At 49.3% G+C, this 248,063-nt stretch overlaps 7 protein-coding genes and 1 long non-coding RNA gene across 28 annotated transcripts; 2 read left to right on the forward strand and 6 right to left on the reverse strand.

The window, feature by feature from the left end:
* Positions 1–28,352: 28,352 nt before the first annotated feature.
* On the reverse strand, positions 28,353–43,902 carry SLC6A14 (solute carrier family 6 member 14). Its single transcript, XM_026684254.2, is given in 15 exon segments — positions 28,353–29,304; positions 29,306–29,319; positions 29,441–29,608; positions 30,699–30,808; positions 31,383–31,482; positions 32,025–32,143; positions 33,806–33,931; positions 34,898–35,126; positions 35,909–36,049; positions 36,771–36,903; positions 38,169–38,304; positions 39,282–39,446; positions 41,271–41,402; positions 42,940–43,102; positions 43,773–43,902. Coding segments are annotated over 15 exon segments (1,899 nt in total). The 5' UTR covers positions 43,818–43,902; the 3' UTR covers positions 28,353–29,186.
* Positions 43,903–66,195: 22,293 nt separating this feature from the next.
* On the reverse strand, positions 66,196–68,169 carry AGTR2 (angiotensin II receptor type 2). Its single transcript, XM_026684327.2, has 2 exons — positions 67,975–68,169; positions 66,196–67,580 (listed from the first exon to the last, which is right to left on the reverse strand). The coding sequence occupies exon 2, from the start codon at positions 67,509–67,511 to the stop codon at positions 66,381–66,383; it is 1,131 nt and encodes a 376-aa protein (XP_026540112.2). The 5' UTR covers positions 67,512–67,580; positions 67,975–68,169; the 3' UTR covers positions 66,196–66,380.
* Positions 68,170–72,082: 3,913 nt separating this feature from the next.
* PLS3 (plastin 3) lies at positions 72,083–105,674 on the reverse strand. 8 transcript variants are annotated; one of them, XM_087972264.1, is made up of 17 exons: positions 105,560–105,673; positions 85,129–85,216; positions 82,973–83,136; positions 81,984–82,113; positions 80,824–80,956; positions 80,599–80,680; positions 79,746–79,911; positions 78,423–78,565; positions 78,153–78,179; positions 77,851–77,946; positions 76,987–77,182; positions 76,627–76,705; positions 76,393–76,507; positions 75,914–76,047; positions 75,647–75,770; positions 74,983–75,107; positions 72,083–73,696 (listed from the first exon to the last, which is right to left on the reverse strand). In XM_087972264.1, exons 2-17 carry the CDS (start codon positions 85,193–85,195, stop codon positions 73,564–73,566), a joined length of 1,914 nt encoding a protein of 637 aa, XP_087828390.1. In that variant the 5' UTR covers positions 85,196–85,216; positions 105,560–105,673; the 3' UTR covers positions 72,083–73,563. The 8 variants fall into 8 exon arrangements, with proteins under 8 accessions (XP_087828390.1, XP_087828392.1, XP_087828391.1 ...); XM_087972266.1 differs by lacking the exon at positions 105,560–105,673 and adding an exon at positions 97,733–97,949; XM_087972265.1 differs by lacking the exon at positions 105,560–105,673 and adding an exon at positions 90,284–90,420.
* An 18,581-nt stretch (positions 105,675–124,255) lies between these two features.
* Positions 124,256–129,772, reverse strand: LOC113423055 (UAP56-interacting factor-like). Of its 6 annotated transcripts, none has more exons than XM_087972270.1 (10): positions 129,625–129,772; positions 128,455–128,583; positions 127,567–127,708; positions 127,327–127,446; positions 126,873–126,942; positions 126,403–126,449; positions 126,247–126,321; positions 125,482–125,593; positions 124,833–124,946; positions 124,256–124,708 (listed from the first exon to the last, which is right to left on the reverse strand). In XM_087972270.1, exons 1-9 carry the CDS (start codon positions 129,704–129,706, stop codon positions 124,851–124,853), a joined length of 873 nt encoding a protein of 290 aa, XP_087828396.1. In that variant the 5' UTR covers positions 129,707–129,772; the 3' UTR covers positions 124,256–124,708; positions 124,833–124,850. The 6 variants fall into 6 exon arrangements, with proteins under 6 accessions (XP_087828396.1, XP_087828397.1, XP_026540067.2 ...); XM_087972271.1 differs by having other exon boundaries at positions 126,403–126,446; positions 129,625–129,757; XM_026684282.2 differs by having other exon boundaries at positions 124,256–124,946.
* A 420-nt stretch (positions 129,773–130,192) lies between these two features.
* On the reverse strand, positions 130,193–135,538 carry LOC148129778 (zinc finger protein RFP-like). Its single transcript, XM_087972269.1, has 7 exons — positions 134,557–135,538; positions 133,772–133,867; positions 133,458–133,679; positions 132,784–132,806; positions 131,969–132,084; positions 131,293–131,325; positions 130,193–130,943 (listed from the first exon to the last, which is right to left on the reverse strand). Exons 1-7 carry the CDS (start codon positions 134,971–134,973, stop codon positions 130,450–130,452), a joined length of 1,401 nt encoding a protein of 466 aa, XP_087828395.1. The 5' UTR covers positions 134,974–135,538; the 3' UTR covers positions 130,193–130,449.
* A 2,295-nt stretch (positions 135,539–137,833) lies between these two features.
* Positions 137,834–162,335, forward strand: LRCH2 (leucine rich repeats and calponin homology domain containing 2). Of its 6 annotated transcripts, XM_087972274.1 has the most exons (22): positions 137,834–138,290; positions 145,032–145,176; positions 146,052–146,178; positions 146,780–146,885; positions 147,092–147,228; positions 147,678–147,811; positions 148,810–148,897; positions 149,554–149,665; positions 150,219–150,316; positions 150,455–150,522; positions 150,803–150,907; positions 151,426–151,503; positions 153,033–153,101; positions 153,859–153,907; positions 155,057–155,173; positions 156,683–156,727; positions 157,629–157,679; positions 158,209–158,266; positions 159,307–159,416; positions 159,962–160,099; positions 160,467–160,544; positions 161,042–162,335. In XM_087972274.1, exons 1-22 carry the CDS (start codon positions 137,843–137,845, stop codon positions 161,159–161,161), a joined length of 2,481 nt encoding a protein of 826 aa, XP_087828400.1. In that variant the 5' UTR covers positions 137,834–137,842; the 3' UTR covers positions 161,162–162,335. The 6 variants fall into 6 exon arrangements, with proteins under 6 accessions (XP_087828400.1, XP_087828401.1, XP_087828402.1 ...); XM_087972275.1 differs by lacking the exon at positions 157,629–157,679 and having other exon boundaries at positions 138,160–138,290; XM_087972276.1 differs by lacking the exon at positions 151,426–151,503 and having other exon boundaries at positions 138,160–138,290.
* Positions 162,336–162,528: 193 nt separating this feature from the next.
* On the forward strand, positions 162,529–165,560 carry LOC148129779 (uncharacterized). The gene is made up of 2 exons (XR_015750736.1): positions 162,529–162,595; positions 162,662–165,560. It is a non-coding gene; the product is annotated as an uncharacterized LOC148129779 (long non-coding RNA).
* Positions 165,561–168,390: 2,830 nt separating this feature from the next.
* On the reverse strand, positions 168,391–243,029 carry HTR2C (5-hydroxytryptamine receptor 2C). 4 transcript variants are annotated; one of them, XM_087972290.1, is made up of 4 exons: positions 242,648–243,029; positions 177,288–177,930; positions 170,925–171,074; positions 168,391–169,290 (listed from the first exon to the last, which is right to left on the reverse strand). In XM_087972290.1, the coding sequence occupies exons 2-4, from the start codon at positions 177,667–177,669 to the stop codon at positions 168,470–168,472; spliced, it is 1,353 nt and encodes a 450-aa protein (XP_087828416.1). In that variant the 5' UTR covers positions 177,670–177,930; positions 242,648–243,029; the 3' UTR covers positions 168,391–168,469. The 4 variants fall into 4 exon arrangements, with proteins under 4 accessions (XP_087828416.1, XP_087828413.1, XP_087828414.1 ...); XM_087972287.1 differs by having other exon boundaries at positions 170,925–171,125; XM_087972288.1 differs by lacking the exon at positions 242,648–243,029 and adding an exon at positions 239,310–239,620 and having other exon boundaries at positions 170,925–171,125.
* Positions 243,030–248,063: the final 5,034 nt, after the last annotated feature.

Raw genomic sequence — 248,063 nt, forward strand, 5'->3', positions numbered from 1 at the left:
TGGTTTGGTGGGCGTGGCAGGGGAAGGATACTGTAAAATCTCCAATCAGAGGTGGGATTTGCCGGTTCTCCAAACTACTCAAAATTTCCACTACCAGTTCTCCAGAACTGGTCAGAACCTGCTGAATCCCACCTCTGCTTTGGGGTGAACCCAAAGGGATTCTGGGTGGCTTACCCTATGATTAAATGATAAATGTTGGCGTTCTTTATAAGATTAAAATGAAGAATCCGATAAAACACCCAAACCCAGGTGCACAGCCCCGGTTGGTCCACCCTTCCTTTCCATCCCAAACCAAAGCCCCTCCTCTGAGAAACAGTTGGAGGGGGGCTTCCCTCTCTAGCGTCCCTTCCATGAGGGGTGAAGGTGGGGCTGTGGGGCTCCTTGGTGGCTCGGCAGGATGGAAACCGGGAAGAAAGACAGCGGAAGGTTGCCTGGGGTTGAGATATTGGTCCATTCCTGGTCCCCTACATTGGGTCAAGAAGAGACTGGCCTGCCATTTGTCAGAAATGGTGTAGGGTCTTAGGTGGGGGGGTTGGACTAGATCAGGGGTCTCCAACCTTGGCAACTTTAAGCCTGGTGGACTTCAACTCCCAGAATTGAAAGCTGGCTGGGGAATTCTGGGAGTTGAAGTCCACCAGGGTTAAAGTTGCCAAGGTTGGAGACCCCTGGACTAGATGACCTACAAGGTCCAACTCTGATTATCTGTGAGACCTTAGCAGAAGCAGACACCGCCACCACCGTGGATCTGCCTCTCCTTCTCCTCTCCTGGGTCTCCCCACCCCAAGAGAGGCTTTTAAGGGCTTTCCTGACATTTGAGAGGGTGAGAACTCGGCTTGGTTAATTACAATGGTTTGAATTGCCAACCGTTTAGTTTCTATGGTTACAGGCTAAGAAACCATTAAAAAAAAACAACCCCACACTGGTTATCCAAACCCAGCGCCCAGTTGCATGCTCTAGAATCCATGAATGCTAATAACTCATTTACTTATCACACTAATAATTAATTGGGCTCCAAGATCCGCCTGGCAAAGAAGGAGGGCACGGTGGGGTCACTGCTGTCCCTCCCTCTCTGCTAACAGCCCTAATGGGGCGATGATCCGTCCCGGATATCAATTAGCGCAGCCCCAATTACCCATTTAGTTAGCCGCTCTTGTCGGTGGTCGCCTGCTGGCTCTGTGTGTTCCTCTTCCATTAAAACCGCAGGCCTCCCACCGCCATGCCGTCCTGGGGCCCAGAGGCTTTGCTGGGAAGAAGGGCATCAAGGCGTCAGCACTGATCCGGGGGGAGCTTCTCTAAATTAGGAGAGCCGTTGTTTTATAGCTGGCTCTCCTGTGCGGTTTAATAAGAAGGAATATGCAGTCGGTACCGACTTTTAATTCATCCCTCCTTCCAACTGAGAGAAGTTATCTGAAGGAAATTTCCCAGCGAGCTGGCCAAATGCTACGTGGCTGAAGGAAATGCCCATCCAGCTCAGGTGTCGAAGGTCAAGACTCGGGAGCAGAGAGAACCCTAAGGCTGGAAGGGAGCACGGAGGTCTTCTAGCCCAACCCGCTGCCTGAGGCAGGAATCCTTGGACCCTCCCCGATAAATGGCTGCCCAATCTTTGGTTGCAAACCTACAACGATGGGACAGCCACAGCTGCAGGGGGCAAGTTGTTCCATGGATCATTTCTCCTCCTCATCAGGAAATTCCTCTTGAGTTGGATCTCTCTTGAATGAACTTCCTCCCGTTGCTTCTTGTCCTGCCCTCAGCTGCCATCGAGAATAAGTCAACCCCTCTGGTTGGTTGCAGCTCATCAAGTCCTGGAAGAGAGTTATCCCATCTCCCCTAACCCTGGTTCCCTTCACCATTCATCACCCGGTTTAGCTCCCACATCCCCCAACCACCTTGGTTGCTCTTCCCTTTGACACACATTGAAAAAGGGAGCAAGGCCACCCTGATGGTGAAGTCACACCCACAGCTCGGCCTTTGGGGTCCTCCCTCCCCCCTTCTTTGGACCGATGAGTCGATCCTCCCTCCACAATGGAGGAGCTTTGTAAGTAAGGCTGGCTTCGTGTCCCCAGCACAGCCACCACTGTTCTCTGCCAGTAATTAAGGACGCTAATTCTCACGGTGCTAATTTCTGCCAGATGCTTATGAAAAATGCATTTCCTTCTCCCCAGGAGTTGACAGCCAGCAAGAACTTATCTGGGTGACAAGGCATGAAAAGGAAGGGAAGCAGCAGGGCTGGTTACCATGGTGTTTGTCCCCGCAGTCTTAAGCTGGCGAGAATCAGGCTCCCTTAAGGAAAGGGAAAACAAAGGATGCAAGGGAGTCTGCCAACAACATGGCTGCCCTCGCGCCAGAAGGGCCGTCTTCTGCCAATGTCCTCCAGGTCTCGCCTGGGCTTGCAGGAAAGGTTCGCCCCTCAACGCCACCCCTTAACTATCTGCAGGGTGAGCAAGAGCGATCGGTCCAGGTCAGGCCCAGAGGTGGGATTCAGCCGGTTCTGACTGGTTCTAGAGAACCGGTAGCGTAATTTTGAGTGGTTTGGAGATCTGGCCAATCCCACCTCTGACTGGCCCCGCCAACCTCATCTCTTCTCTGCCTCCCATTGAGTCCCAGCTGATCAACTGGGTCTTCTTTAGTTGCCCTGCACAGGAGAAGGGAGCTGGAAAGCAGGCTGTGGGTTGGGGAGAGGATGGAGATTTTGCAGTATCCTTCCCCTGCCACGCCCACCAAACCACACCCACCAAGCCACGCCATGGTCACCAAGCCATGGCCACAGAACCGGTAGTAAAAAAAATTTGAATCCCACCCCTGGTTGGGCCACTTTGCATCCCAACCCAAAGCCACTTTAAAAGGACAAGGGGCTATTTTTGGTCCGTTGTAGATACTCGATTGTCATGGCAACCTTTTCCTTTCTCAAACTCTTCAACTTCGGATTTTGATGGGAGGCCAAAAGTGCAAAATGCCGGAATGAAAGGAAGGGAAAGGAGAAAGGGGGTCGATGGTGTGGATCGATTGACGGTGTATCTAATGTTTCTATCCTGTCCTGAAGGGAGAACTTGGCCATGAAGAAAAATCCCCCAAATGTGAGGGGAATTATTTTTAAAGAAACAAACCAACGTTTTCTGATTAAAACCATTCACGAGGCTTCGGATTTAGGCTGCAAAGGTCTGGATGAAGAGACCAAGCATTTTCTCTGAAGGTTGCTGGAGAGGAGAGCCTGTTCCATGGGTCAGTTTGGGCCTGACTCGGTGGCTTTGGGTCAGTGCCCCACTTAATAGAATAAGTGGCACGTTTGCCTTAATGCTTTGCAAATAGGTTGAAATCTGAGCCTTAACAAATGCTCCTGCCTTGGTTATCGTTTTTTGTTTTAAAAGCATGTGGATGTTTGTATTTTTACACTTCGGTGGACAGTTTATAGATGATCTGATATGCTGTGAAAAATCTTGGGCTTTAGAAAATGAAGACAGACCAGAATCAAGTGGAGAAAGGAAACAAGAGATATCTTCCAATATAGGAAGTTCTCGGTTTACGAACTGCAGTTGGGAGAATTTCCATTTCCAAAGTAAAGCGCCTGCTTAGTGAGTCTCACCCACTTTTATGAACAATTTTGCAGGGTTATAAAGCAAATTGTTGCCATTGTTTAGGGAATCGGGCCGTCCTTAAGCAAATCTGGCTCCCCCCCAAAAAAATTGAGTTTTCTTGTTGGAAGCTAATGAGGAAAGTCGCGAATAGCAAGATGTTATAAATAAATACCAGTTGCCAAGCGCCCCAATCCTGATCATGTGACTTGGAGATGCTGCAATGGTTATAAGTGAAAGGACTCATCCTAAGTCCTTTTTTTCCCAGTGCCATAACTTTGAACATTCACTAAATGGATGGTTGTCAGTCAAGAAGTACCCGTAAAGACAATCAAAGGCTTTGGGAATTAAAACCGACAAGAGGAAGGACTGGAAATGTAGTTTGAGGGACTTCCACCAATTTATAAAAGTCTTTATTCTGGTTTTACGGGCGTTGATTGGCTCCAGGGGCCGTTCCCAGGTCTTTTTCGTCTCTCCTGGATGGATCAGCCATGTATTTCAGAGAAGTACATCGATTGTACTCTGTTGACCTCACCCCATTCCTAAGAGGACTGTAAGGAGTGTGCATAAGCGCACAATCGTGCCTACCGTCCCTGTCCTATTGTCCCCAATTATTAGTTCCTATTTCTTATATTTAAACTTATATTTATTCTTATTTTATATTGTAAGCGTTTGACAAAATAAAACATAAATAAATAAATTTTTAAAACGCTGGAGGACCATTCCCTTCCTTTCCTCCTGCTTTCGAAATGCATCCAAAGAGAAGAGTTTCGAGTGAAGTGCAATGCTAACGCATGGCAGGAGTGGTGAATAAAACCTGGCTCTTCGGTGGCTCTTTGGTGGATGCGGTCCCTCTTCTTCTCCCCTGCCTCGCTTTGATGCGGAGGACCGTAAGAGGTTGTGTTGGGGAGCATCTCTTGAGGCTGTGTGGCTGCCCTCCCCTCCTCCCCATCCCGATGGCTGGCAGCCGCCCAGAGATCTCGCAGGGGGTCGCTTGTGCCAATTAGTCCCCATTGGAAGGCGCTTCAGGGGTGAGGAGGCCGAGCCAAGAGGGGACTGAACTGGAAATGAAGCCCAACAGGGCCAGGGAGAGAGAGGCCTCTCTAATCAGGTCGTGTTGAATGCCAATAAAACCCAATTTTCTTTCGCTTGGTGCATTGAAGTCTTACAAATAGCTCGGAGGAGCAAGCGGCGCTTTCAAGCAGGGAGGGCCGAGCCCTGAAAGGGGAGGTGGGAGCCACGAGAAGTGGGGGGGGGGGGTCTTCAGCCCAGACTCCCCAAGTTGCTTTTTCTACCCCAAAGGTGCTTTTTCCAAAAGGCAACTGGACTTTCTTGGTTTTTGTTGTTTTCCTTTGAAAATTCTTCGCTTCTCAGCCAAGAAGCTTCTTCCGTTCTGAGGAGTTCTTAAATGAGAAGTGAAATGTTAAAAAAAGTCCAGCTGCCTTTTGGAAAAAGCATCTTTTGGGACAATCGTGACCTGGAAGAGAGAATCTCTGTTGATGTTGCTTTTCTACCCCTTCCCCAAGTCTCTCTCCTTGCCTGGACAGGACAACCCCTCTCTCCATGCAGCCCTCACAAACCCTCTTTCTCTCTCCACCGTGGGGGTCTTCTCCTTGGAATTTCTTCATTGGGCTCTCGCTTCCAAATGGAAGCCACATCTAAGTCTTTGGCTGTGCAGGATTGAAGGCTCATTTGATCAGAACGTGCCCTCCCCGTTAGAAACCCAGCAAGTCAAGAGGAAAAGCTGTAATTGTTTCCATTCTGCAATAAAATAAAATAAAGTCACGGCTGAGCAGATTTGGGTTAGGCTGGAGGGCTTCTCATCTTTTCATCATTACCTGAGACTTTCAAGAAGAGATGGGACTCCCATCTGTCAGGAATGGTGTAGGGTCTCTTGCTTGGGCAGGGTGGGGTTGGACTAGATGACCTACAAGATCCCTTCCAACTCAGGTGATCTGTTATCCTCTGTGGGGAGGGCCAGGGGCACAGCATCATCAGGATGCAAGGGTGCTCAGTTACAGATCTTCACCCCTAGCTGGGCATGGGGTATTGCGGTGGTGCTGGTTGAGTCTGATGGGGGGAGCCCCCCAAATTCCTTGGTTGGAGCCCACGAGGGACCAAAAGATGGAGGAACAAATACGTCCAATCCATTAGCTCCAAATCCAGCTGGAAAGAATGCATTTTCTTAGGCTCTGGAATTACTTTAGAGATGGGAATGGAAATGAACTCATTACGAGGGGTGAAAAAACTAATAAACTCCCACAGCTGGAGACTCATTCACAAAGGGCCAAAGGGGTGCACTGCTTTCTCCCCCCACACCCCCCACACCCCATTCTAGTATGGAGCAGAGCCCAAAGTTCAGTAGACATTTGGGGTGCCCAAAGGGGGGAGCCTGGAGAAAGGGGCATCGTGTGGAGTCCATCAATGCATCATGCAGCCTCCTGCCCAGCGGGAGTTGCAAACCTTTTCAGAAACCTGGCCCTGAGCAGCAATTAATTATACTTTGATCCTCCGGCTTATAAATAAAGCAGTCGGGAAAGGAAGTGGATAGGTGTCATAATTACTGTCACCCAGACATGTTGAGGAAGGACCAGGACTTCTGAAGGCCAGGTGGTGGCGGTGGTAGTGATCGGATTAGCTACGCACATAGGCGAAGCCAGAATAACAGAGTTGGAAGGGACCTTGGAGGTCTTCTAGTCCAACCCCCTGCGAGTCCTTCCACGGATCCATTGTCCTCCCTGTCAGGAAATGTCTCCTTATTTCTAGGTTGCTTCTGTCCTTGATTAGTTTCCATCTGTTGCTTCTTGTCCTGCCTTCTGGTGCTTCCTTCAGCCAGATCAGTCTGAGTTGTCCTGGAGATCCTCTTCCTTGGCTTTCAACAACCATATTAGTTCTCCGTTCTTTTTCCCTGTCTCAACTGGGCTAATTTTGTTGTCCCTGGGAGCCTGGGAGGCTACAGAAATGTTATGAAGTCACTTGAGCTGCCTGGCCATTAGGTCCTCCGTCCATCTCAGAATTCCCATGGGGCCAGAAGCCAATATATATATAGAAGAACCCGAAGAAGAACCCGATTGTTGATTTGGGTAGGAATGAGGCTGGCAATTAGTGCGCAGCAGCTGCTGGAATTCTTTCATTTGGGTTTCTTAGCTTTTCTCCACTTCACCACTTCCCCAAATGGCTGGAAAGGGAGAAGAACAGATGCCTTTGGCAAGAAAGGTACCTTAATGGCAGAACATCTGCACGCACGCAGGAGGCCACAATTTGGCTAGCACCATTCCCTCCCCTCCCCTCCTGAACTACGAGGGACCCTCTGATCAAGGGTAGGAAGCACTGACTGCTGTGTTGCATTTGGGGGAGGGGGTTTCCTGAGACCACTTTCTACCTTCCCAGCGGGGGCTCTGAAATGTCTCCCCATCTTCTCAGGTATTCCTTCCACACCTTCAACAAGAGCAGGGCAGTCTTCCTTTTCTCTACCCTGGTTGCCAACAGGGAGTAGCATCGATGCAAGGAAAGCCCTCCGGAAAATCACACCCCCTGGTCTTACCTACGTGAGGTGTGATGACCTCGGCCTTTTTTCGGCATTGGGCGATGTCACCGTTATTGTTGTATTCGTATTGTTGTTGTTGTTGTTTCCCCCTCCTTCTCAGTTCAGAGCGACCCAGAAAGAGTGACGCTCACAGAGGAACGGAGCAGAGTCCAACAGTGGGGAAGTTCCGTCTTGTTGTAGGCACGGAGGCACCCAGGAGCTGTGAGCCAGGCAACTCTGTGCAAGGAAATGTGCTTTAATAATTAATTCCACTGAAAGCATCGAGATTAAAAATTGAAAGCCAACTAAACCGGGGAAATTAGAAGCACAATCCTGCTTCTCTTTGCAGTCCACGAAATGATTACTTAGGGTACAAACTGGTTTCCACCAAGAGCACAGAACTAGGGAGATGGGTACATAAACTCATTTGTGCTATTCATTAATTTCCTTTTTTCCATATAATTTTATTAAGATTTTAATCAAGAAAGATAAAGACTAGCAAAAAATAATACTCAAGACTCAATACTTAAATAATCAAGAATAGAAAAAGAAAAAAGGTAAAGCCAAAAGCAAATTAAAAAAGAAAATATAAAATAGCTTCCAATTTTCTTGAAAGTGGTTATAAATTTACCTCTTACTCCAGACTTACAGCGTAACTTTCATTTTTTTATCATCTTTTTTTTCTAATCACCAAAAACATATAAGTTCATTTTTTATGTTTTCCAGTCAGTAATAAACTCAGATGATGCCTTTTCTCTGATCAAAGATGTCAATTTGGTCGTCTCACCAAATTCCATCCTCTTCACTGGGCCTTCCTCCATGTTGGTGGGCAGGGAATACTGCCAAAATTCTGCTTTTGCTTCTTACTTCTAGAATTACACAGTTGCAGATTTCTTGACCATCTCTAGAAGCCAAGTGGAATTTTCCACCACCCTTGTTGAGCAACATTCAAGGGTGGACAATTGGCCTGACCAGTCCCCTCTTTCCACCAGGAAGACCTAAGCTGCTGTCCTAGGAGAAGAACAACATTCCTTCCCTTTCTTCTCACCTCACCCCATCCCTGAATATCAACCCCAGGTGAAACCCCCAGTCTTAGTAATTCAGCATAATTCTTCGTTCTGCTATTTCAAACCAACCAAATGCCTTTCCACGATGCTCTGGATGTTTGGATTAAGACCTTTGGGTTTGTGGGGCCTGTACGCAGGGGAGAAGTTGATACCTGAGGGGGGCAGTCCGGGGGGGGGGGGGGGGGGGGGGGGGGGGGGGGCCCCTTCGGGTTTCAAAAAAAGGGGTGTGGGGGGGGGGGGGCTGTCCCATCTTCAGTTCCTCCCAATGCCCAGACTGAAGCTCTCGTGATGTCTACAAACAGACTGTTACCAAGACGTTTGTTCCTTGAACTTGGTATGCACCATTATCCAATGTTTCTATTTTCTTTCTATCCTGATTCTGGAGAGTTTATGGATCTCCAGATTTAGCCCAGTGTGGGTTTTTTTTACCCTGACAGCTCCCCAGAGGGCAAACCACAACAAGAAACACACAAGTTTACAACTACTTTTATTTAGGGTTTCTATCCGAGGTGATTATGCCTTCTTTCTTGTTTTGGACTCATTTAGCATCTTGTTGCTTGGTTAATGGCCTTCAGCCTCTTCACTTTCTACCCCTTCCAATATCAGAGGGAGTCCCATCACATCTGCCGAATAGCTGGTCCCCGATCACCAACTTAGCCATTCTGCTAAGCATAGCTAACGGCGGACGTTTCCTGCCCTGCGCTTCTTCTCCCTTTAAGACTTCCGAGTCTTCTTTTCCCTTAGTCCCACTGAATTCAGTCTTGCTTGAACAGTCAGGTTAATTCAGGGCTTCCGTCTGCCCATGGTCGCACTTCTAAGCCTGCGCATTATACGCCTGCAGTCCAAGGTGGTCTTGGCAATGTGGAAAGGGTGAAATCACTGGTTGCATTAGGGCAGGAGAGCATCGGGGTAACGCTGGACAACCTGGAGGAGCAGATCAGTTACCTGCATGTGGCTGCTTTCGCATCAGCAACCAGGTGAAGGAAACTTCTCTGGCTGCCTGTCCATGTATCTGCTTAAGCAGTGGCTGGGCCGTTTTTTCATTATAGACCAGAGGTGGCCTTCAGCCGGTTCTGACCAGTTCTGGAGAACCAGTAGCGGAAATTTTCAGTAGTTCGGAGAACCGGCCAATCCCGCCTCTGACTGGAGATTTTACAGTCCCCTTCCCCTGCCACGCCCACAGAACTGGGAGTAAAAAAATTTGAATCCCATCACTGCTACAGACGAACCTTTAGGAGAAATGGAAAGGCTCAGCTCGCCATGGCAGCAGCCCCAGAGCGGGGGGTGGTCTTGGCTCCGTCATTCCATTCGAGGCAACGCAAAGAGGCTTTTCCAAAAGGCAGCTTGTTAGGTATAACATTGATACCAAATATGGTTTGGGTGAATAAATATATAAAACTTAGATATCATGGTTTAAGTGCTTATCACTTTAAGCACAATGCAGCAGGCAATTAGCCGATTAAGGGTGCGGTTAGAAGTTACTATATAAAGAAGCATTAGAAGCTGGAAAGCTGTCTCTGTCTGTAACTGTGTGTTACTGGCTGTAACTGTGTGCTACTGTAACTGTGTGCTGCTGCGACTAACTGTGATTACTGACTGTGAGTGCCTGTGACTGAACTGTTATTGTTTGCTACTGTTTGCTGATTTACTGCGTAACTCTACTGAATATCCAGCGTTTGTTTCTCTGGAGAGTGAAACCGGAGGAGGAGAAGATATCTTTATCGGCTGATAAAGATATTGCAAGGACTCTTAACTTCGACTATACTAGTGAGTCTTACTGGATGGAAATACTGTGAATGACTTAATGGACTGAATGACAATCCCCAAACTCTAACATTGGTTATGGGCCCAGCAGCATAGTCTAACTAACCAGGATATAGCAGAGAGAGTTGGTGTGAGTTGCACATTACTGTAAAAACAAACTGTTTTAATTAGTTTAAAATAGTCAAAATATCTGAAGAGTAATGGCACAAGTAAATTTGTCACAACTGTCCATGATATCCAGGCTGGATGGAACAAACTATGTTTCATGGTCAATGAAATGTAGTTTACTTCTACGTAAAGAAGGTTTGTGGGACATTATAGCAAACCCACCAGATGTGAGTAGATGGGATCCTGCTGATGATGATGATAACGAAAAGTTACAAGACTTTAAACTGAAGAATGAGCAGGCTTTATGCATCATAGGACTGACTCTCTGTGATCAGCAGCTTGTCCATATTCGTGGAGAAGAAAATGCTGCAAACTGCTGGGAGAACCTCAGGAAGATTTATGTTCGGGACAGTGTAGGAGCACATATAAATCTTACACGGAAGCTTTTTGAACGCATCTTCAGAGGAATGGAGATATGTTAGTTCATTTAAACTGTATGAAGAGCATTTTTCAAGATTTGCAAGAAAAAGAGCTTATATTTAATGAACTGCAACAAGTCTACATAATATTATCTTCATTAGATCAAAGCTATGATGACTATGTGACTTCGTTAGAGGTATTGCCAAAAGAAAGTCTCTCATTAACCGAGATTACAGGCAGGCTACTAGAAGAAGCCAGAAGAAGGCGTGAGCGTGACGAGCTGAGAGAAGATAAGAAAGAAGAGAAATTATCTTCAAAGCTTGAAAGAAACCAGCAAAGCAAAGTAAAGCACCTGGAAGAAGAGAATTTATCTTCGACAGCATACACAATTAAAAATGTTTTAATTGTGGAGGCAGAGACATTTGGCAAGATTCTGCAAAAAGAGAAAAAGCCAGAATGTAAAAAAGCCAAAGAAAGCATTTGAACTAGCCACGTTTAGCAACTCTGATGTGAAGAATAATTTATGGGTGGTTGACAGTGGCGCATCCCACTGCATCACAAGAGATAAGACAAAATTTATAAAAATGTCTACAAGTTCTCAACATATATCTCTTGCCAATGGCTGGAACCTGAAAGCGAAAGGTCAAGGTTTTGCACGTTGTCCGTACATAAACCAGGATATAAAAATGTTGTATGTACCGCAACTAAAGTTTAATTTGCTTTCAGTAAGGGTATTAGATAAATTAGGTTATGTAATTACTTTTAAGGATAATAATTGCATAATTGAAAAGATAACAAAAGGGTAACTGCAGCTTTAAATGGAACATTATATGTCTTAGATAATAGTAAGAAAGAGGAGGCTCAAACTGTATTTAATAATATAAAGCCTCATGATGAATGTATCCATTTATTGCATAGGCGTTTGGGGCATGTAAATTTTAAATGCTAAAACGTACAGTTGAGTTATCTGAAGGAATAAGGTTAAAACCTTGTGATAAATATTTGCGTTGTAATGTTTGCTGTGAAGATAAGAGCAAAGTATTGCCTGCAAATAGGCTAAATGGTTTCAAAACAAAAGAACCTTTAGAAGTAGTATTTGCAGACATCATAGGTCCAAAGAAACCCAGTATGGGGGTGCTAGATATATACTGAGCATTATGGATCATTATTCTAGATATGGGTTTTGCTATTTAATGAAAAGCAAAACTGAAACATATCAACATTTTTTCAATTGGCTTAGGTTTGCTGAAAGAAAGTCTAAGCGACAACTGATAACCCTGGTGACAGATAATGGTACGGAATTTATTAATAACAAATTCCAGAACAGACTTAAGATAGCTGGAATAGAGCATAAGAAGTCTGCTCCATACAGGCCAGAACATAACGCTTTTATTGAAAGAAGAGGCCAAACACTACAGGCAATGGTTAGAACAATGTTAAATGATTCTGGGTTACCTGATTCTTTTGTGGGGAGGCTACAATGTGTGCTAATAACATATTGAACAACGTTGTTAATACAACAACAGGTGAAATTCCATTCACCAGGTGGCATGGCAGGAAACCTGATCTAAGTTACCTGCACATTTGGTGCACCAGCATGGGTGCATATTCCTGCACAACTCAGAAAAAAAGGGCAACATAGAGCTAAAAGATTTTCTTCGTTGGTTACCAGGCAAACCATAGGGCATATAGATTTTGGGAGAAAGGCACATCTAAAGTGTTATGTAGTGCTAGTGCCCAATTTCTAGAACATGAAGGATGGGAGAAATTAGAACAGGATGCCAATAAAGATGTAATTATTGAATCCTATAGAAATCCCATTAGTTATCCCTATAACTTTAAAAATAAAGAGACAAATACAGGATGAAATAGTGCCCATGAAGGAAGAAACAGATTCAATAGCTGAACAGGATGAGGAAGATGAACAGGTAGTAGTTCAACAAAGTCCTCCTGTAAGCCCTGTAATTCCCAGAAGAACTACACGTATATCTAGACCGCCTGATAGGTACCAGGCTAACACAGTGTGCCAGATTAATGAAGTTCCTAATTCTGTTGAAGAAATTAAAAAGTATCCTAATAAGGAAAAAGAAAGATGGTATGCAGCAATGAATAAGGAACTGAATTCATTAAGAGATATGAAAGTGTATGAGAATGCCAAATTACCTGTAGGAAAGAAATCCATTGGCTGCAAATGGATATTTAAGGTAAAAATAGATAAAGATGGTAATTTAATCCATAAGGCAAGGTTAGTAGCCCAAGGTTTTAGGCAGAATGCTAATGACTACGATGAGGTGTTTGCACCTAGTCTTAAGGCAACAACCTTGAGGGCAGCTTTAGTGTGGGCAGCTAGTAAAGACTATATAGTTAACCATCTAGATGTGGAAACTACTTACTTGCACGCCCCATTAAAACATATTATTTATATGAAAAAACCTGTTGGTATTAAAAGTGAAAATAAGGATAATAATGATTGTTGGTTGTTAAAGAAAAGTCTCTATGGTCTTAAACAATCAGGCTATGAATGGAACCAGTATATTGTAAAGGAACTAGACAATATAGGATTTAAAACTGGTTTAGCCGATCCATGTCTGTTTAAGAGGGAGACAAATGGGAAAGTATCATTATTATTACTATTCACAGATGATATTGCATTGATTACTGAAACTAATGATGAAGCAAATAAAATAATAGCATCATTAGGAAAGAGAATAAAGATCAAGCAATTAGGGAGATAAAGAAGTATCTCGGTTTGAATATAAAGAAAACACGGAAAGGTTTTAAGATATCTCAGGAAGATAAGATAAGCAAATTACTAAAAGATTACAAGATGGAGCTTTGTAAGCCGGCTAAGACTCCAATGAGTCAGGAGTTTAGCAACACTGATGAACAAAGCCCTGAGTTTGATAAGGTGATTTATCAATCTTTAATTGGTAGTTTGAGTTATATTAGTAAATGGTCTAGACCAGATATATCGTACTGCGTGAATCAGTTGGCTAGATTCAATTCTGCACCATGTGAAAGACACTGGAATGCAGCTAAGAGGATATTAAGATATCTTAAAAAGACAATGAATTATTCATTGTATTTAGAACCAAAGGGTGATTTAATTCTGAGTGCTTATGCAGATGCTAGCTTTGCATCAGAAAGAGACACTAGAAAGTCGACTTCAGGAACAGCCATAATGCTGGGTAATACATTAATAGGCTGGAAGTCAATAAGACAACAGCATATAAGTTTGTCTACTATGGAGGCAGAATTCTCCTGTTTATCATTGTTATGTACAGAATTAATAATGTATAAACAAATGTTAATTGATATAGGTATAACTGTAGATTATCCTATAATTATACATGAAGATAATCAGGCAGCAATTCAAATGGCCACAAATATTGGAGTAAAAACAAGGAGCAAGCATACAGATCTAAGATACCTAAACGTGAGACAATCTGTAAGAAGTAAAATGATTCAGCTAGAGTACTGTATGTCGGAGGACAATTTAGCTGATAATTTTACTAAAGCCCAAGGTGCCAGTAAGCACCAGGAGAGTTGTGAAAAATATGGGATTAGATTGTAAAGGTATTATATATTTATTTCACCCAAAAGGGAGTATGTTAGGTATAACATTGATACCAAATATGGTTTGGGTGAATAAATATATAAAACTTAGATATCATGGTTTAAGTGCTTATCACTTTAAGCACAATGCAGCAGGCAATTAGCCGATTAAGGGTGCGGTTAGAAGTTACTATATAAAGAAGCATTAGAAGCTGGAAAGCTGTCTCTGTCTGTAACTGTGTGTTACTGGCTGTAACTGTGTGCTACTGTAACTGTGTGCTGCTGCGACTAACTGTGATTACTGACTGTGAGTGCCTGTGACTGAACTGTTATTGTTTGCTACTGTTTGCTGATTTACTGCGTAACTCTACTGAATATCCAGCGTTTGTTTCTCTGGAGAGTGAAACCGGAGGAGGAGAAGATATCTTTATCGGCTGATAAAGATATTGCAGAGACTCTTAACTTCGACTATACTAGTGAGTCTTACTGGATGGAAATACTGTGAATGACTTAATGGACTGAATGACAATGCTTAAACTCTAACTGGATTAAAAACTATTTAAACTACAAACAGTGTTTGTATTCAGTGTGTGTATACTCTGGGGCCCTTCCGCTCTCGTTTGGCTTCCTGGCTTGACTACTGCTGCAATACTCTTCTAGGGGTTAAATCCTCAAACCCTAACACAGCTGGAGCCCCTTGGTTTTTCCTTGAAGGAGTTTCGCTTCTCATCCAAGGAGCTTCTCTGGTTCTGACAGAATGGGGGAGAATGGAAGGATGTCTATTCCTTGCGGTCCTTCCATTCTCCACCATATTCTGTCAGAACTGAAGACTTGAGAATTTTCTTTCTTTCTTTGATTTTTTTTTATCCTCTCTTTATTATTCTTTATAAATAACTCAAAGTGGAGAACATTATGCCTAATACTCCTCCCTCTTATTTCCCCCCAAACAAGAGTGGGGTGTGGTGGGGGGAGAGAGAGAGAAAGAGAGAGACTGGTCCAAAGTCACCCAGCTGTCTTCCATGCCTAAGGGGGGACTAGAATTCACAGGCTCCTGGTTCCTAGGTTAGCACCTTGCCCACTACCCCAAACTGGCTGAATGAGTGTGTGTGTGTGTGTGTGTATAGTAGGTCCCACTTGGGATGCTAAAGGCTGGGCCCCCCTTAAGAACGGTTTCAGAGAGATCACGGTGAAGGTGTAGCAGCAAAAGCTACCCAGAATCTTTGGCCCCTTCAAGGTGGACACACTTATTATGGCTAAACTTTCCAGAACTCCAGGAAGGAGGCCTCCAAGGAAGGACGGGCAGTGAAAGTGCATATTATGGGGTGTGGACAGTCTGCTCTCTTGGACTGATGTATCTCCGTTTACCTTGCTTTGTTTTCAAGGTGACAGTAAATGCCAGGATGTTGAGACCAGAGAAGAAAATCTCTGCAGAGCCATCTCGTTCTCTCTTGTCTATCTTCCCAGCACGGGCTCCTCTCGACCTATCATCCCGAAGCTCCCATCAATCTATCCAGCTCATGTTTTATTCATGCTGGCTGGGGATGATGGGACATTGCTCCCTTTTCAACATCAGAGCCAAGTCGGTTTTATCCTCAACTCTTGTCAAGGGGGATAGAGGGGAAATGTTGCCTAGCAAACCTCAGGCTCTGTCCCAAAGGCCAAAAACAGCCCAAAGGTTCTGGAGATCTTTCTGGTCCACAGCTCCTACCAGGAAGAAGGAGAAAAGCAGGGAGCTGATGACCTGGTCATCCTCTGCAGGAAGAAAGTTCTAATTTTGATTGCAAGGGGGAACCGCAGCCAGGCAGCCAGGCAGCCAAAATTACACCCCTCTTTGTCACCTCCAATTTCTCCAAATGGCCAATTTTTTCCCCTAACCCCAAGAGAATTTTGCTAGAAGCAGCGGAAGCTGGGATGTTTTGTTCCTTGAAATCTGCTGTTTTTTTCCTGACTATTTTTCCAGAATGCAAACCTTGGGGAAAACTAGGATGTATATTTGATGGGGAAAGAGCACAGAGAGAAAAATGTTATTGGTGGTGGCAAGTCTCCAGCCTCCCTGCTCCAAATTCAACAGGAGAAGCGGTTCTGAAATGGCCTGGATCTGTTGTGCTGGAAACCAGAGTACAGTTCTTGGCCATTGCATCCCATTATGAATCTATCACTCTCCCTTTTAATGCTTTCTGACATTACACCAGATCTGGTAATTGAAGCTAAGGGCTGTTAATTCACTGTTTTATCAAGAGGAGATTATTATTATTATTTTGGGGGGGTTACGGAAAAAATCCCTAGATATTGTAAGAGGACTCCTATTTTGGAAAAAAAATGCCTTAATTGAGCAGGCAGGCTGACCTACTTGGCTGTAACTTTTCTCCCTGCCTTACAAGGTTTACTAATAGATATTAGATCCTAGAGGCAGAGAGTTATTAATCATAACAGTTTAATATTTTTCCTTTTTTTCTTCCTCAAGACAAGCTGGCTCAAATCACACAAAATTATTAATATTATTATATTTTTAAATGGTCTCCCTTCTCTGTTTTCTTCATCAAGAATGACAAATCAGTAATAGCAAATGGCAGCTATTCGTGTTAGTAAATAGTAGTTAGAAAAAAAAAACACCCAAACTTTAAAAAAATCTTCATGAGAAGGCAACTTCAGGGTATATATGTATGTATGTATGTATGTATGTATATATATATATATATTTATATATATGGCATTCAGCTTTGTTCAGGTATTTTCCCACATCATTATAGTTGTGCTTTTAAAGTTGCTGAAAAGTTGCTACAACTTTAAAAGCACAACTATAATGACGTGGGAAAATACCCGAACAAAGCTGAATACCACACACAGACACAGACACAGACACAGACACACAGACACACACACACACACACACACACACATATATATATAAATTTCATGACCCTTGTAACTCTGAACAGGCAGTAAACAAGACAGTGGTTAAAGGAGGACCACCTACATATTGTTTGAGAATTTTGGATATTTTGCACAAAAAACCCCCGGTCTGCGTTGGGAGTGCAGAAAAGCATTCTGATCTTTTAAATTTCCACCTGACTCCTAATATATACTTCTGGTCTCTTTAATTACAACTTAGAATTCTGTTTAAAAAAATCTCACTGTCACCATAAGTTATGATGCTACTTGGATGTAGTACTTTCAAGACTTTTTTCCTGGGCAATATAAATTTGTGTTAGGACCCCAACTCCACCAACATCTTAATCAGTGAACCAAGAGTTGTCTGGTCCAGGTCTTTGAGGCTGCCCTTTGGCTGGGATGACCACTGCTGTTGTCGATAAGACATCGATAAGCCTCCGGTTATGTCTTGAGGTCTTCAAGAATGTTTGATGATCCTCCTCAACTGATCTCCTTCTCACAGGGACCAGAGCAAGGAGCTTGTCCAACCTCAAAGACCAAACCATTTGTGGACTGTTTATGCATTGCTCAGTAGCCCCTTGCAATTCTACGTCCACTGTGCCTATTTTGGGAAGCAGGTGTGTTTGCTTCACTGGGCCACGTTTTGTGAGGATGGAACAACTTGGAAGGAGGGAGCTTATTTAGAAGTGTTTTATTGCTGGTTGTTTTCTGACCAGCAAGTATATCAAGGACTTTGTTCTTAAACCACTCAAAGTTCCGCCTATTCATCTGATGCTTTTATAAGCGACCTTGCCATTCAAGTTTGGAAGACAATGAGAAGACATGAAAACACAGGAAATATCTGAATGAAGAGAACAGCAAGAACTTTTCAGGGGGCATTGTGAATGTTTTATGCCAGGTGTATTTTCTGAGAAGAACCAAGAATACAAAGAATCCATGGCCTGGTTTGCGCAGGGAGGATTGGGCTGTGAAAGCTGCTTGCTCACAATGGCTCTACTAACAATATTATTTCTCTTTCATTTTTTTAAAAAAATGTTTTGTTCCTGGATATTCTTTGAATATATGCCAGTGTAAAAAAACAACAACAACTTGTATACAAATGTGAGTTCTGAAAGAAAGGCAAGGTATGAGTCAAAAGAAAAAGAAGAAAAGAAAAGAAAGAAAAAAGAGAAGAGAGAAGGGAGGGGGAAGGGGAAAAAATGCCAAGGCACAAACATTTGCACACAAAAATGGAGGATGCATAAATATCCCAGGCTTTCTATGCAAACGAAGCAAGCTGGATCACCATTCTAGACAAGAGAACAAAGCATCCTTGGTGGTACTTCTCTCGTAGGGCATCCATGGGCAGCTTCAAAAGGCAATTTGGAGGCACCTGGACATGCAATTTGTTTGGAATGTGTGTCAGGAGATGCTGGAGATCTGTATAAAGCCTAGGAAGGGTGGCCCATCCAAAGGGGGGCTTGGACCCTCCACCCCAATTAGCCTCCCTTTCATTCCATTCTCCACAGCTGCCTGGGGAAAAGTCAGATGCCGGAGTGAGGAAGTATTTAAGAGTGGCGGAAGGCTGCTAATTTGAAACGATCACAGGGCTGTTAAAATAATCAAGCTAAAGTCTTAATGCAAGCTAATTCCCACTGCCAGGAGCACCATTTACATGGAGAACCACATTAAATTTTTAGAGGGAACTTCAGCTGTAATGATTAATTGGGGAAGAGGCGGGGAGATCTACTATCCTCAACCTTTTCTGCTCATCTTCTGGTCCATTTTGGTCTGTATTTTCTTCAGCTGCCGTTGAGACCACAACTCCCAGAATCCTAGGCAAGTTGGTTGGGAATTCTGGGAGTTGAAGTCTACCCACCTTAAGGTGAATGAGCTTGAGAAATATTACTCTGGGACAGGGGTGTCCAACCTCGGCTCCTTTAAGACCTGTAGAACTTCAACTTTCCCACCTCCCACTTTCTCCATCCCAAGAATGTCCCACAGTGACACTTTGAGATACTTTGCTTTTAACTGGATGGATGGATGGATGGATGGATGGATGGAAGACCCCCATGGTTGGCTAGGTCTGCAATGCCATGTAACAGAACATAATGTTGTGTTCTGCTGGCGGCCTGGGGAGGACTCAGACAAGGGATCTGCGTCCAACACAGAGATGGGGCCAAGGACATCTGGGAGTTACGTGCTGATTCCGGAGCCTCCAGAATCTGACATCAGCGAGGCAGAGGAACAGGGGGAGCTTGTTCCCAGTGTGCGCATGCACAAAGCTGCCAGAAGGCAGGAACAGTTAAGACAAAAGGAGTGACTTGGGAGTAAGACTTGGAGGTGATTGGCCCTCCCATAGGACATAAAGGAGGAGCAAAGGGACAGGAGCCTTTGCAGGAAGCAACTTTGTTCATACTGGTCAGTTTAAAATCTGAAGCTCCGTCTTGACTTTGTGCTCCATTTGGCCTCATACAGCTAATTGGCAATTTAGTCATTAGCAGCATTTCAAAGGAGATAAAGGTGGGTGCTTATCAGCCTTATCCCGAAGGACTGAGGCAGATTCTGTTGGACTCTTCAGAAACAGTTTGGGACTCATTACGGGCTGTGAATGCATATAATTCACAGCCCTTGAAATAAAAAGAGGGTTTTTGGGACTAAGTGTATGATTGTTACTGTCTCAGGAAGCCTTGGTCAGGACAATAACAGAGTTGAAAGGGACCTTGGAGGTCTTCTAGTCCAACCAGCTGCCCATGGCAGGAGACCCTATACCATTCCACACAAGTCTCTTCTTAAAAGCCTCCAGTGATGGAGCATTCACAACTTCTTGAGGCAAGTTGTTCCACTGATTGATTGTCCTCACTGTCAGCAAACTTCTCCTTCATTCCAGGTTGCTTCTCTCCTTGACGAGTTTCCATAACTGCTACTTCTTGTTCTGCCTTCAGGTGCCTTGGAGAATAGATTGACCCCTTCTTCTCTTTATTAGCCCATGATGTGAACTTTTTATTCTTCCAAGGGGGCAGAGAAGCTCAAGCTAGAGACGGCTACTTAAAGCCAGTTTCCCCTCCTCCTCCTCCTCCTCTCCAGTCCTCTCTTCCTCCATCTTCATTTTTTAACAGCTGCTTCTTGATGCTCAATTGTGGCTCTGCACTTCGCTGCGTCCCATTAAAGTTTTTTTCCTCGTTCTGAAAAGCCACCGTTTCTCCAAGCCTGGTGCGAATTCTCAGAGGCCTCCTTAAAGCAACTCGTCTGCGACTGGAGCTGTCAGCATTGAAATTGGTGGCACCACTTACTGCCCACTTTCTGCCCATGCGGCAGCAGGATCGCTGGAGTGGGGTGGGGGTGGGGGGGTGGGGAGGGATTTGCAGGGGCTCCTTCAGCTAAATTGGATCTGCAAAGGCAATGGTGGCCTCCCTTCTTAAGTGGTGGGTCTCTGCAAAACCTGCCTCGCTCCCTGGGCCTCTTCTAATGCAGGGGTCTCCAACCTTGGCCACTTTAAGCCTGGCGGACTTCAACAATGCTGGCTGGGGAACTCTGGGAGTTGAAGTCCGCCAGGCTTAAAGTGGCCAAGGTTGGAGAGCCCTGTTTTAATGTAGTGGCAGTACCTGGAGACAGCAGGAGAGAACAGGAAAGACCTGGAAAAGATCACAGCATACAAAGGCCCGCAAATAGAAATAGAATGGCTATGGCAAAAGAAAGTAAAGGCAGCAGCAACAGTGAATAGGTGCCTTGGGTGCAATCTCAAAACATTCTGGGGCATCCCTTGAATATTGTTGGCCTTGACAAAATCACCATCGGTCAATTGCGAAAGGCAGCTTCACCTGGAACAGCTGGATACCCTGTGGTGGCATCTGTAACACCATCAGACTAAAACCCCTTCCAGCCTCAGAGAGGTCCTTGGGAAGAAGTCCATGGGTGGACGGGAACTGTGGAAGCGTTTCAGACGCTTCTCAGGTGGGGGAGCCGCCTCCGTAACTTCCACGGTTCCCGCCGCTGCTGCCGCTGTTGTTGGAGACGGCGCTGGCAAGAGAGGGACAGCTGCAGCTCGGCCTGGGCGCTTGGAATGCAGGAGCGGGCTGCGCACCGGGACTTTTGCAAACTTGCAGGGCCCGAGGCTGGAGCACCAAGGGTAGCAGCAGCAGAAACGCTCACTCGGCTCTTCTCACGCCCACCCAGCCGCTCGGGATTAAACCAAAACGCAGCGCGCGGCGCTCCCAGGTACCTCAAAAAGTTTTTTTCCTGTTGTTACGGGGACGGGGGGGAAAGCGGCAGCGACTCAGGCGCTGTTGCTGGTGCGCGGGGGGGGGGAAATTAATTCACCCCCAAAAAGACCTCCTAGCCGTTTTTTCGGGGCTCAAAAAAAAAAAAAGGCCCGGCCTTATTTTGTGAGAAGCACGGCAGTAACCCTTACACAAGTACACCCCCCACCCCAGTTTAATGGGGTGTGTGTGTGTGTGTTTGCCTCCCTGCCTCTTGTCTGAGTTCAGCAACCATAGCAGAAGAGATTCTGTACGTTTTAAAAATCTTTACCGCTTATGAAGTGTTATTTATTTATTTTAATGAACAAGCAGTTAAGCTTTGAACGACAGCTGCAATTTTGTCTCTCACTTAGTTTCATCACAACATCATTATGTTGTTGCCAGGAATTCCAGTTTGTGTGTCTGAGAGAGAGGGAGGCTGTGTGTTTAATCTCCCTCCCACCAAAACATGCATGCAAATAAACACCAATTCATTTATGGAGCAACGTTAAATTAAATAGCCTGGCTAATGACTGAACGCCGGTTATCTCCCCCCTGCATAATATTCACTTAGACACACCACTTTGTGAGCCAAAGGCGGAAAAAAACAAATGTCACACCCACTTTATTCCCATCATGTAACCTCATTGTCTTTCCACAACGCTTGGCCTCAGTTGAGGAAGCTGAGAGGAATTCCCTCTATATCGGCTCAGCAACATCCTCTGTTTTCACACATACACACCTCTTTGTAGAGGCGTCTGTCTGGCAAGGGGCACCTGGTGGTAAAAAAAAAAATGTGGTGGGGCCTCCTCGGCCCCTACACGCCTGTGGTGTCTTCTCAGCTGTGAAGCTTCTCCATCTCTTGGAGACCTCTGAGCTTCATCTTCTCCAGATGAAATTTCCTCCTTTCTTTCATGACCTTCAACGTCCCTTGAGATGTTGTCCCACCAGCCTGAGTCCTCCACGTGTCATTCAGAGCAGCTTTTGGGGTGCTCCAGTCCCCCCGCACGATGGTCAGGGTCAGATGGAGCCAAACTTTCTTTGACCGCCTCTACTGAGCTGCTGCAGAGAAGAGGCTGGACTCAGCGGATCAGATCAGGCAATCGCTCTGCTCCTCTGCTGTTGGCATTTCCAGGATATCGTGGCCCCACCCCAACAAGTAAAAGTATGTTGTAAGTCTCCCAGAGTATTGGACAGCAAATAAATTTCACAATAAATAAAATAAAAACAAGTAAAATCCTGGAGCACCTGATGCAACTGAATTTACTGCTCCAAATTCTAGAGGTGCTGCTTCTACATTACAGAAGTCCTACTTTCCTGTCCTCTTATATCAGAACTATGCAGGGGAGGGAAAGAAAAACATTCAGATTTGCAATTTATACCCAAGAGATCTTCTTCTGGGAACCCTCTTGGAATTGGTGGGTTTCCACGGAGAGAAGGGCCTTCAGAGCATGGGACTTCAAGGCTGCCGGTGGTTCTCCACCCCTTATAAGCTGCTGGAGGCTCAGCCTTGGAAGCTCTTTTGAGGGAGATGGCCCCCACCTTCTTTGGAAGACAATTGGGGGGAGGGGGCTGCATCTCAGCCCAGGGACGGATAGCTGGGGCCACTGCAACTCTGGCTTTGCTACTCGGTTAGGCTGGGATTTCTGGATTCCTGCATCAAAGGAGATATTTCTTCCCTAAGATGTAAAGAGCTTTACTTTAAGACCGGTAAGGAAATAAACACATGGATAAAAAGCTTCTGGATGCTTTGTATCTTAGCGCTGCTGGGAGAGTAAGTCCACTGTGGGCTTCTTCTAGGGGGGGGGGCTCCTTTCAACTTTTGCTGTTTACCAAAGTCTTTGTCTAATTTCCCATCTTCTTGTATTAAAACTATGTTGGGGAGGGAAAAAGAAAAAAACCAAAACATTCTGAGTTGTAATTTGCCCCCCTGGAGACCTCCTTCTTCTGAGAAATCTCTTGCAATTCGGCGATAAGGCAATCGTATTTGGAAATCCTTGTTTTCACTGAAGTTATTTTTTTTAGCAGACATCAGAAAAACGTACCTCCGAGCAAATATTTTAGTGTTTATCTATCAGTCCTGTGGGTACGATCGCTTCTATGTTTAACCACAAATATTTAATCAGCTTGGAAAGCCGCAAAGAGAATTCCAAGAGGTGTAAAGTAATGCATTAACAAGTCACACAAGTCTCCTCCCTCGACAAACCCAAGGGAATCCAAGGAGTGATGCTTCCTGCCTTGGAGAGCATCTGAATTAGAATCCAGACCGGAGGGGGCGCTGGGAAAGAACTGGGAAGATTCCGCCCCCCCCCCCAAAAAAAAATTATGTAGGTATTATCACCAGTCTGCCTGCACCGAGTCCTTGGGGGGGAAAGCCGTCCTTAAAAACAGCAGCTGCAGGCTGCAAATTGGACGTGAAACAACGGTCTTTTCCTGCATGTGGAGGAGACCCCCCAAGAGACCCTCTCCTTTAAGGGACCGAAGGCACGAGGGAAGCCGAGGTGGCCATAACTGGAGGAGGCCCAAGGATTTCGGGACAATCCTTGGAATTCTTTGTCCCAAAGGTGCTTTTTCTTTTTCCCAGGAGGCAAGTTGACTTTCTTGTTTTTTTCTTTTGAAGACGTTTTGCTTCTCATCCCAGAAGCTTCTTCAGCTCCGATGGGATAGTGGGGAATGGAAGAAATCCTATCAGAGCTGAAGAAGCTTCTGGGATGAGAAGTGAAATGTCTTCAAAAAACAAAAAAAGCCCAAGAAAGTCCAGTTGCCTCCTGGAGGAAAAAAAAAAAAGCACCTTTGGGACAACCAGGACCTGCAGGACGGAGAATCTCTCCCGGCGTGGAATTCTTTGGCCTTTCCAAGAAGGAGGACTCCCTAGCGAGAGACCCAAAGGACGGGATTTTCAAAGGGGCAGGAGGAGTGGGGGGGGGGAACACTGAAACACCCCTCAGCTGAGGAGGGGAGGGCCGCCATAGGAAGCAGGTTCCCTCCGGGGCAGCATCAGAATATTGTTAGAGGGATTTTCAGCTCTGCCAAGCAGCAGGACGGGGGCCGTGGTTTAAAGCCCTTCGTTTTTAGGAATATGATTCCCACCCGCCAAAGTCAAAATACTTTTTCCAACCAGTGTAAGATTCCCTTGGTCAGGGGAATGCCCCGCCCCCCAAAAAAAGACCCAATCTAGGCAATCTTTGTAGGAGCAAAACTGGAGAAAATGGAAAGGGTTGAGCTGAACGTTAATCAATGAAAACGGAAATGGCCGGAATGGTAGGAGGGCCTAGTGGTTGGAGGCTGTCCACCTTCAGTCTTCTTGAAATATCCTTTGGGGGGATCCAGGTGGGCTCTGAAGTAGACTGACTGTTTCCCTCTTGGCAAGTTTGATAAAATGCAATGCAGTTAGCCCTCAACTTATGACACTTCAGTTAATGACTGTTTGAAGTGCTGAAAAAAAGGGACTTATGACTGGTCCTCAGGCTTATGACAGGCACAGCGTCCCAGGGGTCACGGGAACAAGATTCAGGTACTTGGCCACTGGCATGTATATATGCCCCCACCCTCTCAATCTGAATTTTTAGGAGCTTATTCTCATTTTTAGAAGCCCCGGGGGATGCATGCATGGGAAACTTTACACATTTCCTAATTCTGCCTGGCAATTCAAAAAAAAATTATGCCAAAAAAAAAAACCTCCCAACTATCTGGGGAAATCATGCAGAAAACCTAATAAGGTTTTATAATGTTAGAGAAACTTTTAGTGACGAGACAGGCATGCAAACCTCCCCACATTTGGAAAGGTGCACGTTTTTCTGTGAGTTTTATTTTATTTTATTTCACTTATTTTTTTTTTGCACATGCATGCAAAAGGGAGACTTGAGAGACCCCCCTCCCTTTTTTTTTCCTTTTTACAAAGGTGATCTATAAAAGACTAGTTGCGTTCGCCCTACGACTGTAAGTAGGTTAAATCTTAAGAAATGAGCTCATAAAATCCATTTGCCGCTTTGAATGGCTAGAAATTGATATAATCTTTCACAATCCTTTAATTGGCCGAGAGGGACTTTCTAGCTAAGCATCCCACAAAGAGCTGAGAACAGCCTGGCTCAACAAAGGAGTTACTCGCCCCCCCACAACCTTGCCCTCTTTGGAAGAAGCTAATGACAATTGCCTTGGCTTGCTAGCTGAACGAAATTCCGTTCCTAATTAATGCAAACTGCTTGCTAGTTTGGAATTGAACTAAATGAACACTTGGAAGGGAAAGATTAGCTTTGGAGACACCTGCTAGTCCGCATTTTCATCCGAGTTCATGCTGGCCTGAGCCAAAAGCATTGGGGCACCTGGTCAGCTCTGCTCCCTCTCTCAAATTCCTCCCCCCGCCAGAGATGCAAAACTCCCAAGGAATCCCTAGGGTGGGCTACAATTGCCCCCCTCCCAAGCGTTCATTTCACAGGATTTTGTGTTCAACGTCGGGAGAGTCCAGAGACTTTTAAAAAGTCTGAAGTATCTTGAGGTAAGAAGCCAAATGGGTAAGAAAGAACACACCAGCAGAGAAAATTGCGAGGCTGTGGTGTGTCCAAAGCTCCCTTCCTCAGACGGTGTCCATGCCCTGTGCTGTAGGAAGGCAACAGAGCGACAGGAAGAGGAAGAACTCAGAACCAGAAGGCACCTCTGAAGGTTCAGGGGCAGCCCTGGTGGATTTTGGGGGTGGCTCACTCCCAACAGCCATCCAACAGAGGGCAGCACCACGCTAGCTTTTGACTTGGAGAAGTCCCCGTGTCTTCTGGAGGCCAGAAAGGGCTCTTGTGTGGGTCCCAGATTTTCCCCTCCAATTCTCTGGTTTTATTCTGTCCCCTGAAGGACACAGCAGGATGTGTTTGGGGCCTCTAGGGTGAGTGGATGAGACCTTCTAACCACACAAGGTCTGGATTCCCATTCATGATGTCTTGTGTCGTTTCTGTTGCTCACAAAGGCCACTTCGCCCTTAGTAGGGGTGTTCCTCAGGAGGTGATGGAGGGGCAAGAACAAGGGCTTGGCAAGGATACCCCTCCTCCGAACCAACTCCTCACGAGGTAAGTGCAGGGAGGCTGCATCCCCTCTCTTCTCCCTCCAGCATCTAAAACCAAGAATGCTCCGTCCAGTGGAATGCAAAACTGCTTTAGGGGGGGAAATGCAGGAAGTTTCACTGGCCTGGCATAACCTCAGAAGAAGCTCGGGTGATGCTACAGGTCGAGGGTGCCCTCTAGGGACCAAAGGAGCTCCCCCAAAACAAATAGCTCCTCTCTGTCTTTGGAACAAGTCCCAGCCTCTCCCTGTCCTGGAATTCTGGCACGTTCTCAGCCACCCAAGCGGCCAAAGCCTGCTCTGAACCTGTTAGGTGAGGTCAAGAGCTTGGCTGGAGATGTTTAGGGATGGGATGACATTAAGTGAGGCGGCTTCGTTTACACACCGAGGGAGGAGGAATCCACGCTGGTGTTCTCACCGAGGCTTCCTGAGACAGTCACAATCATACACGTCATTTCCAAAAACCTTTTATTTTATTTCAAGGGCAGTGAATTATATGCATTCACAGCCCGTAATGAGTCCCAAACTGTTTGTGAAGAGTCCAACAGAAGTCTGCCACAGTCTTTTGGGGATAAGGCTGATAAGCACCCACCTTTATTTCCCTTGAAATACTGCCAATGACTAAATTGCCCATTAGCTGTATAAGGCCAAACAGAGCACAAAGTCAACACGGAGCTTCAGAGTTTAAACTGACCAGATCGAACGACGTTGCTTCCTGCAAAGGCTCCTGTCCCTTTGCTCCTCCTTTATGTCTTATGGGAGGGGCCAATCACCTCCAAGCCTTACTCCCGAGTCGCCCCTTTTGTCTTAACTGTTCTTGCCTTCTGGCAGCTCTACGCATGAGCGCACTGGGAACAGGCTCCCCTTGTTCCTCTGCCTCGCTGCTGTCAGATTCTAGAGGCTCCGGAATCAGCACATAACTCCCAGATGTCCTTGGCCCCATCTCTGTGTTGGACGCAGGACCCTCGTCCGAGTCCTCCCCAGACTCCCGGACTGGCCCGTGTTCCTCCCCACTGTCCGACTCTGCTGCCAGCTCTGCAGGCTGCCGACGACCACAACAGCCGGGCTTTTACTGAGCTAAATGCTTCCTGAAAGCTGTGTCCTTATTCCAAGGGAGGGGAATATTAGTGAAATGGCATATTGGGGGGGGGCTGCAGACCCTGCCGGCGCAGCTGGCTGCCTAGCTTTCACTGAAATGCCCACCGCCTCCCGGTGTTAAATGCGGACATTAGCATTTTAATCACCTCCTTGAAAATTAAAAGCAGGTGTGATGACAATGTTTGTGAAGGCTCCCCTCTAAAGCTATTTGCTCTTCCTCCCACTCTGAAATCCAAGTGCTGAGGCTGCCCCCTCCCCTAAAGGAAATTCCGCCTTGCAAGACGGAAAAGGGTCCCACGAAATAGGCTCAAATGAATACATACCAAACTTTGCATTTTATTGATTTAAGGCAGCAATGCCTCAGTGGCAACCAAGGAGAAGGAAAAAAAATTCCTTGGGGTATAAAAAGCCCTCCCTCCCCCAGGGACAAAAAGCACCACCTGGGCCTTTAGTCACCCTCCCTCCCTTCCACCCCAACTTTGGGACTCGGCTGGAGAAATCTAGGAATCTTTCCCAGCTGATCGGAGATCTCCCGGGATCTGCCTTGGAGAAGGTGGGGAGGGTTGCCTCTCAGGGGTCTCCAAGGGGTGTTTTTGGACCCGGCTTTGTGCACGATGTGAGCATGGGGTCCTGGTGGAGGACCCGGAAAGGCCCCTTGGGTGGAAGGCACAAGAGGAAGGACGGCCCCTCCCCCTCCGAATTAATGAGGAAGACTCGGGGTCTTTCCACCCGCCTCCCCCTCCCCACTGCAGCTCCTTTGGCCCCCCAGTAACTGGCCCACCAGACCAGCCCGCAACCCAGCGCCTGGAGAGGGGGGTGTTGAGCTGCCGCCTGGGATGATGAAACGGACCAAATCTTTAAGACCAGTAAAGGCTCTTGGGGAGAAGCACGGAGGCGTTTCACCTTGTTTTGCTCGTTCTCACGAAAAAGAGGCGCTTCATCCCTTGGCCCGGATGAAGGCATCGGGCCTTCTGGGAGAGCAAAGGATGGGGAAGGAAAGAAGAGATTCCCGCTTGAGAAGACAAAAGTGTGTGTGTGTGGGGGGGGAACAGCTGAAATGGACAATGAAAAGGAAACTTGGAAACCCAAATCTGAACAGATTTCTTTTATTAGCTGGCCAGCCAGCTCTCTGCCCCAAGAATAAGCAGGTCCACTTCTAAGGGATTCTCTCTCTCTCTTTCTCTCTCCCCTTTATTTTAAAGTCATTTTTTTTAGTCCTTAGGGCTGTGGAGATACAACCTGAAGATGAACAAGAAAAAGTCTGCCCCAAATCCGGATGGTTCATGAGGATGAGCAGCTCTTTAGGGTGGAGAGAGAGGTTTTCAGAAAATTCCCTCCAAGATAGCAAAAAATAATAATAAATTACATCCCAAACAAAATCCCAGGAATAAATTATGCAAATAAAATGCCAGGTGCAACATCTGTCTCTCTCTCTCTCTCTCTCTCACACACACACACGTGTGCGTGTGCATCCGGAGTGTTGTGCGACGGTCCTTGTCTCATGGACACACAGAAGGAAGCCCCCTGAATCAGGACAAGCTCCCTATCCAGCGTAGTGTGCAAAGGATCCCAGGCTGGGACGCTTGGGTGGCTCTGGAGATTCTCACGGGATCGCCAGAGTGGGTTCTTCGTCAGCCCTGCAAGGGAGGGCACTCCGCCTTGCCAGAGGAGGGTTGGGGATTTGGGGGGGGTGAGGGGCCTGGCAGGGCAGTGGTCCCAGCCCCCCACCTGTAGAGGGTGGTCCTGAGATAGAAGGCTGCCCATGACCTGGCCGGCCTTAGCAGCAGAGCCCCCCACCCCCCCCGTGTGGCTCTTTGGCAGATGGTGCAGCCTTTGGCGTCCATTGAACGGCTTCCCTTCGGCTGCCTGGGTTTCGCTGGGCGTAACTGGGACCCTCAGCCTGCAGCAGAGCCCCTCCCTCTCTTTACTCCAGCTTGCGGATGTAGCCGTCCACGGTGGGGATCTCGACGTCCTGTTTCTTGACCGGGTCCACCATGTCCTTGTATCTCTCTCCCCGGTGACGCTCCAGGGACGGCCCCCAGGCAGTAGACCAGCCTCTGGAAGGAGGAAGAGGAGGAGGAGGTGGGATTCCTGGGCTTGGTTTGTCTCCTGGGGGCTTTGAGGTCCTTCTGCCACCAGCCTCGCCTTCTTGACTCCCTCCCCCCTGGCAACACTCACCTGCCACAGGTTGCCTTTGGCCTTGGCCATCTTGTAAAAGGCCACCACCGGGATCCAAATGAGGCAGAAAATGATCATGCACCAGCCGACGGCCGTTCCCCACTCCGGGTACTGTATCTTGCCGTACTTGGGGGGCATGAAAGTGATCAGGGACCAAATGAGGATGGCCTGTGGTAGGGAAAAGAAAAGAGAGATGAGAGGTTGCAGCTCTCAAAGTGCACTCCAATCACCATCATCCTCAGCCAGCATCTCTTCCATAAGACACTCGGCTTCTGGTGGCCAAAAAAGCCTAAAGGAACCACAGTCAACTTCTGGCCTCTGGGATGTAGGAAGGAGCAGATGATGATCCAGTTTATCAGAGCCTTAACACAAATCCTGCCGAAATTCAGAATTCAGATCTTAACGCCTGCCTTCCTTCCTTCCTTCTCTCCCTCCCTCCCTCCATCGTCCCTCCCTTCATTCTGCCTCCCTCCCTCCTTCCTTTCTTCCATCCATCATCTTTCCTTTCCTTTTCTTTCTTTTCTTTTTTCTTTCCTATCCTCTCCTTCCCTCCCTCCCTCCCTCCCTCCCTCCCTGTGGTCAAGCTGCTAGCTTATCTTTTGCCAAACTTGGCCAGCAATTATCTGCATATTTGTTGAACCTCACAAAGTCCAGAATTCTGGCTTTCAAAGAGCAAACACCCCCAGCAAAGAGACCGTCTACCCGTGGCAGGCAGAATTTGGCCCATTGACTTTTTGTTCTCGACTAAAATCTGCTGAGAGTCAAAGACAAAACATTCCATGGACTTGGGTTGGTGTGTGTGTGTGTGTGAGAGAGAGAGAGAGAGAGAGAGAGTGAGAGAGAGAGAGAGAGAGAGAGAGAGAGAGAGAGAGAGAGAGATAGCCAGGGTCCAAGGTAGCTGTGAATTCTGCCTTGGAGGAGAGCCACACAGTGCTGGATCCTTTTAGGGGAAGGAACTACCCAGAAGGATTGATAACAATAGGCAGCGATGGTTCCCTCCTGCCCTCTGTTCCTTCCATCTTGCAAACCTTGGTTTTTTCCAAGCTTGCTGGTCGTGGCTGGTTTTGTTTTGCTTAGAGAATGATTGGCATTCATAGAATGATGTGCTTAGGAGGAACAGGAGCTGCTGTTTTTGCAAGGCATGTAGTTTTATGCAAATAATAGGCCTCCCAACCGAGGGGAGGCCTCTCCATGGGGCGTCTCTGGGCTTTCCTGGGCTTCCTTCCCTCCAAGCCCTTGAAATCTCGGGGCTACTTACCAACAGGAGACAAGGGGTGATGAAGAACCAGCAGGCCCTCCACCACAGCCAGAAGAGGAAACTTTTCTTTCCAATCATCATCTCGATGTCTTCGATGAATCGGTTTCCCCCTGGACAAAACAGCCACATGGGGGGAGGGGGGGAGTTAGTCCTGAGTCTTTGCAACTTCCTGGAGTTTTATCCTGTTGCCCCAAAAGAGTCGTGTCTCTTTAACAGTGGGGTCTGGGCTCAAAAATGCCCTACTTGGGACTGGCAACACTCATTGGTTTCAGATCATCTTTCCCACATTGGACGACTCCAACTGTACTGAGGGTCAACTACCAAATCTGCAGGACACCCCCCCTCCCCCCAATGGAAAAGCTTGGAACTGAGTTTCGGGAAGGAAAGGGACCTTCCTTTTCACTTGCTGCCTGGTGTAAACGTTGGATGTTCCCCCCTTAATGTTCTTTTTCAATATAGCAAAGTACCAAAGCTCTACCAAATCTCTCCTCCTGCAAGGATGGCTGAGCCCGGATTGAAGCGTCTCGAAAGCTTTGCATTTGCGGTCAACCCGCAACTTAGTCCTGCTCATCAAGGAGAGTTTGGATGGGGTTGAAAGGCTGCTAAGAAGAGTCCAATTGGCTCTTGTGTTTGGGAGTCTTGGGAGAACTGGGGCGGTGAGAGGAGATCCCAGCAAATATTTACCATAAATCCAGCAAATTCCCAGCAGTTCCAGGATAGCTGCAAAGAGGATCCCCCAGCCTGCACAGAAATGGTCCACCAGGTTGACCCAGTAGATTCCTGCCTGTGGGAGAGAGGAGAAAGAAGTGATACCATGTCCTTGTCCCCAGTAAGAGACTCTCCCATTTTTCCCCATGGGGACTTCCGGCAGCCCAGCATAGGAAAGTGTGGGGAACGGCCCTTGTGCTGTCCAGACAGTATATAGTTAATTGGGAATTGGGAGCTGTCCCCTTAAGGGAATGCCTCATGAGAAAGGTAGCTAATGCATCATGGGAAATGTAGTTCATGTCATGTGGTCACATCTGTAATCCTGATTGGTCACTGAATTGACTGGTTGGGTTGGGGGAGTTTCCTTTACTCTTGCTTGGACCCCAGCATCGTGCTGGTGTCCTTCCCTTTGCTCCATCATTATGGGATGAAGATATCTTTTCACACTATGAAGACAACTATGCAAAGTTTGGACATTAGATGAATGTCAATGTAACTATGAGTTATAACTTTGAGGATGCCTGGTGTGATCCAATAAAGAGACTTTGTATGGAAGCCTTTGTAGCGTTTTAACGGCTTATTTTGCCTAAGACAAGACAGCCGTCCTTAAAGTCTTACCTGGGTCACACAGACGAGCCCGAGCAGAAACAGCAGCAGGCACAACCCCATCGTCACCACGATTCTCATTTTCTTCATCACTGCAGGGTAGATATCTTGGATGGTGGTAGTGATGGTTTCTGCAGAAGGAAGCGGGAGAGGAGAAAGGAGAGTCATCCTCGCGTTGCTATTCTGAGGCCAGCTCCATCCAGCTTTCCCTCCCTGAACCGTGTCTGGAGGATTGTTACTTGAGAATGCCTTTTAGTTGTTGTTTTTCAGCTTGCTTTTTCATTTCTCCCCTTCCCTAATGTATCATTCCGACTGAATTCAATCAATTCCATCAGAATAGGGCTGAAAGGAGCCTTGGAGGTCTTCTAGCCGAACCCCTGCTGAAGCAGGAAACTACAAAATTTGAGACAAGTGGCTGCCCAGTCTCTTCCAAAGACGAAGTACGCATAACTTTTGTTCCACTGGTTCTCACTGTTAGGAAGTTTCTCCTTAATTCTAGGTTGCTTCTCTCCTTCATTATTTTCCACCCCTTGTTTCTTGCTTTTCTGGTGCTTTGGAAAATACGTTGACTCTCCCTCCCTTCTTTGTGGCAGCCCCTCAAATAGTGGAAGACTGCTATCGCGTCTCCCCTGGCTCTTCTTTTCTCTGGACTAGCCAAATCCTGCAACGGTTCTTCATATGTTTTAGTCTCCAGGCCTTTAATCATCCTAGTTGCTCTTCTTTGCACTTTTTCCAAAGTTTCAACATCTTTTTTCTAATGTGGTGACCAAATCTGGATGCAGGATTCCAGGTGCGGCCTTACTAAGGTTTTATAAAGTGGTACTAATACTTCACGAATATATAATGCAATATATAATGATACATATAATAACAGCAGCCAGAATTGCCTTTGCGCAGAACTGGGAGCAAGGTGACACTCCCTTGGACGTAAGGGTAACAAGAAAGACCTTGGAGTGTGCAGAGGTGGATAGGGGAACTATGGAGTTAAAAGACAGAAAAGAAACGGAATACTATAAGATCTGGAATGTACGGTACCAGTGGTTAGAGAACAGGCATAAAGTTGTTCCGTGAAGAATATGTAGGAGATATAGTACCGTGAGGAAGTGTTGCATATATATTTGTAAATATTGTTATGTTAAAAGTAGGAAAAAAACTATATAATAGAACAGAACAGAATAGTAACAATTATGTCAATATGAACGAATACCAGAACCTGAAGGCTGTAATGAATGTAAATGTGGTGTTTTAATTTGAAATATGACTAATAAAAAATTACTTTTGGGGAAAAAAATACTTCACGAATTTTGCAGAAGGAGATGGCCTTTTTTGTACTGGTGGTACTGGCTCCAAACAGCTTCTTTCTTTTCGCATAAATGTTATGAAATGCGTAAATGCGACAGCTCAACCTATTAAGTGTTGCAAGACCCACTGAAGCAGGCTGGCAGGATATGTGATGCTCCGTCAGCAGGGCAAACAATACTTTTGACCAAGGCGAAGCAGGACCACGTGGCTGGTCTTAACTCAGGGGTCAGCCATCTTAAACACTCAAGGAGCCACAAAGGTCCTAACTGGAAGCCCCGTGTTCAATTCTGGAGCTGGCCAGACTCTATGGTGGTTCCCCCATCATAGAGTCTCCTCCTAGCACGGCTTCCCTTTTCCTCTACCTGTCCTAACCAAAAGCCCTATCAATTGTGGAGCCAACCGGCAACAGGGAGCCACAACAGAGGGAGGAAAGAGCCACCTGTGGCTCCAGAGCTGCGGGTTGCCGACTCCTGTCTTAAACTGATACTCACCTATGGTGGCAAACTGGGAATCGAGGCCCAGAAGGAGAAGCATGAAGAAGAACAAGAAGGACCAGAGAGGAGCCACCGGGAGCTGGGACAGGGCTTCAGGGTAAGCCACGAAGGCCAAGTCAAATCCTGCCAGGAAGCAAAATCAAGGACACCATCAGGAAACGGTCCCTCTCGGCGAAGAAGAGGTCTGTGTGAACAGCCAGCAGCCAACCGGGGCCAATTACGGCAGCTTTCCTGCCAGGGTGGAGGTGTCCATCAGGGATGTTTGGGTTTAGTTCTCACCCTCCAGCCAGTTTGGTGAGCTTAGGAGAGCCCAACCCAGGCAAGAGACAGATGGGTGGAGGTCACATTTAGTGAAATGATCTAAAAGTTACATCAAACTTGAAGGGTAAAAAGAGTCATCTTGGATCACATCTGCCTGAATCCAGTTCTGGTTTCACCACCAGGACCAGAAACACAGAGTCTGAGGGCAAACCCAAATACAGAGAAATACAGAACCAAATACAGAATAACAGAGTTGGAAGGGACCTTGGAGGTCTTCTAGTCCAACCCCCTGCTTAGGCAGGAAGCCCTACAAACGTCTTCTTAAAAACTTCCAGTGTTGGAGCATCCACAACTTCTGGAAGCAACTTGTTCCACTGATTAATTGTTCTAACTGTCAGGAAATTCCTTCTTAGTTCTATGCTGCTTCTCTCCTTGGTTAGTTTCCATCCATCTGAGCACACAATAGTTTGTAGTCAGTTCTGACGTCAGGTGTTAAGAAAATATTTCAAAGGCAACCCCACGATGGCTATGGAGCCCAGTGCAAATATTCCATCTGACTGACTAGACAAGTGGATTCAGATTTCTGAATGCAATTTCAGCTGCAGCCGGAAGGGTCAACACTAACCAGAAGCTTCCAGATTTTCAGTGTCAAAGGGAGTCCAGACGTTCGTTGGAAAAGTTTGGACTCCAGTTGGAGATTTTGAAAATGTCTTTCTATCGTCTGCGCACAGAATCCAAAACAAATCACCTTTTTTAAAAATGCACCTGAAAATGTGAGTGAGGCCAGAAGCTCACCACAGATCCAGTGGCCTAAGGGGCCGAGCTCACCTGAGTCCACGACCTCGGAGACCTTCTTATTGGCCTTGAAAGCCATGTGGCCCAAGATGGAGAAGATGGCAAACCCGGCAAAGACGCTGGTGAGGCAGTTGGTCACGCAGACGAAAATGGCGTCTGCGTAGCAATTGTTATGGAATTTGTTGTAGGAGGAGAGGGCGACCAGGCCCCCCCAGGCGACTGAGAGGGAGAAGAAAATCTGCGTGGCTGCGTCTTTCCACACCTTGAAGAAAGAAAGAGGAAGACATGTGGGAGGTCGCTCTTGCAATCCCACCGACTTCACCATGGATGCGTGTGCTGCATAAGCCGTTATAAATATTGCAATTCTTATTAGCCTGTGGTGGCACAGTGGTTAGATTGCAGTATTGCAGGCTAATTCTGCCCACTGCCAGCAGTTCAATCCTGACTGGCTCAAGGTTAACTCAACCTTCCATCCTTCCAAGGTCGGTAAAACGAGGACCCAGATTGTTGGGGGGGCAAGAGGCTGACTCTTAAACCGCTTAGAGAGGGCTGGAAAGCACTGTGAAGTGGTATATAAGTCTAAGTACTAAGTGCTATTAAGAATATGGATATTAGTTTATTCTGACGGAGCTCTTTTCCTATTTGGTCATAAAACACTTAACCTACACCATAAAGGTGTTAATTCTTACAATAAGGTACTCAACTGGTACCTCTGTGATGGCAGGCAGATATATCTATGGGGGTTTCTCGGCCAAAGCATGAAAGTTGTCTTCCATTATTTTCGTATTTGTTTTGTTTTTCAATTTCCCAACCCAGCTTTCCTTTTGTCTCCCATCCAAGTATTACTCCAGCCCAAACCCGCTTAGCTTGTCTGAGATTAAGTAAGTTCTGCCTCCTGGCAAGCCAACCAGCCAGCTCTGTTTTTGTGCAATTAGAACCTAGGATGAAGGTTGAAGAATTTTGTTTGTCTGTCTTTGGTGGGACTATACACACACACACACAAGTTCCAGTCCAGCTGCCCCCCATGGGCTGGGTGGTACCAACCTCTGCCTCGCTAAGTTTCGTGAAATTGGACTGGGTCCCGATGTAGTACTCAATGCCCTCGCGGGAACCTTCCAAGGTGGCACCTCGCACCAGCAGTATAACCAGGACAACATAAGGGAAGATAGCTGTGAAGTAGACAACCTGCGAGGAGAAACAACAGAGACTCAGAAAGAGGCCAGACCGAAGCTTTGGGAAGACCAATGGAATAGGGAATACTTTTTTAATTTTGTTTTTTTGTTTTTAAGCAGCAACAAAGGAGTTCCCAAATTCAGATACAGGTCATAGTGGGGGATCTGATCTTCACTGGATACTGAGGTGGCTCTGTCCTTCCCAATCGTGCCCTCCTGGGGGGCTGTTTACAGAGCTGAAGGTCTTGCAAATTGAAGCTTCCTCTCAGGAGTCACCCTGCCGGCTGTTTGTTCTCAGGTGCCCACAGAATTACCTCCCAAATTCTTGGCAGGGAGGACCCGAAAGTCACATCAAATTGCCCTGAACTTAACAACTTGCAGGCTCTTTCCTTAGTGGGCCTGCCCAACTGTGCCTCCAAGGTGACCAGAATGGGTAGGAAGTTGGCATCTCTCCTGGCACTTTGGCAAATCCTTCATGCCCTTGGAATGCCATGGAACTGGTTCTTTGCTCTGAAACCAAACCCTCAGTTGCCCTACCGTAGCCATTAGCTCTCGTGGGTGCTCTCAGCTACCTTGGCACATGCTCTCTAAGGATCCCCTTCACCCCAACGTCGAGATTGAGGAAAGGAACCTGAAATACCCCCATATTCCAATGATGTTGCTGGCGAAATGAGAGTCCTACAGCACCACCAGTAGTTGGCCTTCCGAGGGCCATGAGACTCGCCCGCAGTTACCTTCCCGGAAGACTTGATCCCTTTGAACAAGCTAACTGCCACGATCAGCCAGGAAAGGAGAAGGCAAAGCGCCAGATACCACACGATCTCCCCGGTCTCGCTTAAGTTCTCCGACCGCTGGAGGACTTTGTTGCTGTCGGAGGAAAAAGAGAGAAGGATGAGCAAGGGGAAGCAGCCTCAACCAGGATGGGTGAAACTTGGCTTGCTCTGTGGTTGGGGTGTGGTTGAGTCGGGGAGAAATGCTGGAGGAGGGATGGCATTCCAGATACTGCCCAACCACAATCGCCAGCATTCCTCAGCTCTGGCCACGTTGACTGGCATTCCTGGGAGCTGTGGTTTCCCATGCTGGCCTGAGACGCTTGCTCTTCAACCCAAGTCCTAGTTTCAGTCCAGGTTGCAATCCTGCTCAGCTTGTCTCAGTCTTCCCCACGTAGCCCGCTGGGCTTTGTAGAATTAATTGCAGGCTCCCTTCTCCTGCCTTTAAGTGGCTGTGGGGCAGAGTGTGTTTCTGGAGGCCGAGAAACCTCTTTCCAAGTTGCACATCTACCCATGCAGTTTTCCAAGGTCTCATGCTGTCTCTCTGCTTTTATGGCTCTGTATCATTCAGTTGTCATCAGAAAAAATAATAATTATATGACGGCCCACAGCAATCATGATGCAACTAACACCTCTGTGGATAGCACTGTGTTCCTTTGCTCATGTGTGCAAGGCTCACTTTGGGGGAGGTGAAGTAGATGCAGAGCCCTTGACTAGAATGGCCCCGGAGAAGGCAAAATGCCCCCTGAGCTGAATGCAATGGTACTCACTCACTCAGAAAAACCCCCCTCTCCACCATCCCCACTATTTGGGGGCAGGCAATTTGGCGACAGGCCTCTTCCCCTCCAGCTCCTACATGAATCTTACTACAACTACCGTGTTCTCACGAAGGACCAAGCCTGCCTGATGATTCAGTTCCATCTACTGTTGAAGGTCCAGGCTGGACAACTTCCAGGCAGGCGGATTAGATTCCCACCGTTCTCCCATGACGCTGCCAATGGCTGGAAAAGATCTCCAAACTTGACAGCTTGGACCATGGCTGGCATGGAAACTCTGGGCGCTGAAGTCCACAAGCCTTACAGTCGCCACTTAGCCTTGCTCTGTCTAGACCAAAAGGCAGAGGGGCTCCCAAGGTTTCCTTGCGGAAATATCACATTGAAACGGCCACCCAGCTAACCCAAGGCGAAGGCGACTCTGTGGGCCGCCCACAGCAACCTGAAACAAGGTTTAAGGGTGCGTGTTTCACAGCCTCCCCTGGAGATGTGGGGGTGTCCAGCCAGCAAAGCTGGGCACGCAAAGTCGATGTGACTTGTGTGGCAGGTTGTTGGCGGAAGGCGCCCAGCTCAGCCGATCCACACTTACTTCCAATACTGCTCGCTGGGAACCTGCGTCTCTGCAAACACCTGGGTGTTGTTGATGCAGGTGAGGTTCATGCTCTCCACTTCGGTGTAATTCATCTGGACTGTTGTGCCGCCCATCGTGACATTGCACAGCAACACTGAAAGGGGAGGAAGAAGAGAGTCACAAGGTGCAGGGAAAGGGCTTCGCAACGGGGGAAACAGTTGTGCCATAATGTAATTTATTTGCTAGCAAAGTTCCAGGTTTATAAGTTCATAGCGCGAGCCTTTTGCTTCAGGGTTTATTTTTTCTCCTTTTTGCTCTCCATTTTTACTGTTGTGAACTGTTGAAAGATGTGATAACACACACACCGCAATTTCAGCAAAGCAAAGAACTCTGAAGACCCCCTTTGGCCTGACTGACTGGACCAATTGTTCCCGTGTCTGTTTTTTCTGCAACGCAGCTGGGCCTGGATCCTTGGGCGATAAAGCAGGCTTTGCGGGATGATACACCCCAGTACATTACGGTTCCCTTTGGACGGCATTTTACCGCTTGACACAGGCTTGTGACTCAAACTCCAAATGAAAAGCGTGGTGAAGACGGCTTTCGTACAAAGATGGGAAACAACGCAAGACAACAAGAAAAGATGGGGAAAAATACAAGGGACTAAGACGGGTGCAAAATATGCATTTCTCGCTCTTGGAGAAACCCTAGTTGGCGATGATCAAGACTGTGCTCATCTGCATAACCCCTCCTCCTCGTTTGCATGTCCCCACCCCAGATGCTGCCTCAAGCTCAGCTTGGAAATCCGGCCCTGTGTTTTTATTACAAAAGGAAATGAAAGCTTTTCGGATCCAACCTCCGCACTGCACTGGACACACCTGCAGCTAAGGAGGCCATTTTGCACCAGAGGTGGGTATTCTGGAGAACTGGTCGTGGAAATTTTGAGTAGTTTGGAGAACTGGGAAACCCCACCTCTGACTGGAGATTTTGCAGTCTCCTTCCCCTGCCACGCCCACCAAGCCACGCCCACAGAAGTGGTAGTAAAAAAAAATTGAATCCCACCACTGCTTTGCATATAGGAGAATGGCAATGACTGTGTTTGGCGAGGAATTCTTCCCTTTCCCACCGACTTACCGATTGGCGTCTTGCTGCATTTCTGGTCTGCCCACTCTGGGTCGCATGTCGCCCAGGGCAGGACCCGTTGGAAGGAGGCGAACAAGTAATAGAGGCTGTAGCCAATGATGACGTTGTAGTAGATGGTCACAAAGGTGGAGATGATGACCATGGTGATTCCCACGCCTGGTCAGGAAGAGAAAAGAGGCCATCAGGAGACGGGTCTCTGAGCTCCTAGGAGCCAACCTGCTGGAAATGCCAACCTAACTGCCCTTGTGGGAAAGCACTGCAAAAAGGGAGGCTGTTGTGGCCTGCTGGGTGGCTAGCGGAGCTGGCAGCAGAGTCGGACAGTGAGGAGGTTGGGGAGGAGCATGGGTCAGTTCTGGAGGCTGAGAAAGGCTCGGACGAGGGCTCTGCGTCGGAGGCAGAGATGGGGCCGGGGCAGGCTGGCAGTTATCAGCTGCCTTTGGAGTCGGACAGCAGTGAGGCAGAGGAGCAGCTGGAGCCGGTTCCCAGCCTGCGCATGCGCAGAGCTGCCAAAAGAAAAGAACCATTAGGAACTAAGAATCAACGTGGGAGTAAATCCACAGGTGTACGGTGAATGGCCCCTCCTATAGGGATTAAAAGAGGAGGAGCAAAAGGGGAGGGGGCTTTTGCAGGAAACAATTCGTTCGTTGCAGCAGTGTGAAGATCTGCCTGTGCATCTCAGAGACTCTGTGCCGAGTCCTTCCTTGTCAGCACTGCATTTGGAAATAGTTACTTGGCAGCTCTCCAGGCTAGATGAGGTCTGTGCTCCTAATCGCACCCTTGAAAGCCTGTTTGCCAGGCCTTTGGCAGAAGGTGAATGCCAGAAATTCACCTTCGCTTAATAAAAGGGGTTTTGCCGGGACAAAGAGTCGGCTTAGTGCTTTTGGGGGAAGCCGAGGTCAGAACAGTTAGCTCGAAGACCTGCAGACTTTGATAGATCCACAAGGGTGGGGGACCCTTTGTTTGCTTTTCTGTCAGGATAACAGATCACCAGCCAGCCTGTGTTATAGCCAAAGCAAATATTTTGTCCTGAATGTCAATATGAGATGCTTTCAGCATGACTTTTTCACACCGGCTATCAAGCTGATAGTTATCATCAAGGGGGAAAACACAACAGGGTTAAGACTGCAGGTACGTTCAGGAAATGTGAAAAAGCTGCTTCCTTGTTCTGCCTGAGATTTTATTTATTTTTTATATTGGGAAATCTATATTGCTGCCTCCTCGCCCAGGGTGACCCAAGGTGGCTTACATGAATATGAAAACATTGTATGGAAAATTAAAACCCACAGCAAAACCCAGAAAGCAGTGTGGGAGACACTGTGCAATTCTTCAAAGTAAAAACAGGCAAAATAAGGGAACAAGATAAACATCAGTTCACCGGGAACCTGCAGAAAAATCCCTGGTTATAGCAGAACCACCCAGCCCAGGTCCCACGCCTCGGAAAACGTCTGCCTTGGCCACCCCATGCCAAGCTGGCCTGGCTTTGGGGAAGCAAGCTTTGTCTTCAGCTGGACCCAAACCATTCTTCTCTTGGCCTGTCTGAGACATCTTCCAACTTTGGTGAAGGACCCCAATCAGGGAACTGCCAAACAAGCCAAGAGTAAACAGCCCAACCAAAGAACCACTGCAGGACAAGTCACTAGAATAAAAATTGAGAGCAAACTCCACTCCTTACTAGCACTGATGAGGTTCCCTAGTTGGGTCACGAAACATCTGCAGGAAAACCACCGAGCTCAGAGAGCACCCAGGAACCCACCGTCTTCCTCCTCCTTCTCCCCCCCGCCCCGAACTCCTTCCCTTCTAGCACTGATGATGTTCCCTAGTTGGGTCATGAAACCCAACTAGGGAAACCACCAAGGTCAGAAAGCACCAAGGATCCCATAGGGTTGTGAGAGTCCAACTCAAGCATTGCAAAAACGAAACAAAAAAGGATTTTCCCAGGACTCCATCCAGGAATCTCCCGGGATGAAGGACAAAACTGACCTTGGAAAAGAGGCAGAATTCTCCAAACAGACACGGGTCCCAAGCTGGCAAACTGTCCCAGGGAGCACTCCATGAAGAAGAGAGGGAGGCCGGCTAGGGCCAGCATGATGGCGTAGGGGATCAGGAAGGCTCCTGAAAGAGAAGAGCCAGGTGAGCATGGGCAGGTGCCACGACCCAAACCAACACCGCAGGGTACCAGCCTGTGGAAGGAAAATACAGCTCCTAATTGTGATGGGCAGAGATCCCCAAACAGCCAAACATTTGGGGAGACCAACATTTGGGGTTTGGCCAATGGCTTGCAGCTGCCTACAGCGAAGAAGGGCGGCTGGATCCCAGGCAGGATCAGCTGAAGCTTGATTGGGTGCCAATGCCAGGAAGGGTGGTGAGTTTGCTTCCCCTCACAGGGACTGTCCCCAGCTTCCTTCACACACTTGGCACATTGCATAATGCTGCTCTTGAGAGAAAAGGGTTGAGTGTGCCCCGTGAGTCACACTAGCCGTGCCTTGTTCCCAAGCCATTATAGTCCTCTGGGTGTGTACAATTTGGCTTTACAGTTGCTCCTTTTGTTTTCTTCCACCTTTCGAATCAAGGAGGGCGCAGGGAAGCCAACGAACGGTGGGAGAAAAGGGGGGGCAGCCCTAAAACCTCCCGGCCGAACCCAGGGTCCCTCACCCCAAAGTCTTTGGCTGATGGCTCAGCCTCAGTGGGAGAGGAGGACAACTCGGCTCTTGGTGGGAAGGGTCACTTCTGGTGGGTTGAGGTCCCTCTGGAAAAGGGAGTATGGAATCCAAACTCAAGCCCTCTATCGGCACCAAGCCTTCTTCGCTGCACTGAAACTGTCTGGGCACATCTGGACATCCAGAAGTTGCCAATGCAAAGTTTCCAAACAGCTGAGGATGCCAGAATATCTCCTCCATGTTCTGCCTCTTGGTGTACACCCAACATGTACGTTCTCTCCTGACCCAACACTCAGAAAAGGGGGAAGAGGGTGAGGAGGGGTGGAAGAATGACCTCAAGGGCACAGCGTGGAGCCTGGCAAAGCCTCAGCCCTGGAAGCACAAACCAAGGAGCCCCCCCCCCACCCTTCCACTCCCACTCCCACGCCTACTAAGACTCCCGTGGACTGGCTGGAGTTTTCTAGAGCTTCTCCATTGCTACTAACAGGCGGAAGGACCTCTATAAAACAGGGGTGGGTGGGAGATGAGCCTTGCAAAGAAGCCCAAGATCTGAAGAGGCCACAAGAGTTACACAAGGGTTAGGGGCCGTCTCTCTGGTGCACTGGAGATGTAAGGCAGGGGCCTCCAACCCTGACAACTCGAAGACTTGTGCTGGCTGGGGAATTCTGGGAGTTGAAGTCCCCCAGTCTTAAAGTTGCCAAGGTTGGAGGTCCCTGATGGAAGGGACAGGTGGGAGTTAGGTGGGCTGTGTCTGCTCACCTGGGGAAAGAAGAAGTCATGCCAGCCAGGTGAGCAACTCCTGAAAGACATCCTTGGATCAGGGTATCTGATCGGGAGGCTGTGAGTTCGATCCTAGTTAGAGGCTAATCTTTGGAATAGACTCTCCTGCTCAAGCAGGGGGGTTGGACTAGATGACCTCCAAGGACCCTTCCAACTCTGTTATTATTACATGCCTCTGTGTGTTGAGGGTCGGGGTTAGAGCAGCCCCTTACCTCCTCCATTCTGATAGGTCAGGTACGGGAACCGCCACACGTTGCCCAGGCCCACCGCGTAGCCCACCATGGACAGCAGGTAGTCCGTCTTGCTGGACCAGTTGCCCCGCTCTGTGTTCTCATCCTGCGAGTCAGCGATCTTCTCCGTGGACAAAGTGAATTCCTTCCGAAGGAGGAGAAGAGAAAAGTCAGCCAAGAGTTTCCTTCCTGCCCTTCGGCCCCCTCCGGAGCGTCCCGGGGAGTCTTCGCACCCTCACTCTGCGCACGGATCCTGCTGCCAGGGGAGGAGAGCTGGCAGGTGCCCGCGGGGTTGGCGGGGCCCTGGAGGTTTTGATGGCTTTCGGGACCTGAGCTGCTGCCCCCCCCCCAAGCTGGGCCCCTCTTTCGCCCCTGCCTGGACGCGCCCACCGGAGCTGCACCCAACAAGGGACCCCAGATCGATGGCCTCCCGGGCAGGGGTCGCGCGAAGGGGCTTCCCTGCGGGAGGAACCTGTGCGCCCCAACCCGGGGGGGCGGTGGGGACGCAGCGCTTGGCTCCTCCTGAGCTCCGGCTGCTTCCCTCGGATGCTCAGGATCGCCAAGCGCCGCGCCGAGGTCCCGCCTGCAGAGCGCCCGCCTGGCTGCTCTTGCGCCCCGGGGCTCTTCCCTTCGCCGAGGATGCCGCGCGCTCGGCTTGCGCCCGGTCCCCGAGGGACCCCGGCAGGTCTCCTCCTGCTTTGGGCCCCTCTCTGCCGCGAGGGACCCCCGGGCGGGGTGGACAGCTGGGAGCAGACAATCCCCGCGCCTCCTTCCTCTCTCCCCCCTCCTCCTCCTCCTCCTCCTCGCCCGCTCACCTTCTGGCCGCAGCGCAGACAACTGGGCAACCGGAGCCAACCCATCGCGTTCCTTTCTGGGCTGGAGTCGCCCGGTGGGAGCCTTTATAGCGCCCGGCGAGCTCGTCCCGTCCAGCCCCTTGCCCCTCCTCCCCGCCTTCCCCGGGACCGGCCAGGTGGAGCCGAGAGGGCGGGGAGAGGGAGGGGCGGCAGGTGCGGAGCAGAGCGAGCGCGGCGGAGGTTTCTGCTCCGGGGGGGCGGCTGGCTCGAGTCCCTCCCCCACACCACCTCCCGAGCTTGTCCGGGCTCTCGTGGGATCCGTCCCGCTTGCCCGCCTGTCCTCCCACGACGCCCGGATCCCGCCCGCCAGGCAGGTGAGACGGGCGCCAGCATCTTCCCCTGGCAAAGCGCGCCCTCCCTCTTCGGGCCTTGGACTCTCTCTGGGGAGGGGGCTCCTAGCCCCTCCCCCCAGCTGCGGGGGGGGGAGGAGGGGGCGTTATGGCCGGGTGCCAGTTCCCCAAATAAAAATGCCAATCACCCCGCCGCCCCTCCCCCGCCCCTCACACTCAGCTGACCTGCTTCCTCCCTTCCAAGCCTGACACAAGAGCGCCCACTCATGCCGCCGCCGCCTCGTTGCTTCATCGCCCTCCGGACCTCCTGCCGCCTCCTTCCCTTTGCCAGGGGTCCGGCCGGGGAAGGCCCCGCCTGCCTGGGGCAAGAGGTTGCAGCACCGGCGGCGGCTCCCTCGTGACGGCTGCTCAGAGGAAACGTGGCGGGCAGAGGCAGCGGAAGCACCCACAACTGTGGTGTAGCTAGGTGCCAACGGCCCTTCTGCCTCCAGGAGAAGGCAGGAGAATCGGCTTCCGTGCCGGGCACCAAAGATCCCTCTGCAGCCTGGGCAGAAAAGAGACACTCGGGTTTTTTTTCCCCCTTTGCCACCCACTTCTGGGTTGCCCGGTCTCCTTGCCAGGCTGGCAATCCAGGGCAGAGACAAGGGGGCACCATTGTGCAAGGGACAACAAGGTGGTGCTGGAACTCCTTGCCACAAGAGGCAGCTGGATGATCCCCCGAGTTGGCCTTGAAAGCGGTCTTGTTTAGTGGAGAGTTTGTAGTTACATTTCTGAATAGAATCCTTTCAAACAAGCTGTGGATTCCTAAAGTTCTTCTTTTTTTTTAATGTATAAGAACATTAAATGCACACGTTTACTAGGAAGACACCTGTATGCCCAGTTTTGGGAAGGATTCACGCTTTCCCACCTTGGAAAGAAAATAATGAGATGCATTTCAAATGGAGAAGTGTGAATGGTAGAAGAGAGCCGATCAGCTGATTAAAAATCCTTTCTGGATGTGTTTGTGCTCCAACAAACGCGCATATCTGAGTGGGGTGTGCAAAGGGGGAGGACTTGGGAGATCTTCCTCCACCTTCTGTCCCACTGTGGATATCTCAGGGCTTCAGGGAGGCCCCATCCTACAACTTTGCTCCCAAGTTTCAAGCAAGTGGAAATGGGAATGTATAGTCTGTAACCCCAGCCTCTAAGATTTAACGGCCCCTGAAAAATCCCCCCAAATCCAACTGCGTCCGTCCTTCGTTCTTCTCAGTTGGTTTCCACCAAAGAGAAACATGGAGGAAAGTCATAGAAGTCATAGAATTTCATGGAGGTGCCATAGAAGAGTTTGACTTAGTCTCCTAAGTGTCCAGCATGGTCACCACTGCAGTTTGGCCCAAAGAGTGCAGTTCAAGAACTGTTGCTCTCCCACCCAAGACACTAGATATGCAGGGTTGGTGGGAGACCCAGAGGTGTAGCTGCCTGGTGGGACAGATGAGTGAAGGGCAAAGGGCCGGTTCTTTAGCTGGGCTCTTAACTTGGCCGGGGGGCAGAAGGCAAATGTTCTTAAATTGGACCCAACCTCGGCCATCTTGGACCCCCAGATCAAAACCAGCTCCTGGGCTTTGAGTAGCAAAAGTCTATTTTGTATTTAAGCTTTTCATTTGGGTGGCACGGCTTAAAAGGCTCATCCTGGATCAGAGGTGGGTGTTTACCTGGCTGCCCAGGTGGTGCCAAACACTTTTTCCTGCAGAGTGAGGCACCTTCTCTACTTACTGGGATTAAAAGGTGTGCTGTCATGTTGTGCGGCTGCAGCTGTTTGTGACTATGGTGTTCTCCTGGGTTGTGTTTTTAGCACAAGAACCAAAAATGATGGGGGGGAAAGAAAGGAGAAAAACCACCAAGCAAAGGGCTGATTTTTAGGGAAGAACGGGGGGGGGGATTTCAATCCTGTAATTATTTACTTGTTCTGCTTGGTGGGCTGCTCAAGCTGAGGAGCAAACCTCCTTTAAAGCAACCACAGTCTGAAAATCATTTCCCACAGTTAATTTAATTAGTTCATCTAGCAAGCCAATATCCAAAATTTCAAAAGTCACCAAATAATCCCAGAACAGTTTCTTCTTACTTCTTTCTTTATTTCAAAGTTCAGTGCTCCACCTTCACTTTCCAGGGCTCTATCTTATGGTAGCAAGATTTCACCTACTTTGTATCCTTCAAACGTTCACAATTAATTCCTTTTACTACCAGGTGGCCCTCTCTGCTATGTCCAAGTTCCACCCTTTTTCTTCCACTTTTTTTCCCCCTTGACGGCTTTTACGTTTCAAAGTTCTTCATTTTTTTTTGACACATTCAAGTTCAGCTTTAGGCTTGCCTATTTAGTGTCAAAATCATTTTAAGCAAATATCTTCTTCAGGCTTCTCTTTCAAAGTTCAAAGCCACTTTCAGCTGTCAAATTCCCCCCCCCCTTTTTTTTCCCCTTCTCTGCCGCCGCTTTAAAAATCTTTCTTAAAAGTTCTTAATTATTTTAATTCCAGGGTACCTTGTATTTAAATATTGTTACTGCTTAGCTCGGTCACTCAAGCTGTCCTCCTCTTCTACGTTCCTGCACATTCTTGTCTGATCAGTTCTTCCTCTTCAGGGTGGCCATCTTGACCACGGCTACAGCTGTCTTTGGAGAGGAGTAAATGCCAAGCCAAGGAGGGGAGATGCAGCTCCTCTCAACTCAGCTGGTGGTCTCCCCCTTCTTCACCACCTCACGGGGTGGCTTTGGCCTCAAATCAGGTAGATCGGGGCCCTCTGACGGAAAGCACGAACCAAAACCACGGACGATCGCAGATTTTGGTCCATCACCGAGGAAGTCTAACTGGAAGGGGTCGCTTCAGCTCACTTTCTGATGACTTCAGGGGCACAGCCAGGTTGTGGTCTTGGCAGCTGGAAAGACGTGGCCTGCAGTGGCCTTAATCCAGGTTATATTTTAGATTTCCTAGTCCAGGCCTGCAGTTTGGAGATTGTCACGAGCTTCCAGCTCAGTTCTGAACAGGTTCCGCAAACTTTGGTGTTCCTTGATGAGGCCTGGTTGGCCAAGAATGCCCACCTGATCTATTTGTCTGCAAGGCAGGAGTTAGGGGTGGAATGGAAGTTACTTTCTCTCACTTTCTTAAACTGTTTTCAATCCAACAGAGAGATTAGAGGTTTCATAAGATGCGCCTTTATTTAAACACAGTTGTATCAATGAACGGAATTCGTGATTAAAAATAGAAATCTTCCTGCTTTGAAGTAAGACCATGGAATCCGTGAGGTTTATTCCAGGTAAACTGCATGTTGTTTTTTTTATCAGTTAAACATTCTTCTCTTGACTTTATCAGTTTGCTAATGTCTTAGTGATGGGCTTGGCTACCAGGAACTTGCCTGAATTTAGCTTTTCCAGAAACCAACCTTTTATTGCATTTCATGAAGGAAGCAAGGTTTTAGGCTAGAGCACACAACCCTTACTATCTTTGTGTCAAATTAACTTGAAAAGTGAGTAGATGTTGTAGTAATATTTGGCTTAGATTAGCTTGGTGATGGTTGAATGGTTGGGACTTATTGCATAATGATATGTTTGATCTAGATTTTTTTTTTTTATCCTACTATTATTATATTTACAAATAACTCGAGGTGGCAAACGTACCCAATTTCCTCCTTCCTTTTTCTAGTTTTCCTACAGCCACCCAACTGATGTGTCATTCTAGTTTTTAATTCCATCTATACTATCTGTGAAAAGTTCTCAAGATTGGAAGAATTTGAAGCAGCGGAAGAGAAATCACAAATCTTCAATGCTGGGAATGTTTCCACATCTGCAGTCTGGAAGTACTGACTTCCCAGTTGGGGACCATTAAGCCAAACTCCAGAGGGGACTCCGTGAAGCCTCAGAAAAGGTTCTGACTATCCCCCAAACGTTTGCGTGATTCGGTAGTTCAAGTGAAAAATGTTGTCGGAGAGATGTTTTCTCTTCTGGAAAACGGGAAGGAAGGCGAGCAGAGATCCTGCACTCTCCACCAACGACATGATCTTGTGTTCAGAAAATAGGGAGAGAAGATGAGATGTCCAAGAAACTTCTGAGGACATTGGAACTAGCTTTAGTTCTCCTTGCCTGAACTTTTGTCAGCCCAGAATTATCTCACTTTCTCCTGTTTGCCTTGATCTTCCATCGCTAAGACCAGGGGTCCCCAAACTTGGCAACTTGACTTGTGGACTTCAGCTATGCTGGCTGGAGAATTCTGGGAGTTGAAGTCCACAAGTCTTCAAGTTGCCAAGTTTGGAGAGCTCTGCCTTTCAGGGAAGGTTTCCATCCCTTCAGCTTCAAGATGACCAAGAATGAGATTTTCTGGGATGAATTCACCCTGTGAACAACAACGTTCCTGGAGGTTCTTCCTGAAGTTTAGCCAATGTGGCCTCACAAAGGAATCATCGCTGTGGCTTCATATCAGAATGTTGCCCACAGTGAACCAAGGAGGTGAATTTGAAAAGGCGGGTTGGGCCAACTGCCCTGCCTCGCAAACAGGGAAAGAAAGTTCACCTGAGCAATGATGTAAGGAGAGAATCAAATACTCGATGTCAAGAGGATCTTTTCCCCTTCTGAGCCCCGTCAGGAGGCTGGAATAGCGAGAACTTCCAGGATAAGGTGAGGCTGAGAAAACCCAGGTTGCATCCTTATACAGCTAGTCCTTGAACCATTCACGTAGCAACTGTCCAAAGTTACAGTGGCACTGGGGAAAAAAAAAAGAGAGTTTATGATCAGCCTTCCACTTATTCCTTGTCTGCCCTTGACAGATCCTTATAATCAGGGCATCCTTTTCTTCACCTGCTCAGAAAAAACGAGCATGTGGACTGCCAACTCTTCTGCCCAGAACTGGCATCAATGAATGAAGCCAACAACTTCCTATCAAAGGTGGCAGGTGATGGCAGGGAGAGCATCTATTCTAAAAGAAGGGAGATCCTGATGCTGAAATATGGTAATATTTACATTTTAAGCATGAGGCATATTCGTTTTTAAAAAATTCCATCTGGTCTCTTGCACATAAAGCAATTTATCTTCCACGAGACGTGGGGCATCACTTCTGGTTTATCTTGCACTTGACTATGTATTGCAGTTAATCAGGACAATTGGAGGGTTAACAATACTTTTTTCCATTGTTTCTGCATAAAACAATAACCCAAAGGGCCACAACTTTATAAAAAGAAGCATCAAACCACCAGGAAGTGGGCATTCTCCTTGTAAAGTTTGGGCCAACAAGACAGTCCCCCCTCGCTTGGCCCAAAGGTCAAGGAGGCGCCAGGGAGGAGCCTCCTTCTGGAGGGGATGTTTTCCCACCACAACTTCTGCCAAGAAAGTATCTCTCTTGCTGAGCTCCACATGCACCGCCAAGGCAAAGGGGCTTCCTTGGGAGGCTTATTATATCAGAGGAGGATGCATGTTGAGATCACCTTGTTTCATCCTGGGGACCTGGTCTTCCTTTCCTTTCCCAACAAGGTGCCCCATTAGATTTTCACTTGGCTTCCTTGCATGCTGAGACCACCTCTTGGTCCTGGTGGAGTTTCTACAACAGGAGTATCCAACCTTGGCAACTGTGGGCTTCTTCCACCCACAGAACTCCTCCTTCTGGTTTGGGGAAGTTTCAGGCTTTGACTGGCACAGATCCAGGGAAGGTAGAACTGTTTCCCCATTCCAGAGACTTTTAACCATCTCTGTTTCCTCCAGTCTCGATTTCAACCAGCTTTGTTTCTAACAAGGCCCGTCTCACAAGCAGAAACTCGGCAACCATGACAGCTCTTCTGTGTGCCACGCTCACAATTCATCCGTGGAATGAGAACCCACGATATCTCTTCCAGCCACACCGGCTGCAGAGGATGGAAGGCCAAGACCCAGGTCAGAGGGGGGAGCCTACTCTCCGTGTAAGCAGCAGAAAATCCCCCCTTCCCAAAAGACATTGGGCCCAGCGAGCAAGTCCTTGCTCAAAGCAGCAGCTTACGAGTCCCTGAGTTGATTCCTTCCTGCTCTCAAAATCTTTCCAGCTATCCCGAGAGACAGGAACCTCGGCATTCCAGAGCCTTTGAGTGACGGAGGGCTCCATCTTCAGCCAGGCTCCCTGAGACAGGGGGAATCCGTGGAGGGTTGGCCTGCAATCCGTGCATCACCTGGTCTTGAAATTCTTCCAGCTTCCCCCTTGCACACACACACACCATCTTTTGATTGGTGCAGTTCCGGGAATTGTTCCTGTGTTGAGGATACAACCTTTTGTTTTCAATCATCTTCAACTCAACGGCCTGGCATTGTAATCATCTTAGCGTGCAAACCTGCCCGGCCGAAGCCATGCAAGGGTGGTAGAAACCCAGGTAGAAGACAATAGATTCTTTATCCTGCCACATTATCTGCTGATGAAAGATGAGAAGATGAATGGCTATAGTTTCCTGTACAGTGCAGCGGCTTGGCATTCAGGCACTTGGCTCGCTTCCACTGAGCTTCTGCATTTGCTCTTTTTTGTATCCTTACGGATTAACTCCTCTGCAGAAGTTTGCTCGGTTGATGTGTCAACAAAGCATATATAAAAACATTTCATCTGTGGCAGCTTAGCTGCAAAGAAAATCCCAGCGCAGCCCTTGGCGTGAGACCGTAATAGCTGAGGCTCTCTCCAGAGAAGAGTGGCTTTAATGGGCTGCGTACCAGACTGGATCTCCTGATTATCTGATGCCCTGCTAGGTTGTTAGTCAAGTCACTTCTCTTCTCTTTCTTTTAGCTCTTTGGTGCCAGGAGCTCCAGCTTTCTGTCCAGTTGAGTAGAGTCAATAGTTGGAAGACCTCAGGACCCAACCAGCACCACCTGGAGAGAGCAAGGGGCTTCAGAACGGCCTAAGAAGTCTGAATGGGGAAGAGAAGGGGGACTAAAGCCAGGCAGGGTGTAGCATTTGTGGACTTTGGAAGAAGCTTCTTGATGAGAAGCGAAACCTCTTCAAGCAAAACCAAGAATGTCCAGTTGCCTTTTGGGGGGAAAAAAAGTATATTTGGGTCAACCAAGACTTGGATGACTGAGAATCTCTGTAGACATTTAGTGTTTGTGGAATTGCACGAAGGAGAGAATGGCTGGTTGTTGTTCTGCTGCAGTAAAAAAAAAGGAACAGTTCACACACGAAGGAAGGAGAGGAGGTGTAATGGTTAAAAAATTCCCCTGCAAAATTAAAATGAGAACCAAGTTTCCTTCCAGGGCCTCCCCACCAAACTTGGGATCTTCCTTTGGCTTTTTAGTGATAAGGAATGGGTCCTTTGGTGCTCGCTAGAGAAGATGGCATCAGCCCTGGATCAGATGATGGTGAACAAAGCAGGGGCTGCGTTCAAGGGATGTTGTAGGAGGGGGATCTGTAACTTGCTCTGAGGTCATCCAAGGGAGTTTTCCTTCTGAGGCCAACTTCAAGGTTTCTGCGCCCAGAAGGTGACAAAATCCGAATGCATGGGGAAACGCTCCTTTCTGAGCTCAGGAAGGAGACGTGATTCATTTCAGAGGTTTCCAGGTTTTGAGTCAAGAGGCTGAGTTGCACTGTTTGTGTTTATTTTTACACATGACGCAGCTCTTTCCAACTTCCTCCTGCAACATGGATGAAGGTCTTCAGCCATCCATCATCCATGAAAGCAACAGATCGTTCCATCTTCCATGTTCAAAATGGACCTCAGGTTGCAACCAGTTTGGTCTTGCCCAGTTTTGGGTTGCCAAATCATGGATAGAATACGGTGAATGGGTTTTTTTGTTTTTGTTTTTTGTTTTGACGCATTCAGCTTGCTAAAAGATGGATTTAATTATAAATTTTATACAGAAACAACACATTTGGGGATTTTCTCTGAGGATCTTAAAATATTATATATACTTGGGGATGATAGTTATATGACCCTCTGTGACTCCTTGTGAGTTTCTAGAGATATTTTCTTGGATCTCTCTGGAAAACAGAATGTTGCTCGCTTTTTAAACTCTCATTATTTATTAAATTATTGTTTAGTGGAGAAACGTACATCCTGATGCGTAACTTCAGAAAGCTCAAAGGCAGCTGAGGGGAAGATTCTCCTAAAATAAGATGTTTGTATTTGTGTGTGTGTAATTTAAAATGTTAATATTCAGAAAAGAGAAAGGCAGGTGAGAAGTTAATGGACACAGCAAAGAAACCTGGTGGCACATAAGGAGCCTCTTCTCTTAAAATCCACTGTCGTTGGGATGGACTTACAGAGGCACAAACACATTTTGTGTCACATAAATCCCCAGGCCAGGTAGGCTGGCTGAAGTGGAGCAACGGGGTGACCAAAGGAAACTATTCACCCAGTAGGAATGCCTGAAGTCAAATTCTAGTGGGCCCTGCTGGCTGGAGATGATGGGAGTTGTAGTCCAGCAGATTGGAGATACCTGGTTGGTCTAAGCTAAGTTCAATTCAGCCCTTCTTGTCAGGTGCAAGAAATCAGGATTCAAGGTGATTCAAGTGACTGTAAGTTACCAAAATCTGAACCACAAATCAGCGGTAGATAAGAGTCCGTGGAGTTCAAGGCGGGCTGGACTTAGACCTCTTGTGGGCACGATTTGTATCCAGTTCCAAGGGAATTCAAGCACCCTCCAGGCGCCAGCGATGGTTTCCCTGCTCCTGATGGCCCAATCCTTCACCTGGCTGGATCGAGATGTTTTGAAATGCGCAGACGGGATGGCACTGACGGCGAGAGGCGCTGCTTGTGTAACTCCAGAGAGGGAAACCCTGCCCTGCTCAAAGCCAGCCTTCTCTTCATCACCCGGTGAAGTGACTTCATGCTTTGGCAAAGGGTTCGAGGCCAATTGCAAGATGCCTAGTATCACGGGAGGGGTGATGAGAGGTTGCCAGACCCGTCACTGTGAAACACGGGGAAGTTGTCATGTCATGGAGGACTCTGCATTGCAGCACTTTGGTTTCGTAGAAAGGCAACCGGCTCCGGGTTGCTTTGAGAGAGAGACGACTCCCGAGATGACTACAGCATGCCTCATTACGGCAACTCGTGGTGTTTAGTGCCAGGGAAATTGGCATCTCTCGGGGGAAGGCCCAGCTGCTGTCCACAAGGAAGCAGCCCTGATGCAAACATCAAGGCATGGGCCTTGTGGTTGTGCTTTTGTGTCAGCCTTCAAGATTTCCTCCCTTTGCTTTGCATCTTTCGGCTGTCATAAGTAACGGGGGGAGGAGGGGCGGATGGTTATGGGAAGTGAGCTGGAGGTATAAGCTGGGGGGGGGGTACATTCTTGCTTAGGTTTCTATCCTATGCTATGCGCAGCTGCAACCCTTTATCAAACTATGTCAAGGTCAACGGACAGAAGCCTCATCCCCCCCGGAGATGCCCACATGATGATCTACACAACTTTTAATTGGAGGAGCCAATTGAACTATTGGGGGTGGGAACGTGGCCATTACTTTGTATGTGTGATTTACGCGCCCATTTTCTCAGATTCAGAATTCTTTTGTTGCTACCACTGGATTTCCAGCAAAAGATACCTTTTCTCTGATTAAAGGAGTCTAAGTGTTTCTTTCTTGGATTTTGAATGGAGCCCCAGCTGACATTTTGTTTGATTTCAACCGGGAGCGAAAGAGAGGGAGGAGGCGGGAAGGCGTGGCCAGGTCCACACCCTGAGCTTCCTCCCACGGGAGTTTCTGTGTGGAAGAATATCCTGGCTGGGCCCTGAAGGGAACAAATCCTCGGGGCTGTAGAACATGCAAACTTGAATCCTTGGGCAGGCCCGGGGGACCCAGAGAGGACCCGCCCACTTCCTTTCCCCTTCTCTGCGCTGTTGCAAGACCGCGCAGGTGCCTTGGGCTCCATCTCTCTCCCGTTCTTGGCTGCATCCACCCTGGGAGGTTGTTCACCAGGGATCTCGTGGCCTGTCTGGGAGCCCACCCCACTCCAGGCTGCCTTCCAAGGGTCTTTGCTCAGCTGGCTTTGGGGGGCTGCATGAGAAACCACAGAGGAGCCATTGGAGAGGGGAGGGAGGTGGGGCTCGCCCACCCCTGCTGCCTGCTTCCCTGCCACTAGCAAGCCTGCCATCGGAGAGGTGGCCTGCCCTTGTAGGGGGCGGGCATAAGCGCACCAGCGTGCCTACCGTCCCTGTCCTATTGTTTCTTTTTACTTTTCTTATATGTATTCATTTCATGTATTCGTAACTATGTTTATCCTTATACCTATTATCTTGTAAGCGATTGACAAATCAAATGAACAAAGTAAATAAATAAGTAAAATTCCAGGAGGGACAAGAGCAAGCAGGATGAACATGTTTACCCCTCCAGACCAAAGCACTTTCTTCGCTTCTCCTCTGCACCCTGCTAATTGCCCATGGCTCTGCTTTGGAGCACGTGAGCCCATGGGGCAGCAGCACTCCAGGAAGACAACCCAGCGCCTCCCTCCTGGGCTGGATCCTGCCCCTCCCTACAGCTCCTACAGCTGCGTTTCTCCAGGTGTGGTCCAAGGATCCCTGAGGATCCTGAAAGATTCCCTCTCATTTTTCCCCCCCAGAAAAGGCAGAATTTCATTTGAGAAATTCCCTCAAGGAAATGTGGCTTTGAAATCTACCTCTGGTTTTCCCACGTTGACTCAGAAAAAGTATAGAAAGCGGAGTGTGGATTGAGAAAAGATGTCTAAAAACCCATGATATCACCTGTAATTTCACTTCCTTGGACCCACCTGGATGGCTCCCTTTCTTGGCATGCCTTCTCTGCTCCCTGTTGCATCACAGGTGGTTTCTTCAACAGGGAAAGCCCAGGATTGCTTCTTCTGTCGGGGTTGTGAAATCTTCCGTCAGATCACAGATGACTTGATTAAATAATCTGTTGCTCACTCGTAACAGCCCTGGATTAAAAAGGCAAAATACGAAAGCTCTCTGTTCTCTGGCATCTGCGTGACAGTTTTATTGTCCCTAAAATCAGACAAATTGCTGGGAGTGTGTCTCCCTCCTTGGCTCCAAGACACACAAGCATTACGTTCTCTCCCATCTCACGTAAGGTCAGGCTGAGGAAATGCACAATAGACCCAAAGTGGCCAAGAACAGGTGTGCACAAACAATGCTTCCTCACTAGTCTGACCTAACTCCGAGAGGCAGGGAAAGTTGCTTTCAGCGACTGCGGAGGAAATGTACTTGTTTTTCTGGAAAGACCCTGAATCAGAAAGTTTTTTTATTTTTTATTATTTTATTTATTTTCAATATACATATTCATTTACATTTTAACAGTACTGTGTCAAGCGTTACTTATATTTACAATTCTTTTTCATATCAAACCTTATTTCTCTTCTCTAACCATAGATACGTTTCCCACACCTCATAAAACTCAGACTCCTCTTTCCCTTTCCATTTCCTCGTCAGCCTATCCATCTTGGCACAATCAAGTATTTTGTTTATCACCATATTCTCGGAAGGTACTTTATCTACTTTCCAGCTCTGGGCACAGAAAGTTGATGTGGATGACAGGTGGGTAACTTGTCAGCAGGCAGGTGGGGAATGTCACAGAGATGCCCTTTCACCTTTCTGATGGCCTCTGTCCTTCTTCTCCGCAAGCTTTGAGAAATATGTTCCTTTCTGGTGGAATCTGAGCTGAATTAGGGGCCCTGGAGTCAGGTAGCCCTGTTCCCCCATGGCACACCTGAGCAGAAGAACCCACCTGAGGTCCAAAGACTGGGAGATCCAGGAGCAGCAAAGCTTGGTAAGTTGGTGATCAAACTTTGAGCCAAGTCATTATGAACTTGACTGTTTCAATCCCTTTGGTCATTATCAAACGATCGTGCCTTCCAGTGAGTTATTATTTCTGATGCACTTAAATATGTATGACACGCGAGGGAGGAGGCCCAATCACGGGGACTTTTGAAGCACACATACTCAACGATTCCACTCCTTTCCTTCTAGAGCACTTCTCACCTGGGACTCTCAACATTAGAAACTGATAACAGGATTTTTACACTCTCCCTTCCAGATTTTAGCGCTTCGGGATTGTTGTTCTCAGCTGTTGTTATGCAAGGACACTTAAGGCATTAAACTACATTCTTTTAACTACCATTCAGACAGTAAAAACCTACTTTGCAGCAGGCTTTGTTGAAATTATCTGAGTTTCATGGTGGTGATAAATCCAGTTCTTGTGTGATTAAATGGTCTAATTTTAGAACTGGAGTTGGACTGTTGATGGCAAAAGTTTGTAAGGCTTGTATTGTTTTTTTAAATTTTCATATACAGCTTATGCCTAAAAACAGGTGAGTCACCAAAGCTTGGCCCAACCACAGATACTTACCTTCCACATATAATACAGATTTAATAGGAGTAAATAAGAAAGTCGAAAATGACTGGAGACATGAGGTCATTCTCTCCCTTAATAGCCCCCGAGGACAACTGAGAAGCATCTCTCCAGCAAGGAATGACTGAGATTAAAAGATTAAAAGAGTCAAAACATCCAAAACCCTCTTTGCAATTTCGAAGGTCCAGTTGAATCCAAGAGAACGGGGCACCAACAAAACGGAGGTTTTTAAAAAAGAAAAGAAAATGATTCCTTCTTTACTACTTTCTGTCAAGTTTTCCGGAACTTCTTTGTCATCTTTTTAATTCCCAAACCCTGAAATCATCTTCTTTTCCTTCTTTCAACTAAAAGCCCATCTAAGGTTTCCAATATTTCCAAAAGTCTTTATGGTCAACTTCTCCACTTCTGCCAGTTCAGTTAATTTTATAATCCAATTTACTGAAAGCATTTCATTATTTTTCTAGTTTTTTGCATATAATACTTCCAAAGCATAACACTTCCAACACTGATTTTATATTCTTTTGTACATTTTAGACAATTTAGCTGGTATCATATCTCATTGGTACATCGCTTTTGTAAAAGTACTCTTTTAAATGAAAACACAATGTCAATTTAACACCAGTTCCAAACAACTTCTCTCCTACGTTCTTGTTTAAATTGCAACCAAAATTTATAGTCTGTTTCCCCATACAGTCTTTCAACTTGTTCATCCTCTGTTTCATATCTTAGCAACAAGTTATGCATTTCAGCTCTTACATGATCATCATTTGTATATAATTCTATTTCAAATTCATTTTCTTCTCGATCCCAATTGTCCCTTTACCCATAGTAAACCTCTTTTTTTATTCTAAGTCAACCATTGAAAAGGGTGTCCTGTTGCTCATTATTCCCTTCTCTTCATCTTAATTTCTTCCTTATCTTGTATTAATAAACCCTCACATTAATCATTGTTGTTTATCAGCTGTTTCTCTTTTGTAGAAAGCTTCTTGAATGGACGTCAACGGTGATATCCTTGGGAACAGCATGGGCTTGTATTTGTCCTTAATAACATGTTTCTTGGGTTATGATGTTAAAAAACCACATTTACTTTCACTTTATCATACCATGAAAAGATATGCCACCCAACTCTCAAATTACGACCTTCCATCATCATTGGTCTGTCAAGGTGCCCTGCTGGCTCTGCCCCAGAAGTTCTCCATCTTGCTGTTTGGGCAGTGTTGTCTTTGCTTGTCAACACAGTCGACCAGAGGTCCATGTCTATGATGGAGAGTCTTTGTTCCATATGAATGAAAGGTCCATCCTTGAGCTTGGGGGAGATGTTGGTAGAACAATCAAATTGGAGTTGTCCTGGAAGCAGAAGGAAGACGACAGGCTGGAAGTCCCAAGGGCAGCCACAGAAGCCATATGGGCTTTCTCTCTACCTTGAATCCTCCGGGTTAGGTAGTGGTCTACTTCTTCTCTGCTGAGCACGCCTACTTCTCTCTTAGTACACCTACAACATCATGCAGGTAGTTCTTCAACCTCCTCATTGGCACAAGGTTTAGAGGGGAAATCTGCTGAATTAGAAGTACCCAGTAGGAGTAGCTGTTTAAGGGAATAACTTTTCCAGCTCAGCCCGAGAACATGATTGTGGGACAGAAGAACCTCAGTTTGATCTGTTCTCACAAGCACCAATTTGTCCCTGGGTTCACCACTGGTTTGTCTGGTCTGCTCATAGACCTAAGAGGGGAATCATCAAGGTTTTTGTGTTGTATTATTAATCATAACAACATTTCTTTGGGGAAGACCCATTTGGCTTATGGGGTTTCCCTGGGAGAGGTTTCCCATCAGCCTTTGAGCAAATGGAGGAAAAAGGGCCTGCGGGAATACATTTTAGAAGGCAGAAGCTGGAAAGAGTCTTGATGAGCTTCATTGTCCCCCAAAACACACTTGGTTTTAGGACTTAGTGTGGCTTTTAGAGTAGGTACTTAAATGGTCTTAAACCTCCCAGCCCCCACACAATATCTGAATGTGAGCACCTGCTTGGAGGTGAGTTGGTGACTGGATGTTTTTGTCCCTGTAGCTTTTGAAACTAGACTTCCTTTATTTATCTTGGTGTTTGCTCAGCTTATTAAAAGCTTCGGCCACTATGATGGTTGGCAAACAGATAAGCTGAATGGCCAGGCAAGCGCCTGACCACCAAACAAAGGCCATTCCCTCAGTCCCACCTCCGAACCTCTCCCGTCTACAAGCAGCCAGATGTGGTAGGTGGCATGAAAGAGATGCCAGGAGATAAACGGTCAGCCACAACCTCTGGTCTGGGTATCACTGCACCAGCCTACAAAGCAAATAGGCAGACTGAGAGGGGAAAACCAGCCCACAACTCTTCAGGGTGTAAAACAAAACAAACTAAAAAAAGACTCAAGAATTATTAAAAGATAATACAACTCCCAATTAGGCAAACCAAATCCTCCTCTTATTCTAGCATCTTGCAAAAGTTTTAACTTTATTCTCGCTTTCTTACCTTGCCATATATATTTCAACACAATTTTATTTAAATCTTCAAAATAGTCTTTTCCAAGCCTAATTGGAATTGTTTGAAACAAATATAAAATTCTGGGTAATATATTCATCTTGATTGTTGATATTCTCCCTATTAATGACAGTTGTAAATTTTCCCATTTTGCCAAATCTAGCGCTATCTGCTGTTTAAGTTTGATATAATTATTCTCTTTTAGTGTACTACATCTTGCTGTCAAATATATCCCCAAGTACTTGATCTTATTCGTGACCTGAATTTTCAATAGGTCTGCCAGTTCTTCCTTTTGTCTTGATAGCATATTCTTTGTCAAGATCTTTGTCTTATCTTTATTTATTTTCAAACCAGCCACCTTTCCATATGTCTCTATCTTTTCTATCAATTTTGATGCTGTTTCTAGTGGGTCTTCTAAGATAAAAACCAGATCATCTGCAAATGCTTGCAACTTAAATTCTTCCTTTTTAATTTTCATCCCTTTTATATTCTTTTCATCTCTAATATTTGTATTTAGCACTTCCAAAGTTAACACAAACAACAGAGGTGATAAGTTAACACAAACAACAGAGGTCTCAAAATTATAAAATGACAATGTCAACAGCATATAAAGAAAATTTGTATAAAATGTTTTACAGGTGGCATTTCCCCCGACAAGAATAGCAAGAATGTTCAAGAATAAATCCGAAAAATGTTGGAAATGTCATCAGACACCTGGCTCATATTACCATATGTGGTGGACTTGTGCGGATGCTAAAAAATACTGGACTAAAATCCACATGTGGTTGGAAAAAATGACAAAAAAACATACAGATTTGAAACCAGAGATATTTTTATTGGGAATTTTACCTGAAATGTATAGTAAAGACTTGAAATACCTGATTGTAAATGTATTAACAGCGGCTAGGATTGTATTTGCTAAAAACTGGAAAAATGAGAAAACACCATCACAGGAGGAAATTATTAAGAAAATATTGGAATGTGCTGAAATGAGCAGATTGACATTTGAAATTAGAGAACAGGATGATAAACAATTTTATAAAGTTTGGGATCTATTCTATCAATGGTTAGACAATAAAGTATAGTAACGAAATATGTACTTTTAGAAAATACTAAATATATAAAGATGTATTCTTTCCTTATTATATCTACAAAATGATTTTAGGATAGATTTGGGATGATAATATGAATTGTCACAAAACAAATTAAGAAAAATATGATTCTTTCCTAAAGCATGAATGAATAAAAGTATAGTCAAATGATTGATTAATAATGATACCAATGTATTTAATATTGGATTGAAAATATGAGATCATATACAATGTAATTGTAATTGAAGACTACGAAATGGAAGCACAAAACAATTTGTAAACCAACCGGCACACTGTATGTACATATATGGAAGATGGCCTGATATTTTTATGTTTTGTTTGTTTATGTTTGTTTTAAAAACCAATAAAAATTTAAAAAAAATTATTAAAAGATAATCTGGGGAATGACTCAGCTCCTTGGTTGGCTAATGAGCCCTTCCTGGCTCTTACAAGCAAATCTGGGAAGTTTCCCACTTGCTAACAGGCAGAGTGGGAGGTGAAACTCCCACCTGGGAAGGTAGGCGGGTTCAGCTGCGTCACCCAGGACCCAGACTTGCAAAGTCGAACCTTCCTCATGATCTTCTGGTCACCCAGTGTCAACACACAACCCAGGAAGGAAGATTCACACAGCCTCTGGATTGCCAGGAGAAAGGAAGATACACTATAGAACCTTGGAGATAGAAGGAGTTAAATTTCAGCCATAAATCATCTCATTTCTTGGGGAACATGGTGGCCCCAACCCCTGAGACACACCTCACATGGGTGGGGTCTTTGGCTCAGTCTCCTCCAACTACACACAAAGACAAGAACCTTGAGACACCGTACCTCCCACCCCGAATCCCCACAGGCAGTCCAGAAAGTAACCATGATTGATGGTATCGAAAGCCACTGAGAGGCCAAATCAGGATAGTTACTTGAACCCTGCCCTGATCACAGCAACCAGCGGTGTGTAGGAAGAAGAAAGCAGAAACCACCATTCATGCCATGTGTTCTTTGACCCTGGCATTGCTGGGAAGGTTTTGCCCACAGAGCTGAGAGCCAAGAAAGAATGTTGGTTAGATTAAAAATGATGGAGAAGCTGTTGAGGCATTTCTGATGAGCTGATTAATTATTGGATACTGTCTCTATTTCAACATCATCCTAAGAAGTGAAACTCCAGATGCTATTTGTGACCTTTGATTCCTCCCTCTGCCTGGAGAGTCTAGGTATCAACATCTGGAATTGCCCAAATTTAGGAGAAATCCTGGTCTGGAAGACTTTGGACAAACTTTGCTCAATGCTGGATGGAGTCTTTGGTGATTTGGCTTCCATCTATGACCTAAACTGTGATGGTACAGAGCACCAAGGTCCTCGCTCTCCATCTCAAGCTGTGGAACAAAAGAACACAAAGCCAACTCTCAACTCAAAACTGGTCACACATTTTTGTATTGTTCTTTGTACTTCTGGTTCCTCCTTCTGAAAGTTTCTGAGTAGGGCCTCTGCCAGGACCCTGAGCAGTTGCCAGGCAGTGTAGCTGTGATCTGGATCTGACTAGGAATGGGTGGATCACACTAGATCTCACCCACCTGCAGAGATTATTCCATTCAGTTCCCACAAATTAGAGATAAAGGGAAGATTGAAAAAAATGTGGTCTTCAAGCTGCCCTCCATAGACAGTGTGTCTCCCTTAGCTAGATGTGTGTCTACACACAGGGGTTGGTCAACAGAAGGGGTACCTTCAACTCGTCTATTCTTAATCAATAGGACCCAGGAGGAGAAGATATCTTGGCTGGGTTCGCACAAACCCTTTCAAACCTCAATCTTGGTTGGAGACAGCACAACAGTTACAGGAGAAGGGATAAAATCTTGCAACAAGTCAAAACAAAGATATCCCTCTGCCTTTGTGTGTGTTGGACACTGCATGGGGGTTAGGAGAGAGGACACCCCTTAAGCAAGGCTTCCAAACGTTCAAATTTGATCAGGTGTGTGATAAGTTGAGGCGTTCTTGTTTTGCACATTGTGAACCTTCGATACAAAACTTCATTCTTGCAGCTGATTGTTCTTTGAATGCTCAGAAAAACATAGGAGAGAAAGCCTGGAAGATTGAATTCCACATGCCAGAAAGAGATTTGCAAAGAGCAAATCCAGTAAAGCTGTTGTAAAATCCACCCCCCCACAACCATTTTCAAGAATAGACAATAACCAACATTCTTTCAAGCATTGCTATCTTAATCCCCCAGAAGAAGGCAATCAAATTCTAATTTTAACTCCCTATCTCTTGCTTAAAGATTAAAAAATAGTAGAATGGATTTTGTCCGGGCATTGGGAAGCTTATTCAGAGAACCTCTGAAGATACACTTTCATTCCTCTGTCTTAGGATAAGATAAGAAGTTTGTATCTTGCAGAAATTCCAACTATCTACAGACCAAGGAAAGGCTTGGTCAATAAAAACATTTGTACATAGTGTTGAAAGTTTGTAACAGCCTGAACCAAATACTCGGAGATTGTTGAGGTCAAGAGGGGCAATCTTGCCACTGGAGGAATAACAGAATAACAGAATTGGAAGACATCAGCCCACATTAATGAAGGAGATGGTTTCTATTTTTGTCCCTTAAAAGTCCCTATCCAGACTTTTGGCATGGCGGGGGGGTTGCAAGTACTTTAGTTTTCAAGGCATTTGGGCTGGCGTGCCTGTCAGAAATCAGGAGATGCCAGGGATCACAAACCTGGCATGTTCTGCAGACTTGGTGGAGCTGCAGCGCCTCTCCTGGGACCATCGAAGGGACTCTTGGCTGCCTTGCATGTGGGCCCCTTTGGCAGCGACCTCTGCCTTCCCTGGAGGAGCCTGGGGTGGGGAGTTTGGACCGCCTCCCGCTCCCCTGAAGTGGGACAGCCGAGTTCCTGACAAAACAGCTGCGAAGGAGGCACACTGTGAGCGATCACCGCTCCCCAAGAGATGCTTGGAGGAGGAACGCCAAGCCATTCATCATTCAGCTGCTCTGGTCTGTAGGCCCCTTCGACCCCTGTCCCACTAACCTTGATTTGGACAGCTGATTGGCTCACATCCTTGAACTGAGGCGTCTGTCTTGCCAGAAAAAGCACAGCAGGAGAGGCCAGCCCCCTTGGAGAGCTTCCACAAGGACCATAAATAGCTTGCAGAAGATTTTCTATGGCAGGCTCCTACGAAGAAGCATCAGGCAGGGCCAGCTTCAAACTTGACTCCACTGAATTTCTGACAATAGAAGACTTTTCAAGGTGGAACTCTGGTTACATCCTCTGAAAGAACCCCTTTCTTTGCTATTTTCTGTTCTCAAGTGAATTGATGTCCTGGTTAAAATCATGGACTACAAAAGTATAAGTAGATTTTATAATCTACTTATAAAATCTCCTGGTTGCTATGGGAGGGCCCAGTGAAGTGAGTGCCTGGCCTATGAGGAACCTAAAGCTCTGGACTTTCCATAATATTCCTCTAACCCACCCTCACATAATCTGGTTGCCCCAGGTGTCAAATGGAGACAGTTAGAAGAGGCTTATCCCAGTCTTCAAACTGGACGGCAAGTGTTTGTCTCCAGCTGTCCTGGGTACACTCCTTCTGCACAACTCTGCATAATGTACGGAACCCAAGATAAAACAGCAACAGCAACTGAGAATGTGGGGAACGTTGACATGCGGAGCCACTCCTGTGTTCTTTTGCTTCAAAAATAGTAACCATTGGGACTTGAGGTCCTTGTGGAATGCTTGACGCTATGAAGCACCCTGCCTGAGATCTTAGGTGTGTCAGTTTGAGTTGGGAAGATTCCCAGCTTCCGAGGTTAGAAGGCCACTTCATTGTTCTCTACAACTTACTGTTCTGATCGGTGAGAGAGATCAAATTTCAATGCTTTCCATGCTGTAGAATCAGAAAGATGAAGGCCTGGGGAAGCCAAAGATGGGCATGAAAGTGACATTCACACAACTACCTCTGTTTTCAGCCACTGGGGTGAGTGGGAAGCCTCTGGTTCAGGAGGAGATGCAGCTCGAGATGGACTTCCCATCTGGCCACAGCCTCTTCTTCATCACTTTTCCTCTCATCATCAGAGAACAGAGGAAGGCTCCTCTTCCCAGCCCAGTGATTGACAAATGGAGGGGAGGGACAACTTGTAGAATTCTGGAATCTGGGTACCACATTGGACGTTTTATTTGTAATTTGGGGCCCAAAGTCCCAAGATCTCTTTGAAAAACAATGGTTAGAAATGTTGCATAAAATAAGTGGGAGGTCAAGGCAGATGGAGGGACATGCTAGCCTCGTTTTCCACAGGTAAAACTGTACAGGTATCAGTTACAAAAATAGCAGCATCTCAATGCTCTGTAGGAAGGCCTCGGGCGTTTTTCCCCCCTCTGGCTAAAAGAAAGGTGGCTAATAAGATCCCTCACTCTTCAGCCGTCACGGTGGGAGTCAGCAACAGTGGCCTACATGGGATCGTGGCCCAAAGCCATCACTGATTGGGCAATGCTTTGACGGAGAGTTCAGAAAGCTCTACAGACACCCATCTCACTCCAGATGTGTGGGAAGAGAAGATGCTGTGCCGCTCAGTGCCATAAATCAGAGTGAACGGGCAGCCCAAGCAGAGCCAAGGTAGGCCGCGGCTGCTGTACTGGAGGTGGTGAAATTAGGGGGTGTCCGGCACGAAGGAACATATTGTACTGAATGGCACATCCAAGGGATAAACAAGCAATTACGCCCAGTACATCAAATGTCACGAGCAAATGTGGACTGGCAAGAGTGGGTTCCTTCTCTCTGCACCGAAAAGTTTGTCACAAACAACTTTGTGGAAGTTTTTATTTCATGGTAATGGCTGGGACGGGTCCTAAGCATATGAATTTATTTCAGAAAGGTGAAGAAATTTAGAAGAAGAAGAAGAAGAAGAAGAAGAAGAAGAAGAAGAAGAAGAAGAAGAAGAAGAAGAAGAAGAAGAAGAAGAAGAAGAAGAAGAAGAAGAAGAAGAAGAAGAAGAAGAAGAAGAAGAAGAAGAAGAAGAAGAGGAGGAGGAGGAGGAGGAGGAGGAGGAGGAGGAGGAGGAGGAGGAGGAGGAGGAGGAGGAGGAGGAGGAGAGGAAGACGAGGAGGAGGAGGAGGAAGAAGAAGAAGAAGAGGAAGAGGAAGAGGAGAGAGAGGAAGAGGAGGAGGAGGAGGAAGAAGAAGAAGAAGAGGAGGAGGAGGAGGAGCAGGGAGGAAAGAGTTAAGTTCCCTCTCCTTGCCAGACTTCATTGGATTAATTATCCACAATAAAGCAAGCTGTCTGACACTGATGCAACTGGCTTTTCCCCACTCAAATATGCACTTCCTTGTTTTTTCATCTTCAGCCAATGTTTCTCAATGTTGGCAACTTCACGATGGGTGGATTCAACTTCAAGCTGGCTGGGGAATTCTGGGAGTTGAAGTCCACCCATCGTGAAGTTGCCAACATTGAGAAACATTAACTTAAACAAAGGATGCTGCTGCCTTGGTAATAGACCACACTACTCGTTCCTCAGGACCATTAGCTTCTTGGCTCCTTCCTGCCTGAATGTCTTTGACTTTCTGTTCCTTCTCCTTAAATTATTTTGTTTGGGAGCAACAACCTGCAGCTCAGCGCGTGGCTTGGTTTGTCCTGCCAGCCTTTCAGAATTGCTGCGAAATTTCTGCCTTCTGCAAAGCTCACCCCTTGAACACCCCTTGGGACAATCAACCCCTTGAAGATGGGCGAGGTGAACTTAAGGCCCTTGTAGATCCATGAGGGCCACCACATTTGGGGACGATGGCCTGCTGTGGTCTTCCATAACCTGGCAATGCCCAGATGTGTTGGGAACATGGAGCTTCTGGCTGGTATCAATCCAGGCCACTCTAAAGGGTACTGGGAGGTAGAAGGATGCTGGGCACAAGGAAGAAAGGAATAATTTTCTGCAAAGGGGTGAATTGATAGATTTGGTCATTGTGGAGCATCAGAAACTGAGAAAGACAACAAAAAAATGGACTCAATCCTATTTAAAACAAGAACCAAAATTTAAACATGCAAACTAATTAGACAAATTAGACAAATTTGTAGACAAATTAGACTATGGGCAATGTAGACTACCAAGAAATTGGTTTCTCTCCTCTCCCTAGTGAACTTTTAGTAATATTAAGAATAAGAAGGTGTTGAAAGTTAAGTTTCTTTGCAAACTCCTCCTCTTTAGGGCCACGAGAAACAAACTTTAGTCATAAAAGTAAACTTGGTTAGTAAGGTTGTTAAGACATTTATTGACAATTAATTGCCCCCTACAAGACGGCCTTTCCCAAAGCAAATGAAAATCTGGTCTTCAGTGGACAGACTGTCCTAGCCAGAAGATGAGCAAGGGGAGATCAGAGGAAAAACACGAGTCACGGATGGGACGTAACCACCGCTGAATTGTTTCCAGATGGTGATTAGGGAACCCACAGTGGGTGGGTCAGGGGCCGCTCCGTGTCTCCTCCTAGGTCAGCCTCCTTCGGGGAGCCAGCGGTCTTGAGGGAATTGGTTTTGCTGGAGGAAAGGGTTTCCCGGCCACTGCTGAACTGGGAGAGGCTCAGCTTGAATAAATGCTGGAGTTTATCCCGGAACTGCCTGCCCACAAAATAGTACAACAAAGGGTTGATGCAACTGTTTGCAAAGCCCATGGAGAGCCCAAAAGGCAGCACCGCATCGATCACGGAGGTGAGGTGGCACCTGCTGATCACCTCCATCCAGGAGAGGGCATCCAGGAAGGTCAAGACATGGAACGGGAGCCAGCAAATCAAGAAGGCCACCACCACGGCGGCCACCAACTTCAGCACCCGGTCCCTCACCCTCACGCTTTTGGCGAACCCTTGGGCCTTGTTCAGGTGCACCCTGATGCAGATGTAACACCCAAGGATGATGGCCATGGGGAACAGGAAGCCAAGGAGGTTCTTCATTAAGGCTGTTGCAGCTGACCAGGTGGCATAATTCTCGGAGGGATAGGCCATGATGCAAGCGTTCACACCCAGCTCATCGATGTAGTTGACTTCACGCCAGCAGAAGGTGGGCAGAGACGTCAAGGTTGCCAGTGCCCAAACAGTGAATGTGGCAATGAAGGCCCGTTCCAACGTTCCTTGCTGGCACTGGAAGGGGTGCACAATGGCCTGGTAACGGTTCACACTCAAGCACGTTATGAAGAAGATGCTTGCAAACATGGTCAAGCAGAGGACGGAGCCAGAGAACTTGCACATCATGGAGCCAAAGACCCAGCTGTACCCGTTGGCGTAGCTGGCAGCCCAGAAGGGAAGGGTGGTGAGGGCTAGCAGGTCAGCCACCGCTAGGTTGAAGATGTAGACGTTGGCCACCGTCTTTGGGCTCCTCTGCCGACACAGGGCCGTGAGGACCATGCTGTTGCCCACAAGCCCAAGGATGAAGATGACACAGTAGAGCACGGGGATGAGCACAAACTGGTGGCTGGAGAAGCGGAGGAGGCAGGCCTCCCTGGTGGAGACGTTGGTGGGAGCCAGCTCTTGGAGAGACCCTTCGGTGGTGAGGGTGGTGGAGAAATTCCTGAAATGCATCTTGGGGTCAGAGAAGATGGGGACATGGAACTTCGGGGTCTGCACTACCGAGGCTGGAGGCTGCTGGCTCTTAAAGAAAGGAGGAGGAGAGAACAGACGCGTGAATCGCAACTCTTCCCAGGAAAGCTGTCACTCTCCCCAAGTCCCAGGTTTTGAAAAGTCCCGTTTTAGTCCTTTGAAAAGACATTGAGGATGATGGGCCCTTGAGAAAGCACCGATTCTCCCTCCTGGCGGAGCACCGATATTCCCCCTTAGCAAACTAGAGTCGGTCACTGAAGGTATTAGAAGGAAAGTAGAAATGAGTCTAAGAATGGAAATGGAGGGCAGCAAAAGTGTCCTGGATGCTCTCCAGATGTTCCAGCAGAAGAGGAGGCTGCACATAAAGCTGCATACTCCTTTAAAAGAGGGAAGCATTTGAAAGGAAACGTAGAAGTGGAAAAGAGCAGAGTTGTCTGTCACTTACGGGTTGCAGGAACCGTCCTGGGGCTTATCCCCACCCAGAGCACTTCAGATGTCCACAACTGCCTCCTTTTCCTGCATTGGAAGAGTGACCGCTCTCTGCTAGCCACTGCAGGGTCCAGCGGGGCAGCCTGGCCTCTTCCTGGCTCCCCCCAGAGCAATGAGCGAGCCTGCTCCCTGATCCAAAGGAAGCAAAGGGGCAGCCCCCTCCCTCGCCTGCCTTCCAGCGGCGGCTGGGGAAGGGAAATCCACACCTTCTGCCTCTCTCTCTCTCTGCAGCCAATGGGAGTCAGGGGGGCTGGAAATGGGCGGGCTCTCTAGCCACCCATCCCAAGCTGGCTGGCTGGCTGGAGAGATTTTCCTTAACCCCTTTTGCCTCCCCTCATTCCCACCCCTTCAAACTCGGCATTCCTGTTTCTCTGCTTACCTGCTTCGGCAGCTGAAGTTGGGGTGAAGGAGAGGAGAGTCAGCCAAGCTGGGCAGGGATTGGGGGTGGGTGGGTTGGGGGGGGATGTGTTCCCTTGGGCTCCCTTGGAGAGCAGAGGGGCAGCCTCTCCAAGCCCCATCCTCTCGAAAGGCTCGGCAGGGAGGGTGGGTTGGCATTACCCCAAAGCCCAGCTGGGCTCCATCTTTCCTGCATGGAATTTACACTACCCTCCCCCCACCCCCCAGGAGGGGAACCCTGGGAAGGAAGTGGTCTTCAGAGCCACAAAGAGCAGCATCTCAGCTCTTTGATCCAGTGTTTCTCAACTTTGGTGACTCTAACATGTGTGGACTTCAACTCCCAGAATTCCCTAGTCAGCATGGAGAATTTAATTCTGGGATCTGAAGCCCACCAAGGTTGAGAAACGCTGTTCTAGGACAACCTGGTGGGCGGGGGGGCTTTGATGCTAGGCCTTGAGGTTAGCAGCACCTCTTCCACTTTGTTGCTCTCTGATCATCGATGTTAGGAGGGGAAAACTTGGGGGAGAAGTTCACGAGCTCAATGGACGCTCTGAGATTAGGCCAACTTTCTTAGCATCCTTCTGGAGGCCATTCTTGAAACATCAGAGGCTGGTCTTTTGCTTTTCAGGATGGAGAACTCGCCACTTATTCCTCTTTCACTAAAAGGATTTACAGAACAACCAAAATGAGGAGGGAATCCGGCAATAGCTACAGCTACCGGCATCTTGGTCTGCAGGGGTTCGAGGGGCTCTTGTCTTCTCAGGCTTCCTGGAGAGTCTGGAGCCGAACTGGAGCTCCTGCAGCCATTTCTTCCTCTTTTCTCTTCATCTACAGAGAAAAAAACGCTTTTGCAGCTGATGATTTGGGCCTCGATGCACAGAATTTAGGCCATTCTAAATTTACTAATTACCCAACACTCGGAGGGTGGAGCTGGCCCCGTTTCCAGCTGTGAACAAAACATGACACGAATGGAGGGTTGTGTTCCCCTCGGCCAAACGATGTGGTTAGTCATGAGGTATGACAGAAGATAATTCATTGCAAAGAGGTTTGCAAAAAAAAAAAAGCCCAGTGAGATCTCTCAACACAATCCCTCACCCTCTGTTGGCTTCTTGTTTCAGCAGAAACGTCTAAACAAAAACATACTTTCTTGGCTTTGGCAGCCAAGAACGGACTAAAAATGCTGTCCTTTCCTGGAATTTTCCATGCAGCCCCCTTTCAAAATGTTCTCATCATGGGTTGGTCAAGCTATGCTGAAGACCGTGGCACATGCCAAGTCCTGTTTGTGGGATGCGCTGGACCAGAGGAAGCATCAACAATGTTGTGCTCAGGATTTCTAAGAAAGCAGAAGAACATCTGTGGAGACTCTCAGTCCTCCAGATCACAGTGGTCCCAACGGGGCTTTTTCGAGAGGCAACTGGAGTTTCTTTGTTTTTCCTTGAAGACGTTTTGCTTCTCATCCAAGAAGCCTCTTCAGTTCAGTCCAAGAAGCTTCTTGGATGAGAAGTGAAACATCTTCAAGGAAAAACAAAGAAACTCCAGCTGCCTCCTGAAAAGGCCCCTTTGGGGAGAAGCAGAAGGATGCACTCCAAGGAATGGCCTCTGGAAACGGCGCTGAATGGAGGTTGTGAGAACATGTTGGCTTCTGCAGAACGGAGGAAACCAAGAGGTTGGAGATACAGCAAGTTGTGGAAGCGGACCAGAAGTTCACAATAGCGCTTCTGTTTTTCTCAGCTTTGGATCAATGAAATCTGGGCAAAAGTTTTTCCAAGAAATGTTTTATCTGGGAAATCCTAAACTAGGATTTGGTCACGTGATATTTGGACTTCTTCTGCTACGCATGGCATAAACAACTTATGTCCTGGCTGGGAGGTGTTTTTCCTTCTTCATCCCATTGTTTATCTAAACTACTTTGAGGAGGATGCTTTTGATGATGGGAAATGCCCATAATTTTGAATACGGAAAATTACTGCATTTACCTTTGCATTTTGCAATCAAGCTGTATTACTCTAGCCAAGGTTATTAATGGGAGTGATCCTGAAGACGCAGAGCCTGTTCTGCAGCACTTTCAGCCAAGGAGAAAGACAATCCAGGGCTGACTTCATTCCCTGAGACTATTATTACACCTGCAGAGCTTTCAACAATCTCACATCTTTATTTTCCAATTGGCAATTGTGCTTGGGGGAGGGGTTACCCCACAGACATACCACCCCACCCCCAGCCAGACTGGCTGTAGTCCAGACCTCCTGCCGAACCCCAGATTCAGGAATGTGGGCTGAGAACACGGATGAAATTAAGCCGGCTTTTCTTGGCCAGGTGGGTTCATGCCAGCTTTGCAAAAGAGAGACCCCTCGGCCCAGAGGCTGGAGTAGGAGGCAGCCATGGGGAAGAAGGAAGGGAGGAAGCAGCAGAGGACTGAACCAAGGGAGGGAAGTTGAGGGGGGACTTTGAGACAGGCCGGAGGGAGCCCTCTTGGAAAAGGGGACTCAAGCATCAAGGCAATTCCAGAAATTGGGGGGGGGGGGGAGGAACCCAAATTCCAGACCTCGTTCAGTGGTCTTTTTCAGGCTAGCTGATAAATTAAACGTCACTCTTGTGCCAAGAACAGATTGGCAGATATCCAGCAACCCAATAAAGGGGAATATGTGTAGCTCAGGGTGGAAATGAGGGGCCTTTGGGGGCTCCCTGAGCTTGGTGGGTTTCTTGCAGACATTTCCTGAGCCAAAGTAGGCAACATCATCAGTGCTGGCCATGCTGCTTGGGAATTCTGAGAGTTGGAAGCCCACAAGCCTGAAATGTGCCAAGTTTGGAGAGCCCTGGCTTAGACGAAGAGTAAGGATCTCCCACCCGCACCAGGGCTGATGCCTCCCAAGGGAGGGAGCTCTCTCATCCCCCCTCCAGGAGAATGCAAATCCCACCCAGCCACCATGGATCTGAGATCTTGGACAACCCAAAATCCTTTTAACTTTCCAAATCTGAATCCCAAACATGGCTCCTCTAATTGGAAAGTTTAGGGCGCCCCCTAGTGGCACACAGCAACTTTTGGCCATGTTCTTTTTTCTTGAATTTATTCCGTTAAATTCCTTTACTCGTGTATAACTAGCTGCCAGTTTTGATTTTTGGACTTCACTGTTGGGAAGGCTTTGTTAAGGTTCTTTGCCCCTCCATCCAACAGGTAGAGTTCGGGTTTAGCTGTTGGATGAATCTAGGCATTGTGTGAATGAATCAGGGTTCGAGGCAAACCATGTTGTCACAAGCCTATCCCTACTATGATGCCAACTGTAGTTTAAGTGGCTGTGTGAATGTCAACAGTGGCAGAAATGAAAGGATGAAATGAGGTTATTCACATTCCATTTATATCCGGGGTGTCCAACCTTGGCAACGTTTAAGACCTGCGGACTTCAATTCCCAGAATTCTCCAGCCAGCATTGCTGGGATGTTCTGGGAATTGAAGTCCACAGGTCTTTAAAGTTGCCAAGGTTGGACGCCCTTGCTTTGTATTCTTTTTAATGACCCAAAGAAGATTTCAACCGGTCGACAGAGTGGCAGGAATATTAGCAGGAAGAAGCAGAAGGGTTTAATGGAAAGATATCCAAGACTTTCTCTCTCGAAACCAGGATTCCAAGCCAAAGTCGAGTTTCACAGAGGTTTTGCGAAAGAAATCCAGGTGCCAGGTTTATAAACCATTTTTATTTCATCATCAACTGCTTGGCCACCATAATCCAATGCTGTGAATATGTAACAAGATGATCTCAGGGGTAGCTAACAGCTTGCTAAAGCCAGAATATACTTGCTCCTATAGATAAAAGCCTTTTCTTTGGTGATAACATTTTCCTTTTATTTATAAAAAATACTTTCTTTAATCTCGGCACATTCTGCTCTTCAAGTTACTAGTCCCTGCCTTTTGCAGAACGGGCCTGGTCTCACCTGTGGCACCCTTTTCACACAGTTTGTAGCAAACAGCTCACGTCAACTAAAATATTTTTTTTTTTAAAAAAAAAAATGGTTTCCATGCAGTTTTTGGAAAAAACAAAACTTAAAAAAAATATGTCTAGGCAAAATACAAAAGAAAACCAAGGCAACACGTAAAAATTGCATCAATTCGATTCTCTGGGTTCAATGAAGTTGAGGCAAGGCGGTAACCTTTGGAGATGGAACCTCGCATAAAAATGAGTAACGTGGAAATAAAAAACTGGCACAAAGGAAAACCTGTTGTGCTTTCGCTGGGAAAGGGAAGTGACAACACAGTTGTGCTGTGAAGGCAAATGAAAGCAGCACCATCAGAAGGCTGGAGGAAGACGGAGCTTGGCAGCCCTCGAGCTTCGCCCACTTGAACCCGGCCCAGGTGCCAGAGCACCACGAGGAGCAGCTGGGCACCAAATTCCGCTTCCCCAAATGGGAAACTCACACTGAACCATCAGAACCAAACCAGGTTTCTAGTCCTTCGGGAGGCGGATTGCAAGTGAGAGGCTGTTGGGTGTCCCTCTCGGTGACCAAATCGTGAAGAACGGAGTGTGCCAAATTCACTTCCGCGGCAGGATAAATTCTGCAAAATAAGAGCCTTTATGCCTTCTTGTCTAACTTGGCATGGTTTCTACTAAGTGGTTTTTGTTTCCGTTTCCTTTAAAGGTGTGGCTTAAAAAAAGGGTTACTGCATTTGCACCCATGACCAAACGGCAGGTTAAATTAAAAAAAGAAAAAAGAACAAACTCAAGCCCATCTCAAATCTTTGAACCACTAGAAACTTCTATTTTCTTTTTTTAAAAGGAAACTTCCTTTTCTTTCCTTCTTCCTTTCAGGACGGGAGAGTCAGATGGGGCCTTAGGGCCAACCCCATGACTGGCACCCCTCCCGAAAACGGCCCCTCCGGACGAGGAAAGAAAGCTTTGGTCGGTGTGCCGGCCACCGGCATGAGTGCGGACTGTTCCCTTGGGCACTTGAGGAGATGCAACCTTGAAATTTCTGGGGAAGGGAGGGAGGGAGGGAGGGAGGGAGGGAGGGAGGGAGGTGGCTGGGTGGGTTCCCCTCCCCTCTCCGAGGCCTCTCCGAGTCCTTGAGCCAAAGAGAGTCCCCGTTCTGGAAGCGGAGCGGAGCCCTTCAGTCAGGCATCTGCGCTGGGGTGGGGAGGGGGCAGGCTGGGGGTCTTTGCTCTTTAAACGCGCTTCAGCCCTCGGCCCATCAGGCAGGCAAACACGGTCATCACCATCTTGGGCTTCACCTCGACCACGTCATCTGGCAGGGCATAGACGCGGGCACCGATCCTCCTGGCCATGGAGACGGCGTACCTGAGGCAGGAAAGAGGGGCGGGTTTGGATTCGGCAAGAGATCTGCATGCCCCCCAGCAGAGGCGGCCCTGAACCCCTCAAACTCCCATGGAGCAGGATGGGTTAACCTGCCCCCGGAGCCCTGGCAAAGGACACGCAGGCGAGGGAGTCCGGCTGGCTTCCCTTGAACTGCCAACGGGCGAGCCCAGCTCTTATGGTTTGCCAGCCACGTCTCGGGCATGACCACTGACGACGCCTCCCTCCACAACCTGAGGTTAAACATGCCTGAGATGTGTTTGAATATGAGTAGCAGCTGGGTTGGTAGTTGGGCTGTTGCTCTGAGCTTGGCCATTTGGTTGCAAACGTTTCGTCACCATTCGAGGAGACGTTGTCAGTGTGCTTTGAATGGCGCTCGTCTGTCAGAACACAGGTCTTTAAATAGCTTTTTATGGGACCTTTTTTATTTATCTGTGTGATGTAAATCAGATGCTTCTGAGTCATGGCCTGGTTTCGGAACCAGCCATTCAAACAGTCCAAAACCAGACTCAGAACCACCCAAACTAACTACACTAATTTACATCATACAGACAGTACTTAAAACCAAAGGCCATGCCTCAGTAACAACAACAGCCAATCAACAATCAGATAACAGATAATCAGAGTTGGAAGGGACCTTGTAGGACATCTAGTCCAACCCCCCGGGGCCCAAGCAGGAGACCCTTCCCCATTTCTGACAGATTGCCGTTCAGTCTCTTCTTCAAAGCTTCCAGGGATGAAGCTCCCACAACTTCCAAAGGCAACTTCTGTTCCATCCGTTGATGGTTCTCCCGGTCAGAAAATTCCTTCTTATTTCCAGATTGAATCTCTCCTTGTTCAGTTTCCATCCATTGTTCCTTGTCTGGCCTTCAGTGGCTTTGCAGAATAGCTTGACCCCTTGCTATCATGTCCAATATTTGAGGGGCTGCCCCAGAGAGGAGGAGGGGGTCAAGCTATTTTCCAAAGAGGAGAGATTCAACCTGGAAATAAGGAGGGATTTTCTGACAGTGGGGTAATCAGACCTTGACTCAGAAGTAACAAACAACACCCACACTAATTTGCATCACACAAAAAGGGGATTTAAAGGCCTGTGTTCTGACAGACGAGCGCAGTTCAAAGCGCCCGGACGGCGTCTCCTCGAATGGTGTCGGAGCCTCCACAACCAAACTGCCAAGCTCGGACTTCAGACTCACAGCCCTCCCCCTCCCATTAAATGTGCCGCCTGAACCAGAGGAAGAAGGCTGAAAGGACAACCAAGTCCGGCCTCTCACGTGGCATTGCTGTGTTTGTCTTCCTCGGAGAGATCGCCTGTCTTCACAAGGTCGTAATTTATGCAGCCGGGTTGAATAGCGTCGATTAAATCCACCACGGCCAGGCTGCTGCTGATACTTTTGTCCTGGAGAGGAAAACGAGGATCACATCAATGAAAAGGGTGGGCGCATCCGATGAACACCCCCCCCCCCCCATTTTAAAGTGGAGGTGGGCAAGGACACGGCGGAATCCAGGCTCTGGAGAAGGTCTGGTCAGGTGGTGATGGGTCTGGGCTCAAATTTGTGGTGTTCTTAGGGTTTGTGCAAAACACAACCAACACCTTTTTCTACCAGCAAAGATATATGAAGCTGTTTCCTGGTGGTGTCCAGGGTAAATTTTTCAACAATGCCCAATTGCTTTCTGGAGACAAGACAGCTATCTAAAGATGGCCAGGAAAGGTATTACTGTAAATGGACAGAAAACTCAGTATTATTTTATTGAAAACTCCTTGGTTTTCAGATGCTCAGTAAGCCTTTAAAAATCCAGCTGCTGGAATGGGGGGGGGAATGGACACTTTTATAGGGCCTGCTCTAAGGAGCAACATCTGTCCATTTTCCCAATTTACTCCAGCTGCTCCTGGGCACAAATTGGCCTCTTTGTGACAACAAGATCTAAATTACCCACCTTAAAACTCTGAATAGAACTGGATTTCCCAGCTTCTTTCAAGGTCGTGTTCACCCAATTTACAATGATGTCATCATTGATTTTCTGACCGTCTCCGAGGTCCTGCAGAACATTCAGAGTGTATCTGGGCAAAGGAGACACAGAAACGTTACTCAGCACACGAAACCTGGGGGGACCCTTAGGCGTGTTGGGACCCCTAGAAATGTCGGTCTTTCGTGGAGAGCCTCAAAGGAGGACTTGGACTAAGCGGCATGGTTGCATGGATACCTTCGCATCAACTGCCACATTAAAGCCAGGGTGAGGGTCGGGTTCCCATCGTTGAGATCCTGCCCGCCAATGCCAACCAACGAAAACTTGGCTGGGTGCTTTCCTAGATCGACGGCATAATTGCAGTTTTCCAGCTGTTTGGTGAGACAGAAGGAGATTGGAGGACAGAGAGAAAGGGAGGGAGGGGGAGGGAGAGAGAACCGTTAAGTCTTGGGGGTGGGGCATGAAGTTGCCTTACACCTTAGTGGTCTTCTTTTCATCCCTCCTTGCCAGAAGGCTTTGGAGCTTGAAATGCCCCAGAGCTGGTCTTTTCCATAAGCCAAGCAAGGGCTTCTTCGCCCCTGATGAATGGAAGAGGCGTGAAGAAGGGGCATCAGCTATCAGCACCCAGGCCTCCTTTAACACCATGGGCTAAAGCAACAGGATTTCCCTGAACTGAACTGAAAATGGGGACTTTAGAAACAACCCGGCTCCAGCACCTTCTTCATGTTGGCCCCAAGTTTCGGGTACGGGGGTCTGTTGACTTTGCTCCAGTCTACAGGAACTTTGATCTTCTCGTAGAGCTGTAAAATCACCAGGGCGTCTTGCAGGTCCCTGAAACAGGAGACAGAAATCTGCTCACTGAGAAGTTTAGTTTCTGAGAGAGAGAAAGGACCAGACGGAGGGGACCCTGGTCCTGCCAGCCAGGCCCCCTGAAAGAAAGCCCGACTTACCCATAGAGATGATTGACATGAGGGTTTACGCCAAGAGAATTCATCCAGTTGCGGAACGTCCGTTCTTCACGGGTTTCACCTAAGATACAAAGAGATGCCATTGAAGGAATCTGCTTTTGCTTCTCTACACATAGACAACACCACAGACACAAAACTAAAGCAAATGTCCTAAAAATGCTAAAACAAGAAAGCAGAAGAAGTCTTCAGTACACAAAGATGCAAAGACAGCTTCCTTCCTTCCTTCCTTCCTTCCTTCCTTCCTTCCTTCCTTCCTTCCTTCCTTCTTTCCTCCTCCTCCTCCTCCTCCTCCTCTCTCTCACCCACCCTCCCATTAACCACACAGAAGGAGAAACTTCTCACCTTCCAGCAATGTCCAATCAATGTCTTGGTTTTCAGGTTTGGTGAGGGCTGGGTACTTGTTGAACAAGTTGGCCACAAAGGCCAAGTTCAGCTTGGGGTTGCCGCTCACCACATCTGCCGGGGTAACAAACTGCCGACAGCCCAGTCTATCAGCTTGCTGCAGCATGGACTCGGCCCTCTTGAGGTCATCTTTCTCCTACAGAGAAGGAAGGCACAGATGGTACTTTCTGATGTTGGGTTAGATCAGGGGTGTCCAACCTTGGCAACTTTAAGACTTGTGGACTTCAACTCCCAGAATTCCTCAGCCAGCTTTGCTGGCTGAGGAATTCTGGGAGTTGAAGTCCACAAGTCTTAAAGTTGCCAAGGTTGGACACCGCTGGGTTAGATGAAGCCACTACTTTGGGAGGCAGGTTCTGAGACCCGGAAGACCTCAAGGTCCACACGGATATGAAGATGACAGCCATGATCAAGCTCTGAGGCTGCCATCTTGATTTCTTTTTAGGTTTCCCCCCTTTGGGATGTTCTTCACAGAAGACGTTCCCGGTGAAGAGAACCATCATAGACTAGCATGGACCTCCTTCTACAAGGTCTTCAAATAAAGAATTAAATGCATTTTGACAGTGAAAATCAGCCAGAGTGTCCCTCGTAAAGGGTTCCCAAGTGTTGCTTGATGGAGTGAATGCTTTAAACCAGGAGACGATGAGAGAACATGGGAGGAATCCTCTAATAACCACTAATGCACACTGACAAATAACCACAAATAACGCCCCCGGCATCATTGGGTGGGAAATACAGCTTCTGTTGATAGGATTAGTAGAATGGTAGTTGCAAGGTTCCCAGCAGGCCACCAAGGCCCATACTCACATTGAAGCCTGACATGTTGATGTTGATTTGTGGTTCTCCTTCCTTCTGTCCTTTGGGTGAAATTTGGTTGAGGAGATGGAAGTAGGCCCTGGAGTCCTGGAGGAGGCAGAACCAGACAAAAGGTATTAGAGCAGGGTCTTTCAACTTTGAGATGGCTGGACTTCAACCCCCAGAATTCCCCAGCCAGCCTGAGGTGGAGAAAGGCTGCATTAGAAGCAGCTGAGGTTGTTTTTCAACCCAATGTTATGAATCAATCCCAGGTGATATAATATGCTAATCAGAAGTAGGAAGGGTTCCTGTACCTTGACGGAGTTATGGAAGTCAGAAAGCTTGCAAAATCAAAAGAGAAAAAGGCCAAAGGAGAGAGAGAACAAGAAAGAGAAAGGAAGTCCGGACAGCATAGGAGAGAAGAGAATTAAGAAGGTTAGATGGACAATAATTTGGACTGAGAGAAGGCTAAGGATGCAAGTCACTTAATCCAGAGCAAACTCCCTGGAAGAGCATTCAACTCTGAGCCCACCTTCCCAAATGGAAGAGGTGCATGGACCTACGCCCACCAAGACCTCCAGTACCTTTATCTCGGAGCTGAAATTGTTGATCTTGTGCCACCCAGCGCTCTCCAGGTGGTAGTTGGCCCATCGCAGGAGAAGTTCTTCTGGGGACAACTTCATGAGGTCCTCCAAAGACTCTCCATCACACAGCAAGGCAGCCAATGCTGAAAAGGGGAGAGAGGGGAGTCTCACTGCAGGCCCCCAATTCCTGGTTCACCCTCCCCAACCCAAGGAACACGCTTCGTTTGCCTCTTCAGCAGGTGGAAAACCTCATGTGGCCCAAGAGATCCTGGAGGTTTCCATGGAGAGGCCTCTTCATTTCATCCCCACAATTGCAAAAGGCTGGGCTGAGGCTGAGAGGCCAACTGGTCCAAAGTCACCCATAGGTCTGCAGGGCCAAGGGTGGATTTGGTCCTGGCCCAAGCCTTTGGCCACAACAGCATGATGGCTCTCAAAACAGAGAAACCAATTTAACGCTAAGCGGTTTATTAGAATTCTTAATCCTTAGACTTGATGATCTCTTGACTTTATTTACAAGGGAAGCAAATTAATGGCTGAGGGTTAAGTCCTCGGCAGATGCTTTTCTTTTTTTTCTTTTATTATGCTGGATTATGAAACCAAAATAAGGTCAAATAAGGGTTTTAATTTATGAGAAGTATAAACCAAGTATTCAATGTGGCCAAGAGAGACTGTTGGAATACTAAGAGAGCGGGAGAAAACTTCTCCGGCCAAAAGCTTCGCCTTTGGAAAACAACATTTGTAATTTTATTCTTATGTAGAAAGAAATGAGATACTGTACACTTCCAGACTAACCCATTTAGGAAGTCCTTCGGCTTAACTGACAGTTAGATATCCATTTAGACCAGGGGTCTCCAACCGTGGCAGCTTTAAGCCTGGAGGACTTCAACTCCCAGGATTCTGGGAGTTGAAGGCCACCAGGCTTAAAGTTGCTAAGGTTGGAGACCCCTGATTTAGACCAATGCTTTTCAAATTTGGCAACTTTGCGTGGACTTCAGATCCCAGAATTCCCCGTGCTGGCTAGGGGATTCTGGGGCTTGAAGTCCACACCTCTTAAAGTTGCCAACTTTGAGAAATACCAACGTGGGCCTCCTGCAGGCAAATCCCATCCCTTGCACAGCGCTTAAATAAAATGTTACGCCCGACTCTCTTATCATCCTGTTACTCGCTTATCCCATCCTACAACTCTTTCCCCATCCAAGGCTAGTCCAGCCATGCTCCAACCCATTCAGTGCCCTCTACAACCCACAGGGGGAATGGGCCCCGTTGCACAGCCACTGGCAATTGAAGCAACCTCCCAGCAGAGGCCAGGTGGGCTTCTCTTACCTTCATTTTTGCTGAGTTCAATATCAGCAAACAAGCCAATCTTGATAATCTGCCAGAGAAGGCCGAGGACCAGGTGGGGTTTTCCTTCCCTTAAATCCTCCGCTCCGATGTTGACCACGTGGCACCCAATGGCAGAAGCAGAATTCAGAGCCAAATTCAGGTTTTCCTGCAAATGGAGAAGGCTTTTCATAGGAAGTCATCTACAGTCTTGAGGCTATGAGATTCAGCTCAGGTCAGGATGTGACGCCTACAGTGGCCATGAATCTGTTCCACACTCTCCCCCCCTGATGAAGGGCATTACACAAAGGCTTCTCCAAACCAAAATATTTTAAATGCCCTGCCTGGCCAACCTTGAACAGAGAGATAGCAAGCTGCAAACAACAAAGAAATGTGTGGCTTTCTCACTGCCAGAGCAAGATAAGGCTTGAGCCGCCCGGCAACTGATCAAGGAGGGAAGCGAAGAGAGAAAAGAAAAAGATGGAAGAGGAAAGAAAGGAGGAGGAAAGAGAAAGAGAAGGGAAAGAGGGAGGGGGGAAGAGAAGCCAGAAGAGGAGGAGAGAGTAGAGAATCTAATTGAAAAGCTCCCGATCGTTTCCACACTTGAATGGATGCCAAATGCAGCCTTGGTTTATCTTCCTCTTGGATTGCAATTAATATTTACTGAGCAACATCTCCTCGGTTGGGAAAAGGTTCTGCTTTCAACGTCCAACAAAGAGGCAGCACAAAACCCTCTTTTAATAATTAAAAGCAAACAAAACCCATCCCCTCTCCTAGCCGCCCCCTTGGAACGCGAACAAATCCAGCATTATTTAAGCTGTGGGGAGAGGAGACCTGGGACACAATGGACCCCCACCTGAATTATGAATGGGGTAAGTTTCTTCTTGTTGATGGCCCGTTCATCAATGGTGTCAGGAACGGAGAGGTTGATCATTTTACTGCAGGGAAACAAGAAGGAAAACGGACACCCAGCCGGGAATCCAGGCGGTTAGAGAGAAGGGAGAATAGCCTGCCTCTTTGCGGGGGCTTCTCCTGCCCACTCCCACCTCCATGGGCCATCACCGCAGAGCAGGAGACTCACCACAAGACGATCCCGTCCCCAACGGCTTTGAAGAGGTCATCCGTGTTTGGGTTCATGGGAATGACATGCCTGCAATCCAGGTCGTTTTCCAAAGCTTTGTTGATCCAGTTCACAAAGGCGTATTTCTCCTCCTCTGAAGTAGAGAGAAGCTCTGAGATTAACACTCATTAAGTGGGAGAACCCATCAACGCTGCAGCTCAAAGGCCCCCACTGGCACCTTGGGGGGGGTGAAAGTAGGGTGGGATGGGGTACAACAGTTTGCCAAGGGAAGAGAATAGACATGAGACCCAATGCCAGTTCTCCCCTTGAAGTTGGAACGGTGGGGTTGGCACTGCAATGCCATGTCCTCCGTCTTACCCTTCCCGATCAATGCTGCATTAAATACAGATAGTCCTCAACTGATGCCCACAATTGGAACTGAAGTGGGTTTTTTTTGGCCAGAAACAATTATAACTTTGAACCATAGTTCAACAAATGTCATAAGTTGAGGACTACCTGTATTAGACCCTAAAACTAAAAGATAAAGAGGAATTGACATACTATATAGTCTGGGATGCCTGGTATGCATGGCTTAAGAATAAAAAGAAATCAATGTAGTGATTAAGTAAAGAATAGGAATATAGATAGATAGATAGATAGATAGATAGATAGATAGATAGATAGATAGATAGATAGATAGATACACATACACATACATACACTTAATGTAGTGAAAATAGAAATTCATGATGAAAATATGTGATATAAATTTTTTATAAGGAAAAGAATTGTAATGCAGTAAGAAAGTATGTATAGAAATAAGAGAAGGAAATGTAAACGATGTCTTCATGTTGACACAATTGTGTATATAATTTTATTTTATGTTTTTAAAACCTTTGAAAATTGAATAAAGTTATTTTTTAAAAAAAAATCCTGAGACAGACTTTGCCCCTGTTTTAGATCACCCAAGAACCAGGCCCAATGGCTACGAGGACATGGAGTCCGTCAAGGAAGGTGGAGAAGAAAACCAAGCTGGCTGAGCCATTGGGACTGTGGTGTGGCCTACGGAAGAGGTTTGGGCAGCTGTGAGAACTGCAGGGCAGCTGTTGGAAGGGCAGCATAGAGCCAGTCACGGGCCTGGCAGGGCCAGGAGGGGAGGTGACGCTCCCAGGCAGCAGCACCTGAGTAGGAGTGTTGGGTGCCTTCGCTGGACAGCTCCGAAGTGCCCCCGATGGCACAGATGCCTTCCTTCCGATTGATGGCTTTGCGGAAGGTCTTGGCCACGTCGCTGCTCTTCACCTCTTGGAAGATCTGCCAGAGTAAATGTGTCACCATTATTTCAGGCACTTGTGGAAGCATCTGAAGATGGATGGGCTAAGGCCCAAGAAGGTTTTGGGTCTGGCTTCAAAGTCTACCTAGCCAGGATCTAGTAGAATCCTGGGATACAACCTAGAGTAAGGTCTGGGAGAGAAGAGAGGAGGACCTGGGCAGCAAGAGAGTCCCACACCCATCCTGAGGACTCTCTGAGAAACTAGGGCTGCCGTGAGAGCAGTCTTCCAACCTGTGAGGGGCTGCCGCAAAGACTGTTCTCTAAAGGGCTGAACAAGAAGTAATGCATGGACACGAATTAAGGAGGCCACCAACCCAGAAGTGAGGAAAACACGCCTGACAGTTAGAACAATTAATCAGTGCAATGATTTGCCTCTAGAAGTTGTGGGGGCTCCATCACTAGAGATGTTATAGAAAAGTTTGGAGAGCTATTTGTCTGGGATGCAAGGAGGTCACCTGCCTTGGGGAGGGGGGGTTGGACTAGAAGACCTCCAAGGTCCCTTCCAACTCTTTTATTCTGTTATTCTTTGGGGTTTCAGCAGCAGAGAAACCGGAGCCCAGAGGTGGAAACTTTTAGAAGGTCCTGCATTAACCCACCGTAATTTAATTCTGGGGAACCTCTAATTTGCCGGCTCTGCTTTGCTGCTTTCAACATTGTTTTGGTGCTTTGCAGGTTTTAGCTCTGCCCAGGAAACGGCTGCGATGGGTGGTAGAATAACAGGGTGAATAAATGCATGGAGGGAGGGCTGGAGGAAGGAAAGTTGGGTGGTCTCACAGGGAAAGCCGCTGGTTTGGGGAGGGGGGAATCAGAGCACCAACACCAGGAGAGTTCCAGCCTTACGTAAACAAACTCTTCAAAGCTGATCTTTCCATCTTTGTTCTTGTCTCCATCAATCATGAGCTTCTGAATGATCTCTCGGACTTTGTATCCCGGGAGGGGGAGGTTGGCTTCCTTGAAGAGTTCGTGCAGCTCATAATCACAGATGAAACCGTTGCTGTTGAGGTCTTCCAGGTGGGCGGCAAAGAGAGAGAGGGGGAGAATCAGAGCAGGAACAAGGCAAGAGGCTCAAGCCCCCCCTACTCCGATGCCCTACTGTGGGGGTCTCCAACCTGTGGACTATTTTGAGACATGTTTTATGTGTGTGTGGTGGGGCTATATTATCCTTCTCTAGCTGTCAAAACAAGAGCCACATCCCAGCTGTTCATCCAGAGCAGAGGTCTCCAAACTTGGCCACTTTAAGACTCGTGGACTTCAACTCCCAGAATTCTCCAGCCAGCTGGCTGGAGAATTCTGGGAGTTGAAGTCCACGAGTCTTAAAGTGGCCAAGTTTGGAGACCTCTGCTCCAGCTGCAGAAGGATGGGATTTGAAACCCAGAGTATCTAGGGCAGGGGTCTCCAACCTTGGCAACTTTAAGCAGGGAGGACTTAAAGAACTCCCAGAATTCCCCAGTCAGCTGGATCTCGGGAAAGTTAAGATGGGTGGGCTTCAGTTCCCAGAATGCCTCATGGGTGGACTTCCAACTCCCAGAATTCCCTGTTCAACTCTTCAGCTTTGCTGACTGGGGGAATTCTGGGAGTTGAAGTCCTCCCGGCTTAAAGCTGCCAAGGTTGGAGAACCCTGATCTAGAGCACTGCTTCTGGATCTCAGGAATGTGTTAGGATGGGTGGACTTCAACTCCCACAATTCCCCAGCCAGCAAAGCTGAAGAGTTGAACAGGGAATTCTGGGAGTTGGAAGTCCACAAGTCTTAAAGTTGCCAAGTTTGGGGAGCCCTGATCCAGAGGATGTGAGAGAAATTGTACACAGGCTCCACCAGGATCCGTTCCCTCTCAACAAATGGGCCTGGCCCAGGGGTGGGATTCAAATTTTTTAACAACTGGTTCTGTGGTCGTGGCTTAGTTGGTGGGCGTGGCTTGGTGGTCATATGACTGGGTGGACGTGGCTTGGTGGTCATGCTATTGGTTGGGCGTGGCCAATTCAATATAATTGAGGCATGCATCTCCTCGCCTGGCCTCTCATGACTGTGGGGATGCTGCAACAGTCGTAAGTGTGAAAAATGGTCATACATCACTTTTTTCAGTGCTGCTGTAACTTTGAATGGTCCCTCCACACAAGCAAATACCAGCAAAGAAGGGGAAAAAACCTCCAGAGACGTTTCTGAGACAGGAAGTCTAGTCCTGCCAAGAATGTAATAAGGGTTAACGGAGAGGCAGTTTCTGTAAGCAACCCCAGAATGTTTCCTTCCTGCCTTCCTTACAGGATTAGCCCTGTAATTTCTTCTAACAACCGTTTCTCCAAATTGTTTAGAATGTTAACAACCGGTTCCAGAGAATAGGTGCGAACTGGTAGAATCCCAACCCTGGCCTGGCCTTAAGAGCAGCATTTTGGTGAGTGGATAGTATCTATCATATGCACCCCAAATACAGTTTAGCCCTTGACTTAAACCTTGGCTGGAGCCCATTGGTAGTTCAACAGCTCAACATGTGACTGTGACAGATTTTATAACTTTTTTTGGGGGGGGGACAACAGTTGTTAAGTCCACCCATTGTATCCAATGAACTTTTTTATTTTTTTATTTTGCTAAAAACTGGAAGTAAACTCTGGTTTCTATAAAACACATCATAAATCATAGTCACGGGACCACAAGAGGCTGCAAATAGTCATAAATGTGAGCCTGTTGCTGAGCACTCAAAATGCAGTCATGTGACTGTGGGGGTGGGGAAATAAGGGGCAGCCTTTGGAACTTCAAAACGGGCTTGTGAGTAGTTCCGGGGAGGTAACTTCAAATGGTCATTAAGTGATCAGTCATTAAGTCAAGGACAACCTGTACTGGAATCAGAGCAGGGAGCGTTATCTTTATCCAAATCAGAAATGAAATAAGTGTAATGGGTGGAAAAGTACTAGAAAATGTTTTATGGTTGCAAAATAAAAATTGAGGTTCTGGGAAATGGATCCAAGCCAAATGCATCAGGCCTGAACAGAATAGAACCACTTACCAACTTTGGAAAAGGCCTCCCTGAGTTCTTCTAGCTCGTCTTTGGATATCTGTGTGGTGTTGGCCATTTTTGTGCATTAACACAACACCTAAAAAAGGAGGGAGAAGAGAGAAAGGGGGGGGATCAATAAATTAGGAACACAAATCCATATCCAATAAGATTCATTCATCCAAGAAAGCATTATCGGACTCCTGGTTTTTTTGCTACAGTAAATCCTGAAATTCACCGGTGCTTTTTCTGGGGTCTGCTGACCACGGGGAAACCCCGTTTTTAACACCTGCAACTGCTCGGACACTGAGGATCATCCAGGCCTCAAGTAAATACACAAACCCTGCAAATCGGGTTCCCAAGGCCCTAGCAAACACTCGGGCGGTGCTGCTGTGTGCGGGTTTATTCTCCCCTTTCTCTCTACCTGGCCATAAAGAGGCCGGAGCTCTTGAGCAACCCACCTGCGGGGAGGCTGGATTGAGAACCGAAACTGTGCCAAGGCCAGGCTGGGGTTTCAGGGCTTGACCCTTCCTTCCTCCCTTGGGAGCAGTAACTAACTATCCAGGATTCAAGCTAGCCACCTCCTTGGCAAGGAACCAACTCCTCCCAGGTCCAGGCCCAGCCCACCTGGCTAAGCCACCTGGAGAAAACTCACACCCAGCGAGGTGAAAAGTAAGCCCAGGGGGTGTCCGTGGCGCTTTCTGGCCAGGGAAGAGGTATTCAGCCACAGAGTGGTCAATGTCTGGAATCCTCTACCTGACTCTGTGGTTTCTTGCCCAAACCCCAAAAACTGTAACCTCAGACTGTCTACTGTTGACCTCACCCCTTTCCTAAGAGGTCTGTAGGGGGCGGGCATCAGCGCACCAACGTGCCTACCGCCCCTGTCCTATTGTTCCTTTTATTTTTCTTATCTGTACTCATTTCATGTATTCATAATTATGTTTATTCTTATACCTATTATCTTGTAAGCAATTGACAAATCAAATCAAATAAATAAAAATAAAAATAAATAAATAAACACTGCCTTGAGCAATAAGCCCCATCCCACGGCGGAAGCTGCTGCCTGCCAGCAGGTTGGGTTGGGGGAAGCCCCCCAGGGGACACCCCCCCCATTTGCAGCGCAGGTCCCACCAACTCACACACGTTTTTCCCAGCTGCAAGCCATGCAGCGCAATGAAGCCGTTTGCAGCCCAGAGAATCATTGGCTCCGCCCGTCAGCTGGGTCTCCTTGTTGTGGGTGGGGGGGGGGGGGAGAAACTACCTGACATTCGCTCCCTTCCTTGAGCAGACAGGCTGATTCACCTCTGATCTGGAGCAATTCTGTTTTTTCTATGGGGAATGTTCCTGTCCTTAGACCCATTTCCCTCTAGGTAAACAAGCGGGGTGTGTGTGTGTGTGTGTGTGTGAACCATCTCCTACTTTCTTGCAGCAGCAGCAGCCTGCAGCCCGAAGGGATGAGCTGTTTCCTTGTTTGCTGAATTCTCCCCGCGTCCCTATTTTATAGCCCAGGCGCTACACTCTTGCGCTACACTCCACGCATCCCATTTTAAACGGCACTGGCCATCAGGTTGGCCCCAGTCTCAAATTTGGGGAAGCGGAATAGGACTTGCCACTTGCAGGCCGTCAATCTCACCTCTCTTTTGCTGACGAGAAGGTTGTGTCTTTAAGCCTTCTTCGTTCCCTAATTAGTTCAGTGTTGCTTTTACTAGCAGGAGTAAACCCCGAGGTCAGGGAACGCCCAGGCGGGAGGACGATCTGGAGGAAGTCGCCAGCCTCAATGACATCAGCCTGACTCAGGCTGGGCCCACCAAGAGCCACACCAGAAACTGCAGGAGAGCCAAGACCAGGTCAACAGGCCGAGATCCATTTCCGCCTCCTGAAGGGCTCCACTCTTCCCCTTCGGGCTTTGGGGTTTGGTCCTCCAGGTAGCAGCCCTGCCGGGAGAGGGCAGAAACGGCCGTTCCTAGGCTCTTCTCTGCTTTGGGGACTTTCCCAGACTTGGGGTGTCTGGGGGAAGCTGTGATCTTTTATTGTAGGCCACAGAGCGGCACAGTTAACCTTTGTGGGCTCCTGAGGAAGGTCAGCTTAAAGGGCCTTGAAAGGTCTCTTGGGAAGAAGGTTCCATGCTGGAAAGGAGCTGGCTTGCCTCGGACTTTCCCAGAAATCGAAGGAAAAGTGAACAGTGGAAGGGAAAGGGAGGATCTTGTCCGTGCATTACTGGCTGGGGAATTCTGGGAGTTGAAATCCACCCATCTTCAAGTGTTGGGAAACAATCAATCAATCAGAATAGAACTGGAAGGGACCTTGCAGGTCATCTAGTCCAGCCCAAGCAGGGGACCCTACACCCTTTCTAACAGATGGGAGCCTCCAGGGATGAAGCTCCCACAACTTCCAAAGGCAACTTCTGTTCCATCGGTTGATGGCTCTCACGGTCAAGAAACTTCTCCTTAATTCCAGGCTGAATCTCTCCTTGTCTAGTTTCCATCTGCACCCTTCCTCCTGGTGCTTTGGTGATGACCCCCCCTCCCTTCTTTGATCCAATCCAACAATCATACCTTGATCTAGTCCAACTCCCTGTTCAGGGAAGGAATCAATCACTGCAGCCACCCCTATCCAAGCCTTGGTTCCCAGGCTGATAAAGATCTAAGCTCCAGTTATGGCAGCCAATTGCAAATCAATTGTCTGCACCATGAGCAAAGGGAGACGCCCCCCTTCGCCCGGGGCGCAACAAGACTGTGAGAAAAAGACTCCACCTGAACATGCGCAAGATGTATCATCTACCGGTGCGCCATGAATGGGATCTTTGTGCACAACGCCCATCTTTTCCATACATCTTGCTCAAGAAAACACTAGGATTTTATTTTTCTCCAGGTGCATCTTTTCCCAATGACTTCTCACAGACCGGAATACACACAGCGCAGGGATAAAATATTTTGAACTAGCTGCAGTGGTGAGACTTTGCTCTAAATCAGGGGGTCTCCAAACTTGGCAACTTTAAGACTTGTGGACTTTAATTCCCAAAAGAGAATTCTGGGAGTTGAAGTCCAGAAGTCTTCAAGTTGCCAAGTTTGGAGACCGCTGCTCTACAGGAAGCTAATCAGCGTTTTCCCATGCTTTTTGGTCATGGTGAGCACCAGTCCTTTCCTGTTTTAAATGTGCAGCAAGCAAAATGGACACAGAGAGGGTCAAAGACACAGATACACGTGTGGCCGAGCATAAAAGTCCTCTAGAAATGATGCGCCTTCGCCTCGGTTAATGCTCTTAAGTTCTCCTTGGAAATTTGAGAAAAACGGGAGGAGAGAAATGCATTAGCGCTTTCTAAGGTCAGCTCCAATGAGGGAGGGGTGAACCCAGCCCCCTCCCCAATTCCAGGCTGGGAAGGAAACACCTGCTGCTCTTATCACACCAGGCAGGGTGGTCTTTGTGGTTGGGGGGAGGGTCCCACTGCCAACATACTTTACAACAAAGCTCTTAGCACCTTGCAACAAAACGTAGATTTACTTTGGCATGGAAGGTCCTTTGCTAGCATGACAGGCAGCTCTTCTAAAAAAATAGTTTTGCAAAGGCATCTAAGAAAGAAGTTATCTGTTTATTTTATGGGAATCTATACATCCTGCAGCCCCCCCTCCTCCTCCCACCCCCCCCACCCCCGCAAGGGAAAAGTTAGCTCCTCTTCCGTTAACTGATCATAAGCAAGTCCTACAACCAAATCATTTGGGGAGGTTAATCGCTTCTGTTTTCCAACTCTTCAGCCGCTGCTCAGGTAAGGCAACTCGGGCAGGGCACCCATATTGCAGAATTCCTAGGAGCCTGCACTCCCTGAAGGGCCTTCGCCCCAGGAAACCATTTTTTAACCTCCCTCTGTGGAGAAGCAGCCACTGTCCCTTAGGCCTCCCTTCTTTGGGGTTTTTCCAGGGACATATTTCATGTATTTATTTTTGACTCCTCCAAAGGAGAAAAATGCTCTTGGAAAACACCCCCCCACACCCAGCAAATTCAGCTGCTCAGAAGTCAGGATAGAAGCAGCCACTCCAGTCATGAGATGCCCGAATATTGCTGATCACAACAGCACATTCCAAAGGGAGGGAGGGAGGGAGAGAAGAAGGAAGGAAGGAAGGAAGGAAGGAAGGAAGGAAGGAAGGAAGGAAGGAAGGAAGGAAGGAAGGAAGGATGGGGGGGGGGGGAGAATTCCCAACATGCCGGCAAAGACATTCCTGAGAAGAAAAGGAAACAATCTCCCATCCACCCCCAAACCCCCAGCAGCCTTTGCCCCAGGCTGCCTTTCAGACCTCTGCCTTGGGGTCACTGCGAGCAGCCTGGGCCTCCCCTCCCTTTGCCTTGCCTTGCTCCCAAATCTTGTACCTGCTGGGCATCCAAGAGAGAGAGAGACACACACACACGCACACAAACCGTTTGTGCCATTTGGCATTAAATCACGACCGGCACTGAGTTCCTGCTGAAAACAATGGCACACACCTCTGTCTGCGAGGCACAAACGGCCCATCACGCCAGCCCCAGATTGACGCAGCCAGCGAGGCCGGCCTGGCGCCTCCACCCCCTCCGGGTCAGGATTCCCGGAAGCTCTCTGGGACCTTCCAAAGTTCAGGCCTCTCTGGGTCTCTTTGATCCCCCCAGGATTTCCAGCAGCTGCTGCGGCCTCTCACAAGCAAAGCACCGTCCAGATGTTTTCCCTTACCCGCTACGGTGACTGGCCCTTCCGCCTTAGACCTTCTCCAGATGTGCTCCATGAACGGTCCCCTCCACTCCGCCCCAGTGCAGTCAGCAAACGGGGGCCCTTCCCAAGAGCCTTTCGACGGGAAGCCACTCAGAACCGGCGCTCTTGGCCCGGTGCACCCCAAATAGGACCCCCACGCCCAGCAGAAGGGAGCAGCTCTGCTGAATGAACCCCGAGAAGACACAAACCTCCCCAAGGATCCCCCTCTCTCTTTGTGCGTGTGTGTCACTCAGCGTTCATTTCCTCCATCCACCCATCACCAGGCAGGCTGGCAGGAAACCCGAGACAGAGAGGAAGGCAGAGGAAAAGTTAAGCGCACAGAAGAGGGGAAGGTTGGCGAGCCGAATCTCCCACGTCTCTCACACACACACACTGTCTGCACTGCAGCAGAATTGAGCCAGGCTCGGACCCGGCAGCCCCAAAGCCCCTTACCTCTCCTGGTGGGACCCCTGAGGGAGCAGCTCTTCCCAGCCCAGCCCAGGCCCGAGACGGGGCCTTCTCACACGCCCCGGACGAAGGTTAGATCTGGAAGCCCCACATTCTTCCAGGCAAGCAAGTCAAAACATTTCCTGCCAACAAATGAGAATATGCGGAGAGAGAGGAGTCTGCCGGCCCTCTTGGGCCGGAATCGTGCATTACACAGCAGAACTTGAACACTTACGCAGGCACACATACACACACACACACACACAGAACTCCCGACCGCCCTCTCCTCGCCTGCTGCAGACAAATCATAGATCCAGCCTGCCGGGAGCAGCTTTCCCGAAAACCCCGCTGCTGCTGCTGCTGAGTGCACCAGATAGTTACAGCCGCAAGGAGAGGGCGGGGGGTGGGTGGGGGGTGCTTGGAGAACCACTGGCACCTCCCCCCCACCTCCCCCCATGTCCCTTGTGTGCCTCCTCAGAGGAAAAGGGGTTCACTTTCCTACCCATTCCACGCATTTCTCCTTTGGCCCCAGTCAGGAGTGGGGGTCCCGGCCAGGGGTGGGATTCAAATTGTTTAATAACTGGTTCTGTGGGCGTGGCTTAGTTGGTGGGTGGGGCTTGGTGGCCATGTGACTGGGGGGAGCGTTGCTTGGTGGTCATGTTATTGGCTGGGTGTGGCCAACTCAACATCATTCACTTCGAGGCACGCATCTCCTCGCCTGGCCTCTCATGACTGTGGAGATGCTGCAACAGTCGTAAGTGTGAAAAACGGTCATAAGTCACTTTTTTCAGTGCCATTGTAACTTCGAATGGTCACTCCACACAAGCAGCAAAGTACCAGCAAAGGAAGGGGAAAAAACTCCAGAGAAGTTCCTGAGACAGGAAGTCTAGTCCTGCCAAGAATGCAATAAGGGTTAACGGAGAGGCAGTTTCTGTAAGCAACACCAGAATGTTTCCTTCCTGCCTTCCTTACAGGATTAGCCCAGGAATTTCTTCTAACAACCGGTTCTCCAAACCACTTAGAAGGTTAACAACCGGTTCTAGCGAATAGGTGCAAACTGGTAGAATCCCACCCCTGGCCTGGCCTTATCGACACAACAGTGTGGGGAGGGAGCCCCCCCTCAGGACTTCTCAAGAGGCCCAAAAGCTCCACGCTTAGGGCTTCCACCTGCCAGAGAAGGGAGTCTCCTTCAAACGGCTCTTCCTAGCCCTGACCCAGAACTCAGTGCCTGGGGATGGGGGGAGGGGTGTGTGAAAGACCAGGTCTGGAGGGGGCCAAGCAATTCAGACATCACAGGAGAGTGTCTGGCCTCCCTTCCGGCTCCAAGCCCTCCACCTAGCAGATACCCTCCCCACCCAAAAAGGCCACTTGTGTGGCTGAAGGGGTCCAGAGCTGCCACCCGACTCCCGACCATGTGCCGGGGCTGAATGGAAAGCCCTCTCTCCTTTTTTTTTTTCATAAAAGTTTTTTATGTTTAAAAGACAAACACTAACAAACACAAACATAAAACATCAACCTAAAACCATCTTCCAAAATACAGTGTGTCGATTGCTACATTTCTTTCGTGCAATGTCACAATATCAACGGTTTTCCCTTCCAAACATACATTCATATTACATAGGTCAACTATACATATTATATTATGTTGTATTACATTACTGTTGTGTTGTTATTAGACCCAACTATAAGTTTATATATTTCTTATCAAGCAAATCTCAGTTTTAACAAACCTGGGATCACGCAATTCATTTCCTTATATTCCATTATATATCATCATTACATCCTGTTATCTTACATATTATACTATATTATACTTACATATTATACTATTCCTCTCTCCATTGGGCAACCTGCCAACATTTAAACCAAACATTCTAGTCCCCAGCGAGAGAGCGGAAGAGATTGGACAGCCATCGGTCCGGAATGGCCCAGGGCAGAGGTCTCCAAACTTGGCAACTTTAAGTCTTGTGGGCTTCAACTCCCAGAGTTGAAGCTATGCTGGCTGAGGAATTGAAGTCCACAAGTCTTAAAGTTGCCAAGTCTGGAGACCTCTGGTCTAGGGCCTCATGCCTGAGGAGGGGTTGGACTAGATGACCTCCAAGATCCCTTCCAGCTCTGTTATTTCCCGAATCTGAGAGATGGGAAAGCCCCCCCTCCTCACGTCTCAGCAGGCGGTTGGAGGGAGGCCTTGCCAGTTTGGGCACAGGAGGAGGGATGCCATCTCTCTCCATCCCCCTGCCAAGGAGGTCTGATTATTCCCCCCTTTTTTGAGGGGGGAGGATGGATTGACTGCGTTTCCCTGCCCCCCCAAGCAGAGCCCGCTGGCAGACTGCTGTCTGGTTGGGGGACCCTTGAGACAGAGTCTTGCCAGGCCACCTGAGGCTCCTGAGGACACGTCTGGCATCAGTTGGCACCTCCTTCCCTGACGCCTGAAAGAGCCAGCCAATTCCTTTGGGTCCGAGCGACGGGAGGACACTCACGGCCTCGGGGGAAGGCAGCCACTCGGCTCACCTGTGTTCCCAGCAAGGGGAAAGAGCCAGCGTCCTCCTCGGAAGGAAAACAGGTGAGGGGTGAATGGCCGGCCACACCAGCCTTCTGCCGGGAAGGTGTCCTCTTCCTATTCAGCTGGTTCTGACCGGTTCTGGAGAACCGGTAGTGGAAATTTGGAGTAGTTCAGAAAACCGGCCAATGCCACCTCTGACTGGCCCCGCCAACCCCATCTCTTCTCTGCCTCCCATCGAGTCCCAGCTGGTTGCCCTGCACAGGAGAACAGAGCTGGAAAGTGGGGTGGGGAGGGAATGGGATTTTGCAGTCTCCTTCCCCTGCCACGCCCACCAAGCCACGCCCGACATGCCACGCCCACAGAACCAGTAGTAAAAATCTTTGACTCCCACCACTGGTCTGGAGCACCCCAAAAGCTGCTCTGAATCATACGTGGAGGACTCAGGCTGGTGGGACAACATCTAAAGGGACGTTGAAGATCATGAAAGAAAGGAGGAAATTTCATCTGGAGAAGATGAAGCTTCCACAGCCAAGAAGACACCGTAGGCAGGTAGGGGCTGAGAATCCCACCACTGCTGTTCCTACCCCCAAAAAATCCAAAGCAGATGCCAGTCCAACCCTTCACCTGCCTGAGGCAGAAATCTAACGCCGGCTTCAGGGGCACAGAGAGGGCGCAGGGACCACAAGAACCTGCCAGCCGAACGGCTCCATCAGCAGGAAAACAGCCCATCACAGCCTTCTTTGGAGACCTCTCTGGTGCTTTTCAACCAGAGTCCCCCAACCTTTGCAGACCGGCCAGAGGTGTGTGGGGGGAGGGCAGGAGAGGGGAGGGCTCCACATGAACAGTGGGCAAGCAGGCGCACACCTCCATCTGCGTGAGGGGCGGGCATGTATGCTTGCTGCTCTCACCAGTGGGGATGTGTGCGGGCGGATGCTCACCCCCTCCTTCCACAGCCCGCTTCCAAATGGCTCACGGCCCAGGAGGGGGCTTCAGCCTGGGGGTCATCAGGGCTGCCCCTGCTTAGCTTTCTGGGAGTCTGGCGGTTGTCCTGCTCCTTGCAAGGCAGGCTGAGCTAACCCGGGGATAACCTCCCTCCTATCGTCAGGGAAGTTCGCCTGGTCACCCTGCAAGCACAACACCAAAAGCATCGTCATTCCCACAGGCGAGATCAGGCATGTGGACACAGCTCCCGTTCCTGGTCTTCAAACTTGGCAACGTTAAGACTTGTGGACTTCAACTCCCAGAATTCCTCAGCCGGCTGTGTCTGTTTCTTACCCACCAAAGTGGAGAGAGATTGCAGAGGAAGAGATCGCAAGAGAGTAAAGCTCTGCTGGCTGGAGAATTCTGGGAGTTGAAGTCCACAAGTCTTAAAGTGGCCAAGTTGGGAGACCTCTGAATTAGAGGAAAGCCGAGGGAAAGAGTTCTGCGGAAAGGGAGGTAACAACCTGAATCAGAAAAATAGGATTGCAGTCCGTTTCTCTGGCATCCTGCTGGGGTCAGAAGTTACTACCATTACTCTTAAAACTGCTACGAGCACTTGTCCTACTGCTTCCTCCTCCTCCTCCTCCTTCAATCAAATCCCTGCCAAGTGTGGTTCAGCCTGGGAAAGAGAAGCTCCCTTCCTAGCTCAAAGTTTCCCAAATGGGCAGGTCAACCTCGGTTTTGGATTCTGCGCTGCCGCCAAGGGGGCCCTCAAGGAAAAGGGGGCCCTTGATCAAGATGGAGGCAGGGAAATAGTGGGGCAACCCACTCTTTCGTTGGTTTCCTCCATGAAACTTGGCGGGGCCTTGCTAAAGCCTCCAGTTTCTGGGGTGCTGAAATCGGGAGCAAGCGGCTTTTGCTCGCACGGCCAGAGGAGGGGAGGAGGAGGAGGAGGAGAACAACTGTGGAGGAACCTCTGAGGAAGGCCTGCAAAAAACGAGAGGACAGGAAACCGCCCCGGGATGCATCGCCCCTCCCCAGCCGCTCCCTGGGCCAGGAGAGGACGAGGCTTCCTTGCACTCCCATGTCGCCCGCCCGCTCAGCCTGAGCGTGTCTCGGCAGGCTCGGCTTCTCTGCCAGGGGGGGAAAAGGCAGCTTGCTTTCCTGCGCTGCTCCGCTCCCTGAAGAGCTACGGAGGAAGGCTGTGGGGGGAGGGGAGGGGAGGCACACGGCTCTTCTCGGAAAGGGTGACACAGCAGTTTTGCTGAATGGAGGGGAGGACCATGCAGCAGCAGCAGCAGCAGCAGCTGTCCTGTTTTTCTCCGCTTCTCCAAGCTTGCAGGGAGGCCAGGATGGTGGGCATTTCTTTGCCCCCCCCAAGTGGAAAATATTGCAAATTTTGACCACTCTTCTGAACCCTGCAGGGGTCACAAAGGGGCTTCTTCCCAAGGTCTCCTGGAACAGCAAACAGGGTGGAAGAGCAGGGTGGCAGCCTCCCAAAAGCTGTGAGAATGAAGACAGCGGAGTTGGAATAAAAGAAGGAACCGGGAGTGGTAAGAAGAGACCAAAGGGAGAAAAAAAAAAAGAGAGAGTTTTAAGCTAATTCATCAAGGATGAAAAGTAGCCAGCTCTATCACCACCATTCTGCCAACATAAATTGATTTATTCCTAAGCATCATTTATTTATTCCTAACTAGAGCATACAAAACATTTGCTAGACAAATATTCGAATGCAGCTCATCAGTCTGGAACCCACATTACATTAGCAGTTGAGAAAGTGCAGAAATATTTCACAAGAAGAGTTCTCCACTCCTCTACTTGTTGTAAAATCCCTTATGCCACCAGACTTGAAATTCTAAACCTAGAAAACCTTGAATTACGCCGTCTTCGGTCCGATCTAAGTATGGTATATAAAATCATACATTGCAATGACTTACCTGTCAATGAATACTTCAGCTTCAACCATAACAACACAAGAGCAAACAAAAGATACAAACTCAAGGTTAACCGCACCAAACTTGATTGCAGGAAATACAACTTAAGCAACAGAGTGGTCAATGTCTGGAATACTCTACCTGACTCTGTGTTTTTTTCCCCAAACCCCAAAAACTTTAACCTTAGACTGTCTACTATTGACCTCACCCCTTTCCTAAGAGGTCTGTAGGGGGCGTGCATAAGCGCACCTACGTGCCTACCATCCCTGTCCTATTGTTTCTTTTATTTTTCTTATATGTATCCATGTATTCATAACTATATTTATACTTATACCTGTTATCTTGTAAGCGATTGACAAATCAAATAAATAAATAAATAAGTCACAAGGGGAGGAATCCTGCATGGACCAGCTCAGTGTGTTTGTTATCCCCTAAATAATTTAGAGCTTTTGGTTTTTAACCATCCAAGACCGAAGTGAGCAGCCTTTGGGTATCTAACTAGGGTCAATGCTGCTGAGGAAGGCAGGACCATGCTCCTCTTTTAGCACACGTGGGCACGCTTCCTTTTAAAACAGTGTTGGGTTTGTGGTTGGACTTCCACATGAAATGCACGTGATTCCCATCTTTAGATGATGGGGCACCAACCATGGAACCACAATGCTGCTGTGACCTCCGTTACGCTGAGGGTTGGAGTCAAACTCCACCCTTGAAGGATCTGGAAGATCCCCTCTCCACATTCCCACAGCTGCCTGTCTTCTCCTTCCATCCATGGGGCTGAAGCCCAGGAAGAGCAGGCCCCCGTGCATTCTCCAATGTGGGCTGTGGAAGAAGCCTCTCCCCATCTTGGGGGCTGCTCTCCCAGACCTGCCGGCCATCTGGAGGCAGAAGAGACGTGCCAGGGACTCAGAGCTAAATTTAAACCTCGCCTCTCACTTGGTGGAATTTGGCAGCATCAGGAAATGAAGGGGTCGAAGCCGGTTATTATAGGCTCCAGGCCAGACGTTGATCTCCATTGTCTTCAGGTGGTGCTTCCAGCTCTGCAATTCTGAAATGCTCAGAATTGGTAAAAGCAGCTCTGCAAATCTTTCACTTGGGGGTTAGTGTGCTTTTTATGCCTTCTTTCTTGTCTCCTCTTGGGCCACCGTATGCGTCTTGGTCACTATTATCCTTGGGCTGAAGTCCACAGGTTGTTAAGTTTCCACAATTGCCCCCCCCCCCCGCCCCATCATCCCAGTCTAGACTAATCCACCACAGAATTGAGGAAATGGCCACCTTTGGAATCCAGACACAGGAAAACAAGAGCTCTGGCAACTCCAGGCTGAGACAAAACAAGATGAAACGGGGGAATAAAAACTCTTTTCCAAAAAGAAAACAAATCACGTCAGGCGAATGGAATTTGCCTCTCACTTCCTAGGCTCACAATCAGGGAAGGTGAGTCCTTCGCCTTTAGAGTATTTTACCTACAGGCTCAAGCCCAGATTCCCATCTCACCTGGGATTCCTAGGAAGGAGACCAAAATGCAGCCTTCTCGTTTTTTCTCTAACGAAGCTGGGCTTCTTTCTTAGAGCCCTGCACTCTGACTTTTATCTACAGCAAAGGCACCAGGTTCACATTCAAGGAGAATGTGATTTATGTCAAGAGCCATGGATAAACCTAACCACGATGCACCAGCTGCCCAAGAATTCTCCCAACTGGGATAAATCTCAAAAACTCCAGACGTTCTGTAACCACTTCCCATCCCAAGCAGGGAAAATCGCTCCAGACTTTTTCAAAACAAGTGTTTCCCGCAGAGGCTACCAGAAAGCATTTCTCCTTGAGCATTACTGGCTTGCAAGGTGAATCCACCTACCCACCAGACCCCCTTGGCAAGGGAACCCCTTTGCTTCCGCAGCATTCCAGGCTCCCAGGGCCGAATGCAACGGACTTAACCCTGGGAGACCCTTCCCAAATAGATCTGCAGGAAAAGAAGAATGCCAGTCACACCACAGACGTGGCCTCCTTCCGTTTATTCCTCATTCAGCCACTCTGCCCCAAAACAAAAGACTGGGCGAGGCAAAAGCAGAGAACACCAGGTGATGTTCACAGCGACTCGTTTACCTGGATCCTCCTAGAGTGGAAGCACAACCAGCCAGGGTTCCGTGTGGGTTCCGTCTCCTGGGGCCTTTTAAGTCTGCCCTGCTCCAAACACTCTGCCCGTATGGAAACGAGATGTAAACATCTCCTTCTGCTACAGGGAAAGATGCTATTTTTCCTACAACCCCCACCTGGGTGTGGCTCAGACTCCAGTGAGGCCAAAATAACCATTATGTTCCCCAAAGGCTGAAGCCTGGCGACCTTTATTTATAGATCCACATATGGGTATTTAGGGAAAATGACCTCATAGCTTTGGGATTTTAAAAATACAATCACACATCCAGGACTATGATAAGGAGTCCACAGGCCTCCCACCCAGGACAGGTCTGAACTGGCAGGTTGTTTCTTTTTTTGGGGGGGGTGTCTCTTGGGGGCTGCCACCCAAAGTGCCCCACCCAAAGTGGCTGCTCTTATACATGCCCCCTTTTCCAAGCAGAACAAAAATGGGCCTTCTTCCCACCGAGCCTGGGTGAACGTACAGGTGCAGAAGGTCTGAAATGCAAAGGGGGCAACCGTTCTTGTTCAGTTCAGTTCATCGGAGCAATGTTGAAATCCCTCCTCAGAGCCAGCTAGCCTCTACATGGACCTCTGCGGACTCCATATCCGCAGCTGGAAGGGGAGGGAAATGGCCACTTCTTCAGAAAAGCATCACTGTCCACAGAAAGAGGATTCAATGCCACTTGTGCATGCATGACCCAGAGGGACCAGCCACTGCAAATGCATCCATCTGGATCCCTCACCTCTACAGTCACCAGTATCAAAACGACCACAATAACAGCAACAGCAATACTCCTTCCTATTTGCTTCTCAGGGAAACCATCTTTTAATCTGGCTTGCCTATAAAATGCTGCCCCTGCTTATTTTGTGAAGCGTCAAGCATTTCGGGGGAGCCTAGCAGGGAGGCCAGGCGGCATCTCCCCGTTTTGACTGGAGCTGACGGGGAGCCGTTCGCCCTGTCTGGGGAGCACCAGGGGATGGAAGCTCTGGAGAGGCCCAACCTTGAGCGAGCGGCAGTCTTGGCCTTTAGTGGCCTCTTGAGGAGTTTTCCAGCTGCCCGAAGAGCCACTTCCCAGAATGAGCTCAGCATTTGTGCATTTCGAGAAAGGAATGCATGCAGGAAGCCAGATCAAAGGTGGAGGTCAGGGCTGGAATCACAGCAGGAGTTTCTGGCCAAGCCATTAAGGGGAGCGGCCAAGGCTCTCGCAGGGGCGAAAAGGCCTCCACCGTACCAGGTGCCCTAAGGGAGGAAGCTCACCCTCCCCAAAGACCACAGACGGCTACGATCCTCATGAATGCATCCCCCAAGGCTGCCCACAGAGGCCTGTGGGTGTCACTCAGCCCCAGTGTAGCAAAGTGAGACCCACAGAACATCTGCTGGGGCAGAGCAGCTGCCTCGCAGGCCCATCATTGACGCATGGGATTATTTGGGGGCCCTTGAAGTAGGAGGTTCCTCTTGAAAGCAGCCGCATCTAGGAACTTGGTGGCGGTTGTTTCCCCCCCCCAAAGCACCCACTTCACTCTTTCAAGCTTCACAGTCCCTGGATTTTTCTCAGCTTAATCATAGGACTGGAACAGGTTTGTTTTGATAGGAAAGGAAGGAAAGAATGAATAAAAAGTAGCAAAAGGAAGCTCTGGTGTAAAGAGGAGGAGGAGGAAGAGGAGGAGGCAAAACAAGTGCTACTTTGTAGATAGAAAAAAAACCCATCAATTTGTTTTCCTACATAGGAGCAACATTTCCTTTTTGGTTACTTTTTTGCTTTTTGAATTGGTAACTCTGCCTTTTTGTGTCTTAAGCTTTCGGTTCTGCTTGTCATCTACGCTTCTATTCGTGTATTTGTTAGATTTTTATTATGATGTCGTAAACCTGCCCAGAATCACTTAGGTGAGAAGGGCAGGTTAGAAATTTAACAAGTAAAATAGAATACTTATGTTTCTGAAATGTGTACGTTTTGAGTAAATATGTTAGTGTGTTGCAAGAGCGTGCAGTGCAACCAAGAGCCATGTGGCTGATTTCTTTTGCACACAAGTGTGTCCCCAGCAGCTGCTGGCAACACTTGTGGTAGGGAAGAGAGAGACTTTGCTTTGCGTGAACACTTGTTGCGAGGGGTGGGGGTCTTCGGGGCATCTCTCCTACCCTGTGGGGTTGAGGGCTTAAAAAGAATCTGCCTCGACAACTGCTGTGGGGGGCTAATATTGTCCCACAAGGCTGCTCGGAGGAGGGACTGTTTGGACAGATGCAGGGCAAAGCTCCTGAAAATAAATTCCACCAAGCCATGCCTTTGGTTTCAAATCACACCCCGTCGAAAAGAAGAATAAAAGAAAGCAGGCCCATTGAAGAAGGACTTGGTTTAATTTGTACCTCACCCAGGGAGAACAATGCGTGCAGGCACCTCCGTGTTGGCTGCAATCTCCTGAGCACTTTTTCTTGCAAAATCCAGCCCTTATCACTGGGTTACACCTGCAGGCTGCCCATTCAGAGGGACGACCGCTTTCCAAATTGAGTGAGGCCAGCATCAACGCCTTGCCTAAAACCGCCTTGTAATTTTGAAAAGAGTGCCCGTTTCGAATAATTCAGCTCCTACAATTTCAGAAAGAAGGTGCAGAGTCTACATCTATAATCCATGCAGAGCAAATATATAGATAGATAGATAGATAGATAGATAGATAGATAGGCCGGGATAGATATATATATATATATATAGATAGATAGATAGATAGATAGATAGATAGATAGATAGATAGATAGATAGATAGATATAGATATAGATATAGATATAGATATAGATATAGATATAGATATAGATATAGATATAGCAAACATTGCACATCCCTACAAGAGAGCTGGATGGCATTTGCATAATTGCAGATTCTGTGGCTGGGTCAGCTGACTACAATGTTCATATCCTGCCCCCCCGCAACTCCCCTCCTCTTCTGCCAGCTGCTGCAGCCATCAGCTCTGCCAGACTTGCCCTGTCAAGAGGACAGGAAGAGAAGTTGAAAGAAACCCCGCTTGGCCTCCTTTGTCAGGAAACCTTCAACCCTTGCAAAGCAAATTCGGTGCACAGTCGAAGCACCAGTTAAAATATGTTATAAACACACTTTCTACACCCTCCGTCACAACTGCCACTTAAGGCAAGGAAAGACAAAGATTATCTATTACTGGTATCCTGCTGGCTTCCCATAGTCAAAGTAGATATACCCTAATATCCAGTAGGTGAAAGGTCAGAGATAACAGGAAATCCAGAATGTCTGCACCAGAGGAAGAATTAAAGCAGGCTGCAGAAACATGTTTGAGGTGATGCTGTTGCATTAACAACGGCAAAGGAAGTGGAGGTTTTTTGCAGCTACTGGCTTGCAAATGTAGTATCTAGCATAAATCTGCCTATTCATCATCTGTTGAAACCTGCCCCTCCCCAGATTGGCTGGACTACAACTCCCATCACAACTAGAGGCAGGGGGAAAGGAAGTTTTATTTTTGCCTTCATACCCAAGGGCCTAAGCAGCATGAATCAAGCAGTAGGAAAATGCAGATTTTGCCAACAAAGCAATAGATGGATAGATGGATGGATGGAGGGAGGGAAGGAAGGAAGGAAGGAAGGAAGGAAAACAAACCAAGAGTATTTCTGTAGAACTGTGAAAGGAGACAATTTAAATCAGGGGTGTTCAAACCTGGTAACTTTAAGACTTGTGGATTTCAACTCCCAGAATTCCTCAGCCAGCTAGGTGGACCTCCTGAGTGAAGTGTCTGGCTTACTTTGGGTTTTTCCCTTGCCTTTTCCCCAACTTGTGGTTTTTGTAATCTCTCACCTCCCAAGAGAAATCAAAAATAAATGCATGTTGTTGTGCCACCTTGATTAGCCCTTTCCAGGACATTATCCAGGTGGCTGGTGAATCAGCAGAGGCATGTCTACAATAGCATTTTGAGCCATAACTGGGATATGAGCAAGGGATACATTATTTGAGAGATGGAAGATAGATAAGACCACTCACTCTAAAAATAACCCACCCTTTGGTATTTTCAGAGACTCTCCTCAAACATCTGCAAGATCAGACTCAGCCTTAACTGCATTTCTAACATCCCCCAAATATTCCACATCTGCTTCACATCAGCAAGGAATGAGGAACTATATAAAAATAAAGCATCTTTGCTATGACAATGTTGCAGTAATCACAAGACCAAAGAAGCCCCAACAAGACCATCAGTTTTAAGTACCAAGTCAGAAGTAATTCTGGCAAATAAGCATTTTTTTACTACCATGTTTCCCAAAAACACAAATACAGCAATACGCAAATAATAAAGTAAGCAATTTGTCCGATTGGTCTCTGAGCAATCTTCCACAAGTTTTCTGGAAGTAAATCCCACTGAATTGAAGAGCCTTGTTCGCGAGTAATATATAGGACTGCACTGACAGATTCTGCACAGGCAGAAGAAAAGATGGCCAGCAGGTAAGGGAAGAGAAATAACCCCGAATTGATGAGGGAGGGAGAGGGACGTGCCCTTTCCACCAGCTTATAGCCAGAAAGTCCCCCGGAAGCTGCTTCTCCAGGTGACAGACGAGGGCAACCAAAAATCTCCTCCGAGAAGATGCTGGAACCCAACTGCAACTCAACATTTGTAGCCTAATTTTAAGCAGCTCTATCATGTGTCCCACCTCGACTCTGACATTTTTCTAACTGGGTGCAAAAGATCAGATTTTCCAGGGCTACTTGATTTTTCTGTTACGCACATGAATTCAGCCACAATGCTCCCTCAGAATATGTGTCCCTGACTTTCTCAGCGATCCATCTGTGGCAACTCAGATTCTCTCTGAAGTTGCATACACTCCCTGGGATCACGCTTCAAACTGCGCTGAACAAACCACCAGCTAAGTTCATGCATAGCGTTCAGCCATAAGAGAAGGCTGCAAACGGCTATGGCTGGGCTCACCCCCCAATTCAAATGGACAGGGCAGCTTGGCAGCAATGCCCAAATTCTGCCATGTTGGTCCCTCCCAAACTCTCCCTCCACCCAGGGTAACTTTGCCAGGCCTGTTTGCAAGTAAAATCCATTATTGGAAGATGAATGACAGATTCTCCAGCACAACCCAAAGCTTGTTTAGGGGCCAGCCTTCCCCAAGAGACTCCTGGGTATCCCAGATGCCTTTCTGGAGCCCGAAGGCCTTTTTACTTCACCCCAAAGTTCTAACCTTCAGCATGTTTACTCTCTTCCCCAAATACCTCCCAAAACAAGGCCTGCAGGAGGAGACCTGGAGCTAGCCAGGGTTCACGAGGACTGGCAGCTCTGTCGCAAGCTAATTTTATTAAAAGGCAGAGCTTTTACGAAAGCTTCCCTTAATGAAAGTGGTTAGCCTGCTGCCAGAATCCTCTTCATCAGGAAAGCGGCCTTTTTCCTTCCCTGGCCAGCTTTCCCAGCCTCCCAGGTTGTCAGGCTAAGGCCCCATCATCCCCAGCCGGTTGGCAGGATTGGCCTTGTAGTCTAGCCCATCGGGAGGGAGCCATGTGGGGAGCAGGGGTCAGTATGGTGAATCCCACAGCTATTTGATAATAATAATTTTTTAAAAGGCAGCCATCAAAATCCCTTTTTTAAATATGTCCTGTGCTCCGTTTCCCACACTTACTTCTCCCAGAAGGTAAATTTGGAGGCGTCTCTTGTACTGAACAACTTCTTTTCATCCACAGAAAAGAATGAAAACAGAAAACAATACCCTCACATTCCACAGGGATTATGCAATATATTAACCGTAGTCTGCTCCGGCTATTCAGCCCCACTTGCTTCGGGAGTTATCGATAATATTTTTAGGGAGGGAACAACTTAAGGGGAGAGTAAAACCAGAAATCCGTTTCCTGAAGTCGAATTTTCCCCTCTACTAAAGGAGAAGAAGATTTGGCTTTGATTTTGGAGGCTGGGCTGCATCTGTGTCTCGGGAGCCTGAGTGGTCCTAACTCCCCCTCCCACCTCCTTCAGTGCTTTGGCTCTGGGGCTGAAGCTCCCAGGATCTCCGAAGCTCTTTGCGTTTGGGGGCTTGACAGGGAAGCTGAAGCAGGCACGGAGCCAAGCGGAGAGAAGAGAAATGGCTTGTCAGCTGCCCAGAGTCATAAACCTGCGATGGGCAGTTATATAAATGGGAACCGTAAAGGAAAGGAAAGGAGCTACTGGAAAAACTGCTTCCGCTTGATCCAAATGCTCAGGGCTGCCTTCGCCTGCTTCTTGGCACATGGATTGTGCCCGGGGTGCCCACCGGTGCTCTCCCCTCTGCTGCCCCCCAGCAGCCCTTCCCCCTCCTCTGCAGGAGAGCTCTTCTCTGGCCAGGCTCAACGGGAGGGTCTGGCCTGGGGACCTCCCCGATCAGCCTGAATCAACCCATTGAAGAAGATGCCCTGGGGGCCAGCAAGGACCAGCCGGGGCGCCTGACCCTCGAACCAGAACAGGGGCTTCTGGCATCAAAAAAAGAAGGAAGGGATTCATCAGAGCAGGGATTCTCAACCACAGCAACCGTGAGACAGGAGGACTTCAATTCCCAGAATCCCCTAGCTGAGGATACCCTGTAGCTGGCTGCGGAATTCTGGGAGTTGAAGGCCCCAGCTATCTAGGCTGAGCAACTCAGCCTCAGGGCCACAAGAATAGAGCCTGGTGGGGGCGACTGGCCCACCTTCTCCACACACACACACACCCCGAGCGAGAGCTCAGGGGACACACCCAGCTGCAGGGAGGGCTGCAGAAACCCCACCCAGGAGCCTCCAACTTTGAGGGGTCCTTGGGCTTTGGGGTGATGGGTAGGGAGTTTTGTAGCCCATGGAAGTGACTCTGGGCTTTTGTTCAAGGGGTGAGGCTCACCCCAGCCCTGAATGCGATGCCAGTAGGCACCGGCTGAAAAGGGAGGGGCCCTGGCAGGAGCCATGGGGAGCCCAGCTGGTGGGGTTCAGGAGAGAGGGGGGGGAGATGGATGACGGGGCACCAGAAACGGGGGGCAGAGTCTGGGGCATCCTTTGCCAAGCCTTAAAGGCGGCTCTGGGGGCGACTCCTGGGTTTTGGAAAGCAAAGTGCTTTGGGGGCGTGTTTTCTGCTGCCCCCTTTGCCCCGATGGGCGAGCCAGATGCCAGAGCTCCGGACGGAGCCTTCCCGCATCCCTGAGCCTCGAGAAAGGCGAGAGCAGCGTCTCCTCGTGCTCAGCGCCGGGTGGGGCCGCGGGACCCACGTGCAGAGGCCTCCTGGAAAGGGGGAGCCCGGTGCATGCAGAGCCCCCGCTCCCCCACTAAGCGGCTCTGAAAAGGCTCCCCGGCCACGCGACTCCGGAAACCGGGCGCCAAGCCCGCCCCCAGCAGCCCGCACAAACAGCCCCCAACCCACGGGGCGCTTTCGCGAGGAACCCGCAGCCCCGCTGGAAACTTTCGACCGGCCCGCCGGAGTTCTCCCCGGCACCCGCGGGGGGATTGGGAGACCCGGCGACGGCCGAGACAGGCCGGGACCGAGGCGGAGCCGCCGAGATGCCCGGAGGGGAGGGAGGGGGCGCGGGCGGGCTTTCCCCGGGTCTCAGCCTCCCCCGCAGCCCGCGCGCCCCAGCGGCCGTCGCCAGCCCGCTCCGTCTCCCCGGGCTCCGCCTGGGAGGGGGCTTCGGGTCCCGGCAGAGGTAGACTGCTCCTCCACCTGGAGGCTCCCCAGGCGCTGCGCCCCGCTCCCTTCGGAGCCCCGGGCCGAGCCGGGACTGGCCTCTTCCGATCGTCCTCCCGGGCCCCCGCCCGCGGCCCAAGCTCGCCCCGCCAGAGCCCCCGCCCCGCCGCTGCGCCACTCACGGCTCGGCCGCTCCGCCCTCCGGCTGCTCGCCCGCTGCTCGCTCGCTGGCCGCGGCTCCTCCGCTCGGGCTGGCACCGCGCGCCGCCCCGCCCGAGCCCCCGCCCCGCCCGTCCGGTGCCATTGGCCCAGCCGCCGCCCGTCAAGGCCGGGGGCGGGCACAGGGCGGGGAGCAGCCCCCGATGCTTCTGCTCTGGGTGGGGCCCTGCCCGGGCTGGGGGCGCCGCCTGGGCTGGAGGGAGTGACCAGAATGGCCTGGGGACCCCCAACCGGGGGCTCGATCCAGCTGAGCGGGGGCGCTTTGGGGTCTCTCGGGGCGATTTCGGCTCATCCCGGGCGCCTCCCTCCCTCCCGCCGCCGAAACCCAGGCTGCCTGCGATGCTGTCCGGTTTGCGCCCAGTTCGCCCAGCGCTGCGCCCGCGGGTGCCAGGAGAGGGTGGGGAGGGGTCTCTCCCCACCCCCCAGCGCTGCCCTCCCCCTGTTAGGAAGGGCTGCCCGTGGATTGGCATGGAATGCTGCCTTAAGTGGGCCATGGTTTGATGCACCTTCAAGGAGCATCTACTCCTTCTTCCAAATCAATCCGTTCCAGGATGGGGTCCTTATGGACTGTCCTGCACAGTATGGGTGTGTGTATAAGTGTGTGTGTGTGTGTGTGTAAAAATAAGAAACAAGCTTTAAACCTCCCCAAGCCAGAAATAAGCCCTGGAACCCAAGATTACCAAGCTGAGCTGCCTTACTTTGGTCAAGTCACGCATTCAAAGACCTAAAAAATGGAATTATGCTAGGAATAAGGGTTGGAGGTGCCGGAAAACAGCCAGTTGGGTCTAGTGGTGGAAGCATCAGGTTCGAAATGGGAGGTGTGAGTTCTCACCTTAGGCATGAAAAACCAACTGGGCCCCGTCCCTCACCCTCAGCCCAACCTGCCTAACAGGGCCGTTGTGGTGGATAAAGGTGGAGGAGGAGGGAGGAGGGTTAGATACATTCACCATCTTGAGATGCTTCTACGTGGGATTAAAAAAAAACCTCTTTGGAAAAGGTGAGTGAGGAATATCCTAGCTTAGGGCTCTCCATCCTTGGCCCCTTTAAGCCTGGAGGACTCCAACTCCCAGAATTCCCCAGCCAGCCTTGCTTTAACACAGGTCGGACAGCCCCGGGATCAAAGCAAAGCTGGCTGGGGGATTCTGGGAGTCGAAGTCCCCCAGGCTTAAAGGGGCCAAGGATGGAGACCCCTGTCCTAGCCAGACACCACCAAGCAAGAGAACCTTATTTAAAGCTAGAAATGTTGTCAAGGATTGGAACGTGGGGTTTTGTAGCCAAGTGAAGAACCCTGGATTTTGCACGCTGGGAAATGTTTCTCCCCACTTTACCAGGAGCAGAGCCAGGTGGCGAGGCTGTCACGGGCCTGGTCTCCACCCAGGATGTGCAGAGCTCTGGAGCAAACAATCCTGGCTTGCTTGGCCAGGATTGTCAGCTGCTTTTCTGAAGGAAGACCTAACTGAAGTGGGGTCTGCAGAAAGCAGAAGGGGAAGAAGATTTGTTGCTGTTTTTCAGCTTCCCTCCATTTTGGTGTTAAACCCAACCTCGGGGCAGCTGTTGTTTTCTGCTCAAGTGGGACTTCCTGCCTACCTCCAAGCCTAACTGACTCTAAGAGAAACTTTCTGTGCATGCAAAACCCAGGACCGTCGGTTGAATCGGCTCTCACAAAAACAAACTAAAGCAAATATCTCCTTTATTTATTTAAAAGTATTGGCCGCCCACACCAGTAGACACTGCGTGGGGCAGGAAAGGAGAGGAAGCTTCAAAACAGCTTTAAAAGGTTAAACCAAACAGACGGCCCAGGCTAAAAACGCAGCCAAAGCTTCCTCAGAGTCCTTCAAAAACTCTCGGATTATCCTTCATGTGGAACCACAAGCAACCTGGTCTGAATTCGGAATGTCCCCCGGGGTCCCTCGCCTAGCTGGTCACTTGGAGCTCGGACAAGTTGCAGATCCAGCAGACCTGAAGATTCCCAGGTGCCCCTTAAAGACCCCCAGCATTTCCCTCCCACCCATTTGCCTTCTCTGAAGTTCGGTGGCCTGGCCTGATTGGAAGCGGTTGCTGCTCGGACCATGGTTTCCCCCCCAAGACGCTCCTGCTTATCCTTGGGGGCTCCTTCCCCTGTGAGGGGGGCCCATTGCCTTTCACTTCGGGCCTGTCCATCCCATAAACCAGGGGGGCTCAAAGGCAGTCAGTCCATAAGCCATGATTGGTGGGTGCACCCAGGGGCGGGATTCAAATGTTTAACAACCGGTTCTGTGGGCGTGACTTAGGTGGTGGGTGTGGCTTGGTGGTCATGTGACTGGGTGGACATGGCTTGGGGGTCATGTTATTACAGGATTAGGACAGTAATCCTTCTCCGACCCGCTTAGAATGTTAACAACCGGTTCTAGCGAATAGGTGCGAACTGGTAGAATCCCACCCCTGGGTGCACCTGCTCAACTGGTCCAGGGGCCGAGCTCACCCAGGAAAGCTGGAGCTCTGCCTTCTGCAGCCGTGCAGGACACCCTCAAAAACAGTCCGGTGCCCCACAAACCAGGGAGAGCTTTGATCCCACCATTGGGACGGCCACCTTGGGACCACATCCTGCTGGCACCCTGGCGCCCCTGATGGTGCAAAGCCACGCTGGGTGCGTGTTCACCGGACAGCGGGATTCCGGGCCAAAAACAGATTTCATGCAATCAAGCAGCTTTTGTTCCTGAAGCAAATGTTGGGGTTTCAAACGCCGCATGAGTCCCTTGACAGCTGTCCCAGCTGGAGCTGGTGGCAGGCAAAGGAGCCACTTGCTCAGCAGCTGTTGGAGGGGCAGAAAAGCCGGGGTCAGGGAGGGGAAACTTGGGGGGTCTCCGGGTACCCAGCTGAATGAAAAAAAGTCCAAAGCAGCAGCAGCAGCAGAGAAAACGTGGCCAGGAAAAATATCGGCCCAGGACCCTCCGAGATCTCCACTGGAGACCAAAGCTGGGCTGAAGAGGGGCTGGGGGCCAGGGGCAGCTGCGGAAGGGCTTACAAAGCTTAAAAGGGCTTTTTTAAAAGGGCCTTTAGTAAGAAAAAGAAATAGCAATGCTAGAAAAGCAACCCACCCGGAGGAATAAAACAGCATCCAAATGGCTCTGCTAGAAATGGGGACAGGAGAAGAGAATGTCAACCAACGAAGACAAATACTAAGATCAATTATTAAAAAGAGATTAGGAACCAATAAGAGAGTTCTGTATTTGGGCTTTAAGACGATCTGTAGATATTTTCTCTTGAACAGTTGAGTCCTACACTGATATTAGCCAGCTGGAGGTTTGTGCATTGTCTTCTTTAAACGTGGAAGGGAGGCAAAGAGTTCTAAGTTTAAGCAGAAATGAAAACATAGGTTGCGTTTATTTTCTGGAGTCGCGTAATTGCAAGTTCATTTTCTCCAAACTGAGAGACTCTTCTAGGATTCCTTTCTGAGGAGCCAGGACTTTATCTGGGACTCGCCTCCTCCCCCAAATACAGCACTGGTGCATTGTACCAGAAGGCTCAAATTCCCGGTTGCAGCCTAGCCTCCCCGTGATCACAAGCCTGGTAAACAATGGCCACCATCAGTGAATCATTTTTAGGCCTTTTCAGGGGGAAACCTTGATTTTGGCTCCTCCCTCTGCCATGGGCTAGATACGGTTGGTAGGGGGAGAGGAGGGTGTGGTGATCTTTGACCCCTTTCTTTGAATTGAGGCTGACTTCTGCCTACGACAGGCTGATAATACAGTATCAAATCACCTTCCACATCTGATTTGTGTCGCAGGCCTTCCCACTTCCTGGGGCCTCAAGAAATGTACTTAAAAGGTGATGAAAAGAGACAAAACTGGAGGATGTGGTTTGGGTGCTTCCCCCTCACCCCAGAACATTGCCCAACGGCTGTGTTAACAGAGAGAGAGAGAGAGGGAGAAGATGTGAATAAAGCTGGTGATATGCAAAGTTAAAGGCGCTCATTCTTGCTGCAAGAGTTTTGTGACACATCAGAAAAACATTGGGATCCAAGCTGGGTCTGATTTCTTATCAAGGAACTGCGATTGCCATCAGCCAATGACAATTGCCAGAGGAAGAACAAGGACGACACGCATAGCCTTTCTGAGCTTCTGAGAGCAAGGAGCATCTCTCCCAACCACCTTGGGTCCCATGACCATGAAAGCTCAGAGCTTTCGCTGCCACCCTCTCGGTTCCCCCTAGGAGGAGCGAGCAAAAACAAATCGTCTGAGCCCATCAGCAGAGCTTCGTGCGATGGCCCAGGAGTCTGTTCTTAGGTCGGGTGCCCTGCTGTCCAGTAGCTCTCAACTCCAGGTTTTCTGGAGGATATGAATTCTCTAGATCCCTTTTGGTACCACTTCAGATCAATGGATTCCATGGGATGACCCACGTTAGGAGCTGGAGAGAGGGAATGTCCATCTTAGGGGTCCTGGCAGATCAGAAACTGCATTGGGTGGATGAAGAACATCAAATTCAGGCTGAACTTGGACAAGTCAAGACACTCTTGAGCAGTAAAACTGTTTCAGAAGTTTGGTTCCAACTTGGACTGAACCCCAGAATCCTCTTGAAAATGGAGGAGCTGGAGGTGTCTCAAAATTCTGGAAGTTTTGGTACAACATGTCTAAAAGCAACAACATAGGAAATGATTGAGTTGGATTATTAATCTTGGAAACCCCATCTCTAGAATGAATTGCCTGTAGCTATTCATTTTTAGTTTTCTCTCCCCCCACCCCCTTTAATGTTTACATGCTTGTTAGGTACTTTTCTTGTCCACAAATTTCATTCCTACGCATCTATGTTTTGCACTTTTGTGTCAATCTGTATGTGAGCCCAGCCAGAGGACTTCCTCCCCAGGACCCACATTGCAAAAGAAGGGGAGGAAAGCCTGCGACGCCTCTTGCAATACTCAAACCCTTGGCCAACTCTGCAGAAATAGTGCCACGGGCAAGGGGGACCCCATGGATGCCTCTGGGTGCCTCTGCTTCTTGAGGCAGCAATCATCATGTCCAAAGCCAGCACCAAAGACCTCGCTAGGATTAACACATGGAACATCTGGAGAATAAAAGAGGGAGGCCCTTTCCTGAACCCGATTTCCTGGTCTGTGTGAGATCGGGGCTCCCTTTCTGGCAACTCCACTTAGGCCAGGGGTCCCCAAACTTGGCAACTTTAAGACTTGTGGACTTCAACTCGTAGAATTCTCCAGCCAGCCAGAGAGTTGAAGTCCACAAGTCTTAAAGTTGCCAAATTTGGGGACCCCTGACTTAGGCTGTCTGTATGATCGGTGAATTAAGAGAATAAAGCTTGTCAAAGAAGAGGTTGTGGATTGTTCTCCTATCTTGCCATCAAAGCTGACCTTCAGGTTTGTGTTGGTTTTTCACAAATTTTGCTTTCATAAAAATAGAAAATGTGTCTTCGACTTTGCCCCTGACCTGGGAACTTTACTTTGGAATTGCCTCTCCCTGTTTTTGATGTGATTTGCAAAATGCCCCCAATTGGGTCTTTCTTAAGGCAAGGGAACCAGCCAAGTGAAAGGAGAGCATTAAAGCAGAGACAGAGAAGTAAAAGAGGCTGTGGGGGAAACGCTGGACTTCCCCATCTTATTAACACACAAAAAGCATTTGATAAATGCGGTGGAAATTCATGACAACAATGAGAAAAAGAGGTAGCTGTTTCAGCTGTTGGTATTGTTCTGTTTTTCCCAAGGTCAAGGCCATCCGGGGGGAAGTGAGCCTTCAAAGAGATGGAGAAGCTCCTCTGAAACCTGAATTGGGACTTTTTCACAGAAATAAATATTCCAAGACTTTCCTTTATCAGGAGGCTAAGAAGTCCACTTTGGTGGCGTAGGGGCAAGAGCGGGGGGGTCCCACACTCCAGGGGAGCTGACAGGAGGCAGGACTGATTTTTTTTGTCGTAGCACTGACTTTCCCTTGAAGAGCTGGCTTCTTCTTTGTCGGCCTTCAGGAAGAGGCTGGAAACCGAATTCATTCAGCAAGGAAATGGTTTCCTGCAATCCTTGGTTTGTGTTTGTCTGTCTCATCCTATAATGTTCGTATTTCTACAACTGAGATTGTACTGCACCCTTTGGCATCTCCTAAGAGTCTTTGAATTGCAGCAAGATATGAATCATCTACAACAGGGGGCCCCAACCTCCAGTTTATGGACTGGTACCAGTTTGTGGCCCACTGGGAACAGGGCTGTGCAAGTGATGGGCGTGAACCCCTTCCCTTTCCCCCACCACAGCTGGCCACCACCGCCAGTCTGTAGAACGGGAAGGGCTGGGAACCACGGATCTAGAACGTGGCCTACAGCAAGAGCCCTGGTGGTGCACTGGTTAGAATGCGGGTACTGCAGGCTACTTTTGCTGACTGCCAGCTGCCAGCAATTCAACAGTTCGATTCTCACCTGCTCAAGGTGGACTCTGCCTTCCGTCCTTCCGAGGTGGGTCAAATGAGGAGCCAGATTGTTGGGGGCAAAGGGCTGACTCTGTAAACCACTTAGAGGGCTGCGAAGTGCTGTAGACGTCTTAAGTGCTATTGCTATGGCTATTAGGCAAAATTTCATCAAGATCAGCGCTTAGTCCAATCTCTGTTTACTCAGGGGTTCCTCTATTAGCCCTGAATGGAATTAATGCTCACATCAAGATATTGAAACTCTGGCAGAGCCAGTCTTATTTTTAACACATATTGGGAACAAGCTGTGAATTGGGAAGCTCACAATTTTTTTAGTTCCATATTTTACTTCCATATTTTAGATTTACTTCTTTGTTTCCAGCTCTTAAGAGCTTTTGTAGTCATTTTCTTTTCTTTCTTTTCTTTCAGAATTAAGGGGTTAGCAAGAGAGAGCAAAGTAAATATTCCTTGCTAAGAGAGCGGTGTATCCACCTTTCTGTAGATAGATATCAACCCAATAAATAATAAATGCACAATAAATAAAGAGTGGGGGACAGCATGGTCCTCTTTGTAGTTTTCCTTCCTGGAGATGTTGGGCAGCTGGATGGAAAAGGGGGTTGCTGGCCTGGCCAGTCTCTTGCAACACACTCAGCCCCTCCAAAGAGCAACTGACCAACACCAACCTGTTGTGTAATGCAGGCCATCAGGTTTACGACTCACCCGGTTAAACACACTGTACGAATTCAGACAGATAACAAGCATGCTGATCATTTCAGCTGTGAGTTACAGAAAACCTGAATTTTATTGGGGGAGAATAATTTACAAGGCTGGTGGTTAAAAGATTTTGCTTGTTTAACTGCTGTTCAGTTTCACTGCTGACACACACATGTGCTCATACACACCCCCTCCCCGCAAATTGTATACCAGGGGCAATAAAAACAAAAACCCTTTGCTTTTGTCTGCTCTGACATAAGCTAAGCCGCTTGAATAATTTTTAACTCAAATTCCATTCTCCATCCTTTACCACATTTCTTTAATTTCCATTTCAGCTGCTTTAATCTTTAATCATATGAGTATCAAGTAAACTGAAATTTTACAGTCACCCATTCAATACTTTTTTTTAACTTTGTAAATTAATTCCATCAGAAAAGCAAAGGGACTAAAGCTATGAGAAGAAATAGCCTCTTGTGGGGCCTTTTTATATTAAAGAGTCTTTGTCTGCGGTTGATTTCTTTTTAGCATCTTTCTCTCTCTCTTGTTTTTCTGTTTTCTTGTCCTTCTGGAAAATTCATCCCTGTAGCACTCACGTCACATGAAAGGAAGCTTTTTAAAAAACACTTTGGACTCAGTTTCAAAGAAAAAGCCAGAAAACAGACAATATATGCATGAAGGAAAGGGCCTCCCTCTGGCCCGCTTAGCCCAGAATTCCTTTTCCAGATCAACGGAGGGATGGACTTGCGTGGATATCGTTCCTCCGATGTGGACTACAACTCCCATGAGTTGAAGTTCCAGAGCCTCATCGCTGGTGTCCCAACTGATCTGGAAGCTTGGAGAAAGAGGGATTATGGCTGGGGGAGGGGTTTGTCGCTTTTGTGTCATCCTACGAGGTTACACAATTATCTAACAGGCTCCATGCTACCTGGGTCTCCACGCAAAACCATGTTTGGGAAACTGGAAAGGATAACTTCAGTCCATTCTTCTGCATCCCACACTCTGGAATGGTGGACCCCATTTCTTGGCTCTCTTCCCTGTGACCTCCTGAAGGGTGCTATCATGCAGCAGCAGGGGTGGGATTCTACTGGTTCGGACCGGTTCTATAGAACCGGTTGTTATGATTTTGCACACTTCGGAGAACTGGCAAATTGTGCCCCTGGCTGGCCCCGCCCCTCTCTGCCCGCCCCTCCCCTCCCCACCCAGTAAGTCCTTATTGTGTTAGGCATCCAGAAATTGTCCATGGTAATCAATCGCTCCCAGACCCAGACAAGTATCATCTCCAACTGGTTTATTAGGAACACCTCTGGCACATCTATGGGATTTCCAAACTGAAAGTCATTTTCAGCCCGTTTCACAAAATCCACCTTCTCTCCTCCCACTTCTTACACTTCATTAATCACGAGAACCAATTAACTGCAGCTGGGATTTTTTAATGCGACATACGAAATAATCTTGAACTTTCCAACTCCTCCACCCCCCTTTCAATCTTTATAACAATCTTGGCAGCTGAATCTCAGAGCTGACATATTGCACATGCCCAACATCGCTGACTGTGTTCTTCCTCGCCCAGTCACTCCTCAAGGTATTTCTTTCTCTCTCTCTCCTGACGATCAGCTGTTCCTATTATCAGCTGTACCTGGGTTCCCCTTGCTTACTTACTGCTTCACCCAGGAAGCTTCCCTGAGGCCCAAGAGGCCCCCAAAATGGGGAGGAGGGTGTGCTACCAAAAAAGAAGAGGAAGCCATGCCCACCTAACCACACCCACCTAGCCACACCCACAGAACCAGTTGTTACAAAAAAATGTATCCCAACCCTGCACAGCAGCTTCCTTTTACCACAAGGGCCTCCAAACCTTGGCCACTGTACGACTTGTGGACTTCAACTCCCAGAATTCCTCAGCCGGTGGCCATGGCTGGAGACCCTTGTCTATAAGGCCAACATCCCAGTTCTCTCCCTCTCCCCCAGGCAGGAGGCTTCCCTTCCCTCCCTGATCTGGTTCAGACTCTGTTGCCCCCTGAGTCTGGACCAGTTTCTCTGGATCTTTGCTGGAGGTTCTTTCGGACCTTCCTCAGCACTGACAGCCAAGGCACCTGATCCCCCAGGCTGGAAGGTCAGCCTGTCTGCCTAACCAAGGAACCTGCTTGAACCCTGAAGCCACACACCCCTGCAACCAGGGAGGAAAGCAATGGCAGTGCCCTCCCTAGAGCGTGCCCCTCTCCCATTTCACCCTCCTGAGCCTGCATCCCAGCTCCCTGGGATCTGCTTCCTCCCCAGAAGGACGAAAGGATCCCTCCTTCCCTCCCTCTTGCTTGCAGGGCAGGCTTGCTATTTCCAACTGCCAGGCATTCCTCCCCAGCTCCCCTTCGGAGCCAGAACTGCATTCCTGCGGTTCCTTTTGGCTTTGGGGCAGCCCTTTGCTTGCAGCCTCCAAGGGCAGAGAAGGAAGAGGGCGGCTCCCCCACCCCCCACCCCTGGGCACCTTGCAGAGCCCCCTCCTCCCTCCAGATTCTTCTGCATCCCACCCTCTGGAATGGCGGTGGACCCCATTTCTTGGCTCCCTTCCCTGTGACCTCCTGAAGGGTGCTATCATGCAGCAGCAGGGGTGGGATTCTGCTGGTTCGGACCGGTTCTAGAGGCCATTTCGAATGGGAGGGGGCCTTAACCCCCCTCTCCAGCCCTGAAATTCCTATGGACATCAGCATGGGTGTCGGTAGGGGAGGAAGGGGAGCTGGGGAAATCCAGGGCAGATGAAACTGAATTCAGTGCCAGATGTTTGGGCTTTATGCCTTCAACTTGTGGGCTCCCTTCCCCTTTGAACAGATGTGAACTAAGGAACATGGCGGGTTTTTCTACCGGAGACTTAATGCTCGCACAGACCTTGAGGGGAATGGAAAGCGAACGAGAGTTTCACATCCCTCCCAGTGCCCATGTTGGTCCTTTTCATACTCAAATATTCCCCTTTCTAGCATGTAGGAGTTCAGGGAGATGATGGGTGGAGGAGGAGGAGGAGGAGGAGGAGATGCTCCTGCATATTCACATTCTGTTTTTCAGAGAAACTTTGCCTTCCAAAAGTTGAGAAGTCTTTGAGAGGGAGGCTGAAGTGCATCCGATGAAGCCTTCCAAATACACCTCCCGTGAATCAATAGGAGGCTGAAAGCTACCGAAGACAAAGCTAAATATACCTACAATGGTTTTGAAATAACTGCCCTGGAGAAACGTTCCCTCCTGAACCACAAGATGTCTAATTTCCTCCTTTGCTGCCCTCAAAAGTGTTTGCAAAGTGCGCCTGGGAGCGTCCGGAGGCCCCTCGGCTTTGGGTCTCGCTGCGGAAGGAGGAAGCCCACCAGGCCCTCCTTCCGCTGATGTCTCCTGCTTCCCCAAGGGCTCCTGGTCTCCCCCACGTCCCTCTCAGAGTCAAAGCTGCCTCCAAGACCTTCTTGGACCTCTCTGGAATAACATCATGGATGCATCTCCTCCCCTGAAACACCACAGCAGCTCCACCACCCTCCGGTGCCAAGCCTTGCCCTGGTGCGGGGTTGGTTGTGCTCGTGGCACCTGAGGAAGAAACCGGTGGTGGTGTCAACATCTCAGGTGGCTTTTGAGAAGTCCTCACCTTCATGGACACCTGCAGAACTTTGGAGAAAGCAGCCTTTTCTTTTTCCCCCGATCACTCACAGTTTGGGGTGGTGATTTTTCACTGTTTGGTGTGACTAGAGTTCCCCTTCTTATCAGAAATATCTCAGATAAATGCTTGCAAAAGATCTCTATGTGACTATTCAGTTTCACCATGAATCTTGGTTCCGTTTGGGGAGGTGCTCAGCTGAAGATCCTATGGCTTCCCCTCGTTCAGCTCCCTTTCACAACAAGCAGAACCCTGGGGCTCATCCAAGGACATCTAGCCCTTCCTCTTTCGAGGCCACCTTGAGATGAGGAGGGGGCCGGCCACCTTCCCCAGACAGGGCCCTGGCAAGGAAGGGCCAGATCTACCTGTGTTGCTACCGAATGGAGGAGGGCAGGATACCCAAACAGCGGGGCTAAGAGACGCTCTGCATATAGCTCTCTATTTTGGAACTGTGCAAAAATAGGAGGCAGGTTTCTTAAGGCGGCCTCAAAAGAGCCGAATTTAAACCCTTCCTTCCAGGCTGTGGTTTGGGGAGATGAGAAGAAATTCTTACCTCTCAAATTGGCACTCAGCTTTTCGTGCTTAAGAACGGCCTTCGGACCCCAGCCAGATGTCTTCAAATATAGCAGCAGGCGAGCTTCGGGCCCTGAATGAAAATGTTCAGGTTGGGGGACCTCCAGCTCAGCTGGTGCCTCTGCAAAAGGCCCAGGGCCTCGAGGGAGGGGTCCTCCCTGTGCTATTTTGGGCTGTGAAACCAACCGGGGCTCTGCAGAGCTGGAGGTTCAAATTTAAATGGTGGGGTTTGGCTGTTCTGGGGTGAACTCTTCTGTTCTGAGCCTCAACAATCCACCCTGGGGAAGTCAGGGTGGGGGCCAGTTTGGATACTGGTGTGTGTGTGTGTGTGTGTGTGTGTGTGTGTGTGTGTGTGTGTGTCGTTTCAGGTGGGGTGAGGGGGAGCTGTGACACACAGCTAGGAATTTGTGGGGGGTCATTGCAGGGGTGGGATTCAAATTTTTAACAACCGGTTCCGTGGGCGTGATTTGGTGGTGGGCGTGGCTTGGTGGTCCTGTGACTGGGTGGACAAGGCTTGGTGCTCATGTTATTGGCTGGGTGTGGCCAACTCAACATCATTCACATCGAGGCATGCATCTCCTCGCCTGGCCTCTCATGACTGTGGAGATGCTGCAACAGTCGTAAGTGTGAAAAATGGTCATAAGTCACTTTTTTCAGTGCCATTGTAACTTTGAATGGTCACTTCACACAAGCAGCAAAGTACCAGCAAAGGAAGGGGAAAAAACTCCAGAGAAGTTCCTGAGACAGGAAGTCTAGTCCTGCCAAGAATGTAATAAGGGTTAACGGAGAGGCAGTTTCTGTAAGCAACACCAGAATGTTTCCTTCCTGCCTTCCTTACAGGATTAGCCCAGGAATTTCTTCTAACAACCGGTTCTCCGAACTGCTTAGAATGTTAACAACCGGTTCTAGCGAATAGGTGCGAACTGGTAGCATCCCACCCCTGGGTCATTGGCACTATCATTGAAAAGAAGGACTTTGCATCGTTTGGCAGTCAGTTTAATCCTGTTTTCGTCTTACAAACTGGCCGGAAATGCTGTTTTTCAGGGTTTGCCCTGTCAGAGGATGACAACACTTCAGAGGCCCAGAGTGTAGAGGTTTTGAAACATAGCCTTTCAGGCTCTCTTGATGAATCTCTGTGATCTCCTGGAGATTTCTTTCAGACGCGAGAAAAACTGCGTGACCCAAGCAAGGCTTACGGGAAATCGCTTCCTCTGGAGCCTTGCTAAATCCACGAAGCTCTGAGGCAACGTCTCTTGGCCTCTGATTTCTCAGAGCATCCTCTTTTCCACCTGACCCAACTGGGAACTGCAACACAGGGTTGCCGCAGGATGGGCTGTTGCTCCTGCCAGCTGGCCCTGCCCTTTTCCGTGACCCTCCCTTCCATTTCCCTTCCCTGCTTTCTGCCTCTTCCCAAACAGAATTTGTGCAGGAGCAGAAAAGGCTCCATCCTGATCCAGTTGGGGTTTGCTCTCCTCCTCTTCCTCCTCCTCCTCCTCCTTCTGAGTTTCAAGATATGCGCCCCATTTTGGCAACAGTCTTCTCAGCCTTGGTGGTTCAATTCCTGGGCAGAACCGGGAGATTTTAGCCCTGGTTCCCTAAAGAGGTTCTGGGGCTAAATACCACCTCCAGTTTTAGCTCCCCTGTCCGGGAGGGGCACCGGGTGTTTCTGTCTTGCCGGCCTCAGCCCAGCTGGCATGCGTATCCAGCAGAGGAGAATGCTCGAAAAGCACCAGCCCACAATTCTGCCTCTGGTGAGGTGGCATATTCTAAAAATAAAAAACCCCAGAGGCTGTGGAGTTTTTGTTTTTAAAAGAAGGCTCCATTTTCTGCCTCTGTTCTCTGAAAAGAGAGCGGAGCCCTTTGTCCCTCTTGCCGGCTGCTGCCCCCCTGCAACCTCCCCCCCCTTCTCTCTTTTTATCTGCCGGCGCTTGCTGGCTGCATAGCCTCACTGTCAAATCTCTGAGCCGATCCAGCTTTCAGCCTCTCTGGTCTGAGAGGATTTAATGGAGACCTAATGGACTAAAAGCCGAGGGCATAAATAAACCACGGGGAGGGGTCCATGGGGGTCTGAAAGCATCCTCCAGTTGGCTGCTAGGAGCGAGATCCCAAGAGTCAAGAGGGAAGACTCTTCCAGTCAACTTCTGCGGGGGGGGGGAACGGTGTGAGATTTTAACTTTTGAGAGTTTTTCAGGCCAGAAGTGTAAACTTTAGAGCAGTTTGCTGGCTGAAGGATCAATATGCTAACTAGAAAAAGCAGCCAAAACACCTGAGAATGCGTCACATCAGAAGCACACCTTTTTCACATGCCCTGAGTTCCATTCCTTGCACGCCTGCTCTTAAGAACGGTTCCTGTTCGCAGCTGCAGAGGGCAGCCTAGAGGGACAGAAGTGCCCATGGCTGCCATCTAGTGGTGCATCTGGAATTCTTTAGCAAAAAAATAGGAGTAAAGATTGGATTGGACCGGAGCATTCAAGCACCGCCCTGAAACCCATACTGGGAGGCAATTGGTGGTGGCTTTTTCCCCAGCTGGTGATTTTGAGCAGGCCAGGCATCTGAAACCCCACCGATTGCAGCTCTTCCAGCGTGGTGTGACAGAGTTGTTGTTGCCGTTGCACAACTTTGTTCAGATCACATTGAGGGCGCATGAAGGCAGCGTGATCAACGCCCACACAAATTCCTCCCAGGTCCAGGTGTTGCAGCATCTGCATGTCATCCCGCTGGGCTGATCTTCCCTGGGTGGAGAAGCTGCACTGCCAGGTTGCTTCAGCATCCAGTTGGGACATCCCTCCTTCTAAAGCAGACTGAGACATTTAAACTCTCCTGGAAAGAAGGTGACAGCAAACCACATCCTCACCTTTGTTGAAGGCATCTCCACGGAGGTGACCGTGAAGCCAGCAGGAATTGACGGCGATTGGAAGGAGTTTCGGGTCCAATTGAATGAAGAGCAAGTTGAAAAGAAATTAGCCAAGCCAAGAAAGAGAAAGATTGCAGCAAGATTGTACTTTTAAATTATTCTGAAGGATGCCCAGAACAAACCTTATCATTCAGTAAGTGAAGCGTGCAGGTAAATGGAGTGCAAATAATTTCCAGCTTGCAGCCAGATTAATGGTCTGAGCTCCAGAGCGGACAAAGGACTGCAATTTATTTTATTCTTCTACTCCCGGCTTAGCTCTATGCCAAGTAAACAATCAGGTGGGTCACCTCACCCCAGGTTTTACTTTCTTTTCATGGGAAGCTGCTCTCCAAAAGTATCGGGGGGGAAAAGTGCAAAAGGTGGGATTTCAGGTAGCCCTAGAGGCTCCATCTCTTGGGCTCTGCTCTCTTGGGTCCCTGGGTGCGCGGCAGGCCCAGACATTGTCCTGCACAACGGGGGTTGTGAGGCTGTAGCGGGGTAAGCGAGGCTGTACGGGTTGGCCTAGAGGCTTGGGAAGGTGTTTTCCTTTGGGAGAATTAGAAGGCAAAAGGGGCAAGCAGGCAGTGCCACCGACTTCCAAGAAAGCGGCATGCACAATGCCAGGGGACACCAAGGACTGAGCATTTCTTGTAGCCAACTTTGTTCTAAACAGGATTCAGAATTCCCAGGGGGAAAAGAAAGCTAAGTAGAATAAGGACAAAAACAAGCTTTAGCACAACGGCAGGAAGTATTTGCAGATGCCTCTGTGCATTGTGTGTGTTTGTCAACAAAAGTCAACATGGCCGCTGTGGCTGTATAGTCACAACCCTGCCCCTTTTCTGGGAGCATCACTGGCCACCATCTTAACCCGTATGACACACACAGAGGACAACCCCTGTATATTGTGCCACTGTTGCATGGCTGTGCTCTCCCCTGCAATTATCACATCTTCTTCCAAAGCAAGCCTTTTTTCTTTTTAGAAAAGCATATTAAAGGTAGCAAAGAGGATGAAGGGTGGCCACTTCCTGCCCACAAACTCTCCAAAAGTGTAAGTTACCAAAAAGGAGGAGGAATATCTGTAACAATAGAGGAAGCGTGCCCCAATTTCTAAAAGCAGACAAGCATTGTTGGCAAGTGGATGGACAGCTGTTGTGAGTCTTGATTTCAAAAGGAAAACACATCTTGCATCAGGCATTTGTTTATCAAGATGGGAGGAAGATGCAGCTCGAACCAACAGCAAGAGGCCTGTTCAAAGCAGCTCAAGTGCTTCTCTTAAATGACACCAGGCTGGTCTTCAGAATAGACAAGGAGATCCACACCTACACTGAGGTGGGAAGGAAGGAAGGAAGGAAGGAAGGAAGATGAAGCCTTAGTAACAAATGAAAGATTGACAAATCATCCAGACAGAACTTTACATCTCAGTTGTCAGATACTTCATTTAGTGTATGTTTCCTTCATTAATGTTAAAGGATGGATGTCACTGAAGTTGAATTGATCTGCTTTCTACAAAGAGTTGTTCTAGTTTATTCATTGTTAAGTCAGGGGGCAAATGTGCACATGAAATTTCAAGGAGACGTTGACAAGGCTGGTAGCAGAAAAGTAGCCGTGACTGGGTGTCTGGCAGAGGAGGGCACACACGGGGGTGTCTTCTTAAAGAGGGGCAAGGGGAAGCAGTGAATGCCCACCTTTGGGGCTGACCCCAAAATGCTTTCGACTCCACAGGCCATGATGAGCTGCAAAAAAATCCCTCCCCGTTGGGAGTTGGGTGTCCATCAATGGTGTCAAAAACATCTGGGCAGCTTCTGTTGAAGCCAACGTCAACTGGAACACTTTTGAAGCAAAAATCTACTTCCTTCATGGGCACACAGGTGATGCCTGAGTTGGTCTGAGTGACCAGAGACGCCAAGGGAGACACATAAATCTTGTTTTGCAACCATGAGAAGTGAGTTTCTGTGAATAATTATTCGGATGGCTGCATCTCTTCGTGCAGGCCTTCAACTTGGGCAGCTGAGACCTCTAGCCAGAGGGTTCCTTTTCCCAGGGCTTCTCAACTTCAGCCAGTTTAGGATGTGTGGACTTCAACCCACAGAAATGGCTGAGATATTCTGGGAATTGAAGTCCACACCTGTTAAAATGACTGAGGTTGGGAAGCACCGCATTATGTAGAACATTTGAGAGTAAAGAACGGACGAGAACCTGGCCGAGAGGGGGATGAAGGGAGACCTTCCCACAATGGGCAGGAGATACAAGGTGAAAGGAAGATAATCTTCTCCTAGGGCAGTGAAATCTGGAACTGTAGGGACCAACGTTTCCTCACAGGACTTTAAAAGAAGATAAGATGAATTCATGGCAAGTCTGGCTCCCAGGAGATGGACTACAGTTTGAAAACTTGGATGACAAGATCTAGGGAGAGCTCCCCCTGGAGAAAATGTCTCTACATGGTTGGTAGAGATCAACACCCATTTGGTGGCACCTTATCAATCCCTCATGACCCCCTAAAGCAGAGGCAGGGAACAACTCGTGGACTTCAACTCCCAGAATTCCAACAGGGCCACCGTTGCACGCCCTGCCCTAAAGCATCTGCTTGCAGATGGAGACGGAGAGATTTCACTGGCTCCTTGTTACTGTCTGAATAGCGAGTCAGCTGGGGTGCAGCAGCCTCGCCTCTCCCAAAGAAAACTGCATTCCTCACCGGGGATGGCACTAAAGTTTGTCCTCCAGAGTTGTGTGGCCTGGGCTGTGTCCCTGGGCTGATTCCCCACACCGAACGGACCCATCTTGGGGAAGAAGGTTTATTGGAGGGTCCCAGGGGATGGAGGATCAGGTCGGATGAGGAGCAAAACCAGCTTCCTAGCAGAGCGAACAGGGAGCGGGGTGGAGGCATGAAGCTTTACAGCAGTTTGAGGTTCTTCCAAGCAGCAAGAACCAACTTGAAAAACCCCAGGGCAGAATTGAGTCATTGGTAGAAACGGGTGTTGGAAACATGTGAGATGTCTGAAGACTCCCTTAGGTTGGGTGTCATTTTCCCCTGAGAAGGGCACTGGGTTCTCCTCCTACCAATTCCTTCATGACACACCCACCCACCCACCCAATTCCCCCCCTGCAGATGGAAAGCTTTGGGGGGGGCCTTTAACCTTGCCACCCTTTCCATGAGTTTGAGAAAAGAAGGGGCAGGCTGGAAATGTGAGAGGAAGCGAGCGAGGCGAAGCGGGGGGGGGAGGAGCAGAGAAGGTGGCTGGCATTTCTGTGGGCCTCGTGGTCCTTTCCAGGCGGTGGAGCTTCCTGTGAGAAAGGCAGCCATTAGAGCAGGGGAGCTTTGCAGCGTCTTCTCTCGCAGGGAGGCGGGAGGGACCAGCCTCGGCTACGCACATCTTGCGTTTGCTTGCCAGGTGTTTGACAGATGGCAGCGCTAGGTGGCTGCCAGCCGAGCGAGCTACATCTTGATGAAAGCCTCTCTTTGGCTGCTTGGGAAGAACCTGTGAGCAGGGAAGGCCGGCAGAGAAGATGCTTCTGCCTTCTTCTGGACCATTTAACGGAGCAGCCAGGGAAGCAAAGGCTGCTTGGTGCGCGCGCCACACACACACACACACACACACAGACTCCCCCTCTCCCTGCAGGAGGCATCAGAGAATCCCCAAGGAGTTTGAGGCTTCTTTTAAAAAGGCTTCACTGGTTCACCGACGTTCAACTCTTAATAATCGCGTGCCAAAAGGGAATAATGCAAAGGCCGGTCAGAACACACGGCCCCGTTTCTCTCACAAGGGCCGCTTGTCTTTCTCTTCTCCACAACAGAATGTGCAATTCACAGGTTGGAATCCTGAGGCGCTGCAGACATTGTGGGGGAGAGAAATGTGAGGGTTTTTTCTATTATTATTATTATTATTATTATTATTATTATTATTATTATTATTATTATTATTATTATTATTATTATTTTGCAAGTGGAAAAGTTTCTACCTGGAGCAGAACAGCTGGCAGAAAAAAAAAAGGCTAGGAAGACAGCTGGCAGCTGCTGCCCCCTGGTGGCGGCTCACAGGCAATGCCCGATCCTGCTTCGGGATGCCGGTGGGGTGGGGGGGCTGAGGCAGGTGGGCTGCCCCAGTTGCTAAAGCCCCATGGCTCTCAAACCCAGGTGAGAACCGAGCACCAGGCTTAGGAGGAAGAGTTTGTGGTTCTGCTGAAAGGAAAGGGCCCTTTGGGGGCCCCACCCACTGATGGAGGAGGGAAAGGTCCAAGTCGGAGCGGTCGCCATGCTGCACCCACTGGGAGGAAACCCGACCCAAGCAGTGCATCGGGCCTTGGACTGAACCTTCTCCTCACTCTCCGCCGAGGGAGACAAGAGGGGAAATGGAGCCAAGAAAACTGCAGGTGGAGAACAATCCAGCATCATCCGCTGCCCACAAGTAAGCTGGCTAAAGGCAAAACAAACCAGCTTTAAGAAGGAAGCCCGTGATTATTCTGCCAAGAATCACCCGGCTCATTCAGATTCTAAAATAGCTTTATTCCTTCTAAAAATAAAGTTTGCTAAAATATGACACAGTCCTCCAAATATATGCCTCCAGTAGAGACGGTGCTGAGGTCAGACATCCTGACTTCCAATGTGATGTATATAAATGGCACAATTTACGTCATCTGCACAAGGACTGGCATTATAGAGGTGATGTCATCATCCCAGTCCTGTGGATGTGGGTGCCTCAAAACAGGTCCTTTCCAGGCCAAACACAGAAAGAAACAAGCAACCGTTGGAATTCTGGGTTCAGTTGACTCGGAAGGGTGACCCTGGGTGGTAAACCATGGACTCCCCATCCACATGAGGCCAGGAAGGGGCAGAGACGCAGGTACCAGGTGCTGAGGACCAAGCCTTCTCCTGGGGGAGGACCAAGAGATGGAGATCTTCCTCGGCAGGTGCTTTTAGGCTTGGCCGCTGGAGACCCTGCGCAGGTGACAGAAGGGCCTTTGGAGGTCACCATCTCCGCTGAGAAGACGCCTCCGGAGGTGCCGTTGGTGAGGGACCTCCCCAGGCAGGCCCAGACAATTGGTGGCCTTGGAGGGCTGACCTCTTTCCAGCTCTGGCCTCACGGCAGAGTGACCATCCGGCTGGCGTTGCGTTCTGCTGAAAAATGGCGTTGGTGCCTCAGCCCAGAGAATCGCTCATTCAGGGTCACGCTGGTCTAAGGAAGGGAGACACAACGGGTGCCAAGTTGTGTTTGTGCAAGAGAAGCTAAGAGGAAACTCCCCGGATAGGAGCCAGAATTAGGATCCCCCCCTGAATGGGAATTAGCTTCGTCCAACCTTCCCCCTCCTGGCACTCCAACTCCCAGAATCCTTTGCTGGGGAGGCTCCAGGTGGAGAGCCCTGGTTTAAATTCTCAAGACTGGACCGTCCAGTTCCTGATGGGATAGTAGGGGAACACTTAGGCCGTCCCAGGAGGAGGAGATCACCAAAGATCCCTGTGGGCTGGCTGCGAAATCTACACTGCCACTTCCTTTTGCTGCGGAAGGTCACATCCTCCGTCTCCATTGAGCCTCAGGGGACAGGACTGCCGGTCCAATGGCCCCCATCTCAACCTCCCCCATCACTTCAGCCCCCCAATCCCTGATCTGGGTCTTAATCTCACCTGGCCCTCCCTCCCCTTCCAGGGCACAGCACCCCGGAGGCCTTGAGGGGTCCCCAGGGGGCCACTTCTGGCCTGGGAGGCCTCTCTACCTGGTTAGCCATAGCCCGGAAGTTGAATCGTAGCATCACTCCTCTCGGCTGCCAGCGGAGCTGCGGGGTCTGGCTAGTCCGCCTTCTCAGGAAGGGGCGCTTCGGTCCTGGCCTGCAAAAGAACCACACAGTTCTGGGGGTTGAAGTCCACACTCCTCCAAGTTGCCAGAGTGGAGAAACGCCGGGCTACAGAGATGTGGAACGAAGAGGCCCTTCGACTAGGGGATTGACCTGGTCTTTCAAAATCTATTTATTCATTAGACTTGTAGGCCACCTAAAATCCAAGCCACGTGGTTCTTTTTCACCTGCTGGGACACCGAGGGGTTGCCTGGTGGCGTCAAAGGTGATGAGCATTTTCAGAGATGCAAACCCCTGGTCTGTGTGTGTTGCTAAACACCTTTGCGTGCAGGTGAAAATTCCTCCTGCGGATCATCCCAAAGGTGCTTTTTCCAGAGGCAAGTAGACTTTGCTTTTCCCTGAAGACGTTTCACTTCTCATCCGAGAAGCTTCTTCCGTTCTGACTGAATGGTGGAGAAAGGATTTATTCCACACCATGCAGTCAGAATGGAAGAAGCTTCCTGGATGAGAAGAGAAACGTCTTCAAGGGAAAACAAAGTCCAGTTGCCTCTTGAGACAGACATCCTTGGGACAACTATGACCTGAAGGGTTGAGCATCTCCAGAGACAAAGCAGCCATAAAAGGACCACGAGTCCAAGATTCACAGTCCCAGGGTCCCGAAATCCATGTCTTAAGGAGGAAACATACCCCTGGGGGTGTCCTGCCTGGGGGTTGGACACCGAGACGGTCAAGACTGCTCCAGAACTGGGCTGCATCCTCCCCCTGCCAAAAGAACGAAGCCACCATCAATCCGCGGAGACAATGGAAAAGCTCAACGGGGACCCTTCTTTGCTATTTATTTACCTTCTCACTCTTGAGAGGTTCTGCTCCATCCTGGGCCGGATCTGCTGCTGGAGGGACAGGAAGGACAGGCGTAAAAAAACAGAAAGCAAAATGCTTACAGGAGACAGTTTGTTCAGTGGCTAAAACAGGTGCGCTACCAGCTTGGAATTAGACTTAGACAAATGGATGGAGAAATGCACGGATGGATGCAAGCCCCCTGTTCAAAGGCAGCAATTGTGGGAGAAACAATGATTTGTTCTAAAACAATGATAGAACTTGGACCTCATTCACATGTTTCTGAATCCTTCCAGCATACAAGGGGGGGGGTGGGGGTGGAAAACCCCCTTGGTAACCACAGGCAGCTGGTTATGCCTCAACTCCTCATCTTTAAAATGGGAAGATAGCAGAGAGTGGATTTTCAGAGTGATTGCAGGAAGCGAAGGAAAATAAAACATGCCGCTGGCAAAATGGCTAAAGAAAGAAGAACTGACCCGTTGGTTGAAGTTGAATTTGACCTGGCTCTGGAGGAAAAGTCGTCCTTGATTGAATGCCCGGAACGGTCTGCGGTTGGCAGAAAGAAAAGGGTCCCCCGTTAAACTCAACCATCGATGCTGTTCCCAACTCTGCAATCCAGGGGTCTCCAACCTTGGCCACTTTAAGACTTGGGGACTTCAACTCCCAGAATTCCTCAGCCAGCTGGGAGTTGAAGTTCCCAAGTCTTAAAGTGGCCAAGGTTGGCTGAGGAATTCTGGGAGTTGAAGTCCACACAAAGTGGCCAAGGTTGGAGACCCCTGCAAATCTGAACTGAGGTGTGGGCAACGTTTGTAATTTGAGGTCCCCTTGTTTGAGGGTACACCGATGTCATCCTGGGGCCTCCCACCTGCCCTCTCCCCAACACCTGCCCCTCGTGAAAACTCAGAGATGGCCACGTTTAAACCCACCAACCTCCGAAATGGCAGAGGCGTCCGTGCTGTCTTGAAGGCTTTGGCTCTTGGGGGGGCTTCGGGCTGAGAGTCTGCGGGGCTCTGTTGCCATTCCTGCCCGGGGGCCTTTCCCTGGCTTGTCCTGGAAAAGATACCCAGCAACTCACTATCTTGGCAGCTCCGGCCTCCGCAGGGCTGAAGCCTTTGATTCGGAGCCTCTTGGAGGGGGGGAGAGAGGAGGGGGATCTGCGGCTCCTCCTACCTGCTGGGCCAAGTCTGGCCGGTTGAGGGGCTCCTGCCCTTCATCTGCCCTGCTGCTCTTGGGCCTGGGGTGCTCATCCTGCTCCAGAGAGGCTTCCTGGCCCAGGGTGGCTTCCTAAATCCTTGGGGAAATCTGCTAGATCCTAAGGAAACACACACACACACACACACACACCAACTTTGATTTGAGTTCCTGGGTAGAATGTACTCTACCTCCTCCCCTAGTGGAATTCATACACACACAGCACTCACACACACATTCACATTTTTTACTACCAGTTCTGTGGGCGTGGCTTGGTGGCTTGGTGGGCGTGGCAGGGGAAGGATCCACAAACTCCCCCTTCCCTCCCCCACCCCACTAACCTGCTTTCCAGCTCCGTTCTCCTGGGCAGGGCAACCAAAGGAGACCCAGCCGATCAGCTGGGACTTGATGGGAGGCAGAGAAGAGATGGGGTTGGCGGGGCCAGTCAGAGGCGGGATTGGCCGGTTCTCCCAATGACTCAACATTTCCACTACCGGTTCTCGAGAACCGGTCCGAACCGGCTGAATCCCGCGTCTGACTTTCACCTTCTTTTTAATGCAACCACGTTGCTTCCATCCACAGGCCAGTTTCTTAAACAAGGTTTTCCCCAATCTGAGACCTTTCATACCTGCCAAGCCCACCCAAAACTCATTGAACCCAGTTGCCCCAAGGAGAGCGCCCTAATGCAGCCTGGGTACAGCCACACCCTCCTGGCGCTGTTCCCCAACACCCCTCTGCTCCAGAGGGAGGGTATTCTTTGCCAGCAATCTTGAAGTCGGTTTTCTGTGCCAGCTCCTTCAGCACCAAAGAGCGAACGGTACACGTCCCCTTGGCTGGCCCACTCCTTCCCCAGTGCCTTCCACCCACCTGGCAGGCTTGGTGGCCCCCAGCTCTGGAATCGAGGGCTCCTGTTGCCAGAGGCCTGGTTCTGGGTCTTCAGCTGGTGCTGCCAGGGTTTCCGGTTCGGCTGGGCCTGGTTACGCTTGATGATGTCATCTAAAGACGGCAGAGACACAACTGCCCCACACTTTCCCGGGCACTCACAAGCAGCTTTCAACGCCCAGCGGGTTGCAAGGGGTCCGTTACCATACTGGCAAATTTTGTTCTTTGGTTAAGGACCAAAATCCTCACATTTTGGTCGACAGGACACTGGCCAGAAGCAAGATGGGACATTGTGCCCAAAGTTTTTTTAATATTATTATTATTATTATTATTATTATTATTATTTTATTATTATTATTATTATTATTATTATTTTGGGGGAGCAGTTTCCTTGCCTATGAAACTCCTAACTAGCACAGAGGTCTCCAAACTTGGCAACTTTTAAGAGTGGTGGACTTCAACTCCCAGAATTCTGGAAGTTGAAGTCCACAAGTCTTAAAGTTGCCAAGTTTGGAAACCTCCGAACTTGCACAAGGAAGCTTAACTCTTCCCAGCGCAGCTCCGGTAAGGAGAGGGAGGTGCTTGCAAAACAGTTCCGGCAACCGGGAGGTATTTCCAGCCGCCTGACTTCAGGAGGGCTTGGATGTGCCCGGTGCCAGGGAAATGCTTGGCAGCGCGGCTCATCCCTTTCCAGAGAGGCGCTGGCAGGGCGCCGGCTCTATTTCTGGCCCTGGGCGCTTGGGAGGGGAGGGGAGGCGCAGCAGGGGTCCCAGATGCCCCCTTGAGGAGCTGGAGGGGGAGAGACCGAAGCGCCGGGAGAGGCCTGGAGGGGTCTGGAAGAGGCAGAAAAGTGAAGGGGAGAACAGCCGACCGGTGGGGAGGGGGCTGAAGTCTCTGTTTCCGGGATGGGGGTGGGCTTCGGCCGAGTTTCACAGCATGGAACAGGGAGAAGGTTTGGGGGTCCGGAGCACCGCGAGAAGCCACTTTCCTTGACTCTTGGACGCCCCCGACCCATTTGCCCACCGGGCGGCTGAAGGGCTGCCAGGGGGCGTTTTAGCTGCGGCTCCCCCCACCCTCCTGTCCCCAAGCGAGGGCAGCCCTGGCCTCACAAGGCGCAGCCCCCGACCCTTCCCCGGGAGGGAGCCGAAATCTCACCCAGGGACAGGTCGATCTCTTCGCTGGGGGCGGCGGCGGCGGCCGCGCCCGGCTCCTGCTGCCCGGCGCCCGGCACCTCCATGGCTCGCGACCGACCGGGAAGAGGGCAGGTTTAGCCGCCTCGGGACATCCCACCCCCGCCCCGCGCGCCCCGCCCCGGGGGTCGCCCGCCTCGCCCCTCTGAGCCGCCCCGGCCCAGCCCGCCTCGCGGAAAGTTAGGCGAGCAGCCGCGGGCGGAGTGGGGTCTTTTCCTGCGGCGCCCTTCCAAAGCCCCCAATTTCCCTTTGAGGAAGCGGGGGCAGCCCCCGGGAGGCTCGCCCCCCTCGCGTGTCCTGAGGGCTTCCTGCCAGGCGTCCCCAGGAGCGGAGCCCAGGATGCCCGGCCAGGACCGAAGCCAAGACGTGGCTGGCGGGGGTCGCGCCCTCTCCACCCCCTTGCCGGAGGGAGTGGGGGAGGAGGCAGGCGCTGCTGCTGATGCCACGGGGGCTCCCCCATTGGACGACCAGCAGCCCCTCCCCGCTTCCCACCCCCGAAAGGGAACTCTGGCTGGCCGAGGGTCCCACCTGTTCTTCCCCGACGGCCCCGCTCCCGGGTGGAAAGGAAACACCACCACAACCTCCGAGATTAAAAACGGAATCTTTATTCATCTGTAGTCGTCGCATCTTCCGAACGGTAGCCGCGCTCCCCCTTCCAGCAGCCAGAGGAGACCCTCCTCTCTCCGCCAAATCTCCCCCCACCCCGGTGTTAGAGACCCGAAGCGCCCTCGCCCCTCCGGCTGCCGCCCCCCGCCCCCCAGTCCCCCCGTCCCCGGCGGCGAGGCGGCGCTCAGGGCACGATGCGCATCTGGGAGTTGGGCTCCTCCAGCTTGAAGAAGGGGAAGATCCTCTCGCCCAGGAAGACGGCGTAGGAGAGCAGCGCCACCGGCTCCCTTGTCGCCCCGTCGAAGAAGCGGACGCTGCCGCCCTCGTAGTCCAGGTAGAGGCGGAAGCTGCAGATGCGGGGCTCGGGCTCGGCGGGAGGCAGGTGCTCGGGCAGCAGCGCCCAGATGCCTTCGTCTGTGGAGACGCCCACCGGCCCCTTCCGGGACACCGAGTCCTTCATCACCCCGAAGGCCCAGCCGCGGCCACTCGAGGCCACCTCCACCTGCCAGCAGTGCCGCCCCGCCTTGAACCCCTTCTCCGCCAGGATGCAGGGCGTGGTGTCGAAGGCCTGCCGGCCGGGGAGCAGCCCGCTGGGGGTGGCGTCGTGAGTCACGACCTTCTTGGAGGCGGACAGCAGCAGGTGCGGATGGGCGGTCAGCCGGTCCATGGTCACGTTGGCTTCAAAAGGAGGAGGGACACCCGTGTCAGAAATTTGACACCCCCCCCCCACCAAGGGAGCTAAATCCGAATCTCTCCAGCTTTGCTCCGGTTGCTGGGAGTTGTAGTCCAGGTATCCACTGACTTTTGTCCCAGAAGGCAGGCTAGGAATTCTTGGGGGGGGGGCAACCCTTATTCCCCTTCCGGAAGCCAGCACGCATGGCAGGGGGAGGGGGGGGCAGCTCCCCTCTACACCTGGGAGCTGCTTAAGTCCACAAGATCTTAAAGTTGACAAGTTGGAGCCCCCCCCCACCATTTAGGCAATCAATAATGGTCGGTCCACTTTCCCCTCCCCCTTCCAAGGACTCACCTCTTTCCCACACATACACCAGTGGGAGGGCATCTGGGGAGACAGGCAAGAGAAAGAAAGGGGGTGTTTTTGAAAAAAGGGTAAGAAATGCGGAGACGTCATTTCCTCTCCTTGGTATGGAGAGAGGAGGAAAAACATTCTTTGGACAGTTTGCCCTCAGGCCTACTATTGGCTAATCATCTTGGGGTGGGGGGGTTCCTACCCAGAAATCCCCCCCTTTTGTTTCCTTGCCCAGCTCAAAGGCCCCCCCCCCCCCTCCGTCTGGCCTGGCCAAGGGTCGTCCGCGGTTCAACCCCACGGAATCAGCCTTTGGATTCTTCTTCACGTACCTGAAACACCACAAATGTCTTCTTCATCTTAGCCTGTTTTACCACACAGTCCAAGCAATCATGGCTCACTCAACAGAGGACAATTTAGCAAAACCCTGGGAGGGGCTGCCTCTCAACCAGGCGTTACAAACACATTTGCTCCTCTGAGGGCAGCCTGAGGGCAGCTTTCACAGCCCTGGCCCAGGAAATGCTGGGGGGTGCAGCAAAGCCGCCCAATGTCAGAGGCTCCGCTGAAATAAACCTTGCCATCCTATTCACACCTCCGCTCAAATTCCCTCGGTTTTGCACTCTACTCCGTGGTATTTGCTTAGCAGGACTTCTAAAACTGCTCCAGAGCAAATCCTTACCTTTGCACCTCTTCAAGGTATCCTCCACAAAAAGGCTTCTAAGGGAGAGATCCCACATTTTCTCTTTGAAGGGAGGGAAGTTTCCTTCGGGAGGCTGAGCCAGAAGTTCTTTGCACCTACGGACACCCAGCAGGGAAAGCATTATCCGCTCGCCCAAGTGGGCAGGAAACCTTCAGCCTTCTGGGAACAGCAGCAGGCAGATTGCAGAGTTTTCCTGCCCACGAGTGCTCAGGGGGACAAATCACGAATCTTTTTGACGTAGAGCAAAGGGAGAAATAAATAATGTGCCTCAAGAATAGTCAGATTTGGGAAGGAGCCCAGCTCCAAGAGGAGAACTGGAGAAATCGAGTTGGTAGATTCTCATACATTGCACTAAATCGTATTCTTTTGTTTGCCTTGGGGTTAGGGAGAGGTATGGATTAACTATCATTTACAACCCCTCTGTAGCTATGAAGCAGACATTAAACCTTAGGCAACCAGACTAAGTTACAATAAAGCCACTTAACTTAAACCTGATTAGGCCAATAGGCCAACATCATGCCCCCAAAACAACTGCAGCCTGCAGTTCATGTCCATCACAGGAGCTAATTTGCTACTGATTTCACATACAAAGCATTTTAAAAAGCAATGCTCCTGAGCTCCAGCAGGAAATACAGGGCCTAAACTGCAATAGGGGATTGGCCATCCTTAACCATGACTGGATGCAGCCCACATCCTTTGAATTCCTCTTGGTCCAGCCCAAGGAGTCGGTGCATAGCACAGCAGCCTAATATGGCGATGAAGGAAGCTGGGAGAGGGGGAAAAGCTTTACGTACCTGGCCGTCACCTCTTTGATATCCTGGAAGGAAAGAGAGGAAAGTCATTGGCTGTAAAACAGGCTTAATGGCAAGAGCAAACGAGGATCCTCCTCTTTGGATCACAAGCAAGCATTCGAGCAGGGCTATCATCCAACCTTGGTCGCTTTAAGACCTGTGGACTTCAGCTCCCAGAATTCCCCACCAGCATGGCTGCTCAGTCTTACTCCTGCATGGAAGGGCTCGGAATCCTTTTTTCCAAGGGTTCCAATCCGTTGGGCTTGGAATGGAATAGGGAGGCAAAATGAGTCCACCTGAAGCTGGAGGCCCGGCCTGGCTCTGCCCCCACCCAGGCAGGGGGTTGCTCATCCCTGAACCTCACCCCTTTGGACCCCAGAAAGGTGGCCCCCTTTCTCCGGCATGAAGTTGAGCATCTTCCTAGAGGTGAACTTCCTTCCTGGTTTATGTGAGCCGAGAGGCAGGAATAGCCCCCCTGAATGGGGAACACCCCCACCCATCCCACCCTCCACGGAAAAGCCATCACCAAACCCAAAAGCTTTTGCTTAGTGAAGAAACCTCCACCGCTTTCAAACCCTGGTCTTGCAAGGAGGCCGCGTCCGTTGAATGGCCTGCCTTGCATCCCACTTCCCACATTGGGACCCCTCCCGCTGCCTGGAGGCTGCCGACCAGCCTACCATCAGGAATTCATGAGCGGGTTCTTCGAACTTCCACTCCAGCCCCTTGGCGAAGGCCCGGACTGTGCTGTGGTTCCTAGACAGTCTGCTCAGCTCTTCCTCGATCTCCTCGTAGATCCCTTTGGCTGCCATCTTTTGGTCCAGCTGAACCGCCTTCACCAGCTCGTACATCTCCTTATATCCCGATTTAAACTTCTGGTTTAAATCACGGTCCATCATTTTCTTTTAAAAAAAAAAAACCATCTTAAGGAAGGAAGGAGACCCCCCCGCCCCTGCAAGACCAGCCCTGGCTCCTCCCCAGAGAGAAGCCCTACCTCCAGGTTTTCTTTCTCGGTTCGCGCGTCTGAAAAGCTGTCTCGGATGTGGGCCTTCTGAATCTTCAGAAGGTCCAGAAACACCTGGACTTTGGTCTGCAAGAAAGAGGCAGTTACTGCAACTGGGGCTGCCTTTGATCTCGGAGGGACGCAGAGCAAGGCCCCTCCCAGCCCTGAGGGCTATTGGGCGGCCCTCCTTGAGTTGGCTGCACCCTGAACATCTGTCGGGAGACAAACCACCTCCTCAGTTGAGGCCTGCACGTGAGTGCAAGTAACTTCTACACGGGGCAAAGTTGTAGTATATCCCTTCAGCCTGTGAAGTTGCTGGGCTCACTGGCTGCTGCCCTGTAAGCAAACATTTGAACTACTTCAGTGTAGCTGGTACAGGACCACAGAACATCCCAAGGCAGGGGTCTCCAACCTCGGCCACTTTAAGCCTGGAGGACTCCCAGAATTGGCAACGCTGGCTGGGGAATTCCGGGAGCTGAAGTCCTCCAGGCTTAAAGTGGCCATGGTTGGGGACCCTTGTCCCAAGGTATAACATGGTTTGTTTGTTGCCTTATCAGGGGTCCATGAACTCAACCCACATGGCTTATTAAACTCACCAGAGTTAAGCAGAGTTATCTTAACCCAACAGCTCACAACCCTTTTCTGCTGGAGTCACAGGAGCCACACACAAGGCCAAGTCAGCCTCCCCAACCACCAAGCCCACTGCACGTGGGAAGCAACTTCCTTTAGAAGGAGGCTTGTTCGCTTCCCCTGCAGCCAGAGGAGACCCTCCCTACCTTGGCCGCCTGGGCTGCCCCTTCCAGAGAAGCCAGGGTGTGGTCGGTGTGATCCTGGGACTTCTGGCACTCAGCACAGAGGAGCGCCTGGTCGTTCTGGCAGAAGACGGTCAGCAGCTGCTTGTGGGCCTCGCAAAGCCCCCGGTTGGGTTTCTTCAACACCCCCTTGTCTTGCAGCTTTCTGATGAGCCAGGCAACATTGCCCAGTTGCCTGTTGGGCGTCAGGGCCACATGATCGAACCTCTGGTGGCACTGGGGGCAAGTCACGTTGCTCTGCGCACCTCCCCAGTGCTTCTGGATGCAAGCGTGGCAGTAGTTATGGCCGCAGTTTAAAGTCACCGGGTCGTGGAACACACACCTGCATAGAGTGCAGGTAGCTGCCTCCGGAAGGTATTCCGAGATCCTCTCCGTATCCATTTTGGCCTTCGCCAAAAATGCCCCCAACCCCGTTTCTCACCAATGGCTGCTCAGGCTGCCTCCTTACAGCTTCCCCCCCTAAATAAGAGCCTCTAGTGATTTCCTGCCTGCCAATGAGCTCCTAATGATTCGGTTAAGCCCCTCCTGGATCCCTACAGGGCTGATCCTGCTGGGAGAAGAATCGCCCTGCAGCCCTCTGGAGGGGGAGTTGAGTCTTCAGGAGCCCCACTTCTTCTTTTGCAGGGGAAAACGTTCCATTTGTGCCTCCTCCTCCTCCTCCTCTCTGAGTTTCTGCAACTGAATCTCTCCAGGTTTTTCCCAAAGCCCGTTTAGAGTTCTGCGTTTGGAACCGGCCCCATTTCCGGTCCTTTAACAGCAGCAAAGGGGCAGGTGGAGGGCCTCGGCCTGGAGGGAAGTCAGAAGGACAGCTCACCTGCCTCAGCCATTGGACCACTTGCTCCTAAAGGTACAGGGATTGGCAAGGAGGGGAGCTGGAGACCAGGGTCTTCCAATGGGTTGCCCACCCCACAGAATTAGCCCCACAGAATTTCTCAGTTATTATTACAGCCACCAGATATTGGTCTCAATTCAACCTGGAGGAAGCCAAGGAAAGCAGCTTGGGGATCCCAGAGTTGACCCAGTGAAGTTTAAAGAGTTACTACTGTGTATGATAGGGACGTGGTGGCTCAGCGGTTAAGACGCTGAGCATGTCGATCAGAAAGGTCGGCAGTTCGAATCCCTAGCACCGCGTAACAGAGGGAGCTCCCGTTCCTTGTCCCAGCTTCTGCCAACCTAGCAGTTTGAAAGCATGTAAAACTGCAAGTAGAAAAACCCCTTTGGTGGGAAGGGAACAGCGCTCCGTGCGCCTTCAAAGGCGTTTAGTCCTGCCGGCCACATGACCACGGAGATGTCTTCTTCTTTGGCTTTGCAATGGAGATGAGCAGCGCCCCCTAGAGCCAGGAACGACTAGCATTGATGTGCAAGGAGGGGAACCTTTACCTGTGTATCATACCGGATAACATCTTATCTCCTTACAAATGTTGGCTTTTGTCTTCAGTTGTTCTGGATGCATCATCTGAGGTGCCCTAAATATCCAACTTCCCATCTTTCCTGCAAAAATCTAGAAAACCACTTGAACCCTCACTCCTAGTTTCTTGGACTGTATAGCAAAAGTGAGTTTGTATGTGTGTGTGTGTGTGTGTGTAAGAATTGTACTTTCAGTACTTGCAATGTTCTGTTAATGTAGCTTTAACAATAAAATTGAATTAGTCATCTGGTTGTGTTTCCTGCAGGCCTTTGGGGCAAGATTGCTCATCTTTACGGGCATTCCAGGTTCACACATTACACTAAAGCAGGGCCTCTCAAACTTGGACACACAAGCAACTGGAGAACGGTGATCACCAACGGACTTTTAAACCTTCTCAGCTTTGCCCAGAGGACAGGACATTCTCCTCTGATGTCTAAAGCCCCTGGGGTAGCTTGAACCCTCCCGTGAAGCATACATGGATTAATATGTACTTAATTGATATCTATGTATTGTAAATGTTGTCCCCATGTTAAACAAACGCAGTGGCTGTCTTGTATCAGGATTGTTTCTGAAACACTTCTGGTGGTGCAACACTGGCACAATCTCAGTGTATCCTTGGCAACTTTTCAGATGTGTGGATTTACGAGGCCTGGGATTCCCCTGCCAGAAATTAAGCGGCCCCCTTAAAAAGACTCAGAAAGAAAATTCCACCTGTTGCAAAGTTCCCAGGTTTGAGACTTGGCTTGGGATGCCCCCCCTGACCCAGGGAGGGGGGGCGAGGAACAACCGATTCAGCTTTAAAACTTTTTTTTGAGGGGGCTGTTGACTCCTCCCCCTTTGGCCTTCCTGAAGTAATAGGGGCTGCCAGGAGGAAGAGGGGAGGGAACGTCTCCTTTCCAGGTCAGAAGTGGAGGATGGGTGGGTCTATTTCAGCGGGAGCACCAGGAAGACTCGGGGGCCTTTTTCAAAAGTGATCTGGGGCAGGACCCCAGGATCAGCCCATCCGTGCAATTTTAATGACTCTTGGTTGCCGTTACTGTTTAGCAACAGTCAGCATCTTCGTTGCCCCGGATGTCTGTGGAGATTCTCCGTTCTCCAGGTCAGGTTTGTCCCAGGGGTGTTTCTTTTTTTTTTTTTTTTCCCCCAAGAGCCAAACTGGACTTTCTGGTTTTTCTTTGAAGACCTTTCGCTTCTCATCCAAGACGCTTCTTCCCTTAGAACTTGAAGAAGCGTCTTGGATGAGGAGCGAAAGGTCTTCAAGGAAAAAACCAGAAAGCCCAGCTTGCCTCTTGGGGGGGAAATATAAAAAGCACCTTTGGGACATTTCATGGGACTTTTAATTACCCCAGCCCCCCTCCCGCCTCATTTAGACAGCCTGGAAGGAGGGGGAGGCGGGCGTTCTCCTACAGCGCTCCCTTCCACCATTCCTCCTTCCTAGGAAATGCGGGCATAAGCGCACCAACGGGCCTACCGTCCCTGTCCTATTCTTCCTTTCTTTTTCCTATCCATTTCGTGTATTCCTATCCATGCTTACACTTATACCTGTTATCTAATACTTGCTTGACAGACAGACAGACAGACAAAACGCCTTTCCGTGCATCGGAAGAAAGGACGGCGAGGAAGCCGAGCCGGGCGGGCACACAAAGGCAATCAATCCGATGCATCCAAGAACGAAGCGCCAGCGCAGATCGCGAGGACCGAAGCGCCGCCCTGGCAATCCGGCCCCGCCCCCTCGGCCCCCGGCCCCGCCTCCTGGACGCGCCTGCGCACGGGCCGCGCCCGCCGCCGCCGCGCCTGCGCAGAGGCGGCCGCCGCGAGTATTGTGGCGGGGCGGCGGCGGCGATGGCGGCCGGTCAAGGCGGCGGTCCTGCGGCCAGCAGCGAGGGAGGCGGCGGCGGGGGCGGCGGGGGCGCGGGCGGGGTCGGGGGCGCGGGCGGGGTCGGGGCGGCCCCTCGTCGTCCTCGTCGCTGCCGCCCCCCGGCCCCTCCTCCCCCGCCCTCCCCCCCGCCGCCCCCGCCGCCCTTCGCCGAGCCCGGCCCGGCCTTCCCGGGGCTGCTGCTGCCGCCGCACCTGACGCTGCCCTACCCGGCCTGGGGCGGCGGGGCCCTCTCGAGCGGGGCCTCCTCCGCCGCGGCCGCCGCCTCCGCCGCCGCCGCCCCCTCGCCGGGCCGCAGCCTGGAGAAGACGCTGGAGGAGGCCGGCAGCTCCGGCCTGCTCTGCCTCAGCGGCAGGAAGCTGCGCGAGTTCTCGGCCGCCGCCGCCTACGACCTCAGCGACACCACGCAGGCCGGTGAGCGGGCGAGGGGGCCCATGGTGCGCGGCGACCCCCAGGTCCCATCGTCCCCTGCCCCCTTTCTGCTGCCCCCAGGCCCATCATCCCCGCCTGCGCCCCCGGGCCCGTCCTCGCCAGTCTGAGCGCTTGGCCGCCTCCCGAGGTCCCATCGTCCCCATCCCCAGTCTCGCCCTGCAGATCCCATCAGTGCCCCTTCCTGCCCTCCCCCACAAGGGCTGTTCCCAGACCCATCATCCCCGCCTATGCCCAGACCTACCCTCCCTGGTCTGAGCCCTCGGCCTCGTCCCATCATCCCCGCCCAGTGACTACCCTGCCCATCCCCAGTCTCGCCCTGCAGATCCCATCAGTGCCCCTTTCTGCCCTCCCCACAAGGGCTGTTCCCAGACCCATCATCCCCTTTACTGCCCGATTCTCTACCAACACCCATCGCCCCATGGGAGCTGCTGTCCAGGCCCCATTATCCCCTGCCTGACTGTATAGACTATGTCCCAGCTCTCTTTAAGGGGGGGCTGGCTGGGGGCTCTTGAGTTGCAGCATTTGTTGACTTCTGGAGTGCTAACTGGCTCCCCATGCAGACCAGCCTCTGGGGAGGAGGGGGCTCGATGGGGGCGGGTTGTGTGGATGGAGAAGAGGGAAGGGGCCAGGGTCTGCAAGACCCGCCCCCCCCAAGCAGTCCCCTAAGGTGACCCCTAACCAAAGTTGCATTGGGATGCCCACGGGGCTGGCATCCTTGTGGGGGGATGCCAGGAGGGTATGGCAGGCAGGGGGGCTGCAAAGTGTACAAGGGGTGGGGGGAAGGACAGTGCTGGCCAGTGCAAGTGAGGAGAGGGCTGGGCTGGGGCTCTGGGCAGGAGATGGACAATGATGCCCTGGGAGATGGGCTGTTGGCAGGTGAGCAGGCAGAAGCGCTCGGGGCAGTTTGGGATACAGGGGAGGGGAGGCAGGTCATGGCAGAAGAGCTGAAAGCAAAGGGAATTGGGGGGGGGAGCGGCTAGTGGATCATGGCAGATTAGGCCAAAGATGGGAGCCTCCGGTCCGTGCCAGTTTAATATAGACGGATATTCTGGCAGGGTGTAGATTGGCTGCGGAGAAACCATTGGGAAAGTGAGGGGAGGTTGGGAAACGGAGGCTACGCAGATCTGCATGCTGGCTTTTAGTAGCCAAAGCCACTTGGTTGTGCTATGCGAGCCTCAGTAGTCGGATAGAAGTGGGAAGGGCCCCTCTTCAGAAATGGAAATTACATTTTTCAGTCCCTCAAAAGATGACGATGCAAAGGAGAGCTTGGTGCTCTGGTGGTTTCTGCTGAGTCCTAATGGGTTCTCTGCGTTAACGCCAGAAAAATTCTGCTCTGAAAAGATGATGGAAAATTAGATTTCTCAACCATGGCAACTTCAAACTATTTGGACTTCAGAATTGATGGTTGGCTGGGGAATTCTGGGAGTTGAAGTCCAGGTAGCTTGGAAGGGCAAGGTTGAGAGACATTGAATTAGATTATGGTTTGCATGATGACTGGTAAGTTTGCTTACTGGTTAAGAGCATAGACCTCTCCAGGCTCAGCGATTGCAACCTCTCTCTGGTCTTGAGAACTAAGTCAAGTCGGACCCCCTTAACTATCCCCGAAGCCCCATGAACCAGATTTGGCCTTACTATTAGGCCTTGCTTAGCTTGAAGCAAAAATCCATTTTCAAAATTCTTCTATCTGTAAATCTAAGACATCATTAATAATGAGCAGAGAAGCTTGGATGACACATAGACGAATTTCCGTTCTGTTTCCGAGCTCTGAAGTTACTTCCTTGGTTCTCTAGTCTGTTTCATTTCTAATCTTAACCTCCTTCCAGAAAAACAGGGGCAGCAAACGTGACACCCTTGGCATGGTTGTCTGAATTCATCATGACTTTATTACTGAGGCATCTCTTTTAAAAGTTTGCTCTGTTTTGTTATTTGGCTCCCTTTGAGACTTCTGTCAGACCGAAAGGTGGAATATACATCTCATAGGAATAAAGGCTGAGAAGGGCTGGCCTGGGGCGTCTGTCCGTTTAAGAGCTCATCCCAGGCATTGCCAGAATGCCTTTTTTTCCTCCCCCGGAAAACGAAACCTTAAAGACCGTTATCCAGCAGAATGCAAAAGCCAAGAGCTGCCACTTATTCTGCCTGCAGATTTATTGTTGCAGGGAGAGGTTCCTTTCCCGTGGGTTCATTTGTTCTACAGGAATAGACTGTGGCTTCCTGAAGGCTCCTTTTGAAAGGACTTTGGAAGGCTGATAATTACAGAGAGGTGAAATTGAATGTTGCAGGCAGTTTCCCCCCTCAGGGCCCAGAGAGCAACGCAGAGGCCCTGCCGGCAGTTGCAGACTGGCTGGGATGAAGGGGTGAGCTGGAGCTGAGTGATGGAGCTGCCCGGTTTATTATGGATATAAAACTCGGGAGGTGGGAGGCATGCCAGGCCCAAGCCAGGCGAATGGCTCTTGAGCAGGTCTCTGGGCCTTCTAGGGCAGTGGCAAGGCTGAGAGTCCTCGCATTGAACGTCAGCCGTTGTTGTCCAGACCAGGGACACTGGGATGGCTTTCAAAATGTCAAGTTTTGCAAAGATTGGTAGAAGGACGTCCAAAGAAAACGTTATAAAGAAATGCCTTCCGCCGTGATTTAACATTGCCGAGTCCTTGGAATCGTGATCTTTAATGGCACGCGAGCTTGCTGAGCACAACCAGCATCTCGGCTCAAACATGCATGTCGATAACATGGGGGTGGAGGGTAGAAGCCCAGGCTGGCTTTCTGCAGAAAGGTGCCTCTCTGGATTGGTGCCAAAGGTGGCATAGTGGATGTTGGCGAAAAGGTTGCAAGGAGCCCTGGGGATTTAAGGATTTCCAGGAGGTGATCAGGTCAGGGCGACAGGTGCCATTTCCTAAATAATTCTGTTAGGGAGACTTTGGGCCCTAATCTCTGCTTGCTCTACGGCATCCTCCTTTTGCATAATCCTTGAAGCTTTTTCACAGATCACAGTAAGCCGAGATTGTCCCTCAAGAGGACGATAGGGCAAAGAAGAATTGGGGCACCTTCCCCCACCATTTTCTTTTTACAGTCAAGAAATAGGCAAGCTTCTCTTTGGGTTCTCTTAAGAGTTTGTCCTGGGGTTCTTGGCCAAAAAAACGAATCCTGGCTTCAAACCTTAGCCAGCAGGAAAGATATTCCTCTTTGTAAATGAATTAATATGTATACATTCAGCTGCATAGCTGAGCATGGGGAAACACACACACACACACACACACACAAGGCCCTTTGTTTTTTCTCAGAGTTGACATAGCTGCTCTTCTGGATATGGATTAAAAATGTTTCTCTCCCCCCGCCCCCTCTTTCTGTTCACTGACAATGGCAGACTTCAGTTGAACCATAGGGGAAAATCCAGCCTGAATTTAGTTTCCTCAAAGCAGAAAGAAGCAACCTTGAATTTAATGTGCACCCGAGGTGTAATTTAGCTGCTTAAGCTCCTTTCACACCCCAGAAGCTTTCCAGCATTATCTGCACTCGGAACAACAATTATTCTCTGTGATTAAAATGTCAGAATTGGGAAATGACACCTGCCACTTTACTCAGGGCGGACAAATTTTGTAAAGTTAGGTGGGATATTTTTGCTTTCAAAGAAAACCATGTCCTGGACTGTTAACCAAAAATGCATTGCAAAAACTGCCGGAAGGGGCCATTGGTGCTGGCCCTCTGGGTTCCCAGCTTTAAGGCCTGACCTGGGAGGGAAGGCGTTGGCCATCTGGGAAAGTGCAGAGTGACGCTTCCTTCCCGCTCCTTCCTGCAGCGAGCGGAGCTTCTCGGATTGTCATGCTTTGCTCGCCAGCATTGCCAGGTTGCATGAGGAACGTGATGGCAGCAGAGCTGTTACTAATGTGGGATCTAGTCTGGAACAAAGGCGAGGGTGGCTTCTCGGGAAAGCAGCTCCCTCCGAAGTGGGCTTTGTGCGCCTGAAAGATGTCAGGGTAGCATCAGAGCCTCAAGAACTTTGCTGATGAACCTGGATGAAAAGGTCTCCATCCCTGTCCTGTGGAGGGGAGGCAGGGCACAAAGATCTGTGGTTGGAAGGGAAACGGAGGGCGGTTCTAGACTTGGGAAGGGCTGGCATCCTGGCCAGTTGACTGCTAGCGAATCTGCGATCTTCGTAACTCTGCAGCTGGTAGGTCAGCCAGGTTTGTGTGTGTGTGTTGTTTAGCCCCAAACGCCTCTTCCCAGAGAAGAAGGGTGAGGGGCTGCTGAACCAAGTCCTGACTGGGAGAAGGCACACCTGGTCGAACTGATGCTGCCTAACCCTAATCTATTGTGGCTGTTTCCCACTAAGTAGCTTTTATTCAGCTGCTTAACAAAGATCATATCAGTGTCACTAATGCTCAGAACTTGGATTGCAGAAATGGCTGTATGTGGAATGTCAGTCTTGCAATGCAAAGCGAGCCAAGCCTTTCCTGATTGACATCAGTAATGTGCATATTGTTTTTCAGATCTAAGCCTGACCATATTAAATAGAACCTCCCCCAAAAAATTTGCATGTGATTTGCAATTTTACACACCCTTATTATGAAGGAGCCCAACTCAGTCCATGTGACTTGTTCCTGAATTTACATGCACATGGCATTGTGCTAAAAGGGGGCAATATCTCCCCCCCCTCCATTAAATGTTTGCACCGAATTATATTATTGCTGGTAGTTTATTTTTAGTTCTTTTTGCTCATCGCTGCAGAAGTACCAAGATTAAACGGATTGCTGGTTCTGATCCTGGTGGCTCATAGGTTTGGCACCATGCAAAGGAATAAATCTGAACTTAATTGGTTGAATGAAAACCCGATCAAGCTAATTAGCCTTGAGCGCTGACAAAGATGTATTCAGATACGCGGAAGCTTGAAGGCCGCCTCTCCAGTGAGAAATGCAGAGTGATGCATGCTGAAGGTTTTTTGTAGAACTGGTGGATCTCGAGTGAAGGATCCAGTTGATCTTTTGATAGCAGCAACAAGATTCTCAGGGCATTTTTTCTTGGAATCTGCTCAAGTCTAGATTTTTGTTCCCCTGATCCCTTAGCTATTACCTCGGTGACAATAAGATGCAGAATTTCAAGAATTAAGGAATATTTTCCTCCAGGTACTTCTACTTCTGACCTGCCATACTTTTGAGAATTGCGGGAAGAAGTCCAGTAGGAGGAGGAGCCCTTCAATCCTTGAAGAATCTGAGAGAGCCCCTTCAGGCAAAGTGGGAAAATACAAATTGTTCTGTTCCTTCTGCCTCTGATTCTGCATAGACTAGAAAGCCCCAGGAAGAGCGGAATGTTTGGCTAGGTGGGGGAACATCCCTTAGCAGCCCTTTTTCCTCAGCTACGTTTCCCTCTTCTCCAAATTTCTCCCTGGCCCCTCAAGGGTGCTGAACCACAATGGCATGCGGTTGAATAGACACCCCTCCCCAGGGATGGGAGGAGAAAGCCAAACTGTGTTTGTGTCCCACAGGAGCCGCCTGGGCTGGGTCCCTGAAGCTGCCCTGACCTCCCCATGAAACAGCCAGCCTTCAGAGACCTGGAGACGATCCTGGGCATTCAGGCTGACTGGACGCGCTCTGTCCTGGGGCCATTGGAGGGCTTCCTTATTCTGAGTAGCAATAAAAAAATACTTAGGGTTGATGTTAATCTAGCCCAAAGGTGGTTTTTGTCCATTCCTTGAAATTATTCTAACTAGAGCAGCTGGAGTCAAGCATGGCCAATAAGCCTTTCCCACCTAAATATCGCAGAGGTGTGTAACTCGTCAAATCGGATAGTATTTCAAGAGGAGGTTTACCAAAGGGTACTTTTATTGCATAAAGTGTGTGTGTGTGTGTGTGTAAGTGAGGTTTCTAGCTCCATACAAGGTTCTTGGTAGGTGAAACAGGGGAAGTAGCTTCCTCTTTTTCCCCCCCTGGCGGAATGAAGACTTTGGGAAGGATTAATCAGCTTCCTGTGCCGGCTGCTGCTGCTGCTGCGCATGTGACAACAAAGGACACAAAGGGATGAAGGCGAAGATTGCCCGCTCGGTGTCTTGTGTCTCTGTCTGTCGTGCTTGGCATTCACGGGAGGGGGGGGCTCTGCCTCTTGCTCCTGCGCCTCACCTTTGTTTGGGGACGCTGAGGAAATCCGAGGGCTCGAAAAGAAAGGCCCGCCTTCCAAAGGCAATATGGCTGTTCCCCAGGCTGGCTTGACGGGACCCCCAGATTGCCGGGAGAGTTTTTCATCATATTATTGTCTGTTCTCTGCCATCCGTGCACACACACACACACACACACACACACACACAGTGTTCAAAAGGTTTTTATTAAAAAGGAAAGAAAAAGATAAGAGGACCCTGACTCAGCCGGAGGAGGCTGATGAGGCTAGGCAGGAACGGTTGGGCTCCACTCAGTTTGAAGGAAGATGGAGGGGCGGAGGCGGCCTTTGCTGGTCAGGAGGGACCAACTTCCACTGGAGGGGAATGGAGGGGTGCTGGGGCAAAGAGTGGATCGTGGTGAATTCTTGTCTTCTGCTCCTAGAAGGGCAGGTCCCGGTGAGCTTCTAGCTCGACCTGCATGTTGGGTTTGGCATCCTAGCAGAAAGTAACCCTTTCCCACTTAAAAGCCTCTAATTCCAACCATAGAATTGTGCAGCTGCCAATGAGCAGTTGGGCGTCGTCGTCTTTGTCTCCTTCAGGTTGAGCCTTGGAAATAACCTCCTCCTCCTCCTCTCCCTTTTCAGATCTTTCCAGGAACAGATTTAGTGAAATCCCTCCAGATGTGTGGCAGTTTGCGCCACTTGAGACCTTGAACCTGTATCACAACTGCATCAAGTCCATTCCCGAAGCCATTAAAAACCTACAGATGTTAACATATCTCAATATCAGGTGGGCGCATTTTCCTTCGCCTGGTTTCTCATCAGGGCGCCTTCTTGCTCAAGACGACTACAAAAATACTTGCTGCTACAGGCAGGCCAGAGATGGTCAGAAGATAAACGTGTATAAGGGAACCTACCTTGGTTCCTGATATTCCTCTTTCACATTAGGAAGTTTGAGATGCAAATGTCATCCCTTCGTATTTCAGTTTCGGTTTCTGGGAGTTCGGTGGATGCTGAAAAAGAACCCAACTTTTCGTCTTGTCTTCTGGTGGGAAAGCAGCTGAGCTGACCACAGAACTAGAGAGCAGCCTTTTTGGTCTCAGTGAAAGGAATGTTGCTCTGTTTTGTGGCTGCTGCTCTCAGATTTATTTTTGGTTTAGAGCACCAGGCCTCCTTTCCCCTTAGGCTGTAAAGGAGGCGCAGAAAGTGAAACGCCCGGGTTCATCCCAGGTTCTAGGCAGCTTAACAGCAGATGACAAATTAGCACCAGAGGAGGAAAAATGAAAAGCAGGAAAAAGAGGATCAGAGAAAAGTGAAGCTGCCCCTCAACTCCACAAAACTTGTTCAGGGAGGAGAGCAGGGCGGGGGGTGGGGGAATGTGGGAAGAATTTGCAAAGCCCTGTTAAAGCCCTGTTAAAATTTAAGCTTTTGCAGAGGTTGCGTATTCTGCTTCCGCGTTTGCACACGAGATGAAACGCATTGCTGTGGAAATACCCCACTTGGATATTGTGATCCACCAGCAGGAATTGTAACCGAAGAGCTGAACGCCGAGACTCTTTCTAAATGGAGCCCAGAGTGGTTCTAATGGCTTCTGCATCTCTTGAACGCAAACAATTGGTAGCTGCCAGATATTAATTAGCCCTCCATGTCTTCCTTCCTCCCTAGCCGAAATCTCCTGTCTACATTGCCAAAATACCTATTTGATCTGCCGCTGAAAGTTTTGGTCGTCAGCAATAATAAGCTGGTGTCGATTCCTGAGGAAATTGGGAAGTTGAAAGACTTAATGGAATTGGTACGTGCCGTTGGCTCTGTCCTTTGTCACCCTGGACACATTTGGCTTCTCTCTTGTTTGTCAACAGATTGAACTGCACCCTAAGTTGCCTAGAACAGTAACGGGCAGGCTTCAAGCTTTCCAGTCTGGTGGCCCCAAGTTCACAAAATCTGGTTGATTTCTTAGCTTTTGTTGAGTCAATGTTTGTTGGTTTGTCTCAGTGTGTCTCTGTCTGTGTCTGTGTTAGAGAGGTGGTGGTGGGGGTATTGAGTTATTTTAACTCCTTGTGAATGCCTAGATATGTCCATACAGGTTTTGGGCAAGTTTTTTGGAAGTGGTTTGCCCTTGTTTTCTTTTAGGGCTGAGAAGGCGTGTCTGGCCCAAAGTCATCCAACTGGCTTCATGCTTAAGGCGTGGCCAAAGCCCGGATCTCTTGATCTCTGGCTACAAGAGAGAGAGGCCTTTTGAAACCTTTTCCCTTTGAAACAAAAACCTGATCTCAGAGACTCCTCCTCCAGGCCTTCCTCTCTTCAAGACGCACCTTCCCTTGGTTAAGCCATTCAGGTCAGGAAATGCTTGTGTAACTTCGGGGTGTTCTGTTCTTTTCCGTTTCCTACCTTAGGACATCAGCTGCAACGAGATCCAGGTCCTTCCCCAGCAGATAGGAAAACTGCACTCCTTAAAAGAACTCAACTTAAGGAGGAACAGTCTCCACATGTTACCCGATGGTAAGCAGTTTTCCATCCTGGGTCTCCAACCTGCGCCACTTTCCTATGGGTGGACTTCCAGAAATCCTCAGCCAGCGTGGCTGACTTGAGGCGTCCTGGGAGTTGAAGCCCACAGGTCCTAAAGTGGCCAAGATGGGAGATCTTTGATTTGGACACACGTCCCGTAATGTCTGAAGGCCGTTCTCTTCCCCCTTTGCAATTAACAGAATTAGGGGAGCTTCCCTTGGTCAAGCTGGACTTCTCTTGTAATAAAGTCACAGAAATCCCCGTCTGCTTCCGGAAACTGCGGCACTTGCAAGTCATCGTCCTGGATAATAATCCAATGCAGATCCCGCCGGCCCAGGTGTGTCGATCCCCCTTTTCTTCCCTTCAGAAGTGCAATGGGGACCTTCAGCTTCATCCTTCCGTGGGTTCTGGGATCCACTGGGTCCCCTCATCTGACGGAAGCCCCTCGTCTACCAGATGCTTCTCAGGGGTTCCGTAGCCGGAGCGGGCCCGGTCTCTCTTTCTGGGGCCCTGGAAGGTTCTTTCTCCTGGAACCCCCAAAGCTCGTGTGCCAAATCCGCTTGTTTCCTAATTCGTCACCTCCCTGCATGAAGGTGATGAGCAGGTTGGGCTGCTCAGCTGTCCAAGGAATAAGTCGGTAGTAGTTTGGGGAGGTTTGCGTGAAGCTGTTGTCAGTCCACACACACACACAGAGCCAGACACACCAAAGGCAGTGGAGGAGTTCCAGAGGTCAACCTAACTGACTCAAATTCCGTTTTGGTTTCTTTGCTGTCTCTTTCCTAACAGATCTGCTTAAAGGGCAGAGTGCACATTTTTAAGTTCCTCAGTGTCCAGGCATGCCTGAGAATGGATAAGAAGCCGGATTCCCTGGATCTGCCTTCCCTGGGGAGAAGGGCCCCTTCCCAGCCGCTCACCGACAGGTAAAGCCGCCTTCCCTTCTCTCAGAAGGCAAAGACGGAGCCTGTTCTGAGTTCCACTCACGCCAGGGACTTCATCCACCGTCCCATTCCTGGCCCTGCAGCCACTGGCTGCGCTCCCCGTTTTCCCTGCCCTGCCTGCCTTCTCTTTTCCCCTGGCGCGTCAGGCAACACTGCTGAGGCAGAGCTGGGTGAGCTTGCTGGGCCTGGGAACAGGAGCTGCATCTCTTCTGTATGGAGGAGAGCAGGCCTCTGCACCGCTTGGTTTCAGCCAGCTGCAGCAGCCCGTCAGTGCATCTAAATCGGTTTAGGCTGCTCAGTCGTGGCCTGGGTCTTCAGCACCTCTGACTGCGGGCCCTGCTTCCCAATCACAGTTTGTTGAAAGGAACCAGGCCAGGCTGGAACCGGGAGCTCCAGTCATCTTCAAAACTGTGGCAGAACACGAGAAAGGGACTCTTTCGGGGCCTTGAACTGACTTACTCTTGTCTGCTAAATCAGTTTAGGGTTGGATCTGAATTGGGTTCCTTGGAGATCGTGAATGGAGTGCAAGGATGTTAGGTCCAGATCAAGGCGAATGGGCCCATAATAAGAGAATGGAGGCCTGTTGCAGCCCAGCCATAGACTCACCTCAGCAGAGCCACGAACTTTAAATATCACTTCAGTGTGGCTTTCCTCATACCCACCAGGCTTGAATGGATCTTGGAATTCTCTTTCCACCCACTTGTATCCAGAACAAGGAGGAGTCTGCCATCTACTGCCCAGCCGACTTCATTATATTTTGAGTCGGAGCGGGAAGAACAGCAGCGCACACTTTCTCTTCAGCAAAGAACTTGGGGGATAGCTCTTTGTTTCCTCCTCTCAATTTCCTGTCTCTGGGAAATTTTTGCTGTTCTTGGAGGAACTACAAATTTCAGCCAGTCTCTTACTACCGTCGCAGGCCAGAACAAGGGAACTGAAAATAGTTTCCTAGTGTTGGTAACCAATGTTCTTCTCCATTACAGCATAGAAGACTTTTACCCCAATAAAAACCACGGCCCAGACTCTGGAATTGGAAGCGATAACGGGGATAAAAGATTATCGACTACGGAAGTAAGTCTGCCCTTTTTTACATTGTAGAAAAAGAGAAGACCTGGGTGTTTTTCGTTCCTTTTCCCCCCTCAGTTTTGGGATGGAGATCTCTCTCTTCTCTCTCCTCTCTCTCTCTCTCTCTCTCTCTCTCTCTCTCTCTCTCTCTCTCTCTCTCTCTCCTTGAACTACCTGATAATTGTCTGATTAAACCACTGCAGCCCGTTTAATTAACATGATGTGTTAGAAGTTACTCTCCGGCACAGTGAAGTTGTATGCGTCAGGCTGTCCTGATCTGGTGGCCTCAAGTGTATTGCGACTTCACAACTCTTAGTTGTGTGTCCCGCTTGCACAGGAATTTCATCCGCAGGTTGCTGGAAAACGCCACATGAACTTAGGCTGCTGATTTGATAGCAAAGGGGAAAAAAGGGGAAGTCAAACGTCCCTGATTTTTTTTTTTTTACTTGTTAGGCACACGAAACTAGATCCAACTGAAGCATTTCTGGATGTGTTGTGAGTTGTGGCAACTATTGACTAACCGAATGAATGTCTGACTTGGATGCTCTGGTCGGGGTCCCAGCGTCACACGGGCCTCGTGCAAAAAAGTGGTGCTGCCATGCGTCTTCCTCAGAAGGGATGAATGCGAAGGGTTTGTGATGTTCTCCCCTGTATTTCCTCAGCCGTCCGACGATGACACCGTCAGCCTCCACTCGCAGGTGTCGGAATCGACAAGGGAGCAGACTCTCCGGAACGACCATCAGTTGCTAGGGAACAAACCCGAGATGCACAAAGGTAACGTCCTCCATCCAGGTGCTTTGGGGGCGGACGTCCACACGTCTCAAAAGTCACAAAGGCTGAGAAGGACCTGCCGCTGATTAGATGCCGATGGAGAGAAAAAGTAATTGAAAAAACATGTGAATGTGCAGAAATGAATAGGTTAACATTAGAAATTAAAGAAAAAGAAGAACCTGAAAGTTACACGGTTTATAAATGGACTTGTTTTATAAATGGCTAGGAAATAAAATTAATTAAAAGAGATTAGACGTATTTATAAAGCAATAGGAGAAATGAGTGTAATAGACATACTGAATATTACTTATAAATATGGGAACGTATTATTATATTGTTATACCGTTAAGAAGAAGAGTATTAGTAATTGTTAAGCACATGAAATATGTACCTAATCGACACACGATTGAAATGGAATGGGTTTATTGCACGTTAAAAAATTAAAAAAAAAAAAATTAAGGAGAAGGACCTGCTTACAGTCTTAGAGACAGAAGCTTTTGTACGTTCAATCTAACCAAATAGATCTCCTTTTCCCTTTTTTTAACCAAATCCCTAGATCCTGATGTGTGTGATTACCTGGATCCCAGCTCAGAAGACGTGGCTGCGTGTGACCAAGGAGAGGCCCAGACTGGATCGTCCGTCTCGTACATTAAGGTAGCCACATCTTAAAAAGCAGTAAGACGAAGGGAATGAGTCGCGGAGACTTTCTGGATCTAAAGTTAAATACAGTGGTTTCTGCACACACACACACCCTTTTTTCCTCTTTCCTCTACCTCCAATGTGCTGTGAAAGGAACGTGGAAAGCCAGCTGAGAAGCCGCAGAAGACGGACCCACGTGAAGATTGGCGTGAGGAGAAGAGGTGGGTCCCTCGCAAACCCGGTGGGGTTTGGGGGTGGTCTACCGGGGACCGTTCACACGTGGGATCTGTTTGGCAGAAGTAGCTAATCTGGGTTTCCCAACCGTGGCAACTTTTAAGATGTGTGGACTTCAACTCCCAGAATTCCCCAGCTAACATTAGCCTAGCTGGCTAGGGAATTCCGGGAGTTGAAGTCCACACATCTTAAAAGCTGCCAAGGTTGGGAAACCTTAAATCTTCTCCAACGAGAAATGATTGATTGATTGATTGATTGATTGATTAGCACCCGGAAAGAAAAGGCGCTGGCAGAAGAAGACGATGATCTGAAGGAGGTGACCGACCTGAGGAAAATTGCAGCTCAGCTTTTGCAGCAGGAGCAGAAGAACAGGTGCGACCCTTATGGCAAGCAGGGGACCTCAGTGAGGGTCTGCCCTGACCCACTGCTTGTGTGGCATCTTAAAAACATGCCCCGTCCAAGTTGGGAAGGAGAAAAGTTAGTTTAGGGCCAATCCGGCTGCTACCAATGGGTCCCCAACCTTGGCCGCTTTGAGACTTGTGGACTTCAACTCCCAGAATTCCTCAGCCAGTTTTGCTGGGAGTTGAAGTCCACAAGTCTTAAAGCGGCCAAGGTTGGAGACCCCTGCTTTAAAATACGCACCTCGGTCCTTTATAACGGTCGCTAAAATGGATCCCGGAAGCCGGTGGCCTTTGCCCTCCCCAAAGAGCTCCGGGCCTCTTCGAAGGATTATCTCCCACAGCTTGGGCGTAAAGACCATTTTTGCCTTCTCTTGCCTTAACCATGTTCCACTCTCGTCTTTCTCTCTTCCACTGACTTTACTAACGGCTCTCCTGTCTCTCTTCACGGCTCCCTTCCTCCACCTTGGGGTACGTGGCACACGAATTCAGACGGAGGCCCTTAAGCTATAGAGCTTCCTTCAGTGAAAGGCTTTTCCAGAGGACCAGGGTGGCAGGACGCGCCTCAAGGTACTTGGGACTCGAGGTACCTGGGGTGGGAGTCCAGCCCATAACAACCCCTTGGGGTGGCAGTTGTGGTGTAACGGGGGAAGATGGAAGAAAAGCTGCAAAGGGCCCTGAACTCCCCCTAAGAAGCCCAGTGGCCACCTTAGAACATGGACTGCTAGGGACCTCAGAGGTCTTCTAGACTAACCTCCTGCTCAAAGCAGGAGACCTTAGGCCAGTGGTGGCTAACCTTTTTGGGCTCCTGTGCCAAAAATTGTGTGCGTGCTGGCGCTCGTGCGCTCACATGCCAGCACCCAGAAGGCAATGTACCCCCTGTGCATGCGTGCACAATCCCCCCCTCCCTCCCTTACCTGCACTGCGCCTCACAGCTGATTTTTGGCTGGTTTGGGGCCTTTTTCAGCCTCCCAGAGGCAAAAAAAAACCCTCTGCAGGCCAAATAGGCCCATTTCGTCACTTCCGGTATTAACAGGAAGTGACCAAACAGGCCTATTCGGGCTGCAGAGGCTTTTTTCAAGCCTCTGGGAGGCCGAAAAAGGCCTCAAACCAGACAAAAATCAGCTGTGAGGCAGGCACATGCGCAGTGAGCTAAGTTTGCCTGACGCTCGTGTGCGGGCACAAACGGCTCTGTGTGCCACCTGGTTCGCCATCGCGGCCAATCCGGTCAAAGGGTTGCCCACTCTATTTTGGAAAACCTTCCCTGGATGGCGCACCCACAACTCCGGGAGGCAAAGTTGTTTGTCTGCCTCCGTCGTAGAAATGGGATTGTCCCCCGCGCGTGGCCCAAAGGCCAGCCTCCGTGGTATGGGCAGGGGCCTCCATTGCACCGTCACGTTCGCCCTCTTCACTTGGGTGACCACATCCCTGTTTGGGGGATTTCCCGCGTAAACCGCACCTTGGGGGAAAAAAGAATACCCACCTCTGAGAGGGATCCTGAGGGATCTGCCACCCAAATTGTGAAGTGTGCTCCTCTCGAATTGTTACCTGGAGACCAGATTCCGGGCCCTTAAGGTAGAGCTCCATGCCGTTTCGGGGCGAAAGAGTCTTGGATGGGGTTTGGAGGAAAGGAGGCTCTTCAGTGATCTACCCGTGGCCATTTCCTGGAGTGGCGGGGGGAGGAACGACCCTGCTAGCCAGCTGGGAAACCCCCTGTCCTCGGTCCTGCAAGACAACATGGAGGACACTCAGCCCTCCTGCCACTCTTCTGCCCTGACTCGGGTGGGATCCGGTTCAGAGGGGGAGCCCCTGTTCGCTTCTCGTCTCTCTCCTCCGCCTTTCCTGTCACCCTCCTGGCTCCAGGCTCTCTTTCCTTGCTCTTCCTTCGCTCGTGACTTTGCTCCTTCTCCAGTCCCTCTCCCAGGCGGTCCCGCAACCTCAGCTGGACAGCTGGACCAGGGCTAAAGGCCAGACTGGGGGGTGGCAGCCCAGCCGGGGTCTCCTCCACGAAGGCTTGCGGGGCCTCAGCTCAGCATAAACCTCCGATCAGATCGGAGCTGAGCCTGTGTGTCCTTCGGGGGCCTTTTTATTGCTTTTAGACTTCTGAATCACTCCACCCCAACAAGCGCAAGAAACCGACCAAAACAGACCGTGGACACAGAAAAAAGGTACGCAGTGCGTGTGTGAAATAGATGGAAATCATTTGTGTGAAAAGATTTTGCAGAGGGGGGCCGAAACCAAAGGGTCTCGGGGGGGGGGCACCGTTACTCTTTGAGAACTGGTCCTGCCGCAGGGAGTCCGGAGCTGTGCAGTTGGTGCAGCCCCCACACCCCTCCCAGAAACCCTTTCGCACCAATTATCTGAATAGGATTTCCCTCTGTTAAAGGAAGCAGGTTTTTACAGGAAAGGGATCGGTCTGTAGGTGGGAAGTTGGGCCCCCGTGGAATTTCCTTCCAGTTTCTCCTCTCCTTTGAGGGCACAATGTTTGCTTCAACGCAACTTAAGAATTCCTTCTGCCTTCACATTTCCAACCCCTTTCTCTGCTCTGGACTGTTTGAGAAAACAATTTGTGTTGCTGCCTCACTCCGTCTGTTCACCCAGAGGAGCAACACCTGTTACATCTTCCAGAAGTTATGTCGGCGAACGTTTAAGATTTTTATAATTCCCCACATCGTTTGTGCTTTTCTTTGGTTTTTTTTTTTTTAAACGAGTCCTACAATTCATAAGTTATTCAGTTATAAATACATATTGGTAGTAGTATTTCATGTCAGATTAGAAATTGTCTGCCCTGGTCTTAGGAAACAGTGAGAAAAGCTGCACATTTTGAGTGAAGAGCCGCATATATTTAACAAAGGAAGAAAGAGATGTTTTTTTTTTTTTAAGCTAACAACTTTGTGTTTTGTTATGTTTTATGTTTTTCTGCAGCCTTTCTGCAGATGAAGCAAATTCTCCGTCTTCCCCCTGCAGCTGGCAGGTAACGCAGAGACGAGAAAGCATTAGATGAGATTAGATGAGTTGGAAGGGACCTTGTAGGTCATCTAGTCCAACCCCCCGCCCAAGCAGGGGACCCTACACCATTTCTGACAAATGGCAGTCCAATCTCTTCTTGAAATCCCGCATCTCCCCCTGGGCAGCCATAACATTTGATTGCAAATGTTTCTTCGCTACCATGTTTGATCGCTCTTTATAGATTTGGTTGCAAATGAGCTGCCTACACTGGTTGAAAGTGCACCCGGCACCAGATAATTGGGTGGGATTCCTTTGCGCCATCTGTTGTGCAGTGTGGTAGTTGTGGCCGATTGTGTGACGTTCCACCATTGTGGAGCATTTGAACGACTACTCCCCCCCCCCCCCCTCCAAATTCTGATCAGCTTGCTGTGAGGGAAGCTTGGACAACGTTAATAACGTTGGATGAAGAAATGCAGCCTAAACACTTCGTGGTTTGCTTTCTTTTGCTGGACATGCTTATGCATTTTCCCCTCGTCCATTTAGTGCTCCGGGAGAAAACAACAGTTGTCCTGTCCCAGCAGTGAGATCTGCAGCGGAATCAGATTTGCCTCAAGAGCCATACGCCCTTTTGTGGCGTTTGTGGACTTTCAATACAAACCCATTGCGCAGTGTAGTGTTTAGTAAGCAGGTGAATTCACGAATTGCATCAACATTTATCAGCGAATAGGTAGATCAATAGATGGAAGAATACGTCACCTAGTTGACTAGTTTTTTCTTGTTAATGTCAGTACTTCGATTGAATAATAAAATGAAGCCTAATGAAGCCTTGCCAACCCTATAACCCTTGTCAGTGTAAATGCTGATCGGTTCGTGCACGTGGTTTTATTCCACTTTCCACTCTTTGCAAGGGCCGCTCCTCTTCTTGATTGGAAGTGAAAGCTCTTAATTGCTCTGAGCAATAAGTTTGACCGAGAACCTGAGTGAACACCAGGCATGCAAGATCTCCGTGACTCGCCTGCCTTCTGAATTTTATTTATTTGTTGATTGCCTTGATGGCAAAAAGAAAAGCTGGAAGGCTAGTTTAGGGAAAGCGTTGCTCGTTTCATTGGAGGTTTGGGGCGATCCTGATCAACTTAACAGATTCGAAGCCTTACAGGTTGCTTTCTCTCCGCAGTCTCTGGAAAGCCAGAAGGGCCACCCGGACGGCCCCAGCTGGCCAGATGTGCAGCCGGTAATCTGGCAGAACGAGGAGAGGCGGCGAAGCAAGCAGATCAGGAGGGAGTATTTCAAAGTAAGCCCCTTCCCCCCACCCCTTTTTTTCTCCTCTGCCTGCCAACTAGCCTAATACCAGTCTAAGAAAATAAAACCTTTTCTGAAAGTGTCAGAAACCCCTAAAAGCGACTTAAGTCATGTTTGCGATCATTTTTCTTGGGAGGAAAAATTAACAAGAATAAAAACTTTTAAAAGAAAAAGAAAATTGGTGAGAAAAGAATAGAGAAGAGAAAGAGAAGAAAAGACAATTTTTTAAAAATGGCCTCCAGTGTTCTTTACAGCAATTATAAATGCGTTTGAATTTTTATCTCCTCGCTTTTGAGTTTAGATCAAAACCGCCTTGCTCCCATAATCAAACCCACAAATCACATACTGTACATATATATTTTTTTGCCCTTTTCAGTCCATAAAAGGTTTCCACCTCCTGCCTTTTAAAACGCCTGTAAGCAACATTGTTTTTCCGCCTTGAACAGCAAGCTCAGTTACACCTGATAAACTGAAACAGGTTTAAAAAATCTATCTGGCAGGTATTTTGTCATGCAAGCCAGGCCTTGATGGAATCGAAGGTGGTTTCCAAACATTATTGTAAAATGGGAAGCGCCTGAAAATGTTCCACGGGTGGCATTCATGTACACTGAATGATCAGATCGATCTCTGTCATACAGAATAACGCACACAATGGAAATGGATCTAGGGGGAGGCTGGAGGGATAATAGTTGGTGAGCATCGTTCCTTTTTGACTGAGAGACCTGGGTGAAAGGAAGCCAGGGAAGAATTCACCTGATCTCTGGCTCAAGAACGTTCTTCTTGGGGGTCAGAGAAGGCCTGGGGTTTAACAAAGAATATGTTTTTTACAGGGGTAACAAAAATAGGGCCTCTCTGGCCAGGCCCCGTGGGAACGTTGGCACTCACAGCCACAGGGCCTTGAGAGAGTGAGTGGTTGGGGAGCCTGGCTGAAGCCTTTTACATCTGCAAGTCCTCTGCATAAGGATTTAAATAGAGGAGCAGAGTTGGAAGGGACCTTTGGAGGTCATCTAGTCCAACCCCCCCGCCCAAGCACTCTTTCTGTCAAATGGCAGTCCGGTCTCTTCTCCCATAAGGGACAGAGAGCTTGTTATAGTGGGGTCTGCAAAGCCAGAAACTAAGGGGGCCTGCTAGGTAGGGAATACATTATTTGGAAGAGCAGCAGAGTTAATCCTCAAGGAAAGGCACCTAGGACCATTATGGGAATATACACCGATATAAACATTTCTCTGGAGAGAGAGAGCTTGTCGGTCATGCAGTTCCTCCTCTGGTAAACCAAATCCAGTTCCTTATGCTGGTTACTGAGCCTAAGTGTTGCACGTGGCCTCCTGACCAGCATTTTAAGCCCCCAAGGGAGCGCCCTGGCACAAGGCCAGCCTAGCCCCGGGTCTCTCTCTCTCTCTCTCTCTCTCTCTCGGAGTGGATTGGTGATGTGGCGAGAGGAGGAAGCAGAGAGTCGAAGTGATTAAACACACACAAACACGCTTCCCAATCTCTTTTTCAGTACAAGTCTTCGCGGAAGAACTCCAGTGGAAATGAAAACGATGAGGTAAGGGAGGAGTGGAAGAGAAAACGGAACTGAACGGTGGTAATCAAGGATTCCGTAACACCGTCCTTTGCATTGTCCTCCCGATGCTCACAGGCCAAGGTGTTTCCCTCCCCACTTGAAGCAATAACGCCTGAGCATAATTTACACCGACAAAGCCCACGAGTTCAATATGGCTTAGAGCCGCTTGGTCACCTCATGGACGCCTCGAGGCTGCTGAATATCTCCCTTGGCCTGGCTAGGAACCGGTCTTAAATATTGCCTGGATTCGTACAGCGCCCTGCCCTGCTTTCAACGTTGGGTTTCTATGAAATCGGTGCCACCCTGAGATCTGCTGTAGATTGTACACACTTTAATAAACAACCAGGCATCGAAATAAGGAAGATCTCCTCTGCTGCAAGAAATGTAGATGTTATTATTTCCCAGAAATAACCTGGGAGAGGTTTAAGGAGGGTCAGGGAGGAACTGATCTCACAGTTTGAAAAAGGGCTTAAGGAGGGAAGAAGCTGCTCGTCGTGTAAGGAAGTACAAGCAACCGGGTAGGTGTTGGGCCAGCAAAGTTGATGTTGCAAGGGCTGTCTATAGAGCAGGGTCTCCAACCTTGGCCCCTTTGAGGCTTGAGGACTTCAGCTCCCAGAGTTCCTCAGCCAGCTTTGCTGGCTGAGGAACTCTGGGAGTTGAAGTCCACAAGCCTCAAAGGGGCCAAGGTTGGAGACCCCTGGTCTGTAGGCTGTGACATCAGAAAAACAGAGAAGCATCTCCATGTGTTTAGCCCTGTGTCTCTGTTTGGCAGAATACGTGTTTGTACACATGCACATGTTACGTGTTGCCTGACCAAAACTTTTCATGTTCAAAGCATTTCATTTTACAAACGTCCACTTTTTTTTTTTTTTTTGTTTTGTAGCAAGACAGTGATCATGCTAATGTGTCTCCACAGTCTCCCGTGTCATCCGAGGTACAAGTCTCTCTGTCTGTCTGTCTGTCTGTCTCTGTGTATTTCTGTCCGCGTACCACGAAGTGGATTTTAACCATGACGTGCCGTTTGGGTGTAAATGGGCGTTGCCCGAAGAGTGGAAGCTCCCTCCCAAGAGCGACATATGGGGCAGGGCCCGCGACGTATGTTTGGAAGAAGAAGAAGAAGAAAAGTTTCGGAACTCTTCCCATCCGCTAAGAAACGTGTTATCGAAGGGCTTTTGGGGGGATCTTTCTCGGGAATGTCTCCCCTCCCTGAAGCTTTGAAGTCCTAGCGCTAGATTGGACTTTTATAAGCGCCGAGTGCCCCTTTTTCAGGAATTCCCCACGCTATGGCCAAAGGGCCGTGGGCATCCAGGCTCATTTTGTCCAGACTGGGAAAACGGCAAAATACCTTCTCTGCATAGAGATTTTCCAGCTGAGGCCGAAGCCCCTGGATTCTTGACCCTTGCATGCCTCGGGGTGCCCCCTGAGGCCATCTAACCGCTCTGCTTCTCCTCCCTCCTTTCAAGGATTATGACCGGGCAGATGGGAGTCCTCATGGCCCTTTTGGACTGAAGCCCCGATCAGGTGAGGAATGTCATTAATCAGAGTAGATCTGGAAGGGGGACCTTGGAGGTCTTCTAGTCCAGCCTCTGCTCAAGCAGGAGACGCTACCCCATTTCAGACAGGTGGCTGTCCTGTCTCTTCTTAAAAGCCTCCGGTGATGGAGCGCCCACAACCTCTGGAGGCAACTTCTGTTCCGTTGGTTAATTGTCCTCCCTGTTTGGAAGTCTCTCTTCAGTTCCAGGTTGCTTCTCTCCTTGATCAGTTTCCACCTGTTGCTTCTTGTCCTGCCTTCAGGGGTTGACCCCCTCCTCTTCTTTGTGGCAGCCCCTCAAATCCTGGAAGACTGCTATCCTGACCCCCAGGCCTTCTTTCCTTTAGACTAGCCAAACCCAAATCCCGCAGCCGTTCTTCACATGTTTTACTCTGCAGGCCTTGCGGGGAGGGTGGGGGGCGGTGTTAGAAAAGAGGTTGCTTAGAATACGTTGGGGGTTGGATTAGAGACAGAGGTTGAGTTTAGAAGAAGGGGAGGACTATGAAGTGACGGGCAGAGGGTGCAAAGGAAGAGAAGACACAAGCGGCTGCATTGCCAGCTGTGCCAGGGCATTGCAGGGCCAGTCCTTTGGTTGCGGAGACCCTGCACTGTAGCCCCCACCACCTGATCGTGGAGACACCCCCTTGGGATGCTGCGGGATCTTGGGCTGCCATTACTGGGTCAAGGGAGTTGGGCTAGTATGGGATGGGTGGCCTAAATCTCCTCCCGCTGGAAATTTTCTCTCCCACACCGAACGAGAGCCGTTCGTTCCCACACAAGGAGAATGTGTTTTATCGATTAGAACACCTGTTTCTGTACAAATTCTGCACAAACTCTGCCCTGGTTTTTTTTATATGCAACCTTCCCCTCTGACGGACAGACACACACCCTCTTGCGTGACGAACGCCATTGTCGTATAACCCAGAAGCAGTTTTAGTTTATTGGATTTGAGAGGGAGGCGCGCGCAAGTGGCATCGTGCGCCAGCCGTTCCCTGCAGCGTTTCCAATGGCCTGCTTCCCTTTTTTCCAGCGTTTGGGCGTTCTCGTCAGGACTACAGCACCGTGGACCCTGGATTTACCATGAGGAGGAAAATGGAACACCTGCGGGAAGAAAGGGAACAGATCAAACAGCTGCGCAGTGTAATTTGCCTTTCATGCGGGGCTCTACAACCATGGCAACTTGTGTGTCAGTTCATCAAACATTCCTAAGCCTCTTTTAGTAGTTGCCATAAAAAGAGGAAGGAAAGCTGGGAGAGCAATGCAGCAGTTGAAAGAGAAAGTACATTCCAACTCTTCTCTTTAAAAGATTGTAACTAAACTACCAGAGCTTTTGCCCGGGAATATATTCAATTGGAGAATGATTGATGACACCCAGCCCGTGAATGGGCTCAGTTGGAGAATCTGATTTATGACACATCCGGGAGGAGGGGGGGAAACGGGGACATGGGACTGCCAGAGTTGGCTTCACACAGGGCAGTGCCAGTATGTCGCCGCTAATGAATCCTTGGAAGTTTTTTGAAGTTTGGCTCGAGGATCATGATTTAATTAGGGCGATTGCTGGAATCCTGACATTGTGGACTTAAAGTTGCCGTGGTTGGAGTCTCCTCCTTTAATGGGAGGGCTGCTGGTGCCTTTCCAGGGAGAGCTGCTGGCCTTTGACCCTGAGTGTGTCTCCTTCTCCCTAGAACCTGGAGTCGCGGTTGAAGGTCAGCTTGCCCGAGGATATCGGAGCCGCTCTCATGGATGGGGTGGTTCTCTGCCACCTGGCCAACCACATCAGGCCACGCTCGGTGGCCAGCATACACGTCCCATCACCAGCTGTGGTGAGTGAGCCGCGCGCATTGCCTCCCCTGGAGAAAACCTCCCTTAATCTTAGGACTAGGGCAGGGGTCCCCAACCGCGGCCCCTTTGAGACATGTGGACTTCAACTCCCAGAATTCCTCAGCCAGCCGTGCCTGTTTCTTTTCCTCTTCTCCTCTCCAAGGAGAGGAGGAGAGTGCGGAGGAAGGGATCGCAAGAGAGTGGGCTCTGCTGGCTGAGGAATTCTGGGGGTTGAAGTCCACATGTCTCAAAGGGGCCACGGTTGGAGACCTCTGGACTAGACCGGCGATAGTTTCCTTCTGCTGCTCCTTGCCTGGGTTGTTTCCCTTGACGCTTCTGCCTCTTTTTTCTCCCTCTCTCTCTCAACAGCCTAAGCTCAGTATGGCAAAATGCCGAAGAAACGTTGAAAATTTCCTGGATGCTTGCAAAAAACTGGGCGTGGCACAGGTAAATTGCGGAGGTGCTCAGCGACGCCAGTTGCAGGGGAGGCTGTTCTCTTCATGCAAGCGGTCCTCCGTGACCTCCCCAGATTTCCGTGGCGAAGTGAGACGCATGTTAAGCGCCTTTTGCCCCGTTTTTGCAACCTTTCTTGCCACAGCTGCGAATCAGTGCAGCGGTTCAGTTAGGGACCCCGTTGTTAAGCGAAACCGGCTTCCCCGCTGACTTTGCTTGTCTGGAGGTCGCAAAAGGTCCCCACTAGACACCCCCCCCCCAAAAAAAGAGTAGTGCTCCTCCTCCTCCTCCTCCTCCGGCTGGGGAATTCTGGGGGTTGAAGTCCTCCGGGCTGAAAGAAGTTGCCCCGGTTGGAGAGCCCTCGGGTCCTGGGAAGTCCATCCGTCCTTGGGGCCCCCTTGGCCTTGGCAGGAAAGGAAGGTCTTCCCCCGTCACCGGCCTGGATTTGGGTTTGTTCCGAAGGGGAACCTGAACCTCTCTTCCTTTTGCAGGAAAGGCTCTGCTTGCCCCATCACATTTTGGAAGAGAGAGGACTGGTCAAAGTTGGACTCACTGTCCAGGCCCTGCTGGAGATCCCTTCCTCCAGAGCTTCCCAGCTCTCCTGCCTGTAGTGGGGCTCCTGCGGAAGAAGCTGGCGGAGCCACCCCAGGCCTTTCTGCTCCAAGCCATCCGCCCTCAGGGCTGCCCCTGGGTTGCGTGTTGGGAACCGGGGTGTCAGCTGACAATTCCCTGGGAGCATGGAAAATATATATATATATATATCTCCTATTTTCTTTTTTACCACGAGAGCCATAAAGAGATTTCGAGGCCATCAGATTCTCTTTCCAGGTAGAGCCTGTCCTGCGTTTGGCTCTCAGCCACCTGTCAAGCCTCCTCCTCCTCCTCCTCCCCTTTTTTTAATGGACTTTTTGAAAGAAGGGTTTGACTGCATCCAAATTCCTCTTCGGTCTGGCAGCACACCTCGAAGGAGGAAACGCAGGCGCTTCGACAAAGGCTTATGGTGGGGCAGGCTTTTCAGTGGCATTTTCCTTTCCAGGGATGTTATGGAGCGAGGCAGCTCCTAAAATGGCATTTGCATTAGAAGTTTCAACAGGCATCAAAGTTTCCATGTATGCTTGCAAAATAAACAGAAATCACTCCAGCGCAGTAGAAAATCTGGACGAGCATCACGGAAAACAGTTTGACCAGTTCTGAGAAGATTTGCAGCCTTCATTTCTGGCACTTCTTACCGATGTACCATTTCCAATATTTTAGTTGGGTGTATGCTGGCGATGACAGAGTCGTATACAATATAAAGGACAAATTGTGTGGTTTTTCTTCCCTCCCCCAGTATTCTAGATTGGTGCCAAAATATTTTTCAGTTGTACTGTAGATTGTTTACCTGTGAAGTGCCTGTGTAATAACTCTTTTCCTAGTCTTAAAACATTTTTGCAGTTTCTTTACGTCTCAATAGATGCAATGCGTATTTTTAAATATTAGGTTTTTTTGTAAGATTGGTAATACGTGAAGTTTAAAGGACTAACATCTGAATGTTGGATGTTCTTCAGTTTGCACACTTTGAATTTAATAAGTTTGGTTTTTAGAAAAAAAAATGTAAATATGCTTTTATTTATCATATTTAATTTGATATGTAATCATTTTTAATGTATTTGTTGGTCAGTGGATGTTTGAAAAATTATTTTCCTCGTCTGGGATAAATAATGACGTGTAGGGTTTTTAATGGAGAATCCTACAAAAAGAGTGTTAGTTAAAAACTTTTCAGTAAAACTGCCAAAAAAAGAAAAAGTTTTTTTAAAGGAAAAAATAATAATCTCAGGTTTATATTGCGATAGCCAGGATTTCATTGCTCGCTCCCAACTTCATTGTTCAATCATTTGTTGTTGTTGTTGTTGTTGTTGGATGAGGAAGAAAGATGAGCAGCCTTGATAGCTGCCCTCCCTCCCACACACACCCCCACACCCCGGGGAGCGATTCCAGTCCCTCGTGTGTTGTGGTTGGAACCCCTGACTGCCAGTCCCTCTCTGCCCAGTGTTGTTGCCAAGGGTGTGTGTGTGTGTGTGTGTGTGTGTAAGTGGAAAGGAGATAAAGCGGGGGGGGGGGGAGATGGGAAGGAGAAATGGTGTGTGTGTGTGTGTTTGCATGAGAACTCCAGTGGTGTCATCTCTAGTAGTCTCTTCCATTGCCACCTTTCAAGAGAGCAGCCAGTATTGCAAGCTACACACACACACACACACACACACACACACACACGTGTTCTTTCAGTGTTGCTGTTCCTTTTGGGAGCTGTTTTAGGCCCGTTGGGGGGGCTCGAGAGAGAGACCCCCAAGTTCCATCCAGAGTCCTCCCCTCCCTCCCTCCCCCACAAGAAGGGAGCCCCTCGGAGGGCGCCTGCCCCGGGGCGTTTGGGGAATGCCTGGAAATAAGCTTTGCGTTGCTCCCCTTCGTAGCGATTTAAGGTTCAGGGTTTGCCTGGAGGCCCCTTCGGTTGGACTGAGTTGCCTTTTCTCGTTGGAATTATTAAGAAATCAAATTCTTTGCACTTTTTTTTTTTTTTTTTGGGCAGCCCAAGGAATTTTCCCGTTAGTTGAACGAAGCATGTGGCGGGATTGCGGTGACCGTCGTAGAGCTACACAGCGATCCCTCCCACACACACACCCCATGTGAAAAGTGAGGCTGGGCACCGCTTTCCCCATTGCGGCAGGGCTGGTGGGAGCCCCTCGATGGAGTGGGAAACCTACTGAACCCCAGGGAAGCTTTTCAAGAGGTTTTTAATTGAATTCTTATTTCCATTTCAGGACAAAAGCTCAGAAAAGACAGGAAAATTTTCTCTCGGGGTTGCTTTGGGGTAGAGATCTATTCGCCAGGGCAGTTTGCCTTCTCTTCCCAGTGAACACACATCTTACCAGTCTAACTCCATATATTAAAAAAGGGGGAGGGAGAAAACAAGGCAGAGCGGAGGAGTTCAGCCCCATTTGAAGAGACAAGGTGAGGAGGGGGTGTCATTCATAGGTGTGACACCTGCATACAGGTGAATTTTGGAGAGGCAGAAAATCCTGCCTCGTGGGGGCAGAGTGACTCTGGCAGATGCCTGCTAAGCAAGACTTAAATCCAATTTTTTTTTTTGGTCTGGGTTGCCCCAGCGCCAATTATTTCTGGCCTTGTGTTCCTTGAGACCAGGACAGGCCTGTTGAAACTTGAGCTGCCTTGCTGGAGGCAGCGAGGAGAGGGCCGTTTTGGGAAAGGCCCTGGCTTGTCTCTGGGTTCTGCAGCCTAAACTTTCTTTTCCTGCCATTGTTCCTTGCAGGAGAGCAAAGCTCCCTCAGCGGGCAACTCGGGCAGGGCTGTTGGCCGTCTTTTGCACAGTAGATGGTGAGACTCTAAAAGGAGGCAGCAGAGGGGTTTGGGTAAGGGGGGGCTTCTTCTCATTCCTCCACCGTCAGAGCCTGGTGGGGAGGCCCATGGAGGCTTCTGAAGACTTGTGGACTTCCATTCCCATGCTGGCTGGGGAATCCTGGGCACGGAAGTCCCCCGAGTCTTAAAGTGGCCACGGTTGGAGACCCCTGTCCTAAGGTACGCCGTGCCAGGGACGGGGCCCTAACTGGGCATCAGCTTCCAGCCTGTTCTAAGACGGGAGGGGGGGTGTGTGTGTGTGTGTGTGTGTGTCGAAGGCAGAAGTGTTTGTGTAAAGGCTCCTTCCCGACTTCTGCTAAATGTCCTTGGGGTGGGGGTGGGGGGTGACTTTTGGAATTCTTGAAGTCTCCTTCCTCCATTTGTTCTGCATTAAAATGCAATTGTGAGCCCGTGTTCAATTAAAATGCATGAAATGATTTGTCTATATTTAGATCAGCCTCCCCCAGTTGATTGTTCTCTGTATAGATTGGCATTCAGTTGCCCTAACCTTCCACCTGTGCAGGCCTATGGCTTCTTCGGGGTGCCTGACTGGGAAAATTTGGTCTTTAGGTATTTATTGGTTTTTGTTATTGGTTGGTTTAGATGTTTTTTTAAGGTTGCGGTTGCTGGGATTTTTAATTCCTTCGAAATAAAAAGGATGGCCCCCTATCTTAAGAATAAAAGGTACCGAAAAATAGAAGTAAATTAAATTTTTAGTTCTCCCTCACTCCCTTTCCCCAGGCACTGGGTAAGTAAAGCAAAGTCATATCACGTGTGTGTGTGCGTGTGTGTGTGTGTGTGTGTGTGGGCTCCATGTATTAATTCCCTTTATTTTGTTTTTACCTGAATCTGATTTTCCTGCCCTCTCCCTTTATAAAATTTTCTCTTCTCACTATCTGGCCTCCGTACGATTCTCGTGCAGAGGAGAATGCCTGGGATGTCCAGGAGTTCCTAAGTCATATAGTTAACAGATAAAGGCAATAAATAAATAACCCGCTCTTAAAATGGGTTGATTATGAAACCAGCACTGCCCTCCAGTCCCGCGTCACGTGGGCTTCGTTCTCGGGCCGCGACGGTTCCTTCCGTCTGTGGGGTTCCAGCAGCACCGCCAGCCCAGCCATGTCGATGCTCAGTTGTGACGGGGTTAAGCAGAGATGTGCAAACTGTTGAATGATCTGTGGACCCTCCCTGGACCACAAAGGGTCCGGGGGACGAGTTTTGTGTCTGTGGGTGTCATTTTTTATAAAAACAAAGTATGACTTAATTGTTATCCATTCCTCTTGTATTTCCTTTCTTTAATTCCTGATCCGAGCCAAATTCACACACACTCACACGGTTGCTCTTTTGATATGCATAAATGCAAGCCAGGAACTCTTTTTCTTTTCTTTTGTGTCTGTCCCCGTGTGCCATTCCTGCTTCTTTCCTGTCCTCGCCAGTCGGTGCCCTCATCACTACGCATCTCTTTGGACGCTTTCTGGATTTCTTCTTGCTGGAGCTTCCAACACCCACCTTTCCTGGAACCCGTTTTGTTTCCTTTTGTACAGAGTTTTCTATTGAAATCTGCATGGATAAACCTAATGTACATACTCTGTGTATAAAATGAAGTCTTTCGTAATTCTCCCCTGGCGTTGCGTGTTCTGTCGCTTTGGGTTCCACCTTTTGCCTGGATGGTTGCAGCAAAGCTGCAGGCAGGGGACACAAATGGCTGGGGGAGGCGGGGGGAGGTCCGGCCCGAAGCAAGCCGCCTTCCCCTGTTTAGGGGGGATCCGTGCTGGGTTTCTAACTGATCCAATCCTGCTCTAAAGAGTCCCTTAGAGAAAGATTTGGCCTCCCTGGGTTTCACCCCTGGGGTTTCTTCCCTCCCTGTTCCTGTTTCGGTTGTTGTTTCCCCCACAATGACAACCTTGTGAAAGAGAAGCCAGGAGGAGGAACCACGGCTCAGCCAGGGACCATTCCGGCTGCTTTGGACGTTGAATGAGGTTGCTACCCACCTGCCTTGGCTGGGCATGCTTAGCCCATGGACGCCTATTCCTTTGTGCCTGCCTGCTTTCACCAAGGGCTGAACATTTGGAGCTGCAGCAATCAATCGGAAGGGAGCTGGAAGGGAGCTCAGAGGTCATCTAGTCCAGCCCCCCTGCTCAGGCAGGAGAACCCACACAATTTGAGACCAGTGGCTGTCCAGGCTCTTCTTCAAAAGCCACCAATGATGGAGTCCCCACAACTTCTGTTCCACTGGTTAATAGTTCTCACGGTTAGGAGGTTTCTGGTTAATTCCAGGTTGCTCCTCTCCGTGGCGAGTCTCCCTCTTGTTTCTTGCCTTTTGATGCTTTGGAAAATAAGTTGACCCTCCTCATCTTCTTTGGGGCAGCCTCTCAAACATTGGAAGGCTGCTATCATGTCCTGTCATAGTGGGGGGACCCCCCCAACCCAGGAAAACAAAAGGGGAGTGAGAAGAGCCACGTAGGGCTGGGAAGAAGGCGGCTGCTTCTGCAATTAACATTCTTTGTCCCCTCTCTGCTGCCAGAAAGCCAAGGCGGGGGAGGTCTTTGAAGCCCCCCTTGGGGCCTTCATGCTCTGCCTGACTCCTGGCAGCCGAGATTCCTCCCCCCCCCCCCAGGATGCTCAGGGGTCAGCTTGGCAGGTCCAGGGAGGAGGGCGTGGGTATTCCGCTGTAGACCGCAGGGCATGAAGGGAGAAGGAGAAATGGTTTCCTTGAGAGAAGTCGGGGAATCTTTCATCAGATTCTGGGAAACCCCTTTCCCAAATAAACCTGACGTCCCTCTCCGCCGTTTTGCCAAATGGGCAGAGTTGGTTGGCTGAGGTCAAGGCTTCTGGGATCTCCAGGCAGGAGGGTCCCTGATGCGGGGGGCGTTCTTCCTGTTTTAGTCGCAATCCGAAGGCTGCCTCTTGAGGAGCAGGGATAACCCTCTGTTGTGGTTAGTCGGCAGCAGGTGCGGACGGCTGAGGAGAGCGAGGACTCAAATGAGGGGCCGGGACCATTAGGGAGTGGATTGCTGCCTTCAGAGATTGGTGGGGGGAGCTGGCAGCAGCGATGAGGAGGTTCCCGAGGAGCCTGTGCCAAGTGCACATGCACAAAGGATTGCTCGCAGGAAAGAGCAGCTACAACAGCACGGGTGACTCGGGAGTAAGGCTGCAAGGGAATGGCCCCTCCTTCAAGAAGATAAAAGCCAGCTGTAAATCAGACGTTCTTTGTAGGAAGCAAAAACGTTTTGAAACTCAGCCTCGTGGACATTACAGTATCTTAAGTTGGTATTTTAAGACTCCTGTGTTGTGAAATATTTCTTATTTGTGATTCTTGGCAGCCTCGCACAGTTTTGGCGAGGCTGGTGCTTATCAAAGTTAGTTAGTTTGCAGCAGCCTTTTAACCGGGGATTCGTAAGAGTCATTAAAAGGTTTCTGTTCCCTTTGGTTCGTGTTTGTTTTATTGGAAAAGGGTTTGGGTCAGAACAGCCTCCCTCCAGCCTGGTGAAAGGAGACCATCCCCACGTCCTGTTCTAGGAGAACCCCAGAAGTCAACCAGGTACGGCAAGAAGGTCCTGAATCTCGGCTGTTTTGAGTTGGAGAGAGCTGGGGACGCCTCTCCTTTCCCACCCTGCGGGATTCCATGAACCTTAATCCCCTTCTCCTATTCCCGGTCTTCAAAGGGAAAAGTTGAAAAGCCCCCCCATCTGCTTGTTGTCCTTATAACTTTCCCTCTTTTCACCTCCTTCCTGCATTGCGGCCACACCACATGTGTTCGTGGGTGCTATAACAAGGTATGCCAAATATTCTTTGGGGGGGAAGGCCAGCAAAATGCCTTGGCCTGTGGGTGGAGCACCTTTCCTGAGGGACCCCCATTCTCCAGAACAAGGGTCTCCAACCTTGGAAACATTAAGACTTGTGGACTTCAACTCCCAGAATTCCCCAGACAGCATCCCTGTGCTTGTAGCACAGAGGTCTCCAAACTTGGCATCTTTTAAGACTTGTGGACTTCCAGAACTCCCAGAATTCTCAGTCAGGTTTCTCCAGCAGCGATGCAATATTGGCATTTGGCAGGTTGGAGACCACTTCCCAACTATCACCTGTCCAGGGGTGCAGGCAAGAAGATGGAAATCCAAGGTTTTCTTGGAGTACCCCGATAAGAAATGTTGACATCTCCAAGCCCAAATCCCTTTATTTTATATATGACTTACTCATAACTGACCACTGAGACCCGACAGGGGGGAAAAGATTAAAAAGAAAAAAGAAAATCCACCTGAGATTAATGGTATTTTGTTCATGCACCAGAATGAAAATAACAATTTCATAAGCAAAAGATGCCGTTTTGCAGGGAGACCCACCTGCTCCCTTCCCCACAACCGAGACAGGTTCTGATTTTAAGAATGGCACAAAACAATGAACTACAAGTAAGAAAGAAAGCGGAAATGAAAAAAGAAAGAAAGAAAAAGGGTTTGTTCGTGATGCCGTATTTACATTGTTCTTTGACTAGCAGGAACACTGTTCGTAGCTGCGAGTAGAAGCGTGTGAGTTTACACACGGCTTGTTTTTTCCCCGCTGCAGCTGTTGATGGAGATCTCCGGGGTCCCTGCATGCATTTCCAACGCTGTCTCCATCTCGTCCAGCTCCATGCTGTTGAGTTCATGGCGGTAACTGTTCAAGTTGAGATCCTTGCTGTAGAAGGCGGTGGAGGAGATGTTGGGGCACTGGCTGTGCAGCTGGGAGGCCCTTTTGCTGCTCTCGTAGTGGCACCGGATGTAGTTAGAGAAAGCCCTGCGGTAGGTCTTGTTGAAGAGGGTGTACACGAGGGGGTTGACCCCCGAGCAGATGTAGCCCACCCAAACAAACACGTCCAGAAGCTCACGGAGGACCGCCTGGTCACAGGCCTCCTGGCAGAGGACGGACATGATGTTGGTGATAAAAAACGGGCACCACATAACCAGGAACAAAAAAAAGACGATCCCCAAGACCTTGGAGGCCCTGCGTTCGTTGTTGATGGACTGCATGGTGCCCTTCCGGAAAAGGACTCCTTCCTTGTTGACCGGAGAGTTTAAGTGGGAAGCCGCCTCGTGGTTCTGCAGCATGGAGAGGTTCTCCACGTTGGGGTCCTTCCTCAGGCAGCTGATGCTGCTCCTCCTCGGCTTGAGGGGCTCCCCGTAGAGGAAGAGGGAGGCCTGCTTCTGCAGCACCTGGATGGTCAGGCAGTAGGCAACCACCATGATCATCAGGGGGATGAAGAAGGCCACGAAGGAGCCGATGAGGACAAAGTTTTCGTCGTTCAGGACACAGCTTCCGTTCACAAAGACCCGGGAATCGTCTTGCAAGCCAATGACTGGGATGGGCAGGGAAATACCTGGAGGAGAAGACATGCCAAGAAGAAAGACCATCAAGAGAAGCAGACGGAGAAAAAGGCTGCTCCTTTCATTGGATGGGTGGCCTTGAATCCTTATGACTGGGGCATTGTCAGAGTGACCAGCCCCCGAGAGCTCCCTCTGTCAAAGGAAATGAAGGGGTCCAGGGGGAACTGGGGAAAGAGTGACTTTGGGTCAGCTTGGAGATGTTTAATGAAATGGCCAAGATACACCTGCATTTTCCCACGGTCCTTTGGTATTGACTCTCCAAGATCCCTCTCTGTCTCCTGACCTTTCCTCAACTTCCTGGCGTCCAGACATTTTGGCAGATGGGCAACTGCGATGGGAGTCCAACGGTCAGTCCAGTAGATAGATCAGACCAGGAATTCAATTCCCTAGAAAGGCTGAATCTATTTTTATTGAGATTGGCTCTAATTAACCGAGTCCTGCACATCTGATTGTGCTTCCCCTTCTTATCCTATCGTGACTTTGATTGCAGAGGTAGAGTTGGCTTACAGGAAAGCCCACCAAACCCAAATAGAGCTATGGGCACCTTTTCCCACGATGAAGTGTGAGCCTTTAGGAGGAAAAGGGTGTGATCTTCCTTGGCTCCACTAGATGGGGCCCATGGCCCTGGTGGGAAGGCGGGAGGCCATCTTGCACTGAAACATTGCTGGCGCCAAATTGGGCTTCGGTCCTGTTTTCCCTATGCAGCTCAGGAGCCCACCGGATGCCTCCCTCCCTCTCTTGCGTCCACCCCACCCCCCCCCCATCCTCATCATCTAGAAGCCTTTGTCCCGAAGGCGCTTTTTCAAGAGGAAGATGCTTCACTTCTCATCCAAGAAGTTAATGAAGTCAGAGCTGAAGGTGCTTCTTGGATGAGAAGCAAAGCCCAGTCGCCTCTTGAGAAAAGCACCTTTGGGACAACCGCAACCTGGAAGACAGGGAATCCCCCTAGACAAGAGAAGCCCTTGGGTTTCCTTTGTGGGCTCTCTCTTGACAAGGCAGGCCCAGAGGGAGCAGTTCATTCTTGTGCCCCCAGGGCAAGTGGCCACCCATAGCAAAGGGGGCCAGCTTCGAAGCAAGGAAAGAAAAGGGGCGAGAAGCTGCCACGCGTCACCCTAGAGCCGCGTTTCTCAACCTTGGCAACATGAAAGAGTGTGGGCTTCAGTGCCCAGAATTCTCCAGCCAGGAGTTGAAGTCCACACTTCTTAACGTTGACACGGTTGAGAAATTCTGCTCTAGGCAGCTGCTCGTGGAGCATTGATAGATCAATCGATCGATCGACTGGCTGGCTGGCTGGCTGGCTGGCCGGGCTCCAGCCTATAAATACAAGACTAAGCCTAATAAAACCTAGGTTTAAATCTAGTAGAAGATTGATTGGTTGGCTGAACTGCATCATTTTAAATATACAATACTAAACAGGTAACATGGAAAGGCAACCAAGATTCCTCTTGAACCAACTCTTCCAAGCATTGGAAGGGAAATACTTCTGGTTTTCCGCAGCAATTGATTATCTGCTGTCCTTCAGCCCAGATCACCCAAAGGTCTTAGAACGTCTTGTTTTAGGACGATGGTGATTTTCACCAGAGCTTCCTTGAGGACAAGGCCTCGGTCAACGAGAGGGACCGCTTACCCATCGAAATGGTCCAGACGGCAGCGATCTTCATGATAGCCTTGGTGCGGGAATTGAACCGGCTGTGTTCGATGGGGTTGCGGATGGCGACGTAGCGGTCGAGGGAGATGGCGCAAAGGTGCATGATGGAGGCCGTGGAAAAAAGCACATCTAGGGAAATCCAGATGGGACACAGTTGTTTAGGCAAAGGCCAGGCATAATCTGGAAGAGAGAGAAGGGAGAGGCGAGGAAGGACACATGAGCGGAAGGGGCTTCAGCCCAGAACGGAGGGGGAGAAGGAGGAGGAAAAGGAAGAGGAGGAGGAGGAGGAGGAGGAGGAGGAGGAGGAGGAGGAGGAAATCCCCAGTCACTCAACCACGTTTGGGTACCACACTGGGTGATGCTGAGGCAAAGCGCCTGGCAGGCATGAGGGACCAGCAGGGATCTCCAACCTTGGCCACTTTAAGACTTGTGGACTAACTCCCAGATTCTCAGCCAACCACTTGTGGACTTCAACTCTCAGAATTCTGGGAGTTGAAGTCCACAAGTCTTAAAGTGGCCAAGGTTGGAGACTCCTGCGCTAAAGGATCCAGGAACAGGAACCCTACTTCCCAGACAGGCCGAGGGGAAGAAAACCCACCCAGGAGAAAAGCATCTTCTAGACCAAGGGGGGGCCCCTGACCTTGGCAACTTTAAGACCTGTGGACTACAAGGGTGTGCAGATCGTATCCTAACAGTTGCCGACACCCAGCAGGGGTGATTTGGTGACTGCTTCCTGCTGAGTAGAAAAGAGGCCGCAGGAGGAACCTCATAAGAAACAGCAAGCAGGAGCTTGCCAGAAAAGTTGGCAAGGCCTTGGGTGAGCAACCTGCTCCATCCTTGGGCTGCCAAGCGAACTTAGACAGAAGACACGATGCAGCTTCTTCTGTTCCAAAATGAGGAGTCCAAATCTCTAGGCAACCTTTTGGAATCTGTCCCAAGGTTTAACCTGATTACATGAGAAGCAAAATTGTGCACTGGAAGTTGGGGGCATTTCTTAAATGTAATAAAAGGTTAATGCAAAAAAGCTTCCCGTGTTATGTTTCAGTTTATTTGTTGACTGTCCTGAGGTCATCCAGAGTTTTATTTTGCTATCTTTATCTGTGCTTTATATTCCCCGTTTTTGGCTGTAATAATGAATGGAGAAGGAGGAGGATGAATCTGAAAAAGGAGAGTTTTAACAAGAGAAGCCTTTAAAAAACACAGCCTCCCATTTTCAGCCTTCCAGAGAAGCTTTCTTTCCAAACCACAATTGCTTTGTTGATTTGCAGCGAGGGGCTGCACCTACATATGGCCCCAGACCTCTTTCCAGGGGGCTGCCGTTGTTCTGAGAGGGTCCAGCCTGGGTATTTTCATTCTCCAGGTTCCTTTGAAAGAAAAAAATATGCACAAAAGCCGTTTCAAATCCTTTGTGTTTCAGGAGACAAGCTGGACTGCACATTCCCAGTTTTAAGCATTTCCAAAAGCAGTCTGGAGTTTGTGTGTTTAAACAAAAGAGAAATAAATGATTTAAGGGAATAAATGTAGAATGATGAGCTGTGTCCCAAATACCATCAATCTCTGTAAAACTCGGTCACCTTTGGGAAGCTAAAGCAAACACCTGGGCCCAGCAGAGTCCTCTGAAGTGCCCAAGGCAAGAGGTGAGAAGCCATCAATCAAAGCACCAGAAATAGGAAATTGTTTAAGTCTATGGAAAATTAAACACTTGTCAGTGGGGGGTTTACTCCCTTCCTTTTAAGGCATCTGCTTTCCAGCATCCAAAGGACCCCCCTGAACTGTTGAGAGGAAGGAATGGATTCATTTTCCAGTGAATTCAGAGCCTGGTCTCCTTAATGGCATTTCAGTTTCCTGACAAGGTTGAAAGTCAACTACCGACAAGAACTTGCAGACGGACTGATGGGTCCTCCCCAGCGGCGGGGAGCTCACGCCGCAGCCTGGCAGTTGACAGACGGATGAACTTCAGCTACAATTTGCATTTCTTTACACCCCTGAAGCGTTACAGCCAGGCGTGCATTCGATTCTGGTTGCTCGGGTGTGCCAGACTCCCTCATTTCCTTTTTTGTACCCATCGCCTAATTACTCCTGGGATACTTGTGGCTTTCATCCTTAATTCCCCCCCCTCCCCGCGCTCTCATTTGCTCTGGCCCATCACTGGTTTTGGCACAGGGCGAGACCAAGTGTCAAGGGTGCAAGGAGGCAATTCCAGATGGAAGCTGTGAAAAAGAACTAACCCAACGGAGGCCCCCAGGCATCACGTGGAAGCATCAGGGGAGGGTTTCAGACAGCCAGGAGTTGGGTCGGTGGGGGACAGAGGATTCCAGCAGATCCACAGCGGCTCCAGTTCCTCCTCATGAATTGGAGAAGAAGATGCTCCCCTGCTAGCTTGGAGTTCTCCCTTCTGACTAAAGGAGATGATGGTGTCTCCTTCAGGGATGGACCCAAGCGTTTCCTTCTCCCGTCAGCCCTGGGTTTTCTTCTTTGGTGGCTGGTGGCCCTCCAAGACTGCAGATTTTCCCCAGCCTAAGTAGGAGCCCAGGTCCCATTTCTCTGCAGACCAGGGACTGAGCCAAGAGAATGCCTTGAGGAGGAGGAGGAGGATCCTTGTGCCGCTCATGGTGGCGGCTGCTCTGCAGGGTTTCAAGGGCACCAGTTGAGCAGACCTGCCTGCAAATCCCGGCGAATGAGCAGATGTTCTACAACTCAGGTGCTCCCTCTTTTATCCCTCAGAGCAAAGTGACACATCTGTGGACCTGCTGCTAGAAATAACCCAGCCCTGTTTCATTTCTTGTCTTTACTGCTTTGCAGTGCTTGGGGTGTTGTTGTTGTTGTTTTTTCAAAGAAAAGGGGAAATGCCTTTTGCTCCCTGGGAGTTGGGTTCGTTTGCTTCTCAACTTCTACCATCTTGAGATGCTTGGACCATCTCACCAAACTCCCCGGCCAACCCTGGAGCCCCCACACCTTCAGAAGGCAACGGGGCTGAGATGTTTCCTTCAGAGGCACAGGGGATTCCTTTGCTTTTTAAACCACACCCACGAGGCCTTTCACACCCTTAAACCTGAGAAGGAGACTATGTGCAAACTGTGTGTGTGTCGGGGGTGGGGGTGGGGGCAGTTCTCGCTAGAAGCGAATGCAAGCACAGCTCTGAAACAACCGTTTTCACAGGGATGGGACTCCCTTGTCAGATCTGGGCTGGCTCTCCATTTGGTGCAGGAAAAACCTGGAGGGGTTGAGAAGCAGGTGTGACTTTGCTTTCCCCGTTGCTCTTGATTAAGGTGGCGTTTCAGTCCCTCTGAGAGAAGAGGAGAGAGCAGGTTCCCACCGTGTGTCCCCCTTGGGGGAGAAGCAAGGCCCCCTGTCTTAAGGAGATGCCTGACCGGGAAATATCCCTTCCCTTCGGCCCAACTCTTTCCTCGGTGGTCTTCCCAAGTTCTGCTCCCCTCCCTTGGCAGCATGAGCTGAGACGCCATCTTAGCCCCAATCTAGAGAGACAGGAGGAGCCTTGAGCAGCTTCCCTCAAGCTTGGCCACTTTTAAGCTATGTGGACTTGAACTCCCAGAATTCTCCTACTATGCTGGCTGGGGGAATTCTGGGAGTTGAAACTGACGCAGCTTAAAGAAGTTACACAATGACCAGGGAGGGCCTCGGTGTGTGAATCAACTTATCAGCAAAATATCTGGAGGTACCTGGCATGTTAACGCTCTGCATCTATTCCCAAGAGGAAACTGGGGAGTTACAAGACGTGAGGGTGAAAAAGAAGAGCGGCCCAGCCCCAATTTAGAGCACAAAACCTTCCTTTTTTTGTGGAGTCAGCCCTCAGTTGCTGCTGCCTTCAGCACAAACAGGCCCCAGGTGATGTGTGCCGAGTTTGTTTTGAAAAGCAAAAACGTTTATGGCGGATATTCTGGCTTCCCAAGCCGGGGAAGTAATTGGGTATTTTTGGAGTGACTCCAACCTGTTCTTTTGCTTGCGGGAATCTTTCAACGTTTAAAAACAAAACAATGATCAATAAACACAAGAGAGCAATAAAAAGAGCAGCATGAAGCCAGGTGAGACAACTAAAGGCAAAAGGCATGTGAGGCTGGAGGGGGCTAAAGGGGGCATTTCCTTGCTTTTGGCTTGGGACCGTCTTCTGGTCCAGTCGTGGATGACCCTCTTTCTCCAGCCCCAAGGCTGTTATTGTGGGGAGGAGGAGGAGCTATAGATACTGCCTTGAGCTCCTGCAGGGAAGATAAGATTGTTTTTTTAAAAATGGCTGATAATTAGACCAGTTAACCAGTTAGCACAACCCACTGAAGTGTAGTCTACCCAACCAGATTGGATTTACCTCTTGGCCCACCCAACATTTAGCCAAGCACATTTTGGTCTTGTGCGTTGTACAAAATCAGTTGGGTGTGGAAGAAAGGCAGGGAGGCAGATCCCCAATCAAATTAAAAAATTGGATCCCGATGTTCCTATCAGATGCAAAGAACCAGGACCATAGGTTGCAGCCTGGATGATGTATTGAAGCCTGTACACAAGAATCTGGTCAACTAACCATCAGCACTAAATTGGCACTGGATAAGGTCAATGAAATTCAAAAGGGGGCTGGACTTGGGTCTCTTGTGGCAACGCTGGGACTCTAAAATGATGACCCATTTTACTCTCCCTCTTCTGCTATGATTCCCGCAGAAGGTACAGCATTCAAGCCAAGAAGATTCCTGGAGTGAAATTCAGATTCTGGGAACTCCACAGACAACATCCATGACATTCCCTTGGCAAGATAACGGAAGCAGTTCATCCTTCTCTTCCTCCAGGATGTTTTTTCAACTTCCAGGATAAGTTTCAGATTTCTGGTGGACTCTCATCCAGGTTAGAGTTTGTATTAAACCCTGCTTAACCTCTGAGGCTCGGTGAGGACTGCCAACTTTTTAACTCATCTAACGAGAGATATTTCAACCTCCTGCTGCTATTATCCGTCTTCTTGTATGTTCTTCCAGAAAGTCAAGATCATTTGAAGACTGAAGAACATTCTGCCCTAATACGTGAGAAAGACTGAAGAACGGTTTGCCAGGAAAACACACAACGTTCCTTCCTTAAGGGCTGGGTCGACTTTCTTGTTCCTGAGATTTCACACTCCCTTCTTGCTTTCCAGGAGTTCAAACTCAACAGTTTTTATCACGTGTCTCCACTTTGGCTTCTATTCATTAGCACAGATTTTTAATTAGTCCTTCAGGATCATCCTGTTGTAAAATACACCTAAGATGCCAAGTGTAACAGTTGACCATTAATAAGACACGAGAGAGGAAGGTGAACGAGTGAAGGCTTCAAAGCTTTGCTCCAACTTCTCTTCCAGGTGGACCTGGGAGCCTCTTTCAAAGGCTCTGCAGCAGGCAAAGGTTGACCTCCGAAATGAAGATCTCGTGTGAGTTTTGCATCCTAGGTAGGTGGCTGAGGAAGACATGAAGGGCAGCAGGGAAAGAGGACATGCCTGCTTTTTAAAGAATGAGCAGTTGTTTCAAGAATTGAGGGAAACTATAAAAGCAGCTCTCCATCCAGCCGTTCTCCAGACATGCCTGCAGTGGGTGTAGCAGCTGCTCTGCAGGACTGCATTTCCCTTCCTCGGTGCAGAATAGTAAGAGTGGGTGGCCCTATCCTGCCGAACTGAAGGGTACCTGATGGGCAGGGCAAAGCAAGGCCAATGGATCCAAGCAGGATCCTTTTCTCCTCTGGAAGGCCCTCCCAAGAGATTGGAAGCAGGACAGGAGTCTAAGCCTCTGGGTGCCCCGTTCCACCCTTCCCACCCTTCTCTTGGCCAACGCCCTTGGCGCAGGGTGTTCAGCCACGAAGAACTGCTTTTCCCAAGTCTCAGTCACATGCAGCAATTGGTCCACTGTTTCCCAACCTGGGCCATTTGAAGATGTGCGGACTTCAACTCCCAGAATTCCACAGCCGGCATGGCATTCTGGGAGTTGAAGTCCACACTTCTGCAAACAGCTCAGGTTGGGAAACACGGAACGAAAGTAAGAGGTGCCACAAAACCCCACTTCTCTCCTGGTGCCCACAAGGGTCCTATTATCTCAGTGTCCCTGGCCCCTTTGAAGACCCACAGATCTGTAGACCATCCCTTGAAGACTCCTGACTCTGGAGCTACCCCAAGCCAGTGCCTCCTGTGCATGCAAAACAGGGCCCCAAAGGGACAGAGCAGGTCCCCTCTCAACCTGATGCCCTTCTGTTCTCAGGCTGGCTGGAGGGGCAGTGGGAACAGCGGTGAAAGAAAGATGGCAACCCTTCCCATGCATTCACTTGAAAGCCACTTGTCTTACAGGGCTACAGCCCTCTTATGGACACCAACAATGGGGCACTTACCATAGAGAATAGTGACCAGAGATACTGGCATCACCAGGATGCCCACCAACATGTCCGCCACAGCCAAGGACATCAGGAAGTAGTTGGTGGCATTTTGGAGCTTCTTCTCCAAGGAGACCGCCATGATAACCAAAATATTCCCACCAATAGTCAAGACGATGATGACCAGAATCAGGAGAGCTGGCCAGTTCTTCTCCTTGATGGACTTCCGAGAGATGTCTGTCCCCATGGAGGAATTCAGGGGATCAGTTGTTGGCAAGCTGTGATTCCCAGTCAAGTTGTGGCTCAGTGGCCAAGCCATCAAGCCGCTGTGCAGGCTGAAGTCCAGAGTGATGGATACGGTGGTCAAGCCAAGAATCCCTCCCCCACTGAGGGCACTCATCCTTTGCACACAGGTGCCTTCCTGTCCTCAGGAGCACCTGCAAACCAATCCCTTTCTCAGAGGGGAGAAGACGGAGGGCAGCCACTGGATGGCCCAGCACTGGCCCAACAAAGGCGCTTGACCTTCCATAGTGGGTGAAAGCTTGTTGAAGCCAGAGTGATGTTCTTCCAGGCTGCCGGACCCCAGAGCTTGGAAAGGTCAGCTGGTGAAGAGCAATGGGATCTTGGCAGCAATACCCAGCGGGTCCTCACGGCCAACATTCTGTGAAAGAGAAAGAAAGAAAGAAAGAAAGAAAGAAAGAAAGAAAGAAAGAAAGAAAGAAAGAAAGAAAGAAAGAAAGAAAGAAAGAAAGAAAGAAAGAAAGAAAGAAAGAAAGAAAGAAAGAAAGAAAGAAAGAAAGAAAGAAAGAAAGAAAGAAAGAAAGAAAGAAAGAAAGAAAGAAAGAAAGAAAGAGGCACCTTCACTTATGCAGCCACTGGGGCAAAACCAGAGGTGTGGTTTCCCCACCAGCCCTGTTCCCACAAGCCTCACTTCTCCCCTCCGGAAGCGCCAAGCCTGTTAGAAGAACCCCCTGGTGGGCCTTCCAAGCGTCCTTGTTCTGTTTGTCTCGTGGACAGCGCCCCACAGAGGAAGGGGGAAGCATCCCGAAGAAGGGGCTCTCCATCGGCAAAGGGCTCAGTCTGGCCCAGAACAGCTTGGCTCCCGCAATCGTTCAAGACACCCCAAAACCTCCCGCGTCCTTCCTGCCGCAGACGGAAGGCAGCTCTTGCCCCAGGGGAAGGCTCAGTCCCGCCACTTCCAAGAGGCCAAAGAAAGCCAGGAAGGAATCATCGCCCTAAATGGAAACGTTTGGGACGTCTGGAAGGAGCTGGAGGAAGAAACGGCAGAGTCATTCAGGAAGGGGGAGAAGTTCGTTTTGGCTAATAAAGTCGGCTGCCAGTCTAATTCCAGGGAAGGGTTGGCATCTAACAAGACCAACAGAGCAGCAAAGGGGGGGGGAGGAGTTGCCCATCACGGCTCTTCCACAAACCAGAGAAAAGGGAGACCAAGCTGAGTGCGTCTCCTGGAGAAGGACGGCTGTTCCGTCTATGCAGGAAGCACTTCAGGGAGGCACCTCCTGGGCACTGGCCTTGCCCAGGTAGCACATATACTGGACACCACGTCCCTCACCCCCAGCTGGCAAAATGGAAGCTGTGGTCCAGGGCCTCCCAAAGACGCTGGCTTGGGGAAAGCCGTGTGGGAGTGGTGGTCCTTCCCCTCCCTCTTCTCTCCCCACCTCTTGGGGGAAGAGCATCGCATCGCTGCAGCAGGAGGCCAGGCCTGGCAGCAAAGCCCAGAGGTTAAATTGAGGTCAGGGGAAGAGCAGGAAGCCTTGAACCCAGGCCTGCTGCCAGCGCCAGGGAGCCGAGGGGGACAGTCCCTTGAGAAGCTGCGACGGCCACTCACTCGCCCGCTCAGAGAGAGGGACCATCTTTGCTTGCAGGCCAGGCCAGCCACGCCCAGCGGACTCTCAGATGCATTCAGCCCTGAAGCTGCTGCAGGCCTGCTAAACCCAGTTACTGAGGCTAACGGGGGTCAAACCTAGCAGAGGGATTCTTACGACTCCAGGGTTTCTTGGAGAAAGAGAGCCGGGTAGAGAAGGGGCATTTGCACAGAGCCATGGCTTTTTTGAAGCCAGCACAAGAACCACCATAGACCCCCACTAAAGCTGGGGAGGGGGGCATTAGAAGAGGTTCTCATTGTCATAATAGAGAGCATATGGAAGAGCTTCTGGTGCATTTTTATGGGGACACTCACACACACAAACACACACACAAGAAGAAACACCCATTTGATTCGGAGGGTTCTTCAGGTTCTACATGCTGGCTGCCAAGTGTCTGAATTTTTATCTGTGACCATGAGGATCAGAGGTGGGATTCAGCTGGTTCTGACCAGTTCTGGAGCACCGGTAGCAGAAATTTTCTGCTCCACCTCCCGAGTCCCAGCTGATCGGCTGGGTCTCCTTTGGTTGCCCTGCACAGGAGAACAGAGCTGGAAAGCAGGTTAGTGGGGTGGGGAGGGAAGGGGGATTTTGCAGTATATCCTTCCCCTGCCACCCCCACCAAGCCACCCCCACCAAGCCACATCCACAGAACCGGTAGTAAAAAAAATTGAATCCCACCACTGATGGTGGGGATACAATGGCATGAGCGCAAGGACCGGTCAGTATTGTTGTAACTCTGGAAAGGGACTAAGCAATGGGTTGCAAATCTCCGTATAATGTTTTGACTTTCCCACCTTCCGTGTGTGAGAGGAGAAAAACTGGGCTTTGAAAACTGCTGCAATTGTATCGGCCTCAGATTGATTAAAAAGGCCCCAAAATGAAAGGATATATCCAAGTGCTGGTGGAAATGATTTCCTAAGCATAATGAAATATTTGTAATCTGCTGTGCCAGCGCTATTTTTCCAACGTGTATCTGCAAAGTAATTAGTTTCAGGAGTTATTTTGGAGTAAGAATATCCTGGACTTTGGGAAACAGGGAACTGAAAGTAGCAGGTAGTAGGAGATTTCATACGTACACGTGAGTATGTGTTAAATGTGTTAACTGGCGATCTGTATGAGGGAACAAGGAAGTCACTCCAGTAAAGTTCCACTTACCGAGGGGCTGTCAGAAGAAAAGGTATAAAAGAAGGAGGTGGGTCTCAAATGATGGCCACTGAGGGTAGCTATTCCTTGCTGGACCTCGCTGCTATCTCTGGACCTCATTGCAATGGGGTTATTGATGAAAGTAACGCTGTAAGATTGTATTGATACGTTGCCTGTTCATGTTCCAAATTGCCCATGAAACAAACCTTGGATTCTAAAGTAAGACTTGTTTTATTGTATTGTTGTTTCCTATTTCTTTTATTGGGGGGCCCTTGGAAGCCTTTTTGGTGGTGGCTCCCTACCTTGGAGGGCCCCACCTTTTCCAAAGCCCTTCCATCCGTTCAGCCTCTTTGCAGGCTTTCAGACTTTCTCCGGTTGCTATTTTTAGTTTCCTAACCGAAGGCTTTTTGCCATAATTGGATTGTTTGATCTGCCTTCTAAAAATGGCTACGTGGATTTAGCGGACTTTTGGAAGTGAGCCTGGGTCCTCCAAAGGACTCGTCTAGGGACGGATGCTCAGGAGAAGGAGCCCCACCTGCACCCAGAAAAGCCATAGCCCGAGGACCCCACCCCATTCCCCAAACTCTCTATCTGAAGGGCCTCTCTTTAAACTCGGTTTTCACTGGGATTTTTCCCCCAATTGCTGGGCCAGCCAGGTTAAGAACCACCTGAAAACTGCCTGGGTGAGTCACCGGAACAAAGAGCAAGAAAATTCAAATCTCTTAAAAATATTCTCATTTCAAGCCAGCATGTTCCGGAATCTGGTTCGGTAACAGGTTGAACCTTTAAGATGGGGGTAACCAACACCATTGTCTTCAACACACCTTCACCTCTGTGGAGGCGAAGTTCTGTTCTTAGCTCATGAAAATGGGCTGAAATCACTACATTAAAAGGAAAGAGGAATGCAATATTCTTGCAATAAACGGGCAAATTATGTACACTTTGCCAACATTAGTTGGGAAATGGTCAATCTCTCTGCTGGACCTTTTCTCCCTTTCCTTAGCTAATTTTCAGCTTAATGGCTTGTAATTCACTTTGGCTTGTAATTGGTGGAACCCCAGTTATTATGTCAGGGTGATCCAGGCTGGATCCCTCCTGTCATGCTGGAGTGCGCACATATGTTGATTTTAGGGGGGGGGGAAGAGACACGGCCAATGCATCCACACACACACACACACACCCCAAGTCCCATCTAAAAAATCTTCCAGAAAGGTTTGAGATCTTGCAGTCAATATCAGCTAATGTCCCAGAGGCAGCGGGTTTCTCACAATTGAGTCTCAAAGAACTGTTGTTATCAGATAATGTTTCTGTCACTTAAAAACAATTAAGAACTTTGACATGCAGAAGGAAAGGTTGCGACAGCATTCTGGGGAATGGATTCTTTTCTTGCTGTGAGAATTGAGTTTCAACCCTGGGAATCACCACTGAAATATCACATTTTTGTCCCCCTTTTGGGCACAGTTCAGATCTCTCTTTCTACTGCAAATACACAAAACAGCTTGTAAACAGACTCCAAGTCACAGCTGACTTCCAAAAATGAGAAGAATCCATGTCCATGGAGCAGCTGCCCCCAACTTTGCTCTCCAAGGTTTTTAAACCTGGAGTCTCCAACTCTGGCAACTTACGACTGGTGGACTTCAACACCCAGAATTCCTCAGCCAGCCATGTCCACAAATCGTAAAGTTGCCAGAGTTGGAGCCCCCAGTTTTAGGACCTGTGGGAGTTTTTGTCTTCCATTTTCCTCCTTTTGCTTCCCAGCTGCTCCTCCAGCCCAAGCAAAGAAGCATTCCCCCGGCTGGCTTCTAGAGCAGGGCCTGGAGACCATGAAGAGCATCCATGTTCCACCAAGAAAGTCCAGGACCTGCCCAGCATGGACAGAACCAGAAGCTGCCTTCAACCAAGTTATGGCTTCCACTGCAGCTTCTCCTGAACTCAGCTCATGACAACATGGTGCTAATGATATGAACTATGTCAGCCAATGACTTCATGTCCATCAGTTGCCCCATGATGTGGTCATCGCCTGGTATGTACCAGATATCTAGGGAAAAGAAGGACTAGGTGTGACATGACAGCGGCCTTCCAGTATTTGAGCGGCTACCCCAAAGAAGAGGGGGACAACTTATTTTCCAAAGAACCAGAAAGTAAGACAAGAAACTATGGATGGAAACTAATCATGGAGAGAAGCAGCTTGGAATTAAGGAAACACTTCCTAATGGTGGGAGCAATCAACCAAGGGAACAGAAGTTGCCTTCAGAATCTGTGGGGGCTTCATCACTGGAGGCTTTTAAGAAACTATTGGACAACCATTTGTTTGGAATGATATAGAGTTTCCTGCTTGAGCAAAGGGTTGGACTAGAAGACCTCCAAGGTCCCTTCCAGCTCTATTCTGATTGACCTACTCTTGGCTTGGTCTCCAAAACAGACCAGGCATAACTACAGAGAAGCACTTAACACTCTGGTGATGCTCAGCTGCAGCCCCCACCCCAAATGCTAGCTTCAAACAGGCAGCGTGGCATCCTGAGCCCCCTTAGGCTGCCCCAGCCCAGATCTGCCCCACTCGGCAATTCTCAGCCTCCAGGGAGGGGGTCCATTCGCCCCTGACGGCCCCCCCGCCATCCCGTCTGAGAGAGCTCGGCTCCCTCGCTTTCTGGCGGCTGCAGGTGCCCCCCTTCCCTCCCCCCCCACCGCCTGAGCTATTGTTGGCTGCCTCTGACGTCAGTGAAGACGGCAGAGCCAAACTTGGAACGTGGTGCTCCCAGTTGTGGCATGAATCAGCGTCCACAAGTTGCGATGATGATGACTGAAGAGCCGAAGTTGTTTTCTTCCTTCCCTTCGGCGGCTCCAGGGGGGCTTCTTCCCCTCCACCAACTGCTGCTCCCGGCAGGTGGACCAGCTTGGCTTTCACGCTGCCAACAGCTGCCGGGCCCTTAAAGCCAGAACGGTAGTCCTGACTCCACGGCAGTCAAAGGGGGCTTGTGAAGAGCCCACCCAGGCGCTGCCGGGGAAGCTGCTTTCCTGGCCCTCCTGTCGCTTCGCCTCCTCGTGCTGCCCACCCACCCAGCTTTCCTGAAGGGTCTGACGGCTGAATCTCTCCCCAGATATCAGCAGGGGGCTTCTCAGCCTCCCCCCTCCCAAGAACGGCCCAGGCCAACACCTGGAGAGCCCCTCCCACTTCCAGGTGTGGGAAGGAACCTCCTCGGCCATCCCAGATCGGCCTCTTTTGAAAGAGCTCATGGGAAGGAGACCAGGGCCCGGCCACTGACTCATCCGTCTGTTCAGGAGTGGCAGGGCGGTCCAAAGGCTGCAGCTTTGGCAAAGGGCCCAGAAACAACAAGGCCTGTTTTGTTGATATCAACATTTATTTTGCCAAAGAACAGATGAAACTAAGCAGCCCATTTCCAGATGAAGCACTTCCTTGTTCTGGGAATTGCCAGACAGGCCCTCCCAGGTGTCCTGCATGGCTCACGAGGGACATGGTTCCCCCTTTTTGTTCACCATTGGGATGAGCCCCAGAAATGCTCTTCAGAGCCTCTTGGGTTTAGAAGCATGCAGGGAGATCCTTCCTGGATCGGGCCAAAGCGTCCTGATCCATCATCCTGGGTTCTGCTCTAAGCCAGCTGAGCACACAAAGGACCCGGAGGACAAACTCTTATCCAGAACTTCAGATGTCCCCAAAAATGGGAGTTTTCCCTGTGACACTTGGCCACCAAAAGTGCGACCAGCCATCGCCATCAAGGAACCTGGAGACCGTCGTTCTCCCCTTTGCCTCCAGAATGGTCTTTGTTGGCACCAACACGAGCAGAACTTCCTCTTGCCTGCTCCACAGTGTCTCCGCCTCATCTCGCCAAAGAGACCCGTTGACCTTCTTGTCCTCAAATGATTTCTCCTCAAAGCAGATGCCAGCGAGTTTCCACACACACGCTCCCCAGGACGCTTTGGTCAGCTCTCTGCTGCGTGGTCAGCCACGCCCTCCTCCTCCGAGCCTGGACTCTGTCACTCTATCCGGAGGTTCTAGGTTTTCAGGGAGTTGGGGGAACAGGAGGTGCCAGGCTGTTTTGCCAGGAGAAGGCAGGCCTGTTTCCAACTGGGCTCCATCCACCTTTCCACAGAGGTTCCTATAACCTGAGGGCATTTTGAAAGGAGGCCTCCCCAAGGCGAGATGTCATTCTGGGCCAAACCCCGGTTCCCCATCCTCCCCCAAGTTCAAAGGGCCTGGTCTCTCAAGCCACACAACTTGGCCTTCCGTAATGCCTGTTACAGGAGACCCTCGGTCCGCAGGCGGAGAGAGCGGGGATACTTCAAGTAGTAAATGCCCCACAGCCCTGAACCTTATTTTAACAGAATAACTAGGTTGGAAGGGACCTCAGAGGTCTAGTCTTCACGTTCAACTCTCTGCTTAAGCAAGAGGCCCTATAACTTTCCCGACCTCCTGGGATGGAGCGCACACAACTTCTGGAGGCATTCCACCCATTAATTGTTGTCACTCTCAGGAAATTTCTCCTTAGTTCCAGGTTTATTTCTATGGAGATTCTCAGTCCTCCAGGCCCTGGTTGTCCCAAAGGTGCTTCTTCAAAAGGCAACTGGATTTTATATTTCCTTGAAGACGTTTCGCTTCTCATCCAAGAAGCTTCTCCAGGTCTTGGTTGGATCTCTCTCTGATCACTTTCCATGCATTGCTTCTTGTCAGACTGTCATAGGTGCCCCTTTGCTTAGCCTCAGGCAGGTAAGTGCTTCTGCCAGCTGTGCTGACGGCCATTCTGCTCTCAGTCCAGATGTTTTGGAGTTCCGTTCCCACCAGGGCCTCCCTGGAGTTGGGCCCAAAGCTCTCCACCCTGTCTTAGCCCAGACAAATTGCCAACCGCAGGTAGCGCTGGCACACCAGGCTCTCCCACTCTGGGGTTGAGAGGGCAGGGAAGAGGGGCAGCCGGTGAAGGAGCAACTCCCCGTGCCAGCCTGGACCCCCAATCCTCAACCTTCTCCTTCTCCCCCTCCCCGATTCCTCTTGGCTTGCAGACTCCATCACCCTGCCAGGACAGGACAGCCAGACAACCACCCACCCATGGAAGCCGGCAAATCAGGTTGGCCAGGAACAATTCGCCCAATTACAAAAGCAAATCTCCCTCTTCATTAAACCCTTACGTGAGTTCAGTTGGTGACTAATTCCCCCAAATTTTAATCTATTCAAGAAACGACGTATTATTAGCAGGGGAATCACAAATTGGCAGGGAAATGCATTTACGGGGCCATTTCCTTTTAATTCAGGCATGAATTAAACAATGCATCGTTTTATTTATTTATTTATTTTTAAATGACAAATTCTATTATCCTGGAGGAAAAAAGGCTTTGGGGAAATTAAGGTCCAGTGATGGAACCTCCTCTTGACAATGTCAACAACGCGGCTGTGGAGATTTGTTTGCTTTTGACAGATGCTGTACGACACAAATTGGCAGAAAAATCAATCTTGGAGATAATTTGTGCTGGCTAAGAGAGAGGCAGGGAGCGAAGGGGCACTTTGGCCCTCATCCAGGGTAAAAACGTGCATCCCGAAGTTTCTGCAAAACTATGAGTGCTCCACAGGGAGAGCCGGGCAAAAGCCGTTGCGGCTGGAGAGGCACCTGGGGAATCCGTCAAGGTGCCATGTGGATGTGAGAAACCCAAAAGAAAAAAGACCCTCAAAAACAGCTCAGAGATTTTGGAATCCCACAATCCATTGCAGTATTTCTCAACCTCAGCAACTTCTGAGCTGCGTAGACTCCAGCTATCTAGAGAATTCTGGGAATTAAGGTCCACACAGCTTAATGTTAGGTTGTGGAACACTGATCTATCTATCTCTCAATATATCATCTATCTATCTATCTATCTATCTATCTATCTATCTATCTATCTATCTCTATCTATCCATCCATCCATCTCTCTCTCTCTCATCTATCTATCTCTATCTCTATCTATCTATCTATCTCTCAATATATCATCTATCTAGATAGATAGATAATCTATCTATCTCTCAATATAACATCTATCTATGTATCTCTCAATATATCATATATCTAGATAGATAGATAATCTATCTATCTATCTCTCAATATATCATCTATCTATCTATCCCTCAATATATCATCTATCTATCTATCCCTCAATATATCATCTATCTATCTATCCATCCATATCTATCTATCCTTCTTGGGGAAGCTGTTGGCCTTCCAGAAGGGGGTCGGGGGCAACTGGTACCCCCAGCCAGTATCCCTCGCAGCCAAACATGGATATGCTGGAGGCAGCATGAAAATCAGACCCCTGGCCTGCAAGGAGGGACCCCCAGAATGCCCGGATGGAATCCATCTGTCAGCTAAAAAGACTGGAGGCAACTATCTACTGCATAAACAATTACTCAGGGTAGCCATAAGCAAAACATTTATTACCTCTGGGGGAAATTTGTGGAGTTCTTTTATTTAGGAAATTTATTTCCCATCCAGTCCCTTTATGGGTTTGGGCGGCTTACAAAAATGTTGTGAAATCTTCAATACAAAGGACCACAAATGAAAAACAAACAGGAACAATAAAACTAAAGCTTTTTAGAGGCCTGGAAAAATAAACAAGCTTTTAACCCTAGCCCTAAACTCCACGAAAGAAGGCAGGGAAACCTACCCAACTCCATCAGCAGTTTATTCCACAAACGCCAAAGCAGCGTAGAAACCCGGTTTGTGGTTGCCGGGAGGCTCAACCGGACCAGAGGAGGTGGTCCCATCCGTAACAGAGACCCCCATTTATCCTCAGAGGCTGGCTTTACACAATATGCAAAGCTCTACGCTTTGCCTTCCTTTGATTTTGTGGCTCTGTGCCCCATGGTTTACAGAGTAGGATATGGGGGGAAACTCCAACAAATGATAGATTAAGCAACCAAGCATTCTTATGGGCTAGCCTAGAGGAGCCCAGCGTAACTGAGCAACTTTTCCTTTGAGGAAAAGACCTACAGCGTTTTTCTGATGAACTGAGATGCAGGTCACAGACTTTTTGGGACAAAAGGCACTAAGTTTCAGCAACTTTTTACTTGGAGGAAGGGAACGTAAAGACGTCTCCGGGATTTTAATTACAGAAGGATATTGCTTTGCTGCTGAACTCCACTCCAATTGCTCTTGGACATTTGCATGCATCTCATTAAGCTAATCAATTTGTTTATTGGTAGCAATCTACTGCCAGAGTGTTCAGTGGCGTTCCATGCAGTGCATTGAAACTCACACACCTCCCCTTTGGTCAGCCATTCGATGAAATTATATTTAAATTTTGGAAAGTCCACAAAAGAAAATTGAACCTAAAATGGGATTTTTATGTTTGCTCCCAGTTTTCCCATTGTACAAAATATGACGCAGCCACATCCCTCTCAACTAATCTGACTGCAGATGTTTGTTTGGATCTCAGGGCCTAATGAGGAGTGGCAGAGGACAGCAAAGGTCCACAGGAGAATGTGGGCTATTTTGAGCAAAAACAGTAACAAATATTCTTATTTAAATTTTAAACAGGTGAGGCAAGCCAAGCCAACTATAAATCATAAATAAGCTAGGCAAAGACAGGGAGAGTAATTAAAAGTCCAACACACTAGAAATAAAAAGAAAATAAAATGGCAATTAGGAAAAGAATGAGGGAATATGTAAATATGTAAATATACCATGAAGAAGATTGAGATGTAAGGATAAAAGATATTGAGTTATAGTAAGAGCAAGATGCAATGGTAAAGGAATAAGTAAATACATATATTGAAAAATGTGAGGAAATGCAAACGATGTCTTGATGTTGATAACAATGTATAAAGTTTTGTTTTATGTTTTTAAAATTTGGAAACAATAAAATTTATTTTTTAAAAAAATAAAAGACTAATGGAGTCTTTAATCAGAAAAAGATTGCTGCAGTTGGTATCCGAGAGGGGAGGGGATGAATGCGAGGCAGCCCGACCTAAGACAGCATCAAGGCTAGGAAGCCATTCCTCTCCTTCAGAAGAGCAAGAGGTCCACCCTGGAATGACCACCTAGGAGATGATGAACTGAATTTCCTCTCTCCCAAGATATTGTCTGGCTTGAAAGGAAAACCAGGTTTCTGAGCAGACAGAGGCCAAAATGCAGGTTTCCCAGAGTTTCCGAGAACCCAGGTGCCCAAGAAAGGGTGTCTCTTGAGACTCCTTGAACTTGGAAAATTATTGGACACTTGCTCTAATCTGATGTCCTGCCACACAAGTCATTTTCAGAAGATCAAGTCTCCACCAAGTAACAGGAGCTTCTGGAAGACAACATTTCCCATCTCCCTAGATTCTGGGGATTAGGTGAGATTGAGGTCTCTTAATGTCGACCAAGTTTTGTTGATTTATTTTAGAGCGTACAAGAACCTGGTGACCGATATGTCAGCATCTCAGCACGTTCTCATGGTGCAATAAAAGACACAAATGATATACTGATTTGAAGGGAGAGAGAGAGAGAGAGAGAGAGGGAGAGAGGGGGAGAGGGAGGGAGAGAGAGGGAGGGAGGGAGGGAGGGAGGGAGGGAGGGAGGGAGGAGAGAGACTTACACAGGCATATTTGTTATGAAAATGAATCTATGGTCAAGCCAAGGGAAACACACCATATTCTATTCTATTCTTTGGACTTTCCACCCTGTTGAAGAGCCCTCTGAGACAAAGAACAAAGCAACCTATGTTGTGCCTTACAACATAGTTACAATGTTCACCCATTGCCTTTCAAGCCAGCATGAGTCCAGGATAGTTAGTGGGTAGGCTGCCTATGAATTATCTGGGCAAACTGGCCAAGATGCCCAAAGGATGTCCAAGAAAATCCTGCTTCACCATCTGGCTAGCTGCAACTCAGCTCTTCCTCTCCATTGGAATCTGGCATGGTGAACATCTCCAGATGTCGGCATGAGCTAAGCAAAACCCAGCAAAGGATTCTCAGAGAGAGGAGAGAACAGGGCAGGTTGAAGACCCAGCGCTGCTGGCATCCCCTTCCAAGTGACTCAGCTCCGCAGAAAAGTGGAAATTGTGTTACTGCTGATCAGCAGCAATCAGTAGGAATCAAGATCGAGTTTTTGATTTTTATCTCTGAGTTGTTCAGGTGTTTTTTTTTAAGGTTGTTCACTTTTTTCAGTATACTTTTATTCTTTCTTTGATAATTACTGATTGTTTTAGCTTTTAAAAAGATCGGCTATCTATTTTGACCGTGGATGCTTTTTATAGAAAAGGAAGCAAGGAACAAGCTGAATTTCAATAAATAGTCTGCAGGATGACAAAGTTAAATCAAAGAAGTTTCATATGCATCACATTGTGACTGTATCAGCCATTATATAAAATATACCCATCTCTTTTAAAATAAAGACAAAGCAGGCCTGAGCCATTTGCTGTCTGTTTAGCCCTGGGAATTTGGACCATGCTCAGCCATAAATCCCTTCCCAAACCCTACATTCATCAAAAGACAAGTTGAAATACCGTGCTCTGAAAGCCATTTATGACGCCTCATATTTAAAAACACACATTTTAAAGGGGGAATTGCATAACTCTTTGTGAATCCAGAGTCATACAGCAAAATCCAGACGGTGATCATTCTATGTCATTCCACAATTTATGGTAGGTGGAGCAAAGTAACTCACAGCAGACTTTACAATGACTTCAAACATCCCAGAACATCTCAGGGGCTCCTAGCTGTGATTCTGAGCCAGGAGGCAAAATTTCATTCCCAAATGACTCTCAAGAAAGGTTTCCTTAGTGGAAAAGAGGAGCCAAGTGCCTAGTTCTCAACGTTATTCCTCAAAAGCGAGTCTCTTGTATGAATTCCTGCTTTGATGGCTTTCTCAAGTCATCAGCCCAGTGATGTCATCATCTCTACCCTGTCCTTAATCCATTTTGAGAAGCAAATTCCACAAACCCTTACATTAACATCAACTGCATCTGTTCCATGAGCTTAATTAAGAGTCCTTTTCCAGAGAAAGATGGGTGGCTTATAAATTTAATAAATAAATAAAATGTTCAAATGAAAATGAAATTGTGTTTGTGTGTGTCCCAATAGGGCTGAATAGGAAAACAGCCACAGAATGACAAATGAGAGGCTACCCATTGCTTATGTTGGTTTTAATTCACTCTTGCTGGCAGAGGTGAAGCCTTCAGATGGATTGTCAGCTCTCCGGAGAAGCCATGTGCAGAGCCCTCAGGACAGGCTGCCAAAGGATTGGGGCACAAAGGAAGCATTTGGTGGGGAAACGGAAGGGATCGGCCTGGCTTTGCAAAATGAACTCATCTGGTGCCTGTCTTTATGTTCTCTTGGTCATATCTCTCTCTCCACAAAAACCTTGCATTGATGCTCCATCCTTCAAGCTGCCCAGTTTTGCTTGAATGGAGTCAGGAAGTGAGGCTGGACTTGGTAGGGGAGGGATCCATGCAGATGAAATGGCCCCCTCCCCTTCCCCTTCCCAGGGACCCTCGTGCTCCTTGGAGAGTTTCAGAGATGTTTTCCAATCAGGCCTGAAGCTGGTTGGATTCCGGTTCTCAACACAGCCAGGCAGGATGTGGATAATTAGAATCTTCCCCGTGGAGGCTGGTTGGAGAACCAGGAAGACAAAGAGCCCCAAGCTCAGGAATGGGAAAGAGACGGATGTACGTTCTTTCATGAGTGCAACCTCTATTGAGGCAGATTGCACCTCTCTAACGCAACACTTAATAAGCTAATGTAACTCCTGGCTGAACTCCAGGAATATCTAGGATCTCAGAAAGGATTTAACGGGGGGTGGGGGGAATAGCACACTGGTAGGTCACAAAATGAGCACTGGTGCATGTCGCATCATCTTATTTTGTGCCTGATAAAAGCCTTTTTGGTATTTGGCCCCTGGAATAGCTCTCACTCGTCTAAAGAACGTCTAATAAGCAGTTGCTATTCATCTTTAAGGAAGGATGAGTTTTGCCTGAAAACAAGAACTGGGCCAGGAATACATAATGGAGTCAACCAAGAGAGCTTCCTCACAAAATCTCTCTATAACCAACTGAAGACCAGGAAACAAGGCAGGCTGCAGATGGGGGTCATTATTCCCATTATTCAATCCAGTGGGATCTCCTTAGGGAAAGGAAGACTCGGCTGCTAACCCTTTCCTAGAATTCTTCAAAAGGACCATACTGGTTGGGGAATTCCAGATGCTGATGTCCCCACCTCTGCAGTTGATCAAATTGGGGAGCCTGGAGCAGGACACCTTGACTGGTTCTTACAAGTATTTCACCTCCTTTAAGACCTTGGAGGCAGAGTCAATCTATTGGTCAGTACTTCGTTGCCCATCTGGCTGTGGAGCATCTTCCTTGAGTGAAGCTATGCCTGGGCATTGCTCAAGATTGAGGTTCTGATGACAGCCCCCAAAGCCCAGAGCAGGACAGTCAAAGCTCCTACAGTGGCAAATGATGTCTTATCCTGGTCAGCAAATCTCTTGCTGGACAGCTCCTCTGGAGCTTTGACCACTGAACTGCTGGACAGCTCCCCAAAAATAATTGGGGAGTCTCCTTCCGCCTCTCCCAAAGGCATCCAGGCTACAATCTCATCCCAGAAGAACTGCAAAAACTGCACCCTTGTTTGCTCTAGTTTTATTGGGCCAAACGAAGTTATTTCCAACCATAGGTTAAGAATTCCTGCTTCTCCATGGACCAACATGGTTGCCCTTGCTTTCAAAAAAGTTCTGCATTCCACATCCAGGGTGGTTTCTACACAATTTTTACCCCGTGATGGTTCAGCTCCATCGTGATACCACACAACCAGGCATAATGGTCTTGGAGATGGAGCCGCCTTCCATGGGAAGGGCCCTTCGGTTGCTTCTTTCAAAGAGGAAGGATGAACAATGAAATAGGAAGCTCATTTTTACTACTCTTTAGCCTCAATACCCAGATCCCTCCTAAGGGAGCATCGTTCGCAGAGGATGAATTAAAAGCATGTGTTTATTCCCCCGTGGTTAGGACAGGCCACTGATTCTGGAATGGCTCCAGGCTGGAATCCACCCTCGATCAGCGTCCACTCCTCCTTCTCCCATGGGACTCCTCTTGTTGCTCCTCTGCCAGAGCAAAGCACCCCCCCCCCGGGCTCCAGAGACAGTGACATTGCCTGGGTGTTCATTAGCATTCAGGACGGTCCCTTCACACGCCTCCCCCGAGGAGGTTCAGCCGGGCAGCGATTTCTCACTCCAGCCAGAGGGAAGGTTGAGGAAGGAGTCCTGACTTGGATGGCAGAGCAGAAGAAGGCGAGAGGACAGGTGCGAGGCCCCAGCTGGCTCAAAGGGCAAGGAGGCCATGGCAGGCGATGCATCAGACTCACCTAATCAAACCTTATTCTCCCACTTTCACCATTCAGATCTGTTGGAATGCAGTTCCCACAATCCAGCAGCTCTTTTGAGAGTTTTAATCTAAAGGTTACTATTCAGGAAATGAAATAAACTCATCAACAGCCCTACAGACCGAACAATGGTTGCTGTCATCTTTGACATCATCCATCTTCACATTTTCATTCGATTAATGTTTGTCAAGGAGGAGTGAACCACACAGAGAGTCCAGATTCCTGTTTTACTGATTCAGAATCATCTAAAGAGCTCTCAAAAAAAAAAGATAATACGTCTTGGAAAGCCCACGTTTGACTCTGGCTAGAAGGGTGATTAAATATAACAAGAGAAAACGCAGGAGGGGGTTTAGTCCCCTCACTCCTTAATGGATGTTGTGCACTGAATAAGACTGAGCTGAGATATATTCTGGCTAGTGAGATTATTTTTCTTAATTTTTCCTTTTTTCAAATGAGACAATATCCGCCCTAGACATTCAGGAGACCACTCAACTTTTCACTGCCAAGGGAGTGAACTTGGGGAAGGCGGCTTTTACCCCTTGCCCATAGTAATCATCCATTTTGGGACTGGGGAGAGCTGGTGTCCAGGAGAAGCCGCAGTGACATCATCTCGGTGTGTCATGATGTCATTGCACAAACGATGATGTCATTCGGAGGAGACTGCCGGTTCCCGGCTCCTCCTGTTTCTCCTTCCACCCACCTGCTCGCTGTCTCATAGCTCTCCTCCCGAAAATGATCCCTACAAATTATTTTCCATGAAATGAATTTGCTGGGAAGCAGCTTTAAAGTGCTCCCGAAAGCAATTTACCTAAGATAATTTTCAATCTCCAGTCCAACTGTGAAGACGGAGGGAAAGGAAAGATTAAAAATAAAAACCAGCTTTTCTAAAATCCCATGTAGCTCATGTACAACGGAGTGGTCTTTATCTCTGCAGACAGCTGTGTTGACAGGCGAAAAGGAGGGTCTGCATCCCAAATTTACAGCTGGTCGGTTTCAAGTTCAAGCTAATTTAGCTTTCTGAGCTGGACTCTACTTACACAGAAAATTGTCCAGGAATTCGCCTGCGACATTTTGGAGAGAGTACCAAAATCCCTCCGGTTGGTTAGCCAGCTCTAGCAAATACAGACAGGGGGTTTGAGAGTATCTTAGCAGCTTTCCCTGGGATTTTGGGATCCTGTGCTATTTTTAAATCCTTGGGTGGGACTTTATTTTTGATATACCCCTTTGGCTGTTTTAAATAGAAAAGTGAGAACAGAAATATTTCCATAATGTTATTATTACCAACTTCCAATATTTCACAGTTGAAAGAGAAATGTAGGTAATGATAACAAACATTCCCTCCAGCTGCCTCTCTTTTAAAAATAAACATAATTAACTTTTTTTAAAAAGTGTGTTTATGATGAATCTAGTTGGGAATCTGCTTAGATGCAGCTGGGAAACAACTGAGCAACTTAGCTGTCATCTATGTCAGTGTTTTTGCTCAACCTTTTGCCACCTTTAAATTACATGGACTTCAACTCCCAGAATTCTCCAGCCAGCGTGGAGAAGTTGGTTGGGGAATGCTGGGAGCTGAAATCCATACATCTGAAAGTGCCCAAGACTGAGAAACTCTGCACTATCCAGAAAGCACTACTATTCAGTGGTGGGAGTCAAACTTTTTTGGCTACCGGTTCTGTGGGCGTCGCTTGGTGGGCGTGGCAGGGGAAGGAGACTGCGAAATCTCCAGTCAGAGGTGGGATTTGCCGGTTCTCCGAACTACTCAAAATTTCCGCTACTGGTTCTCCAGAACCGGCACAACCCGCTGAATCCCACCTCTGCTACTATTAGGATATAGCCAACAAGAAAGAGACTAATTTGATGTTTGAAGAATTATTATCTATTATCATCTGCCAATGAGAAGCTAGCCCTGAGCCTTCGTCATCAGCCCCATGGTGGGGGGTGGGTGGGGGGAGAGATAAGCAAAGAATGTTCTGGAATCTACAAAAGCAACATTGGCCAAGAACTGATATTCTTATACCAAGTACATTTATCACCACAAGTCCAGAATTCCCAATATATTGCTACTCCTCTTTCCAAGATTAACAAATGGCCTCCTGATTGATCACTTGCTGTTTCCTTTGGCAGCCCATAAAGCATCATTGATAAAGGTTCTCCCTCAAGGTTTCAAGACAATATTGCTTTTGCAGCTCTCACTTTTGATAATTAATCTTCATTTCTGTCTCCTGCTGGGGCTGCGCTGCACCAGCAAGCTGCATATGCTAATTCTCCCCCACTCACATGGAGGCTGGGGGGGGCAGGGGGCGGGGGGGGGCTCTTGCTACCGAAAAAAGACACGGATTCATTTGTGGAATGTCTCCAAGGGTCATCTGAGCTCCATCTGACCAAATGCTCAGCCCCTGCAACCTCATCCTCAACTTCCTCATCATGAAGTCAAGGAGAATCGGAGCTGCTTAAATTGTTAATCTCAGCGATTGAAACCTTGGTACAAAAAAAAAAAAAATCCTCCTACAGCTTCATCTTCTACTCCAGTCTCATAAGTGGAGAGAAAATGGGTCACTCACCCAACAGGTTGCCGGTTCCTTATGCTGTGTCATGTTCACAGAAGTTCACGGGTGCATCGCTTCCATTTAGAGGAGGATGTGTGAACATAATTCCTCTCAAATATGCATTTATAAAAGCATCTGAAGGGACCAGACCTCCTGCGCCTTTCAGAGATATTTCCTTAGCTAAATGGAGAAGGAACCACAGGTGGGGGGGAAAAAAAGCCCCCCCCTCTGTCTCTCAGCTTAGCTTCCTGGGCCAGAAAGAACCGGGGGGGGGGGTGACAGCCCAGCCCCTATCAGAGAGTTGAGGTCAAAACACAACAGGCTGGACATTTGGAGAACAAAACGTTTGGAGAAGGAAGCCATTCCAGAGGCCCTTTTCCCTGACCCCACCCTGGTTTTGCAGGGATGGGAGAGAGATCGTGTGATCACCCAGAGTAGATCTTCAGATCAAGGGAAGAAGATCCAGGATCCCTGGTCCACTGGGTCTGTTCTCCTCCTGATCTGGATCATCACCCAGTCACCGCAGAGTTTATCGTTTCCTTCCAAAGAAATTGGCTGCTCCGTCTAGTCGCTCTCTTAATAAATTTCTAACGCTTATGGCATCCTGCTGCTAAAAATTAACCTCTGGCCTCAAGTGAGCTTCTACATGAATTCAGATAAGGATCACCTGCATAAAAACGAGATGTTCTCTGCTCCCAGTTATTAGTCATGCATGAAGAGAAAAAATCTGCCTCTTCCACTTCTGGGAGATTTTTTTTTATTTTTATTTTATTTGGTTTGTCAATCGCTTACAAGATAATAGGTATAAGTAAAAACATAGTTATGAATACATAGATACATATAAGAAAAATAAAAGAAACAATAGGACAGGGATGGTAGGCACGTAGGTGCGCTTATGCACACCCCCTGCAGACCTCTTAGGAAAGGGGTGAGGTCAATAGTAGACAATCTAAGGTTAAAGTTTTTGGGGTTTGGGGAAGAAACCACAGAGTCGGGTAGAGTATTCCAGACATTGACCACTCTGGTGCTGAAGTCATATTTCCTGCAATCAAGTTTGGTGCGATTAACTCTGAGTTTGTATCTATTGTTTGCTCTTGTATTGTTATGGTTGAAGCTGAAGTATTCATTGACAGGTAGGACATTGCAATGTATGATTTTATATACTATACTTAGATCAGACCGAAGACGGCGTAATTCAAGGTTTTCTAGGTTTAGAATTTCAAGTCTGGTGGCATAAGGGATTCTACAACAAGTAGAGGAGTGGAGAACTCTTCTTGTGAAATATTTCTGGACTTTCTCAACTGTGTTAATATCAGATACGTAATGATTTGGAGAAAATGTATGATGGAAGGAGAGGCCACATTTGAAGGTTTCTTACAGCTGGAGATTACTGGGGGACAAGGTGGAAAGGTTACCCCGGGGAGAGCTGGGAGGTGGATCTTGCTTTGATTCCAGGTTGTTCTCCTCCAACCCACGTGAAGGTGGCAAGTCCACCAGGACCTGATCGCTCATCACCGCTGCACCCCAACATCTGCTGTTGGTCACCCCACCTCTCTGTATGAGAGGAGGCCCTCATACAAGGGGTGGAGAAACATACCAAAGATGGGTAGAGGACACTGAAAGGGCAGTAAGTGGACCTCCACCTCACGGGTAGTTTGTGACTCAGGTCTCCTTCCTTCTCCTCCTCTGGTGTTCTGACCCAAACCCTTTTCCCATGAAACAAACATGAACCAAAGGGAACAGAAACCTTTTAATGATTCTTACGAATCCCCGGTTAAAAGGCTGCTGCAAACTAATTAACTGTGATAAGCACCAGCCTCACCAAAACTGTGCGAGGCTGTCAAGAATCACAGATAAGAAATATTTCACAACACAGGAGTCTTCAAATACCAACTAAGATACTGCAATGTCCACGAGGCTGAGCTTCAAAACGTCTTTGCTTTCTGCAAAGAATATTCATTCACAGCTGGCTTTTATCTTTTTGAAGGAGGGGCCATTACCTTGCAGCCTTACTCTCGAGTCGCCCATGCTGCTGCAGCTGCTCTTTCCTATGAGCAACCCTGCACGCACACGCACTTGGCACAGGCTCCTTGGGGGCCTCTTCATCACTGCTGACATCCCCCACAATCTCTGAAGGCAGCAGTCCACTCCTTGATGGTCCTGGCCCCTCATATGAGTCCTTGCTCTCCTCAGCTGTCCACACCTGCTGCCGGCTAACCACAACATCTGGTCCTGATGGCTCTCCTTCTCCTTTGTTCCTCAAAATGGAGGTTTGGGGGATTACTCAGACCCCAAACCAGAGGTGGATATTCAGCAGGTTCCGACCAGTTCTGGAGAACCAGTAGCGGAAATTTTGAGTAGTTCGAAGAACCAGCCAATCCCACCTCTGACTGGAGATATTGCAGTCTCTTTCCTCTGCCACACCCTGTCAGCCTTCAAGACTTTCTCCCTTTGCTTTGCATCTTTCGGCTGTCATAAGTAACGGGGGGAGGAAGGGGGAATAGTTATGGGAAGTGAGCTGGAGGTATAAGCTGGGGGGGTGCATTCTTGCTTAGGTTTCTATCCTATGCTATGCGCAGCTGCAACCCTTTATCAAACTATGTCAAGGTCAACGGACAGAAGCCTCATCACCCCCTGGAGATGCCCACATGATGATCTACACAACTTTTAATTGGAGGAGCCAATTGAACTATTGGGGGTGGGAACGTGGCCATTACTTTGTATAGGTGATTTACGCACCCATTTTCTCAGATTCAGAATTCTTTTGTTGCTACCACTTGATTTCCAGTAAAAGATACCTTTTCTCTGATTAAAGGAGTCTAAGTGTTTCTTTCTTGGATTTTGAATGGAGCCCCAGCCGACACACCCACCAAGCCACGCCCACAGAACCGGTAGTAAAAAAAAAATTGAATCCCCCCACTGCCCCAAAGGCCCATGTTATGCCTCTGGGAGAGCGGGCACTGAGCATCCCCGACTGGCAGCTCTTGGCTTCCCTGCGAGGAATCCGTAGCGTGGCCCTCGCTTTACCATCTCTACGGTGGGGCCGAAGAACCATCCCCACCTCTAGAAAGAAGGGGGACCAGGAGGCAGGCAGAGAATTCCATGCCCAGATGGTAGCAAAATGCGTCAGGGCTGACATGAGGCTGACAGGCAAAGCGGCACTCGCATCCTGCTAGAAGACGGGAGATGCATGCCAACGAATGCAAAGGAATGTACCACGGGGCGGGGGGGGGAGAGGCATCCAGGCCACAGGAGAGGTCGGACTTTGGTGGACGTGCCCCCTTCATGAGAGAATCCCCCCCATAACAAGATGGAGCCCGGAGCGATGGAGTGGAGGGTTGGGGAGTTACCCGTCCCTGCTACGGAAACAAAGATATTATTCTAAAGCTTTTCTTCCCTGGATGATTCTTTCACATCCCACTGATTGCTTTGGTTTCTGCAGCTACAAGTCGCAGCAAATGATTAATCACCAACTAGTTTTTTTTCTGCATGGAGAGATCCCACTTTCTCCTTCCATCTCCCCGGGCATTAATATTCATCCCAGCCCCCGAAGGTTTCCCTCTTCCCATTCAGCTCGGCTGACTTGCAAGTCACGGATGGGAGACAGCCAGCTGTTTACCTAGGGTGAAGAAATGGGACAGGGGAAGGAAGGAAGGAAGGAAGGAAGGAAGGAAGGAAGGAAGGAAGGAAGGAAGGAAGGAAGGAAGGAAGGAAGGAAGGAAGGAAGGAAGGAAGGAAGGAAGGAAGGAAGGAATGGAGCTTCAGACCTACAATAGCCTGGCTACCACCTGGGCTGCCGCTGTGGATGCTGCTTTTCCATCTGTTTTTCACACTGTTTGTGCAGAGCAGGATCCCCGCATACACACAAACGCACAGCAGCAGCAAGAAGGGTTCAGGAAGGGCTACCAGGAAAAACTGAAGAGAAGGAAACTGAATAACCTCTCCTGCTGTCTTGTGAAAGCCAAATCGGGAACTCGCTGTGATCCCTGAAGAATTAAGTGGGTGTAGAGAGAACCCAAGCCAGAAAAGAGGAAGGGGAAAGAGGCTGCATAAAACATGGGGAGGGGTCCTCCTGGCCCAAAGGAGACAAAACTAGGGTGGGAGTGGCACCACTGAGAGCCCCAGGGCAGTGCCAACCGCTCTCACCAAGCGTGCCTCCCTTTCTTCTGCATTTCCTTGAGTGTGGAGGACCAGATTCTAAGGAAAAAAGGAGGTTTCGTTTGCCTCCCCGCTTTAAGCTCTCAAACTAGCCCCCCTGCCCTGCAGACCCCCCCATCTGCTCTTCCTGCAGTGCCTGCAATCCAGGAGAAGGAGCCCCCTGCCCCAAAAGCCCTGGGGGGGGGGTGTCAGGGGTGGCCAGGCAGGATTCCTGGAGCCAGCAGGGATTACCTTTGGTGTGGCAATTGCTCTGATTGAATCTCAGAACGGGATTAAGTGTTTAATCTGAATAATCAAATCGGCTGCTTTGGAATCGATTGGGGAAATTGAATCAGCCTGGCTTGCCACCCTGAATCAAAGCGTCAAATCTAATCGGCTGAGCTTTCTGAATTAAATCTGAACCATCAAATCAGATCCAATCAACAGCTGGAATTGGATCAGCGCTGATCTGCATCTCCCTAGCCCGGCAGGCCGGAGGATCCTTCCTCTCCCAGGTGAATTGCACGTCGCTCAAAATCATGATTTGCTGTGATTTGATAACCAGCCGGGGTCTCCTTTGGCACAGAAACCTGCTTGCTAATCCCCTGGCCCGGGACCCCAAACCCAACATCTCCAGACCTTAAGGGGTGATCCTGTGTCCTGTGTGAGATCTATTCTTTCAGGAAACTCTGTGAAGGAATCTCAGGCCTTGAGGAAGAAGGCAGGTTCTCTCGGCTGGACGAAGGGAATCTACCGGAGGTTCTTCTGCTACCTCCAGAGCTTTTCTCTCCTCCAGCTGAGCCAAGATTATTCCATCCGCCTGCCCCACATTCAGCCCCACTTTCACTGGTCGCCCAGGAGGAGCCCAAGGAAGGAGCTCCCTTGGCTCTTTCTGAACCATTCATCCTCCGGTCCGACTTCAGCAGAAGTCAACAAGCATCACAGGCCAGACCTGTGAAGGCCGAGCTCAGGGCAGGGGTGGGATTCAGATTTTTTAACAACTGGCTTAGTTGGTGGGCGTGGCTTGGTGGTCATGTGACTGGCTGGGTGTGGCCAGCTCAATATCACTCACATTGAGGCACGTATCTCCTCACCTGGCCTCTCATGACTGTGGGGATGCTGCAACAGTCGTAAGTGTGAAAAATGGTCATGTCACTTTTTTCAGTGCCATTGTAACTTTGAACGGTCCCTCCACACAAGCAAAATACCAGCAAAGAAGGGAAACAAACTCCAGAGAGGTTCCTGAGACAGGAAGTCTAGTCCTGCCAAGAATGTAATAAGGATAAACGGAGAGGCAGTTTCTGTAAGCAACACCAGAATGTTTCCTTCCTGCCTTCCTTACAGGATTAGCCCAGTAATTTCTTCTGACAACCGGTTCTCCAAACTGCTTAGAATGTTAACAACCGGTTCTAGCAAATAGGTGCGAACCTGTAGAATCCCACCCCTGGCTCAGAGGTCACCAAACTTGGCCACTTTAAGACTTGTGGACCTCATAGTTCATAATAAACAATAATAAATAAAAATTGCCAAGTATTCCTTGTCTCTTGTAGATAACATATTAATTAATAAGTAACACATGTTACTCTACTATTACTATTGGATTATAACTGCATTATTTAATCAATAGAACCTTCACAGTGTTTATGTATTAGAGGAGAAGCTTGAAACTCCCAGAATTCTCCAGCCAGCTATGCCTGCTTTTTCTCAATCTCCTAAAGTGGAGAGAGATTGCAGCGGAAGGGATCACAAGAGATCACAGCTCTGCTGGCTGGAGAATTCTGGGAGTTGAAGTCCACAAGCCTTAAAGTGGCCAAGTTTGGAAACCTCTGGCCTAGCTGAATAAACCAATTTGCTTAATTAAATTCCACCACTCGGGCTCTGAATGGGAGGGCCTGAGAAATTAAAACAGAGGCTAAAGAAGCAAATGTGCCAGCACGATATCCTTTCATTTCGACAAACGGCTGCCCTTCGAGGGCCTCTTTTCCCTTTAGTGCCTGAATTTGCATTGCAGTTCCACTTAAGGAAATCACCTGAAGGGAATTTCGTTTGGCTTTGGAAGGCGCCACGCAAATGGCCACCACCGCGTTTGCCTCTTTCGCTAAAGCTCTTAGGCGGAGACTTCTGGGTGGAGGCACCACGCAGCAGGCAGAAGAGGGCGAACTCTCTCTGCAACAAAGATGGGAAGCAGATCTTGCTCCAGGTGGCTTGTGGAGGGTCTTCAGGAGTGGGCAGGTAGAGAGGGAGGAGGTAGGAAGGTCTGCCAGGGAAGGAGAGGGCCCTGGGATTGCTCACTTGCAAAGGGAGGAAGCCACTGGACCCAATGGAGAAGATCCCAGAAGACCACAAAGGGCTGTGCAAAATCCAGGTGGCTCGTCTTGAGGCTGATGCAGTCAAATCATTTCAGGAAGCAGCTGGCATTTTGATGGACCAGCCCAAAGAAGACCCCTCAAGGTATGCATTGGTGCCCTTCAGCCCCTGCACACAACTACCCGGCTGCAAGTGAAGAGCCAGGCTGGGTCTCTTGGCTCCATAAATGGACCTAAAATGGACACCTAACATCAAAAACGTCATCAAAAAAGCAGAACAAAGAATGTTCTTTCTGTGCCAACTCAGAAAGCTCAAACTGCCCAAAGAGCTGCTGATTAAGTTCTACAGAGGAATTAATGAGTCTGTCATCTGCACCTCTATAACTGTCTGATTTGGTTCTGCAACCCAACAGCACAGACACAGACTTCAGAGGATAATCAGGACTGCAGAAAAAAAATAATTACTACCAACTTGCCTTCAATCAAGGACCTGGATACTGCAGGAGTCAAAAAGAGGGCTGTGAAAATATCTACAGACCCCTCACATCCTGGACATAAACTGTTTCAATTCCTTCCCTCAAAACGACGCTATAGAGCCCTGCACACCAGAACAGCTAGACACAAGGGCAGTTTTTTCCCCCAAAGCCATCACTCTGCTAAACAAATAATTCCCTCAACACTGTCCAACTATTTACAAAGTCTGCACTACTATTAATCTTCTCATCCCTCCTTATCACCCATCCCCTCCCACTTGTGACTGTAGGGCTGTAACTTTGTCACTTGTATCCTTACGATTTATATTGACTGTTTCCTAGTATGATTTGATTGCTTATTGTATCCTAGGACTATCATATCATTCTTGACTCTTGACAAAAGTATATTTTGTTTTATGTACACTGAGAGCATTTGCACCAAAGACAAATTCCTTGTGTGCCCAATCACACTTGGCAATAAAGAATTCTATTCTATTCTATTCTATTCTATTCTATTCTATTCTATTCTATTCTATTCTATTCTATTATTCTATTCCATTCCATTCCATTCCATTCCATTCCATTCCATTCCATTCCATTCTATTCTATTCTATTCTATTCTATTCTATTCTATTATTCTATTCCATTCCATTCCATTCCATTCCATTCCATTCCATTCCATTCCATTCCATTCTATTCTATTCTATTCTATTCTATTCTATTCTATTCTATTCTATTATTCTATTCCATTCCATTCCATTCCATTCCATTCCATTCCATTCCATTCCATTCCATTCCATTCCATTCTATTCTATTCTATTCTATTCTATTCTATTCTATTCTGCAGCGCAGTTGCCCTCCCTCAAAGCATCAAGGGTGGATTGGGCCCACCTTGCCACTACCTCCTTTCTAAGGGGACTTCAACCAGCAAAGAGGTGGTGGAAACCCATATCGAACACTTGTTGGGGTTGCAGCCCTGCACAATTCACACCCCCAGATCTTCAGCCCTAGGAAAGACAGCCGCATCCAAGGACCGTCTACATGCCCATGTGGGAGCCTCAATCCAAAGCTTTGCTTAAAGCACCAGCTGGTTTTCTTTCACACGGAGAGAAACTCCGAGGCCTGGAACATAAGGCTCCGTTAATTAACCGATATTTAAGCAGAGATAATTGTAAGAGTGGCAGTCATACGGCGGGGGAAGAATAGACCGAGAAGGATTTGCATGAGAGGTCGGAGTTCATAAAGGGCTTTGGTGACCAGCTCAACCAGGAGCAGCTTCTTGGAGCCAATGTAGAGTTCCACTGTGCTGTCCTCACAGCTGTTGGGGGACTGACTGGTGTCTCCACATCTGCACTTCAGAATTGAACCCAAATGTCTAAAAACTGTTTCTTAGATGCCGTTTCAAAATGAAACCCAACAACATTCCAAATCTCTGCTTTGCTTCATCACCGATATATAAATACCCACATTTATTTTCTAACCAAGTCATACCAAGGACGGCTTTTAGAGGAACATCAAACATTCCCAGCTGACGCCCCAGGTAGCCAGGCAGGGACTGAAGCGAAGATCAGGGAAGTCCAGCTTCCTACCTAGGGGAGCAGTTGAAGCTTTGCACTTCAGCTCTTAGCTTCTTAAATGTGGACACCTTTCAAGGAAGAGGAAGGTTGGCCTTCAGACACCTGGCCCCAATACCTGCCCTCCTGCCCCACCAGGCAACCCCCAAAACTGCAGGGCAGAGCCAGTCTATGTGGGGCGCAAATGTTGCCTGCAATTAAAAGCCTCCTTCCATCAAAGAGGTGAAGGGAAAACATTGACAAAAGAAAGACCCAACCCAAATATATGTTACCCGTAATTTCTAGTTTCCAAGCAGACACGCGCCCACTGGCTTCTGCAAGGAAGGAGACTCTGGCGTGGCTCTTTCAATCCACGGACAGTGAATAATTCACAGCCCCAAAAGAGCAGGTGTGCTCCCACCTCCTGCCTTCTAGGCAGGGAAGTCATCTTCCAAATGCAAACATCTGCAAATCCACCTCCCTCCCCTTCTCAGGGGAATGCAATTGAAGAATTTAAGAGAAGGAGAAGGAAGGCCGGGAGAGGCGAAGTTTCAGAGTTTGGGGCTTTCTCGGGGAGCCTCTTCCCCAGGCTGGCCCCTAGGACACAGCGGACCTGGGCTAAGGAGGATGGGCCTTGTAACCCATTGCATCTGGGCAGAGCACTAGAAGTAGGACGTGATTAAAGGGCAGATTTTATGGCAGCTCAGCCTGCAGGAGAGCATTGCCTAAAATACTGCCCCCCCCCCACTCGGGGACCTTTCCCCCCTCCCTCTCCAATTCCCTTGCGAAGGATTACAGGCCAATGAATCCAAACTCCAGGTCCTTCACAAAGCCAAGGTGGGCATAGGAAGCCCAGAGGGACTCTACACACACACACACCCATCTCCCAACAATCGCCAGTCAGCTTCAACCTTGGGGAGGGGGGAAGCTTCTGCAAGCGAGGGGGGGCAGCAACTCCAGAGAAAACCATCTCCACAAGGGAGCAGGTGAGGAGGAGACCCTGGAGTCCAGGTCCAGCTGGGCTGAGAAGGGGGCTGCGGGCTGAACAGCCCCCTCCTGCAAAGCAAAGCTGGTTTTAAGGCTTCTGTACAAATCGTCACCTTTTCTGAAATATGAGAAAAATTATGCGCAACCACCTGGCCTTCACACCCAGCCTGGGTTTTTTGGGAGAGGAGTTGTTGCACTCCTTGCCATGGTTATATTTGGCAGTCAAACACACACACACACACACACACACACATATACACACACACAGAGTGCAACCCAGTAAAGATGCCATATGTCTTGAAGAACATTTTGGGGGGGGGGGCGGAGGGAAGGGAGCAGCTTTTACAAAACAGACCCAGTCCAATCTATTGGCTCCAATGAGGAGCCTTGATCACCGAGAAGGAAGTGCCCAACTGCCAGCCCTTTGAGGTAGGCCAAGTCAGGAAACGTGAAGCTGCCCCACCCTAGGACCATTGGTTTAGATCGGGAAGCTGAAGACCTGTGGAAGGAGGCTGAGGAACATCCCTCAGAGCAAGGGTGTCCTGCCTTGGCCACTTTCAAACCTTTTGATTCCAACTCCCTGAATTCTGGCAGTCTTAAAGTGGCCAAGGTGGGACATCCTTGCCATACCAGATTACCACCAAGAAAATGATAGGGACGATTATGTCCCTCAACAGGACTTGGGTTCTAAGTCAAGACACTTTATTTCCTACTCCCAGGTGGGGCAGAAATCCCATTAACCAGAGAAGCTCCCTGGCTCTACCTCAGATCTTGACCCACTGATTTGGTTGAGGGGCTGAACGCAGAACCCGGGAAGACCACGGCTCTGGCCCTGCAGGGCAGGGGGGGGTCAGGCGCTGTCTTATCCAACGACTATTCCATTGTCCCCTTTCGCCCCAGGTCCCCTGGGAGATTCACGAGGAGCCCCAGGCCCAACGGAGTGGAAGAAATATGAGACTTCAGGAGAGCGGCCAATTTCGAAAACAGCCCTAAAGAAAATTGTGGTGTACAGTAATAAAATTAAGGAAACAGCTACGACGATAATCTGAGGCATTAAATGTAAACGCGGCTAATGGAGTTCAGCAGACTGAAGGGAGAATCGGGGTGAATTATGGCCCTCGTGTCCCTCTCATCTTGTGGCAGAAAATGCCAATGAAATCCTTCATGCAAAGGAGGTGGGAGCCCTCAACCTTCCTCAGGAAAACCCTGAGAAGAAAGAGGCTGGCAGATTAGGAGAGTCAATTGACTTGCTCCCTACAAGGAGCCCTGTTTCTGCAAAATCTGGTCACACAATATATAGTCTTTAAGAAGATAAATGGACTAGGTGGGTGGATTTGAACGGCCTGCAGTGAAGAACTTGATCGCTGATCCATCAATTCCTGGGGTCTCTTCAGTCCTTAAAAACATGGAGCTTGAAGCCTGCTTTACCACCAAAAGTGGCCCAAGAGAAGGACCTCAAAGGAGAAAGTGCGTGGAGAAAGACTCAGGTCCAGTTGTGGAGTCTATCTGGAGACGTGGATGTCCGGTAGGCAGGCAAGAAGAAGACACTCTCTCTCTCTCTCTCTCTCTGTCTGTCTGTCTGTCTGTCTGTCTCTCTCTCTCTCTCTCTTTCTCTCTCTCTTTCTCTCTGCCCAAAATTCTGGAGAAGGCCTGCTGTCCGTGGGAGAAATCAGTGAACTTCCTGGCACAAGTGGAGAACCAACCCAAAGTTACCTCTGAAAGTTCAAGTCCTTGTTTGCACATGGATGGAAGACCTCCAGCCTTTCGTTCCAGCACCGCCACTCAGGAGGGATCTTCTGGTCATGGGGTGATGGGCAGGAAATGTTTTAAAAATGATTCTAGATAATGTCCTGACTAGAGGATAACTGGAACAGGAGCTCCCAAATAGGCCTTTTCATCTTCTCAAAGGGGTTTGAGGTGTTCCTCCAGGATCCACGTTGGGAATGCCTGAACCCACCAATGGGGATCATTCCTCTTTTGGAAGCAAATATGATCATCTCAGCGTCTCGGGTTCCTTTTGGGTGTTCACGTCTAGAAGACCCCTGACTCTTAAGTTGGCCTTTGGGTCTTTAGTTCTAAAGGGGCCACTAAACTCTGATCATGTCAAGGATCAAGTTGTGTGAGTAAAGGACAAGAGCAGTTCTGAAAGATTAACCTTCTGGAGGCTAAGTATAATTCATCAAAAATGGGATACAACAAAGATTTAGGTATAAAAATAGTCCCGTGGTGTGTTGAAGAAGCTAAAAGAGAAGACCACAGCAGCTTAAACAATGACAGCAAAGTAACATGCAGTCATTTCTACAAAATGCCCTTGTTACAAGAAGGCAACGGAGGCAACAGGAGGTGGACCATCACATCTTGTCCTTTGGGGAAGTCATCTCCTCACTTGCACGAAGCCAATGGGCACCAAGGCAAAATCTCTCGTGTTTTTCTCCTGGATCAGCAATTCTAGACCTCGGAACTGGCCTTTCTGTGCACAGTGCACCTTCAGCACCTAGGCTATCTTGTCTGGAGCCAAGGTGAACATCCCTGGAACAGAAGGCAGAAAAGCAAATGGAACGTTCTGAAGACCACAGGGCTTGGAAGCCTATTTTAGCTGCAAGGAAACGTGAAGGAAAAGGGGTGGAAGTGGCTTCCCAGCTCTGTAATTATTTCTTAAGTTTGAAACTTCTTTGAAATTAGATTGTAAATCTTGGAAGTTGACAAATTAGCCGGTTGGAACTTTCTGTACCAGAAAATGGGCATGTTCTGCATGCAAAAACCTTATCGCTCTCATAGGAATTTCTGAAGCTCCCTTCCAAAGGCTGGGAGGGAGAAAACAAAACAATGAATGTCCAGCCACAGCAGTTGGAGGAGCTCCAGGTGGCAGAGAGAAGATATAAATTCAAAAGCCAGAGGAAAATTGTCAAATCTGCTCACGAAATAGACAAGAAAGGAGAGAAACAGGTTCCCTGGGACTGCAGGATGGGGGAGACAAGTAGACTTCGCCTCTCCTCTTTGCTGGTTGTCCATTCCAGTGGCTGACCGGCAGGCGACTGCGGGGCTTAAAGGGCTTCGAGAGCAAGGAGACCAGGCACAACCTCTTGCTCAGATGAAGGGAAGGGGCGGCCTCGACTAACTTTGCTTCGGGAAAGCGTTTCCCCCGCAAGATGAGTGTTGGTTGGGTTTGTTTTGGGAAAGGGGCTTTGAAGGATGAAACCCAACCTCAATGTGAGACTCCCTTTCGTGCGTAACTGTCTTCTAGGATACGGCGGGCCTTCCCAACTGTTCTTCTGTCTCTGTTGTCCTGTGGAAGGCAGGTCAACCGGCATGCTTCATCCAACTGTAATAGTCTCTTCATAATTTGGCCCCATCCGTTCCGTCCCTATAGCGCAGAGAGGCGGCCACCCCAAGGGCCAAGCTGGTGGCAAGGCCAAGACTGACCTGGGCGTCCGATGAGTCCCCTGAGCTCCTCCAGGCAGGTGAAGCCATGGAAACACCCAGAAACACCCAGGAGCAGCAGGTGGAGAGACCTGCCCGAGAAATGTACCTTTGGCTGCTGAACGGGCAGAACTCAGATGCTGCCAGTTGTCTGAACGTGCCAGATTTTCCCCCAGCCACCCTGGGGGTTGAAGTCCACCCAACTTGAAGTTGCCAAGGTGGAAGCACACTGCCTAAAGCCAGATTTGGCTTCATGATTCTCACCTCTCTACACTACTGATTAATTAAATAGAGAGGTATTCTTCACCCACCTCACATTATTCTGTTTCAGGTTAAAACAAGCCACAGAATAGTTCTGATGAAAGCAAAAGTACAGCTGAAAGTCCACTTGAATCATATTTACTTCCTGTTGACCACTCATTGGAGAAGTTAAATGCATGTTACATTCTATAGTTGCTCTATCTATACGCTCCAGGATAGCAAATCAAAATAACATATTTACACCTATATATCTAGCTATTATTTTAAGCCATAGGATAGAAATTCTTCTGAAATGTACCGCCTTCTACTACGCTTTTCTTTATAATGCCTTTTATCATCCTTTCTGCAGACAAAAATAGCACCACATTTAAAAAAAAAAAAAAAGATTTCAATTATGAAAATTCCTTGCTCTTTGCATCCAGTTTTTGCTGCTTGATGGCAAAAACTGAACAGGAAAAATATCCACCTTCCAAGGTAATTAAAGAAATTCAACTGTGAAATGAAACTACCAGCATGGTATCTGGTGACTAAATCTGATAATGTCATCTCTTACACAGAGAGAAAAAAAATCTAGACTGCCAGGAGATTTTATAACTTCAGAATATGCATAATTTTTAAAGGGAGTAAAACAATGATGGAAGTAATTGAGAGGAACCGCTCTGGACATGTAGCCACTGGACAAGTCCCGCATCTACAGGTATCCTATCCCATCACACAGATAAGCAGACGGAGCACAAGGATATCATAACGTCCACTCAACACTTCATCCCAGCATGCCTCTAAGGTGGGACAGACGTTCAACATTGCAGAAACGTTGGGTTGGCTTTGAAAGCATAACTTGGTTGGGCTCCACACCAGCAGAACACAAGTAAGAGGGACTGATCCTTTGTGATCCAAACCAAGTTCTAATGCTGAAATTGCAAACGGACAATTGTGCCCCGGATCTCTTTCTCCGCCAATGGGTCTTATCGTATAAACCAGCTTTAAACCCAGGCGGCTCTTAGAACTTGGCCGAACTCAAAAGTGCAAGATGATAAGGAGGAAGCTAATTTTAGTAACTGCAGCTACAAAAGTATTCAGATAACCCACACTCCTGGCTCAGATAAGAACCACCAAGCATCATCTTCCATCACAATCTCCAGAGCATGAAAGGAAAACAGGATGACGTCCGTGAAGTCGGAGTGGGCTGGACCGAGGGGCGTCTGCCCACTTTGTTCATCAAGCACAAAGCCTCCTCTCCAGGAATGGGAGCCCTCCTTCTCTAACTGCCCCCCCCTACCCAGCTATGGTGCCTGGCAGTAGGCCGCTCGCCCCTCGCCCTGTGAATCACCCACATCCAGGGATCTGGAGGATGTCAAGGCCATCGGACGTGCAAGCCGGAAGCCAAGAGGCAACGTGGGAAGAATAGCCAAGTACGGAAAAGGGCAACCGAAAACCCAGCAGGCATAACCCTGGCTGTGAGCGATTTGCAAGTTTAGCGGGATGGCCCCCTGCTGCTCCGGCTCTGCAATTTGGCAGATGAAGCGATGCCAGGTTGGAGACGGCACCTTGATGCAAGAATTGTGCAGAAGCAGCCCAGCCAAGGCCTCCAATCAATCTCGGAGCACTTCCCTTTCTCCCTTTCCCACTTAACGTCTCACAGTTCTGGAACCACTGAGCATGTCAGTTCATAGGCATTAAATTTTTTTATATATATAAAAAAGTAAAATCATGCATTTCTTCAAAAACAGAACGTCCTTTCCTAACCAACTTGCATTATGCTCTGCTGATACACTGGCAGGAGGGGTGGGGGAAACTTATGTCCTATTTCAGCAAATGCAGGTCTGGGAACTCTAAAAGTGTAAGGAACAATTAAAATTCTCTTTATTGCTTACTGTAAAATAACCAGAAAGCTCCATCTCCTTGGTTACCTAGACATAAAAATAAGGCAAGTGAAAGATGGGATGATGATAATAGGGCTTGAGCCTAAGGCTGGGGCTGCACAGTTAATCCTTTTTAAGATCTGGGGAAGGGGCAAGATAGCCCTTGGTCTTCAGCCCATGGATCGGACACTGGGCTTTGGACCACCAGATGGTTATTCTTAAAACTATCCCTGCTACGAATATCCTGCCTCCGCATCCAAAGATAGAAGAAAGTCTTTCCCCGAAGGAGCTTGCATCCTTTTAGCCATCATGGTCCACATTTTGCCGGCCAGGGTGTGGGAAGAGGGAGGATGAAGTTGAGAAACGGCCAGCGCAGATGATCTTCAAACCCTGGACACCTCAGTGGTGCCCAAAATCACACAGGCTCTCCCATGAAACCTAACGCTCCCCTCCTGTCTCCTGCTTGGCCAGGAGCTTCTGATCGGAGCCACACCAAGTTGTTCTGGTTTGGGGCAACGAAATGGAGTTTCTTCATCTCTGTCTGCAGAGTAAAGAGCAGTTTCATTTGGGTGTCATCCATCCGATGAAGTTCAGGGCAGAGCTGTCTTTGGGCTGTCAGGAGGAGGGGCGTGCTGTTTGTTTTCTTGGGAGTCTGTCTCCTCCTTATTCCAATGCTGTCTATTGCCAGCTTTGGATCGTGATTAGTAGATACTTGCTATTTATGTCCGTATTTATTTATTTATGGCCATTTGCCATAGGGTTGGTCAGCTTTGGCTTCTTCTTCAAGGGTGGTGGGATTTGGGTCGCCTTCAGACCAAGGCTGGCTTTGGACTCCAAATGAGGCCAGTCTGTCCTTCGGGGCCCAAACCTTGACTTGGAAATCCGTTGCCATTAGTGATGGGGGCTCCGTTTCCTCTTTGGTTGCTTTCGTCTACAGCCCAAGATCTGCTTCTCCTCTGAGAGGAGAAGTAACGAATTCCAGCCTTTTTAGTTCAGTGATTCCTAGAATGTCAACGCTCAGATTTGCCCGTCCTTCAAGTTTGCCTCGGTTTGTGGTTCCGACTTTCCCTTCATCAGTGGCAGACATAAATTCGCCAGATCAAGTGTCCTTTTGCCTCTGGCCACATCAATCCAGCCACCCCAGAAGTTTCTCCAAGGCTCCTTGCGCCCTGCGGGAGCTCCTGGGACGTTTTCCCACCTGGGAAGTCCTCAGCCCACAGGGCTCCCTGGGGGCGTCTAAGCTGAAAGGTGCTGAGCTGGGATGAAGAAAACCTGGGCAGGCAGGAGAATGGGGGGGGGCACCTGAATAACTCCCAGAGGTTTTAGACCTCAACAATCACAGTCGGCTCGGCCAGCAAAGGCTCCTGGGAGCTGGAGTGCAAGGCAGAGCGCTAACGGGTGGGAGGGTGGGATGTAGGGGGGAAACCCAGAATTGTCCTATAATGAGGGAGCAGCTGTGCCAAGAGGATCCTGCTGGGACTCTCGGGCACACCCTTGGCCAAGGAGTGGAAATGCATCCCCCCCCCGAATGGAAGCGCTTTGGGTGCCCCGCTCGGTTTGACCTTTCCACTCCCCCCCCCCAGCTTTGAACCAGTGAAGAGAAACGGTCTTTTCGGCCTCTCCACCCTCGTCCAGCCCCAGGGAGGGCAGCCTTGCCAGGGAAGGGCTGGAAAAGTGAGGGTCCCACTCATCTCTTCCCCAGGTTCAGGCAAGAGGCAGCCGCGATGCCCGGGCAAAGCAATTAGCACCATCTGCTCGCCTCTTGCCAAGCTACCCAGGGCCTCCAGGAAGATGCGCTCCTGGGAGACGGGGGGGGGGGGAAGGTTTTTAAATGGTTGCCTGGGAGCTTTTGAGCACAAGCTCTTCTGCCATTAACAATTTGCTCAGACAGAAAATTCCCTGCAGGCAGAGAGCAGCGAGGGGGGGCCGTCCGCTCATTCATCCCCTGCCCCTCTTGGGCACACAGACAGTTAAGTAAATGTACAGCTGGAGGAAAATCGCCGCAGTGGTTTGCTCTCTCCAGGAAGCCACGGAGCAGCAACCACAACCTCCTCCTGGGCTCGTCCTTCCTTCGGGCTTCCTTTGAGAAACTCAAAGGCTGTTGAGGCTCTCCGTCCTGCCAGCTGGACTCGGCAGCCCATGTGGCTGGGCAAGCGGCTGGCGGGCCCACCTTTCAGGCAGCCGCTCAGATCGCATTTCCCAGATGGGCTGGGAGGCGAGGAGCTCCCGCCACTTCCCCCTCTCCTCATCCAGACCCTGAGCGAGTGGCTCTAATTGGTATTCCTCCCAAATCGGGCAACGGGAATAATGCAGTTCAGATGGAAACCAGATCAATGGGATTCCCACAGTTCCAGGCATGAAAAGGCATGAAAAGGCTCCTTCGAAGGCGGCCCTGCTCCACGCCTCCCCACCAACCCCCGGAGAACAATTGGCATTTGTGTCTCAGGACAAGGCTGGCATTCATTCGGCTGCTTGTCTAGAGGAAACCCCATTTCTCGGCCTTGACCAATTGGAGAAGCGCAGTAACTAACGCGAAGGGTTGTTGCTGGGTTCGCCACCAGCGGAAGTCTAACTGTAAATCAGAGCACGTTGAATAGAAATTATCTGCATCGTTATCTGGGGCGTTGAGGCTGCTTGGAGGGGAACTGGCTGAGGAAGTGTTGGATTGCACAATGTGCTGCTCTTGCCGTAACTTTTCTGTTTCCCTGTCATCAAGTACGGAATGTACTGCAGGGTCTTCGAGGCTGCTAAATATCTAGGCACGCTAATCATGGAAAAGGATGTTTTTTTAAAAAAAAAAAAAACAACAACATAGCTTGCTGTTTCTTACAGCGCGACCAACCGAAGGCGGAGTGCTGGAGTTCTACAAACCTTGCAAACAGTATTTTGGGGTCAGAGGTCTAAAAGGAAGGAAGGAAAGAGCTCCCAAGCACTCTAGCCTCCATGGTCTGGGAAGTGTCTGAGGAAATGTGTACACAACAGCCAGGCATCTGTCAGCGGGAGGATGTCAGTCTGATCGTGGCCTGACGTCTCCGCTCTCTCATCAAAGCCCATTAACCCCGTCCCACCTCGGCTTCTCCTTCCTTCCTTGACAAGCTGGATTCGCCTTTCTTTTCCAGCAGGGAAAGGCACGCCGGATTGCAGGGCTCGCATTAGGAGGCTAACCCTAACCCCCTAATCTGTCTCCCACGTATAACAAAAGCACCCCAAAACATGGAGAGCCAGAGGAGGGCCCAGGAGGAGGGCAGGACATGGGCGGGGAGAGATATCATCATTACAGAAGGAATCGATGACCTCCATGCATGACCAGCCCTTGACCCAACTTCCAGCAGGACATAGTCCTGGGGAAGGAAAGGAAAGGCAGACACAGGCTCCAGAGAGTAATTAGAACTGCAGAAAAAACCATGGCTACCAACCTGCCTTCCATGGAGGAGGACTTGTATCCTGCACCCTGAGTCCAAAAGAGGGCTGTGAAAATATTTACAGACCCCTCACATCCTGGACATAAACTATTTCAATTCCCACCCTCAAAAGACGCTATAGAGCCCTGCACACCAGAACAACTAGACACAAGGACAGTTTTTTCTCCGAACGCCATCACTCTGCTAAACAAATAATTCCCTCCACACTCATCAACTATTTACAAAGTCTGCACTACTATTACTGTTAATCTTCTCATCACTCCTTATCGCCCATCCCCTCCCACTTGTGACTGCATGACTGTAACTTTGTCCCTTGCATCCTTAGGATTTATATGGACTGTTTCCTAGTATGATTTGATTGCTTATTGTACCCTATGACTATCATTAAGTGTCGAACCTGATGATTCTTGACTGTTGATGAATGTATCTTTTCTTTTATGGACACGGAGACCATTTGCACCAGGACAAATTCCTTGTGTGTCCAATCATACTTGGACAATAAAGAATTCAGTTCAGTTCAGTTCTCTGCCATCCTCACCTGCTTATGAAAAAGATGTTGCCCCTGGGGGCAAAAACAGGCCCCAGGGATGGTCCCGAAGGAGGAGAGACATTGGAACAATGAAGGATTGGCCCTAAAGGGGGAAACCTCCAAAATGGGCTTTAATTTTAAGCAGTGGGATCTTAGGGAAATAGTTGCCACCTTTCAGGTGTCTCAGAAACTTCACCAGCAAATTGATCAACAGGCAGGAAGAAAGAGTACATGTGCACGTAAGGTTGACTTCCAAACCATTCCTCTAACTCAGGCAACCCAGCCAGAAGTAAACCTGCCTTGCTCACTTCAAAGCACTGCAGGGAAGAAATTCAGTCAGTACGCATTAAAAATTTCCCCTGAAGGGTGGCAGTGCAAAAGCCATCCAGAGGCCTCATGGGGCCCAGGCCCTGGGATGCTGCCTGGGGAATTCTGCTGTTGAACACATCTCACAGTTGCCAGGTTTGAAAAGCGCCACTCAGGGGACTGAAACCTGCATGAAAAGGAGCCCACCTGTGTGGTTGGCTTCCTCTCGACCTCCAGAATTCCCAGGGCTGGGAGGACCCGGCTCCGCCTCCTTCTCCTCCTCCTCCGCCTCCTCCGCCTCCTCCTCCTCCTCCTCCTCATCATCATTATTTTCAGATGAGAAAATGCAAAGTGCTTATTTTAGGATTCCTCAGTCAAGCTGAAGGCAGGGAATGCGAGCTGCCCTGGGCTGAAAGCAGATCTTTGGAAGGCAGGTTTGTTCTCTTCGGCCAGTGCAAAAGGGATTATTCTCTTGGTCTTCTGCTTAAGAGGATTCCGGTGGCCCCTTTTCTGACGAAAGTTGCGTTACTAGAAGCTATCAGCCTTCATGCAGCTGCTTTCGAATGAAATGGGCTACCAGGCTCCTCTTGAACGTTTCCTACTGTAGATGAATCCACCTCTCGCCCCCGCCACCCCCAGGCCTCCTCCTCCTGATTCCTGTTGCAGAGCCACAAAATAAGACTTGCTGGGGCACAATTTTCAAGTTGGAGCCGTTTTGTAGGAAGGAGTCAAGAATTCTCTACTCCAGCAGAAGCCGAAGCCGTGTTGCCAAACACCCACCAGCCTCTCATTAGCACCAAATTATGAAAGAGAATTCAATAGCCCAGCAAGCGCTGGCAGTTTCTAATTAGCAGCAATTATGGAGTACAATCGGGAAGATCAGAGTGATGATCAAAGGTACAGCAGGCACCGGAAGACGTAGAAGACACAAAAGCAATAGGACATCTCACTAAGTTTGGGGGAATAACAAGGCCGTTTTGGACCACAAGTTCTTGGTTGAATGCATGATTGAAGACTGAAGCCCAAAGAGAAAACAGGTATAGCAAAAAGGGGCATTTCTCAGGGACCAGAGCAAAGAAGAGCAGAGCAAGAATCTAGAGTCGATTCAAGGAACAATGCAGATCCACCAAACTCTGCAGTTAATCATCCCCTAAATATCTCGGAGCTATCCGTCAACGCCCTGCTTAGGAGAACAACACCACCAGATCCAAGAGTCCAGTTCCGTTCAGAAAGGCCAGCTGTTCAGGAATGGACCAATTTTGGGTTCATTCATTTCTGCCTTTCCTTTTTCCACTGCTTGATGGCCACCATAAAACTGAAAGGGAGAACCTGCTCTGGTGGACCTATGGTAACATTCTGCCCTGAAAGGCAGGTTCATGATAGCTGGCAAATTATTCTCCCCCCTCCTCGCCCCCCCAATAGTATTTTGTCCAATTCCAACCACAGCAAGAAGAATTTAGCCCTTTAGTGCTCCATCCTATGACAGCCATTTTTTAAAAAGGAAAATCTAGCTCTGAAGCACATAGCTTTAGGAGAAACCTTTATTCCTCACAGCCCCAGATTTTTGGGGGGGAAATAGGATTTTACCTCTTTAGATAGTCCTCTGAACTGTTTCCTTTATGATTTTCACATCGGAGCTTTTTAAGCATTTCTTGATTTATTTTGTTGCACTGTTAACTGATTTAACGGTCATGGCCAGGGAAAGATAAGACTGAAATAAAAATGTAATGTCCCACAAGTTACCTAGCGAAATGCCCCCCTTGGATCCGGCTCATATTTAAAGCTACAGTCAATCTCTATTCCCCAGCACAAAAAGTAGCATCAAAACCCCTCAGATAAGTTTAAATATTCAAGAATTAATCCCAGAACATAGATTTAAAACCAAATTCTGTCAGCAGTAACTCTAAAGCCAACCAAGTACACACGGCCACCTTGGGACGGAGTGAACATATTTAATTTGCCACCCCGTCAAGGGGCCTTCCAATCGATCGTCGGATCCCTTCCGCATCCAGCTTTCAACGGGGGCCGTTGACTAAGAACATTCCAGCCAAGCAAATCACATCAGCTGGGAGCAATCCTTGAAATGTCAATCAGAGTTTGGTCAATGTCTTCCAAGCAAATTTGATCCCCAACCCCATGGGCTCACCACCCGGTTCCAGCTGCAAAACGGCACGCACAGAAGTTGGGAAATCGCATGATTTTAAAGCTTCGGGGAGATTTCAGTGGACATGGAAGCACTGATCTCTATTTACCTGCTTTCTCCTCAGACGGTCTCTCTCTTTCTGGTGTCCTTCAAACAGGTTGTTCCTCTGAGTTCAGATAAGGTGAAAAGGAGGTGCTCCCATGAAATACCCCTCTTTTCTCTTGGGGCTTCAGTGCCCACCATCTTCAATCCCCCATCCAACCAATTCCCAATCAATAAGATGCAGGGTTCAAGGGAGAGTGTTTGCATGCAAAGGGAAGGTGGTTTAGGGGTCACTCTGCTCCTGGCTGGGTTTAACCATCATGCCAAGCCACCATCTTTGGATTTCGAATTAGGTCTGTGCTACAGACTGACATCCAACAAATAGATTAGCACAACATCTTGATTCAGTATTGACCGACTACTCTAGCAGCTTCCTTTGAAGTGGAGAAAGTGGGGTCAAAGACACATTTTGCCCATTCTGGGACCTGTGTGTGCAAAGGGTCATTTAGCAAAGATTTATTTCACAGTTGATGTCACGGTGCTCGGCTGGAATACTGAGCAGCCCAGGAGCTCCTGAGGAAACAGCCCAGGCAGGGAGATGGATCACTCACGTGGCAGCCCTGCAAACAGAGCCTGCTCCACTCTGGGATGCCAGGGCTTCTAGCGGAGAAGACTTGGCACTGCACTGAATGCAGCCCACAGTGTTGTGCCAGCTGCTGTGCCAGCAAACCCAACCTGGTCACAGCAAAGGGAAGGCAGGGGGAACTCAACCACCAGGGTGTGCCAGGGATACAGAGCAGCTGATGTTTAACACCACCACCCCAAAAAACCCCCAAGGGGTTTGCACTACCCCTTTGTCTACAGCAGGGGTCTCCAAACTTGGCAACTTTAAGACTTATGGACTTCAACTCCCAGAATTCCTCAGCCAGCATAGCTTACTCTCTTGCAATCCCTTCCTCTGCACTCTCTCCTCTTTGGAGAGGATAAGAGGAAAAGAAACAGATACGGCTGGCTGAGGAATTCTGGGAGTTGAAGTCCACAAGTCTTAAAGGGGCCACAGTTGGAGACCCCTAGTCTACAGGATTGCAGATGGCAAAGTTCTGGGTAGATCTGGGACCTCCAGCCTTAGAAAGACCCCAGATTAGGTGCCCTCCCAAGCCTCCCCCTTGAAATCTGGGGAGGAGGGAGAGAGGGGTACGAGAGAGGCATTCCCACCCCCACCCTTTCATCTGCCCAGGTGCTTCCCAGAAATCCTCTCCTGCTTCGGAGGCCCCCCGTTCTCTGGTTCTTCTCCGGACGAAAGGAACGCGGGGGAAGGTTTCTAGAGATGGCCAGGACCTTCTAAATCCAGCTCATCAGAAGAAGGGGAGGAAGGGGCCCTGCTGCGAGTCACGCAGTGAGCAGATATTTCCATGCCTTTGGGAGTTTTTCTGTTCTGTGCAGAAAAAGCCAAGGCAACCCACACATGAGCTTCCTGGGGGCTTCCACCCTTCGTGAAGTCCCCCCCACCCCAAAAAGGAGGGCTTCTGCCCATGAAGTCCGATCTTCTTCGTGCAAAGCACCTGCAGGGCCTCTGTTCTGAGAGCGGGAAGCGCGGCCACCCGCTCCGTTGGCTGAAGCGTGCTAAATGCCAGATCCAGACACCACGGAGGCTTAGGCAAGGCTTCAGATAAGCCGGCCATTCACTCCAGGCTGAATGCAGTAAGCCAGTTATCCAGACCATTTGTCTCAGGCCGGCTGCCGGCAGAATGGGGAGGAATTCAAACCCAGGATGTGCTTTTCTTCCTTTCGTTTTCTTTTTTAGGGGCTTACAAGGTGGAACAATCCCAGCTTATCAAGGCTGCTGGAAACAGCATATTTCTTTTGACGAATAAACCGAGACTCCTCTTCTTTTCTCTCCCCAAAATGCTCCAGAAACGTTATCCATTTCTGCAGCCGTCTTTCTGATCCACTACTTGTATTCAGAATCGGGGGGGAGTCAGGCTGCTGTCTGCCAACTTCCCAGCCCACATGCAGCAGGTCCAGGCTAGGCTGTGCCTGGCCCAAAGGGCTTGGCTTGGCTTGGCTTGGCTTGGCTTGGCATGGGGGTGCCAACAGGAGTGTGGGTGCTTCGTCAGTCAGCTGCGTCTGGCTACGGACCCAACTTGTAGGGTGGGTTTCTTGGGAGTTGAACCCTGCTGTAACTTTGGAAACATCTATTAGATCCAGCCTGGATGCCTACACCAGGTGTGTGAAAGCCGGACTTCCCGACTCAAGCGGAAGGAAGGCAGCACCTGGAAAAGGGTAGAAGGAGTTCAGCCCCAAGGCCACCATAAATGCCATTGTTGGCCGGGAGTTGCTAGGATTCTTTTGCCCCTGGCTTCCTGGCTTTGCTTCCCTTAGAAACCCACCGGAGAAGTTCCTGGATTTTGAGGGCTTTGCTGACCAGGCTCAGTTCCGCTTGCCAGGGGATGCTGAGGGTAGAGAGCAAGGAGGGAAGGAAATGGATTAGACAGCCGCCCCTCCCAGGAGATGCCGCGGGCGAGGAGCCCCTTTGTAAAGAGAGTCACATCCCAGGGAGGGAAGGGGGGAAAGGGGCTTGCCAAGGACTCCTGTCTCCGACCCATGGAGGCAGCTGCCCTGGGGGGGGGAGACTCGGAGAGCAGTGACCAGTGACCTCCCAGTGACCAGCTGCTCTCATGAGCTCCAGAGCTTCAAGCCCAAAGGACCTCTCCATTCTGGGCCAGAGACGCCCTTTTCCCGCTCCTCCTCTCTTCTAATAAGGCTGTTTCTTGTGACCTGCTTCTGTCGGCTGTCAGGTTGTCTGGCTGCTCAGCGTGACCTTTTGTCCCCGGTACAAAAACCAAAGGATTTTGTGTTTTTCTTTCTGACACCGCTTCATCTGGAAAGGTCACTGTTGTGTGGAAACCGCCTCCTCCGCCTCCTCCGCCTCCTTCTTCACAAACCCTTCTGCCCGGGTCTAGGTTGCATTTGAGGCTGCTCCGCTGGTCCCTCCTCTCGGGGCTCACCCAGGGAGTCTTTGCTGCCCGCAGGTGGATCCATCTTCCTTCTGGGCTCTTTGCTAGCTTGAAGCTCCTGGTTTTGAGAATGCGCAACAGACGCTCGGCCAGAAGAGGAGCGAAAACAAAAGCCTGCTTGTCACTCATTGGCGATGAATATGCATAGATGCCACATCGCTTTTGCCTGGCTGTAAATACCAATCAGGCCGTCAGAACCAGGAGCGGCTCAACACAGTGACCTACAGAGGCTGAAAGGTCATAGGATCTATAAACACACACACACACACACACCTTCTGTCAGTGGAGGTGAAGAGGGAACATAATCAGGAAGGGTGGGGCATCCCGTATGAGATACAATAATGTTTAATTGCTCATTTGATCTGAATAGGAAGCGTTTCCCCAAGGGAACGCTCCAAAACAAGATCTTCTACAAAACATGTAAAAATTGTGCAAGCAGAAAAGCGCAGGAACGTTCCAGGTCAGGAGCTGGGCCCATCCCGCCAGGGAGGCCTTTTCAATATCCCGCTCTCTCCCTTTAATTCACACCTGACAGACGGAAGCCAGAACGGGCAGGGGGGAGGGGCATTTTTCTTACCTGGGTAAGAAAGGAAAGTGCACACATACACAACACACGCATCTAGAATGAGTAACACAGGTTAAAATGCAAACTCAAGTGCTAATTCAGCTCTTGTCTCAGTGCCTTGTCTCTGCTAACCACACAAGAGGAGAAAATCAAATTTCTAAAAATAAACAAACATTAGCAGCTTGTGCCCACAACAAGTGTGAAGGGGCTGCAATCTAAACTGATCCACCCACAAAGGGAGACCAGCCGTCCCTTCTTCCCCTCCACCTCCAAAGCCCTTTTCCTTGGGAATTGATTTGATTCTTGGTGACCAGATCTTGGAGAAGATCTACATCCAGACCTTCTCCAGGATGACCTGCCCCAATGTGGTCCTTCAGGTCTTCCAACGTTGCACTCAGGGCCTCAGTAACCGAGTCCGTCCGCCTTCTGCTGGTCATCTTCTTCTCTTTTCTTCTACCTTGCCCAACAATTATGGGCTTCTCAAGGGAGCCAATTATTTGCCTCGACTGATTGTCGTCAGGCTGATGTTGACCCTTTGTGTTGACTCTTGATGGCCACACAGAGGGATCCTCCAGGATCATCTCCACCCAATCTGGCCCTTCAAGGCCTTCCATCCATACATCCATTGCAGCTACAACCAGGCCAACCCATCCTGCTCCTGGTCATCCTCATCTTCTCCCCCTCCCTTTTTCCCCCCCTGGGAGATTCATTCCAACCATCCTTGGGGAAAAGATTCCACCCCTGAATCTAACGCTGAACTGTAACTTCCATTGCAGGGACCTAATTCTAACGGAAAGGACTGGACCAGAGTGCTGATTCGATGTCCTTGTTTGTGGCTGGATACGTTGACCAAGCCCGGCTGCTATGATTAGTAACCCATGGTTTATGGTTTAGCCTCAAAGCCAGGCGATTGCAACTTATCCAACCCACCAGGGCTTTGCTCTGCGAATAACACGGTCTCGGAAAGCAAGGAGCCGGTCAGCACCACCAACACCATTTTCACTTACAGCTCATTGCTGTGGACCCTGGTGGACAGGCCTGCAAGGCCGGGGATGGGGAAATCTTGCCTTGGGACCCGGCCCAGACCCTCTTCGGCAGAGGCCAACGTCCAGCCTTCCAGGCGCTGGAGGGAGGGAGGGAGGCAGCCATGGGCCATTGCCAGGCTCCGTATCCCTCCCGCCCTGGGGTGGGGGAGGGGCGACCAAGCAGCAGAACCATCCCTAGGGTTGCGCACCAGGAAGCCCAGCCCAGCCCCGAGGCTCCCGCAGTGGGAGCCAGACGGTCTCCTCCCTGTTCCTCAGGGAGCAACAGAAGGCCGGCTGCTGCTGCTGCGGCTCATTCCCAGCCAAGGCGGTCTGGTGCAGTCAGGTGGAGAGGGAGCTGCGCAAGGCGCCTGGCTGCATTTCAGACACTCTGGGTGCAACACCCAGGACAGGCAGCCGGTCTCCCAGCCTTCTGTGAGCGCTGCCCTTCCTGCCAGCCTCCAACTGGCTCTGGGGCAGAAGTGCTGGGATTGCCCCCGACAGCTGCAAGCCACTCGGGGTCCAGACGAAAAGCGTCCCCCGTCACCCCTGAATCTGAGCTCAGCAACCGATGGGAGGAAAAAGAGGCAAGGGTCACCTTCCCCACCCCACAACCCCCACCCCCGGTGGCCTCCTTGCCTGCAAAGGGAGCCTGAAACCATCCCGGGAAATCAATAGGCAGGTCGACATCCTGTTGTTGTTGTTGTTTTTACACTTGAGGTCCCGGTCAGGAAAGGATCCTCCTCAACCCAGAGGCCTACAAAGACGGATGGGCTGCGTCAATCAGGGGCCAAGCAATCTTCCCTTCTTGCTCCCCGGCTTGCAAGCCAGAGAAAGGCCCGAGGAGGAAACAGGGTTCACAGGGTGCGTCTCCCTGCTTGGTTTTGGTTTCTAATATCTATCAAGTGTTCACCCACCCACCCGCCCACCCACCCCGTGGGTTGCCCAGGCCTACTGGTGGGATGCCCACAGCAGCTGGGGATGAGGAAGGCCCACACAGGAACTGGGCAGTCTGAAATTTTGTCTGAAATTTGTCTGAAATGCTATAGGGTTTCCTGCCTAAGCAGGGGGTTGGACTAGAAGACCTCCAAGGTCCCTTCCAACTCTGCCATTCTATTCTATTCTATTCTATTCTATTCTATTCTATTCTATTCTATTCTATTCTAATATCTATTCTATTCTATTCTATTCTATTCTATTTCTATTCTATTCTATTCCTATTCTATTCCAATATCTATTCTATTCTATTCTATTCTATTCTATTCTATTCTATTCTATTCTATTCTATTCTATTCTATTTCTATTCTATTCTATTCTATTCTATTCTATTCTATTCTATTCTATTCTATTCTATTTCTATTCTATTCTATTCTATTCCTATTCTATTCTATTCCTATTCTATTTCTATTGCCAACACACAAGCTGACACATCACGGGAAGGAGAAGCGGAAGCGTTAACCACAATTTGTGCCACTGCTCGGAGGCTCCTTGAGAATTTCTACTGGTGCGATTTGTACAGACTCCCACAGTGCCCCATTGTCTGCCACCTAAACTGAAAGGCAACATTTTCTTAGAAAACAAGTTTAAGTCCTCCCTTATTTTAAAACAGCCTGTCCTTTTTCTTTTGCCTCACTTTACAAAAACCTCTCAATTGCATCTTTGTACCAGACCGTGAGCATCTCCTCCCAAAAAGCAAACTTCCTAAGTGCCCGTCTTACACAAAGGCTCGGTTTATTCTTGGTTTTTTTCCTCTTTTTGTAGCATGAAATGCAGTTTGCATGGTATCCAAATCCTTTCTGCTGAGAGTGCATAGCCTTCAATGCAAAAAGAGTTATTTTCCTGTGAATGTGGATCAAACACTCCAATGGTTTGTTTTAAAATGGGAAAATAAAACAAAACCCTGCAGGTTTCATTGTCTTCTCGGAGGCCCTCTACACAATCCTGCACCTGTGTAAAGCCATGGAGAACTGGGGTGGGGTTTGCAGCTGGCACCCCTTCTGTGCCACCCTGGGTGTACCTTCTTTTATCTGACAGTAGATGGAACAACCTATTCAGGGGACAAAACAGCTACACCACCAGTTCCTGAAACAAATCCCAGGTGTTTTCTGTTCCTATTCCCAGAGGGGGAAAAACTTTAAATATTTCCATGCAGAGCCTGTATTACAACAGAGCCCTTCCTCTGGAAATGCCATTTTCCCAAAATCATCCTGTTTATCTGGGCCATGAAATGTGAACCAATTCAGCTGTTCCTCAACTTCTTCCCACGACTGGAATCGATGCAGTCACAATGTTATACCTGGAAGTCAATTTTATTGACTTTAGTGAGACTTATTTCTAAACAGAAACACACCTTTGGCCCAAGACCAAAGTTCTGGCTTCCACTGGGTTCTTCCAAGGAATTTATCCAGCTGCTTTCCCCTCCCAGGACTCATCCAATCTGGCCCTTTGCACCAGAGGCAAACCAGACAGTCGCATTCCCATTTTTCAAAATAGCTCTGGAGAACTGCTGCAGCGTGTCCCCCAATGCAATAAGGGCCCCCCGGGGCCTTAGCCAAAAAGGACTGGCCCCCTTTTTTTTGTTCCCGCAATGTATGGGGAGGGTTAAAGGTGTACAAGCTGACTGGTTAGTCTTTGGCTCAACACACCTCTTTTGTGTCCTTTATTAACAACCCTCCCCACCACACAGGAGGGCCTCTGGGGCCACCCAGGATGGGCCCCTGCTGCAGAGGAAGGAGGCCCCAGGTTTCTCCTTCCTTCCCGGAGGGGGAACCTTCACCGTTCCCCCTAAAAACACTTTCAGCATTTTCCTGGATCTGCTGGGGCAGCACAGAGACCAGCCAAGAATCTTTCTTCGGGGTTTCAGTCACAAGCAGAGGTGGCTTCTGCAGAATTTTCCACAAAGACTTTCTGTTCAAAGTACAGAACATAAATCACTTAAGGAAAGCGCCAAAAGGCACACTAGATCCAATAACGCCGCAATACGTTAACCGTTAGCCATCTATTCCAAGGGCATCAGAACTTGAACTTCAAACACACCACGATTAATTAAACTCACACCCACACGGCACTCATACCGAAACACCCACCTTGCGGCTCACATTGTGAGAACTAACCAAAAACCCTCTATGGTTTTAGCAATATTGTGTCCTTCAAAAAGGGCGTATTCTGTCATGAACAGGAACAGGGCCTGAGGTCAACCAACCAACCAAGAAAACGAAAGGGAACGTCTTGGCATTCATTTCTTTCTGGGCATCAGACCCCCAATTGTCAAAGCAAAGACCTCAGAACCAAGGAGCTTCTCCCAATGCAAAGCTGTAGGGGGGCCTTCCTGGGGGTGGGTGGGGAGGGGTGGACGGTTGCACTTATAAAGCTGCAAGGTTATGGGGAGGCTTTGCTTTCTTCAGATCTCACTCAGACACCTCCCCAAACAGAAGGCCTCCCTCCTTTCCAGCCAAAGTGCCATCAACGAAATGGTGTGCTGAGCTTAGGCCAGGCCGTTGTGGCTGCTCCCATCTTCACCTTCTAGACAGACAGCCCGAAATGGAAGAAGGTGAGGGGTCCTTGGTGCCCGCCGAGCTTGGACGTTTCACGGCCCAAACTAGATAAGGTCATTAGTGCTCATCTTATGGAAGTTTCCTCTTGTTGTCTTGGCCGGGGCTCCTTTCCTTCAGAAAGACATTCTTGAGCAAATAAAAATTGGTAAATATATTATATTCCTCCTTGAGCAAATCAAATAGAAAGTGTTCTCAAGTTTCTGGCTCTCCAACCTCGGATCAGCTTTCGCTCTCCGTCACTGGAGCTGTCCCAGGTCTACCTGAGCTGCGATCCATCCCAGCTTTAACCTGAGCACGTTTGCTGATGGAGGCAGAGGCTTCACTGGGCTCCCACTGTGGAATGACTGCCAAATGCCATTACTTGCACTGCAATGCAGGAAATGAGAATGTGCCTTAGCATCGGAGAGCAAATCAGATCAAGTGACAAGCTGCCACTGAATGCACTTTTAGACCTGGCCTTTTATTGGTTTAATTGGATAAATAGCTTCCCTGGAGGACTCTTTTAAGCACTCGGCAAGGCCCAAAATAGCTCCAGCTTGGATAGCAGTGGGGGAGGCTGTGCTGGGCTCCCCAACAGTCCCACTCAAAGCCCAGTCAACCTGCTAGGAGGACATTTCTGTGAAGGAACAGAAACTCAGGCTACGTTTCCCAGGAAGGACTGCACACAACCTGGAATGCCCAGGTTTCCCCCAAAATTAAAATGAACGACTCCTGGGGAGGTTTTTTCCCTTGACAAACATATGTGAGAGAAATTAACAATTTATTGCAATCGGGCGACATTTTGACCGAAGGGGGAAAGATCTCCCCAGACCTCGTCCCCATCAGATTTGCCACTGACGTTCCTTTGGTAGATAATCCTAAAATATTCTTACAAGTCTAGAAATTAATTCAAAGGGAGTTTTAACAATTTTTATCAATCCAGCTCACAACAGATGGCTTATCGTTATGAAATCATATTCTCTAAAATTCTTCACTAAGACACACAAAGCGATCAGTACAAGATTCCCATAAAGGAGCCAATTTGCCAGGTTGTTACAGATCATAATATTCTTGCCGGAGTGTCACATATTGATTTTTTTCTCTTTCTCTCTGTACCAGCAAGAGAATATCCTTGAAAAAACAATTAATGGTTAATTACCAAGATGTCCATCAGTGAAGTGCTAGTAAAGAGGCCATTATGAAAAAAAGAACAAGAAGGAAGGAAGGAAGGAAGGAAGGAAGGAAGGAAAGAAGGAAGGAAGGAAGGAGAGAGAGAGAGAGAGAGAGAGAAAGAGAGAGAGAGAGAGAGAGAAGGAAGGAAGGGGTGTACTAAATTACAGAGCACATCATGTCTTGGTTAAATAAATGCTAGGATGACAGTATTTTGATTACAAAAGAAAGAAACTTGTGCAATGACCAAGGATAATAATAGAGGAGGGTCAGTATTCAAAGTATATAGCCCTCAAAGGACAGCCAATCCATCGGTAGTTTGCCTATGTAGATTCCTTTGCATCACCAACCAGTTTGTGCACTTTGTCCTGGCAATAAGCATCACATCCCTGGAAATGGCCTAGAAGCATCACATCGCCAAAGTTGCCTGCCACACTGAGACCTCCTCAAAAGCCTCAAAACCACCTCCAGAAAAACCTGCTACCTAATTCTTCACTTGCCATGGATATTTTGGCCCTACCCAAGAGCAGCTCGTTCTTCAGAGAGGTTCGCTCCTGGAGCCTCTGTTGCTGAGTTTTCCGCAGGAGCTCTGCCACAAGAAGGCCTATTGTGTTGGCCTTTCTTGTTGCAGGCCGTTTGAGGCTGTGATATAATTGTGCAGGTTGGTACAGTATTCTCAAATGTTATTTTTTGAAAGAAATGCTCCCCTAAATGTCAGGAGGTTTTGTGCCGAACGCTCACCATTGTGCCTTTGTGGCTCAGGAGTTTATTCAAGAAGAGGCTCCTACTGGGATTAGCCTAGCATTTCCCAAACTGCTTGACTGCCTCTGGGGAAACGTGGCTCCCTCCCCAACCCTCCCAACTCTAACAAGGCCACACAACTTCCAAGTGTTATTACAATATGGAACAACAGCATGAAGCGATCCAGGATAGCACCCGGCGATCACGAGGGACGGGGGGATAATTCACTGGATCAGTCCTAGCGACCCAAAAGCCAGCTCGGCCCTGGTGAGGTGCCAGGAGAATTAAGCCTGGTCCGTCTCCTGCAAAGTCAAGAGAGGAGAAAATAGTGGGGCTCTGAAGAGGAGAAGCAGCCAGAGAGAAGCCACCAAGGCCACCAGCGACTGAGTTCACCGCTTACTCTCCTCAACTCCTTGGTCTCTGGTGGCAGCATTTAAAATTCAGATGTTAAACACCCACAATTTGCAAATGACATTCTCCAGTTTACGTAGGTGTAAGAGTTGCTTCAAAATGCGTGGCTGAGAAATGGTGCTCAAAATCTGCCTTCTGTGGTATAAATTAGGGCCTGGGGGGATCTCCCTAAAAATGGACTTTTGTGACTCATCCTTCCCTAAGCAGATGCCCCTCCAAGAGCTTCGGATTTCACCTCCCATGACTTCCAACTAGCATGGCTTCCGCTGGGAATCCTGGGAGTTGGAGGAAGCTCTTGAAGGCAACCCATGGAGAAGAGGCCTTCTACTCTGCAGCAGCTGCAAGGTCTCCTGGCTCAGGGTCATATCTTCTCACACCAACTGAGAAACAAAAAAGGGAAAATCTATTTCCCATAAAACATTTAATTCTAAGCTTCACCTGACCCTGGAAATGAAGACCGATTCGTTCTTTGACGTCTTAATCAAGGGCAACACCACTGAGAAGCCAAGAAGAAGAAAACAAACCACCCACTGTGTCTCACTTCTCCATCCCACAGGAGAAGGAAGGCTCGAATTCGGAGCACAGGAGTTGCCTTCACACAGCTGCTGAACCAGGGAGGTTTCCCAAACTGCAGGTTCTTGAGTGAACTATAGGAAGGGGACTAGGATTTATAAACGGCCTCCACCTGATGACAGGGAAGCCCAAATCCAACAAAGGACACTGTAAGCCAAGCATCCCGCACAAGCCTGTATTTCCACCTGGGGAAAGATAATGCAAAGTGATTCTCCCCACTCTGCCCCACTCCCCACCCATCACCTTTGCTGCTTGGGCTGAAGATGTACAGTCTCTGCCACACCTTGCAACAAAGGAGCTGTCCGTGGTGCTTCTCTTCCCAGGACTTTGCCATTCAAAGCAAAACCCAACCACGAGGGTGTCAGCTGGTGCTCCATTCAAAATCCAAGAAAGAAATACTTAGACTCTGGCTCCCCAAAGATTCCCCCAAGTCCTTTTCTACTCTTCTAGTAGTGCCAGTAGTTATAGCCATTCCTAATTTTGCATGTGGCATGAACCTGTGGCGTGTTCTCACAACGCCAACCTTGTTGGAACAGGCCGTGGCACTCCTGGACTTTTGAAGAGACATGCAGAATCAAACATGCAACTTCTTGTCATCCAGTGTAGGAGGCCACCTGCTGCATTTGGACGGGCAGAGGGGTGGCCCTGAAACTGGTCAAGCAGGACCGTGCCTGCCAGTCCAGCTTTCGGAGTTTCAGACAATATTGCCTGGGAAAGGAGACTCTCAGCCACCACGGCTCCCCTTTCCTGGCCTTGAAGGGGGTCCTCTTTTGACCCAGGACTGCCCTAGGACAGGAGCATGACCTCTCGGTAGCCCTTCCTCCACGCCCCCCCCTTTAAAACTGACCTGGGGGGCCTGGTGCACCCTTGAAGGGCCAATGGGGAAGGGGAGTAAGCAGCGGAGGGGCTTCTCCCCCCCTCCCCAAGCCCCCTCTCTGCCTTGGCTCCTCTGAGGAACGCTGCCCTGCAGTGCCCACTTTTCTCCTGAGGGCCACTCCGATCTTCTTGCTTCTGATGTCTATAATCTTGACATTACACCACTCCTAGTGACGGGGAATCAATAAAAGCATCCCGGCTTGATATAATTTGCTGAGTAAACAAGACAAGACAGGAGTCGGGAAGATCAGCCAATGACAAAATATCTTGTCCAAGTTCAAACAAATTATGCAGAAAAGAAAAATCGCCTTTATCCTCCCTCCAAACATCATTTGCTCCAGGTCTTAGGAGCCGCCTTCTCCTGCCCAGGTCTTCCCTCTCCCTCCAGGTGAGAGAGGCTGGATGAGGAGGCACCCCCTGATCCAACACCTTGGATTTTGCTCCCCTGGGATTATTTGGTCACCTCCCTTATTTGGAATTAGCAGAATCCAGGGCATTATTGGAATGGACTGTTCCCAGGGACATCTGGCACCCATTAGCCACAAAGCATTTAATTTACTCCTCCTCCTCCTCCTTCAGATCTGATTCAATTGCTTTGGTAATGTTATTAATTCTTCCTTTCATCAGAAGAGCTATTTATTAACCTTTGTTGCCGTCGAGATGGCCGCACAGGCAGTGCCAGAGGAAGCCAAGGCATCTCTGCGTGGCCCCACCCCTGCCAAGGGCGCCCCTCAGCCCAAGGCTTCCCGGGGGCTCCCAGGGTGCACCAGGCCGATGTCTTTGGTGTGCTCGCAAGGGGTGAGATCATGGTTTTGCCTCAGAGGGTGGCGCAAACGCCACTAATTGCATTAAGCGAAGCTTGGTTAAGCAGGGTGCATCAATCAACATGCCCTGACTATATATGTCATAAGTGGCTCGCTTAGCCATGATTCAGGGAGCGAATCGTAATGGTCTGGATTCATGCCATATGGCAATCAATCAGCCACATTTTACAAGGTTCAATTAAACCAGAATCCCAGAAAGCCCACCACGGCACGGGGCAATGCAAGAGATTCTCAGAAGGTAAAACATTCAGCTTTATCGCTGCTTCCACACTGAAAGTCCAACCTCACGATTGCCATAAGCTCCACCTGGCCCCAAGACAACCCCACGTTCTTTTCACTGTTGGGAGGGCCCACTTCGCTCCACACCAACTCCCCTGCCATCATTGCCCTCCCCCTCCTCCAGCAGCCAGCCGGTCACAAACTCCCCACAGAAGTGGGTCTTGCCCGAGGAGCGAAGGGCCAGGGCTCCATCCGGAGGGAGGCCCAGGCAAACCCACTTGAAGAATTGGGGCCCCATTGACACACTCCCTCTGGAATCGGAGCAAGTGACAATTGCGAGATGAGGCAAAGGACTCCGGCCGTGCAGCAGGAAGAGAAGAGGGGAGAGCAAAACGGGGAGCTTTGGCAGCTGCTGGCATGGTAAAAATAACAAACTGGTGGCACTGTTGGCTTTAACGGGATTTTGTAGCTGATCACACTAATTTAAAATCAACTCGCCTTTCATCAGCCATCGTTCTTGTGGAAGTTGCCTGCCAGCTCCTCCCTGCCAGTCTCAAGTGTCAATTGTCTCCACCCCGTAACAAAAGCTTGTCACGTCCTCTCCTCTGAAGAGGTCTCCTTGGCTGATTGCACCCTGAGCACCCCTGGGTTGGGGGTGGGGGGAACCTGCACTGGCCCTTTGCTGGAGGGGGGTGTCCTGCAAGACTTTACAGAGCACCCAGAAGACGATCCAAACACAGGCTATGAAACCACTTTGCAGGGCCGAAGGTTTTCTCTCTCTCTCTCTCTCTCTCTCTTCTTTCTTAACCCCATAGCAGTGTTTGGAGGTCACACAGCGTCCCCACTGGGCCTTCTGATGGAGAAGTCGGTGCTGCCTCCAGTTGGCCGGTGGGTGCAGATGGGTGCAAATTAACAGCAGCCACCGTGTGCCCAACGTCTGCTCCCATTCTTCCTTCAGGCCTTTTCGAAGGTGACCATTGCCCCAACTGGCCCTTGAGTAGGAAGAGTGGCAAAGGTGTCCACTGGGCAAGAGAGTGGCACGATTGCTTTGCCAGGAAGACTCTGGTAATCTCCACGGGCAGGGCCCAGCCTTTGCAGGTCCCTTTCTGTCGTGTGAAAGCAAAAATGTGCGTGTTACCTGAAGCTACACCCCGCAACCCAACCGGACTCCGGCTATTCAGGTCCTCCTTGCCAGAACTGACTCCCTCCTTTCAAATCTGAGAACAGCCCTTAAACGGCCGTTTCCACCCCTTTGCAAACCTTCTGTAGCCCTGAACAGCAGCTCTGGTTTTATGAACTTCCTTCTTAAAAAATAAAACAACACTGAGGGTTGGATTCCCCACCCACCCACCCACCCACTCCCCCCCCCTCTCTCACACACACACATACACACACTGAGCTGGTGCTACCTCTGCAGGTAATTGACAGAGGGAAAAGGAGTTAGATTTGAGAAGAGCACTTTGATAGGAACTAATCTGATAATTTTCAGACAAGTCATAATTCAGCTAAAATCTATTTAAGTGGGGGATCTGCTCTGTGAAATGTTGAATATTTATAATGTTCATGCAGTTCCATCAGCTTGATTGCCCCCAAGACACCAGGCTTTTAGGCTCTGCTAAATCATTAGGAGCAGGAGGCTTGATGTGAAGGGGAGCTTCCGTTAATTGGCCGAAAAGCCCAAGGAATCCGTCAGAGAGCAGAGCGGCCCAGGCCTCCGTCCCCTCCCCTCCCCTCCTGCAGGATATCAAGGTGGGCATTGCCACCAGCTGGCCCTAAACCCGGATCCAAGAGGAACCTTCCCACGGCCAGAGGTGTGCAAATCGACAGAGGGGAACACTAGCCTGCTATTATTCCCACAAATAACCCTGCAGCAAACAAACACCCACGGATCTACACGGGTAGCAAAGATCCCCCTCTGGGGAGGGGGGAAACGGGCGAATCTTCTCCGTTGGGAACAGGCTGGAAAGGAGCAGGGATGTTCCCGAGGTCTGGATTCCTTTACACCCCTCAAGAGCGGCTGGGATACGGGCAACGGGGCTCCTGCCGAGGGCTGCAAGACGCTCTTAGAGCCAAAGCCAGGGGAGAGCCGGCTACCCACGAGCAAGGAGGAGAAGACACAGTAGCGATGTCATTCCCTATTTATGGGATGGGATAAAAGCTAATGATCCCCAACTGCCCAGAATTGGGTAATATATCCTACAGCCCTGGCACTTTGGGTGGAAAATCATTTTTTTTAAAGGCGTTTTTTCTTTGTCATCTGAGCAAGAACAGAGCAGCAAACGCTGCTTGGATTTCAGTCCAAATTCTCCATTAAGCGGGGGAGGGAGAGAAATCAAGACCATTATTGTCTTTTCTTTCTGTTTTTTTTTAAAGAAGTCATACTTTCTGAAGAGTTCACTGGGGGGAGATCAAGAAAGGCTGCCGGGTTGTGGAGGGAGCTGAGTCAAGAAGAACGGCCGAGGAAGAAGAGGAAGAGGAAGAAGGGGACCAGCTGTGGGAAACTATCCCTGCCAGAGGAGACTCCAGCTGGATTTCCCTCTCCGGAGGTCTCCAGGGATGGAGGAAGGAGGCCAGGCTCCCATTTGCCCTGCAGCAGAAGCAACAGGCAACAGGCAGCGGCATCTGGCTAAGGCCATCCTTCTCAGCCCTGGCAGCTTTAAGACGCGCCTGGACTTCAACTCCCAGAATTCCCCAGCCAGCATGCCGGGGAATTCTGGTTGCTCCTGAGTTTGAATGATGCTAAACCATAAAGCGTGGTTTGTCGATCCCAGCAGGGGTTGGTTTGTATTAGATGCTAAGCACTCGCAGGCAACAGCTTAGCATCATGTGTGACCATGGCAGCTGTTAAATTGGAGGCTTAAGGGAACACTTAGAAGAAGACAGATATTACCTCTTTGAGACGATGCTACTACGACAGGCCTGAGAACGTTGGAGAGTCCAACCACTCACTCAGATTATTTGGGGAGACTTTGAAGAAGACAGAAGGGAATGGATAGCACAGATCTGGCTTGGCCGTTCAGCCGTGTAACGTCTTTAATTAGATTCCAGGGACTCATTTGAAACTGCCCAGCCTTTCCAAACACCTCAGCTGCCTACTTCAAAATCTGCCCGTGAAAATAATAGAGTCCTGAAGTGAATCTGGAGTTGTTAGGTATAACATTGATACCAAATATGGTTTGGGTGAATAAATATATAAAACTTAGATATCATGGTTTAAGTGCTTATCACTTTAAGCACAATGCAGCAGGCAATTAGCCGATTAAGGGTGCGGTTAGAAGTTACAATATAAGGAAGCATTAGAAGCTGGAAAGCTTGCTGGCTGTAACTGTGTGCTGCTGCGTCTGTTACTGTAACTGTGTGCTGCTGTGACTAACTGTGATTACTGACTGTGAGTGCCTGTGACTGAACTGTTTTTGTTTGCTACTGTTTGCTGAATATCCAGCGTTTGTTTCTCTGGAGAGTGAAACCGGAGGAGAGAAGATATCTTTATCGGCTGATAAAGATATTGCAAGGACTCTTAACTTGGACTATACTAGTGAGTCTTACTGGATGGAAATACTGTGAATGACTTAATGGACTGAATGACAATGCTTAAACTCTAACTGGATTAAAAACTATTTAAACTACAAACAGTGTTTGTATTCAGTGTGTGTATACTCTGGGGCCCTTCCGCTCTCCTTTGGCTTCCTGGCTTGACTACTGCTGCAATACTCTTCTAGGGTTAATTCCCAAACCCTAACATTGGTTATGGGCCCAGCAGCATAGTCTAACTAACCAGGATATAGCAGAGAGAGTTGGTGTGAGTTGCACATTACTGTAAAAACAAACTGTTTTAATTAGTTTAAAATAGTCAAAATATCTGAAGAGTAATGGCACAAGTAAATTTGTCACAACTGTCCATGATATCCAGGCTGGATGGAACAAACTATGTTTCATGGTCAATGAAATGTAGTTTACTTCTACGCAGAGAATGTTTGTGGGACATTATAGCAAACCCACCAGATGTGAGTAGCTGGGATCCTGCTGATGATGATGATAACGAAAAGTTACAAGACTTTAAACTGAAGAATGAGCAGGCTTTATGCATCATAGGACTGACTCTATGTGATCAGCAGCTTGTCCATATTCGTGGAGAAGAAAATGCTGCAAACTGCTGGGAGAACCTCAGGAAGATTTATGTTCGGGACAGTGTAGGAGCACATATAAATCTTACACGGAAGCTTTTTCGAACGCATCTTCAGAGGAATGGAGATATGTTAGTTCATTTAAACTGTATGAAGAGCATTTTTCAAGATTTGCAAGAAAAAGAGCTTATATTTAATGAACTGCAACAAGTCTACATAATATTATCTTCATTAGATCAAAGCTATGATGACTATGTGACTTCGTTAGAGGTATTGCCAAAAGAAAGCCTCTCATTAACCGAGATTACAGGCAGGCTACTAGAAGAAGCCAGAAGAAGGCGTGAGCGTGACGAGCTGAGAGAAGATAAGAAAGAAGAGAATTTATCTTCATCGGCATACACAATTAAAAAGTGTTTTAATTGTGGAGGCAGAGGACATTTGGCAAGATTTTGCAAAAAGAGAAAAAGCCAGAATGTAAAAAGCCAAAGAAAGCATTTGAACTAGCCACGTTTAGCAACTCTGATGTGAAGAATAATTTATGGGTGGTTGACAGTGGCGCATCCCACTGCATCACAAGAGATAAGACAAAATTTATAAAAATGTCTACAAGTTCTCAACATATATCACTTGCTAATGGCTGGAACCTGAAAGCGAAAGGTCAAGGTTTTGCACGTTGTCCGTACATAAACCAGGATATAAAAATGTTGTATGTACCACAACTAAAGTTTAATTTGCTTTCAGTAAGGGTATTAGATAAATTAGGTTATGTAATTACTTTTAAAGATAATAATTGCATAATTGAAAAAGATAACAAAAGGGTAACTGCAGCTTTAAATGGAACATTATATGTATTAGATAATAGTAAGAAAGGGAGGCACAAACTGTATTTAATAATATAAAGCCTCATGATGAATGTATCCATTTATTGCATAGGCGTTTGGGGCATGTAAATTTTAAAATGCTAAAACGTACAGTTGAGTTATCTGAAGGAATAAGGTTAAAACCTTGTGATAAATATTTGCGTTGTAATGTTTGCTGTGAAGATAAGAGCAAGGTATTGCCTGCAAATAGGCTAAATGGTTTCAAAACAAAAGAACCTTTAGAAGTAGTATTTGCAGACATAATAGGTCCAAAGAAACCCAGTATGGGAGGTGCTAGATATATACTGAGCATTATGGACCATTATTCTAGATATGGGTTTTGCTATTTAATGAAAAGCAAAACTGAAACATATCAACATTTTTTCAATTGGCTTAGGTTTGCTGAAAGAAAGTCAAAACGGCAACTGATAACCCTGGTGACAGATAATGGTACGGAATTTATTAATAACAAATTCCAGAACAGACTTAAGATAGCTGAATAGAGCATAAGAAGTCTGCTCCATACAGGCCAGAACATAACGCTTTTATTGAAAGAAGAGGCCAAACACTACAGGCAATGGTTAGAACAATGTTAAATGATTCTGGGTTACCTGATTCTTTGTGGGGGGAGGCTACAATGTGTGCTAATAACATATTAAACAACGTTGTTAATACAACAACAGGTGAAATTCCATTTACCAGATGGCATGGCAGGAAACCTGATCTAAGTTACCTGCACACATTTGGTGCACCAGCATGGGTGCATATTCCTGCACAACTCAGAAAAAAAGGGCAACATAGAGCTAAAAGATTTTTCTTCGTTGGTTATCAGGCAAACCATAGGGCATATAGATTTTGGGAGAAAGGCACATCTAAAGTGTTATGTAGTGCTAGTGCCCAATTTCTAGAACATGAAGGATGGGAGAAAATAGAACAGGATGCCAATAAAGATGTAATTATTGAATCCTATAGAAATCCCATTAGTTATCCCTGTAACTTTAAAAATAAAGTAAAGAGACAAATACAGGATGAAATAGTGCCCATAAAGGAAGAAACAGATTCAATAGCTGAACAGGATGAGGAAGATGAACAGGTAGTAGTTCAACAAAGTCCTCCTGTAAGCCCTGTAATTCCCAGAAGAACTACACGTATATCTAGACCGCCTGATAGGTACCAGGCTAACACAGTGTGCCAGATTAATCAAGTTCCTAATTCTGTAGAAGAAATTAAAAAGTATCCTAATAAGGAAAAGAAAAATGGTATGCAGCAATGAATAAGGAACTGAATTCATTAAGAGATATGAAGGTATATGAAAATGCCAAATTACCTGTAGGAAAGAAATCCATTGGCTGCAAATGGATATTTAAGGTAAAAACAGATAAGGATGGTAATTTAATCCATAAGGCAAGGTTAGTAGCCCAAGGTTTTAGGCAGAATGCCAATGACTATGATGAGGTGTTTGCACCTAGTCTTAAGGCAGCAACCTTGAGAACAGCTTTAGTGTGGGCAGCTAGTAAAAACTATATAGTTAACCATTTAGATGTGGAAACTGCTTACTTGCACGCCCCATTAAAACATATTATTTATATGAAAAAACCTGTTGGTATTAAAAGTGAAAATAAGGATAATAATGATTGTTGGTTGTTAAAGAAAAGCCTCTATGGTCTTAAACAATCAGGCTATGAATGGAACCAGTATATTGTAAAGGAACTAGACAATATAGGATTTAAAGCTGGTTTAGCCGATCCATGTCTGTTTAAGAGGGAGACAAATGGGAAAGTATCATTATTATTACTATTCACAGATGATATTGCATTGATAACTGAAACTAATGATGAAGCAAATAAAATAATAGCATCATTAGGAAAGAGAATAAAGATCAAGCAATTAGGGAGATAAAGAAGTATCTCGGTTTGAATATAAAGAAAACACGGAAAGGTTTTAAGATATCTCAGGAAGATAAGATAAGCAAATTACTAAAAGATTACAAGATGGAGTTTTGTAAGCCAGCTAAGACTCCAATGAGTCAGGAGTTTAGCAACACTGATGTACAAAGCCCTGAGTTTGTTAAGGTGATTTATCAATCTTTAATTGGTAGTTTGAGTTATATTAGTAATTGGTCTAGACCAGATATATATACTGCGTGAATCAGTTGGCTAGATTCAATTCTGCACCATGTGAAAGACACTGGAATGCAGCTAAGAGGATATTAAGATATCTTAAAAGACAATGAATTATTCATTGTATTTAGAACCAAAGGGTGATTTAATTTTGAGTGCATATGCAGATGCTAGCTTTGCATCAGAAAAAGACCCTAGAAAGTCGACTTCAGGAACAGCCATAATGCTGGGTAAGACATTAATAGGCTGGAAGTCAATAAGACAACAGCATATAAGTTTGTCTACTATGGAGGCAGAATTCTCCTGTTTATCATTGTTATGTACAGAGTTAATAATGTATAAACAAATGTTAATTGATATAGGTATAACTGTAGATTATCCTATAATTATACATGAAGATAATCAGGCAGCAATTCAAATGGCCACAAATATTGGAGTAAAAACAAGGAGCAAGCATACAGATCTAAGATACCTAAACGTGAGACAATCTGTAAGAAGTAATATGATTCAGCTAGAGTACTGTATGTCGGAGGACAATTTAGCTGATAATTTTACTAAAGCCCAAGGTGCCAGTAAGCACCAGGAGAGTTGTGAAAAATATGGGATAAGATTGTAAGGTATTATATATTTATTTCACCCAAAAGGGGAGTATGTTAGGTATAACATTGATACCAAATATGGTTTGGGTGAATAAATATATAAAACTTAGATATCATGGTTTAAGTGCTTATCACTTTAAGCACAATGCAGCAGGCAATTAGCCGATTAAGGGTGCGGTTAGAAGTTACAATATAAGGAAGCATTAGAAGCTGGAAAGCTTGCTGGCTGTAACTGTGTGCTGCTGCGTCTGTTACTGTAACTGTGTGCTGCTGTGACTAACTGTGATTACTGACTGTGAGTGCCTGTGACTGAACTGTTTTTGTTTGCTACTGTTTGCTGAATATCCAGCGTTTGTTTCTCTGGAGAGTGAAACCGGAGGAGAGGAGAAGATATCTTTATCGGCTGATAAAGATATTGCAAGGACTCTTAACTTGGACTATACTAGTGAGTCTTACTGGATGGAAATACTGTGAATGACTTAATGGACTGAATGACAATGCTTAAACTCTAACTGGATTAAAAACTATTTAAACTACAAACAGTGTTTGTATTCAGTGTGTGTATACTCTGGGGCCCTTCCGCTCTCCTTTGGCTTCCTGGCTTGACTACTGCTGCAATACTCTTCTAGGGGTTAATTCCCAAACCCTAACAGGAGTTCCGTATAATTTCCTCTGGATCCTGGCTGAAAACCTTGGTAGAACTGGTAGAACGTGAGTCATAGCCGGCTCCTTTAGAGATGCTTGGGAGGCTCATATCCTGGAGCTATTTTAGAAACCACCCAGTAGCCCTCATGCAACAAAGGCAAAGAGAGAGAGAGAACCTTTCTTGCCGCCACGACACAAGGCTCTTTGCTCCAGGCCCCTTGGAGGGCAAGGCCAAGACGCTCCCAGGGGTGGAGACGCCAAGGAGGTGGAGGAGGGGAGGGAGGGACCCTTTTACTGGTTCCCAGTGCCGGGAGAGATGACGCCCACTCCAGGCCGGTTTCCCAATGGAGGAGAGCAAGCATCCGGTTCAGCTGCTAGGAAACAGGGGCAGCATCCAGGCCAGGAGAAAGGGAGGCCTTCCCAGGTGGTCCTCCTGAGCTCCAACCTCTTCCAGGCATCCTTACAGAAGCCCCCGGGGGAAGGGCCCCTCTTGTCAGCCCATTTCCATCCGATGCTCCCCAACTGTTATGGAGGGAGGGGGGAGTTCGGAAGAGAGCAACCCCAGAGTCCCAAAGACGTTTCACAAGGTTCGGAGGGCCTGAGACTCCTTCTCTTCTACAAGGGGGAGTTCCTCTGAGCTCCCAGGAAGGGGGAAATGCTCTGGACACTCAGAAATTGCCACCAGGTGGGGGGGACTTTTTTCGGTTGATGGGGGCGCCTCCAGTGGCAATCTATTAAGGACTTCATGTTCAAGGTGGACCAGAATCCGATGGGGGATTCAGGAATGCGAGGGACTAAGGGGGAAATCCGGTCAAGGTGTGGTTTGCCTTGTCTCTGCCCTGCATGGATCACAAACCCTGTTTCACTGTGTGGTGTTGTGTCCATGAACCAAACCGCCAGGGCTTGCTCTCCATATCACCGTAAAAACCGGCATCCTCCCAGGTAGGAACCTGGCCAGTTTCCCCAGTTGGAGCCACCTCAAAGGTCTCCAGCTGTCTCCCCACCTCTCTCCCCCCAGCCCCGAGCCGTCTCTGAGCCAGTCCCTCCCAGGTTCATCAGCAGGTGTGAAGTTCTCACACACACCCCTCACTGTCCATCATTCGGGGTTCAGTTCCAACCCTTGGCGAGACCATTCTGCAGCTCACAGCCATTCCAGACAATGCCTGGACGCCACTAACCTTTGCCCCCTTCCCTGGTCCCCAGTTCCTGCTCCCTGTGAGGGTCTCCCGAACCTGGGGGGAACCAGCTTCCTTCACCCGCCCCCTTTGCTCCGTTCCTGGTCTGCAGCCAGCCCTCTGCTCCCAGCCACCGACCCCCAGGGTCTGAGAAAGGCCACCCACAGCTCCAAGCCACCTTGGACCCTCCGCTGTCCGGCCCTTAAAAGGCCTGGCCAGACCTACCTTCGAAGGAGCCTCCCGAATGCAGGTGGACGTTGCAGCCTCTCCTTCCAGCCACCAACAAACCAACATGCTCTACACATGAGCCAAGCCCCGTCAATCCTCATCGGTGCCAAAGAGCCCCCAGGACGGAGGTCAGAGTGGGGGTCATCGCTTCAGGGGGTCAGACCAGACTGGGATCCTAGTAGCCGTGAGGTTTCCAAGAGGTCCTTCTCTGCCCCACACCAACTTTCACCTCTCCCCGGGGATTATTAGCCTTGCCTGGCCCGCCTGCCTTCCATCTCCGGTGGCTTCGAAGATAAGCCGGGGTCCGTTTATCCCCTTCCGTTGGCTGCCCTTCCCCTTCTTCCCTGCCGCAGCCGGGCCCCCTTCCTTGGCTCCCTCGAAGCCCCTTCCTCCTGGCACGGAAGCCTCGGCTCTGCGGGACCGTCCCCAGGCGCGCTCTGAGAGGCAGGCGGCTATTGTCACCTGCCGAGGCTGCCGAAGTGGCGGGCGGTTGGCTGGCCCTTGCACAGAGCCGGCCCTCTTCCTGCCGCCGCCGCCGCTGCACATTTGGCAGCTACCAGATGAGAGCAAGCAAGCCAGGCAGCCTCCCGCTTCTCCCTGCTGGGCAAGTGGGTCAGGCAGCGGCCGGTGCAGGGAAGGTTTCGGCTGCCTTCCGAGGTGCAGACAAGACCCGGGCGCGAAGGGTCCCTGGAAGGGGGGCTCTCCCGCCCAGGCCGCCGGCTCCTCACGCGTGGGACCTCTTCCTAAACAGGGGAAAGGAGATGGCGGGGGGCGGGGGCGCGCGGTTTGTCAGCTGCAGGAGACGCTCGGCAAGATCGTTTCCCTCACGCCTCGCACACGAAATTGACAGTCGTTTTTTAAGCATCGCTTTCTTCCTCTTGGAATGTGCCTATGCACACACACACACACGCACACACACACACACCCTGCTGAAACCTAAAAGGGAGGGGTTGGTGGAGTTCCTATGTGGCTCCAGCGCTGGTTCTGGAAAGCCGACGGGGTCTGGAGGAGCCCCACCCACCCGGCCCTGTTGGTGGTCCTCATGGACTGGAGTCCTGACTGGGTTCAGCTGATCCTCTGTGAAAGCCAGACGAAGCCCCGGATGGCTCAGAACCTGTGAAAAGGCACCGCTTCCTACTACCACTTGTCTCCACTTGTCTCCATTTTCCTCCTGCATTTATTACACCAACCTCTGGCCTCTTTCTAAGGACACACAATAAACCCCAAAGCGGAGAAGTCCCCGCATCAAAGGGCCAGAAGAAGCTTGGAGTTCACAGGACTCTTCTTGTGTGGAAGAAGATCAAAGCACTGGGCAGGTAAGCTGAGCAGCCACACACACACAGAGACCCCCACACACACCTTGTGGCCTTTGCACCGCATTTATGTGCCCTTCCAGCAGCATCAGTGCCCCTTCCCAGAGGTGGCACCTGTGGGCTGAGCGGCTGCCCAGTGGCCTCTCTGCATTGTTCCCTGGTCCATCAGACTGGTCATTGGGGGCGGAGGCCAAGTCGTCTCTGGAGCCCCCTCCCATCTAAACAGGAGCATGATATTTTGATACCGCCCCATGCTTCGGTTATTCGAGCATTTTAAAAGCCGCAGAATTAAGACCCAATTAAGGATACCCAAAATGTGCATAATATACTAGAGTAACAGCAAAATGCTCAGTGGAGAATTAATGTAATCCTTGGTATTAGTCCAATCTAATCTAAGCCCTGAGTTGATTTCTTCCCTTGCCAAGGACCGCAATGAATCCTACAACCCTAAAGATGGATGTGGGCATCGGGGCTTCCTAAACTTTGGGGCAGGAATCCTGCCTGGGGGGCCCCACTCCAGAGTTTCAGCCTCTCCTGTCCTCCCCCCCCCCCTCATATCCCCCTCCCTTCCCTCGCAGAGGCATTTGAGGTTTTCCAGTTGGTGCTAAACTAGAGGAACCCCTGTGCTGAAACTGTCCTTCCACACACAGGTAAGTGGCATTTCCACTTAATCGTCCAACCGCTAAACGGGGCACCGAGGCTGGCAGAGTTGAGCCAGGCGCAGAGAGGCAGGCAGGCAGATGCCCAAGGAGCAAAACGCCCCTCAGCCAAGAGTTCTTCAGGAATGGGGCAGAGGCACCGGGAAGGAGACGGGGCATTCGTGGGCAGGTCTGCCACAGTCCCCTCCCACATGCAGGCCACCCAGCCGAGACACTCCGCCCAAGCTTGGTCTCCACCAGGCCCCCCCTTTTCCACAAGACTCCCCAGATGCCGAGACGGGGTGGGGGTTGGGTGGGCCTTGTGCCCTCCAAGCCAGGCAGGCAGGCAGGCCTTGCTTGACCAGCCAGCCCCAAAGGACGGGAAAGGCCGCCTTTGCTCGGCTGGGAACCCACCGTTTATTCCATGGCCCCTCCTCCCTGGGAGCCCCAGCAGGCCCCTGCCTCTCCCAACACCCCCTCCCCCGCAGCATTCTCTCCATAGGGGGGAGGGCTACCCTGGAGCCTTTCTGAAGGGTCCCCGGTGCTCTCAGAGAACCAACAGAGCACCTAAAAAAGACCCCTCATTTCAACCCTTGAGCTACAATGATTCCCCTTTATTGTGGCGGTAGGATCCCTTCTCCTCCTCATGGATCAACAACCTCGGCTTGTGGGCACCCCGTTCTGTGGGTGAAGAAGCAGGCGGGAACCCAGGGACAGACGTCCAAAAGGGGGGTCCAGACCAGCCCCCGGAATCTGAGCCTTTGCCCCCGGGGGCTGCTGCTCCCAACCCGGGAGGGGCGGGCAAAGCCCGGCCTTTTGTTGCAGAGGGCCGCAGCTAATGCTGGAGACCCCAAAGGGCAGGCTGGGGCTGCTGCTTACCCATCGGGTAAAGTCGGCTCCCCGACGCGCTGGGCAGGGGACCCCGCGGAAAAGGCCCCAAGGGGCCTGGCGAGCTCGGCCCGGCTGCATCCGCGGCCCAGGGGAGGGAAAAGGGGCGACCCAACAGGCGGGACCGGGTAGCAGGCAACGGCGGGAGCCACAGGTCTGTAGCGGCGCGTCCCGGCGGAGGGGCTCCGAGGGCTCCCGCTGCACGGACGCCGGCTGGGACAGCGGCGAGCACCCCGGGATGGCGGGAGCGGCGGCGGAGGCTGCCCGGGAGGGGGCACCGGGGAAGCGCCTCTCCTGCGGCAGCCTCCGCTCCGCTCCAAGGAAGCAGGCGGGGGCGCATCGCGGCGCCCGGACTCGCCGCAACTTGCCCGCCTGTCCCCGGCCGAGCCTGCGGAGCCCTTCCCACCCCCAGCCCGTCCCCACCGTCCCCGGCGCGGCGCCCGACCTTCCTCCGAGGAGCCGCGGCGAGGCAGCGAGCGCTCTCCGCACAGCCTACCTGGCAGGACGGGCGGCGGGCGAGCGGACGCGGCGCCCGGGGCTGCAGGGGCTCCGAGCCATGACTCGCGGCGCTGCGCGGCCCCTCGGCTCCCGAGCACGGCGGGGCGCAGGCAGCGCGGCGGCGGCGGCGGCCGGTCAAGGCTGGTGCGCCCGGGCGGGGCGGCTTCTCCCGGGCGGCGGCGTCCCCAGGCGCCTCCGGCGAGCCATCCCGCCGGCCGGGCAGGGCTGGAGCTGCGCGCCGGGCTGGCTGACCCGCAGGGGCTGCTCAGCCGGGAAGGGAGGGGGCGGCCGCCGCGGTTCCGCTCATCTTAAAGGCGCCTCGCCCCGCCGCCGCCGCTGCCCCGGACAGGTGAGCGGCCCCCTCGGCTGCTGGAAGCCCCCCGGCCGGCCGGCCCAGGAGGCGCAACAGGTGGCAGCGCCGGCTCCGGCTGCGAGCGCCCCGCAGGTGCGGCGTTGCCCCCGGACTCGGAATCGCTGCGCCCGGATCCGCTCCGGGGCCTTTAAGAACAGCTCGGGGGCGGAAATCGGTCGTCACGCCGCGCGACCCCGAGGCGGCCGACTCCGAGTGGACCCACCGCCCAGGAAGCGGGACCTGGTGGCAAGGCCAGAATGTGCGAATTCCCCAACTCCGGTTCAGCCGGCCGGGGACGGGACGGGACGTCGGGCACAGGCAGCTGCGAAAGGCCAGGACCAAAGTCACACACACACACACACACACACAACGCGCCCGTGGTCCGCTGCCATGGAAGCCCAAGTGCCTCACTCACACTCACACTCACACTCACTCGGTGGACAAGGACCGAAGAGCTCCAAAGTATCACTCACTCCCCATTCCCACGCGTGGCTTATTTCTTATTTGCTGGGATTAAGTTAATGGCGTCAGGCCATTAAGGAATAATTTAATGTGTGAAAAGAGGGATATGTTGGTCAACAATTTCCAGCGCAGAAGAGCTTCAAGGTTACAATTGGGATCCAGTCTAATAATCCTTTTTCTTCCTCTGGAGTGCAACCCTAGAGCCCCCCACCCCCCACCCCCCATCCCAGGTGTGCTCTGACCATTCGGCTGAGTGTGGATGGTGGCATCACTTCTGCAATGCTCCAAACCACAATGGGGGCTGCTTGGCGCAGTCTATGAATCCAGCCATGGGAGTTTTAACAGATTTTAACAGACTTGGAGGGGACCTTGTAGGTCATCTAGTCCAACCCCCCTGCCCAAGCTAGAGACCCTACCCCATTTCCGACAGATGGCAGTCCAGTCTCTTCTTGAAAGCTCCCACAACATCTGGGTTTGTAAACCATGGTGCATTGTGGGGAAAATGCAGCCCAAACGACACAGGTAGACCAGCTGCAACTTTTAGACACCCTCTGAGTTCTACACACACACACACACACACACACACACACACACACACACAGGGAGGGAGGGAGATGTGTGTTTGAAGAGGTCAGGGTTGAGTGGGGGGGGGGGGAAATGGACGTTTCTGACTTTGCAAACACAACCTCCCTTCCACTCCTGGTGGGGCCTGAGCCACCCAGCCCAGCAAGGGCCAACTCCAGCTGTCTTTGGCTGTGGTTCTTGACTTGCCATGCAGCTGGTGGGGGGGGGGTCCGCACGATGAGAGTCCGTGTGTAGCCCCCCTTAGAGCACTGTGCAACCCCCTGACTAAAAGGATAAAAGGAAAGCTGCTGGAAGGAGGGAGGGGGAAGAGTTGCTCTCTTTTAATCATGATTTTTTGTTTTTGCTTGCGGAGACATGAATTTGGGGCTCGTTGCCTGTCAAAGGCTGTGCAGAGAGAGGTCAAGTGGTGCTTTTAGCTACTTTGAGGCACCCCGCACTGACCAGCATCTTGAGGCAGATCAGAGACAAGGAAAAAGCAGTCCTAGGACTCATCATCCGTGAGATAAAAAGCAAAGGAAATTAGATTATCAACTATGATTAAGGTAGATTTCACATCCTTATCCTTGTGTCCTGGTTGTGTGATCTTAGATCCTGAATCTAAGATCACAGGCTGCATTTGATAAAACTCCATCTTGCTTTATTAATATTCCCAATTTGTCAGTTCCTCTTCAGTTTGACCTTAACTTCCTTTCCCTTCTTTGCAATGTTGGCATTAATTTTAGATCCAGTTAAACACTTGAAATGGGTTTTAATTCATTAATGTAATACTTGGTTGAATTAATTCATTGAAATCACCTTTAATACGTTCGAAAGCAGCCTTCTGTCTAGGATGGATGCAGAGCAGGAGGTGGCTTTCTTCTCCCAGGGAGGAGCTGTGACACTGAAATGCATCCCAATCCAGAGGCTCTCTTGCCACAAAATGTGAAGGCGTAAAACAAGGACACCCTCCCAATCTGGTCCAGGCCTCCTTTCATTCACCCAGATCAACGCGAATCCTTCCTGCCTTCTCCAATGCCATCGGCAGGATCCTGGTGGGCAGCAGGAATCATTCCAGGAAATCGAGATCAGTATTTACTGATAGTTCTCACTTAACAACTGCCTCGTTTAGGGACCATTCACAGTTCTGTTGGGGATGAGAAAGTAAATTTACGGCCAACCGTCGCATTTATAACCTTTGTCAGTCTGTAAAGCAAAAGAAAGCGGAAGCCAGAGTGTAAGCACAGGTAAGGTTCCACTTTGTGGTCACTTCGCTTAATGACTCAGTTGCCAGTCCCAATTTTGGTTGCTAAGTGAGGACCTCTGTATTTAAGAGGTATATCTGCTCCCTCTTCCCTTGATGACTCTGGGTGGCTCACAACAAACAATATGCTCAGCCATTAAAACCGATTATTTAAAATAGAGCTAATGAAAATATAAAGAACTACATTAAAAGACATGAGTAAATAAGGTTTAAATTCCTTCCTAAAGGAGAGGAGAGCATCAGTTTCCCAGCTTCAAACCCTCAGTGGAAAAAGCAAATTACCACCAATGATGTTCAATCTAATCACTGCTTAATGTCCATGCAGGAGTTCAGATAAAAGCTCAGCCACTGAGATTAGCTTGAAAACAAAGCGGCTCTGCAAAGCGAGTTTAGCACCGATTACGGGACTGCAGAATTTCACTGGCCACCCAGAAGAGGATCCTGCTTATATCCATCGTGTCTATCACCCATTTGGTGGGAACCTGCCTAACCATTTGGGGCACCCTAGTGCCACAGTGGGACATGGGGTGGAGGAGACAGCACATGAGACATTGGCCAGCTACAGTGGTTGGTTGGCACCAGGGATGCCACCCCTCCTGCTGGCACATGCAGGGACCTTCAGATTTTCCTCCTGACCCGTGACTGGCACAGAAGGCCGAGGGCGAAGAGACTAGTAGGCTGGGAATTTTCCTCCAGGGGCCTTCGGCCAGAGACTCCCACACATACCAAACTAGAATGTTGTACTAACTATCCTGTTGCAGAAAAAGGGTCCCCAACCTTGGCAACTTCTGAGGAATTCTGGGAGTTGAAGTCCACAAGTCTTAAAGTTGCCAAGTTTGGAGACCTCTGGTCTAGGACGACTGGCCATGGTCAACTTGCCAAGGGACCATTCAATGCTGTATTAATTGTTTCATTCGATTCCTTTTATTATTGGTGACAATATTTTTGTTGAAATGATTGTAACACTTGTATTTCTGGTGTTGTTTTTCTGGTGGCCGTGGTTCCGTCAAAATAAATTTAACTTTTGTATTTGTTGAATTGTCCTGTGGTGAGTTTGTTCCATTCCGAAGCAGCAGATTAGACCCATCATGTGGCTTGTGCAACACACACGCACACACATACACAAACACAAAAACACAAACACACACACACAAACCTGTTTAGCCTTGTGTCAACCAATTATAGTTGGGTCAATAAACTCCAGCTTTGTGTGACGTGAGAACCAAGTCAATCGCTTTCAATTGAGCCTACATGGTGAAGTTATTAGGATGCTAAACTGTGCCAGGGAGGGAAGCCTGCCAGGGGTCTTGGGAGGAAGAGCAGGGGGGATAAATGCTTTTGAAAAGCTGCCCCTCTTTCGTGAACCAACCTTCCTGCCTCCTCCTCAGACCCTCCAGGAAGGGGAGCCTCGCAAAGCAGCTGCCATTTGCGGAGTTCATTGGACTGAGGAATGCCCACGGCTGGTTCTGATCGTTGAAACACCCTCGGAGGCGAGGAAGTCCTCCCTCTCCGCAAGGGACGGAGGAAAAACCCTCCATCTTCTCCTCCAATTCTCCTTCCGTGGCTGAGCCAGCAACCAGGGGAGACAATCAGGACGCCCCAAAGCTGGGCTGAAAGAGAAGGGCCGGCCTCTCAGGCGTGGCACAGGGATCATTTGGGGCCACTGATGGGCAGCATGGGGGGGGGGTCATGGGGGGTCTGAACTGGCCCCTTCCGCACAGCAAAAGGGGCCTCTTGGAGGAGCCTTCCGGCTTCCTGCAGGGGAGCCATCCAAAGCATCCGGTGTCTGGTTCCCCTCTTCTAGCCTTCGGGGGTTGGGGGTACGTCAGGGTTCTGGCCCAGGGGAAGGCAGAAGGGGCATCTTTGGACTCCAACGCCTGCTCCTCAGTCTTCTCGGATTCTACGCTGTTTCTACTCTCGAAATTGGTACGTTTTCCATCCCGTCAACCTGTCAGAGATCCACAGCACCTGCTTTCAACAGTGGGATGCAGCGGAGCGGTCTGGCCCGGGGGCCGAAGGAGTCCAGCCAGCGGAGGGCTGTTCCAGGAACCCAGGCTAAGCCCCTGGCGACTTACTAGGACGTGTGGGGAGAGGCCCCGTGCAGGAGCCCCTGGGGCGAGGAGGTTGCCAGCGGGCGTTTCCCCGGCCCACAGAGGCTCCTCCTCCCCAGGGAGCTGGGCGCCTCCCCTTATCAATGCTGCCCCCCCCCCCGGCCCCTTTGCTTACCCTTCTCACAGGCGCTGCTGGGCCAGAGAGCAGGGCCAGAAGCCTTCAGAGCTTCCAACGGGACAAGCCCCTGGCCAGTGCCCCTTCATCCCTCCAACACCCGCTTTGCATTGCTAGGAGCCCAAAGAAAGGCCCCCCTCCCTCCCTCCCTCCCTCCCTCCCTGCCGCTGCCAAAACTCTCCCTTCCTCACGAGGAGGAGCAGCCTTTTGCCAGACTTCCAAAGGGAACAGATGGCTTTATTTACGTCTGAAAACAGCCCGGCTGGTAAAACATTTCCTCTCCGTTGTGTGAAGCAGATCGATGGGAAACCTTTATTGCCCAGCTGGCAGAAAGGGGGAAAGGGGGGAGGGGGCCTCTGGGAGGGGGATCCAGATCTCCCCCCTCTGGTTGAGTGGCAGGTTCAACCTGGAGACCGGCTCCCCCAGAATCCAGCTCCTTTCAATGGGAAACATTGAAGAGATGCGGCAAGCCGTTGTTTCCCATTAAGAAGCAGGCTGATCTTAATGGAATTTGGGAGCCAGCAGCGGGAGGGAAGAAAGAAAATGTGT

The sequence above is a fragment of the Notechis scutatus genome, chromosome 10 (genome assembly GCF_049901735.1).
Source record: "Notechis scutatus isolate UNSWTSFEM ecotype Mainland chromosome 10, rNotScu1.2, whole genome shotgun sequence".
Taxonomy (NCBI): domain Eukaryota; kingdom Metazoa; phylum Chordata; class Lepidosauria; order Squamata; family Elapidae; genus Notechis; species Notechis scutatus.

What these genes read in the sequence shown, in the direction of transcription:
- HTR2C (XM_087972287.1), bottom strand. Translation starts at nt 177,669, where the DNA reads ATGAGTGCCCTCAGTGGGGGAGGGATTCTTGGCTTGACCACCGTATCC. An exon ending in TCTGGTCACTATTCTCTATG is followed by an intron (nt 171,126 to 177,287) that starts GTAAGTGCCCCA and finishes TCTCTCTTCCAG; the next exon opens with ATTATGCCTGGCCTTTGCCT. An exon ending in CGTCTGGACCATTTCGATGG is followed by an intron (nt 169,291 to 170,924) that starts GTAAGCGGTCCC and finishes CTTCTCCTCCAG; the next exon opens with GTATTTCCCTGCCCATCCCA.
- LOC148129778 (XM_087972269.1), bottom strand. Translation starts at nt 134,973, where the DNA reads ATGGATACGGAGAGGATCTCGGAATACCTTCCGGAGGCAGCTACCTGC. An exon ending in CCGAGAAAGAAAACCTGGAG is followed by an intron (nt 133,680 to 133,771) that starts GTAGGGCTTCTC and finishes TTTTTTTAAAAG; the next exon opens with AAAATGATGGACCGTGATTT. An exon ending in TACCTTGAAGAGGTGCAAAG is followed by an intron (nt 131,326 to 131,968) that starts GTAAGGATTTGC and finishes CTGTCTCCCCAG; the next exon opens with ATGCCCTCCCACTGGTGTAT.
- PLS3 (XM_087972264.1), bottom strand. Translation starts at nt 85,195, where the DNA reads ATGGCCAACACCACACAGATATCCAAAGACGAGCTAGAAGAACTCAGG. An exon ending in TTACCCCATTCATAATTCAG is followed by an intron (nt 79,912 to 80,598) that starts GTGGGGGTCCAT and finishes CTCCATTTGCAG; the next exon opens with GAAAACCTGAATTTGGCTCT. An exon ending in TGATTGGACATTGCTGGAAG is followed by an intron (nt 76,706 to 76,986) that starts GTGAGAAGTTTC and finishes TTTGTATCTTAG; the next exon opens with GTGAAACCCGTGAAGAACGG.
- AGTR2 (XM_026684327.2), bottom strand. Translation starts at nt 67,511, where the DNA reads ATGCATTTCAGGAATTTCTCCACCACCCTCACCACCGAAGGGTCTCTC.
- LOC113423055 (XM_087972270.1), bottom strand. Translation starts at nt 129,706, where the DNA reads ATGGAGGTGCCGGGCGCCGGGCAGCAGGAGCCGGGCGCGGCCGCCGCC. An exon ending in GGCCAGACTTGGCCCAGCAG is followed by an intron (nt 127,447 to 127,566) that starts GTAGGAGGAGCC and finishes TATCTTTTCCAG; the next exon opens with GACAAGCCAGGGAAAGGCCC. An exon ending in CAGGCAGGACACCCCCAGGG is followed by an intron (nt 125,594 to 126,246) that starts GTATGTTTCCTC and finishes GTTCTTTTGCAG; the next exon opens with GCCAGGACCGAAGCGCCCCT.
- LRCH2 (XM_087972274.1), top strand. Translation starts at nt 137,843, where the DNA reads ATGGCGGCCGGTCAAGGCGGCGGTCCTGCGGCCAGCAGCGAGGGAGGC. An exon ending in CGTCCGTCTCGTACATTAAG is followed by an intron (nt 150,317 to 150,454) that starts GTAGCCACATCT and finishes GTGCTGTGAAAG; the next exon opens with GAACGTGGAAAGCCAGCTGA. An exon ending in TCAGGAGGGAGTATTTCAAA is followed by an intron (nt 155,174 to 156,682) that starts GTAAGCCCCTTC and finishes TCTCTTTTTCAG; the next exon opens with TACAAGTCTTCGCGGAAGAA.